Source organism: Cyprinus carpio, chromosome A24, assembly GCF_018340385.1.
Source record: "Cyprinus carpio isolate SPL01 chromosome A24, ASM1834038v1, whole genome shotgun sequence".
NCBI classification, from domain to species: Eukaryota; Metazoa; Chordata; class Actinopteri; order Cypriniformes; family Cyprinidae; genus Cyprinus; species Cyprinus carpio.
Window position 1 is genome coordinate 725,290 of NC_056595.1, and position 288,358 is coordinate 1,013,647.

The 288,358-nt window shown below is 39.3% G+C and overlaps 1 protein-coding gene across 1 annotated transcript; it reads right to left on the minus strand.

Annotated features, from left to right (window-relative positions):
• Positions 1–18,091: 18,091 nt before the first annotated feature.
• LOC109049490 (cadherin-7-like) lies at positions 18,092–235,099 on the minus strand. The gene is made up of 12 exons (XM_042713995.1): positions 234,690–235,099; positions 219,964–220,393; positions 179,119–179,413; positions 168,630–168,749; positions 162,619–162,786; positions 142,911–143,098; positions 139,892–140,145; positions 107,101–107,237; positions 100,763–100,884; positions 28,576–28,693; positions 26,991–27,242; positions 18,092–19,175 (listed from the first exon to the last, which is right to left on the minus strand). The coding sequence occupies exons 2-12, from the start codon at positions 220,186–220,188 to the stop codon at positions 18,643–18,645; spliced, it is 2,412 nt and encodes an 803-aa protein (XP_042569929.1). The 5' UTR covers positions 220,189–220,393; positions 234,690–235,099; the 3' UTR covers positions 18,092–18,642.
• Between the last annotated feature and the right edge of the window lie 53,259 nt (positions 235,100–288,358).

Here is a 288,358-nt window from a genome sequence, read left to right on the forward strand (position 1 = left end):
TGTAAAATCCCTTAGTCCTACAGCATCGCCTTCAATTTACATTCAGCTCCTGCTTTTGCACCCATCGAAGATGGCGACGAATTATTTGCTAAATTTCTGAACACATTTCAGAACCAAAAAAAAGCCATCTGCTTATTTACAGCGACTGCACATGGCATTGCAGACCACCATGCGATGTGGTGGAGTTCTTAGCTCAGAGATTAACAAGCATCTGCTTATACAGTTCTGTAGAGGATGCTGGGAGAGCTCCTTGCTTTCAGAGTTGCAATTAGAACAGAGAAAGGATTCACTGCCTTCCTTTGCTGAGCTAATGACAACGTTACATACTGAGGAGAGCAAACACGTTTTGAAAAGTTTACGGATGAAACAACACTTGGGAGGTTCTAAGCAGCGTGTCGTTGTACAGTCTCAAACAGCTGTTGGGGAAGATGTGACTCAGTTACATTCTATTACTGCTCAGTTAGCAAGTCAAATAACAGAGCTCCAAAGGCAGCTTGTGACACTAACCTCAAAACAGTTCAAAGACAATTTAAATATAAAGATGAGTGCTGTCAAATCTGGGAATAAGCAGAGCTCAAGCAGTCCCAAGGGGAAAGACAAAGCTGCAGACAAATCACAGCCAGCTAGACCTAAGCCAGGCTACTGCTTTAGATGTGGAGAGGAGGGGCATATTGCCAGCTCCTGTTCAAATGATCCAGATCCCACATTAGTAGCAGAAAAGAGAGAACAACCCACAAAGCGGCAGAACGAATATGATCTGCAGTATGGTAACCTCAAACCCTGTTTAACCCTCTATAGTCGATTAACGCGTATACGCGTTATGAGGCATTTTCTCCTGATGACCCCGAAAAGAAATTAAATTACACTTTCAGTTTTGATCGTACAGAAAAGAGCAATACATCAATCTAATCTGTAAAGGGTCTACTTTTTTTGTATACAGACATAATAACAACAAAACTTTGTGCACTGTGCTGTCTGCAGCCTTTGTCTGCGGTGATCTTCATTTACAAACGTGTCATTAAAATGAACTGTAACTCAGTGAATACTCAACGAAGAGACATGAGAGATATATCTATAGAAAGCCTGACATATCTACTTTTAAACTAAACAAGTGCTGCCGAAAACAAATATTCTGTGATAATCCATATGAAAACAACGCGATGTCCGTTTTTCACGTCTCCCTTCATTATCTTCTAATGTGACCACGCCCCCGCGCTGAACGCGCTATTCAGATTCTAATGTTTCACTGAAGCACGCGGCTTGAATACGCCCACACAACAGAAGACAACGCAGCGAGACTGTTCTTCAAGTTTTTTTTATTTTACTGTTTGCTTCGCGATGAGAGGAATAAGACATAATTCACCCCAAATAGATGTGATGTGGTTGAGGATTTGAGATTTGGATTTCCTCAGAAAAAAAGAATGAAGCACTTTATTCAGCAGAGATCATAAACATGAGTAAGTCTCTTTTTATTTATTTATATACTTGTACTAGTTTTCACAAAACGTGTAAACATTTTACTAGTTAGACTTTTTCCAAAGACTTTTTCCAAACTATAATTCCTGACTAAATGTACAATCAAGTGAAATATTATGAAGTTTCAATAACAATATACACTACTATACCATTCAAAAGCTTGATGTAAATAATATAAATGTAACAAATAAATGCAACTGTAACAAATGTAACAAACAATGCTGTTCTTTCAATTTATCCCCCCTAAAAAACCTGGAAAAAAAAATTCTCAGCTCTTTTCAACATTAATAATAATAATAATAATAATAATAATAATAACAATAAATGTTTTTTTTTGTAGAAAATAAGATTATTAAAAGGATTTCTGAAGGATTGTGTGACTGGAGTAATGATGCAAAAAATTCAGTTTGAAAGTCAGCTTTGATTGTTCCTAATAAACTGTTTATCTGCACTCACAAGTAAATATTAAATTATGTTGTGGGATAATTAAATATATTCTAAATAAACTTCAAACATAAAATTATATACATTTATTTTGTCCTCACATTCTTTCTTGTAATTCTTCCCTCTCAGTCACACAGCTGACTGAAAGGCTCATTATGCAGCTCATTATGCAGGCCCTTGTCTTCTCAGGTGTAAATCAGATATTCATGATAGTTGACGCCTACTCGCATATGACTTTTACCAACAAAAAGTGTCTTAAAAAATTTAAATCAATATATTGTTTTCTGTAAGTGAGTAAACAAGATGATTTTCACATCATTTAGAAAGAAAAATTCTAGGCTACAAGCTCCGGTTCTCAAAAGTCCCGGGAACCAATGTTCTGTATGTGTTTTATTGCCTTATTCAAGTGATTTAACATTTTTAGTTTTTCACTAACCACGCATAACTTTTTTTTCTCAAAAACACAATCATGTACATACATGCTGCTCACACATTATTATAGCCCAGTTTGTGCTGATTACAGTGAGATTAGACTTTAGTCATTTAGATATTTACAAGAAACTGAAAAAAGCACAAATGTCAGGGCATGACAAAACTTCTCCAGGCCCCAAAAATACCCTTAGACTCCAGAGGGTTAACCTGATAACAGAAAATTCCCAAAGATGACTTTTTTCAACTATTAGTCAAAAGAATAGCATGTATTCAAGATGGTTTTAAAAATCAGTTGTCCTTTTTATTGTTCACTATATAGGCTTAAAACATCCTTCAAACACTTTTCCTTTCTTATATCTTCAAAATCTAAAATTAAAAGAGTTGACAAGTTTGCTGTTCCAGCAGTTAAACAGGGATATCAGTTTTCTGGGATATCAGGATTCTCAGGGATCTTTCATCACATCTGCTTTGACTGTGGTATTTATCACCAGTGAAAAACATATACATATACAAACTGCATTAATTTGTAAACTTTTCAACAAAATAATAAAACCCTCAGCATTACACATACCCGTGCAAGCTTTCACTTTATTATACAGATGAGTTTCAGTGTAGCTTCATGAAGTCATGTACATCTGCTGAACTGTGTTTAATATCATGGAGGTTAAATGAAACTTTTTTTAATATTACATACAGTAGCATATATTGTCACTATCATGAAGTATATTTAAGTTTGTTTTCTTTCCTCATGTTTCCCTTGACCTAGTTTTCCCTTGTGTCTGATTAGTTAATTCTCTTCACCTGTGTCTAGTTTATTATCTTTATTTGCCTGTGTATTTAAGATCCTGTCTGTTCAGTTAGTGTTGGTAAGATCTTGTCTATGTTTTCATGTGTGCTAAGCCTTCCTCTTGTGGAGTTACCTTCTGTGTGGAATATTAAAGTTAATTTTACCTTCATCATCTTCGTGAGTGTTTTGAGTGCACCAGAGCATGACAGAAGATCTGACCAAACAGGAAGTTAAGCGGCACGTTTTTCCTTGTTTGTTTTATTGATTTTAAAAGTCTTTTATTTCTTGTTTATGGATAGCCCTGAATTGCCAACAATACCAGCTACCTGGACAATGAACCCTTCTTGTTCTACATGGTGAGACTCAACACTGTGTGTAGAGTGTGAGGGATTTTATCTCCGCCTTTGTGGAGTGGGTGCTGGTGAGAAACGGATCCCAGTTCACCATCTGCCACGCTGATGAGGAACTCACCAGCCCCACTCTAGACCCAGAGCCCAGCCAACCATCACCCTGCTGCACAGAGCAACAGCCAGAGCCCACCGCAGATGGAGAGCCAAAGCCTGCCGTGACCAATGAGCCATCGCAGGAAAGAGCGACAGAGCTGAGGATCACCCCGGCGCCAGATCCTCATGGAACGTCTGACCAGGTGCATAAGCTGGCAACAATGCCCACCATGGAGGATTGTACAGTGTAGAGCGAGGGCGTGGAGGAAAGCCCTGCCCACTGTGCCACCACTGAGGTTGAGCAGCTAATGGACTCAAGGAATTTAATATTATATATAGATTCAGAATATATAGACTTATTCTGAAATACCACCTCTCCTGTCTTCTGAACTCTCTGCCTGTCTAACTGTCTATCTGCCCTGAACAGTCTGCCTGTCCTGTCTCGACCATGGAGGTCACTCCCCTATCAAGTCAAGTCACTTTAATTTATATAGTGCTTTTAACAATACAGATAGTCAAAGCACTTTACAGTATTGAATAGGAAAATAGTGTTTCAATAATACAAAATGAAAATAGTAAACACTCAATTTTCAGTTAAAAGGGAGTTCATCATTGAATTCAGTGATGTCATCATCCAGCTCAGTTCAGTTTAAATAGTATCTGTGCAATCAAGTCAACGATATCACTGGGTATTAAGTGTCCCCAACTAACCAAGCCAGAGGCGACAGTGGCAAGAAACCAAAACTCCATCGGTGACAGAACGGAGAAAAAACTTTGGGAAAAACCAGGCTCAGTTGGGGGGCCAGTTCTCCTCTGGCCAGATGAAACCAGCAGTTCAATTCCAGACTGCAGCAAAGACACATTGTGCAGAGGACTCATCTGATTCCTGTGGTCTTGTCCCGGTGGCTGTCAAGGAGACAAGGTCTTCACTGGGGATCTGTCTCTGGGGCTTATCTAGTTGTCCTGGTCTCTGCTGACTTTCAGGGCTCTAGAGGTCCTCTCTAGGTGCTGATCCATCATCTGGGCTGGATACGTACTGGATCTGGGTGACTGCAGTGACCATATGATCTGGATACAGACTGGATCTGGTGGCTATGGCGACCTTGGAATAAGGAAGAAAAAGAATAATATTAGCGTAGATGCCATTCTTCTAATGATGTAGCAAGTACATTGTGTGTTACTGGAAGTGTTCCCAGTTCCGGTTGTCCTAATTAATGCAGCCTAAAAATCCTTTAATGGATTTGAATATTAGAAATGTGTTAGTGTGTTATGTGTAAGCCAGGTTAAAGAGATGGGTCTTTAAACTGCAAGAGTGTGTCTGCCTCCCGAACAATGTTAGGTACATTGTTCCAGGATCTTCCACCCGCAGTTGATTTTGAAATTCTAGGTATTATCAAATTGCCAGAGTTTTGAGAATGCAGCGGAAGTGGAGGACTAAAATGCAAAAAGAGCTTGTTCAAATACTGAGGTGCTAAACCACTCAGGGCTAAATAAGTAATAAGCAAGATTTTAAAATCTATACAATGTTTAATAGGGAGCCAGTGCAGTGTTGACAGAACCGGGCTAATATTGTCATACTTCCTGGTTCTAGTAAGAGCTGCTGCATTTTGGACCAGCTGGAGTTTGTTTATTAAGCGTGCAGAACAACCACCCAATAAAGCATAACAATAATCTAACCTTGAGGTCAGGAACACATGAATTAACGTTTCTGCATCTAACATTGAGAGCATAGGTCGTAATTTAGATATATTTTTGAAAAATGAAAAATTCTGTTTAAAAATTCTAGAAATGCAGCTTTCAAGGGAAAGATTGCTATTAAATAAATAGGTTCCTAACTGATAATGAAGAATTGACCGAGCAGCCATCAAGTCTTAAACAGTGTTCTAGGTTTTTACATGCAGAGGTTTTAGGTTTGATAATTAACAACTCTGTTTATTTTTTCAGAATTTAGCTGTAAGAAATTACTCGTCATCCAGTTTTTTATATCGACTATGCATTCCATTCGTTTTTCAAATTGGTATGTTTCGCCAGGCCACAAAGTTATGTAGATCTGAGTGTCATCAGCATAACAGTGAAAGCTAACACCGTGTTTCCTGATGATATCTCCCAGGGGTAACGGCCCTAGTACTGAGCCTTGAGGTACTCCATACTGCACTTGTGATCGATATGATACCTCTTCATTCATTGCTACGAACTGATGGCAGTCAGATAAGTATGATTTGAACCATACTAATGCACTTACACTAATGCCAACAAAGTTTTCTAGTCTATTCAAAATAATGTTGTGGTCAATAGTTTCGAATGCAGTGCTAAGATCCAGTAGTACTAATAGAGAGATACAACAGGAATGTTCACAAGTATTTAAGTTGGACTCCGAGTCAAGACTGAAGTCTGAAGTCTTTGTCACTGATGTCTGAGTCAAGTCTTGAGTCTTTGGTCCCGAGTCTGAGTTGAGTCTCAAGTCATTTAATGGCTCGCTAAAAAAAACCTTTCAGAATCCTCATGTTTTGAAATATATATAATAGACAAAATATATGATCTATGATCTGGACACACACACACACAAAAAAAAACTAAGTTTTTACATCGTATTTTTGTACAAAAATGTATCATCATTGAAGTTTTACGTTTAGCTTTAGATGCAAAAAAAAAAAAAAAAAAAAAAAAATACTGTTTCTGTTCAAGCTTTTCCTCCTGAAATCTATACTATTTTAATGTTTTACTTAAAAGCATTATCTACTGAAAATGTCTACAATAATCAAAACTTTCTCATCTTGAGCAGAAAATAAAGATAACCTGCAGTTTCAAAGTTTAAATTCTTTCCTAGCCATCTAACAATAATTACCTAATTATTATTACAAGATTCTTTTGAAATGTTCTTAGCCTACAGATTAATAATGCTAAATGTAGATCAGAAACATCTTGCCACATCTGGTTTGAACAGGTTATACCTAGATAAATATATAGTAAGAAAAATAACTATATTTGCAGCATTGTTTTTTTTTCTGCTGTGTTTTAGTGAAAGTAATCTATAATTTTGCTGCTCTCCGTGTTTCTGGACTGTCGTGTGTAAAGTGAGAAAGCACACGGAGCTGAAAAGGCTTGAATCATGGGTCGTCGCTAGGCCATTTGTAGAGGGCTATTGCCAGCCGACTCATGACTACTCAGCCCCCCTTAAATTTTGCGATTAGCTCCATAAACTGTACACGAATTCATGATCACCCCAGTCCCCTTTAAATTTCATATGAAAATGGTGGCAGACTTCGATCGGCTCCTCCTCGTCTTTTAGCGCATTCTTTTTCAATCCGCTGACCATGGCAGCGCAGAGTGAGAAACAAAGGATAAGGTGTGTGTTTAACGACAGATTGTTATAAGATCTATATCTGTGAAGTTTTGTTCCCTTTCAGTCGGTCGCTTCGATAGACCAATCTACTTCAAGTGTAAACTAAACGAGCCAATGCACATGCACAGGAAGCTTCCTGTGTTGGCGAGACAGCGTTTCAGCGGCGGTCGTTCAAGCGTCAAGTGGATTGCACACCTCAGGCTGCACTACCCCCTGTTGTGTTGCAAGTGGCCATCTCCCCTGTGTGCCTCAGCACTAAAAGAGCATTTCCTAAGAGCGAATTTCCTCTAAAAGAGCTCCACGGGTGCATCTTTATAAAGACGACGGATCGTCCTTATAAGGATGCCATTTGACCCATGCTTTTCTGGGTGCGGTCGTTACCTGGCACCGGGTGATGGTAACGATTGCTGCCTCATGTGTCAGGGCGTCAAGCACGCTGAGGTGGCTTTTGTGGATGCGTCATGTTCTCCCTGTGGGAAGATGACCATCTCGGAGCTGCTAACCAGGATCCGCTACCTTCAGGGAGACGGAGTCCCGCTGCCTCTGCCGCGATATGGGGCTCGTTCTGGTGGACAGACGAGAACCACTTCTGGCAGTAACAGGGGCAGGACAGCAGTCCCACTGAAACTTTTTCAGAGGCTCCTGGGGCATATGGTGGCCGCAGCGGCACTTACAGTGCTCGGCCCGTTACATATGAGACCGCTCCAGCACTGGCTTTATGGCCAAGTCCCGAGGTGGGCATGGAAGCGCGGCACTCACCGGGTCCAGGTTACACCAGCCTGTCACCAAACCCTCACCCCGTGGCCAGATCTTGCGTTTCTCCAGGCAGGGGTGCCCCTAGAGCAGATCTCCAGGCATGCTGTGGTTTACACGGATGCCTCCACCACCGGCTGGGGGGCCACATACCACGGGCATGCAGTCTCAGGGGTTTGGACGGGCCCGCAGCTGCAGTGGCACATTAATTGCCTTGAGTTGTTAGCAGTGCATCTTGCCTTGAACCGTCTCAAAGGTCGCTTACGAGGCAAGCATGTGCTGGTCCAAATGGACAACACAGTGACCGTTGTATACACGTTGCGCTCACGTCGCATGTCACAACTCGCCCGCCACCTCCTCCTTTGGAGTCGGAAGGTTCTGAGGTCACTTCGTGCTGTTCACATTCCGGGCCTGCTCAACCGTACAGTTGACAAGCTGTCTCGAGCAATGCTCCCGGGAGGAGGCAGACCCAGCCTAGGCTTTGCTCTGTCCCGTCTGAGCATTGAGATGCTACATAGACCGGACACAAAGCTTCAGGACCTCAGACCAGCTCTTTGTCTGTAACGGAGGCTGGCAGCAGGGGAATGCCGTCTCTAAGCAGAGGATGGCCCACTGGATTGTGGATGCCATAACCTTGGCTAATTAGGCACAGGGTGTTCCCTGCCCATTCAGGTTGTGAGCTCACTCAACTAGAAGTGTTGCATCCTCCTGGGCGCTGGCTCATGGCACCTCGCTGACAGATATTTGTAGAGCTGCGGGTTGGGCGACCCCTAACATGTTCGCTAGGTTCTATAGCCTTTGTGTAGAGCCGGTATCCTCCGGTGTTCTCACCTCAAACGGGTAGTGGCACCGAGAGGCCCCGGTTAGTGTCGGCTTGCAAAAACTGCTCCAGAGTGTCCGTACTGTAGACCCTGTTGAGTTCCTTCATCACCCTAGGCAGCTGGCGGAACATCCGGTGCCAGGCCTTCATGATGAATCCGTGAGAACCATGGAAGGCTGGGTTCCATATTGAGACCTAAGCAGTATAGTCCACGGTATAGCCTTAGAGCCCGTGTTTCCCCAGCAGACTTCTGCCTTCCCAAGAGGGTTTTAATCACCTCAGGTTTCTCCATATACACCTAAATGAATGCTATATGTGTATTTGCTTCCAAAAACTCCTTTGGGAAGGATGGGGCTTCTGAGGCGTCCCTGTTCCAAGCGGAACGGGTATGTTTTCCCAGTGTTATTCAATCTCACCCAGTGAGGTAGTGCTTTGACAATGGTGACTGTAACTACTTGTTCTGAGCCCCGGTCTACACCTAATAGGGGCACAGGCGGCTCGCACAGGGCACTGGAATGAGCAGCACCCATGGCGCTTTGGAAGGGATCCCAATTAGTCGGTCACCGACGTGATGTCGAGAGTGACCGACTGAATGGGAACGTCTCGGTTACGTATGGAAACCCTCGTTCCCTGAAGGAGGGAACGGAGACGTCACATCCTGTCGCCACGGTTGCTGTACCGCCGCTGAGCGGCCGGGTCGCCGGCTCGGCTCCTCAGCGAAAACCGTATGCATTGCACCGGCTGCCTTCTTATACTCATGCTGTGATCAGCGGCAGCTGGATGCAATAATTGCATGCCAATGTGCATTGGCTCGTTTAGTTTACACCAAAGTAGATTGGTCTATCGAAGCGATATCCCAATTAGTACGTAAATTCAATTCAATCAAATTTGAAATCAAGCTTCCTTGTGCTGTAAACTTTTGCAACAAAGTCACCCTGTTTTAAAGACACAAATACACAGAATGAGCAAATGTCTAAGATTGAGATTTTTGTAATGGTAATTGATCAATATTTATATATGTATATATAAATAAAACCCTATGTAAAATGTATTCATCATATAAAGTGAATGTGTCTTTTTAGAAGACTTGGATTAAACCAATTTCAAAGCTTGAAATAATGAGTGCCTTGAAAAAATGTATGGACAAAAAAAAATTAAATATTAAAATATCTATATGGCAGTATACAGTATGTGGTAGTTTTGACAATGGTATTGAAAATTATTATACATCATGAAATCAAAAATAACCCTAGTTGCTTTTTTAGTGCAGAGTACAAGTCTTGTGGCGAACAATTGAACCATGCAAGTCAATACACTGGAAAAAAAAATTGTCTCCTGTGGGTCAAATTGATATGGCAATATTGATGCCATCCTTAACTATACTGGAACAGAGGGAACTTGCTGCTTTGGCAAGGGGCAGTACTGAAACACCATCTGAGCTGTTCGCCAATCACAATGCACTGGGACAGCTAACCAACCTAACACATTTTGTTTTTCGGAAGGCGGGCCTTCATCAAACCCGGAACTAATTGAGCTGTTTGTGCCAGGCCGGGGAGAAAGGTATTGTAATAATGTAAATTATGTGAAAATAATGCTTTTTTCGACCCACCAAGCATGAGAGCATGTTCTAGTACACCCCCAAAATTAAATCAAGACTTTGTTAAAGAGCATAATAGTACCCCTTTAACCACTCCTATTTAACCAAGGTATTGAAGTTAGAAATTCCTGTAACATGACCACTAATTCACGTACTTTGTCAATAAGATAAAAGTGGGTTTTGTTCAAAGTTGCTATTATCCACATAGATCTTTGATATGAATGTTTTTGGTAATTAAATATCACTGGCTAAAAAGTAACTTGCACTCTGAGCAGTTTTTGAGAGGAGTACTTTGTACTTTTACTTTAGTACTGTTTTGACACCAGTACTTTTACTTGTAATTGAGTATTATTTCAGCAATGTAACAGTACTTGTACTTAAGTATACATTTTCAGTACTCTTTCCACCCCTGACATTTTCCAGTTCATGTGGCAAAGAGGTTTGTATATTTGAGCTAAGGAAAGAGGTTTGTACTAGAAATGCAAACAGTAAAATTATGAATAATGTGTGTGTGTGTGTGTGTGTGTGTGAGAGAGAGAGAGAGAGAGAGAGAGAGAGAGAAAGAGAGAGATCATGAAGACTTGTATTTGGCTTATTCAGTTACAGTTATATATATACTGCACTTTTTGCTATATATATATATCATTTAAGTTCATTTTTTTCCTCATTAATGTACACACAGCACCCCATACTGACAAAAAAAAAACACAGAATTTTTGACATTTTTGCAGATTCATTAAAAAAGAAAAACTGAAATATCACGTGGTCCTAAGTATTCAGACCCTTTGCTCAGTATTTAGTAGAAGCACCCTTTTGATCTAATACAGCCATGAGTCTTTTTGGGTCTGATGTGATACTGTAGCTGACGGATGCATGGTCACAATTTTATCTCTCATAGTATCGATCTTGGTGGTAAAGTAGTTCATAAAGTCATTACTGCTGTGCTGTTGACAAATATCAACACCTGTTGTGCTTTATTTTCTGTTAATTTAGCCACTGTATTGAATAAATACCTAGGGTAATGTTTGTTTTTTTCTAAAATAGACGTAATCAGGTCTAGCAGTTTTTAAATGTAGGATAGGGTACATTCCCACCAAGCAATATGAAATGCCTATAGTTTTGTTTTGCTGCATAATTTTAACACCATCAACATCAGTTCCATGTGACAGTATTGTGAGAGTATGATTTCGACAATGAGTAGGTCCTGACACATTTTCTAACCCCAATAGAGTTCAAAATGTCTGAATGCTGATCCCAATGCATCTTTTTCATTATCAACATGGATATTAAAATCACCAACAATTAAAACTTTATCTGCAGCAAGCACAAAATCAGCAAATTCTTTAATAAAGTCTGTATGGTGCCCTGGTGGCCTGTATACACTAGCCAGTACAAACATCACAGGGGATTTATCATTAACACTTGTTTCTCTGGATAATGTTATATGAAGCACCTTCAAACAAGTTATACCTGAAGCCTGCCCTCTGAGAAATACTGAAAATATTGTTATAAATTGTAACAACACCTCCCCCTTTACCTTTTGGACGTGGCTCATGTTTATAGAAGTAATCTTGGCGGGTAGACTCATTTAAAATAATGTAATCATCTTATATTTTAGCCAGGTTTCTGCCAAACAGAGCACATCTAGGTTATGATCAGTGATCATATTATTTGCAAAAAGTGCTTTCGCAGAAAGGGACCTGATATTCAATAAGCCAAGTGTTATCATTTGTTTATCCATAGTACATCTGTTTTTATTATTATTATTATTATTATTATTAGTTTAACATCAATTAAATTGTTATTCTTAAATTGGTTTGGACGTTTTTTGTATTTTCTAGTTCGGGGAACAGACACAGTCTCTATAGTGTGTTATCTAGGTGAAAAAAGTCTCTATGTGCTATCTCTGGTGCTCCCAGTGCTGGGAGTTTTGAGCAGTCCGGGGTTTCAGGGATGGTGTGTACTACCCACACACATCATCCCTGAAACCCTGGACTGCTCAAAACTCCCACCCAGCCTCCCTTTCCCACCACCTCTACATCAGTCCTCACCACCACCTCCGCTGTCCCCTGTCTGCCCCTCTGGCCACCCTCAGCCCACCATTGGTGATGTGGGTTTGCCGTGGGTCTGCCAGTCTCCATCAGCATTGTGGCTGATGTCCCTTGTCTCCGCCTCAAGCCTCTAAGTCCCAGACTCCGCCTCGGGCCCATTGACCCAGCAGCTCCACCATGGCTCCTAGCTCTCTCCTCTCTGGCTTGACCCATCAGTCCGCCAGCTCCGCCAGCTCCGCCAGGCCCCCCATCCCTCCAGCTCCGCATTGGTCAGTCGTCGACCCACCATCGCCTCAGGACTCCATTCCTCCAGCTGCACCTTGTCGATCTGTCCCACTGGCTCCAATGGGCTCCTCCCTCCCTCCAGCTTGGAGCAGGAGGAGCCAGGGCGGGACCCACTATGGCCCCTCCCTCCATCGGCTCCACTATGGGCCATCATGTTGGCTGCCGTCTGGGTCCCACCTGGCTCCTACTGCTCCAAGTCCCTCCTGTCTCCATACTGGCTCCTCCCTCAGTCTGATCTGCCTTGGCTCCTCCTGTCTCCCTCCTGGCTCCTCCCTTCGTCTGATCTGCCATGGCTCCTCCTGTCTCCCTCCTGGCTCCTCCCACCGTCTGATTCACCCTGGCTCCTCCTGTCTCCATCCTGGCTTCTCCCTCGATCTGATTACGCCATGGTTCCTCCTGATTCCTCCGTGTCTCCTCCCTCCATCATCGCCACCCTGATCATCTGCTTGCCTTCCCTTCGCCATCCCAACTCCACCTCTTTGTCCTCCTCCTAAATCCCCTCAATCTCTCCTTTGTTTTTGTTACGGTGCGAAGTTGTGCCTAGCTGGAGGGGGGAGTACTGTCACTATTTTTTTTTTTTTTTTTTTTCATTTTTTTTTTGTTGTAGTTTTTTTTCGTGTTTTATTATTTGTTTCCGTTCACCTGTGTCTAGTTTATTATCTTAATTTGCCTGTGTATTTAAGTTTCTGTTTGTTCAGTTAGTGTTGGTTCGATCTTGTCTATGTTTTCACGTGTGCTAAGCCTTCCTCTTGTGAATTTACCTTCTGTGTGGAATAAAGATAATTTTACCTTCATCTTTGTGAGTGTTTTGAGTGCATTGGAGCATGACACATATACTCCTAAAACATATTTAAACATTATAATTAATAATAATAAAAAAGGCTACACAAAAGGTCCTTTGCTGTAAACAGTTTTTGAACTAGACTGAAACTGCATGTCACAATAAAATGAATACTTAAAATCTATAAATAAACACTGACAAGCTGAGGTTAACAAAAATCCTTCAACAGATATTTCTCTAAAAGTCTCAAAAACAAATTTAAGTAAACAAACTAGATCTAGATTACTTTGTAAGTAATCTTCCTGATTTATCCCAATTCCTTAGCATATCCAAAACCTCAGAACAACTTGATGATGTAACAGAAACTATGGACTCTCTCTTTTCTAGCATTTTAAACACAGTTGCTCCTTTACGCTTAAGGAAGGTTAAGGAAAACAGTCTGATACCGTGGTGTAATGAGCACACTCGCACCCTAAAGAGAGCAGCCCGGAAAATGGAGCGCAGCTGGAGGAAAACAAAACTAGAAGTATTTCATATTGCTTGGAGGGAAAGTAACCTATATCTTACAGAAAAGCATTAAAAACTGCTAAATCTGATTACTTTTCGTCTCTTTTAGAAGAAAAACAAACATAACCCCAGGTATTTATTCAATACAGTGGCTAAATTAACGAAAAAATAAAGCATCAACAAGTGTTGACATTTCTCAACATCACAGCAGTAATGACTTTATGAACTACTTTACTTCTAAAGTCGATACTATTAGAGATAAAATTGTAACCATGCAGCCATCAGCTACAGTATCACATCAGACAGTGCACTATAGATCCCCTGAGGACACAGTTCCACTCATTCTCTACTATAGGAGAGGAAGAATTGTATAAAACTTGTTAAATCATCTTAACCAACAACATGTATGTTAGACCCTATTCCATCTAAGCTCCTAAAAGGGGTGCTTCCAGAAGTCATAGATCCTCTTCTGACTATTATTAATTCCTCATTGTTATTAGGGTATGTCCCAAAATCCCTTCAAACTGGCTGTTATTAAGCCTCTCATCAAAAAAAACCACAACTTGACCCCAAAGAACTAGTTAATTATAGACCGATCTCGAATCTCCCTTTTCTTTCAAAGATACTAGAAAAGGTAGTATCCTCACAATTTTATTTATTCCTTCTTAGAGAAAAATGGCATCTGTGAGGATTTCCAGTCAGGATTTAGACCGTATCATAGTACTGAGACTGCTCTCCTTAGAGTTACAAATGACCTGCTCTTATCATCTGATCGTGGTTGTATCTCCCTATTAGTGCTATTGGATCTTAGTGCTGCGTTCGACACTATTGACCACACTATTCTTTTGCATAGATTAGAACACTTTGTTGGCATTAATGGAAGTGCATTAGCATGGTTTAAATCGTACTTATATGACCGCCATCAATTCGTAGCAGTGATTGAAGAGGTATCATATCGTTCACAAGTGCAGTATGGAGTACCGCAAGGCTCAGTACTTGGGCCGTTACTCTTCAAGCTTTACATGTTACCCTTGGGAGATATCATCAGGAAACACGGTGTTAGTTTTCATTGTTATGCTGATGATACTCAGCTCTATATTTCATCACGGCCTGGCGAAACATACCAATTTGAAAAACTAACGGAATGCATAGTCGATATAAAAAAACTGGATGACGAGTAATTTCTTACTGCTAAATTCTGAAAAAACAGAGGTGTTAATTATAGGGCCTAAAAGCTCTGCATGTAATGACCTAGAACGCTGTCTAAGCCTTGATGGCTGCTCTGTCAATTCTTCGTCATCAGTTAGGAACCTAGGTGTGCTATTTGATAGCAACCTTTCCTTAGAAAGCCACGTTTCTAGCATTTGTAAAACTGCATTTTTCCATCTCAAAAATATATCTAAATTACGGCCTATGCTCTCAATGTCAAATGCAGAAATGTTAATCCATGCGTTTATGACCTCAAGGTTAGACTATTGTAATGCTCTATTGGGTGGTTGTTCTGCACGCTTAGTAAACAAACTCCAGTTAGTCCAAAATGCAGCAGCTAGAATTCTTACTAGAACTAGGAAGTATGATCATATTAGCCCGGTCCTGTCAACACTGCACTGGCTCCCTATCAAACATCGTATAGATTTTAAAATCTTGCTTATTACTTATAAAGCCCTGAATGGTTTAGCACCTCAGTATTTGAACGAGCTCTTGTTACATTATAGTCCTCCACGTCCGCTCCGTTCTCAAAACTCTGGCAATTTGATAATACCTAGAATATCTAAGTCAACTGCGGGCGGCAGATCCTTTTCCTATTTAGTGTCCAAACTCTGGAATAACCTACCTAACATTGTTCGGGAGGCAGACACACTCTTGCAGTTTAAATCTAGATTAAAGACCCATCTCTTTAACCTGGCTTACACATAACATACTAATACACTTCTAATATCCAAATCCGTTAAAGGCTGCATTAATTAGGTAAACCGGAACCGGGAACACTTCCCATAACACCCGATGTACTTGCTACATCGTTAGAAGAATGGCATCTACGCTCATATTAGTCTGTTTTTCTCTCTTATTCCAAGGTCACCGTAGCCACCAGATCCAGTCTGTATCCAAGTCAGATGGTCACTGCAGTCACCCGGATCCAGTATGTATCCAGCCCAGATGGTGGATTAGCACCTAGAAAGGACCTCTACAGCCCTGAAAGACAGCGGAGACCAGGACTAGAGCCCCAGAGACAGATCCCCTGTAAAGACCTTGTGTCTCAGACGACCACCGGGACAAGACAACAGGAAACAGATGATTCTTCTGCACAACCTGACTTTGCTGCAGCCTGGAATTGAACTGCTGGTTTCGTCTGGTCAGAGGAGAACTGGCCCCCCAACTGAGCCTGGTTTCTCCCAAGGTTTTTTTTCTCCATTCTGTCACCGATGGAGTTTTGGTTCCTTGCCGCTGTCGCATCTGGCTTGCTTAGTTGGGGACACTTCATTTACAGCGATATTGTTGACTTGATTGTAAATGATTGCACAGATACCATTTAAACTGAACTGAGCTGCATGATGACATCACTGAATTCAATGATGAACTGCCTTTAACTGTCATTTTGCATTATTGACACACTGTTTTCCTAATTAATGTTGTTCAGTTGCTTTGACGCAATTTTTTTGTTTAAAGCGCTATATAAATAAAGATGACTTGACTTGACTTGACTAGAAATATTTGACCTTTGACCAGGCAAAATTATAAGACAAAATTGTGCTAAAAACTACAGGTCGTTTTGTTCACTTAATTATGAATATATCCTTAATGTATCCATTGGCTTATATACAGTGCACCAGGTTTCCTAAACGACATCCCTGGAGGGCCACACACTGCAGAGTTCAGCTTAAACCCTCATCAAACTTAACTGTATGTAAGTCTGTACTACTGGTCCAAGACTCCACTCAGCTCCAGTTGTGAATATAATCACAATAGCCATTCATGAGCACTTGTAATGGTGTGTGTTACAGTGGCCACGCATGCAGTTTCCTGGATAGGCATATGCCCAAATCTGAATACCTTATTTGTAAAGGCATGGATAATGGCTTCAAAACAATAAATTAATTCTGGTGAATAATCAAAAAAATATTCATCAGAGATAGTCACTCCTCTTTTTTGCTGGATATAAGGTGAGCCAGGGAGAGCACAATATTCACATAAACATTAACCTCTCAAATCACTATGCTATAATGCAAAAAATAAATAAATAAATAAATAAATAAATAAATAAATAATAATAATAATTATATATATACAGTACAGACCAAAAGTTTGGAAACATTACTATTTTTAATGTTTTTGAAAGAAGTTTCTTCTGCTCATCAAGCCTGCATTTATTTGATCAAAAATACAAACAGTAATATTGTGAAATATTATTACAACTTAAAATAATGGTTTTCTATTTGAATATACTTTAAAAAAAAAAAATAATTTATTCCTGTGATGCAAAGCTGAATTTTCAGCATCATTACTCCAGCCTTCAGTGTCACATGTAACATCCAGTCTATCACATGATCATTTAGAAATCATTCTAATATTCTGATTTATTATGAGTGTTGGAAACAGTTCTGTTGTCTAATATATTTGATGAATAAAAAGGTTAAAAAGAACTGCATTTATTAAAAAAAAAAAAAAATTCTAATAATATATATTCTAATAATATATTTTCTTTACTATCACTTTTTATCAATTTAACAAATCCTTGCTGAATAAAAGAATGGATTTTATTTAAAATAAAAAAAGAAAGAAAAAAAATTACTGACCCCAAATTACTGACCAGTAGTGTATATTGTTATTACAAAATATTTATGTTTTAAAAACATAGCTTCTTTTTTTTTTTTTTTTTTTTTTTTTTTTTCTTTTTATTCATCAAAGTATCCTAAAAAAGTGTCACGTGTTCTAAAAAAAATATAAGCAGCAGAACTGTTTCCAACTTTGATAATGAATCATCATATTAGAATGATTTCTAAAGGATCATGTGATAATGATTCTAAAAATTCAGCTTTGCATCACAGAAATAAATGATAATTTAAAGTATAATAAATTTAAAAACAATTATTTTAAATTGTAATAATATATCACAATATTACATTTTTTTCTGTATTTTTGATCAAATAAATGCAGGCTTGATGAGCAGAAGAAACTTCTGTCAAAAACAATAAAAATAGTAATGTTTCCAAACTTTTGGTCTGTACTGTGTATATATATATATATATATATATATATATATATATATATATATATATATATATATATATTATATATATATATATATATATATATATATTCTTGCATTTAAAACTTTTTTTAAGAGAAAAGAAAAGAAAAATATGAAGGGAATAGAATAATATTTAAAACTGGCTCATGTGATTTGACTTTATTTGGTTTTAATCTAGCCCATTTACAGTTTTATTTGAATACAGATGCATATACACATATACATATACAAATGCTACAGATACAGTTATTGGCTCCACTGCACACCCCTAGTCCCAGACACATTTCAGAAAAGATGGATCACTGTCTGACCGACTGAGATTTTGGTATGCATATAAAGGTTAGTATTATTATTTTCAGTAGTACTACAGCACTATATTAACACTGTTTGTTGTTTGGTTTTTGGATCTGATAGACCGTTTGGACTCTGAAGACCTAAATAGACTTGTTCAGTTGTCTTTGATTAAGGTTGGAGCTAAATTCTGCAGGGCAGTGGCAAGATCTGAGGAACCTGCAGTACACCTACCAAACTCTGGTACCATGATTTTGTTTCATTGGTGTTACTATGAAAATCTGATGTAGCCAAAAAAACAAAATACAGACCTTACACCTTGCCTTAACATATTTAGAACAACAAAAATTGTTGCATTCTCAAATGTTTATAGGCCCAAGTTCTCAGTGATAGGAAAGGCTAGGAGAAATACTGCTTCCTTCAAGATCGCCATACAGGTCTGCCAGTTTTTTGAAGCGTGGCCCCCAGTTGCTGAGGTAGTCATAACTCTGCTCTGAATCTGAACTTGGCAGTTCCAGCGTGCTTAGAGAATCTGCAACAGAGCCATTTCCCTCAAACGCGTATGTCTGCAGTGAATCATATGGAGGTGCTGAGGGATCCACTTCAGTCACTTTTAGCCTGTCCCAGATAAACTCTTGAAAGACAATGTTGTCAGGAAGTGTTTTATAAGATGTCCTGGAGATAGCAGAAGCTGAGTATGGGTAGACAGAGGCTGTTTCTGGACTGATATCCTGGACCTTTGAATCACTTATGATATTGAGATTACGCAGGGCGACCATATCAAAAGCTTCTGTATCTTCTTCACCTCCTCCTTCATCATCATACCGAACAATATTCTCCCTCACATCACGCTCATCCTCCAGGAAAAGAGGTGCCTTTCGTCTGCGTAGCATAGCCATGATCAACAGCATCAGAACTAGAAAAGAAACAGACATGCTGCATGTTGGACATGAAAGTTCAATGGTTGCACCAATACAATGGGACCACAACTATGTGATAAAACATTTAGGATTTTTTTTTTCTTTTTTCTTTTTTTCCCCATCTAGTTCATAGGCTAAAAACACCAGTAAAAATATATGGAAACAAGTGTCAAGTTGACTCTTTTTTTCAAAAATACTGGCTGCTGTATTAAAAGCAAAAAGTGTTTTAACCAAATATTAGTTGAGGTATATGCACACTTGTGAAACCTTTTTTTTTTTTTTTTTCTTTAAAGATTATATTTGTTTGTTACATAAATTTTATTGTTCAATATTACATTAAATGTGGAAAAAGATGTAGACTTTTAAACCCACTGTACTTGTGAGGAACTTTGATGGTACAACATAAGCACATGATGAATAATTTTTATGGTGGTTATCAGTATACTATAATGGAATGGAACCGATAAATCATTTTTTCCTTTACAATAATTACTCGATGATGCAGACCAGTTTTGACAGGTCATGAACACAAGTTGCATATGTCCCGCTGACATATGGCAAAAATCTCTCGCGACAGCGAGTTAACCGTGCAGTCGCTTTCCCCCAGCTGCGCTGACCAAAAGTATGACTAAGACTCGATGACGACACAGCTTAATGCTCATTGGTTCAAACCACCATGATGTTGCGTTCTCTTCTACAAAGGTTTATTGTAGAAGTATGTAGTACGTAGAAGTACTTAAGTACATGTTTGTATTAAAGTAAAATAAAGTAAAGTAAAGTAATGTAAAGTAAAGTCTTTCGAATGGAATAAAAGTAATTTTAGTGTCTTGTTTATCATATTTGTTTTCATATAAAAGCAACAGAACTGAATTATATCATGTTTATCAGCAACACAGATATTCACATGAGTGTGAATAATGCAGTATCCACTTTTGATCTCGTTGGTATCTGTTCTACTTCAAGAGCTCAGAACTGTCTGTCTTGACTGCGCTTATTTCACTCCTCCCCTCACTGCATCCGCCTATTCTCGCCTAAATCTCAGGCAAGGTTAGCTGCTTCTCAAACAAGCCTAGGAACTTAACTGAGAGAAGACTAGGACAAATGTGAATAGAAATTATAAACAAATGTCCAAAACAAAGAACATGAACATTACAGTCATATGCAATGTTGCATTACATATGCACAAAAAATGACTCTGGACTAACTGAAGAGCACACTAAATGAAAGTGTGAACTATAAATGCTATAAATATGCAGCAGCAGCACCCAGGTATTTAGTCTTATGCGGCAAGAGTTTTGACCTGCAACATAAGATGTGGTCCACAGCTTGTTCTGACCAAGAACCACCCACTTATACAGGAATAGACTTTTTGATTGTCACATAAAAGGAGAAACAGTTCGAGCAGCAGATAAGGACAGCAGTTTGTAAGTGTTTTGCCTCGTTTTCTCATTAGACTACTACGTGATCGTCGTTGCTAGGAAAACTTTGCTTTATTTACTGTGTGTCTTACCCTGGTAAATACTGGGACTGGCCAGTTTCGGTCTGCTAAATAGGGAAGCGTGACCAGCTGACTTCAATCACAGGTAATCAGGCAAATATATAAGTGGTAAGTGTCACCGAAAGCGTCTTCCGAAAGATTGGAAGTTTGATCTTCAACCACCACTTACAGGTAACGGTTCATTTGAATCACATGCTGTTACTGTAACCCACTTTGTGGTCATTTATCGTCCCCCAGGTCAACTGGGAAACTTCTTGGAGGAGTTGGACGTGCTGCTATCAAACTATCCTGAAGATGGTACTCCTCTAGTACTGCTTGGTGACTTCAACATCCACCTAGATAAATCCCAGGCTGCTGACTTCAACACTCTGCTCGTCTCATTTGATCTCAAGCGAGTGTCTACTACAGCGACTCACAAATCGGGCAACCAACTGGACCTCATCTACACGCGCTGTTGCTCAGTGGACAACTTTTTAGTTGCTTCACTGCACACCTCAGACCACTTCCTCATTACTGCTAACCTAGCACTTACTCCTGAAGCGGCACACGCTCCAACGCAGGTCACCTTTCGACGGAACCTACGCTCACTCTCTCCATCTCGCCTATCCTCTGTGGTTTCATCCTCACTCCTTCACTCTTGCAGTTTTCAGCTCTGGACACGAACAGTGCTACGGACACTTTTTGCTCCACTCTAACCTCTTGCTTGGACAACTTTTGCCCACTATCGTCTAGACCAGCACGCACCACCCCATCTGCCCCCTGGCTGTCCGATGTTCTCCGTGAACATCGCTCTAAACTCAGGACTGCAGAGAGGAAATGGCATAAATCAAGAAACTCTACCGACCTCAGTGTATATCAGTCTCTCCTCTCTTCCTTCTCTGCAAACGTCTTCACTGCTAAAACATCATACTACCACAACAAAATTAACAACTGTTGTGACGCTAGGACACTCTTCAAAACCTTCTCTTCTCTTCTTAATCCGCCTCCACCTCCTCCTCAATCGACTCTTACAGCTGACGACTTTGCAGTTTTCTTCACAAATAAGACAAGAACCATCAGTGACCAATTCTCCACACCGACTAATGCACACTCTCTCTCCTCCTTCTCTCCACTCTCAGAGACTGACGTTTCCAAACTTATCCTGTCCAGTCATCCTACTACTTGCCCACTTGATCCGATCCCCACTCACCTCCTTCAAGCGATTTCTTCCCGATTTCCATACCTTCACTTACTCACATTATCAACTCCTCTCTTCACTCTGGAACATTTCCCTCAGCATTTAAGCAGGCTCGGGTAAGCCCACTGCTGAAGAAACCATCTCTAAATCCAGCACTTATAGAAAACTACAGACCGGTATCCCTTCTTCCATTCATTGCAAAGACACTTGAACAAGCTGTGTTCAACCAGTTCTCTATGTTTCTTGTACAGAACAACCTCCTGGACAGCAACCAATCTGGCTTCAAAGGCGGCCACTCAACTGAGACTGCCCTGCTCTCGGTTACTGAAGCCCTGCGACTGGCAAGAGCAGCTTCAAAATCCTCAGTACTCATTTTGCTGGACCTGTCTGCTGCTTTTGACACCGTTAATCACCAGATTCTCCTGTCCACCCTCAGAAAGATGGGCACCTCTGGAACCGCACTCCAGTGGCTTAACTCCTACCTTTCTGATAGATCCTTCATGGTGTCTTGGAGGGGTGAAGTTTCTAAGTCACAACAACTTGCTACTGGGGTTCCTCAAGGCTCAGTACTCTGACCACTTCTCTTCTCCATCTACATGACGTCATTAGGATCTGTCATTCAGAAGCTTTTCATATCACTGCTACGCTGATGACACTCAACTCTACTTCTCATTCCAACCAGATGACCCGACGGTAGTTGCTCTCATTTCAGCTTGTCCGAGTGACATTTCTAGCTGGATGAAAGACCATCACCTTCAGCCCAACCTTACTAAGACTGAACTGCTGGTGGTTCCAGCTAACCCATCGTTTCATCACAACTTCTCTGTACAGCTGGGTTCGTCAACCATAACTCCTTCCAGGACAGCCAGAAACCTAGGAGTTGTGATGGATCATCAGTTAAGCTTCACAGACCATATTGCTACAACGACCCGGTCCTGCAGATTTGCCTTATACAACATTAGTAAGATTAGACCCTTCCTGTCAGAGCAAGCCACCCAACTTCTTGTCCAAGCTCTTGTTCTCTCCAGACTGGACTATTGTAATGCTCTCCTGGTGGGCCTTCCTGCATGTACTATCAAGCCTCTACAACTGATCCAGGATGCAGCAGCGAGGGTTGTCTTCAATGAGCCAAAAACAGCTCATGTTACTCCTCTCCTCATCAGGTTACACTGGCTACCAGTAGCCGCTCGCATCAAATTCAAGGTACTGATGCTTACCTACAAGACGACCACTGGCACGGCGCCAACATACCTAAGCTCATTAGTTCAATCTTATGCGCCCTCCAGAAGTTTGCGCTCTGCAAGTGAACGACGCCTTGTGGTGCCATCCCAAAGAGGTTCAAAATCACTCTCATAGACTTTCTCCTGGACTGCGCCCAGCTGGTGGAATGTCCTCCCGATCTCAATTCGAACAGCTGAGTCTTTACTCATTTTCAAAAAACATCTAAAGACTCATCTTTTTCGCCTGCACTTAACCAACTAATACTAGTACTTACCTGGCTACGTGTTCTGTACTAGACTAACTGAGACTTGTCATAGCACTTGTATACTGTTGTTGTTCTCTTGTTGATCTGATTGTTTCTATTGTTCTCATTGGACGCTTTGGATAAAAGCGTCTGCTAAATGATTAAATGTAAATGTAAATGTAAAATATTCGAACAGCGCCTTGGCTTTTTTTTTTTTTTTTTTCTCAGTGGAAACAAAATTCCTTCTAATTGCATTTTAGAGACAGTGAGAAATTAGTAAAAGCCTCTTGTGGAATTTTTATAGACAAATTCCTCCTCAGGCCCCATCGCCCTCTCACTCGTTCTGCACATCCTTTCTCATACACTAAAACAATATGTGAATGAAATGAAAATAATCAACATCCAAATGTCGGCCAGCAAATACCTAATGGTATACCCTAATCAGGATGTCACATATGAGATAAATTATGAAGACTATGGTCTAACCATAACTGCATGCAGCAGTTCATCTTCATCAGTCATGATTTATTACCTTGTTCAAGTTAAAATTGTGTAAAATTCTCTCTTGCCATTGATCTAGCAGAATCTTTCCTTGTCTTCATTTGCATCCATGATCCATTTACTAAGGAATTGCTGTAATTAAATCATGCAAATGATCCATCATTTGCAATCAATAAGACATGGGTAAATGTTCAGGCCTCACGTCTCTCCCTCTGACATGTGTACATAATTAAAATTAAATGAGGCTCAGGACCTTTTTCCCACATGTTATTAGTCCAACTAGAACTTAAACTAAGAAAACTAACTCTAACTAATCAATACATTTGGCAGGCTAAAAATTAGATAGAAATGCCCACAGAAATGGCTATTGAAACACTGATTGATCTGTTGCACTCTTCACAATTTCTGAGTCAATCCAGGATGAGGAATACAGAGTTGAATGGATTGTATCTGCAACAGAGTTCCCACCAAAATATTTTGGTGCTGACTAACATTTTTACAAGACAAACTGGAATAAAATCTGGTCCTTGGTGTTTATTTTGAATGGTCACATTTTTTAACTGTGCACAGTATATGCAATGTAACAAAAACAAAACAAAACTTTAATAAATATTTAATACCAGTTGCCACACAATTCAAAATAACAAATGGAAGTTTTAGAATATACACACATATATGATAAAATGTGCTTGAAGGACTTGAAAAAGGGATACAGAAGTTTCATAAAAGAATCATATGTGTCTAGTGTCCTATTTTCCAATTGAATCTGTGAATTTAGATTTTAACAGATTCAAACACCTGCAATTCACTAAATTTAACACATTTGCACAAATCATATTAACTGGTCTTTTAAATATGTCTGCTGTTCTGTGCCCCTCTACTGTTCCCTCTACTGACTCCCCCTATATTAAAGCTGTGACTGCTCTGCATATTAGGACAGCCATTGCAGAGACTTGCTTATTAATATAAAAATTATTATACATTTTCTTGTCATATGAGATGAAAAAATGCTTTTATTTACATAATAAAATATTTTAAATGTGTAAGCGGTTGGGATGTTACACAAAAATCATAAATAATAATAAAAAATAAATAAATAAATTCACATTGGACTTTTCTACAACCAGTTGTATTCACTCAGGACAACTGATCATATTTTCATTAACACATTTTGACAAATATTTTGGTGAACAGCACATTTCAGGGCCCAGTTTTATGGCGGGTTCCTCTCTGACAACAACAGTGGACAAAGGATTGCTACATTTGTATTGGATCATGGTGGACTAACATAAGCAAACTGACCAATCCCATCAGATAAAGATGCTAGGATAATGGCCAGACACCACTTAGAATGCAAGAAGACCCCCTCTGGTACCAAGCCTCGGAAGGACAGGACTTCCCATTGGTCCACATGCAGCTTCTGCCCTTCACCCATCTAGAGGCTAATTCTTAAGGTTTTGTCCTGTGATAATCATAAAAATTCCTTAGGACCTCCAGATGCAGCAGCAGTGGGTGAAACAAATAGAAATTACAAACAGCCATCCAAATCCATTCATAACTATGGTTTGAAAGCTTAAAACTGGTGCAAACTACAACCCACACTTTTTATTTAGTTTGAGTGATGAATGGAGCTCAAGCGTAGTTCAGGCAGACCACGGCATGACAGCTAGTATCAGCTGACACTCAGCTGATTGAAACTCCTCCCACTACAATTAAATAAGATATATAAATTCATCCGTACTCTCACTTGCCTTAGTCTGTTGCATAAACATGCGCTTACCCTCCTCCATCCCCAACTCCTCCTTATACAGGCACATGACCACTTAGCGTCTTGTCCACGGAAATCTTCTATCAGATAATCATTGCTTAATCTTTTCCAGTCTCATTTACAGACCTGTATCACTTTTGCATGGATTTTATGTCTGTTGCATATTTAAAAATTCTGGTAACTGCATTAGGCTTCGGGGTTTCAAACTTCAGTGAGGTTTGTTTGTGGACAGGACCTCTACAATAAACTTAATCAAACAGTCTGGTCCTGACTGAAATACTTAATCAGTGAAATAAGTATTCATGTGTAGCGCAACATCTTACACAAATTCAGCTGACAAATGAATGCATGCATGACAGTATGAGCTTTTCTCATCATGTTTGGACTTTACCAAAGGTATTCTAGTGGTGGTTTCAGTACACTTAATATTTTCATTTGGCCTGATGCCCTATAATAAGTGGTAACTTGTCTTTCGGATAGTTTAGCCTTGTCAAAGTAACACTAAGTACACTGAAAGGAAAAAGGGCTCATAGCTTGGATGCCGTGAGTGAAGAGATGTAGGATGCCATACTGGGCCAACGCTGCTGTTTATGACGTAAAGGGTGGGGCTTCCCAAGAGTCCAGGCATGATGCATGTGATTGTATAGGCCTTCATGAATGGCTACGCAAGAGATGTTTACCATAGTGAGATGTCGAGCGAGTCACCTGAAAGAGAACCCCCCAACTGCTCCCCTGGCACTGCAGCAAAAATGTCTGCCCACTGCTCCAGGTGTGAGTTCACTGTGTGTGTTCAGTTCTCACTGCTGTGTGTGCACTTGCATGGGATAAATGCAGAGCATAAATTAATTGGCTACACATCACTACACTGTAACCAACAAGTGCTTATGCATGGTAACCCTCTATTGTATAAAAAAGTCATAATCTATATGGAAAGGCTGTCTGTTTCGATAGGAGATTGTTTGGATTAATTTATTTGTTAGTTACTACATAATAATACAATACTGTACATTTTTTATGACTTTCATTCAAAAATCAAAAAAATAAATAAATAAACATAATAATAATAAGCAAAGATTTAGTAATATGTGTTTGCAAACTTTGGACTGGTAGCGTTTATTAAGTATTCTAAAATGATAAGATTGTTTTCCTTCCAACCTAGCTCCAAGACACATGTGTGAGAACTTGTTTGTTTACAGAAGAAAAGCAGTGCAATCATACCACAGGAGAAAACAACAGTGCTGCGCTCTGTGTAACTGCACACAAACATCAGATGAAGGTATGAATGAATTGTGAACATCAATTCAACAGCAGTAATTATATGTATAGTTTTTTGGAGAACTGTTTTCACTTTTCTTGTAAAATCAGTTCTACAGTGCTTGATGTTGTGACATCGCAGTCTTACCCAGAAGAGTGATGATGCAGCCCAGTATAGCAAGCAGAGCTCCAGTGCTGAGACCCTGAGGAAGAGAGAAAGCAACGGTGCCACATGCCTGAGGAATGCCGTCCACATCACAGTCACACACTCTCACGGAAAGAGTGTTAGTGCTGCTCAAGGCTGGACTGCCACTGTCCACAATCAACACTGGTAACAGGTACAGCGACTGCTCCTGCCGCCGGAAATCAGCGTGCTTTGTCAGCACTGATGCAGTGTTATCTGAGGGGAGAGGGAGGACCAAGCATCATTTGACATATTGAATAAATATCATTCAGTGTCTATTTCAGTGCACAGCAGCTTTTCCCACATAGGCTTAGTTTAATGCTCTATTCACATAATTAAATGTTCTCTAATCCAAATGGTTGCATTTCTTAATTAGAGTAATGAAATTAACATTTCTCTTCTACTCAGCCAACAGCAAGAAGGCTCACAAAAATAATAAATAACAGATGAAGAGGAGATGGCCACAATACCAAGTAATGGAAGAATATTAAAATCCAACAGAAAAAAAAAAAAAAGAATAACTGTTGCTTTTGTATTTGTAGGAAATAAAGATGACCAAATAAATTTAACAGCTGTGGTGGTGGTAACGGCATATATCTTGAAGTAGCCTTCCATCTGGCATCTTTCCTTTCCATACAGTAATCAGCTTCATTTTTGAGGGGTTTGTGCTCAAAAAAACTACTCAAATATTATAACACTTTCCTCACCACTCTACAGCGGCCTTACTAATGTGCTCTGCATCCCTGATGTTATAATGAAAAATACAATTTAAAAATGTTATTGCGTAAATAACTATGCATGCAGATATGGTAAAATACATAAATAAATAAAAATACAAATTCTAAATAATCCTCTTTCAATGTAAATGTAACTCCCTATGAATTAACATGGCCTCCTCATCTAAAGGATTCTGTATAAAAGCACATGCTGTTTTTTCACTTTCAGAGTTTCTGCATGATGAAAATGTGTGCAATGAATGAATGTACCTGCACTGCAAAAATGCTTTTCTTACTTAGTATTTTTGTCATGTTTCCAGTCAATATATCTAAAGATACTTAAATCAAGATGCATTTTCTACATAAGAATATTTCTACATAATTCTACATAAGGTATTTGGTCTTTTAAGTGTATTTTCTTATTTTGCAAATTATCTGGCAATGAGATAAGAAAAAAAAAATCTTGTTTCCATTTGTATTAATATTATTTTTCTTGTTTTATATAGAATGCACTTTATTTATATTCCAAAATGCCATTTAAACATTGCTTACGCTTTAACAAAGGGGAGGAGACAGAAAGAAACTCTGGGTTTCACAAAGAACACCTGCTCCCGAACAAGTTAGGTTTACAGTGTAAGCTACCATGGTAACTGAATCTGAGTATAAGTTACCTCTCTTTCAGTAACTGACTTGACTTATCCTGCTTTCTCAGGTTTGACAAACCTTCCATTCTGGAATAGAAAGCCCAGAGTTTCCCTCATTTCAGGGTTAACATACTCAAAGTTTTGACTTAACCTCCTTTCTGAAACGGGCCTCTGGTGTGCAGAGTTTACCTTTGTTATCTCTGAGGGTGAAGTTGTTATTATTGCTAGCAGAGAAAGCGAGAGAGAAATAGAAACGATGGCCGCTGGGAGGCTCGTCTTTATCCACAGCACTGATCGTCTGAATGACCTGTCACCAGCCACAAGAAGACAAAAATAGCTTGTCAAAACATACAGCTGTGTCACACTGTGTTGTCTACAAACTCACAGAGACAAAGATGAATATATATAAAAGTATTTTAATCCAAAAACAGGGTAGCATGAGCACAACACAGGGGTAACACTGATGATACTGGAAAAAGGGAACACAAACGGAACTGAGCTAATATACACATGATAACTAGACACACCTGAACATGAGCAAATGAATAACAATGTGTTACATATGCATGTAATTTTATTCTGTTCACAAGTGATGGCTTGTAATGATACGGCTCTCCCCTGGTGTCCGAGAGTTTTTATTCTTTGTCTTTGTTTATTAGGTGCTTTTTTTCATACACCTGTGTTCCTTTTGAGCTGAGCGGTATAAATGCTGTTGTGACGCTGGAAGTTGTTGCGGGACTTTGCTGGCATCCAGAGAAAAACTAGACCAGGGGCTGAATTGGCAGTTGTTTTTGCTGTGATTTTTCCTCTCTTTATTGTTCAGTTTAATTCTTTAATAAATATCCCCCTCTTTAAATGAGCCTTTGCTTACCTCCCCCTCTGTTATGTTCGTAAACGTAACACCATGACAACCAACTCAACAATGGAAAATATGCAAACAGAAAACAAATTCCAAACTGAGACCATGGCAAGCTCTCACTTGTCTTTCAACTTTGAATGTTTAAATAACTAATGTTAGTTAATAGTACAGTATGTTTTCAGAACAAAGAAAAAAGTAAGAAATTTATACTGTGCCATATCATGTAATTTAATGTCATTTGCAGGATTCTGAAGATCAAATTGAATCACAATTGTATGTAGTCATTTTTATTGACATACAGAGAAATATATTCCTCCAATCTGTAGTATTATCAAGATCATGCAACATCGCTTCTGGGGATGACACTTCCAGTGTGGGAACACTGTGAGCGTCTGGCTGCCACTCTGTTTTGTTTTGTTTTGTTTGTGATGATCTGCATTTGTCGCAGTTTGGACTACTGTTTGATTGGCTGAGAATCCCTCTGGCTCCTTGGATACTACTCTGCAGTCTGTTTTTACTTCCTTGACTTCAACGCAATGTGTCTTGTTGCCACCGGGAACTTTTGGTTGTTAGCTTACTGCGAGCCCTCTACCTCTTCGATTCTCCAACTATTGGACTGACTGTGAGGTGAGTTAACACTCTTCTTATCACTCTTCTTAGATTCATCCAAGATGGCGGTGCGGTCGGACGCAACGGCTACTCCGGTCCCAAAAACTGTGTTTTTATGTCTGTTAGTCTCGTTTCCTCGTCTTCTAACAGTCTCATCTTATCACAAAATCATCAGATGATACCTCGGAAACACATCTATGATCGACAGAGCCTTCTGGAAATTGGCAGTGTGTACAAACATCAGCTTTCGCCGGTGACCACTGAGAAGCTACGAGGCCTCTGTCTGCTGCTGAAGCCAAACACTGAGATTGCGGCCTCACCTACTGACACTACCTGCACAAAATGGCGACGCCGGCGGTGTGAGAGAGGACAAAAGCACGGCAAGCGTGGAGGCACACGAGCTAGGCTAAGGGCTAACCCCACTAGACCAGCGATTCCATCACTCATGCTCTCAAGTATTCGCTCTCTGGAAAATTAACTTAATTCAACTCAGTCGATCTACACAGCATGAGACAAGGGATTGTTGTGTGTTTGTTTTCACTGAAACATGTCTAAACGACAATATCCTAGACTCCGCTATTCAGCTGCATGGCCTTGCCTGCTACCGAGTGGACAGAGATTCATCACTGTCTGGTAAGACTCGCGGGGTGGCTTGTGTGTGTATATCAACAAAGAGTGGTGTAACAATGCTGTGGTAGTGACAAAACACTGTTCATCACTGGTGGAGTTTATGTTTGTGAAGTGTTGACTGTTCTATTTGCCGCGGGAGTTCACACCCGTTGTTATTGTCGCAGTTTATGTTCCCCCATGTGCAAACGCAAAGGACGCACTTTGCGAGCTGTACAGCACCATCAGCGAACAACAAACAAATAACCCTGACAGCTTTTTCATAATAGAAGGTGACTTCAACCACGCGAACTTAAAGACAGTTTTGACAAAGTTTTACCAACATGTGAACTTTGCAACAAGGGGAAAAACACACTGGACTTCGTTTACACAACAGAAAAGAATGCGTATAAGACTGTACCTCGCCCCCACCTAGGGTACTCTGATCACATCTCTGTTGTAATAACACCCAATGTACTTGCTACATCATTAGAAGAATGGCATCTACGCTCATATTAGTTTGTTTCTCTCTTATTCCGAGGTCACCGTAGCCACCAGATCCAGTCTGTATCCAAGTCAGAGGGTCACTGCAGTCACCCGGATCCAGTATGTATCCAGCCCAGATGGTGGATCAGCACCTAGAAAGGACCTCTACAGCCCTGAAAGACAGTGGAGACCAGGACTAGAGCCCCACTGAGCCTGGTTTCTCCCAAGGTTTTTTTCTCCATTCTGTCACTGATGGAGTTTTGGTTCCTTGCCGCTGTCGCCTCTGGCTTGCTTAGTTGGGGACACTTCATTTACAGCGATATCTTTGACTTGATTGCAAATTATTGCACAGATACTATTTAAACTGAACTGAGCTGCATGATGACATCACTGAATTCAATGATGAACTGCCTTTAACTGTCATTTTGCATTATTGACACACTGTTTTCCTAATTAATGTCGTTCAGTTGCTTTGACGCAATCTTTTTTGTTTAAAGCGCTATATAAATAAAGATGACTTGACTTGACTTGACTTGTGCTAATTCCAGCATACAGACAACTTCTGAAACTCGCCAAACCGGTTCAAAAACTCATCACAATTTGGCCTACCTCAATATTACAGGACTGCTTTCAGTGCACAGACTGAAACATGCTTGAAGAGGCAACCACCTACAACAGCCACACAGACCTGGAGGAGTACACTGAAACTGTGAGTGCTTATATTAAAAAGTTGATGCATTGATGATATGACAGTCACCAAGACCATCACCACACGTGCAAACCAGAAGCCATGGATGACAGCAGAGGTTCGTGGGCTGCTAAAGACCAGAGATGAAGCATTCAGATCAGGATAAAGCAGCCCTCAAAACAGCAAGAGCCAATCTGTCCTGTGGCATCAAAAATGCAAAACAGTCATATGCTCAAAAAATCAACAATCACTTCACAGACAGCAGAGACACACAGAGCCTGTGGCAAGCCATTCAGACCATCACTGACTACAAGCCCCCGCCACAGGCCTGCCACAGGATAATGACACATCCCTTCCGGATTCACTCAACCACTTTTATTCACGGTTTGAAATGCAGAATGACACACCTGCACAAAAACTGGCCATACCTCCCAACGACCAGGCGCTGTGTCTATCTCCAGCCGATGTAAGGAAGACCCTACCTAGGATTTACCCACGCAAGGCTGCGGGTCATGACAACATACCTGGCTGTGTACTGAAAGACTGTGCTGCACAGCTGACAGATGTCCTAACAGATATCTTCAACACCTCGCTGAGTCAGGCAGTCGTCCCCACATGTCTCAAATCCACAACAATCATACTGGTACCAAAGAATTCACTGAGATCGTGCTGACCAGCTGCATCACTGTCTGGTATGGGAACTGTAGTGCAGCAGACCGCAAAGCCAGCAGTATCGTGAAGCACCCCACCCATTCCTCCCACAGTCTCTTCCAGCTCCAACCATCAGGAAGATGGTACCGGACCATCAGAGCCCGCTCCGCCAGACTGCTCAACAGCTTTTTCCCCCAGGCTGTGAGAGCCCTGAACTCAAATCATTGTCACTCCATCTCTGACAAAGGATCCTATATAAATGAACTAATTATTGACAATAACCTGGATATGTTATTCCTTTACATAGACCTGGCAGTCACCTAATGAATTCATGAACTCAATCTGCTTACACTGACAGCATATCAATATGTGTGCATTCAACTGGTAAAGGGGGTGGTCTTGCAGTCATTTATCATGACTCTATAACCAAACCGGATTTTCATATTTCTACGACATTTGAGTTCTGAAAGTTGGCCTAAAACGTCCCCTCTTAATTATTCAAATTTATAGACCACCCAAGCAGCAAACTGAATTCTTCTCAGAACTCACAGATTATTCTACTTGGTGACTTTAACAACCATGTTGATACTGTCTGCTCAAACATGGTTGCTCTGCTCTGAAAAAAGATGGCGGCGCGTCCACACGCAGCGGCTTCTCTCTGTCCCGACAGAACGGTGTTTTCGTGTTTTTTGTCCTGTGAGTCGCAGTGTTTTTGTACGTCGTCATCGTGTCTATCTGTCTTTAAGCGCGCATACAGTCGTGAGTTTCTGCTGGATGTCGGCAGAGCCGCATTTTTAGAGTTAAACTCCGCGCACGCGGAACAGCTACGGGCCCTCGGACTGCTCCGGAGGCCTACATCATCACCGACCCCCACTACTGCATCTCGCCCACAGCGGAGGCGCCACAAGCGGCGTGAGAGGAAGCAGAAGAGGGGTAAGCGCGGAGGTATCCGGGCTAGGCTAACGGCTAACCCACACAAGCCATCTATCCCCACCGTCGTACTGGCTAACGTACGCTCTTTGGACAATAAACTGTACTACATCCGATTACTACGTTCAACTCAGAGGACTGTAAGAAACTGTTGAGTGTTTGTATTCACGGAAACATGGCTCAGCGACAGCGTTCCGGACTGCGCCGTTCAGCTCGACCAGCTGACGTGCTATCGAGCGGACAGAGCTCGCGTCGCGGGAGGAAAAACCCGCGGCGGCGGGCTTTGTGTTTACATCAATGACGCGTGGTGCCGCGATGCTGTTGTGATCTGCAAACACTGCTCACCCCTGGTGGAGTTTATGATTATTAAGTGCCGGCCGTTCTATCTGCCGAGGGAATATACTGCCATACTGCTCGTATCGGTTTACATTCCCCCGAACAACAACAGCAGCAACAGGAACAATGCACTAAATGAACTGTACCAGCACATCAGTGAGCAGCAGACAGCACACCCCGATGCTTTTCTCATCATAGCTGGGGATTTCAACCATGCTGACTTAAAGAATGTGTTTCCAAAAATACACCAACACATTAACTTTCCAACACGAGGTAACAACATTTTAGACTTTGTTTACACCACACAGAGAGGAGCTTACAAAGCCCTCCCCCTCCCCCACCTCGGTGCCTCAGACCACATCACTGTCATGCTAATGCCTGCATACAGACCGCTCGTTAAAGTCGCTAAACCAGTTCAGAAACAGATTCAAGTGTGGCCAGAAGGGTCGTCTGACGCTCTTCAGGACTGCTTTGATACAACTGACTGGAATATGTTTAAGCAGGCTGCCACTTACAATAACTCCACTGACCTCCAGGAGTACTCGGAGACTGTCACTGCCTACATCAACAAGTGTATTGAGGATGTAACAGTCACAAAAACCATCACTGTCCGGGCCAACCAGAAGCCGTGGATGACAGGGGAGGTCTACAGACTCCTGGAGACGCGGAACGCTGCCTTCAGAGCTGGAGACGAGGGGGGCCTGAGAACAGCAAGGGCCAACCTATCCCGCGGCATCAGAGAGGCTAAGAGACAGTACTCCAGGAGGATAGCCCATCGTTTCAGCGACAGCAGAGACACTCGGAGCCTGTGGCAGGGGATACAGACCATTACGGATTACAAGCCCCCACAGTGGATCTGTGACAGCAACATCTCTCTGCTGAACGAGCTGAACACCTTCTTCGCTCGCTTTGAGGCACAAAACAGCTCCACTGCACAGAAGACTCCATCTCCTCCCGGTGACCAGGTGATGATGCTGACCCCGGACAGTGTGAGGAGATCCTTCAGCAGGATCAATGCACGCAAAGCTCCGGGTCCTGACAACATTCCTGGGCGTGTACTGAGAGACTGTGCAGCAGAACTCACTGATGTCTTCACAGACATTTTCAACATCTCACTTAGTCAGGCTGTTGTTCCCACATGCTTCAAAGCTACCACCATCATTCCAGTCCCGAAGAAGCCATCTCCATCCTGCTTCAATGACTACCGTCCTGTTGCACTTTCTCCCATCCTCATGAAGTGCTTCGAACGGCTAGTCATTCCACCACATCAAGTCTGCCCTCCCCCCCTCCCTGGACCCCTTCCAGTTTGCATATCGGTCAAACCGGTCGACCGATGATGCCATCTCAACTAACCTCCACTCAGCACTCACACATCTAGAGAAAAAAGACTCATACGTCAGAATGCTGTTCATAGACTTCAGTTCAGCATTCAACACAATCATCCCTCAACAGCTCATTCACAAACTGGTCCAGCTGGGGCTCAACACTTCGCTGTGCAACTGGCTGTTGGACTTTCTGACTGGAAGACCTCAGGCAGTACGTGTCGGCAGCAACACATCCAGCACCATCACACTGAACACTGGGGCCCCCCAAGGATGTGTGCTGAGCCCCCTCCTCTTCACTCTGCTGACCCACGACTGCACACCGTCACACAACTCCAACCTCTTCATTAAGTTTGTGGATGACACGACTGTGGTGGGTCTCATTAGCAACAGAGATGAGACAAACTACAGGAGCAAGGTGAGCCGCCTGGCCGGGTGGTGCAGTGACAACAATCTCTCTCTGAACGTGGAGAAGACGAAGGAGATTGTTGTTGACTTCAGGAGAGCGCACACTCAGCATGTTCCTCTGACCATCAACAGTGCGACTGTGGAGAGAGTGAGCAGCACCAAGTTCCTGGGTGTGCACATCACAGAGGACCTCTCCTGGACCGACAACACCGCAGCACTGGCCAAGAAATCACAGCAGCGTCTCTACTTCCTCCGCAAACTGAGGAGAGCCAGAGCCCCACCCCCCATCATGTACACCTTCTACAGAGGCACCATCGAGAGCATTCTGACCAGCTGCATCACTGTGTGGTATGGCGCCTGCAACGCGTCCTGCAGGAAGACTCTGCAACGCATAGTGAGAGCAGCTGAGAAGATCATTGGTGTCTCTCTCCGCTCCATCCAGGACATTTATGGAACCCGTCTCACTCGCAAAGCCCTCTGCATTGCAGGTGATCCCACTCACCCGTCACACAGCTTCTTCAGTCTGCTGCCATCAGGGAGGAGACTGCGGAGTCTCCAGGCCAGGACCAGCAGACTGAAGGACAGCTTCATCCATCAGGCTGTCAGGAAGCTGAACTCGCTCCCGACCTTGCCCCCCCGTCCCTCTTCTGCCTCAGGCACCACTGAACTATGAACCCCCCCCCCCCCCCAGGTCCCACATCCCCAGGTCCTTCCACCCCCCCTCCCTCTAACATACGAATGTCATGCACCAGTCACTTTGTGCAGCAGTAGTCTGCTCACTACCTCATTCACCATGGAACTGACATCATTCTACCACCTCATCAGTCAGTTTAATAAAATAACTGCTCTTGAGCCCTTTGTCACTTCGTCACTTTTAATCAGACTGAATAAGCTATTTTTTTATGCACTAAAAATATTTTTATCTGCACTGTTTGTTCACTGGTTTGCACTCTATCTGCCATGTGCCTTGCGCTGCTTTTATTTAACCTTATTTTTATTTTATTTTTTCTTTTATGTCTTTTTTTACATTCTCTTATTGTATAGTTTTATCTTATATTTTATATTTGATCTAGATTTTTAGGCTCTACTGTTAGTGTTATCTGTATGCACCGGGGGTCTGAGAGTAACGCAATTTCGATTCTCTGTATGTGTGTACTGTACATGTGGAAGAATTGACAATAAAGCAGACTTGACTTGACTTGACTTGACTAGTGGTCTGATAGTGACTGTATTTGGATTCTTTGTTTTTATTTAGTATGTTATAATATAATGCACATGTGCAGTGGCATACGGGACACCCCCGCATCTTTGGAGGGCCCCCTTGCAGGACATTCTAAAAGGCATTCCCATACCACATATAGAACGTGCTTTTGCTTTAAAAAAAATGCAAGACGCTGCAGTGGAATTTGGATATATTTTGACTTGAGCACGTTTTTTGAATGCTGTGTCATGCTCGAGAAACTACAAACGACGCAAGACGCAAGCGCGAAGGTTGTGCAATGGAGTGGAAAAGCACAGGAAAAACTTAATGTTTTAAAACAGCAACCAGGGAAAATCAATTTTCTCTCACATTTCATTTGTTATAAACACTATAGTCAAGACAACCACTCTGTGATCGAAGTGCATATTTTTCCGCTTAGCGTGGTTCGCTATGCATTAAGACAATATTAAAATATTAAAAGTGATATTAAAAGATTAAACTGATGAAAAGCCCAGAATATAAATGCAGCACGCAAAGTTTTACGTTAAGCATTTATCTCCCACTGGAAAAAAAAGTAAGTTACAATTGTATAGGCTATGTTAAAGAGCTATTCAGGCCTACTTATTCTTACCCTTAAATTATAGTTTTAGTGGTGTAACCTAATATATTTACAATGTTAAATAACATTTTTTAAACATTTTTAAAAATAAGATTAATTTAGATGTTACCACATAAAATAAATTTTTCGATTATCATTACACTTAATGTGACTTATCCTTATGCAAATTTAGTACCCTTGATGATGCAGGCAAGCAGATGAACCTAAATATAAAGTAAACTCACTAAACTGCACATTAAGTGCTTTGCGTTCATATTTTTTCATATTTTCTTCTTATTCTTCTTGCCTATTATTACTGTGGGCCTATTAAAAAACTGCCCCTACTGAATTAGGTCATTAGTTGAGGCTGACATTTTTTCGGGAATCCTGCAGGTCACGGGAATCCCACAGGATTGGAAACAAAATCACTATTAATCACGTGATTGGGACGGGACAGGAAAAAATGTCAGAAGGAATGGGCGGGACCAGGAATTGAAATAACACTATGATACCCCAAATTTATACACAAATATACCTTAGCTTATAAAATAAACTACAAACTGTATATTTTCATTTTGAACTCAATTCCAGTTGCCCTGTCTCTTTATGCTCTCCTCCTGTTCGCTTTGGTGACTTTGCTTTAGCTTTTCATTTGAAAGATGTATGTAGTAAAAACTTTACATAGCCACTCATTCTAATGTTAACCTACAGAAATGTGCGCTATTCAAGTGTGCATGGAAGCTGAACAGCAGTGTGCTCACAGCAGGACAGATAGAGGCACCGGTGTGCTCACTTGCTCTTAAAATACTCCATAATTTTTGGTCATACAGATAACAGTAATACATCTTTCGAATCTGTAAAGACTCTACATTTATTTGTGTGCACCCAGAATGACAACGAAACTTTAAGCTTCTGTAAAATAATTCAAGCAAACAGGATGCGCTTTCTGCCGTCTCAGTCTGTGAACTTGAGTGAGAAACTTCGAAACTCTGTGTATGAAAAATAAATCTACAGAGAGTGAAATTAAAAACTACTTTCAAATAAAAACAAAAAAACAAAAAAAAAACAAATAGAAAATGTGTGTGTTAGCATGGATGATTTACATGAAATTTAATGTGTGCAGTGCACTCTGTGCATTGTTTAAGATGGCTTAAAACTACATTTAGGATTTTTATTCAACTAAAGTGGGCATGCTGTGATCTGTAGGCTACCTACTGTATTGTTTTACTGTAACTGAAAGATTCCGGGCAAAAAAAAAAAAACACAACACAGGAGTGGGATGGAATGGTAGTCATTCTTCTGGGATTGGGATGGGATGGGATTTTGCCCCAATTTTTTTGTGGGATTGGGACGGGGTGGGAATTTTTTTTTTTTTTTTTTTTGCAGGTGTGGGGTGGCAAAAGGTTTAAAAATCCACTCCCGTGTCACCCTCTAGTCCTTAGCGCTGTATAGTTCATTAAGCTACAATAAGTGTTTTTATTTGTTAATGAATTTATTTTATTAATTTACTTTTTTAAATGGAAAATTAATTTTCCCTGCTCGAATGTCCCCACATCACAGATTCCCCTTTATAAGTAGCCTTGCTTAAAAAAAAAAAAAAAAAAAAAAAAAAAACGAGCTCAATTATTTTATCTTTGCAGGGAGATAAATTCTTCATTAATTAACATCATCACCATCATCAAATATTTACCCATTGGTCCAGCGATGGTGGTCAGTGTTGTAGTGTGCAAGCACCCTTCCCCCACTATGCTGTTATTTATAAAAAAAAAATAATAATAATAAAAAATGGCTAGGCAGACACTTCACACTACGATTAATTCACGTGAATAAAGAAGAAAATGAAATATTCAAGTGGAGCCCAAAAAAGGCAGATTTAGCAGAAGAGCATAGAAAATAGTGCTAAATTAAAGAAAATAACTTCACTATTGTTTCCATCACCCGTGGACAGCCCCACAGGTCTTGACATTCTAGGTAAGTGTTACCGTTATTAGGAGTGTGCTGATAGCCAAAAAGACAAATAAACAGATAAAATCAAAGTTTCAGTCTCTAGGCTTGATCTTTGCTGAGACATTTATTTATCTTTTATTTATTTATTTATTTATCATAAAATGCTAATTTCGCCCTGTAGCATCTGCCGTCAGTGCAGCTAGTAATGATCAGCTCCCACACTATCATGCCCCTTTGACCCTGCCCAGCAACAGTGAAACCAACTTAGAATCACTCTCAGAAAATGGCAGCACTCTCAAACCAGCAAACTCTCAAACCAGCAAACTCTGAGTCTGAGGCATCACCCTGCATCGACCTGCTTCCACCTATAGCTCAAAATTAAAACTCACTACTCCCCCACTATCACCATGAATGCAGCAATCCCGGTCCCAGCCAAACTGCCAGCGATAACACCTGCACTTCAGTATCCACTCCAGTACGCAGCTCGCAGTATCCATCAGATGGGGCAAATTACCCAGTGGATATCGCTAATGATGAAATTAAACAACGCATTCTAAGAAATAGCCTGTCCCAGCCTAAGGGACCATTCCTCTGTGATGAAAAGAATAAATTCTTCTCCGCAGAATTTTACTACAGAACATCTAAAAAGGGTAGTAAAATTCCTCGTAGATGGCTTTGTTACTCAACAAAATGGATTGAGTGTACTGCGAGCCTTGCTGGATTTTAGAGATAGAAAGTCTGTGTGTCAAAATCTCTCTTGGACTGTTGGAATAAATGACTGGCAGGGGCTTTCTCAGGAGATAAAAGAGCATGAGCTTACTACTTCACACTTGTTTGCATGTGGGATATACAATACATGGAAACGGAACCTTACTGTTGTTGCCCAAATGTCATCCGCATATGCGCAAGAGGTCAGTTATTGGACAGAGGTTCTCACTAGGATTGTAAATGTGACACTCACACTTGCATCTTGCAACACAGCGTTTCGTGGTCATCGGGAAAAAAAATAGTGAATCAAACGTCTCGGTTATGTATGGTAACCCTCGTTCCCTGAAGGAGGGAACGGAGATGTCACGTCGGTGACCGACGAATTGGGATTTCACTTCGATAGACCAATCTACTTCGAGAGTAAACTAAATGAGCCAATGCACATTGGTATGCAATTATTGCATCCAGCTGCGCCGATCACAGCATGAGTATAATAAGGCAGCAGGTGCAATGCATACCGGGTTTTCGCTGTGGAGCCGAGCCGGTGACCCGGTGGCTCAGCAGTGGTACAGCAACCGTGGCGATGGGACATCTCCGTATCCTTCTTCAGGGAACGTGGGTTACCATATGTAACCAAGACGTTCCCTTTCAGTCGGTCACTCTCGATGTCACGTCGGTGACCGACAAAATGGGATCCCTACCAAAGCACCATGGGTGCTGCCTCTTCCAGTGCCCTGTGTGAGCTGCATGCACCCCTATTTGGTGTAGGCCAGGGCTTGGAATAAGAAGTTCCACTCACCACTGTCAAAGCACTACCTCACTGCCAAAATATTAAAACAGCCACTGTGCAGGTTTCTCTTTGTGAGGTTTGGTTAGCAGTGACTGAAACACAGCTTTACACACAACTGTCAGTCTACATGTAGAGGATCTTGAGACTCCAGTAGCTTCAAACACCTGTCTGCTGCTCAGCAGTGGCTTTTTTACAGCTGCCATTACAATACAGTTCATTTGTTTGACAGAAACTTTCCTTAATAAATATTTATCTGACCAAGATCTTCTGTGCTCTAAGTCACTCACAAATCTTTTGACAGTTCAATAATTTCTATTTGCTTTTCGTGAAAAATTGTTTGCTCTGATGCCTTTTTCAAGACATAGCATTTTTTCATACTTTTCATCTTCAGAAAGATCTTTCTACCTCACCATATTTCATGAGAACTGTGACTTGCTTAATAATTTGGAACAACCTCTTTAAGTTGGGTTTCCATTTACCTAAGACTTGGCAAACTATTGACCAAACCTGTCTGAGATTGATACCAGTTATCTAAAAAGATGTAAAAAAACACACAAACGAATATATCTGACCCTTTATTGTACTAAAATCCTATTGATATATCACTTGCATAATAATTTGGAATGCGGTGTACAAACCTGATTCCAAAAAAGTTGGGATACTGTACAAATTGTGAATAAAAACAGAATGCAATGATGTGGAAGTTTCAAATTTCAATATTTTATTCAGAATACAACATAGATGACATATCAAATGTTTAAACTGAGAAAATTTATCATTTTAAGGGAAAAATAAGTTGATTTTAAATTTCATGACATCAACACATCTCAAAAAAGTTGGGACAAGGCCATGTTTACCACTGTGTGGCATCCCCTCTTCTTTTTATAACAGTCTGCAAACGTCTGGGGACTGAGGAGACAAGTTGTTCAAGTTTAGGAATAGGAATGTTGTCACATTCTTGTCTAATACAGGCTTCTAGTTGCTCAACTGTCTTAGGTCTTCTGTGTCGCATCTTCCTCTTTATGATGTGCCAAATGTTTTCTATGGGTGAAAGATCTGGACTGCAGGCTGGCCATTTCAGTACCGGGATCCTTCTATGCAGCCATGATGTTGCAATTGATGCAGTATGTGGTCTGGCATTGTCATGCTGGAAAATGCAAGGTCTTCCCTGAAAGAGACGACGTCTGGATGGGAGCATATGTTGTTCTAGAACTTGGATGTACCTTTCAGCATTGATGGTGCTTTTCCAGATGTGTAAGCTGCCTATGCCACATGCACTCATGCAACCCCATACCATCAGAGATGCAGGCTTCTGAACTGAGCACTGATAACAACTTGGGTTGTCCTTGTCCTCTTTAGTCCGGATGACATGGCGTCCCAGTTTTCCAAAAAGAACTTAAGATTTTGATTCGCCTGACAACAGAACAGTTTTCCACTTTGCCACAGTCCATTTTAAATGAGCCTTGGCCCAGATAAAACGCCTGCTCTTCTGGATCATGTTTAGATATGGCTTCTTTTGTGACCTATAGAGTTTTAGCCGGCAAAGGCGAATGGCACGGTGGATTGTTTTCACCAACAATGTTTTCTGCAAGTATTCCTGAGCCCATGTTGTGATTTCCATTACAGTAGCATTCCTGTATGTGATGCAGTACCGTCTAAGGCCCCGAAGATCACGGGCATCCAGTATGGTTTTCTGGCCTTGACCCTTACGCACAGAGATTGTTCCAGATTCTCTGAATCTTTAGATGATATTATGCACTGTAGATGATGATAACTTCAAACTCTTTGCAATTTTTTCTCTGAGAAACTCCTTTCTGATATTGCTCCACTATTTTATGCCGCAGCATTGGGGGAATTGGTGATCCTCTGCCCATCTTGACTTCTGAGGGACACTGCCACTCTGAGAGGCTCTTTTTATACCCAATCATGTTGCCAATTGACCTAATAAGTTGCAAATTGGTCCTCCAGCTGTTCCTTATATGTACATTTAACTTTTCCGGCCTCTTATTGCAACCTGTCCCAACTTTTTTGGAATGTGTAGCTCTCATGAAATCCAAAATGAGCCAATATTTGGCATGACATTTCAAAAGGTCTCACTCTCAACATTTGATATGTTATCTACATTCTATTGTGAATAAAATATAAGTTTATGAGATTTGTAAATTATTCCATTCCTTTTTTACTCACAATTTGTACAGTGTCCCAACTTTTTTGGAATCGGGTTTGCATATAGAGATATTCTTAATGTTACACAGAGAACAGGACACAGTTTAACTAATTTGAAGTGCTAGTGCTAAATATTATGCTTACTGATAAAAGAGAAAAATCTTTCATTTTGGCTAATGTGTATATATCTCCAGGGCCCTGTGTTGATTTTCTAAAAGAGTTTGCAGATTTACTCTCTGACCTACTGGTCAGTGTTGATAAAGCATTGATTGTCAGAGATTTTAGCATTCATGTTGATAATAAAAATGATTCGTTAGGAGTTGCATTTACAGATTAACTAAACTCATTTTGGGTTATGCAAAATGTCACTAGTCCCACTTACTGTCTCAATCATACACTAGACTTAATTATATTACATGGAACCAATCTTACTGATATAGACGTGATACAGCAAAGTGATGTTACTGATCACTACCTTGTAACATGTGTACTTAATATCACTGATATATGTCATATCGCTCCGCATATTTGACTAGGTAGAACAATTATCCCAACCACTAAAGATAGTTTCACAAATAACCTGCCTGATCTGTCTCAGCTTCTCAGTGTTCTCATAAACACAAATGAACTAGATTAAATGACTAGCAGTATGGGCATGGAAAGAAAGCATATCCTGCTACAAAAAGGCTCTAAAAGCAGCCAGGCCTCAGCATTTATGCAAACTCATAGAATATAAACTAAAACAATTCAAGGTATCTATTTAATACAGTCGCTAAACTAACAAATAAACAGGCATCACCTTAACTGAACATTCCATCATAGTTTAGTAGTAATGACTTTATGATCCAGCCTCTGTTACCTCCCCTAAATAACAATTGCAGTGCTTTACAACTATAGGGCAAGAAGAACTAAATAAATGAATCATTACATCTAAACCAACAACATGTTTAATAGATCCCATTTCCACAAAACGATTTAAAGAGTTGTTACCTGTAACAGAAGAGCCTCTTCTCAATATTATTAATTTATCTCTATATCTAGGTCATGTTCCAAAACCATTTAAGCTGACAGTTCCCTTGTGAAAAAGAGTTAGAAAAAGAAGTGTGCTTAATTGAAGTAAAAGTGTACTTTTTGTGTACTTCAATTATTAAAAGTATACTTTTTAAAAAGTGCACTTGCAGATAATATAATATAATTTAAATTAAATGTCACTTAAGTGTAATTAAAGATAGTACACTTTAATGACAATAGGTCTTAACATACTTAAGTGCACTTTTTAAGAATGCACTTTATAGTAATGTCTAATTAAGTATTGTTTAAACATACATTTGACATAATTATGATTTTATTGTGTTTTGATATATTTATCGGTATACTAAAGCACATGTAAAATAATTGATTTTAATTTCAACTTAAGTGTGTTCTCCAAAATTATATTTGTTAATGGATTTTAAATGTATTTAGTCTATAATATATACTATGTGCATTAATGCGCTTGAAATTTATATTTCTTCTAAACTTAAATACACTTTCTTATACAGTATACTCCAATAAAATTTATTGTTAAAATTTTCATTACCAGCTCTTGCACTATGAACTCTATGAAGTTTAATTTTCAACATACTATTTGACATACAGTGTCATTTATGAGAGTACGGTATTTGTATGTAATAGTACTGTACTTTGCATCTGTGTACAGAATACTTTCAATATCATTAGGTTGTCACTTAAGTCACTTAAACACATTTAATTTTATTCATTGCAAGCAAAAGTTTAACAGATCTAAACAGAATTAATTTGCATTCAAAAACATTTGATTTTAATTAGACTAGGCTACACTGCACTGTAAAAAAACGACTTTGAGTCTAACAAAAGGTTTTGGTTTAACTACACAATGAATTAGGACAACTTGAACTTGAACAGAAATGAAAAGCCTGAAATAACATGTAACCAAGCACTTTTGTTCTATGCACGTGCGCCAAAAATACTACGTCATGATGCCGTACTTCAGCAGAGTTTGAAAAATGCACTGCGCGACATGTTTCTGGAGTCGCAACGCATGAGGGAGCTTTGCTGGACAAACGAGAACAGAGGAGCAGCGCCCTTTGGAGGATTATGAGACTTCATGTACTGCCGATAATGAATCAACTAAGTATATCTTGATATAAGCTTTCTTTATTCTTAATTTAGTCCTGCAGCTTTCACCGACAGTTCTTGCTATATGGACTCGGGAGGGGAATTAATGGTGTCCTATAATTTATCTATGAATGCATTCTGATATCCGAATGTTATCGTGTGCGTAGACCAAGAAATTTGACTGCTGAAAATACAATATTTATTGAATTTAAAATTCAATTTAATGCTACTGAGCAAAATTCAAAGATCCGATCTTGTAATGCATATAATCAATATTATAACCACCAATAATAATCAATATATCAGCCACCTCTAGAAATAATGTTGTTGTTGTTGTTTTTTATTTATTTTCTTTTTGCATTTGAAGAGTGAGATGTTCAGTTGCTGGTTGTGTTTGTAATATAGTATATTTTGTGAAATACAGGAACATTCTTCATGAAGATGTGCGAGAGAAGCTTGCAAGGCAAGATGAGGGGGGAAAAAAATTAAAGGTTCCTTTCTTTGAGGAGGGAGCTTTCGCCAGCGTTCCTCCGAGGCAGAGCGGCAGCTGCACTATTGGGGTTCACAGTTGGATCTGGTAGAGGGAATGGAGACGGGCGAGTCACTATCTTCTTCCTCACCTGCCAGATCCAGCACCCACTCTCTGGGATCGAAAGCGCGCTCCGGGGCTACTTCCTTGGGGCGCTCCACCTATCTGCCTCCGAGAAGGTGGATGTGTTGCGTTGATGATTCGCCCCCTCAGTCACCCCAGTATGAGGAGTTGTTGGAGGTGGTAACTCGTGAGGTAGCCAAGTTAAACATTGATTGGCCCGCCGAGAAACAACCCGAACCGCAGAAGAGTAAACTAGATTAGCGTTTTTTACGATCTCGGCCACCACCTCCACGCCAGAGCCTGCCTTTTTTCCCCGATCTTCACACAGAGGTGTTGAGATCGTGGGCGAAACCATTCTCCGCCTGCTTATTCATCCCCGCCTCTGATTATTACGGCAATGTGGCAGGGTTGGGTGAATGCAGTTACAGATCGATGCCCCGGGTAGAACAGATGCTCGCAAGCTATCTGTCTCCCGACGCTGCATCATCTATAAAGGCTCCAGTCTTGCCCTCCAAGCTGTTGCGAACCACTTCAGTGCTGATGGGCAAGGGGTACGTGGCAGCAGGTCAGGCTGGTGTATGTCTGCATACGATGGCTTTGCTGCAGGCATACCAGGCTGACTTGCTCAAAGAGGTGAGGAAATTAAAGAAGACAGTGTGTCAGAATTAAGGAAAACCACTGATTTAGCTCTCCGCGCCACCAAGGAGACCACCCGTACAATTGGGCGGTCCATGGCAGCTCTGGTGGCAGTGGAGAGACATTTATGGTTGACCCTGTCAGATTTTAAAGAGAAAGACAGGGTCTTCCTCGTGGACGCCCCGCTTGCGCCTTCTGGTCTGTTCGGCGACACCGTCAATTCCGTTGTCGACAGATACCAGGAGGCTCGTAAACAGGCGGCGGTATTCCAGCGGTTTCTTCCTCGCCATTCTCTAGCTCTGGGGACTGCTGGGCGGGAGCAGCCTCGGCCGTGTATCACCTCCTCATATAGGGAAGTTCAGAAGTACTCAGCAACGGGACCCAGCAACGGGACCGAAGCCCCCAGCATTTTCAGTTGGGGGCTTCCGAGGCGAGGCCCAATCTGAGGGTCGTGCTTCAGTCGAGGAAGCCCTCAACGAAGTGGTCCTGACAACCAAGGACCGCTGAGGGTGGCCCCTACTGGGGAAGAGCGGGGTGCACCACATTACATGGTGTCCGTCTCTCCTCAGAGCTCTCAGGAGATCGGTCTGCTAACCCTGCCAGTGTTCCAGGGCGCAGCGGTCTCCAGCAAGCAGTTAGTTCAGTCATTTCCTGCCGTCCCTCTGCTTCAGGGCACCGAGCTAGCAGCTCCAAGTACATCAGAGACCAGTCTCGAGAGACTGGTTTCTGAGGGTCGTGCTTCAGAGGAGTTGATAGTATTTTTAAATGTGTCTTGTTTGGTCCTGCAGAATGTAGAAAAAGGCTATCGCATTCAGTTCGGCGCTCCGCCGCCACCTTTCAACGGGGTCTCACTGGTGGGCCCCAAGCAGGCTCTGATATTGGAACAAGAAGTAAACACCCTCGTGAGGAAAGAGGCCATCGAGGTGGTCCCTCCTCACGACAGAGAGTCCGTGTTCTACAGACAATACTTTATAGTTCCAAAGAAGGATGGAGGGTTGCATCCTATTTTAGATCTGCATCAGTTAAACTGCTCAGTCATGTGACTGAAGCTCAAGATGCTCACTATCAAACAGGTCGTGTCTCAGATCAGGTCAGAGGACTGGTTTGTCACGATAGATCTAAAATATGCTTACTTTCATGTCTCTATCCTTGCCACTCACAGGAAGTTCCTAAGGTTTGCTTTCAGGGGTGGAGCTTACCAGTATCGAGTTCTTCCTTTTGGCCTAGCACTATCACCCCAAACTTTCACGAAGTGTGTGGATGCTGCTCTGGCTCCATTACTACTCCAGGGCATCTGTATACCTAATTATATTGACAATTGGTTGATTCTGGTTAAATCAGAACAGATGGTGGTTCGACATCGAGATGTCGTTCTCGCCCACATGAGAAAGTTGGGGTTAAGATTAAATGCCAAGAAAAGTGTGCTTTCTCCATTACAGAGGACCACTCATCTGGATGTGGTGTGGGATTCGACCACGATGCAGGCATGATTGTCCCCTGATCGAGTCAATCCTCACTACAGTCGCGAGAGTCAAAGAAGGCCGATCACTCACTGTCAAGCAGTTTTATTTATTTATTTATTTATTTGAAAGGGGACAATGTACATTAATAAACATTAAAACAATGTAAATGTACCCGAGTTAGCTCAAAAGTGCTAATTTTCATCGGTAGTCAATGTAAGTTAGATTTAAACAAGGCAACCTTTAAAAACAATCACAAGTACAAAATCACAAAAAAAAAAAAAAAATTGCATACAACACATTATGGTTAATAAATACAATTCATATAAAAATGATATAATATTTAAATACACACATAAAAGCATTAGTGCCCACAAGTTTGGCTCTCTACAAGCCATTTTTTTTTGCATTCTTTTTGAATGATAAGAATGACAAGGACTCTCTAATGGTTGCCGGCACTGTGTTCCATTGCTGAACTGCTCTTACGGAGAAGACGGCCTGACCAAAAGCTGTTTTTCTCCGGGGTATGATGCAGTCTTCCCTCACTTCTCCTCTAGTTATCCTAACCTCACTGGATCTAAAATGTATAAAATCACATAGTGGAGGAGGTGCTAAGCAAATGTTTTTGAATTTAATTAGATTATCCCAGGTAAGTAACTGATATTTCCTCAGAATACTACAGTGGTGGTAGTGGTATGGTTTTTTATCCAGTATTTTTAATGCTTGTTTGTATAATCTTTCTAATGGTTTTGTTGTTGTAGAGTGAGTATTGGACCAGCTTATTAAACGTTTACGCTTATATATGTTATGTGGGATAAAATCATGGAAAAGAAATATAATTTAGCAGCTTCTGTTGACATGAAATCTCTAATGAATCTGAAATTTGCTAGACTGAACTTAATCCTATTACTAACTTTTTTGATGTGAGTTTTGAAATTGAGATTTGAATCTATGTATAATCCTAAATATTTATATTCTGTGACGACCTGTAACCTTTCTCCAGATATAAAAATTTCAGGTTCTATATTTATATTGTTTTTAGAAAAAACATGGTAACTGTTTTAGATATATTCAATTGCAGACAGGATTGTTCAAGCCAGATTGAAATCAGTGACATGGCCTCAGTTAGTTTAGAGGCAACTTCCTCTGCAAATTTTCCATAGGCCAAAATAACTGTGTCATCTGCATACATCAAAGTGTCACAGTTCTTACACAAAGATGGTAACTCGTTAATGTATAAACTAAAAAGAATTGGACCTAAAATTGAACCCTGTGGAACACCAGTTGATAATAGTAAGGGGGTGGAATTATATTGGTTAATTCTAACACTTTGTGAACGAGATAAAAGATATGAGTTAATAAGACTAATAAATTTTGAAGAAAAATTAAATGCATGAAGTTTGTGCAGTAAAACTGAATGGTTAACTGTATCGAATGCTTTACGAAGATCTAAAAATATTCCTCCCACTATCCCTCCTTTGTCTATATTTGATTTAACCTTTTCCAGAAAATAAAATGTTGCTGTCTCTGTAGAATGATAAGCCCTAAATCCAAACTGCATTGGGTGCAAAGGAAAAGAACTGCAATTAAGATGATTGATGATTTGTTTAGCAACCAATTTTTCAAAAACTTTAGATACTGTTGGCAAAATGCTAATCGGTCGGTAATTAGATGTAAGAAGGGAATTGCCACCCTTTAAATATAGGAATGACACTAGCAATTTTCCATGACTCAGGAAATTTCCCTTGATCTAGTGACACATTGATGATATGTGTTAATGGACCCTTAATTGACTGACCTATTTGTTTTAGCATGAGTGTATCCATCCCATACACATCTTTTGCTCTTGAAGACTTAAGCTCTATAATTGCCTTTTCCACATCGGATATAGTTACAGATTTTGGATATAGTGGGGGCTCAATTAACAAATCTGAAGTAATGACAGGTAAGTTGTTATATTTCACAGAGAAACTTTTAGCTATGGTATCCACAGAATCAACAAAATACTCATTTAGTGTCTGTACCACAGCAGATGGATCCTGCAAAAGCATGCCATTATTCTTTAGCTGTATTGAATTATTACTAGAAGAAGTTTTACCTGTTAATTTATTAATCTGATCCCAAGTCGCTTTTGAGTTTCCATGACAATTTTTAATAATTGTGATAAAAAAAGTCTGCCTTTGCTTTTCGTAGTTGTCTTATCACTCTATTTCGTAATGAAGCAAATTTTTGTCTCTCACACGATAGTTTTGATTTTATGGCTTTTTTAAGAGCATTGTCTCTATCTTTCATTAACTGTTTAATATCATCACTGAGCTAGGGAAGTGAACACTTTCTATTTTTATGTTTAACTGTCACTGCAAATTCCTTAATTTTTGTTTGTAAGCATTCAGTAAATTTCTGACTAATTATTTCCAATTCATTGTCCAATAATAAAGTGTCCCAGTTCATATTTCTTATTGCAGAGTGAAATTGATCCTGTTTGCTCCTAGGAATGCCAATGAACTCCTTTTTTTTTTCCGGAATGAGCTACAAATCGCTTACTGGTTAATTTTCTTGTTATAAGCACCATGTTATGATCTGAAAGACCAGTTAACATATTGTACAATTTTGTAATCCGTTCCGGGTGATTGGTGAAGATTAAGTCAATTAAGGTGCTAGAATTGTTTGTAATCCGTGTTGGTCCTTTAACCATCTGGACAAGATTAAATCCATCCATAATTTGCTGCAGTTTTTTCCTTGTACTGTTATCGTCCCAGTGTAGATTAAAATCGCCTATCACTATAACCTCCTTTTTAAAATCACACTGCTTTAACATTTCCTTGAACTTGTCATAAAAATCTATGTTAGCAGATGGTGGTCGATATAAAACTATTAATGTGAGAGACATCTGAGGTGCAAGAGATAAATTTAACCCAACACATTCTAAATCAATTGGGGATTTCCACTGAATTTCACTGCACTGTTTCACTGTATACTGTCTCTCACATAGATCATTACCCCTCCCCCTTTAGCATCAGCTCGATCTCTCCTGTAGGAAACGTACCCCGGAACTAAAAGCGCAGCAGTAGGGGAATTTTTATGCAGCCAAGTTTCGGATAGGCAGAAATAATCCAGATTTGATTCAGTCATCATGTGGATAATTTGATCGCTTTTTGATCTTAAGCTTCGGATATTTAAATGTCCGCCAAAGAGACCTTTTGGTTTGGCTTTTTGATCCCAGATTATGCGTGCATTATTTACAGTGTGAACAACCTTCCACTTCCGGTTCATGCGTATTGCTTTATTTACTGTAAAGCATTTGTGGATGTTAGCTGTGCTCACCCCGCCGACTCCGTGAAGACCGCCCTCGCTTGGGCCTCCCACCTCCGCGGTAGCCTCTCCTGTCGCCGCAGGACGTCCACCCGGCGAACCACGGCAAAGCCCCGGACCGTCCAGACCCAAGTGCCGCATAGAAGCATCACCAAACTCAGGGCTGACAATGGCAGCTGCAGGTGCACACTCCGCGGACGCGAACCGCTGCCCCTCCGGTGAATCACGCTGCAGATCCAGCACACCATCCGCGCAAGAGCCAACCCCACCGGACCATCTCAGCTCGGCGCAAGGATTCACCCGAGCCAACGCCGGATCCCTGTAGACACCGCCCGGGAGCACCGCCGCCAAAGACGCACCGGAGCCACAAGTAGGCGCATTAGGAAGGTTTGCTCTGTTTGTTCGGCCAGTTGGACCAGGGCACTGATGGATGTCACCCGACAAAAGTAGGCAAATGCATATTATCATGGCATTGTTTGTTGATTTCTTACAAAGAGTTTCTTTGCGTTTTCTTCTTTGATGGTACCGGTTTGAAATTGCAAGTGTAACAGCCAAGGTGTACTCTCCGTACCCAAAGACGCCATTGATCTTGTTTGTTTGCTCATGCCAATACGCCTCCTTGTCATACCAGTTGTTTAAGATGGTATTACAAATTGTGTCCTTAGTATGAAAGATTTCTACCGGCAGTGTGAACTTTACAAAAAGTGTGTAAAGTAGTAGAGCAACCAGCACGCCTGAGCAGCCTACCGCCATGATGAAGCCCTTCTGTGTTTCAGAAACTATTGGAGTTAATGGCAGCTGCGTCCAACGTGATACCTCTTGGCCTGCTGTACATGAGACCCCTACAGTGGTGGCTCAAGACCAAGGGATCTCCCTGAGGGAAAACCCACTTCACATGATCAAGGTCACGAGGCGATGCCTACATGCCTTGGACATGTGAAGGAAGTCTTGGTTCTTGTCCCAGGGCCCGGTGCTGGGAACTCCTTGTCGCCGTGTAATGTTAGCAATGGATACGGGGGTGCGGTCATGAGTGGCCACCCTGGTTGGGGTGCAGTCATGAGTGGCCACCCTGCCCGCGGTCTGTGGAGTGGTCAACATCTCATGTGGCACATCAACTGCCTGGAGATGCTAGCCGTATTTCGAACATTGAATCTTTTTCTCCCAGACCTAAGAGATTGACATGTGTTGGTGCGCACCGACAACACAGCGGTGGTCTCTTATATCAACCACCAAGGGGGTCTGTGCTCACGCCGTTTTTACTGTTTGTAGTAACTGGTGTTTGTGTTGTTTGTGGGCAAACTCCTTCCACTGAGAGCAGTACATATTCCTGGGCATGTGAATATGGGAGCAGACATCCTGTCAAGGCAGGGGCTGAGGCCTGGGGAATGGAGGCTTCACCCCAAGGTGGTGAAGCAGATATGGAGAATATTTGGTCAGGCTCAGGTGGATCTGTTTGCGACTCAAATGACATTCCACTGTCCCCTTTGGCTCTCTCTGACTCATCCGGCTCCACTGGGGCTGGATGCCATGGTGCAGGCTTGGCTGAGGCTTCGTCTGTACGTTTTTCCCCCGATCGCTCTGCTCCTGGGAGTTCTGGTGAGAGTACGCCGGGACGGGGTTCTTTTATTAGTAGCCCGATTCTGGCTGGGCTGAGTATGGTTCTCGGACCTGATTTCTCTCCTCGACGGCGCTCCATGAGAGATTCCCATCAGGAGGAATCTCCTCTCACAGCCAGAGGGCACGATATTCCACCCCCGCCCTGAGCTGTGGAAGTTATGGGTGTGGCCCCTGAGGGGGCTCATCTTGTAGCTTCCGGTCTCTCAACACAGGCTGTTGAAACCATCCTCCAATCCAGAGCTCCCTCAATGAGGAAACTGTATGCCTTGAAGTGGAAACTTTTCCCTTCTTGGTGCGGAGATTGCCAACTCGACCCAGTTAACTGCCCAGTTGGTACAGTGCTGGAGTTCCTGCAGGCCCATTTCTCCGCAAGATTGACCCACTCCACCCTGAAGGTCTACATGGCGGCCATTGCGGCCTACCACGCCCCTCTCCGTGACCAGTCTACGGGCAGACACCCCCTAGTTTCACATGTCCTCCGTGGTGTGCTTATGCTGAGGCCCCCAGTACAATCTCGTGTCCCCACGTGGGACCTTGCTGCGTTGCTAGAAGCTCTTTGTAAGCCTCCTTTCAAGCCTACTGAAGAAGTTGCTGATCACTATCTCACAATTAAGACTGCCTTTCTTCTAGCTATTACTTCTCTAAAGAGATTTGGGGATCTTCAGGCCCTCTCAGTGGCCCCTTCCTACTTAGATTTTACGCCTGGTATGGCAAAAGTATTTCTCTACCCTCATGCGAGGTATACTCCTTAGGTCCCCTCTGTTACACCACAGCCTATCATGCTACAGGCCTTCAGTCCTCCTCCCTTCAGGGAGCCAGACCAGCTGAAGCTTAACTGTATGTCCACAGAGCATACGTCCACAGAGCTGCCCTGTGGAGAAAGGCGGACCAACTGCTTGTGTGCTACGGTCCCCCTAAGAGAGGTCTTCCAGCTACAAAACAGACCCTCAGTAGGTGGATAGTGGATGTGATTACTATTGCTTATGAGTCCTCTGATCTCCCCTCACAATTGGGGGTCAAGGCACTTCTGTTCCCTCGCCTTAGCTGTGCTCCTCAGATACACACTAGTCATGGATTTGCAAGTCTGGTGGCGTGGGCATTCTCGTTCCAATAGCGTTTTCTGACGCAGCTCGAGTTCCTGAAGGGGAACATCCCAGGTTACGTATGTAACCATGGTTCCCCAAAGGGAACGAAATGCTGCGTCTCAAGGCCATACTTCAGGCATCCCTGCCAGTGCTTGCGTCATTCTTAGAAGCTTACGCTTGTTCCACCTCACGTGCTTTTATAGCTTCCTTGTCACTACGTCACCCGCCTATGACGTCTCGCCCTTTCATTGGACTGATTACACGTTATTCAGAGCTGGTCACGCTGATGGCATTCCCATAGCGTTTTCTGATGCAGCATCATCAGGGAACCATGGTTACATACGTAACCTGGGACGTTCTTCTTTCTTTCCTCAAGGAATTTTTTTCAGACTTTCCTGCCTCTTTGGAACATTTCCTTTCACAGAGACTGTGGAGAGATAGTGTGCAGATTCATGACATTTGAAGTTTACCGCCGATGGAGAGCTTGAGAAACACTGACAAACAGCACTTCCCAGCAAGTTCTTTTTTTTGTTTGTTTAATTAATTAATTAATTTAGTCAAGCTTGCATTCACTAATGCTGGAGTAAGATTTTAGAAGAAACCTTTCGGTCCTGTTTAATGTTGGTGCTAGTAAAGGTTTGTAAATTTATGACCTGGTTTCACAGACAGGGCTTAGACTAAGCCAAGATTAGGCCATAGGTCAATTGGAACATTTAAGTCATTTTCATTAAAATGCCTTAGAAAAAACATTACTGGTGTGCATCTTGAGACAAAACAAAGGCACTGATATTTTTAAAGATCAGTCAGTGCAAGTTTCTTTCAGTTGAAACAGCTCAGATTTACATTCATTTATTTTAATTTGTGCTTTATTGGCATGACTTGCACAGTATTGCCAAAACATAATTATAGAATTACATTTTAGTCTGGGACTGGTCTTAAGCCTTGTCTGTGAAACTGGGGGTACCATTAAAACAGTTTGGCAATGTTTTACAGTAAGGTCTCATTTGTTGTACATGAAATGATAATTATCTTGGATTTTTTTTTTTTTTTTTTTTGGTATTAAGTTTGTGTGTTAGTAATCCTACACGTTATGGAGACCAAATGACTCCACAAGGATAATAATACCAGTAAATTATATTGACCTTGTGGACATTTTTAGGTCCCCAATGAGGAAACAGGGTTATACATCATACAGAATTATGTTTCCTATAATGGCGAGATTAGGTACATTTGTAAGTATGTTAGTGATTTTGCATTGTTCTCCAGACTCTTTCTAGTAAGTTAATGTTGCAACTGTGTATAGTGTTGTGTTTTTCTTGTGCATCAGCAAATATCGTTTTCGTGTATTTGTTTTAGAGATTGTTTTGTCAACAAATGTAGAGGGTTTTCCATTTTGTGTTTGTGTTGATTGTAACTAGGTAATTAATACATTAAAATTACATTGAAGTATATTTTAGTTCACATTAATTGCTTATTCAGAAGTAAATATTTACCATATTTCAAAGTACATATAAAATATACTAAAGTCCCACTTCAGTGGTTCAAAAATATCACTCAAAAGTTGCATTTAATGTAATTTTAAACTGTAATATATTCAAAATCAGTTGCAAATAACATGCATTTAGTTGGTCGAAAAACTAACTTGGTTTTAAAAAATCACTCAAAAGTTAAACTAATTGCATTTAATATCACTTTAAAATGTGATACATTTGAAGTTAATTACAAATACAATGCATTTAAGCTTTGAAAATAGCATATTCAATTCGCACTTATGTGTGTTCATTTAAAGTATATTATTTCTGCAATAAGTACTGTAAATGCTGTTATGTAGATGCTCTGCATATTTGTTTCATAATTAATTATTTGTAATTAACTCTGTGACTTTTGTATTAATTCATTTGAGGTTCAATTTAAAATGTAAATGAGTTGTAATGTGATGTAGATTCATTTGGTGTACTTTAAAACATAAGGCGCGAGGATGCGTCACTTTAACGGAAAATACGTGCTTGCTAGTCGCCCCAATGGACTGATGATGAGCGGACGCATCACAAGGCTCTGCTGAGTTATAATAGTTTAAGTTTAAAATCAGTGCTGTCACAAGCCAAAAGGACAGTAAGGAAGATTTTCATAAACTCAAAGACCTCTTTTCATGACAAGCGGCCAACGAGGTATTTGTTTGTAAAATGTAACAAAGGTGTTCATAATAGCGCTAAGCGCCATTTTGTGTTTGATGTATTTGTACTGTTTCACTTGTGTATAGTTCTCACAGCGTTGTGGCGTTGTGGCGTTGTGGAGTTAAGACGTCAAAGGCACGAAAGATAAAGAAGACGACCATAAGAATAAAATGCCCGTTTTAAAGAACCAACCTGTGTCTTTTGTTGTGGAAAGAGCTATAGTGAGAACTCGTCTGCTCAACGCGGGTAGGAAGGACAACGAGACCGTCTCGAGGGACGATTTGACGGGGATTCAGCGTATCAGATAAGCACCACCCATAAAACATTGTCTGTATAAAGATTGCAAGCAACGGTGATTAGACGGAGTTGAAAGTGCAACGTTTCAAGCTAAAATCAGAAAGTGCTCTGCCACAACCGTCAAGTTAAGGTGGTTAGAGAAGTGATTAAACTTGGAAATTGCAGCAAGGACTTAAATCTAATTTCCCTGCTTACTGTGCTCAGCCTACATGTTTTCAGGACGAATTTAATGTACTGATGTTTATTTGTGTAAAAAGGGCCTTATTACAAAGGAAATTAAGATTCTACAGGTTTGTGTTTATAAGTAATTAAACATACAAACAATTAAAGTGAAGTTTAAAGGTAACTATTGATGTGAAAAACTTTATTTTGCAGATAAATAATTTATTAATTCAGTTTATACTCTCTGAAGTAAAGATCTTGTATTGCATTATATATGGTCAATTACAACGATTAATTTTTGATTTGAAATTTAAGCCATTTTGAATTTTAGTTTAAATAAGTTTAAATGTTGATACAGTTTTGGATACAATATTTATGTCTGTATTTTGAACATTTTGATTTCCTACACAAAATTCATAGTTATTAACTTTGACTATTCACATTTAAACATATAGTAGCTTACATTTGCACATAGACTAATCAGTCTAATTTAAGTTCATTAGTTGCATATATTTTACAGCAATTCAAGATATCTCAGCATGTCTGACACACGCGTAGAGGCTAGCAGTGAACATGTCAAATCACCTGCCCTACCTGAAGATACAGATTCCATGCCTGTGGAAATAGGAGGGCTGTGAAGAAGTGAAAGAGTCAGAACTCTAACAGAAAAGGGAAGAGAACTTCAAGAAGTAAAGTTAAAGGGTGTACAACGACAATACAGAATGATTTATGAGAAATGGAAGTGTCATGTAAGGCTAGCCAAGGAAATATTGTCGGATGAGGCTTCCCAAGATGAGCTGAATGTGCTAATTGAGAACATAGAAAGCAGCTGTTCTGAGTTAAAGGCCATTTATGAAGAGCTACGTAGAGTGCAGACTCCTGAACGAGACCTGCGACGCAGGATTGATGCATGCATATCGCTTTCAGGATTCATTGTTAGAAGAGCACAAGGGCAATGTGAAGGACATGCAGCAGATGTAGAGAAAGAACCTTGGCTGGACGTTGGATCAATCTTGGACTCAACCGGCTCCTTATCAAGACCACCGTCTCATCAATCAAAATGCAGTTCAACCCAGTCTAGCATTCACTCAGTCAAAAGAAATGAAGCTGTGGCTGAAGCTGCTGCATCACAGGAAGTTTTGGCAGTTTTGGAGGAACAAGAAAGGGAAGCGTCAGAACTTCAAAGGCTAGAGGTTGAAAGTAGACAACGTTTAGCACAATTTGAATGTGAGGACCTGGCTAGACAACAAGCAATGCAGGACAAGTGAAGAAAGCTTGAACGCTTAGAAGAAGTGAAGAAGTTGAACGCTGCCAGAGCTCGAGTAAAGGTCTACGATCAAGTGGAAGGAAATTTTGATGCGACTGATTGGCTGCATGATGCTGAATCAACTGGAAAACTTCAGGTTTCTACTTTCATAAGTCCTCCTTTTATTCCTCAGTCTCTTCCAGCAACAGCCCAAGTGCTCCAAGTCTCAAAGCCTCCATTCATTCCTCAATCCTTACCAGTTGCAAGTCAAGTGCATAATGCTCAGTCTCTGCAACAGGCATCTCAAACTTCAGCCTCAATGCTTATGCCTCAATTGCAAAATAGCTCTGATTTGGTCAGTGCACTAGCAGAAGCTATGAGTGCCAATCGTCTTCCAGTGCCAGAGCCTGCAGTGTTTACTGGAGACCCTTTAAAATTCAAAGATTGGCGCCTATCTTTCGAAACATTAATTGACAGGAAGAATATTCAGAAGAACGAAAAACTATATTACTTAAGAAAGTACTTAGGTGGTGCTGCAAAGAAAACTGTTGAAGGATTCTTCTTACTAGGTACTGAAGCTGCATACGACTCTGCCTGGAAGCTGTTGGAGAAACGCTATGGAGACCCATTTATAATTGGAAAGTCCTTCAGAGACAAGCTGCATGGATGGCCAAAAATAAGTTCTAAAGATGGTTGTGAACTAAGAGAGTTTACTGATTTCCTTAAGAGCTGTGAGGCCGCAATGCCCCACCTGAAGACATTGGAAGTTCTCAATGACTGCAATGAGAATCAAAAGATTCTGCAGAAGTTGCCAGATTGGTTAGTATCCAGATGGAACCGCAAAGTGATGGAAGCCTGTGAAGCACATGCTGGTTACCCACAATTCACAGAGTTTTTAGACTTTCTAACAAAGGAAGCTGATCTCGCTTGCGATCCTATATCTTCAGTACAGGCACTTAGGAGTGTGGAGAGCGGGAAACCAAAACATTCACGAAACCAAACCATTCAAGCAAAGACACTGTACACAAACGTGGCACAAAGCACCATATCATGCATCTTTTGTAAAAGATCAGGACATGTCTCAAGTAAGTGCAGAAAGTTCATTGACAAGACAGTTCAAGATTGTGTTAAGTTTGTACGTTCAGAGGGGCTTTGCTTTGGATGTTTGCAGACTGGTCATCATTCAAGAAGATGTGATGATAAGAGCACATGTGAAAAGTGTCAGAAGAGACATCCTACATGTCTGCATGATGACAAGTTCAAAGAAGTATCAAAGTATCAAAGTCCTAAACATTCTAAAGAAGATGAAAGTTCAAAGGAAAAAAACTGATGATGGAGAAATAGCTGCAGCAGCAATTACCAATGCAGTCCGACAAGTAGATTCAAACACGCAAACATCTACAATCATACCAGTCTGGGTCTCATCCACAAATTAGCAAGATCAAGAAGTCCTCGTTTATGCACTCTTAGACACACAGAGTGACACAACCTTTATCCTAGATGAAGTAGCTAAAGAGCTAAATACTAACAAGGAGAATGTCAGTCTGCAGCTATCCACAATGTCAGCAAGAGCAACAGTCATACATTGTCAGAAACTGACAAATCTACAAGTGAGAGGATACAAGTCTGATAAAAGGATTCCACTGCCATCAGTCTTTATGCAAGAGTTTATTCCGGCAAACAGGTCACATATCCCAACTTCGGAAACCGCTCTAAAATGGCGTCATCTGGAACAACTGGCAGACAAGATTCCACCACCATTGGATTGCGAAGTAGGTCTCTTGATCGGGTACAACTGTCAACAAGCCCTTCTTCCCAAGGAAATCCTATCTGGAGAAGAAAATCATCCATATGCACAACAAACTGATCTCGGCTGGAGCATAGTCGGCTGCTCATACAACGCAAATGATTACCATGATGCAGTAGGAATTAGTCATAGAACATTAGTGCGGCAAGTGGTGCCTACAGTGAAGCCATCATTTGAACTGAAGAAAGAAGTACACTTTGTTTGCCGGACTCTTGTTAAGGAAGTAATTTCTACAGACATAATTAGGGCACTTGAATTAGACTTCACATATCACAGTGCAGATGATAATCCAGTTTCTCAGGAAGACATTTTATTCTTGTCCAAGGTGAGGGAAGGTATAAGACAAAAGGAAGATGGCCACTTTGAACTCCCCCTTCCTTTTAAGACAGATACACCTAGTCTCCCAAATAACAAACAATGTGCAGTTCATAGACTCACCTCATTGGAGCGGCGACTGAGAAAAGATAAGCAGTTTTATGAGGATTATGTCAATTTCATGAATGACATCATAACTCAAGGAGATGCTGAGAGGGTTCCAACATTGGAACTTGAGAACCAACCAGCATGGTATATTCCGCACCATGGAATCTACCACCCACACAAACCAGGAAAGATCCGTGTGGTTTTTGATTGTTCAGCACGCTTCCATGAAACCTCTCTGAATGATCACCTCTTGACAGGTCCAGATCTGACCAACACATTAGTTGGAGTGCTGTGTCGATTTAGAAAGGGTCCAATAGCCATAATGTGTGACATTGAAAGGATGTTTCATCAGTTTCATGTTGCAAAGGAACATCAAGACTATCTGCGATTTCTCTGGTGGGATGATGGCAATCTGGATTCCAAACCTTCAGTGTATAGAATGAAGGTACACCTTTTTGGGGCAGCTTCATCCCCCGGCTGCTCCAACTTTGGACTCAAGTACCTAGCATCGCAGGGTCATGGAAAGTTTAGTGAAGACGCCATCATATTTATCCAGAGAAGCTTTTATGTGGATGATGGCTTAACAAGCGTGAAGTCATCTGCCGAAGCAGTACATCTTGTGAAGGAGGCAAGAGCCTTGTGTAGAACTGGAAACCTTAGACTCCACAAGTTTGTGTGCAATGATGAGGAAGTGATTTCCACAGTACCACCTGAGGAATGTGCTCAGACCAAAGATCTCGATATGGCCTTGGGAGAGCTTCACATCGAGCGAGCACTAGGAGTTCAATGGTGCGTTGAAGCTGATGAATTCCAATTCAGAGTTGTAGTCAAGAAAAATCCACTCACAAGAAGAGGAGTTCTCTCAACGGTGGCCTCTGTCTATGATCCACTCGGTTTCGTTGCACCTTTTCTATTAGTTGGTAAGCAGATTCTTCAGGAATTGTGTAAAGATAAAGTAAGCTGGGATAAAGATCTCCCTAAGCACATTTTACCATGGTGGGAGTCGTGGCTTTGTGACTTACCTCACTTGGCTGTCCTGAAGATTCCAAGAAGCTATCTACCATCAGATTTTGACGAGGTTGTTTCTTATGAGCTTCACAACTTTGCTGATGCCAGTTTCACCGGATACGGAACATGTTCATATCTCAGAGCAGTGAGTGAAACAGGGCAGATCAGTTGCTCACTTGTCATTGGGAAGGCTAGAGTAGCCCCTACAAAGCTAATGACTATACCAAGGCTTGAATTATCAGCAGCTGTGACTTCAGTCCGTAATGGAGATGTTGCCAAAAGGGAACTAGAGATTGAACACTTGCAAGAGTATTACTGGACTGACTCTAGAGTAGTCCTTGGCTATGTGAACAACGATGCCAGGAGATTTCACACATTCGTAGCCTACCGAATTCAACGCATAAGGTCTAGTACATGCCCTAAACAATGGCGACATGTTAATTCCGAAAACAACCCGGCAGATCATGCATCGAGAGGACTTAGTGCAGCTCAGCTGAAAGATTCAAACTGGCTGAAAGGGCCTGACTTTCTGTGGCAGAGAGATCTTCCACATGACGAGGAAACGGTGGGAGAAATAGAAATGACTGACCCTGAGTTTCGCAAGGCTCACATTCATACAATCAAGACGAAAGAAATAAATTCAATGGTGAATCGCTTCACTAAATTTTCTGACTGGTCTCGATTGGTGAGGGCTGTTGCCAGGTTAAAGAGGTTTGTAAGCGAATTCAAAGGAGTTCAACAAAGAACAAATGAAGCAACTAGTCTTGAAGAAAGAAAGGAAGCAGAAATCATTGTCATCAAGTTATCAAAATAGTTGGATTTGAGTGTTTATATTAAGGTATTAAAAGTTTAAAAAGATGGCACCCTGAACAAACGCAACAAGTTATGTCAGTTAATTGCTTTCTTGGACAAAAATGGTGTCCTCAGAGTGGGAGGACAGTTATCACAATCAACCTTCCATCATGACATAAAGCATCCAGCAATACTTCAGAAGAAATCTCATTTGTCAGCCTTAATCGTGAAACATTATCATGAGCGTGTATACCACCAAGGAAGAGGCATGACCATGAATGAGTTACGTGCAAATGGAATATGGATCTTAGGATGTGGAAGTGTGGTTTCTTCACACATTTACAAATGTGTAAAATGTAGAAGATACAGAAGAACTACAGAGGTGCAAAAAATGGCAGATCTGCCGGAAGAAAGAACTGAAGAATCCCCTCCCTTTACCTACTGTGGCATAGATTGTTTTGGCCCTTTCATCGTAAAGGAGGGAAGAAAAGAATTAAAACGATATGGATTGCTGTTTACTTGCTTGTGTTCAAGAGCTGTGCACATAGAGACATTAGACGACTTGACAACAGACGCTTTCATTAATGCACTCCGAGTGTTTATATCCATCAGAGGACCTGTACGCCAACTGAGATGCGATCAGGGAACAAATTTCATGGGTGCAAGAAGAGAGTTTTCTGAGTTGCTCAAAGGGATGGATCAAGAACGTCTTCAAGCAATCAGTTGCGAATTTGTAGCCAATGTCCCATCAGCGAGTCATATGGGTGGAGTTTGGGAACGCCAGATTAGAACAATCAGAAGCATCCTGACCACAATGCTAGGCAAGTCTGGAAGTAGACTTGACACCACGACTCTTAGAACGTTTCTTTATGAGACGATGGCCATAATCAACAGCCGACCATTAAGTGTTGAACATCTTCATGATCCTACTGGTCCAGAACCCCTTACTCCCAATCACATACTGACCATGAAATCATCAGTCATTTTCCCACCTCCAGGAAAGTTCAGCAAAGATGACCTCTATCTGCGCAAGAGGTGGAGAAGAGTGCAGTTCCTGGCAAATGAATTCTGGCATGATGGAAACATGAATATCAATATTAAAATATAATGAATATTAAATCTCCAACAACTCAAGAAGATTGCAAAGAACATCACGAAATTCACAATTAAATGACATTGTGATACTACAAGATGACAATGCTCAAAGAAATGAATGGAAGCTTGCCAGGGTAGTGGAAACTTACCTTAGTGCCGACGGCATTGTACGAAAATTGAAGTTACTAGTCAGTGACACTACAATTTTTAAAGGAAAGCCACACACTAGATCAGTTTTCTTAGAAAGGCCTTTCCACAAAGTAGTTACTTTAATTGAAGCCAATTAAGTCACACATAAAACAGTTACACTCACGTACACAAGAAATTTTATTTTTGTTGATTTTACTTCAATATATTTGTTTAAAGGAAAATCCCACATTTGAAGTAAATGAGTGATTTTGGTGGGAGTGTAAATGCTGTTATGTAGATGCTCTGCATATTTGTTTCATAATTAATTATTTGTAATTAACTCTGTGACTTTTGTATTAATTCATTTGAGGTTCAATTTAAAATGTAAATGAGTTGTAATGTGATGTAGATTCATTTGGTGTACTTTAAAACATAAGGCGCGAGTATGTGTCACTTTAACGGAAATGACGTGCTTGTTAGTCGCCCCGATGGACTGAAGATGAGCAGACGCATCACAAGGCTCTGCTGAGTTAAAAGACGTTTAAGTTTAAAATCAGTGCTGTCACAAGCCAAAGGACAGTAAAGAAGTTTTTCATAAGCTCAAAGACCTCTTTTCATGACAAGCGGCCAACGAGGTATTTGTTTGTAAAATGTAACAAAGGTGTTCATAATAGCGCTAAGCGCCATTTTGTGTTTGATGTATTTGTACTGTTTCACTTGTGTACAGTTCTCACGGCGTTGTGGCGTTGTGGAGTTAAGACGTCAAAGGCACGAAAGATAAAGAAGACGACCATAAGAATAAAATGCCCATTTTAAAGAACCAACCTGTGTCTGTTGTTGTGGAAAGAGCTATAAGTACACTTTATAAAAGTATACTTAAGTGCACTTCTTTTTCACAAGGGTTATTAAGCCTCCCATTAAGAAACCGCAACTTGTTCCAAATGAATGGGCAAATTACAGACCCATTTCAAATCTTCCGTTTATGTCTGAAATATAAGAAAAGGTTGCGTCCATTCAATTGTACTCCTTCCTGCAAAAAAATTATATCTATAAAAATTTTCAGTTAGGATTCAGGCCTCATCATAGCACAGAAACTGCACTCATTAAAATTACAAATGACTTACTTTTAGCTCTGACTAAGGATGTGTCTCAATACTAGTTTTACTTGATCTTAGTGCTGCGTTCGACACTATAGACCGTGACATACTCTTAGTGCCGTTTGCTTGTAACGTTATGAACAAAATCTACACTAATTCTTTTATAGCTGCCTTTCTGTTCTTATCCCGGGATGCCCATCTCAAGGTAACTAGAAATTACACCAGCTCCAGCGTGGAGCCAGCCTCATAGAAAGACTTCAGATGACCCAACACCTTTGAAGAGATAATTCTGACCCCTGCGAGAATTTTTTATTTTTTTTTGCCATGGTTTCAACTACCACTGTTACGCTGATGATATCCAAATATGAACTGCTTGTCAGTCAGATTCTATACATTTGATGGCCTCTTTATCTTCATGTGTCAGAGAGTTAAAAGTCTGGCTACACTCTAATTTTCTTAGCTTGAACTTCAGTAACAACAGTAATCTTAATAACTGGTCCCCCATCTCTAATAAAAAATAAAGCTAATATTTCTAGCTTTGACCTTGACATTACATCTCTTTCTACACCTCTTTCCATCATCTACTGTCTCCAAAGCTGCTTTTATTCCGACCTACATCGAATTGTGCAACTTTATCCTTTCCTCAGAAGAAAAGATGTGGAATCATTAGTGCATGCGCTTATTACCTAACTTGAATGTTCAAATAACGAAATAAAACAACAATAACATTATAATATTGTAACAAAGTTCTTTAGTATGAAGAAGGAAGTGACCAGGGTTGGCGTTGGAGACTCGGTTAATTTATTCACAATAAACACAGAACAAAAATAGTGGAAGTGGAAGCCCAGTTACCTGACCTCCACGTGCCCAATCGCACACTTCTTCGGGTTGGCCGTTAGCCCGGCCCCTCTCAGTGCCTGTAGGACAGCCCGCAGATGTGCCATATGACGCTGCTAATCCGGACTGTAAATGATGATGTCATCTAGATAGGCAGCGGCATAGGCGGTATGCGGCTAGAGGATCTTGTCCATGAGCCGGTGAAAGGTGGCTGGGGCCCCGAACAAGCCGAAAGGAAGGGTAACAAATTGGTGTAATCCAAACAGCGTCGTAAAGGCTGTTTTTTCTTGGGATAAGGGTGATAAGGGGATCTGCCAATATCCCTTAGTTAACTCCAGTGTCAAATAAAAACGAGCTGTCCCCAGCCAATCAAGCAATTCGTCAACCCGGGGCATTGGATAGGCATATAGCGATAATCCACACAGAATCAAACGGAGCCGTCTGTTTTAGGAACCAAAACTATCGGGCTCGCCCAATCACTGTGGGATTCTTCTACTACCCCCATCTCTAACATCGCTTCTAACTCAGCCTGAACCACTTTTTTCTTGTGTTCAGGCAACCGATATGGCCGGCTGCCAATAACCACGCCCGGCTCTGTCTCAATATGGTGCTGGATAAGATTTGTTCAACCGGGCAGGGGCGAGAACACGTCCACAAACTCTGCTTGTAATTTTGCCACATCAGTGGGCTGGGAGGGAGAGAGTTGATCTCCCCCTGGCGTCAGAGCGAGGGATTGAATTTTCGTGTTCACCTCTGGCCCGAGATCCTCCTCTGCACTTACTACTGTCACCAGCATCACCAGTTCCACCTCGCTCCATTTTTAAGGAGGTTCAGATGGTAAATTTGATGTGCCCCACTCCTGTCCGATCGAATTACATCATAATCGAGATCTCCCACATGCCGTGTGACCTCAAAGGGTCCTGAAGTAGTAATTGTGAGCTAGATGTGGGGAGCAATACAAGTACTTTATCTCCCGGTGTAAAATTACATCTGGTTCCCTGATTATACAGTTGGCTCTGCTTGTTCTGGGCCTGTAACAAATTCTTCATATAGAGCTGCCCCAAAGTGTGGAGTTTATTTCTCAGGTCCAGCACATGCTTAATTTCGTTTTTGCTACTCGAAGGTCTGTCCTCCCAAGCGTCTCTCAGGACGTCCAAAACCCCATGGGGCTGGCGACCGTAAAGAAGCTCGAAGGGGGAAAACCCCGTGGAGGCTTGCAGGACCTCACGCACAGCGAATAATAGGGGTTTCAGCCATTTGTCCGAATTTTTGGCATCTTTGTGAATGAACTTTCACAAAGATGCTTTTTGAATGAATCATGGTCTTCAACGTGCGATTAAATCGTTCCACCAGCCCGTCCGTTTGTGGGTGATAGACGCTGGTGTGGACCGTCTTAATGCCCAATAATTCATAAAGTTTGTGTATCTTTTTGTAGTGTGCTATAGTTTTTGGATTTGTATAAATATTAGTTTTCAAAAAGTTTGCTGCTAAACTGCTTTTAGATCTTTGTTTCAGTTGTTTGTGTGATGTACTGAAATATAATTACAAGCACTTCATACGTTTCAAAGGCTTTTATCAACAATTACATGACATTTATGCAAAGAGTCAGTATTTGCAGTGTTGGCCCTTCTTTTTCTTTCTTTTTTCTTTTCTTTTTCAATTCAACTGGGCATGCTCTCAATCAATTTCTGGGCCAAATCCTGACTGATAGCAACCCATTCTTTCATAATAACTTCTTGGAGTTTGTCAGAATTAGTGGGATTTTGTTTGTCCACCCGCCTCTTGAGGAATGAATTTTCATTTCAACATTCTGGTCCCCGAGTCACTTAGTTATCACTTTTGCTTTATGGCACGGTGCTCCATCATGCTGGAAAATGCATTGTTCTTCACCAAACTGTTGTTGGGTTGTTTGGAAGAAGTTGCTGTTGGAGGGTGTTTTGGTACCATTCTTTATTCATGGCTGTGTTTTTGGGCAGAATTGTGAGTGACCCCACTCCCTTGGATGAGAAGCAACCCCACACATGAATGGTGTCAGGATGCTTTACTGTTGGCATGACACAGGACTGATGGTAGCGCTCACCTTTTCTTCTCAGGACAAGCCTTTTTCCAGATGCCCCAAACAATCGGAAAGGGGCTTCATCGGAGAATATGACTTTGCCCCAGTCCTCAGCAGTCCATTCACTATACTTTCTGCAGAAGATCAATCTGTCCCTGATGTTTTTTTTTGGAGAGAAGTGGCTTCTTTGCTGCCCTTCTTGACACCAGGCCATCTTCCAAAAGTCTTCGCCTCACCTCACTGTGCGTGCAGATGCGCTCACACCTGCCTGCTGCCATTCCTGAGCAAGCTCTGCACTGGTGGCACTCCGATCCCGCAGCTGAATCCTCTTTAGGAGACGATCCTGGCGCTTGCTGGACTTTCTTGGACGCCCTGAAGCCTTCTTTAAAATAATTGAACCTCTTTCCTTGAAGTTCTTGATGAACCTATAAATTGTTGATTTAGGTGCAATCTTAGTAGCCACAATATCCTTGCCTGTGAAGCCATTTTTATGCAACGCAATGATGTCTGCACGCATTTCTTTGCAGGTCACCATGGTTAACAATGGAAGAACAATGATTTCAAGCATCACCCTCCTTTTAACATGTCAAGTCTGCCATTCTAACCCAATCAGTCTGACATAATAATCTCCAGCCTTGTGCTCGTCAACATTCTCACCTGAGTTAACAAGATGATTACTGAAATGATCTCAGCAGGTCCTTTAATGACAGCAATGAAATGCAGTGGGAAGGTTTTTTTGGGGATTAAGTTAATTTTCATGGAAAAGAAGGACTATGCAATTCATCTGATCACTCTTCATAACATTCTGGAGTATATGCAAATTGCTATTATAAAAACTTAAGCAGCAACTTTTCCAATTTCCAATATTTATGTAATTCTCAAAACTTTTGGCCACGACTGTACATGACATAAATGCTGTGCCTTGATCAGTGAGGATCTCTTTTGGGATCCCTACTCGGGAGATTATACGAAACAGGGCCTCCGCCACACTTTTTGCAGAAATGTTGTGGAGTGCCACTGCCTCTGGGTATAGCGTTGCATAATCCACGAGGACTAATGCAAAGCGATGCCCTCCTGCTGACCATTCTAATGGCCTGATGAGGTCCATTCCAATTCTCTCGAAGGGGACCTGCATGAGAGGAAGCGGGCGCAACGGTGCTTTTTGGGAGGCCAGGGGATTCACTATCTGACATTCACGACAAGCCGGGCACCACCTGTGCACATTCTTGTGAATGCCCGGCCAAAAGAATCAGGCCATTAAACGGTTTAACGTTGCTGCCTGTCCCAAATGTCCTGCCATAGGATTACAATGAGCCACCTGGAAAAGCATTTCCCGATGGCTTTTCGGAACTAACAACTGGGTTGTATCTTGTTTTGTCTGAGTGTCTTGGGTCACTCGATACAACCTCTCTTTTAAAATAGCAAAATAGGGATACAAAGGAGGCCGTGCTGGCTGGAGAGGCTGCCCGTCGATGGAGCAGACTTGTTCAAATGCATTTTTCAGCGTTTCATTACGAGACTGCTCCAGAGGAAAATCATCACACTCCGGGAGGATTAGCCTCTCGCTAGCGCTCAGTTCTTCTGGGGCAGAATCGGTCTGTCGTTGCTCTGTCTCTCCTGCCTGCACGGCCGCCTCCCCTCCCTGCTATTTCCGCCTCACACAAATACCCCAATAACTGACTAAAAGCTGGCCAATTGGTCCCCAAAATTAGAGGACGTCTGAGGTGCCACCTCCACTTTATGCTTTTGACCCTGATATTGGATAGCTAGGAGCATCAAAGTATACTTCACCACATCCCCGTGTACGCACCGCTCCCAAACCATGCAGCTCTTATCCAATGCCTTCGACTGAATTAGGCTTTGATGGATCGAGGTTTGGTTACATCCTGAATACACCAAAGCCCAATATGTACCCCTCTAAATACTCACAGGGATTTGGTACATGCCAGCCTGATTGGGGGCAGCCTGCAGGGCATCTGGGACCCGGATCAGTGTCCCCATCTCCATCACCGGACACCGAACAATAAAGTGTCCTGGGTCACCGCAATGCCAACAGGCCAGCCCAGACTTCCCCGCCACCCTAGTAGCAGGAAATGGGTCAATTAATTGGCCTGGAGAGAGCGGAGGAAGGGTAACTGGTGAGGTGCCCGAGCTGGTCGGGCCCGCCCCCCCTGGGAAGAGGCCGTGGTTCGGCAGAATCCAGCACTGGGGCTGCGGTCAGGGGGGAAGATTCACCTGAGACCTAGGGATAGGGACAGTGTGAGGGGGAAGAGAGAGAGAGACAGAAGGCAGGGCTTCACCAACCCCACAGCATGCCACCATCTGGTCCTCTGCCAGTTGAATGGCCAGGTCGAGCGACGCTGGCCTGTGGCACTGGACCCACTGCGCTGTGGTCATTGGTAACCGTGCGATGAACTGTTCCAGCGCCACACAACTGATGATTTGGTCGACGTCGCTTCCCCCGGCCAACAGCCATTTGTGGCACGCGTCCTGGAGCTGCTGAGCCATCACGAAGGGCCGGCCATTTTCCCCCAGCTCCAGTGATCTAAAGCTCTGACGGTGTTGTTTCGGGGTTCAGGCCAACCCGCTGAAGGATGGCTCGCTTGAGGTCATCATAGACCAGGAGGTTCGGAACTGGCAACTGCTGTGCGGCCATTTGTGCCTCCCCCAACAGCAACGGAATGAGACGCACTGGCCAGTTCATGCTGGGCCACCCACATGCCTCCGCGGTCCTCTCGAAAAGGTCAATGAATGCCTCTGGATCATCCTGCGGGCCTAACTTGTCCAATGGCATGTGGGTTGGCAGGGCTGGGGCAGGTGGACTTCCTTCAGCCCGAACCTCTTGGTTCGATCCAGCTCTGGAACAGCTCGTGGTCCTCTTGCTGTGTCCGGACAAAGGCCTGGAACAATGTTCCTGGTCTTCCCTCATGTCCAGCAGCACTTGATGGTGTTCCTGATGGAGTCCCGCGAGCGAGTGGATGACCTCCGCAAACGGCGAACTTGACGGAGTTGACATGGTGGCGGCGGCACTGTCACTTCCTTGCCAGGTTTTGGCACCAGTGTAATGAAGTTCTTTAGTATGAAGAAGGAAGTGACCAGGGTTGGCATTGGAGACTCGGTTAATTTATTCACAATAAACACAGAACAAAAATAGCGCATCCAGCGCGTTTACCAAAACGATAAAGACAATCTTTCAATAGGTCTCAACTTCTCTCCAGTCAGAGCAGTGTCCAAGTCTACGTCCCATCTCTCTCTGCCAGCATATTTCCCAGCCTCCCTTTTAACCGGTCTCTCTAAGCCATTTACTACAATCAGACAAAGGTGTTCCTCATTTTACACTTAACCCATTTACTCACCGCTCGTCTGCCGACCTTCTCTCCCGCTGCAGACTTCGCTGAACCACGCCCCCCTTGCCACAAATATAACATTATAATATCCTCAAATTAACAGTGAGGGTTCATTTCAAAATGTGGGATCACAGCCTATGCATAAAAAAAGGAATTAGGTTTTTTTTTAATAAATAAAAATAATATATAAAATGATTAATGGAAATGTGTTTATTCTGCAGTTCGCGGGTTTATGTTACCATTTTTTTTTTCTTTCAGATAGAGCATGTCCATTTTACACTGAGCAAGCGTGACTGAATTCAGTCCAGGTGGAGGGGGTTTGGGGACAGTTCAGCTTCATCGTAAGGGTGGAAATAAAGGTGTGGATCGCTAGCTCTTTCATATGGAAAGTGTCTGATGTTTCAAACTTGCAGAGCAGGTTTAGGCAAAGTGTCTGTTTTAGGAAAAAATGCCTCGCTTTTGCAATTAGCATGCAGTGGCATACAAAGTGAAAAAAAAGTTGTTGTTTTTTTTCACTTTTTTGGGGGCGATTGTTCATATGGTTTTAATAATATATCCGTCAATGGTCTGGCTATTCCAGATGTTATTGGTCATAACTTAGATGAGTATGCTCCAATTAGGACCAGGTCTGTTCCCATGTCCCACTCCTCTCCTTGCTTTAATGCAGAGCTTCGCGCTATGAAAGCAAAATGCAGACAACATTAATGTCTTTTCAGGAAAATGGGTCTAACTGTCCATTTTCTTGTTTATTCTGACTACATTAAGCACTATAAAACTGCCTTGAATGCAGTCTTCTCTTCTTATATGTCCAGCATCATTAACAGCTAATAATAGGCCTAAAACACTATTTAGCATGGTAAACAAACTAATCCAGGCAACGAAACCATAGTATCAGCCAACATGAATCTGATAATTTGTGTTGTACTTGCACCATTTTCAGGGATTTAAAGTTGGATGCTTTATGTGGGACCTTTGGTGAGGAACCAATTATTTCTAATTGTGAGCAAACTCAGTCTACTTTTACCTTGACAAATCCACCTCTAATTACAGATTCAATGCAGCAATTGAATTCCTCTTCAAGCCAGCTAGTACCTGCAGCTACTTTCCTCCTTAGACACTGTATCTCTGTCATTTCTGCCCCTACCTCACACCTCATCAACATGTCAACATCTCTTTTATACTTTTCAGTCTGGTTCTCATTTACAGCACTGAAACTGCTCTTGTAAAGGTTGTCAGTGATCTTTACTCTTTGGTGACTCAGGCAGTTTTTCAGTTCTTCTTTTTCTTGACATCAGCTCAGCTTTCAATACTGTTTGTCATAAGATATTACTCTCTCGCCTCACAGAGTTTGGCATCTTCAGATAGAGCATGTCCATTTTACACTGAGCAAGTGTGACTGAATTCAGTCCAGGTGGAGGGGGTTTGGGGACAGTTCAGCTTCATCGTGAGGGTGGAAATAAAAGTTTTGGATCGCTTGCACTTTCATATAGAAAGTTGTCTAATGTTTCAAACCTGCAGAGCAGGTTTAGACAAAATGTCTGTTTTAGGATAAATGCCTCGTTAGGTTTGGCTTTTGCAATTGGCATGCAGTGGCATACAGAGTAATAAAAAAAGTTTTTTTTTTTCAGGAGATGCATCATCTCTGTGAGATAAAGCTCTGTGAGAGACTCGCATCTTCCAAAATTAATTAATTAATTATTTATTTATTTTTTTAAGGATTTTGTAGACTTTCTGTGATTTACAATGCACAAATCAGAAGCAACAATATCTGCACAATGTAGAAGGGTTCACCATTCACAAAACATAAAATATTAACCCTTATGTGTTGTTGGGGACGTTTTCGTCCACTAGGGGGTAAAATTGAGTCTTATTTTGGCCACAACTTTCTCTGTGTTTCAGCTAATGGAATGATTTTTGGTGACAAATCTTATTTTGACACACATTTTGGGAAAATACTTTGAAAATTTTCAAAAACTTAAAAATACACTGTGGGCAAATTCACTACCCTTTCGTTATGTTCGTGGATGAAAACATCCACTAAATTAAACTGCTGTAAAAATGTATCAGATAAATATTTTTTTTCTATTTTTTTTTTGCATAAATCTATTAATCAACCTCAGTCCTGATCAAAACTACCAAATGTTTAAAAAAAAATCCAAGATTTTAACTCTTTAATTACCAAGTTCATAAATGATGTTACTGATTTGGGGAAAAAAACACACAAAATGACATATTTTCAATATAAAAAGTGATTGTGGACTGGATATTTTTTTTTTACCTTTTATCACAGTCTTGGGCATGTCAAAGATTAGTAACAACTTTGGCTTTGATGCATTTTTAGTTTTTGTGCAGCATTAGATTTTATTTTTTTCTCCCTCATTTGTTGTTCGTGGCTGTTTTTGCCCCATTGACTTCCATTATAACGACATTTTTTGATTGCAAAGCCATGACACCATATAAATCATGCATTCTTCATTGTTTGTGGTTTTCCCTTTTGGTAAGAGGTAAAATTTGTTATTTTTACAGTTGATCACTAGGTGGGACCATTAACCCTTTAGATAGGCCTGTGCAAAAAAGAGGCTTAGTTTCTGGCTTTTATATGGAGTTATATGGAGTATAACAGCAAATTATAGTGTTTGTGTGTGTGTGAGATTCTTGATTGTTGGTGGTTTTCCCTGTTGGGAAGAGGTAAAATTTGTTATTTTTTTTACAGTTGATCACTAGGTGGGACCATGAACCCTTTTTATTGGTTTTTGGAGGTAAAAAGCTTAGTTTCTGGCTTGTATATGGAGTTATATGGAGTATAACAACAAATTATAGTGTGTGTGTGTGTGAGAGAGAGATTTGATTTTTGAAAAAAACTTTATTTACAATTTTAACAGTATCTTTTCACAATAAGCTAACCATATAATCCATTCAACACATTACACAGAGGATACTAAAACCTACTGAAATTATAAAGAAAAAAACAAATCACCTTCACAAACTGCACACAAAGCACCATGACTGCACCATATCAATTCAAAGGTTGAAAGATCTCTCATAGTTTTATAAAACCGAAAATCAATCAAAACTCTAGATTTTATCAAAGTTAAAAAAACATACATTCACATCATCGCTACACTTTTGTTCCACTCTATTTTTCCTGCTGATATAAATAGCCATTTTTGCTTGCCCTAAAATGAAATTCAACAGTTGACAGGTAAAACGTTTTTTCTGAAAGTACTTAAAAACCCAAAATGAAAGTCTCAATACAAAAGGTTTCATCAAACCTACAAAACAATTCTTTTAATCTCACAAACAAAGGTTCTAATCTAAAACAATGCATAAAAGCATGAAAAACTGTCTCCCTTTGAAGACAGAAAGGGCAAGCAGAATTAACTTCTGGATTCAGCATCGAAATAAAAGAATTGACAGCAATGGCACCATGGAGAATTCTCCATTGTATATCACCAACCCTTTTAGATAATGGTGGCTTATATAATGATCTCCATTCAGGTTTTACATCATTTCTCAGTTTGAAAACAGAACGCCATGGTGTATCAGTTCTTTTCTCTAACACTTTCTTATTAAAATCCAAAACACAGGCTCTATAAAGTTTTTTCCCTTCACTTGACAAGAAATCTAAAAGTAAAGATTCACCTGATTCCAGCAAAAAACCTATACCCTCTTCAAGATTGGGTTTAATAATCAAACATGGAAAAGGATCTTCAACATCAGGAGTACAAACCCCTGTAAAAAAGTCTCTTAACAAATGTTCTTCCTCAAATGTAAAACATGATTTGAGTTTAACAAAAAAACAAGTTAATAAACGAACTGATCTAATTCCTAAATGATTGGATACAACATCCACATTTTCAAAATGAGGCCCAGTTAAAGTCAACAAATGTCCCAATGTAAAAACCTTGGATTTCTGAAATATGGTGCTGAACCCCGGCAAATAGCAGTGAGTAGCAATGTCCAACCGGGCCCCAAGTATCAGTGGTTCCTGCAAAAGCCAGTGGAGAGAAAATGAGTTCTCAGTCTTGTGAACACGAAAAAAACTCCACACCTTGAAAAGATTTCGATAGAAAGCAGGCAGTTCCGATAAATCCAATTTGGTTGGATCCATTAAAAAGCAGGGATTTATCCAGTCCGAAACCCCCAATAGTGTGCAAAATGGTGCAGCTCGCAGCACGCCAGCTGAAATCTGTAGAACCATCAAGTAGTCTCTTTAAAAACTGTAACCGAAAGGCAGCCATTCTACTTTGTAAGTGAATCAAACCATGCCCGCCTTCATCTTTGGGGAGGTATAAAACACTCTGTGGGACCCAGTGCAGTTTGTCCCAAAAAAAGTTAACAAGAGCAGCTTGAACTTCCGCTAAAAACTGTGGTGAAGGGTCTACACAGGCCAATCTATGCCAAAGTGAAGATGCCACTAAGTTATTAACAATGAGAGTTCGCCCCCTATAGGACATATTCGGTAATAACCATTTCCACTTATCCAAGCGCCCCTTAACTTTTTCCATCAGCCCCTCCCAATTTTTTTGTAACACACTGTCATCCCCTAGATAAACTCCTAAGTATTTTATACCCCCATTCCCCCAACACAAACCATCAGGAAGGCAAGGTTTACCATCAATCCATTGTCCCAACAATAAAGCCTCACTCTTTTTCCAATTAACTTTTGCAGAAGACAACAGTCTAAATTCTTCAATTAAATTAAGTAAAATCTGCACATCACTTTGTCTGTTGATCATCACCACAATATCATCGGCATAGGCTGACAAACAAATCTTATTATTACAAACTGGCAAAAAACAAACCACTTAATTGACCTCTTATCTGTTGAAGCAATGGCTCAATCGCCAAGGAATACAACATTCCAGACAAGGAGCAACCTTGTCTGATACCCCTGAGAACCTGAAAAGGAGCACATAAGCCACCATTTATTTTCAGCATACTCTCAACGTCACAATAGAGTACCCTAACCATATCTATAAATTTTTTACTAAAACCAAAAGCTGTTAAAGCATTCCACAAATATGAGTGCTCTACTCGGTCAAACGTCTTCTCCTGATCCAAAGATATCAAGCCACAGTCCAAATTTAACAATTTAGAGACATAAAAAATATCCAGAATTAAAGAAATATTATCGAATATAGATCTACCAGGGACACAGTATGTTTGGTCCGGATGGATAACCTGACCCAACACTCCAGCCAATCTGTTACCCAATGCCTTAGAAAGTATTTTATAGTCGCTGCAGAGAAGCGAGACAGGGCGCCAGCTCTTAATATCTGTAAGGTCCCCTTTTTTTGGAAGAAGAGTGATCACCGCTCTTCGGCAACTCAAAGGCAACCCGCCCTTTGACAAGCTGTCCTTCAGTACTTCCAGCAGATCTACACCCAACTCCAACCAAAAAGCCTTATAGAAGTCAACCGGGAGGCCATCCACTCCTGGTGCCCTCCCAGACTCCATGCTTTGCAAGGCCTTATAGAGCTCTTCCAGGGTCAGCACTCCTTCAAGATCATGATTACCCTCCTCTGATACCTTTGGTAGGCTGTCAAGGAAAATGTTGTCCACACAACACTCTGACTTGAGCTCACTCCTATACAGATTTTGATAAAACTGTACTGCCCTTCCCCGAATATCAGCAGGATCCACCAATAACACTCCATCTTCGGAGCGCAATCCATGAATAAACCGTTTCTGCCCGTTCTTTTTTTCCAGATTGAAAAAGTATTGGGATGGTGCATCCATCTGGTCAACGCTTTGAAAACGTGAACGGACCAGAGCCCCCTGTACTTTATGCCCCAGTAGATCAGCTAACTGAGCTTTCTTCTTTGAGCAGGATTCTAAATAATGAATCTCACCTGCAGATTGAGCCAAATTTTGAAATTCAATTATCTCTCTTTCCAAAAACTCTAAAGAACGAGTCAACTCCTTAGTAACGTTGAGAGTATACTGTTGAGTAAATTGTCTTATTTTTACCTTACCAACATCCCACCACTGTTGCAATGAATAAAAAGAAGACTTCTTTGTTCTGTGAGTTTCCCAGAAATACTTAAATGATTCCTTAAAAAAATTATCATTTAACAAATTTGTATTAAAATGCCAGTATGCGCTTTTTGGTTTTATTGAGCTTAAAATAAGCTTACAGTGCACCATACTATGATCTGTAAAACTTACTGGTGTTATATAACTTTTACTGAAAATACTAAGATGGTGATTAAAACTGTAAAATCTGTCCAGCCTAGCTAATGACATAACATTATCACGTGTGTGAACCCAAGTGTACTGTCTCACATTATCATTTAAAGATCTCCAAACATCACATAAATCATACTTTTTAATAATATGAATAAAACGTTTACGTGAAGCCAAATGAGGCTCAATGTGATTTCGATCTAAATTATGCTCAGTACAATTGAAATCACCACCTAGGAACAAGAAGTCTTCAGGGCAACAGTTTTGTAGAGTTGAACACAGTATGTCTAAAAAAACCATTCTTTCAACTGATGCAGTTGGAACATAAATGCAAATAAAAATAAACACATAACTTTCAACAACAGCTCTAACTTTTAAAAGCCTACCTTTTACTATTTCATCAACATCATAAGAAATAGGACTAAAATTCTTTGTGAATAAAATGGCAACTCCCCCACTTATTGAAGTGTTATGACTTAACACAGGGATGCCATCAAACTCCCTCGCCCAGTCAGCAGCATTTTTCAAGTCGCTATGAGTCTCTTGTAACAAAACAGCATCAATATCTTTCTGCTTAATTACTTCATATATTGTAGCTCTTTTTCTAGAATCTCTTGCACCGTTAACATTCAAAGTAGCTACATGAACTTCACCCATAAAAAAGAAAAAAGAAAAGAAAAAAACACCCAAAATAGCCAAAAAACATCAGCCATTCTACTTTTAAAATTAACAGACATCATTGTGTTTTTAGCAGTATTGAGATTCCTCACAATTTTCTTAAGTCGATAGACTTCTTTGTTAGTAAAGCAACTCTCTGCCATTAGGCTTCCTGCTTTTTCAGCAAACTGTTTGACATCAGGAAAATATTCCTGCACGTGCACACCTCTTTTATTTTTTGTTGATCTAAGGAATAACTTAATATCATCAAGTCAGTAATCCCGACCAATGAACTCCCCCTGAGAAAGTGTCATACTAGAGTCAGAAGACCCACCATCACTTTCTGTATCCTGATCCATATCGTCTTGCACTTCACTCGTTTTACTTATTTTGGCATCAAATATTTTTTTAATCATCTTCCTTTTATGAGGCATTTTGAAAAAATGCTCTTCCTCCACACAATCCGTCACACATGCTTCTTGCAATACCACCGAACTATTCTCTAAAGCACTTTCATTTTGCCCATCTCTTTTATCCTCAGAAAACTGTGCCACGCTCGGTAAATCTTTCGCACTAGCCTCTGAAATTGTTTTGGCGCGTATCGTGCCCGAGTGTTCACACTGCAGTGAAGTCGAAGCAACAACACTCTCACCGGGAACACTCGTAGCCGTAACCGCCACAGCCGAGCTCGGCCCCTGCAACACCTCCTCAGCTGCGTCTGCAACACCAAACGCACCACCATCACCCCCAGTACTCTCATTAACTACGTTTGTTTCCCTTTGTGAATTTTTTTCAGGACAATTGCTAATTAAATGTCCAGATTTGCCGCAAAAAAAAAAAAAAAATTAGATTTAGAGGTAGTGAAATTTTTGAGGTATTGAAAATTGTGAATTATTAAATTTTGTGTATTCGAAAATTTAGCATTATCCTGAATAATCATATACGCGAATCGCCTGAACGAAAACAATGTGTTTCAATAGAGGTGATTCGCTATTGATTGGGATCTTTTTAATCGGAGATACCAATTTTCCATATCGAGATAAAGCTTGTGTCAAAATTTCGTCACTTACGAATGGTGGAACATTTGACAACGTGACTCTCTTAGCTGGCAACGAAAGAGGAAGAACAGAGACAAAATCAGCACCAATGACTATTTCATGTTCGACTACTTCATTGACTTTATCTACACTATTAAGAAACACCACAATGGCACTATTAATTCTGGAGGCGGATAGCACGCTCTCGTGCCCCACAACCTCACCAATGGCAAGACAACAATCCTCCACACTCACCGCGTCTGCTACTTTAACCGCATTACGCCGCGTGAGTGAACTCAAAACCTGCACACGTGGGGCCGACATGCTTCCCCGATAAAGTGGATAGCACGCGGCCCAACAAAGAACAAAAAAATACTAAATTGAAAAGACCAGAAAAACAACAAGGGGGGGGGGGGGAAGAAAACAGCTTCACTCACAAGCCCTCCAGTCATGCTCACACACTCCTTCAACTCGCACCCAGACACACCGGAAGTGAGAGAGAGAGTGAGAGAGAGAGAGAGAGAGAGAGAGAGAGTGTGAGAGAGACCTTTGTGCACTTACCTTGATGTATCTGAAAAAATCCATATATGCACCTCAGCTCTCAGAACTACATGGAGTAAACAATAAAAAAAAAAGAAGTGTGTTTATGCACCTGCTGCCTTTTGATGGTGAAAAGTACGGATGGCCTATGTGTGAAATGCTTGTCTTTTCTTAATGGTAAAGCCAGTTTAAAACCTTAAAATCCTGTAAAAAAAAAAATCTACTTTGCATCAGATTTATGAACATAATGTATTATGAACCAAAATGCAATACCAACTTCAAATAAGCTGCAGCTCGCTGGAGGGGTCAAACTGCATAATCATTTCTAAAACTTTGGTACAAGTCAAAGCCCTTTCTCGTGTTGCTTGCTGCTCTTCTCACCATCAAATGACCAGCAGGATGGCATGCAAGTGTTTAAATCCATGTACTTTGCTTTTGTTTAGTCTATACTTATCACCACCATTAAAAGGCAAGAGCAGGTGCATAACTACACTTTTGTTTACTCCATGTAGTTCTGAGAGAGAGAGGTGTACATTTTGATTTTCTCAAATACATCAAGGTAAGAGCGCAAAGGTCTCTCTCACACTCTCTCTCTCTCTCTCTCTCTCTCTCTCTCTCACACACACACACACACACACATACACACACACAATATAATATGCTGTCATACTCCATAAAGCTTCATATATGTTTTTGTAAATATGACTTTTTTTTGCACAGGCCTATCTAAAGGGTTAATGGTCCCACCTAGTGATCAACTGTAAAAATAACAAATTTTACCTCTTCCCAACAGGGAAAACCACCAACAATCAAGAATCTCTCTCGCACACAAACACTATAATTTGCTGTTATACTCCATATAGCTTCAAATACAAGTCAGAAACTAAGCTTTTTTTGCACAGGCCTATCTAAAGGGTTAATGGTCCCACCTAGTGATCAGCTGTAAAAATAACAAATTTTACCTCTTCCCAACAGGGAAAACCACAAACAATCAAGAATGCATGATTATATGGTGTCATGGCTTTGCAATCAAAAAATGTCATTATAATGGAAGTCAATGGGGCAAAAACAGCCACCAACAATAAATGAGGGAGAAAAAATTTAAATCTAATGCTGCACAAAAACGAAAAATGCATCAAAGCCAATGTTGCTACTAATCTTTGACATGCCCAAGACTGTTATAAAAAGTAAAAAAAAAATTTACAATTACTTTTATATTGAAAATAAGTCATTTTGTTTGTTTTTCCCCCAAATCAGTGACATCATTTATGAACATGGCAATTAAAGAGTTAAAATCTTGGATTTTTTAAAAACATTTGGTATCACAGAATATTTGTTTTCGGCAGCACTTGTTTAGTTTAAAAGTAGACATGTCAGGCTTTCTATAGATATCTCTCTCATGTCTCTGTGTTGAGTATTCACTGAGTAACAGTTCATTTTAATGACGCGTTTGTAAATGAAGATCAGCACAGAAAAAGTCTGTTGACAGCACTCCTGGTTTGTTATCTTTATTTTATAAGTGCACAAAGTTTTGTTGTTATTATGTCTCTATACAAAAAAGTAGACCCTTTACAGATTCGATTGATGTATTGCTCTTATCAGTACGATCAAAACTGAAAGTGTAATTTAAGTTCTTTTCGGGGTTATCAGGAGAAAATACCCCTAAACGCGTATACGCGTTAATCGACTTCAGAGGGTTAAAGCGCCACTCAGCGGTCAAAAGCTGCAAATGCACTTTGCAGATGCGGCAGCAGCAGTGCTTACGGCAGTAAAAAGCACATTTTGGTTGGCCACCTACTGTAGGTAGAGGTCATCTGACAGTCTGTGTACACAGACTGAACCATCCATGTGAACCATCCATTTTTCAAACAGCTTGACCTATGTGGGGTTGAACTGATTCCTAGAAGACTGGCCAATTTGGAGTTTTTAGGTTTTGTGGCATAATCTATCATTCAAACTTAAAGTAAGTGGTTATTTGGCAGGACATTTTAGGCTGATCTCAGAAGAAGAATCTTTTTGAGCAGATCTAAATCTTTATGTCTGAGACAATAATCAATATTGTGTAATTAACTGAGGACATTGTTCTCTCACAAAGATGATGCATGATTCAGCCAATTTAGCACTGATCTAGATAATGCTGTACAAATTATAGGACATAAGTCATTGCAGGACTACATTTCTTGATGTCAGGAAAGACTCAGTCTGCCAAAAATAAATAAATAGATAGATAAATGGTTTCAGAAGTAGACATTCAACTGAGACTGCCTTGCTTTCAGTTGTTGAAGCCCTAAGACTGGCAAGAGCAGATTCCAAATCTTCAATACTTATCATGCTTGATCTGTCCGCTGCTTTTGACACTGTTAACCACCAGATCCTCCTGTCAAGCCTACTGGCAAAGAGCATCTCAGGAACCACACTCCAGTGGTTTGAGTCTTACCTAGGATAGGTCCTTCAAAGTATCTTGGAGAGGCGAGGTGTCCAAGTCGCAACATCTAACTACTGGGGTGCCTCAGGGCTCAGTTCTTTCATTCCATCCTGATGATCCGACGATAGCTGCTTGCATCACAGCTTTTCTAACAGACATTTCTTGCTGGATGAAGGACCACAACCTTCAACTCAATCTTGCCAAGACAGAACTGCTTGTGGTTCCAGCTAACCCATCATTTCATCACAATTTTACCATCCAGTTAGGCGCGTCAACGGTAACTCCTTCAATAACAGCCAGAAACCTTGGAGTTATGATTGATGATCAGCTGACTTTCTCATACCACATTGCTAAAACTGTCAGGTCCTGCAGATTTGCTTCATTCAACATCAAGAAGATCAGGACCTTTCTTTCAGAACATGCTTCACAACTCACAACTATTCAAGGCATTGATGTTTGCCTACAAAACCACCACTGGCTCTGCACCCCTTTACCTAAATTCATTACTTCAGACTTATGTGCCCTCTAGAAGCTTGCATTCTGCAAGGGAACGTTTCTTGATTGTGCCATCCCAAAGACGCACAACAGACTTTTAAATTAAATGTTCCTTCTTGGTGGAATGACCTGCCCAACTCAATCCGAGCAGCTGTGTCCTTAGCCATCTTAAAGAATCAGCTAAAAACATCGCTTCCATCTGTATTTGACCCTCTAAGTCTAGCACTCTCTATTTTAAATGTATTCTTAAAAAAAAGAAAAAAAAAAAACTTTTAACATTTTAGACTTGCACTCTATTCACTTGCTGCTTTTTTTTTAAAGTAACACTAGCTTTCTAATATTTTTGTATTCTATCTGTTTTCTTTTCATTTATTATACAATTAACAAAAGCAAAAAGACCTATAACACTAGCTTGCTCTATTCTATGTTTTCTTTTTATGTATTATATTATAAAAAAAAAACCTTGTACGTGTACTGTGTTAAGCTAACTGAGATTTGTTATAGCACTTGTATATCATTGCTCTTTTGTTGATTTTGATCGCTTCCATTGTCCTCATTTGTAAGTCGCTTTGGATAAAAGCGTCTGCTAAATGACTAAATGTAATGTAAATAAATAAATAAATATATAAATAAATACACACACACATTAATGGGTAGCTGAAAGGCTAACTCATTCTGACCTGAATGTTCAAACAACGAGTCAGTCGGGGTTTGGTAGTTTTAAAATCTTCAACTGAAAAGCAAAACATGAACTTGTAACACCATGTCCTAACCAAAAGCGACGCAGCATGATTCGAGCTTTGTGACACTATACGAAGACAATCAAATATCTCAGCCAATCAGAAGTGCGTGTGGGTGGGTTCTCTCTGGAAGTTCACTGCATTCCCAACGAAACTAAAGTTTATAATCTAGTTTATAAATATATTTTATCTTTTGTTAACACTTTATTTTAAATAAAGTACACTTTATTCTGCACAATTTGACTTTGCTGCAGCCTGGAATTGAACTGCTGGTTTCGTCTGGCCAGAGGAGAACTGGCCCCCCGACTGATCCTGGTTTCTCTCAAGGTTTTTTCTCCATTCTGTCACAGATGGAGTTTTGGTTCCTTGCTGTTGTCGCCTCTGGCTTGCTTAGTTGGGGACACTTCATTTACAGCCATGTTGTTGACTTGATTGTAAATTATTGCACAGATACCATTTAAACTGAGCTGAGCTGCATGATGACATCACTGAATTCAATGATGATCTGCCTTTAACTGTCATTTTGCATTACATTTGCATTATTTGTTTGCACTGTTTTCCTAATTAATGTTGTTCAGTTGCTTTGAAACAATCGGTTTTGTTTAAAGTGCTATATAAATAAAGGTGACTTGACTTAAGGTGTCCTTGTTACACATTGCATGCACTTACTATTACAGTAGGTGGACAACCAAAATGGGTAATACCGTCACGTGTACTGCCACTGCAGGGCACGGCGTTAACTGCAAGTCAGTCGCATGTTAAAGTTATTCGCGAAACTACCGCCAGGTGACGCAAAGGCACGGGTTGCAAACTGACTGTAATTATAAAATTTTGGTTTGTAAACTGAGATGAAACGACAAAGTAAAACAACAATAACATTATAATATAACATTGTAACATACTTTAAAACCATTATAAACTATAAACCATTTGAAAATTTGAGTTAATTTCAAAACGTGGGATAGTCTTAGGCTACAGTCTACGCATTAAAAATTAAAAGAAAGACCTTTACACAAAGGCTCTTACTGCATGCAACTGTTATTAAACAGTCATTATATATATATATATAATACACAGATTAGATAATAATAGCGATCTACTTTGGCATATTTTTTGCTCATTATGATTTTTTTCCCATCGATACTGAAACACGTGTGAACTACAAAGCCTATTTTACCTAATGCCTAATAGTTTAGCTTCAAAATGGGCAACATCACAAATATGGAAATGTTTGGATTTGTCCCGATTGAAAGGGGTGAGCCCAACCTTACCTTATGTTTCACTTTAAATTACTATTATTAATATTTGTTTTTGTTTGTTTGTTTATAGCTAAGCCTATATTATTATATACTGCAATTATATTTAAGCTATCCATTAGAATTATATATTTTTAATTCTTGTCCTGTTCTGATAAAATTTAAAGGATTTGTTTTAAAGTGAGGGGAACTAAAAAATATCCTGTTGGTACATTATAACATTATTAGGCCAGCCGTTATTATTTCTGAATGTGATAAAATGCGACTTATACATGACATTTTCTTTCCTCTCAAAAACTTTTTTGTGTGTGTGTGTGATTAAAAAAGCATGCAGCAAATAAAAATAGGTGATTAATCGGTTAAAATTTGTTACTGTGGATTAATCTAGACTATGCTGTTTAATATTTAGTTTCATGTTTGTGTTTATCCCGTTTTTTTTCCATTGCATCTGAAAATTACTTTAAGAAACATAAAAGCCTCCTCCCCCTAAAACTTGTGCATGCACATTCACTTTGTGTGCTCTGGCGCAGAACCTGCCTCCCGTGTTGCTCAGCTGTGGACAATTTAAAAATGTTTGATATAAAGGTTGCTGTCCCATTTTATACAGGAATTGTTCATTTTAAATCAGTCAAATTATATTGTTAGTTTCATGGTAACATGCAATCAAGGTCTTCATTTACTATACAAGATACAAGTTCATTTAGGCTATTTAACATACACTGTGACATTTTCACCCGTTTCAACTTATAAACTCCTTGAGATTTTAAAGTCAGTTTAATACTATTGAGATTCGAGTTAAATCTAGTATATATATATATATATTGTGACGAGTCAGCTGCCTCCTCCCTGATAATCACCGGCACCCCGTCCTAAATCGCCGCCCTTCACCAGGCTCCCGATAGGAGTGGGTGTGGGAGAGAGGAGGGGCGCTGGACGAGTCAGGGCTGGCGGCGTGTGATGGGGCACACCTGAAGGAAATGGAGCCTCATCACCGCCGCTGTTTAAAAGGCCAACGCGCCTCTCCTCGGGAGACCGGTCTAACGCGCGGGTGCATGCACACTGGTGTCCTCGTGGGTCCAGGAAGGGTGCGTTGAGGGACTCCCGCGCCACCAGAGACGTGAGCTGCCGGACCCGCGGTCCGGTCGAGAAACCGCACCCGTCTACACGGCCGTCGGGCCAGGATGCCGGGCCGTCCATCCCCTGCAAGCGCCGCGGCCAGCGAGGAGGATGAAGCCGCTAGAAGAAGCCGCCGCCCCTCGCGCCCCGGACCGAAGAGGGGAGCGCGTGCGGCCGCCGGACTCCGCCCCTTACCTGGACCCTTCCTCCATGAACACTGCCAGACCCCCACGAACCCTGCAGCACGACGAGGACACCAGATTCCCTGTTGTTTTGGACACTGTTCCCCTTTTGGACACTTTATTCCCCCTTTTTTTTGTTTTTTTCTGTTAAATAAAAACCTCTCCGAGGCCTGACGCCACGCCCACTGTGTCTGTCGTTGGCTCGTCTCGCCACAGTGGTGGAGAATGCGGGCAAGGCGGAGCCTAGACAGCGCAGTTGGGAAACACCTGATGACGTCACTCCCTCTCGTTTGCAAAAGTTCGCATAACCCGGACTGGGACGGAGGAACGGAGGAGACGGCCTCCCAGCCACACAAAGGGGTAAGTGACTTCTCTTTTACGGTCATTTTACCCTGTGGTTGGTTGAGGCTGTCGACTAAATCCCGTTTTCTCTGTCCCTGTTCCGGCGCGCTGTGAGAGGGAGGACTGCCCGGAGAGGAATCCCCGCCCCGCCCACTCCGACCGTTTGGAGCCTGGTTGAGGAAGGTAGCACTCCCGTGTGGGCTGCGCCCTGAGGACGGGGATGTCGCTTGGGGGGGGGAATGTGACGAGTCAGCTGCCTCCTCCCTGATAATCACCGGCACCCCGTCCTCAAATCGCCGCCCTTCACCAGGCTCCCGATAGGAGTGGGTGTGGGAGAGAGGAGGGGCGCTGGACGAGTCAGGGCTGGCGGCGTGTGATGGGGCACACCTGAAGGAAATGGAGCCTCATCACCGCCGCTGTTTAAAAGGCCAACGCGCCTCTCCTCGGGAGACCGGTCTCTTTCCCCGTGCATGCACACTGGTGTCCTCGTGGGTCCAGGAAGGGTGCGTTGAGGGACTCCCGCGCCACCAGAGACGTGAGCTGCCGGACCCGCGGTCCGGTCGAGAACCGCACCCGTCTACACGGCCGTCGGGCCAGGATGCCGGGCCGTCCATCCCCTGCAAGCGCCGCGGCCAGCGAGGAGGATGAAGCCGCTAGAAGAAGCCGCCGCCCCTCGCGCCCCGGACCGAGAGAGGGGAGCGCGTGCGGCCGCCGGACTCCGCCCCTTACCTGGACCCTTCCTCCATGAACACTGCCAGACCCCCACGAACCCCGCAGCACGACGAGGACACCAGATTCCCTGTTGTTTTGGGCACTGTTCCCCTTTTGGACACTTTATTCCCCCTTGTTTTGGTTTTTCTGTTAAATAAAAACCTCTCCGAGGCCTGACGCCACGCCCACTGTGTCTGTCGTTGGCTCGTCCCGTCACAATATATATATATATATATTTGTATATTTTTTTATATATTTTTATATATATATATATATATATATATATATTTTTTTTTTTTTTTAAATTTTTTTTTTTTTTTTTTTTTTTTTTTAAGAATCAAGGTTTATGAAACGTCAGTCAATAAAGCATTTTTTTAAACAATGGCACTTAAAGTTTTGAACTAAAACTTTATTTCAACCATATAGCCTGTGAATGAATAAAAATGCCTACTTTTCAATGAAAGAACACTTAAAGAGAGTGTAGGTTGCTTCTGGTGTTTGGATTGATACTTCAATATAATAAGGTCCAAGTTTAAGAATAGCCAACACTAGGTTTTTTTTTCTTTTCCAATAATTTTTTTTTTCTCTCTCTATTTAACAGCATTAACTTACAATGAAATACGTCTTCCTTCAGGTAGACTGAATGTTTTCCTGCCTTGCTAAATGTTGGGCTCGTAATAAATAAGCTTCATTCGCCCAAACTGATTTTGTAAAATCAAAACTTGCGAACTGTGAACCTGGGTGCAGTTAGCACGAGATATTGCGCTATGAGGCCGGAGCAGCTGGCAGAGGATTCTGCTTGGTCTTAAAGCGTGCCTCAAATGCCTATGTTCACAAATAACAATGATTTTTGCAAAAAGAATGATTAATTATCAATTGAGAATTTGTTATTTTTATGGTCTGGTGAAAATAATAATATGGGCTGCGAGAAAATAATAAATAAAAAGAGTAGGTTTGCTGTGAGTATATATATATATATATATATATATATATATATATATATATATATATATATATATATATATATATATATACATATTTATACACATATATTATCTGGTATTTTCACGGTTAGTTTTATTATTGCGAAGTGAGATGAATGAAGAGCGTGTCTGGAGAAGGGAAGTTTCGTTTATCAAGTTAGTCAGTGATTTTAGCAACACAGGTTCAAATCCCGGGTTGTGGTGTTTTTTTTATTTATTTATTTATATATAATAAAATAATATATAAAATGATTAATACAAATGTGTTCTGCAGTTCGGTGGTTTATGTTACACCATTTTTCTTTTTATTTTAGATAGAGCGTGTCCATTTTACACTCAGCAACCAGTAGCGACTGTATTCAGTCCAGCTGGAGGGGTTTGGGGTTTGGGGTAGTTCTGTATAGCTTGTGGGGGTTGAAAAATAAAGGTGTGAATCTCTTGCTCTTTCATATGAACAGGTTCTGATGAGGGTTTCAAACTTGCAATTTTTGCAACTGCATAGGCCTAAAGAGTATAACATACAATATAATATGTTTTTGTTTTATCTCAGGAGAGACGAGGCGCTTCTGAGAGAGAGACAAAGAAACTGGTAAAAGAGATGCGCATCTGCCAAAGAGACAAAAACTTTTGTTCTTAATGTAGGCCTATAGCCTATGCTGCTTTGTACTATTTTTAGTTTTAATCGTACGCAGCAATGCTGCAGTTGTTTTGGGAATACAAATGTAAAAATATATTGCGACATTAAAAATAGATTGAGACAACATTTTGTAGACTTTCTGTGATTTACAATGCACAAACCAGAAGCAACAATATCTGCAGAATGGAGAATAGTTGACCATTCACAAAACATAAAATTCATTTTTGTGTTTCAGAGGAAAAATCAATGTTAAGACATCTCTCCGTTACGGACAGTTCTGAAAGCAGTATTTATACAAACATGTATAAAATGCTTTAAAAACTTGTGTAGAGGGTATTTAATAGGTCTGCCCCCCACGTAAGATTTTCTAGTTACTAGTAGTCATACATTTAAGTCATTATTCAACTAATCGCAGGTTTATATTAAATTAACACAGTCTAATCAATAATGAGCCTTAATATATTCCGCGCTCAAGCACACACATTAGCCTAATAATTGTGAAAAAGGAGACATTTTAATCATTTATCAATAAACTAATGTTTTCTTGTCGGCTGCAAGATGAAATTCAAGGTGCTGACTCTCATCTCCACAGGATGTGCATGATAAGGGAGTATTTGCTTTCATTTTGAATTGGTTCATTTAAAAGTAGACATTTCAAGATTTCTGTAGATATATTTCTCATGTATGTAAGGCACCCCAGTTTTAAATTATTTCATTATCGGGAAAAAAAAAGAAGAAAAAAAATTTTTTTGCGAGGGTGCTTCCCTGTCATGCATGTGCATCAATAATTTTCCGCACAAACACTTGAATATGAATAGTAAAAGAGCACATTTATTTTAGGTTACAGTATGGGATCCGCATTAAAAATAAATCTTCACAAGTCTACAACCAAGAAAGATGCAGTTATAACCTGTAAATTAAAGGCTATTTGACATTTTAAAATGATCTAAAGGCTGATGCCGCTCCAATTCGTTGATTTTGATTGTTTTAATAAATCTCTTTTACATTAAATAATAAAGATACAAAGCAGGTTAAGTTAGATATTGTTTGTTTTATAATTATATAATGCTGTGGACTGCGAGTAAGATTGCAGTTTCACATTTTGCATATGCATTACAAAGTTTAATTATTTTTTTACATGCAATGATACAAAATAAAACCAAAAAAGATTTGTAATGAAGAAAAAATGTGTAGACAAAAATAAATGCTGCGCATCGCACTCAGCTTCATGCTCTTCGCGCAAATCTTGCACTCTGATATTTTAAGGAATAGTATACACTACTGAATTTAAATACGGCTGCTTTTTTTTTTTTTTTTTTTTGAGTTTTAATTCAATTGTATGAAAGCAAGTAAAGAAGGCTCCCTTTAAAATCACTGAAGTTGTCAATTAATGAAGCTCTTTTTTACATTGTGTGCACTGTGTTGATTATAATAAGAGAACTTGAATTTAAACGTGAGGACATTTTATTAATCCGTCCATTCTTTTCAGTTTCAATGATTTAGCTAAATCGTGGCCAGGTTTAATTTATTTGTTTCTTGTCTTAGTTTGGCCTAAATAATGGGAGCGAAATTATTCAGTGCCTTACATTTTACTAAAATAATGGAAATAATTTATAAAACAGGCAACAATTTTTTAATCAGTGCACAGACAGATATCTTTTCCCCAAGAAGTTATCTGTTAAAATAAATGACAGATAACGAATAACAAAGTATGTGTGTTTTATTCTGTTTTATTCATTCTAAGAAACAAACAAACATAAAAATATATACATCTTTCTTTTTTTCATTTTTTTTTATTTTTAGTTTTGTATTTGTTTATTTTTTTTTTTAATTGTTGAATATGTACATGGTCAGGGTTTGCATATTTTTTGGATAAAATAAATAACAATAATGAGTAAATAAATAATAGATAGATAAAATAAATAAAAGGGAGAGAAGGAGGGGGAGGGAGGTTCAGTTGATAGCACCACCATAGATCTGATCTTTCAACTGCTCCTTCTTCCTGGACTTACAGAGAGAGCAGTACAGTTGCTCTAATGAGATATTATATGGGAGATTTTCCTAATAAATTCTCCCCAAGCTTTTTGGTTTGGCTTTATTAATTTTCGCTGTTGTGCATTCTAACAATGCAATATTTTTGAGTTCTATAAGCCACATTTTAAATGCTGGGGATGTGGGTTCATGGCAGATTTTAAAAATTATATTTTTGGCCGCAGTTAGAGCAGTGTGAAGGATCCTTCGCTGGTTAACATTCAGATTGAGCTCAGCATCATCATTCAACAAACAAATACTGGGATGTTTAGAGATAACCACATCACACAGCTCTGTCAAATCTTGAAAAACCGGATACCAAAATTTACCAATATGTTGACACTCATAAAACATTTGCATATAAGTCCCCACAGTATTTGAATCACAGAGTAAGCAAAAAGGGGTAGGCAAGCGCTTCATTTTGTGCAGGACATATAGAGTAGCGTAAGCCTTGTGAATGAGTTTGTAATGTATTAGTGAGCAAGATTTTTGGACATCATTGGAATAAATTCCCAAATCCAGTCCCAGTTCGGTTTGAAAGGGGCCAGTTCCTTTTCCCATATAGTAGTGATGGGGAGTATGCCGCAGCACTGCTTGAGTAGTCTGTTATAAATGAGTGACACTGCTCCTCGTGCTTGAGAAAAATTCACACAGTCCAACAGAGGATGAGAGTCCAGATTACGGTTCCAATGTACGCCATATGCACGCATTGCGCTTCTCAACCTTAAATACAGAAAGTAGGAATGACCAGGAAGATTGTCTTTCAGGTCTTGAAAGGACCTTAATCCGTGATCGTTGAATATATCACCCAAAATGAGTACACATTGATCAGACCACGGCTTGAAAACAAAGGGTTTGTTACCAGATTGTAAGTGATGATTATGCCAAATCGGGGATTCAGTTGTAAACTTAATAGAACTTCCCATAAAATTGCAGACATCGCGCCAAATTTTAAGAGAATTACCCACAATTGTGTTTCCAAATTTCTGGGCTTTCTTTGGTAAACCTGTAAATAACACATCTTGAAGCCGATGCGGAAGCACTGCCGATGCTTCCATATCACGCCAAGTAATCATTGTGTCACTCTCTAACCAAGTCTTGAGAGAGCGAAATACAGAAATACAGCTGGAAGTTTGGAAGTGCTAAACCTCCTTTGTTGGGTCTTCTCTGTAGCGTTTTGAGTTTAATTCTTGGGTGTTTCTTGTTCCAAATGAATTTTGTAATCAATTTGTTAATTTCTTTTAAAAAGGTTCTATACGGAGAAAGAGGGATCATGGAAAACGAAAATAAGCGTCTAGGAAGGATATTCATTTTAATAATTGCGATCCTGCCTTGAAGTGAAACTAGAAGAGCACCCCATCTCTGTAAGTCCTGTCTGATAGCAGTGAATAAAGAGATATAATTTTGCTTGGCAATAACGTGCAATATGGGAAAGATCTGAATTCCTAAATATTTAAAAGTCTTACTAATTGGGATCGAGGTGGACACTAATGCAGTATTGGCCGATGCTGAAAAGGGCATCAATACAGATTTTTCCCAGTTAATTTTGTAACCACTGACATTACTAAAATTGTTAAATATTTTAAGACATTGAGAGAGAGAAGTGGAAAGGTTAGATGTATACAGTAAGATATCATCTGCAAAAAGAGAAATATAATGTTTGGAACAGCCTATAGTGATAGGGGAAATTATGTCATCCTGACGAATTTCCTGCGCCAAAGGCTCTAATGAGATTGCAAATAGCAATGGCGACAATGGGCAACCCTGTCTCGTGCCCCTCTTCAACTGAAAAGCAGTTGAGCAGCATAAACCAGTAGAGACCTGTGCGGAGGAGTTAGTATAGAGCGTCTGAATCATATGGATAAAGCGAGAGCCAAAACTGAATCGAGTTAAGACAGACCATAGGTATCTCCACTCAGCCCAGTCAAAGGCTTTTTCGGCGTCTAGTGAGAGGATAGCGTGTTGGTTGTTAGCCAGGTCGGATGAGTCAATAATGTTCAAAAGGTGTCTTACGTTATCCATAGCATAAAGTCCCGTGAGAAATCGTGTCTGGTCATGGGAAATTAGGGAACTGGCAACTGTTCCTAAACGATGGGCTAGAACTTTAGCGTATACCTTAGCATCCGAACCAATTAATGAAATCGGCCCATAGCTTGAACAGCAAAGGGGTTTCTTCCCTTTTCTTTACTCCCCAGATGTCATACAGGTCATTATCCACGATAAAATCATTTAATGACTGTGAAGCCTGATCCCCATGTACAGTAGAAAAAGATCTATCAATTAAGGGATTACAAACTGCATTAGCGACCATGCCAACAACAAACCTGTAATCAGCAAAACTAAGGAGGAATTTGGTAAGGGCTGGGAAGAAATCTGCGTCATATTTATTAGGGGAATAAACAGAGAAAAAAACGATTTTTAAGTTATTCCATGATCCCGAGGCATATGTAATCCACCCATTTTCATCCCCTCCTGCTTTCTCTATTAGAAAAGGAAATCTTCTGTTCTGAAGTATAACAACTCCTCTAGAAGCACTATTATGAGATGAGGAAACTATCAGTTTATAATATCTATTCTGACACCGAATCACGCCGGAAGCCTTAAGGTGGGATTCTTGTATAAGGGCTATGTCATCTTGCTTACAATGTAAATAATCTAGGCGTTTTGACCTTTTTATGGGAGAGTTCAAACCATTAACGATATCACATTAAAATCCCTCATCCTGGAACTGTCACGGTATAAACACATGGGAGGTAAAGGTAACCATGGCGACCATACACATTGACAATAAGCCCACCCCTCCGAAACATATAAATAATATTATAAACAAATACTGCAAACCCTGGTAATTCTAACAGTGTACGGTTAAACTAACCAAAGAACCGAATAACATACTACTGTAGGCAGCCTGCAGAGGGATAAAACACACCCTCTTACCTGCCTGGAAAGTAAAACTATTCGAGGCCATGCAGTCAAACAATGTGGATATACTCAGATACCAGCATCCTGCACATCCGGATGTCCATCACAGCGATACATAAACTTATTTCCCTACTTAAAGTGCTATCACAGAAACAAAAAAAAAAGTCATGTTGGACCTTAGACATCTCTGCTGATGAGGTGGTACCCATTACCGTAGTGGTGCCTAGAGACGTGACGAACCTCTCTAGTTCCCCCGGGGATTTGAAAAGCAACTGCTCGTGGCCGTTTCGCACTTTGACTAGCTCAGGGTAGAGTGGTGCGCACGTTCAATCTCAGTCGTCTTCCCTTGTAGGGCCGGTATCCATTTTGGAATGTGGGTCTGCAAGAACTGGATTGCGTTCCCTCCTTTAGCTCCTTCGCGCAGGCCCACCAGCCTTAGAATATTTTGTCTGGATTTGTCTTCGTACCGAGATAACTTCTCCTGAAGCTCTTCTAGACAGGACTTACTGGCAATTGATTCCTTTTTGACATCTCGGACCGAAGCCTGGATGTAGTCAAATCTATCGTTGAACATTTTTACGTCCATTTCCAACGAATCCAGACGTGTAGAAATCGTCAATATCTCCTCACGAACAATCGCCGTCAAGCTTAGCTTTATGGCGCTCAACTGCTTGTCTAGCATCTCGGCAATGGCGTCATGAAGGCGCTCGTCGTCTTTTGGCTTTTTCTTAGTGGGCGAGTTAATTTATTCCCGTTTGGATGCCATCTGGAGTGTCTCTAGAACATGGGAAGTACTTGAAACTCGACTAAAAGCTTGGTAGGGAAAATTTATTTAGAAAAACGGACATCTGAGGCAGAGCGTCGATATTAAGCAGCCATCACCGTTCATCGCGCATGCTTATCCCGTCCTCACATTCTTTCTTGTAACTCTTCCCTCTCAGTCACACACCTGACTGAAAGGCTCATAATGCAGCTCATTATGCGGGCCTTTGTCTTCTCAGGTGTGGATCACACAAATATTCACGGTCAATCACGCCTACTCGCATATGCCCTTTCTAAACAAAAAGTGTCTTAGAAAATTTAAATCAATCTATTGTTTTCTGTGAGTGAGTAAACAAGACGATTTTCACATCATTTTTAAGCAAAAATTCTAGGCTACATGCTCCAGGTTTGACAGTCTTGTGAACAAATGTTCTATATGTGTTTTATGACCATATAAAACCCCCTAGACTTCAGAGGGTTATTTAATATTACTCAGTACGTATAGGTGTAATTACACTGTAACAAGGACACCTTAAAATAAAGTGTAACCAACCTTTTTAACATTATTAAAAGTACATACTGAGTGACTGATACCATCTTTGTTATAGAATACACTTGTTGGTTCACAATGACTTCACAGATTTAATGTAGATGTTTGCTTTAATTTATTTTCAAGATCTGAGGCAAACTATAGTCACTTTTTTAGTATGGCTTTAAAGGTCATGCAAAATTATATTCAAACTCACATTAGACACTTTTAACATTGAATAAAACACATTATCAGTACCTGAGATTATATTTGTCATAGTTTACATGTTGTTGTTCCAGCCATCACATTGCAGAAATAGAAAGGGTTCTAAAATAGAATAGGCTATCACTTGTCATGTGTAACTGTCGCAGCTGGTAAGGACCAAAATAAAAAAGTTTTATCAAGGTTTATAAATGCTAGTTACCATGACAGAGTTCAAGGTAAATCTTTTCATTACTACTGGAGTTGCCAGTTTGCTAAGTTTTCTAAAGATTATTATACAGCAAGTACAAATTATGCAACAATGGAAGCCTTTTCAGTTCATTCAGGGTCTAAATTCACTCACTAGTTTTCATTCACTCCTTTAACTAAACTATATTAGTGGACTAATGTAGGGAATAGTGAATGGGGGTATAGGGGCAATTTCGAAAACACAGCATTAGATCAACATGGAAAATAAACCTTTTATCGCATGTCACGTCATCATGTCATGTCTGGTTAAACTAAGGCTGGCAAAAAGAGTGACACGTTCCACAAATAGGGTTCCTTTATGTATGACATTATAGGAACCCAGTAAATGAATTAAAAATAATATTTTATTCATGCAAATGTTTTTGTTAAGCCTAAAGTAAAAGTATCTATGATAATATCTGTTCCTTTAGATGATAAAGCATGTAAGCATATGTGTGTGTGTGTTTGTGTGTGTGTGTGCGCTGAGCTGGTATTCTAGGAACTAAATGGAGGTCTGATGGAATGAGCACTTCTTTACTTTGAGGTACAGATGGTATGTCCTCAGCTTGACCGAAACAAGTGCAACGTGGTGACAATGTTTGGTCTGGTTCCAGAAGTACAAAGCAATGGTCGTATTCCTGGAACACCTTATATATGAACCCATGGAATATGGCAGCCCCACTTGCAGCTTTACAGAACCTACAAAATGTCAGATGGTACCTCCAGGGTAAGGTTAAAGTAGACTAATGTTAATGTAATCTACTAACTATTTACTGTGCATCATAAACCCGTCTTTTTAGGCAAGTACCAGACATGGATGTCATGTAAAATACAACTGAATTCGTATTTAACTTGATCATAATTTAATACAAACATTGTAAGTTACTAATTATAACACTTTCACTTCCACTGTTATTCAAACAGTGATTAAATTATACAGAGAAAGCCAGCAAAGAACATTTACATTATCAAAAAAACATTACTTAATGACTGACTTAACTCAGACTAGCACTGTCCATAAAAAAAACACCTCCTGTTATGATCAGTAAAGCTGTCTATCCACTGTTTGATGAATGAATCTCTTATGTACATCACGCATACATCTGCACTTTGTTGTTTATGGCATTGATATGAATATTGTAGTATTATGTCATGTATGTGTGATGTTTGTTGTTTTTGTTTAAATTTGCATTCGTAAACTCAACCGACACGTGTGTGACTGGTTATAATGCACAATGCTGTAAAAAAGGGAAGAGTAAGTAAAAATAAACATGATGTAACATTAGCAGATCTACATTTATTGTCGCAATCGACACTTTTCATTTCATTTTCATTTTATTTGTGGCAAAGTTTCTGTTCTTTGTATTACCTGTCATCCTGAAATATATTATGATATCAAGAAGTGATATTTCCAATTTGCCGCAGAATAAATTCTTCTCATGAGTATCATTTAGTGTACAGCCTGGTATATGCTAAGTTCAGTGACAACAGAAATGTAAACACAATAGGCTAGTTTAACTGCAAGATAAATGTGCAAGTTTGTCAGCAGCTTCAGTTCAATTAGCAAATTAAAAAATAGTTAGCATTTATACAGGAGTTGTCACATTAAACAGAGACAGTGAAAAACAAAGCATCCTGTTTTCATTTACTGTGATTTAATGGCTACAAAGATGCAAATGGTGAAAGGCTGCCAAACAGCAAAAAGCTCTCTTTCTTGAGAAACACACACACACACACACACACACACACAAAAGACAGAAGTTCTGACAGCCTTTGTATAATTAAAGTCTTACTGTGCCTTAATATGTGCTCAAATGCTGACATTTTCTTCTAGTGTGTTAGCAGAGCACATATGAAAGGGCCACTGTCAAATATAGCTTTGACAGAAATTAATTTCTCCTGAACTGACAGACACAATCAGACTCATTAATGCAAAATGCATGCAGCCCTCTTCCAGCAAGCAAAGACTTTCCATCAAACTTAATTACAATAAATAATCAATTTCCATCAAATTTAATCACATTTAGCAGAGACAGAAACTCTTTCTTTTCATTTATGACAGACTGAGAGTGGAGATAACAGCTGCAACTCAAATTTCTTCAGAACTGGAAGCTCCTGTCACCAAGACAGATTCCTTGTATGTGTTAACAAACTTCACAATAAAGCTCTTTCTGACTTTCTAAATCAATATTTTCTATAGTTGTAGGTGGGGTAATGGGTTAGAGTCAAAACAAACCCAGAGGTAAGGTGTTAGACCTATTATGCTACGATAATGCTATCTTTTTTTTCTTTCTTTCTTTTACAAAAACATACAACTGAGATGAGACAAATGTATGCATTCATACAAATTTGCCACTAATTCACCAACTCACAAAATACTTATAATTTGCCATGAGAGTGAGTCGGACAAGCACATGCCAAGACTCAGGCATAAGAGGTTTGGCAAAATAGCAAAGACCACTTACATGTTTTACATTATATTGCTCACTGAAGTCTTCTTGACTGATAAGTATACATACTGTATACACACACACACACACACACACACACACACACACACACACACACACACACACACACAATAGTTGGTGCTCATAAGGCCAGGTTCATCAGGTAAATCAGGTTCTTCAAATCAGGTTTTTCAAATCTGGTCCTTGAGAGCCACTGCCCTGCAGAGTAACTTAATCTCTTACCTGTGATTTTCTAGGGATCCTGAAGATCTTGATGAGCTTGCTCAGGTGTATTTGATTAAGGTTGAAGCTAAACTCTGCAGGACATTGGCCCTCCAGGGCAATATTACATATACATACATACATACATATATATATATATATTAATCCACTAACACAACATATTTAGTCCAGTATGAACTCTGACTGTCTGGGATATCATGTTCAGTGTAAGTTCAGATTTGGGACATGTACTTTGAAAGCACCTGCCAGTGGAATTGGCATGGCTCCGAGGCATCTTAAGCCAGGGGTGTCCAGCTCTATCCTGAAGGGCTGGTGTCCTGCAGAGTTTTGCTCCAACTTGCCTCAACACATCTGCCTGGAAGTTTCTAGTATGCCTAGTAAGACCTTAATTAGCTGGATCAGGTGTGTTTAATTAGGAATTAGCTTGATCTGTTGTGTTTTATTGGGATTGATGGTTGAGATTTTGGAAACCCTGACTAAAGTCCCATTCAGACAGGACTAGTTTTCCAGGGAGACGTTCAAGAAATTTGTGTTTCACAAACGTTGATTCAAATTCAATGTTTCTTTGAGAAATCTAATCCCATCCAAATGCAATTGTCTGTGATTGCTCATATTGTATTATTTAAACACTTCACCTCATGTGTTTTTTGGTTTTATTGAGCATCCATTTGTTCTCCAATTTTCCACATGCTGCACCTTTCACTATGGATGGTATCTGACTAAAAAAATTAATTAAACTAATAAGATTAAATTAATAAAATTTAAGAGAGCTAAATCACAGAAACTGCTATTTTAACATCAGCATCAGGTAAGTCTGCTAATTTACGTGGCTTTATTATAAGCAGCCACTTCTATAAACTCATGTGAAGTTTGAACATTTAAATAATGTTTTTTATAATAAATTGAAATCATATTAATACATATTTCATTGGACATAATAGTATGCCATATGTGATGCACACAACCACATCATGTCACGAAAACACACCCACTTCTGTTATAAACACAATGGTAGTCTCGTCTGAATTGGTACAGGGAATCGCAGATGTTGGGTGATAAGAATTGAAACTTAAACATTGTTTAGAAAACTAGTCCCATCCAAATAGGGCTTTAGATGCAATGTCCCATTTCTTACAAAAAAGCTAAATAGATTTCACGATACTTCATTCATACATAGATAGGCAGAGGGTGAACCTACTCCAGGGTAAGGCTAAAAGCAGCCAAATGTATTAAACATCATAAACCCGTCTTTTTAGGCAACAACCAGACATGGGTGTCATGTAGGCTAATAAAATATGTTTAATGGGACTGAATTTGTATTTAACGTGAAGTGATTACAATTTAATAAAAACTTCAGGAATTCATAATTAGGCTCTAAAACGTTTCCTTTCCATGGTTATTTGAACAGCGAATAAATTATATATATAAAGTGACATTATCACTAACTTTGATCTATCGCGAGTTTAAGCACTCTCTCAAAAAAATGTAAAAATTTAAAAAATAACTATTTTTATAATCACTGAAGCTGTATACACTGTGAAATGAATTTCTTACATTGTACATGCATCTGTGCTTTGTTGTTTATGATGAGAGAATTCGCGGAATTCATTCAGAGAATGCACGCACACTCAAAACTGATGAGTTTCAGCAAAAAGTAATGGGTTGAAAGTAACATGTCTCATGAGTTTCTATTTCAAATCTGACGAAGATACCATGAAAAATTAGGAGACTATGTTATTTTATTTTATGAGACCCCCCCCCCCCCCACACTGTTTGAGGAAAAATATTTACCAAATGTATTGAAGCGTCCTACAAACTATTTTAGTCATTAAGATCTTTGACTTTTTTTAGTGGATGGTCTCATTCTGTTTGTGACACTGTATGCTACAAAACCATGCTGTTTTTTATTATTAAGACGCAGTTTTTTGAGCGTAAGTTATTTTAGAACGGATTCAACCAATAATGTCCCCAAAGAACTGAGACGTAAACAAAGGAATTACCATCCATATTACAACTTTATTGCTTCGTTGGACTAAAAGTGCTCGATGGTATGTCGTTCAGTGGACCTTTACCTTTCTAACTAAACCAGGATTTACAGCTGTGAATGCGTTTATGACTTGTTATTGCGACGAATCTGGTATCTACTGCGTTTTGATCATGCATGTTTTGATGTCTACTGCTTACACAAATTTAGCAAATACATTCCTTATAAGCTTTCCATTGAAAAACAGCGATCTGTTGTCGATGGTTGAGGCTTAGACATTTATAATGATATATAGTTTGTAAAGATTAATTTTGTCCTGTTTCATTTAATCTATTTGTATACATTGACATGTGCAAACAAAGAGCGTTCAGTGTGTTGGCGTCCAGGTGCGGGTAAAAATGTTAATCAGGCCCAAGCAAAATTACCTCTTTGTTCTGGAGTCATTTATTTGAGATTAAATGAGATCCAATTATCCACTATAGACTATAGAATTACCCAAGACGTATCACTCATATAGTTTTGAATGGGGGAAGAATGCAACACTCAGTATGGCCGCTCTATCAACGGAAGCCCCGCTATCTGAATAAAAGAGCCAATCACTAATCTGTAAAGTCATCACATCACTGCAGCTGCTGTTAGAAAGATGGCCGCCGAGTGTTATGACTTGCCTTAAAGGGATACTCCACCCCAAAATGAAATTTTTGTCATTAATCACTTACCCCAATGTCATTCCAAACCCACTGTCAAGGTCCAGAAAAGTATGAAAAGCATCATCAGAATAGTCCATCTGCCATCAGTGGTTTATTTTAAGGAATCTGAGCAGTATGCAGGCAGCTTACGCTCTTCTGGGTCAGCCACGCCACAAGGATACGTTTTCTACATATATTTATGCTTTGATTCGAAAGAAAACAGCGCATCAGTGCAGTACTTTTCATACTTTTCTGGACCTTGACAGTGTATTTTACTTGGCAGTCTATGGGACAGTCACAAGCTTCGCGGTTTTCATCCAAAATATCTTGAATTTTGTTCTGAAGACGAACAAAGCTTTTACGGGGTTGGAACGACATGGGGTAAGTGATTAATGACAACATTTTCATTTTAGGGTGGAGTATCCCTTTAAAGGGACTTTGAAAAAAAGGAAAGCATACAGGAAACTGTTATGATTAAAAGCAGATTGAAAAGAAAGCCACTAAATTTATTTGCCTTTAAAGTGGATTTGCACTGGCTCTTGCTGCTCATAAGCAGCCTAAAGGTCGTTTCCTTAAATTTTTAGCTATGATGCTTTTTTTGTGTCCAATCTGGCTTTTCTCTCTTGCTGATTACATTTTCCAAATGCCAAGAAAATAGAAATCGGACATTCAGCACCGCAAAATATTTGCCAAATAATGCAAATGCTGTGTTGTATGTGTAATATTTGATGTGTAATGCATGTATTGTGTGCCTTCTCTGACCTTTAAACACTTTCTGTTTAACTGCATTGTGTCTACCCAAACCACATGAGGTGCATATGAAACAGTGATAAAGGCACAAGTATGAAATACAGTATCACACACACTTAACAATATCTAATATCATGGTTCACTGTTGTGCAAAGTGATTATTACTTAAAAACTAAATCTAGAAGAATAATTGATCTGCATACATGAGAGGAATGCATGCATATATAAATATTTATTAAGTTTTTAACTTTATGATTGTGATGCATTGTGAAACCTGAATTTGACTGTATTATTTTGGAACAATTCGTTATTATTTCCAAAATATTCTAAAGATATTGTAACTAAAGAAACAATCTGAAATAGTCAAATATATACAAATTTATGTGCACTGGGAAACTGGGAAATGTGAAACGCAGCAGCATGAATTTTTGCTTTTATAGTGTGCACTTGATTTTCAATCTTGCATGCTCTATGTCTGTTGTGAAAGCACGCGTGTGTAAGCTGTGGCCTCAGTAACACACTAGGTATTACTGTAATCATTGTAATCAATCATTGAATTTCACAGTCAACACATTTATTTTTATATATATACACACTGTTGCATTTTGATACCCCAGATAAACACACAAATGGCTACACATACCTGTCCAGGTGCTGCATTTTCACATAAGAGTGTCTCGTACTCAATAGCAAACACTGGAGCATTGTCGTTAATGTCCATGACTCTGATTAGAACGATTCCTCTGCCAACCTGAGACGGGTCCTCTGCCACACACAAAAAAGACAGTTAGCATGAGACATAAACAAAGATTCATCACATAGAACATGACTATTGATTTGTAGCTTAGGGCAAGTCAATATTAAAAGGTGATGTGACTTGTAGCCAAGTATAGTGTCCCATTCCTGGAATTTCTGCTCTGCATTTAACCCATCCTAGTGCACTCACACAGCAGTGAGTAGTAATCACACACACATCCGGAGCAGTAGGCAACCACTTCTGCCACCCGGGGAGCAGTTGGGGCTTCTTGCTCAAGGGTCTCACCTCAGTCATGGTATTGAGGGTGGAAGAGAGCGCTGGTCATTCACTCCCCCCACCTAAAATCCCTGCCGGTTCTCAGACTCAAACCCAGCAGAAGTCAAATTAGATATTTACCAAATTACCGTACATCTGACCACATCTATACATTACATACTCTAACTAAAAAACATGTTAACCAAGATAAAGGTATAACATATGCATGCTTTATTGACTTAAAAAAACCTTTGACTCAATATGGCACCAAGGACTATTTTATAAACTTATTAAAAGTGGCATAGGAGGTAAAACCTATGACCTTATCAAATCAATGTACACTGAAAGTATATGTGGCATAAAAAAATGCACCAAACGTACAAGGTATCTTTCCCAGGAGCGTGGAATGAGACAGGGCTGCTGTTTAAGCCCAACATTATTTAACATTTACATCAATGAAATGGCGAGCAGTCTGGACCGATCTGCAGCCCCTGGCCTCACCGTACACAACTCACAGATCAAATGCCTGCTGTATGCAGGCGATATGGTTCTGCTGTCTCCCGCTCAACATGGTTTACAGTACAACCTGGACCTGCTAGAACAATAATGCCAGACCTGGGCCCTGACAGTCAACCTGAAGAAAACCAAAATTATGATCTTTCAGAAAAGATCCAGATCCCAGGGAACCTAACACACATGTACATTAGGCACTAACCAGATAACACACATATCACACTACAAATACCTGAGTTTGAAAATCACATCCACGGGAAACTTTAATCATGCTGTGAATGAACTGAGAGATAAAGCACACAGTGTCTTCTACAACATAAAATGACAATGTCCTATAGAAATCCATATTAGAATTTGGGTGTAAATATTAGAATCGGTAACTGAGCCCATTGCCCTCTATGGCAGTGTGGTGTGGGGTTCACTGCCAAATCCAAATCAAGATTTCACCAAATGGTAAAAATATCCAATTGAGACCCTGCATGCAGAACTCTGTAAAACGTGCACCGGCACACAACAGATAATGTATGCAGGGCAGAATTAGGCAAATATCCTCTAATCATAAAGATACAAAAAAGGCAATTCAATTCTGGAAACATCTGAAACTGCTAAATGATTAAATGTGATCCAGAGCTTCAGTCCTGATGCTTCACTAACATCTACTGTTGCTCTGAATTGCAACATCAGAATCAATCAGATTACTGCACAAATCAAACAGAATTACATCACTCACTACATCACTTACAAAACCAAAAGCTTCCAGGGTCTTAAACAAATAATGATGGTCCACCCTATCAAAAGCTTTTTCCTGATCCAAAGAAAGGAATCCAATGTCCAGTTTGTGTCTTTGTGCAATTGTAATAATGTCTCTTATGAGAAAAAGATTATCAAAAATTGTATGTTTAGGTACACAGAATGACTGATCTTCATGGATTACATTTGCCATATATTTTTTTTAAGTCTATAAGTTATTGGTTTAGACAAAATTGTAAAATCAACACAGATCAGTGACACAGGTCGGCAATTTTTAAGGAACCCAAGATATCCTTTTTTTGGAATCAATGTTACAACTGCCCTCCAACAGCTCAGTGGAAGTTTCCTTTGGTTAAAACTTACCAGAAGGACTGCATACAAGTCCTCGCCAATCAAATTCCAGAAAATACAATAAAATTCCGCTGAAAGACCGTCTAGACCAGGCGATTTCCCAGGGCTCAGCTCATGGACGGCCAGAGAAAGTTCAGCAAATGATATAGGATTGTCAAGGATTTGCCGATCTTCTTCTGATAAATGTGGTAGATCAAACAAAAGTTGCTCCGTTGCTGTTCTATCACACAGTTCAGCACAATAAAGGTCCTCATAAAAGGAAAGACCATGAGTACGGATTTCCTGCTGGTCAGTTATCACACAACCTTGGGGTAGATTCAGTTTATGAAAATACTTCTGTTCTCTTGTTGTTGCTTTTTTTCAAGACCAAAGAAGAATGCAGAGGGAGCATCCATTTCATTTAGCTGAGAATATCTGGTCTTTAAGGGGGCTGGTTTTCCTTGCTCCTCCAACAATGTCTTTAGAAGGAATTTATTTTTCTCAATTGAATCAGCAGAGTCACCACGGCTACTTTGTCTCAGAATATCTTCTTCTAGTGACTTCATTTTTTCTTTGAGAGTTCTGGTATTATGGGCAATATATTGTTGGCAAAACAACTTAATATGCACTTTGTCCAAGTCCCACCACTGACTTAATAAAGGAAAACTATGTCTCTCCTCTCTCCAAGATTGCCAGAAAAGGTTAAAAGAGTGAATAAAAGAGTGATCCTGTAATAATCTGTTGTTAAAGTACCAGTGTGATTTGTAGATTTTAGAAGACAAGACAGAAACAACTACAGATATATAGTGATGGTGTCATCCTAAAGGGATAATTTTAACCTGTTAGCCAGCACCCCCCATTATGGGACTCACAGCTGAAAGTGCCCTACCTAACTTAAAATTGTAACAGTTCCTTACTTCAGTGTGTTACACACATAATTTTGGTATCTTTGGAAAGAAGACCCTTTGGGCTGTACTTTTGTTCAACCAGAGTTGATAATGCTCAAAAATATTAAAAGTTATAGACACTGAAGTTCCCTGAATTTTTTTTTACCACACTGATTTTTTTTTTATTTGATATAAAAAATACATGAAATCAGTCCTGGAGCAATCTAGAAAAGTAATGGATTGAGAGTCAAATGTCTCATGAGTTTCTAATTCAAATCTGAAGGAGATACCATGAAAAATGAGATTCCTGCAACCATTTTTCTGAGACTATGTCTAGCCCCATCCCCCCACCACCACAAATATGAAAAAATTTTACCTTTACCTTTAACTGCATTGAAGGGTTCTACAAACTATTTTTGTCATTTAACATACTGCCTCCATCAGATGACAGGTGCGTCAGAGCGCGTGTCACGAGCCGTCACAAGAGAGCGCCAGAATTCAAATAAACAATGTTCTGCCTATCTTTCACTTTTTTTTGGTGGATCGTCTCATTCTGTTTGTGACACTGTACGCTACAAAACCATGCCGTTTTTTACTACCAAGATGCAGTTTCTGAGTGTGAGTTATTCCATAATGGACACAAACAATTCTGTCCCTGAAAAACTGAAATGTAAACAATGGAATTATCATCCATATTACAACGTGATTGCTTCATTGGACTAAAAGTGCTCCATGAGATTTTGTTCAGTGGACCCTTACCTTTCTAACTGAACCAGGATTTACAGCTGTGGATGTGTTTATGACTCGTTATTACAATGAATCTGGTATGTACTGCGTTTTCATTCTTCATGTTTTGATGTGCATTGCTAACACAAATCTTGCAAATACATTCTTTATAAGCTTTCCATTGAAAAACAGAGATCTGTCGTTGATGCTTGAGGCTTAGATCTTTATAATGATATATAGTTTGTCAAGATTAAATTTGTCCCGTTTCATTTAATCTATTCATAAATATTGACACTTGCAAACAAGGGGATCTGAGGACGCCGGCGTCTGGGTGCAGGCTAACAGGTTAATTGGTGATGGCAGCTACAGTTTCTGGTTCAGAGTTAGAGTCAGAGTTCATTTGAATTTCACATCAATGGCAGACTGATAGACAATCTGCTACCTGGTTGTCAGCTCCGCATATGTACTCCACTGAATAATTGAAGCAGAGCAATCTGGCAGACCATCGAGCCCAGTCCAGCACGTCCCATGCCCTTAGTAGTCAACAGGGTAGTCAGGGCTTGGTGGTCTGATCTTAATTTGAGTTGTTTGCCCCACAGGTACGTTCTCCAATGCTCAATGGACCAGACACAAGTGAGGGCTTCTTTTTCAACTACAGAATATTTCCTCTCTGCAGCTGTCAAAGTTCTGGAAGCAAAAGCCACAGTTCTTTCAAACATATCTGGATGGATCTGAGTCAGGATACCACCTATGCCATAGTCCGAAGCATCTGTTGTAACAATTGTGGGCAAAGCAGAGTCGAATAAAGCCAATGCAGGGCTCTCTGCAATCAGTTCTTTCACTTTCTGGAAACTTATGTGTGCTTTGGTGGTCCATGTTAAATTTGCATTTCCTCTGAGCACATCTCTCATAGGCTCAACAACTGCTGCGTAGCTCAGAATAAATTTAGCATATCAAGCAGTAAGACCTAGAAATGATCTTAGTGTGGACGCATCCGAAGGAGCTGGGGTATTTTGTATTGCCTCCAAGTGGCTGTTACCTGGCATCAATCCCTCTTTTGAAATGGTATGTCCTGGTTTCTCCTGGTGGAACTTACATTTTTCATCATTTAGATGCAAACCTGCTTCTTGCAGTTTGTGCAGCAGAGTTTTGGGGTGGGAAACATGACTGGCAGCAGAATTGCCAAATACAATTATATCATCCAAATAAAACTGGACACCGGGAACATGTCTGAGGATGGTTGACATAAGTTTTTGAAATGCTGCTGGGGCTGACACTAATCCATAGCAGACTCTCTTAAAACAGAACAGGCCGTCCTATGTTATAAATGCAGTCAGGTCTCTGCTTTCCTTGTGTAGTGGAACCTTATGGTACGCATTTGCAAGGTCAATTGTGGAAAACATCACAGCACCTCTTAACTGTGAAAACAGTTCCTCAGTGTGTGGAATGGGATAACTGTCCACCACGATTGCTTTGTTGGGTTCCCTAAGATCCACACACATGCTGATATCTCCAAACTTCTTCTGAGTCACTACGATGGGAGATACCCAGGGCGAGGCATCTACTCTTTCAATAATGTCTGCTGCTAACAGACGGTTCACCTCTGCAGACACAGCATCCCTTACAGAAAAAGGCAGTCTGCGTAGCTTCTGTTGCACAGAGGCAGCATTTTCGCGCAAATTCACTCTATGTACAAAATGATTTGCACAGCCAAAGTCTGGTGTGGCAGAATGAGACACCTGTTCCACAGACTGTTTGAAGGTGATTACTTTATTTCCTTGTATGCACAGGTTCAAGGAAGATATTAAATCCATGCCCATCAGTGGGTTTCCACTTTTCACAATATAGAATGTGGCAGGTACTGAACATTCTCCATGTTGTGCACAAGTCTTTACACATCCCAGCACAGGAAGGTTATCTTTTGCATATGTAACAAGACATCAGAATGTTCCAGGGCAGCTCAGAAAAGTATTGCTTATAAATACGCTCTAGCAACAAAGATACAGAAGATCCTGTATCAACAGTTAATTCTTGCATTGTAGTACCTGACAAGAGATTGTTCCAGATTCTCTGAATCTTTGGCTGATACTATGCACTGTAGATGATGATAACTTCAAACTCTTTGCAATTATTCTCTGAGAAACTCCTTTCTGATATTGCTCCACTATTTTTCCCCACAGCATTGGGGGAATTGGTGATCCTCTGCCCATCTTGACTTCTGAGAGACACTGCCACTCTGAGAGGCTCTTTTTATACCCAATCATGTTGCCAATTGACCTAATAAGTTGCAGATTGGTCCTCCAGCTGTTCCTTATATGTACATTTAACTTTTCCGGCCTCTTATTGCAACCTGTCCCAACTTTTGTGGAATGTGTAGCTCTCATGAAATCCAAAATGAGCCAATATTTGACATGACATTTCAAAATGTCTCACTTTCAACATTTGATATGTTATCTATATTCTATTGTGAATAAAATATAAGTTTATGAGATTTGTAAATTATTCCATTCCTTTTTTACTCACAATTTGTACAGTGTCCCAACTTTTTTGGAATCGGGTTAGGGTTAGGGTATATATATACACACACACACACTCTCTCATGTGGAGTACATGACAGAAAAGAATGAAAGAGTATCACCCCTTCAAAACAAATTTTTATGTAATTAATTTATCTTTTTTTATTTACCTTTTTGCATTTAATAATCAGATACAAATTATTTTTCACATTTCAGAAGGCCTTTGCATTGCTTGTATTATACTCACGGTTCTCAGTGGCCAATATGGTGAGATTGTGGACTGAATTGAGTTCTCTGTCGAGGGCTTTGGCTGTGCTGATGACACCAGTCAGAGCATCCACATTAAAGAAGCGTTCCAAGTCTGTGTTCCGGTCTATGGAGTACCTGGACACACCAGTGAGGAGTCCTTCAGTAATAACAGGGAAAATTAACTCACCTTTATTAGCTTTTCTCTTTTCTTATTTATCATCAATGACTCTAGCCTTCAAAAATAATTCAGTTGATTAGCTCTAGAACGTCTAAAAGTATAAAAGGTCTAAAGCTGCACTGTAAAATGGTTCACAAAAATGACACACAAAAGTCGTTCAGAAAGCACCTCAGTTTTGAAGTAACTGTTTGGTACATTTTTGGTACAGCAGGGGAAAAATAAAAAAATACAAATGCCTTTTCTCATTTTAAATTAAACTGTGGTTTACTGAACAACAAAATTAAAAAAATTAAAAAAATAGATATATTGCTGAAACCAGCTGTTTCAAATACATTCACAACATCAGAGTAAATTGACATAAGCAGTATTGCTCTATATCTTGTTTGAAATTGCACAATATACCTAACAAACAGTATTTGTAAGAAAGAAAGAAATCCTGAAGTATAACACTAAGACCCATACTAGGGCTGTCACAATTTCAGATTTTTTTACTACACGATTATCGTGGCTTAAAAAAAATCATGATAACAATATTTTGTGATGTCTATAGAGAATACTGGGAACATTTTTTTATAATATAATAATAATAAATAAATCATGCTATCAGTTGTCATATAAACAGAAAATGACAACTGGGGTACACAAATACCAAGTCTTTATTTACAGAATATAAGTGAAATAGCAATGCAAGCAGGTGAATGCCAAGTTCATAGAATTCTTAGGTGACGTAGCTGTGATGATATCAGTTCTATAGACTTTGCAGGTGCAGGTTGGCGGAGTAGATGAGATGGAATCAAGGCAGGAACAGAAGAAAGATGACAGGTAAGTATCCAACATGAGAGTTCATATATATTTATTTATTTATTTATTCATTTTTTGACCAATGAATCACACCATTGCATACAAAAGGAACAATTACATTAAAAAGAAGAGACTAAAATTCTAACCGTTATTAGTTTAGCACTTTGTCAAAGTAGTCAAGGCAAGTCAAGTCACCTTTATTTGTATAGCGTTTCATACAATACTGATTGTCAAAGCAGATTTACAGAGTCAAACAGGAAAATAGTTTGTCAATAATGCAAAAGGACAATAACAAGCAGTCAGTTTTTCAGCTAAAGTCAGTTCATTGATGATTCAGTGATGTCATCATCCAGTTCAGCTCTCTTCCAATAGTGTCTGAGCAATCAGTCAAGCGTCCCCAACTAAGCAAACCAAAGGCGACAGCGGCAAGGAATCAAAACTCCATCGGTGACAGAAATGGAGAAAGAACCTTGAGAGAAACCAGGCTCAGTCGGGGGGCCAGTTGTCCTCCGAATTCATGAGAATAACTACATATTTTTACTCCAAACTTGCATTGTAGCATGGATAGATTGTTTGAAATGCTTTCCTTCTGTGAACTGATTCTTATTTTATAGTATTCTATTCAGTGATAAAGGCTATGTTGATTAGCATTGCAAATATACATGATCAAAGATCCAAGTCATTAAAATGATTCAAACTTCCCATCACTACAACTAAAGTGTGCAGTGGGGGGTAATTGAGAATGAATGGGGGAAATCTTGTGAGAGGAGGCACTGCCTCAATCGCAATATGATTGGACCTGACTGGTTATGTTTGGCTGTGATTGGTTCATGTGATAAATCCCGCCTTTTGTGTTCATGGCATTCCACATTCACGAATCAGTCTGAATGAACCATATAATAGCGTTAATGGGAAGACTAATTTAAAAAAAGTTAAAACAACTCACATACTTAGATATAACTATTTTGTTACATCAAAATAAGACATGTAATGGTCTGAAAACATGATCTGTGGGAGTTTTTAGTGAGTGAGCAGCTTGTTGAAATTTACAGTAAATGTATGTGTCTGTGATCAATATTTACCAAGCGTTGATGACTGATTAACTGGATTATTAAAACAATTTATTTAAAAGTTAGCTATTAAAAAGAATAGCTGAACATAAGTTCACAAATAAAATGTATTAAGATGTATTGTTTGTACAGTTTAGTTTTTTATTTGGTGTATTTTTTGTATGGTTTAAAAACACCAACTTGATAAGATTCATGCTTGGCTTTAATACACAGAATATTGATTACATTGTTAATGTAAAAATATATACTATATATATATATATATATATATATATATATATATATATATATATATATATATATATATATATATATTTTTTTTTTTTTTTTTTTTTTTTCTGGTAGTGTAAGTAAAGTTTATTTAACCAAGAACGTGACTGAGACAGGAATTTTCATTTGATTTAAAAAAAAAAAAAAAGGACTTTGCCTCCTCATTTCAGATATAACAATTTAAAAATGAGGGAGTACACAAGAGCAATTCACAAACACAGGGCCCTACAAATAATACTGACAACTACCCAGGAGGCCCATTGTTATAGCCTACTTTACAGTAGGTGGCCATCCAAAACGTTGGTTCTACCGCCGCTCGTACCGCCGCCGCGGCATCAGCAAAGTGCATTTGCAGCTTTTGACCGCTGAGTGGCGCTTTAATCACAAGTTTTCAAACAAGCGCATCAAAGCACATTTTTGCGAATAGACGTCAGCTTTGCCTCACTGTTTTGTTATATTTGACTGCAGTCGGGGAAAATTAAAGGAAAACACTTTAGGCTAGTTAAAATATTTAATATTCACAGATGAAAGTTTAGTCCTTATGAAGATATGTGCGTTTCTTAGAAAGAATTCAAGCAGGATAAATGTCAAGCCTATGAGCCTGTGCTTATATTTTCTCTACACCATATTTTAGATTTGACACATTAAAATAGTGTGCAGTATTATTTATATAATATGAATTGTGTGTTATATTATTCAAAAGAAATTGTGGTTTACTTTGCATCGGAGCATTAAGAGTGGTAGCCTATTGTGAGCTAGGCTTGCCTGTTTTAAAAAATTATTTTCTTTATTTTAGTAAAACGTGAGGGACTGTATAATTTCGCTTCCATTATTTAGGCCTGATTAAAACAAGAAATGAATAAATTAAACCTGCACGATTTAGCTAAATCACTGAAACTCTAAAGAATGGACTGATTAATAAAACGTCCTCATGGTTAAACTCAAGTCATTATAATCAACTAAATACACACGATGTAAAAAAGAGCTTCATTAATTGACAACTTCAGTGATTTTAAATGGAGTCTTCTTTACTTGCTTTCATATAATTTAAGTAAAGTAAAAATAAATAAATAAATGAAATAAATAAATTAAAGCCGCATTTAAATGCAGGTTTGTACAATATTCTGTAAAATATCAGTGCGCAAGATTTGCTCGGCGCGCAAGATGCTGAGTGCACGTGCAGCATTTATTCTTATTTGTCTACATTTTATCTTAATTACAAATCTTGTTTGGTTTTGTTTTGGATAATTGCAAAAAAATTACTTTGTAATGCATATGCAAAATGTGAATTATTATTCATATTCAAGTGTTTGTGCGAAAATTATTAATGCGCTTGACTTTTCCCTAATAATGAAATAACTGAAAATCTGGGTGTCTCACATACATGAGAAATATATCTACAGAAAGCATAAAATGTCTTTTAAACGAATCAATTCAAAACGAAAGCATTATGTAATCTGAGAAGGTTTCATTTCTCTTTAAAGGCGCGTTCATGTGGAGAGAGCCAGCACTGTGAATTTCATCTTGCAGCCGACAAGAAAACATTTGTTTATTAATAAATAATTAAAATGTCTCCTTTTTCACAATTATTAGGCTGCTTCTGCCTGTGCTTTGTGGCAAACTTAATGCGTGTGCTTGAGCGCGGAATATATTAAGGCTCATTATGGATTATAGATGTAAATTTAATATAAACCTGTGATTAGTTGAATAATGACAAATGACCGACAAGTAACTAGAAAAATCTTACGTGGGAGGCATTTTATACGCATTTTATACACGTTTGTATAAATTCTTCTTTCAGAACGGTCTGTAACGGAGAGATGCCTTAACAATGATTTTCCCTCTGAAACACAAAAACGAAAATTTAAATAAAATTGATATTTTATGTTTTGAGAATGGCCAACCCTTCTCTGCAGATATTGTGCTTCTGGTTTCTGCATTTTAAATCCCATAAAGTCTACAAAATATAATGTCTCCCAAAACTCTGGTGTTTTTTTTTTGTCACCTATAAAACATGTTCATAGACGGATACTTTACTGATGTCTGGACTCTTTTTGGGATTTAGAAAAACTTAAAGACATGGTTTAATATAGGCCTATTGTTTATGAATAGGCTACATTCTGTGAAAATTTATATTTCACACTCTAAAAAATATTGTATGGACGCAACAAAATAAAACGGCCGACGCTCCACTCAGGGCTCATAGTTCTGATTGGGCTCAACCCTCCCCCGCGCGTTTGGGACACGCTGCTGAGCAGAGTATGAGCGGAGCGGAGTGATTCTGACTGAAGAGGAGCAGATTTTTTAAAAGTCGGAGCGTCGTGGTTTTCACTCGCTCCAGCACCGCTCCATCACGAGTACAATTCATGCCAACAGCCCGTAATATAACAAGAATTCACATGATAAACATATTTAGCTATAGCTTGATACACATAATCTCTCCGATCAGAAGACTATAATGACGGCAATAGTCGAGCGTTACAGACTAACTCTCAAGGAGTTTGTCTGTTCCTTTTACTGTTTAAATTTGGTTTAAGTTTGGTAGGAAAAAACTTTGCACACAATAGCCTAATCCCCTTTGAAACTGTCCTGTAATTTTATTTATTTATTTTATTTTTATAGGCTACATTATGAAAATAACATTTCAACTTTATCCACGGAGCGAGTGCGGAGCAGTGTTTCTGGTATCAGTGAGCGCGGAGCGGATTGATTATTAAATGCTCGAGCGCAGAGGGAAATTGTATGATTGCATGATGGGCTAGTATTAAAAAATAAATAAATAAATAAAATAAAGGTATTTCCAGCATTAAGGTAATAACGTTACTGCTTTTTATTAATCATCTTGTCTCAGTTATAAATTTGACTGGCAAATGATAAAGAATTATATTAAAACTTGTCTTGAACAATTTCTTTGTCATTTGAATATTGATTTTAAGTAGGGAGGCAAAAAAAAAAATATTAAATTAATTTATAAATTTTTTATAAATTATAAAAAAAAATAAGATTTAAATCGTAAAACGGATTTTTTTTAGGCCATAAGGCCTATCGGCCAGCCCTAATGCAACAGTTTGCATCTTTTTATTTTATTTATTTATTTATTTATTTTTTAGGTAAGGCACTTCCTCTGAAATTAAGTTATAATAACTAATAAACTTTATTGCGCTATACAGTAGTCAACATTTGAAGTGGATCAAACCTTTCTTTAAAGTTGTCCTAAAACCTGTTCTGCAAGTTTGATACCCACATAAGACTGTCCATATGAAAGAGCAAGAAATTCACACCTTTATCTCGACCCCCACAAGCTATACAGAACTACCCCCCAGCCCCCTCCAGCTGAGCTGAACTCGGTCTGTTTGTTGGCTGTGAGGAGCGGTGTGTTCTCATGTTACTGGGTTGAAACATGCCTGCACTCACAGCAGCCTTACTCTTTTTATTCATTATTTTCTCGCAGCCCATATTATTATTTTCACAAGACCAAAATAATAACAAATTATCAATTGATAATTAATCATTATTTTTGCGAAAATCATTGTTATTTGTGAACGTATACAGGCGTTTGAGGAAGGCTTTAAGACCAAGCGGAGTCCTCCGTCATCTGCTCCCGCTTCACAGCGCGCGTCTCGCGCTCACTGACCAGCTTCACCGTCCGTGGTTTGATTTTACTAAATCAGTTTGAGCGAATACAACTCATTGATCATGAGCCCAACATTTAGCAAGGCGGGAAAACATTCAGTCTACCTGAAGGAAGACGTATTTCATTGAGCGAATGCTGTTAAATAGAGAGTAAAATAAAAAAAAAACTAGTGTAGGCTATTCTTAAACTTGGATCTCATTATATTGAAGAACAAATCCAAACACCAGAAGCAACCTACACTCTCAGTGTTCTTTCATTGAAAAGTATGCATTTTATTTATTCACAGGCTATATGGTTGAAATTATATTTTAGTTGAAAACTTTAAATGCCATTGTTTAAAAAAATGCATCATAGAAACGTTTCATAGACCTTCAGTTGTCTTTAAAATCGATTTCTATTTGTAATTTCACTGTATTTTCACCTCCTAAATTACTACCCCAATTCTATAATGGTAAAATTTGTTCAGGCGATGGCGTTTTTTATGACATTATTTATTTTTATTTTTAGAATAATTGTAACATAAATGGGTGAATCAAAACAAATATAACTTTTTAACTGCAGGCAGATATAGGCCTATATTATTGTTCATTACAAATATTTGGATCATCCCTAATTCTGTCTCTTATTTTATTAAAGAATAAATACTTATTTTCTTCAAGAATAAACATTATAAATAAATAATAAAAGAAAGAACCTCTATTAGCCCTTATTTGTAGGTTGTAGGAGATATGCCAGCGATTAATAGATTTAAAAAAAGAAAAAAGTGGGTGCATGGTTTCAGAAAACTAATACAGCTCGTAAAAAATGCTATGATGAAAAAGTCATGCTAACTTATTAATTCATAGAAATAATTTAAGCAATTAAAACCTTTTTTTATACTAGATTCAACTTGAATTTCAATACTATTAAACTGACTTTAAAATCTCAAGGAGTTTATAAGTTGAAACAGTAAAATGTCACAGTGCATGTTAAATAGCCTAAATCAACTTGTGTCTTATATTGTATCTGAAGACCTTGATTGCATGTTAGCGTGAAACTAACAATATATTTTGATTTTTTTTTTTTTTTTTAAATGAACAATTCCTCTATAAAATGTGACAGCAACCTTTATATTAAACATTTTGAAATCATCCACAGCTGAGCAACGCGAGAGGCGGATTGAGCGCGCGGAGTGAATGTGATGCACAAAGTCATTTTTAGATGCACTGGAAAAATAAAGCTGGATAAAAACATACACGAAAACAAGCTAAAAAATAAATTAAGTTTGTGAGAGTTGCATTTTATTACATTCAGAAATAATAACGGCAGGCCTAATAATGCTATAGGCTAATGTACCAAGAGGACATTTTTAGTTCCCTTCACTTTACAACAAATCCTTTAAATTCAAACAAATTTATCAGAACAGAACAAGAATTACAAATATATAATTCTAATGGATAAATATAATTGCAGTATATAATAATATAGGCTTATAAACAAACAAAAAAAAAATAATTAAAAATAATTTAAAGCGATACATTATGTTGGGCTTATCTCTCTCATTCCGGACAAATCCAAACACGTTGCCCATTTGAAGCTAAACTCTTATTCATTAGGTAAAACAGGCTTTGGATTTCACACGTGTTTCAGTATCGACGGAAAAAAAAATCATAATGAGCAAAAAATATGCCAAAGTGGACCGCTCGCGCCGCATGGCTCGGTGAACGACTGCTGTTTCCAATGAATATGTGCGTGTGAGGCACAAGCGCGATCAAAGTCACAATTCACAATTATTGGTCACACAGTAAAGGCATAATTCAAAAATGCAAAGTGTTAACAATTTGAAAAGTCAAGAATAATAACAGAGTGAATAAGAATTATTTGTAAATGCTGGACCGTTCTCATTTCACTCTGCAAATGGAACCGGAAGATTATTATAATTTTTTTTTAACCAAGAATGTACCGAAATAAAAACATTAAGCTTTTAATCCGTATATATATATATATATATACATATATATATATATATATATATATATATATATATATATATATATATATATATATATACATACATAAATATATATAAGAGCCCTTGTGTAAAGGTCTTTCTTTAAATTTTTGATGAGTAGACTGTAGCCTAAGACTATCCTATTTTTTTAATGGCTTTTAAGGATGTTATAATGTATATTATAATGTTATTGTTTAACGTCATTTTACAATTACATTCAGTTCGCAATCCGTCTCTTTGCGCCACCTGGCGGTAGTATAGCAAATGATTTTAACACGCGACTGATTTGCAGTTAACGCCGCGGCCCTGCGGCGGTGGTACGCACGGCGGTATTACTCATTTTGGTTGTCTACCTACTGTACATCTAGTAGGGCAGATATCCATTGCACTGTATAATGCCAACCTATCATACCATGTCCTTTTTCCAGGCCAAGTCTATTAGTCCTGACTTCCACCTTTGAGATTTAGAAATTAAGTAGTCTTTAAAAGCCATATCATATGTCATTACAATAGTGTATAACATGTAGACCTATCAACCTAAGAAGCCCTGAAACCCTAGGAAGTCATGAGTAAGGCGTGAGTCAGTTGAAGGAGAATGTAATCCTGAGGGTGAGGCAAACGGGAGATCCACAAGACAAGTTAGAGTCCAGATGAGGTGCAAACACAGTCCGAAACAGCAAGGCAAAGGGTAATTCCAAAACATGCTATAAACTTCAAGTCAGGCGGAGATCAGACGAGAAGAGAAAACAGGCAAGGATCAAGACACGGGAAAACAAACTAAGAACTAGGCTAGCCTAGTCTCGACATTGGAAACTGGGCATGGCTCCATAAATTAGCTATCAGCTAACACTGTGATAAGCCTTAAACAATACTCGGCAGTGAGAAAGAGGAAGTCCATGGCTTATGTAGAGTGTGTTTGATTGGTTACAGCTGTTGGTGTAATCAGTGCAATGGATGATGGGAAATGTAATCGGGAGTGAAGTGCAACAGTTAGTGTGGTAATGAGTCCATGGTAATGAGGGGGGGTGATCTCTGGTGGTGAGCGAACGGAAGTGCATGGGTAGGATTTGTGACACTACAGTAGGTGGCCAACCAAAATGATGGTTCTACCGCCGCACGTACTGCCGCGGCCGCGTCTGCAAAGTGCAAAGTCAGCTTTTGACCATTAAGTGGCGCTTTAACCACAAGTTATCAAACAAGCGCATCAAAGCACATTTTCACAAATAGACGTCAGATTTGATGTGTTACATTTGACGGCTGCAGTCGGGGAACATGAAAGAAAAACACTGTAGTTAAAATATTTAATATGCACAGATGAAAGTTTGGTACTTATGAAGTTATGTGCATTTCTTAGAACGAATTCAAGCAGGATAAATGTCAAGCCTGTGCCTGAGCCTGTGCTTATATTTTCTATAAGCTACATGATATAAAACCACACATTTAATTGGTGTGCAGTATTATTTATATAATATGAATTATGTGTTATATTATTCTAAAGAAATTGTGGTTTACTTTGCATCGGAGCATTAAAAGTGGTAGCCTATTTTAGTGAGCTAGGTTACATGGATTAATATGCAAAATGTCAATATTCTCACATATTAGGCCTACATTTTAATTTATATTTTAAAATTCCTTTAATAAAACAACATGCATTTTTGTTATTTGTTACCTGTCCTTTATTTTGACAGATAACTTCTTGGGAAAAATGTATTTGTCTGTACACTGATTAAGAAATTGTTGCATGTTTTATGAATTATTTCCTTTATTTTAGTAAAACGTGAGGCACTGTATAATTTCGTTCCCATTATTTAGGCCTAATTAAAACGAGAAACGAATAAATTAAACCTGCACGATTTAGCTAAATCTAAAGAATGGACTGATTAATAAAACGTCCTCACGTTTAAACTCAAGTTCTCTCATTATAATCAGCAAAATGCACACGATGTAAAAAAAAGAGCTTCATTAATTGACAACTTCAGTGATTTTACAGAGAGCCTTCTTTACTTGCTTTCATATAATTTAAGTAAAAAAAAATGTGTGATGCTGAGTGCGACGTGCAGCATTTATTCTTATTTGTTTTATCTTCATTACAAATCTTGTTTGGTTTTATTTTGGATAATTGCATGTAAAAAATAATTTATGTTGTAATGCATATGCAAAATGTGAATTAATATTCATATTCAAGTGTTTGTGCGAAAATTATTAATGCTCATGCATGACAGGGAGCCGCTCTCTCGATCACTTACATTTTTTCCTGATAATGAATTAACTTAAAATTGTGGTGTCTCACATACATGAAAAATATATCTAAAGAAAGCTTGAAATGTCTTATTTTAAACGAATCAATTCAGAACGAAAGCATTATGTAATCTGTGAAGGCTTCATTTCTATTTAAAGGCGCGTCCATGTGGAGAGAGCCAGCACTGAGAATTTCATCTTGCAGCCGGCAAGAAAACATTTGTTTATTAATAAATAATTAAAATGTCTCCTTTTTCACAATTATTAGGCTACTTCTGCCTGTGCTTTGTGGCCAACTTAATGCATGTTCTTGAGCGCGGAATATAACCTATTAAGGCTGGATTATAGATGTCAATTTAATATAAACCTGCGATTAGTTGAATAATGACAAATGAAGGACTAGTAACGAGAAAAATCTTACGTGGGGTTGACCTATTAAATACCCTGTAGACATCTGTTAAAGTTTTTAAAGCATTTTATACGCGTTTGCATAAATTTTCAGAACGGTCTGTAATGGAGAGATGCCTTAAAGGGATAGTTCACCCAAAAATCAAAATTATGTCATTGAATCATGAATTACTCCGGGATATTGGTTTATTTGAACTCAGAGGGAGTGTCAGCCATGTTAAAAAAGTTAACAGCTTAATTCATTTGTGGATTAATGCTTATTGTTGACGCGAACCGTTTCAAACGATTCAGTTCGATTTGGTGAACTGGTTCAAGACGATCCGGTTACATCGAGTGATTCGTTCGCGAACCGGATGTGCTGTGAACGCGCTCATAACAGACCCGGGAGAGAAGTCAATGCTGAATAAAGTCGTAGTTTTTGATATTTTTGGACCAAAATGTATTTTCGATGCTTCAAAAAAATCTAACGGACCCTCTGATGTCACATGGACTACTTTGAAGATGTTTTTTATTACCTTTCTGGACGGGACAGTATACCGTACATGCATCCTCAATGGAGGGACAGAAAGCTCTCGGACTAAATCTAAAATATCTTAAACTGTGTTCCGAAGATGAACGGAGGTCTCACGGGTTTGGAACGACATGAGGGTGAGTCATTAATGACATAATTTTGATTTTTGGGTGAACTATCCCTTTAACAATGATTTTTCCTCTGAAACACTAAAACGAAAATTGAAATAAAATTGATATTTTATGTTTTGAGAATGGCCAAGTGTAACGGTAACAAAGGGTGAGGAAGCAAGTGCAAGAGTGAAATACAAATGTTTATTGAAGTCAGAGATACAAATGAGTCCAGGTGGAACAACGGATGGTCGCAGCGATGACAGACGGTGATCCAGGAAGTGGCGGTGAGATGAGGCAGCAGGAGAGCGTGACACAGGCCTGAGATGAGCAGTCCGTGGTGGTGAGTTGGTGCAGCCGGTGGTGAAGAGTGGACGGGGTTCCAGGGTCAGACAACAGCGAAGCATATATAGGTCCTTCTCAAAAAATTAGCATATTGTGATAAAAGTTCATTATTTTCCATAATGTAATGATAAAAATTAAACTTTCATATATTTTAGATTCATTGCCCACCAACTGAAATATTTCAGGTCTTTTATTGTTTTAATACTGATGATTTTGGCATACAGCTCATGAAAACCCAAAATTCCTATCTCAAAAAATTAGCATATTTCATCTGACCAATAAAAGAAAAATGTTTTTAAATACAAAAAAAGTCAACCTTCAAATAATTATGTTCAGTTATGCACTCAATACTTGGTCGGGAATCCTTTTGCAGAAATGACTGCTTCAATGCGGCGTGGCATGGAGGCAATCAGCCTGTGGCACTGCTGAGGTGTTATGGAGGCCCAGGATGCTTCGATAGCGGCCCTTAAGCTCATCCAGAGTGTTGGGTCTTGCGTCTCTCAACTTTCTCTTCACAATATCCCACAGATTCTCTATGGGGTTCAGGTCAGGAGAGTTGGCAGGCCAATTGAGCACAGTAATACCATGGTCAAGTAAACCATTTACCAGTGGTTTTGGCACTGTGAGCAGGTGCCAGGTCATGCTGAAAAAACGAAATCTTCATCTCCATAAAGCTTTTCAGCAGATGGAAGCATGAAGTGCTCCAAAATCTCCTGATAGCTAGCTGCATTGACCCTGCCCTTGATAAAACACAGTGGACCAACACCAGCAGCTGACATGGCACCCCAGACCATCACTGACTGTGGGTACTTGACACTGGACTTCAGGCATTTTGGCATTTCCTTCTCCCCAGTCTTCCTCCAGACTCTGGCACCTTGATTTCCGAATGACATGCAAAATTTGCTTTCATCCGAAAAAAAAGTACTTTGGACCACTGAGCAACAGTCCAGTGCTGCTTCTCTGTAGCCCAGGTCAGGCGCTTCTGCCGCTGTTTCTGGTTCAAAAGCACACGCCTGTGCACGGTGGCTCTGGATGTTTCTACTCCAGACTCAGTCCACTGCTTCCGCAGGTCCCCCAAGGTCTGGAATCGGTCCTTCTCCACAATCTTCCTCAGGGTCCGGTCACCTCTTCTCGTTGTGCAGCGTTTTTTGCCACACTTTTTTCCTTCCCACAGACTTCCCACTGAGGTGCCTTGATACAGCACTCTGGGAACAGCCTATTCGTTCAGAAATTTCTTTCTGTGTCTTACCCTCTCTCGCCTTGAGGGTGTCAATGATGGCCTTCTGGACAGCAGTCAGGTCGGCAGTCTTACCCATGATTGCGGTTTTGAGTAATGAACCAGGCTGGGAGTTTTTAAAAGCCTCAGGAATCTTTTGCAGGTGTTTAGAGTTAATTAGTTGATTCAGATGATTAGGTTAATAGCTCGTTTAGAGAACCTTTTCATGATATGCTAATTTTTTGAGATAGGAATTTTGGGTTTTCATGAGCTGTATGCCAAAATCATCAGTATTAAAACAATAAAAGACCTGAAATATTTCAGTTGGTGTGTGGAATGAATCTAAAATATATGAAAGTTTAATTTTTATCATTACATTATGGAAAATAATGAACTTTTATCACAATATGCTAATTTTTTGAGAAGGACCTGTAACACAGAGAAACAGGAACGAGAAACCAGGCAAACGAATGGGAGACTTCATACAATGCTCTGACAAACACAAGACGAAAGACAGGGCAATAAGTAGGGATCTGGTAATGAGTAACAGCTGGTGCAGATGAACAATCAACGGAGACGCCCACATGAAACAATCAGTGCTGACGAGCGACATACACAAAGTCCACCCACATAGTGCAAACCTGAGACCACGGTTTACCAACCATAACACCAAGCCTTCTCTGCAGATATTGTTGCTTCTGGTTTGTGCATTGTAAATAGGCTACAACAAAAACAAATAACAAAAAAAAAAAAAAAATGTCTACAAAAACTCTTTTTGTCACATCTGTAACGCATGTGTATTTTCCAAATCTAAAATAGCCTGTAAGAAAAGTGTTCCTGTGGCTCAGTGGTAGAGCATTGCGTTAGCTGTGCAAAGGTTGTGGGTTCGATTCCCAGGGGAACACATGTTAGGTAATAAAAAATAAAAAAAATGTTAGCCTGAATGCACTGTAAGTCGCTTTGGATAAATGCATAAATGTAAAACATGTTCATAGACGGATACTTTACTGATGTCTGGACTCTGTTTTGGGATTTAGAAAAACATAAAGAGATGGTTCAATATATTGGTAATGAATAGGCTACATTCTGTGAGAATTTATATTTCATAGTCTAAAAAATATTGTTTAGACGAAACAAAATAAAATTAACACATCCTATCTTAACAAAATCCTATCTAAACCTGCTCAGCATGTTTGAAACCCTCATAAGACACTGTCCATATGAAAGACCAAGAGATTCACACATTTATATAAACCCCCACAAGCTATACTGAACTACCCCCCAAAAACCCCAACCCCCTCCCGCTGAACTGAATTCGGTCTGTTTTTAGGCTGCGAGGAACGGTGTGTTGTCATGTTACTGGGTTGAAACATGCCTGCACTCACAGCAGCCCTACTCTCTTTATTCATTATTTTCACAAGACCATAATAATAACAAATTATCAATTGATAATTAGTCATTATTTTACGAAAATCATTGTTATTTGTAAACGTAGCGTTTGCAGAAGGCTTTAAGACCAAGCGGAATCCTCCATCAGCTGTTCCCACTTCACAGTGAGAGCGACTCGCGCTAACTGACCCAACATTTAGCAAGGCAGGAAAATATTCAGTCTGCCTGAAAGGAAGAAGTATTTCATTGTAAGTTAATGCTGTTAAATAGAGAGTTAAATAGAAAGGAAGAAAAAAAAAACAAAAAAAAAAACCTATGGTTGAAATATTATTTTAGTTGAAATCTTTGCATTGATTAAAAAAATGCTTTATTGACTAATGTTTCATAGACCTTCAGTTGTTATGCTTTAAAATTCCATGCCATTTGTAATTTTACAGTATTTTCACCTCCTAAATCACTAACCTTTAAAGTCACAATTCTATAATGGTCAAATTTACTCAGGCCGATCATTTTGTTATGACATTATTATTATTATTATTTTAGAATAATTGTAGCCTACATAAATAGGTGAAGCAAAACAAATATGACATATTTGGATCATCCCTTATTTTTTCCCTTATTTTCTTAAAGAATAAACACTTATTTTCTACAAGAATAAACATGATAACATATGATTAATTCATATAAATAATTTAAGCAATTAAAACTTTTTTTTTAAACTTGAATTTCAATACTATTAAACTGACTTTAAAATCTCAAGGAGTTTATAAGTTAAAAAGGGTAAAATGTCACAGTGCATGTTAAATACCCTAAATGAACTTGTGTTAACAATATAATTAGAACTAACAATATAATTAGATTTTTTTTTTTAAATGAACAACTCCTGTATAAAATGGGACAGCAACCTTTATATCAAACACGCTAAAAAAATTTATTAAGTTTGTGAGAGGAAAAAAAAATATATAAGTCATGTATAATTTGCATTTTATTACATTCAGAAATAATAACGGCAGGCCTAATAATGTTATAATGTGCCAACAGGATATTTTTAGTTACCTTCACTTTATAACAATTCCTTTAAATTTAACAAATTTATCAGAACAGAACAAGAATTAAAAATATATAATTCTAATGGATAAATATAATTGCAGTATATAATAATATAGGCTTAGCTATAGGAAAGTAAGGACAGTACAAACAAATAATAATTTAAAGCGAAACATAAGGTAAGGTTGGGCTCTCTCACTCGGGAGAAATCCAAACATTTCCATATTCGTGATGTTGCTCATTTGAAGCTTAACTATTATTCATGAGGTAAAACAGGCTTTGTAGTTCACGCGTGTTTCAGTATCGACAGGGAAAAAAAATCATGATTAGCAAAAAATATGCCAAAGTGGCCCGCTGCTGGTGCCGGATGACAAGGTGAACATCTGCGCTGTTTCCAGTGAATATGTGCCCATGAGGCACCAGCACGATCAAACAGCTGAAACAGAAAAAACTAAATTTTTGGTCACACAGTAAAGGCATAATTCAAAAATGCAAAGGGGTAGCAGTTTGAAAAATCAAGAATAATAACAGCGTTAATAATAGCCTAATTATTGCTAAATGCTGGACCATGTTACAAATAAATATCATAATGTTATTGTTTTACTTCCTCCTTCTATCTTATTTTACAATTACATTTATTTCGCAATCCGTCCCTTTGCGCCACCTGACGGGAGTTTTGCGAATGATTTTAACATCCGACTGACTTGCAGTTAACGACGCGGCACTGCGGCAGTATTACCCATTCTGGTTGTCTACCTACTGTATCTATCTATCTATCTATCTATCTATATATATATATATATATATATATATATATATATATAATGTATTTTTATTATGGTTATTATTAATGGTGAATAAATCTAAAGCTTTTGAGACTATTATTTTGTGTTATTTAACTGGACAGGGTATCTGTCTCTGGGGCACATCTAACTGACGTAGTCTCGGCAGACATTCAGGGCTGTAGAGGTCATCTCTAGGTACTGATCCACCATCTGGTCTGGATATGGACAAAACCCTATGAAAACACGGTCTCTGTCATAACCAAGTGACAAAGCATAACGAGGGACCCAGGAATGGGCATGGGCAGAGGGCTCATGTGGAATAGGTAAGTGAGACCACAACACATTGGCCAAGCCCAGCAGACCACACAAGACGCAATCAATGAGAAAGAGGAAATTTACTCACCAGTAGTGTCGAGTGAAGTGAAGTGAAGTGAAGTGAAGTGAAGTGAGTGAGTGAAGTGAAGTGACATACAGCCAAGTATGGTGACCCATACTCAGAATTCGTGCTCTGCATTTAACACATCCAAAGTGCACACACACAGCAGTGAGCACACACACACACACACACACACCTTGAACACACACCTGGAGCAGTGGGCAGCCATTTATGCTGCGGCGCCCGGGGAGAGCCAGTGAACACAGGCAGAGAGCTCGCGGAGAATAGCAAAGTGAGGCACTTGCATGTCACCGGCAACACAGGCAAGGGCAGAAGTTTTTACAGGAAATAGTCCAAAAATGTTTACGTTTAATGATTTTAGATCTAAAAAAGGGAAAAAACCCTGGAGAAGGCGATGATGATGTTGCTTGTGGTGGTGGAGGTTGAAGTGCGGGTGATCCATGTGATCGAAACAAATAAACCAAACATTGTTTACCCGAGTCATGACAGCGGCACTTTAGTGTTAGTATGAAATACAAGTCCAAACATGGTTTGGCGTCTGCAATTTATGCTCAAGCTCATGTGCAAACAAGTGCGAGCACAACTGCGGATGATTCATTTTCCACTCAAGTGGGGTTTGGATTGTGCGATACAGCATCGTCTGCAATAATATGCTAAGTGTTGTTGTAATGATGTGCGATCGGACATTATCAAGTAGGCTATATCACCAAATCACACACAGAGTGCATGCCAAGATTTATTAGTCTATTAAAACTAGACATTCCAGGCATTCTAAATTATAGATGGCAAAAATGCTTCTGTATGCTTTTTATATTTATGTAATTTAATAATCTTTTTATACAAGTTCAGTAAAGCAATAAATGACTTCCATTTTAGACATAATATTGCTTGTTTTTGCTCAATTTTGCCAATGAAAATAGTTCCAAACAAAGCTCACAGCAGTTTTGCATCTCTGAGTAATGAAAGAGGTTAACTTGTTGAATGAATCAGCTTTTTGAACGAATCGGTTGAATAAATAGCGAACGTGCTGGAATTCTATGCGGATCGCGGAAAAGAAGTTTTAATCCTCCTCTCCCTATCATCTTGTTAGCCAACATACAGTCTCTGGATAACAAATTTGACAAACTTATTGCGAGAATCACATATCAGCGGGACATTCGTAACTGCTGCATTCTGGCTTTCTGTGAGTCGTGGTTACACTCAGAAGTACTCGATACGGCCATTACACCACCTGGATTCTCTGTTTTTCATCATGACAGATCGCTAAACTCCAGTAAGAGCAGAGGTGGAGGCATGTGCTTTATGATTAACACTCGCTGGGGCATGGATTTTACAGTTTTATCTACACACTGCTCCCCTGAGATCGAACTGCTCTCCATTAAAGTGCGTCCCTTCTACCTCCTGTGGGACTTTAATTCAATCATTCTCACAGTTGTTTACATCCCGCCTCATGTGGACAAAACAAAAGCATTGGATGAACTGTACAGCACCGTAAATGGATTAGAAATTGTTCATCCTGAAGCTGCTTTCTTTGTTGTTGTTGATTGTAACAGGGTGAATATGAGGAAAGTTCTTCCCAAATTCTACCAGCTCATAAATTTCCCCACATAAGGTGATCAGACATTAGATCACTGCTATTCAACACTAAAGGACAGTTACAAACCCCTCCCCTGACCAGCATTTGGCAAAGGTGACCACATTAGCATACTGCTGTTACCAGCCTACAGACAGTGCCTCAAACAGGAAAAAACGGTTTCTAATACAGTTCACAAATGGAGTGAAGATGTCATCTCCACACTGCAGGACTGCTTTGAATCCACAGACTGGCAGATGTTTCAAGATGCAGCAGGAGACAACATACATAAATACAAAAATTCTGTGATATGCTTCATTAACAAATGCACAGAGGATGTTGTCCCATCCATTAATGTTAAGTAATTTCCAAACCAGAAACCATGGGTCAATGGTGAGGTGCATGCCAGATTAAAAGCATGAACTGCTGCCTTCAACTCTGGGGATCTAACTGCTTACAAGAAGTCCAGGTATGGCCTTCAAAGAACCATCAAATCAGCCAAAAGAGACTTTAGGGACAGAGTGGAGTCAGAATATCATGGCTCTGACCCCCAATGCATGTGGAACAGTTTGCGCTATATCACTGACTACAAAGGAAGGAAAAGCAGTGTTGGGATAGTTACAAACTCCTTACCGGATGAGCTCAATACATTCTATGCTCGCTTTGAGACAGGCAACACATTCCCTGCTGTGAAAACACCTACTGACCTTGACACCTGCCCTTTGGTTCTAACCACACTCGAAGTGAGTAAGGCTTTCAAGAGAGTCAACGGCCGGAAAGCTCCAGGCCCAGATGGCATACGCGGACATGTCCTAAGGGCCTGCACTGTCCAGTTAGCAGATGTCTTCACCAACATCTTCAACCTCTCCTTGAGACTAACAGTGATCCCCACATGCTTCAAGCAAACCACCATCATCCCTGTTCCCAAAAAAACAACTGTCTCCTGCCTGAATGAGTACCGCCCCTGTAGCACTGACATCAGTCATCATGAAGTGCTTTGAACGTCTAGTCAAATCCCACATCTGCTCCTCTCTACCTGACACCTTCGACCCATTCCAATTTGCTTACCGCTCAAATAGATCCACTTATGACCCCATTGCAATGGCCATACACTCTGCCCTGGAACACTTGGAGGGAAGAGACACCTATGTGCGGATGCTGTTCGTTGATTACAGCTCTGCATTTAACATCATCATCCCAACCAAACTTATAGCCAAACTGAAAGATCTGGGTCTTAACAGTCACTTATGTAATTGGGTCCTGGACTTACTGACCTGCAGACCCCAGGTGGTTAGAATTGGCAATCACAGATCCTCCTTACTCACACTCAGCACTGGTGCCCCACAGGGATGTGTACTCAGTCCTCTCTTGTACTCCCCGTTCACATACGACTGCTCTGCTAAGCATAGCTCCAACACCATCCTCAAATTTGCTGACGATACAACTATCCTAGGACTCATCACTAATGGTGATGAGACATCCTACAGAGATGAGGTTAATGCACTCACAGCATGGTGTGCTGATAACAATCTCTCTCTAAACGTCAGCAAGACCAAGGAGATGATCGTGGAATACAGGAAATCACAGAGAGATCAATGGAGAGATAGTAGAGACAGTTAAGAGCTACAAGTTCCTTGGCATTCACATCTCTGAGGATCTTTCTTGGAGCCTACACTCAGAGACCATAGTGAGAACAGCCCGTCAGCGTCTCTACTTCCTGTGGAGGCTGAAGAGGTTTTGCATCTCTAACATCATGTCAAATTTCTACTGCTGCACTGTAGAGAGCATTCTGACTGGCTGCATCACTGTATGGTACGGCAACTGCTCTTCTTCTGACCGCAAAGCTCTTCAGCGAGTGGTGAGAATAGCAGAGCTCATCATTGGACATAAACTCCCAGCCTTACAGGACATCTATCAGACTCGCTGCTTGAGGAAGGCTCGCAGCATCATCAAAGACCGCACTCACCCTGCTCATCACCTGTTTGCCACACTGCCATCTGGCAGACGCTTATGATCCATCCGATCATGGACAACCAGACTGAAGATAAGGACAGCAGTTTGTAAGTGTTTTGCCTCGTTTTCTCATTAGACTACTGCGTGATCGTCGTTGCTAGGAAAACTTTGCTTTATTTACTGTGTGTCTTACCCTGGTGAATACGTGTGAAGTGGCGTTTGGTTTTGCATTTGCCTATCGCGGGACTGGCCAGTTTCGGTCTACTAAATCGGGAGGCGTGACCATAGCCAGTAAAGCACTATTTAACAAGCTGTTTTGTAAGTGCTTGTCAGAAGAAACAGTCGAGCGACAGATAAGGACAGCAGTTTGTAAGTGTTTCGCCTCGTTTTCTCATTAGACTACTGCGTGATCGTTGTTGCTAGGAAAACTTTGCTTTATTTACTGTGTGTCTTATCCTGGTGAATACGTGTGAAGTGGCGTTTGGTTTTGCGTTTGCCTATCGCGGGACTGGCCAGTTTCGGTCTGCTAAATAGGGAGGCCTGACCAGCTGACTTCAATCACAGGTAATCAGGCAAATATATAAGTGGTAAGTGTCACCGCGGCAGCGGTCGCGGCAGCCCTCGTGTGAAGCCTCCTCGTGTGAAGGCTCCTCGTGTGAAGACCAACGAGTGTAAAGACCATCGACTATACCTGCGCTACTCCACCGAGCAAGAACACCGACAGGGCACATGAGTATTCCTTTTCTCCCCTTCAATATTTGTTCAGCTTGGCCTTAAATACTTATTTTGATCACTTGTAGTCACTATGTGCTTTCAGATCTCTACTATCACTACTAAAACTCGGAGAGCACACTATGTACGCCGAAGGAAGGCCTGCCCGACAAATCTACGGCCTGTCCCTCTGACCTCTACTACTACGCTCTCTATTCCAGTTGGTCTCTGGGAACTGCCAGTCTGCTGTTAACAAAGCAGACTTCATTTCTTCTATTGCTACTCATTCCGGCCTCAACCTCATGGCACTGACTGAGACTTGGATCAAACCTGAAGACACTGCCACTCCCGCAGCCCTCTCCACTAATTTCACTAGTTCCCACACCCCTTGTACAACTGGGAGGGGTGGAGGTACTGGTCTCCTTATATCAAAAGATTGGAAGTTTGATCTTCAACCACCACTTACAGGTAACGGTTCATTTGAATCACATGCTGTTACTGTAACCCACCCTGTTAAAGTCCACTTTGTGGTCATTTATCGTCCCCCAGGTCAATTGGGAAACTTCTTGGAGGAGGTTGGACGTGCTGCTATCAAACTATCCTGAAGATGGTACTCCCCTCTGGTACTGCTTGGTGACTTCAACATCCACCTAGATAAACCTCAGGCTGCTGACTTCAACACTCTGCTCGTCTCATTTGATCTCAAGCGAGTGTCTACTACAGCGACTCACAAATCGGGCAACCAACTGGACCTCATCTACACGCGCTGTTGCTCAGTGGACAACTCTTTAGTTGCTCCACTGCACACCTCAGACCACTTCCTCATTACTGCTAACCTAGCACTTACTCCTGAAGCGGCACACGTTCCAACGCAGGTCACCTTTCGACGGAACCTACGCTCACTCTCTCCATCTCACCTATCCTCTGTGGTTTCATCCTCACTTCCTTCACTCTTGCAGTTTTCAGCTCTGGACACGAACAGTGCTACGGACACTTTTTGCTCCACTCTAACCTCTTGCTTGGACAACTTTTGCCCACTGTCGTCTAGACCAGCACGCACCACCCCATCTGCCCCCTGGCTGTCCGATGATCTCCGTGAACATCGCTCTAAACTCAGGGCTGCAGAGAGGAAATGGCATAAATCAAGAAACTCTACCGAACTCAGTGTATATCAGTCTCTCCTCTCTTCCTTCTGACGCTCGGACGCTCGGACACTCTTCAAAACCTTCTCTTCTCTTCTTAATCCGCCTCTACCTCCTCCTCAATCGACTCTTACAGCTGACGACTTTGCAGTTTTCTTCACAAATAAGACAAGAACCACCAGTGACCAATTCTCCACACCGACTAATGCACACTCTCTCTCCTCCTTCTCTCCACTCTCAGAGACGGACGTTTCCAAACTTATCCTGTCCAGTCATCCTACTACTTGCCCACTTGATCCGATCCCCACTCACCTCCTTCAAGCAATTTCTTCCCGATTTCCATACCTTCACTTACTCACATTATCAACTCCTCTCTTCACTCTGGAACATTTCCCTCAGCATTTAAGCAGGTTCGGGTAAGCCCACTGCTGAAGAAACCATCTCTAAATCCAGCACTTCTAGAAAACTACAGACCGGTATCCCTTCTTCCATTAATTTCAAAGACACTTGAACGAGCTGTGTTCAACCAGCTCTCCATGTTTCTTGTACAGAACTACCTCCTGGACAGCAAACCAATCTGGCTTCAAAAGCGGCCACTCAACTGAGACTGCCCTGCTCTCGGTTTACTGAAGCCCTGCGACTGGCAAGAGCAGCTTCAAAATCCTCAGTACTCATTTTGCTGGACCTGTCTGCTGCTTTTGACACCGTTAATCACCAGATTCTCCTGTCCACCCTCAGAAAGATGGGCACCTCTGGAACCGCACTCCAGTGGCTTAACTCCTACCTTTCTGATAGATCCTTCATGGTGTCTTGGAGGGGTGAAGTTTCTAAGTCACAACAACTTGCTACTGGGGTTCCTCAAGGCTCAGTACTTGGACCACTTCTCTTCTCCATCTACATAACGTCATTAGGATCTGTCATTCAGAAGCATGGCTTTTCCTATCACTGCTACGCTGATGACACAACTCTACTTCTCATTCCAACCAGATGACCCGACGGTAGTTGCTCGCATTTCAGCCTGTCTGAGTGACATTTCTAGCTGGATGAATGACCATCACCTTCAGCTCAACCTTACTAAGACTGAACTGCTGGTGGTTCCAGCTTACCCATCGTTTCATCACAACTTCTCTGTACAGCTGGGTTCATCAACCATAACTCCTTCCAGGACAGCCAGAAACCTAGGAGTTGTGATGGATCATCAGTTAAGCTTCACAGACCATATTGCTACAACGACCCGGTCCTGCAGATTTGCCTTATACAAAATTAGGAAAGATTAGACCCTTCCTGTCAGAGCAAGCCACCCAACTTCTTGTCCAAGCTCTTGTTCTCTCCAGACTGGACTATTGTAATGCTCTCCTGGCGGGCCTTCCTGCATGTACTATCAAGCCTCTACAACTGATCCAGAATGCAGCAGCGAGGGTTGTCTTCAATGAGCCAAAAACAGCTCATGTTACTTTTCTCCTCATCAGGTTACACTGGCTACCAGTAGCCGCTCGCATCAAATTCAAGGTACTGATGCTTGCCTACAAGACGACCAATGGCACAGCGCCAACATACCTAAGCTCATTAGTTCAATCTTATGCGCCCTCCAGAAGTTTGCGCTCAGCAAGTGAACGACGCCTTGTGGTGCCATCCCAAAGAGATTCAAAATCACTCTCACAGACTTTTTCCTGGACTGCGCCCAGCTGGTGGAATGACCTCCCGATCTCAATTCGAACAGCTGAGTCTTTACTCATTTTCAAAAAACATCTAAAGACTCATCTTTTTCGTCTGCGCTTAACCAACTAATACTAGTTCTTACCTTTTCTTTTTCTTGTCTATCATATTCATAATTAATAAAAAAAAAACTGGCTACGTGTTCTGTACTAGACTAACTGAGACTTGTCATAGCACTTGTATACTGTTTTTGTTCTCTTGTTGATCTGATTGTTTCTGCTGTTCTGATTTGTAAGTCGCTTTGGATAAAAGCATCTGCTAAATGATTAAATGTAAATGTAAATGTAAGAACAGCTTCTATCTTCAAGCCATCAGACTGCTTAACAACCAATTATCCTCCATCTAAAACCGGAGAACAGCTACTATCTTCAAGCCATCAGACTGCTTAACAAACAGCTATCCTTGATCTAAAACCGGAATACATGTTGCGCTTAAGTTTACTTTTATTGTACTTGCACTGCCACTTTTTAATATTCCTTCATGTAGCTCTGTGACACCCTACAATTTTGGACATTGCTATACTCGGAAATACAAAATTGGAATGTGTGCTGCTCTTATGTTTATTTATTGCATCTGCACTGCCACTTTAATTTCCTTTTTATGTAGCTCTGCGACACTCTACAATGACATTTTAGACATTGCTCTACCCCAATAATCTATATTAGTACCTCAGGAATACTTATAACTCTTAACACGGTCTACCCTTACTGTATCTGTTACTGCCACTTATTTGTATATAATGCTCTGTCTGTGTCTGTTCTGCCTATGGGCACTGAAGTCACTCAAAATCTCAGTGCCTTCTACATACATCTATGTCTGTTTATGTCCTGTTATTGTCACTGTATGTCTGAGCCTCGTCACAAGCATTTCAATGCCCAGTTTTCCCCAGTGTTAACTATTCAAATGATAAATAAATGCCTCTTGACTCTCTTGACTCTTGAAATGATTCAGTGATTCACTCATTAACACGATCAAATGCTTTGATTCTGAATGAATCATTTGTTTGAATGAATCTCTTAAAGCCCAATGACTCACCCATTAACAGTCATTTGCTGCAAATTACTGGTGGTTTTAATTTGACATTTTGACTATTTTTTGACTATGATGTTTTAAATTATTTCAAATATCAGTATTCAATATCTTATGTTAAAAACAAAACATTAGGCCTATTTATGCATCTGTTACTCCAGTTTAAATGCATCCTTGAGAGATCATGAGAGATCTAATCCTGAGATACATAAACTGTATAAATACATCTAAATTCTATTTCAGATGTAGATTCCAGAAATGTTTTCTTATGTTGGAATGAAAGAAACTAAGTACCGGATAAGGTGCTTCTTTTTCTTACACAAAAATACAAAATGAAAAAAAAAGAGTTAAAACTGAACACAATCTTGCTACTCAAGCTGTGTATGAACACTTTTTATATATATTTATTTGCTTCTTTTCCATTTCGCATTTACTTGTACTTTTACTTTCAATACTTAAGTATGTTTAAGATTTTAAAATATATATACTTTTCTTACTTAAGTACAATAAATATCACATACTTTAAGACTTTTACTCAAGTAATATTCTAAACAGTGACTTCAACATCTACCAAAGTCATTTTCTGGTAAGATATCTGAACTTTTACTTGAGTGTGGCTTTCAGGTACTTTATACACCACTGGAGCTTGCAAACAATTAGCAGATAAACAACAAAACAACATAATTGATGATGAGAAGCGGCATTCACATTGCACACTGCAACTCTCACCAGAAGAGGCTATGACAAAGAAGTATATGACTCCAGTAATAGTTCATGTCAGCTCTTCATTGGTTCATGCCATGCCTCAAGTGTTAACAGTATTAATTCAGATGTTAGTATATGATTTGTTCATGTACTCTTATTATTAAGTGTTACTGCAATGGTTTATCTACACATAGATTTTTAAAGGGGAACTTGATCAAATATATTTTAAGTTGTATATATCGGATATATATATATATATATATATATATATATATATATATATATATATATAAAGATCACTGGCTGGAGTGCCCACAAGCTCCTCTGAAGGATCCTCCTCCTAGACTCATTATGGTTTCATTCAGTTCACCTGTGTATTGTTACCTTGTTTGCTCTGGCTTATTAAGTGGTGTTTTCTCCTGCATTCTTTGGGTAGTCTTGCTAGCGTGTTATTACTTCATGTGTAAACCCCTCTCTCCCGGGTTCTCACCGCCAACACCTCGTCCTCGCTCCGAGTTGGCCTCAAGTCAAGTCAAGTCAAGTCACCTTTATTTATATAGTGCTATAAACAAAAAAGATTGTGTCAAAGCAACTGAACAACATTAATTAGGAGAACAGTGTGTCAATAATGCAAAATGACAGTTAAAGGCAGTTCATCATTGAATTCAGTGATGTCATCATGCAGCTCAGTTCAGTTTAAATAGTATCTGTGCAATAATTTGCAATCAAGTCAACGATATCGCTGTAAATGAAGTGTCCCCAACTAAGCAAGCCTGAGGCGACAGTGGCAAGGAACCAAAACTCCATCGGTGACAGAATGGAGAAAAAACCTTGGGAGAAACCAGGCTTAGTCGGGGGGCCAGTTCTCCTCTGACCAGACAAAACCAGCAGTTCAATTCCAGGCTGCAGCAAAGTCAGATTGTGCAGAAGAATCATCTGTTTCATCTCAAAAGAATCATCTCATACCCGGGTCTCCGGCATGGGAGGCAGATGCACTAACAAGGAGGCTAAATGACTGCAGCCACTAGCGTCAGTCGGTCCACTTTGGCATATTTTTTGCTCATTATGATTTTTTTCCGTCGATACTGAAACACGCGTGAACTACAAAGCCTATTTTACCCAATGAATAATAGTTTATCTTCAAAATGGGCAACATCACAAATATGGAAATGTTTGGATTTGTCCCGAATGAAAGAGGTAAGCCCAACCTTACCTTATGTTTCACTTTAAATTATTATTATTATTATTTGTTTTTGTTTGTTTGTTTCACGAGTTCACATTTACTTATAATTAAATAAAGGTTATGTGTATTTGGTGTGCTGTCCGGGGAGAGAGCTCCGAGCCCGGCAAGACTCCCGAGCCCGGGGCATCCCCACCCTGTCCGGGGAGAGGGGTCTGAGCTCGGAGTTCTTCTACCTGAGCTGGGCTAGAAACTTGGCTGAAGGTGCGAGATCGGGGTGGCGGAGGGATTCTGAAAGTCGAGAGATAACGAAGGTAGGACGTACTTGATTATTTATAGGTGTTTTCTCTTGAGCTGATTGGTAAATGGTGTAATCACTAATGATGAACTGGCCGTGTTAATTATCTGTGCATGCTCCTCCCAAAATTTGTTTATACATCACTTAGCTGCCTATATTATTATATACTGCAATTATATTTATCCATTAGAATTATATATTTTTAATTCTTGTTCTGATAGTTAAATTTAAAGGATTTGTTTTAAAGTGAGGGGAACTAAAAAATATCCTGTTGGTACATTATAACATTATTAGGCCTGTCATTATTATTTCTGAATGTAATAAAATGCGACTTATACATGACTTTTTTTTTCCTCTCAAAAACTTTGTGTGTGTGTGTGTTTTTAAAAAAACATGCAGCAAACGAAAATAGGTGATTAATCAGTGGGTTTAGTTCAGAGTTCAGACCTAACCCTAACTGTGGGTTAACAAATTCATCGGTTAAATTTTGTTACTGTGGGTTAATCTAGACTATGTTGTTAACAATTTACAAATTTCAGGGTTTTTTTTTTCCATTGCATCTGAAATTTACTTCAGATGCAATGGAAAAGAACCTGCCTCATGCGTTGCTCAGCTGTGGACAATTTAAAAAAAGTTTGATATAAAGGTTGCTGTCTCATTTTATACAGGAATTGTTCATTTTAAAAACAATCAAATTATATTGTTAGTTTCATGGTAACATGCAATCAAGGTCTTCAGTTAGAAGATACAAGTTCATTTAGGCTATTTAACATGGACTGTGATATTTTTACCCGTTTCAACTTATAAACTCCTTGAGATTTTAAAGTCAGTTTAATAGTATTGAGATTCGAGTTAAATCTAGTATAAAAAATAAAAATAATAAAAACCTGAAGGTTTATGAAGCGTCAGTCAATAAAGCATTTTTTTTAAAAAAATGGCACTTAAAGTTTTGAACTAAAACATTATTTCAACCATATAGGCAGTGAATGAATATAAATGCACACTTTTCAATGAAAGAACACATAAAGAGAGTGTAGGTTGCTTCTGGTGTTTGGATTGATACTTCAATATACTGAAGTCCAAGTTTAAGAATAGCCAACACTAGGTTTTTTTTTTTGTTTGTTTGGTTATTTATTTATTTTTTTCAATGTATTTTTTTGCTCTCTCTATTTAACAGCATTAACTTACAATGAAATACGTCTTCCTTCAGGTAGACTGAATGTTTTCCTGCCTTGCTAAACGTTGGGCTCATGATAAATAAGTTGCATTTGCCCAAACTGATTTTGTAAAATCAAAACTTGTGGACGGTGAACCTGGGTGCAGTTAGTGTGAGTCGCGCAAGCTGTGAAGTGGGAGCAGCTGGCAGAGTATTCCGCTTGGTCTTAAAGCCTGCCTGAAATGCCTATGTCCACAAATAATGATGATTTTTGCAAAAAGAATGATTATCAATTAAGAATTTGTTATTTTTATGGTCTGGTGAAAATAATAATATGGGCTGCGAGAAAATAATAAATAAAAAGAGTAGGGCTGCTGTGAGTGTATATGTGTATATATATATATATATATATAAGATCAGCATTTATAATAAACACAAGAATTATCTGCCTGATGACATGGTTATTTTTATTATTGCGAAGTGAGATGAATGAAGAGCGTGTCTGGAGAAGGGAAGTTTTGTTTATCAAGTTAGTCAGTGATTTTAGCAACACAGTTTCAAATCCCGGGTTGTGGTGTTTTTTTATTTATTTATATATAATAAAATAATATATAAAATTATTAATACAAATGTGTTCTGCAGTTCTAGTTTTAGATAGAGTGTGTCCATTTTACACTCAGCAACCATAGTGACTGTATTCAGTCCAGCTGGAGGGGGTTGGGGTTTGGGGTAGTTCTGTATAGCTTGTGGGGGTTGAAAAATAAAAGTGTCAGTCTCTTGCTCTTTCATATGGACAGTGTCTTATGAGGGTTTCAAACTTGCGAAGCGGGTTTAGATACATTTTTTTCATGCCTCCTTGGGTTTGGGTTTTGCAATTTTTGCAACTGCATAGGCCTAAAGAGTATTACATACAATATAATATGTTTTTGTTGTATCTCAGGAGAGATGAGGCGCTTCTGAGAGAGAAACTGGTGAAAGAGATGCACATCTGCCAAAGAGACAAAAAATTTGTTCTTAATGTAGGCCTATATCCTATGCTGCTTTGTACTATTTTCAGTTTTAATTGTACGCAGCAATGCTGCAGTAATTTTGGCAATACAAATGTAAAAATATATTGCGACATTAAAAATATATTGAGACAACATTTTGTAGACTTTCTGTGATTTACAATGCACAAACCAGAATGGAGAACAAACCAGAATCTGCAGAATGGAGAAGAGTTGACCATTCACAAAACATAAAATATAAATTTTATTTCAATTTTCGTTTTTGTGTTTCAGAGAAAAAAATGTTAAGGCATCTCTCCTTTACAGACTGTTCTGAAAGCAGAATTTATACAAACGTGTATAAAATGCTTTAAAAACTTTAACAGAGATGTCTAGAGGGTATTTAATAGGTCTGCCCCCCACGTAAGATTTTTCTAGTTACTAGTAGTCGTTCATTTAAGTTATTATTCAACTAATTGCAGGTTTATACTAAATTAACACAGTCTAATCAATAATGAGCCTTAATATATTCAAGCACATGCATTAAGTTTGCCACAAAGCACAGGCAGAAGTAGCCTAATAATTGTGAAAAATTAGACATTTTAATTATTTATTAATAAACTAATGTTTTCTTGTCAGCTGCAAGATGAAATTCACGGTGCTGACTCTCATCTCCACAGGATCCTCATAATCAGGGAGTATTTGCTTTCATTTTGAATTGGTTCATTTAAAAGTAGACATTTCAAGATTTCTGTAGATATATTTCTCATGTATGTAAGGCACCCCAGTTTTAAGTTATTTCATTATTAGGAAAAAAGGGGAAAAAAAGAAGAAAAAAAAATATCACGAGGGTGCTTCCCTGTCATGCATGCACATCAATAATTTTCCGCACAAACACTTGAATATGAATAGTAAAAGAGCACATTTCTTTTAGGTTACAGTATGGGATCTGCATTAAAAATAAATCTTCAGTCAATCTTCAAGTCTACAACTGAGACAGATGCAGTTATAACCTGTAAATTAAAGTTTATTTGATGTTTTAAAATGATGTAACTGCTGATGCCCCTCCAATTTGTTGATTTTGATTGTTTTAATAAATCTCCTTTACATTAAATAATAAAGATACAAAGCAGTTTAAGTTAGATATAATTGTACAAATAATCATAAAATGCTATAGACTGCTAATAAGATTTCACATTTTGCATATGCATTACAAAGTTTAATTATTTTTTACATGCAATGATACAAAATAAAACCAAAAAAGATTTGTAATGAAGAAAAAATGTGTAGACAAATAAAAATAAATGTTGTGCGTCACATTCAGCATCATAAGCGCCGCACAAATCTTGCACTCTGATATTTTAAGGAATAGAATACACTCCTGCATTTAAATGTGGCTTCAATTTTTTTTTTGAGTTTTAATTAAATTGTATGAAAGCAAGTAAAGATGGTTAATTTTGTAATCACTGAAGTTGTCAATTAATGAAGCTCTTTTTTACATCATGTGCACTTTGTTGATTATAATGAGAGAATCTGAGTTTAAACGTGAGGACATTTTATAAATCCATCCATTCTTTTCAGTTTCAATGATTTAGCTAAATGTAACACACCAGCCAGGCAAAGCTGACGGCTATTTGCGAAAATGTGCTTTGATGCGTTTGTTTGATAACTTGTGGTTAAAGCGCCACTCAGCGGTCAAAACCTGCAAATGCACTTTGCAGACGCTGCGGCGGCGGTGCTCATAGCGGTAGAAAGCACACTCTGGTTGGCCAACTACTGTAGAATTCAGTGGTGTAGATGACAAAGTGTGCCGTTTTTGATGCGATTGACCTGGTTTGAATCTGCCTTTTGGTGAACTTTTTTCCGCCTTTTCAAATTTCAAATCCCATCAGAAAAGCATTTATTTTTAATAAAAATGAAGGAAATAATCAAAAAGTTGAAAATAAAGTATCAGGGGCTTTTGTCCCAATAAGGTGGCATCCATTTACTTATTTGAATTAAAATTATATTTACATTCAATAAGTTATTATTGCACACTGTTTTAAAATGTATTACAATGCTGGGGTGCAGATAATTGCCACTGTTTGGTATAATAAGTAATTATCAGAATATCCTGCTATTTTAACATGGTATAAATAGAATCTAGCATATCATTAAAAAATACTGCTATATTCCACTTAATAGGCAAATCTATCGCACGATCCAACAGCCCCCCACCGCGCACGCATGCACAAACTATTTTCATTGCACCATTTTTGTGTCTTCCTTACAAAATAACACAAACATGCACATTGTTGAGAAACACAAAGCACAAATACAAATGCAAATGCAGTTATTGCATTTAATATATTTTGCAATATTTTTCTCACCAATGTGAGCTGTTGACAACAGAGGATGGTGTTTACAAGCAGCAAAAATGTCTGTAGTTAAGGAAGGACTTTTATCCTTTTCGGGAACAGTGGTTGAGGCCGCAAGGTGTTTTAATTTTCATTCAGTCAACAGACATTCACATGCCATTGTTTTTAATAGTAGTACTATAATTAACATTGATACACCACGTAAAAACACTACATACATATGGGCATGCTGACTGATATAACTATAAAATTGCACTAAATGGATCGCGGGTATGGGACAGCGCAATTAATGAACATTGTATTTGAGCCTAGCATGACGTGTCAGTGAGGTAATGAAGCTTCGTTTTCACAGGTCACGTGACAGCCTAATTTCCAGCAATGCTCCGAAACACTGTTTCAAAGCACTAGTGTGTCAAAAACTCGAAACGTGTGTCAACACTAGGTGTCGATCTATCCATCCCTACTGGACCCTGTGTTTTGTTTCTCTGACTAGTTGTTTGAATCTTATATGGATTGGATTATTTTGATATCTGCACGTTTGGACCTTTGCCTGCCTTTGACTACTCTTTGGATTACCTTTATTAAAGGGATACTCCATCCCAAAAGATAATTTTGTCATTATTCAGTTATCCCCATGTCATTCCAAACCCGTAAAAGCTTTGATTCAAACGTAACGTTATGAAGTGACGAGAATACTTTTTGTACACAAAGAAAACAAAAATAATGACTTTATTCAACAATTGCTCTCCTCTGTGTCTCTCCAAATCAGCGTAGCGCCATTTTGACAAATCTGACTAGTACGCAGATGGCTTACGCTCTTCTGTATCAGCTGCGCCACAAGCAAACGTTTATTACGTGTATTTACACTTTGGTTTGAAAGAAAACAGCGCATCGACGCAGCGCGGCTCACACAGAAGAGCGTTTGACAGAGAGACAGAGGAGAGGAATTCTTGAATAAAGTTGTTATTTTTGTTTTCTTCATGTTCAAAAATTATTCTTGTCACTTAATAACATTACGGTTGAATCACTGATGGCAGATAGACTATTCTGACGATGCTTTTCATACTTTCCTGGACCTTGACACTGTTATTTATTTGGCAGTCTATGGGACAGTCTCAAGCCTCCCGGTTTTCATCCAAAATATGTTAAATTGTGTTCTGAAGACAATCGAAGCCTTTATGGGTTTGGAATGACATGGGGGTAAGTGAATAATGACAAAATTTTCATTTTGGGATGGAGTAACCCTTTAAAGACTGCACAGCATTTGTCATGCAACAAAAGCAAAATACCAAGCATTTGTCATGGTCAAGTCCCAATGCTTTGACCAAAAACACAAATTATTCAAGAGCATCATCACGTCAGTCTTGCCAAACTGTTAAACCAGAGTTTGGGGTCTATGTAGATCTCACTGTTGTTTTCATGTGGATTAAGTACAGAATGAATTCAACTGATTGTGTTTTGGCATCCAATCAGAGTTCTGTGTTTGAAATGTAATGTATATGATTAAGAGGACAGTAAGATGAACAGCCATATGAATCACAAACACACAGTCTAATAGGATATTACATAAAACACAAATCAGTGAAGCGTATACCTGATTGCACTGCTGGATGAGTCTGGATCAGAGGCTGAAACCGTACCAATGACCGTGCCGACCCTCGCTGCCTCAGAAACCATCATCTTTCTGATCAGGGGGTAAAAGACCGGTGGCTCATTGACATCCTCTACAATGACCTTTACAGCCGCTGTATCACTGAAGGGGCCAAAGGTCAGAAACTGAGGGTCAATATTCCGATTAGTAGCTTCAATCTTCAGAGAAAAACTGCTTTTAGTTTCATAGTCCAAAGGCTGTAGGAGAGAGAGAGAGAGAGAGAGAGAGAGAGAGAGAGAGAGAGAGAAAGATTTATATTTGAGGCAGAATGGAAGAACACACGCTAAAAGAAGAAAAACAACAAGCAGCAAAAATAAATTCTTAATCTGTGATTCTTTTCTCTCACACATTATTATTAAAAATTATCCAAATTCCAATCAAATCCAAAACCCAATAAACATAGGCTACACAAATTAAATTAATTAGGTGTTAAAAAAAGATGATAACAGCACACATAAATAAATATTTATTAATTAATATTAAAATGTATTTATTAAACTATAATATCACAGTATGTACACAGAGCTCTTAGGCTGTTAAACGAAATATAGTCCTTTGGTCCAATACCATAAAACAGTCCAGAAGAGGTTTGGTGTGTCCACCTGTGAATATATAATCTAATCTGATATAATCCAAAGAGGGAATGCAGTGGAAAAGAAAATGTCACCAGGAGTTTATGTGTCAATCCAGTCAGTTGATGATCACTGACCTAATGTATTTAAAGTCTCAGGCCCCAATGTTAGGCCATGCTATTTAGAGAGGTTACTTCACTTCCTGCTTCCTGTCATGTGTTCTCTCAAATGACAGATGAGTTGCATCTGAATATGCACAGTGCGTGACCAGTACCCGGATGTTGGAGTTAACGGCCATTGGTGTAGCACCGCCAAGCCTCAGGTGACCCGAGTCCTTTACCTGTCCTGTTCCCCTCTTTCTCGTCCCTATTATTTCCTGTCTCATCTACACTGTTTTATCTTATAAAGGCATGAAAGGCCAGAAACAAGGCGAAAGGAAATAGTATTGAATGGCAGTGAAGTTATGCAACTGACGCAACAGATCATGTGACAATGAAAACATAAGTGCAGTATATCCAGATTACATTCATATTCATAATATACTTTAAGGCATGATGTAAGTACTTATTCAAAACAGGTACCTACTCAGTTCAAACACACAGACACACACTTGAGAAAAGTTAAGATGAACAAGGAAACATGTAAAACATATTAAAATTCAAATACACATAAAACTGAGAGTTTAAATACATATCCCATATGTGGCAGGACCTCTCCTTTTCGGGCCTGATATTGGGTCTTCTTTGTCGAGCTCGGGAGCTGATTGAGATGCACCTGTAAGCTGTGTCCCAATTCAAAGGCTGCATCCACCGAAGGCTGCGAAGTTCGGGCAGAGCATTGTTTAATGGAACGGTCTAGCCTTCGAAGGACTGTTCTTGTCGCCTAGCAACTGTGACAGCTGCCGTTGACAAGGGGCAGTAACATTTGTACTGGACTGTTTAACAGTTATATAGACAGTTTCATCAGACGCATGCATCTGGCCCGAAGTTAACTTCCGGTCTGTGTTTTTTTTTTATCGATCTGGCTAGTGGCTAGTAATATGGCGCCAACTACAAATGCAGTTAAAGTTAAGGTGATATGTAAACTGAAGTTGGGCTCAGGTTGTTGTGCTGTGGGATGCAACCCAGTGTTTCCCATACATTGATTTATTTGTGGCAACCCGCCACAATATCAAAACTGACCATCACAAATACATTATTCGAGTACATAGAAAATAATACTCATATTCAAAAGTGTAATCCAACAATTTCTCTCAAATAAATCCTGTCATCACAGGCATGCATTCATTGTGAGGGGCATGTGAGGCCGCAAAGGATACATCCGTTGTATCCTTAATTTCATGAGAAACAAAGGGAGCATTTGATGGAACCTTTGAATTGGGACAACCTTCGTCACGCCACAGTGATGCAATCAGCCTTCAATTGTGCCCGTTGAAGGATGCAGCCTTTTTAATTGGGACACACCCCTAGTCACCCTGAACACCTCGATTGGTTTAGGTGTGTTTGATCAGAGTTGGAGCTAAACTCTACACAGGATGGTAGTTATTGGTAGTTAGTTTTTTTTTTCCAGGACTGAGGAACCCTGTACCACAATATCAGATGACTAGATTGACTATATTTACTCTTTCCCCGCCAGTGTTTTTGAAAAAAGTTGCCAGCCACCACCAGCCTTTTTGATGATTTTCACAAATATTTCATGGACCCCAGAATATTTTGTTTTATGAATATCTGAACATGCAATAACATCAAAATAAAGAACAGGGCCTCTACTATTAAACTTGTTTATTACTTACTTATTACTAGTATTACAAGTTATTATAAGTTATTACTATTAAAAAAAATCGGTTTTATTCTAGCTTCAAGCATTTTATTTATTTATTATTTATTGTTTATTTTAATTTTTTTATCAACACTTGAATGTAGGTGAGTTTATTTAAAAAAAAAAAAAAACATTTTGATCAAAAAGCAGAGAAAATCACGTTTTTACTACATCTGGATCATATTCAATAGGATGATCAAAGCAAAGAAGGAGTACATTTCTTCCATCAACACCCCCAAAGCTTCACAGTTCTTTGCAACTTCCTGGATCGACATTTCACTCAGTAACATTGGGCAGTTTTCATTTAAATGCTGTTTATCCTTAATAATCACATTGTTTTTCATATGCATACATACGAAATTGCTCACTTCTACATCTTTCTCACATGTGTTTTTGATCAGCACATTCTAGACTCATTCAGGAGATGTGTAATAGCGTCACCGAACGTATAACAGCAGGAAACCCTGAAAATTCCGTGTTTGGAGGGGAAAGAGTTAACAATGAATAACAAACTAATTCACTATATACTCTAAATGGCTTGTTGTTCACTATGAAGGGGGCTATGGTCTCACCCTCTGTAGAAAGATGACTCCCTCTTGTGTGTCCTCATCTGTGGTGATGTTGAACACACCACGTGCATCTCCATCTATTATATGGTAGTCCATCTCTGCATTGGAGTCGATATCAGCATCTGCGGCTTTCAGTTTGGCCACCACTGACGGCACAGGCACAGATTCCAGCACTGAGTACTGATACGACTCTAGAGACACAGAGACACTTCAATTTAGATTGACATTAACACACTAAAATCAAACTCACCAAACCTGTCAATATCCAGGTTAAGAATCAAAGGACATAATTACAATAAGTAACTTTGCTTAATGAAAATGTAGCAAATTACTTAATTTTCTTTAATTTTAGGACCATTAAGTTTTTGGATTTGAAATTTTCCCACGACAACTGAGCACTTTTTTTCAGTAATGAGAATTTAGGAACAAAGTCATAATGTTTTCTTCTTCTTCTATGCAAACTACAATTTCTAATTTCTGTTTGATTTTAGGGTGAAATGTTGGTCTGTTTTTGTGGGATGACCCAAAACAAAAAGCAGGCTGAAACACAACTTATGGACATTTAATTAGCAATATTATACACAGCCATTCATTTATATGGAATATAGCCAGAGGAACATCTATTAGGTTTTACCAGTTTTCTCTTTTTAGGAGAGATTTCAATGCCTTTTTAATCTAAATTCTCAATAATAATAATAATAATAATAATAATAATATCTGTGGGTCAGTATGATCACACAATCTCAGTTTTCTCTCAGATCGATTACTAAAATGCTAATGTTGAGACTGTAGCAGACTCATGAGAGCTGAAAGGTAAGATGAGGAGCATCATTAGCAGACCTCTCATGTTTCTTCAGCATTTGTGTCACCCTCATGGAAAACTGCCATGTAATCTCTGTAATGACTTTTTAATTTACCATGGAATAGAAGCTTCTAGCAGACCAAACATTTGCGGTCACACCCTTGTCTTGATTTCACCTCTCTTTTTCTCCCTGTGGTTGTTACCTCCATCCATCTACCTCTATCTTTCTTTTTCATTTTCTCTGTCCTCCATTAATCTCTCTGTCCTATCTCATGCTCAATTTATTTTTTGTACGTTTCTTCACGTTTTCCTCTTTGTTCCAGGGTTTATTTGACTTCTGTTTGCCTGGTTCTGTAGTAAAAATACCATTCATTTTCTTCTGTGCAGTTCTTCTGTGGCTAAATAGATTCATTTGTTTTCACTAAACACTTTATTCATATATACCATCTTTACTTATATTCACATTACATGTAAAAATGTAGTGCAGTTTTTGTCTTTGTTGCTTTATGTGTATTTTTTGTTTATATTTATCAATATATAGTTATACAAGGTCCATGAATATATTGCAGAATATTGAAAAATATAAGCACTAGTTTCCCAAATATGGAAATTTTTTAATATTGCATTATATTTTCCAGTATATTTGCATTAGTGCTGTCAAAATTAACGCATTAATGCAGGTGCTTAATTTTTTCAGTTTTCAGTTTAAAATTATTTAACTCAATTAACGCAGGGCAAAGCTAAGGTTGGCCACCCCACTCACAACTGCTGCTTTCGTCTCCTTTTTCTTGACAAGAATTTTATTTATTCAGACGCAGAATGTCTTTACGAGCACATCAAATGGGAGACTTTTTGCATCAGTGCCAGGCGCTACTCAAATGAGTGCAGAAAAGCCACAGGCGACATGGAGCTTTAGTAGAAAAACAGTGAACTGCAGTCAGATGAGATCATCAGGTCATATGTCAGTAAAAATGAATTTTCCTGTCCTGTCAGCTGGTATACTGTGCACGTAGTGCGTGCTCTTTAATTGCACATACAAATGCAGCAGTGCGCGCTGTAGCCTGTATCATTTCATATCAAAGCACAAAAGAAGCTACGAGCATGCAATGTCATAGTTATTTAGTCAGTTAAGCCGTGAAGTTACCAAAAAGGCGATTAAAGCTGCCTTAAAACTGTGCATGTGTGTAAGTATTTGTTATATGTGAGTCAGATTTATGTCTCTGAAATGCAGTGGTTTTCAAAACTGTCCTGGAGCACTAGGAGTCTCCCTCATCTGACACACCCCATTCAACTCGTCAGCTCATTATAGAGACTTTAAGAGCTGAAGTGGGTCAGAAAAGGTAAAGAGTTGTGAGAAACTATGATGTGCGTCAGATCCGCGTCATGTTCAGCAATGACGGCTATTAAAGGGGTCATATGATGCAATTTCAAGTTTTCCTTTCTCTTTGGAGTGTTACATGCTGTTCATGAATAGATAAAATTCCTAAAGTTGCAAAGACTAAAGTCTCAAACCCAAAGAGATATTCTATTTAAAAAGTTAAGACTCGTCCACACCCTCATAGAACGCCTTGTTCAAACACGCTCCCACATGTCTACGTCACTGTGTGGGAAGATTTGCATAACTCTGCCCAAATGTTCATGCAAAGAAAGAAGTTGTAACTTTGATTCTCACTGTAGTATTGTTGTTGCCGCCGCCGCCGCCATGTTGAGGAGATGCTGTGTGTTTTGTTGTGAAAGCAAAACTACTTTTTTGGCCTTCCAAAAGAGGACATAACTAGAAATCAGTGGTTAAGTTGTATTTACAACACTGTTCCAGGACAGTTTAACCCAAATATTCAGATGTGTGCAGTGTATTTTATGGAGGATTGTTTCCTGATCCTGGCAGAGTAGACTACAATACCGGCTGTTCTGACTCACAGCCTGTAAGTATGTTTTCATATTTAAAGAATTTGCCACTGACGATTCAAACGCGAGCTGTGAACCTATCACATGCATATTTAAATTCCCATTCTTCAGCATCTCTTCCATCGCATCGCTGCTTGCAAATCAAACTGTTGCAGTGTGTTTCAGAAAATCGGAAATCCACATCTAAGATAAGTGAATGATCTTTTAATCCATATCGCTGTGTATATTGCCTGGTTAACATCGTTTTGCATCGATTGCAGGAGTGAAATATTAAGCATATTTGCAGCAGCATTTACACATCTGTGTTTATACACATGGAGCATTACGCAGCCTAGAGCATGTAATCGCTCTGAGGACACGCTGATAAGGCCATGAGAACAGGGTTAAATTAGACAAGCATTCTCGTGTAGGCGTTTCAACTGGGGTTCGCTGTATTTAGCGCGTAATCTCAATGTCACGGTTGTTTATTTCTAAGGTAGATGTTTCATTAGCTGTGTGAGTGTGTGGTTAATTCAGATGCATGCAGCACCAGAAGCACGCGTTTATCGCTCAATGGCTTCTATACATAGGCCTATAAGACCGTGATATCAATAGCCACGTTTACATGTACACTTTTTTGTCATTCTGATTTAAAGATTCGGTGGACTGTTTAAATGAGACGTTATCTAATCCAATGGTGTTTACATGTGCCCGTGCTTTCGATTTTGGGACATGCTAAGTGGCCTATGATGACATCAAATACAAATAACTAGAGGGAAAAAATCCCGCATTTGCACTAATATTTTTAATAACTGCTTGGAATAAACAGACTAATATTTGAACCCCTAGTGTTCATTCGTGCGCTCAGTCATGTGGCCAGAACACGATCACATACACACTAAGGCCGTCATCTATCGTACCACACATAGAACTAATATAGCTCTCAGCAGTTGATAATTATATCATCATATCACCCTAATTTCTTAATGTAAAAGCATTAAGGGAAATAACCGTAGCCTTATACCCTCTGTAATGCAGCTCTGAAATGAATTGTATTCTGATAAAAAAAAAAATATGATACTTTTAATGTGTTTTAATGTAATTATATATAATTTCTCACAAAGTGTTGCCGAACAATGAATCAAAGGAGTGTTGCTTTATGAACACAGAGTGCAGCAACGAGCTATCACACAACATTTCCAAACGGGTTTTATTATGAATCTGTAATAATTAATACACATGACAAAGGCAAATTTGGTCAAGTTGTTATTTTCATTGAGCTATTCACTATCATCGTGTTGTTTCCAAGCTGAAAAGCAGTAAATTGTACTTCATTTATTACATCAGCTTTCTGCTCCGGTCATGAGTGCAGATATGACTGTTCATAACACAGCAAGTATTCTCCATTCTAATGTGTGTTAATTGTATAATTTAAATTTCTATGTCCACTATTACCCAGTCTCTACTGTAGTGTCGGTGTCTACAAATCACAGAATGTACAGCATTGCCGACATCACGTTCCCATTCTGACGACCACGACTTTTTGATGTGATTACATAGATACAAAGTAATGGGTTTAATGCATTTACATGGCAGGATTTTAATTTTGTTCGGTTTATAGAAGGTTATCCCACTCCTCTCAAACCGATTACCATTTCGGTTTGGGTAATTTTATTCCAACTGAGGTGTTTATATGCAGCAAGGGGTCGTATGCTTCCCCCTTTACAATCACACATTTGCTTTAAGCATTTTAAGCAACATGCTTGTTGCACATCCCAAGCATGGCTGCATGGACAGGCGTGTGGAGTGTTGCCCAGAACATAACCATACCGCCAACACTAACTGTATGCAATATGTAATGTCATAAATATACTTGACGGAAGTGGTCCTGATTGAAATTCAGCATCGTGTTAGTTCAGTCAGGCCACATTAGTCAAGCTTGCATCAGCCGACAGTCAGCTGTTCCTGACGTGTACCAATCCAGTGTTGACACCTATCACATGCAGTTTATTTAAATTCTCATTCTTAAGCGTCTCTTCCATCGCATCGCTGCTTGCAAATAACTCCCTCCTCCAACCCCAACTCCACCAACTGAACCTGTAATCCGATCTAACTTTTGTTTCTTTCTTTACAGTCACTTCATTTGAAGCATTCTTTATTATGTTTCGTTTGCAACTCATGTAATTGTGAATTGTAATTGTGTATGCATATAATGGTTCTGTTCTGTACCCCAGGGGGGTTTGTCTTGCTGCTCTCCCCACTCTGTCCAAGCATGGCTGCATGGACAGGCGTGTGGAGCGTTGCTCAGAACATAACCATACCGCCAACACTAACTGTATGCAATATAATTGTCATAACTATACTTGACGGAAGTGTTCCTGATTGAATTAGTAATTATGTCCCCACTGGACATAATTGGACTTGTTTGTGATGGGTTTTATTGTTTTTGTCTTGTCGTGGGAGATGGCATCACAGTATGGTAAGGGGTGTAACATTTACGTCACATGCTTGAGGTATTCGGCCAATCACAACGCACTGATAGCTGGACAATCACAGCAGACCTCGCTTTTCAGAACGATGAGCTTTGTAAAAATTGACATTTTTAAGAAAGGCGGGGCATAGAGGAGAAACAATAATATACAGTATGTTGAAAATAATGTGTTTTTTGAACCTTATACCGCATAAACACATTTCATTACACCAAATGCGAACACCAAAATAATGTTCTTTTTATCAACATCATATGACCCCTTTAAAGCAGCCAAAATAACATCATAACCAGCTCCTGTGATGTGTGTTCGTCAAAAAAAAAAAAGAAGAAGAAGACGACACTTTGGGCTTTAATATGCTCAAAATGATAAGTAGTTATCAAATAATGCTCAAAATGATAAGTAATTATCACTTTTAAGTGCCTTGAAAAAAAAAGTACCCCACTGAACATCTTTTTATTTCATATACAAATACATGAAATAAGTCCTGGAGCAATCCAGAAAAGTAATGGACGGAAAGTCACATGTCTCATGAGTTTATATTTTAAATTTGAAGAAGCTACCATGAGAAATGAGATTTCTACAACCTTTTTTCTGAGACTATGTCTGGGCCTTTTCTCCCCCCTCCCGTCCGAAGGTCAGAAACGACCTTCCCAAACTAAAATAGTAACAGTTGCCGAATAATATGGTCTACATTCACAGTTTATGTATCGTTGGAAAGAAGACACTATAAGCTTTACCATCCACCAACCAGAGCTGATAAAGCTCAAAAAGATAAAAAGTTATAGACACTGAAGTGCCTTGAAAAAAATTTCACCACACAATTATTATTTTTTTTTTTTTCATATACGAATACATGAAATCAGGCCTGGAGCAATCCAGAAATGTAATGGGTTGAATGTCACATGTCTCATTAGTTTATTTCAAATTTGAAGAGGCTACCATGAAAAATGAGATTTCTGCAACCATTTTTCTGCGACTATGTCTAGTTCTTTTCTCCTTCCCCCAATTTGAGAAAAAACAGCCTGATGACAAAATGTACTGAAGGGTTCTACAATCTATTTTAGTCATAATACATACCACTGCATAGTTTTTAAATTATAAAATAATAGACAGACTGTTTGAAATCATATAAGTGATTTATTAGGGCACTAGAAAAATACAATAAGAATAATTCTTCAGTATTACAATAAAAAAAAGTATTGTATTGTTGAGTATTACAATCTAACAAGTCAAGTTGGGCTTTGTCATTCCGTGTGTGGACATACAGTGGAATTATTGTCTTCTCAGGGTCACGGTGCTACATAAAAACCATAAATATACACATACAAAATAGATGTAAGAGACTTTTTTTTTCTTGTAAGAGGGAGTGTTTATAAAAAAAAAAAAAAGTGTCTAGTACATATGGAGAGAAAAGAATAGCACACTCAGAAAAGTACTATTAGTAATAAATGTAGGGTAATAGTCACTATTGGTCAGTGCTGGTTATGCCAAGCAGAGAAACAGTCACGCTTCGGCTGAAAGCACATTGCCACGAAGCAAGTCTGGCAATATACAGGGTTTTTTTTGTGCACAAACCCTGCATTGTCACCTTCCTTTGGTGCTGTCTGCAGAAAAGTACCCAGGTAAGTGGCGAGTGTCCTGAGGAGGGGATGGAGGAGATGAAGGAAAGTCAGGAAGCACTAATACACCAAGTTCCTCAGTGAGTTTTTCTCTGAACTGCTTCTGTGTCATTGGCTTCTGATTCTTTGCACAGGCCATTTCGCGATATAGGATGAAGGCATTTACGATGGCTATGTCCACAAAGTGGTAGAAAAAGGTACGGTGTAATAGCAGATGTAGGACCTCAGTGAACAACACACACAAATAAACAGCACAATCTGAACACCATTAATGATTAGCTAAAAGGGGAACAATGCTCAGTTGTATGTCAGCTTTAACTTGTTAGCCAACACCCCCCATTATGGGACTCACAGCTGAAAGTGCCTTACCGAACTTAAAATTGTAACAGTTCCTTACTTCAGTGTGTTACACACATCATTTTGGTGTCTTTGGAAAGTCTTTTTTTTTCTTTTGATATAAAAATACATGAAATCAGTCCTGGAGCAATCGTGAAAAGTAATGGGTTGAAAGTCAAATGTCTCAGTTTCTATTTCAAATCTGAAGATGCCATGAAAAATGAGATTCCTGCAACCATTGAACAACTGTATTGAAGGGTTCTACAAACTATTTTGGTCATTAAACATACCACCGCATATTTTTTTTCAATTATAAACAATAGACAGAAAATTTATTTGAGCACTAGAAAGATACAATAAGAATAATTTGAGTAAGAAAAATAAGAAAACTAAAAAAGATTTAACTTTGTATGCCAATTACAGAACATCCTGAGATTGCTAGAAATGCAGCATTTACAATGAATTCTGGTCATATAGTCAATTATCACATGCTGATGTGCTGATGGCCAGTTATAGAGATGGTAATCATATAAATGCGCCATAAAGTCAATAAATAACACTCTATTCATATAAATGGCGTTCACATTGATAGCCGTGATTTCACAGTAATAGCGAGCTGATTTGCACTCAAACAGATGGTAATCATGCAGATACAGGCACATTCAACATAAAACACACTCACACATATATAAAAATTGTTGAAAAATAAAAAAATAAAGAAAAAGGCGATCGCTAAGTTCCGCCTCCATCAGATGACAGGTGTGTCAGAGCGCGCGTCACAAGCCATCACGAGGGGGCGCCAGAACTCAAATAAACAATCTTTCGCCTATCTTTCACTTTTTTTTGGTGGATCGTCTCATTCTGTTTGTGACACTGTATGCTACAAAACCATGCCGTTTTTTTTTTTTACTACCAAGACGCTTCTGAGCGTGAGTTATTCCATAACGGACACAAACAACTCTGTCCCTGAAGAACTGAAACATAAACAAAGGAATTATCATCCATATTACAATGTTATTGCTTCATTGGACTAAACGTGCTCCATGAGATTTCGTTCAGTGGACCCTTACCTTTCTAACTAAACCGGGATTTACAGCTGTGGATGCGTTTATGACTCGTTATTATGACAAATCTGGTATGTACTGCGTTTTCATTCTTAATGTTTTGATGTGTACCGCTTACACAAATTTAGCAAATACATTCTTTCCATTGAAAAACAGCTATCTGTTGTTGATGCTTGAGGCTTAGATCTTTATAATGATATATAGTTTGTCAAGATTAAATTTGTCCCATTTCATTTAATCTATTCATAAATATTGACACGTGCAAACAAGGAGAGTTCAGGATGCCCGCATTGGGGGGCAGGTTAAGAGGTTAAGAGAAGTGATAACGTGATTCCCCAACAGAGGACGTCTGAGCTAATCATGTGACGTCGATATCCTGAGTTGGTTTCCCGTCAGCCGTGTTGTTTTCCAATTAAAAGAGTTGATGAAATTAACTCTTTTCACAAGATACAAGGACCCTGTGCATCAAGAAGCATCTCATAATCACAATGTATGGAAACCCCTGCAACCCCACAGGAATCATTGGTAATTAATGGACCTCAACACAAAGAATCCATACAGTGTGTCCCATGACTCAGCTTCCTGCTTGTTTGTGACTCTTTCTGTGAACTGAACTTTCCAATAAACAATCTCAAAAGACAATCATTGAGGAATCTGAAGGGTTAACTATATTCACAAATAATATGTTTTATGTCTTATATATGCTTTATGTGTTCAATGTAATTGGTGCAGCTTTAATGTTTTATAACACCTTTTAGCATTTAGTGCTATTAAATGTATGTAAGATATGGAAAGTTTAGTGTTGAACGAATGGCCGTGATCTTTGCAAGACTGTGAAATGAATGAAAAGATGGTATCTTGAATGGTGTGCGTTGTACGACACGTTATAGAAGCTATTAAACAAAAGCCTGCAAAGATATTGCCCCATGTAAGTTGAACCGTCATGTTAAGGAGTGCATGCTCCGCCTTGCAACAGCATCCCACTGGAAGATCGCGTCGTGGGATGGACCAAATCCACTTGGATAAAACCCCAATGCCTGAACTAATAGAGAGCACGCTTCCTTCTTCGTCGTTGAAACTTTTTGACTGCCGAGACTCTTCGAAGTCTTGCAAACAGCAAAACTCTTCCGAAGAAATTCCAAAGCTCTACGTAACCGGGCAACCAACCAATCACCAGGAGGGTTTTCCCAAAAGACGTCATCCAAACGACAGATCTGCAACCAATCCGAGGCACAGGGATTCTCTGAGACGAGTCAACAAGCGAATCTCCACCTCCGCTTTTCAGCGCAAATACAAGTAAAACAAACAAACTTTATTTCTTGCTGAAATAAGTGCAAATTGATCTTAAGCAGTAAAGATAAGACACATCTCTGCTTTTGTGATTTTCTTGGTGCGATCTAATGAATAACTTACTCCTGGGACTTCATTCAAATTCCGTTATCATCCTCTTCAGTAACTGTGTGTGTGTGTGTGTGTGTGTATGTGTGTATGTGTGTATGTATGTATGTGTTCATTAGGTTTTAGATCCATGTAATAGAGTAGCTCAATAAATTCTTGTTTCATTTATAAAGAAGTATTGTCTTGTGTGGTGTATTTTAAGATTAAACTTTGCCCAGATCCTATGCTACCTAGCTCGTAGTTTATAAATTATAATTGTTTGTATTCTCATTGTCCATGAAGTAATATAAATAGAATTGTAAGGATATACTGAATTTTACGTTCGGTGGATGAATCGTTGATGAAGTATAAACTAATTAAATTTGGAATCGGTTCAATTAAAGCAATTTGAATCTTTAGATATGATTCTTCTTAAGGCGTGGCCAAAGCCAGTGAAAGTACTTAATTACCTGTTTTGGAAGTCCTTGTTAGAAGAAACAGTCAAGCAACAGAAAAGGACAGCAGTTTGTAAGTGTTTTGCCTCGTTTTCTCAGACTACAGTGCGGATCGTCGTTGGTAGGAAACTTTGTTTCATTTACTGTGTTTTTTACCATGGTAAATATGTGCTAAAGTGGCGTTTGTTCTCGCGTTTGCCTATCTTAGGGTTGTAAATACGTGGTGTGGTGGATTTTGTTGTGTGGCCAGCTGACTTCAATAACAGGTACAAATATAAAAGTGGCACCGCGGCAGTGGTTGCGGCAGCCCTCGTGTGAAACCTCCTCAAGTGTAAAGACCATCGACTCTACCTGCGCGACTCCACCGAGCAAGGACACCGACAAGGCACTTGAGCATTGCTTTTCTCCCCTTTCTTTTCTTTTTGTATAGCTTGTTCTCAAATACTTATTTAGGTCACTTGCACTCACTATGTGCTTTCAGATCTCTACTATTACTATGAACACTCGGCGAGCACACACTGTACGTCGGAGGCAGGCCTATCCCAAAAATCTACAGCCTGACCCTCTGACCTCTACTACTTTACTCTCTATTTCAGTTAGTCTCTGGAACTGCCAGTCTGCTGTTAACAAAGCAGATTTCATTTCTTCTATTGCTACTCATTCTGGTCTCAACCTCATGGCCCTAACTGAGACTTGGATCAAACGTGAAGACACTGCCACTCCCACAGCCCTCTCCACTAATTTCACTTGTTCCCACACCCCTCGTACAACCGGGAAGGGTGGAGGTACTGGTTTCCTTATCTCAAAAGAATGGAAATTTGATCTTCAACCATCTCTTACAGTTAACTGTTAATTTGAATCACATGCATTTACTATAACCCACCCTGTTAACATCCACTTTGTGGTCGTTTATCATACTTATCATACTTCTTGGAGGAGTTGGATGTGTTACTATCAAACTTTCCTGAGGATGGTACTCCTCTGGTACTGCTTGGTGACTTCAAAATCCACCTAGATAAACCCCAGGCTGCTGACTTCAACACTCTGCTCGCCTCATTTGATCTCATGCGAGCGTCTACTACAGCGACTCACAAATCAGGCAACCAACTGGACCTCATCTACACGCACTGTTGCTCCATGGACAACACTTTAGTTGCTCCAATGCACACCCCAGACCACTTCCTCATAACTGCTAACCTCGCACTTACTCCTGAAGTGGTACACACTCCACTGCAGGTCACCTTTCGATGGAACCTACGCTCACTCTCTCCATCTTGCCTATCCTCTGTGGTTTCATCCTCACTCCTTCACTCTTGCAGTTTTCAGCTCTGGACACGAACAGTGCTACTGACACTCTTTGCTCCAATCTGAACTCTTGCTTGGACAAGTTTTGCCCACTGTCATCCAGACCAGCATGCACTACCCCATCTGCCCCCTGGCTGTCTGATGTTCTCCATGAACATTGCTCTAAACTCAGGGCTGCAGATAGGAAATGGCATAAATCAAGAAACTCTACCGACCTCAGTGTGTATCAGTCTCTCCTCTCTTCCTTTTCTGCAAATTTCTTCACTGCAAAACATCATACTACCACAACAAAATTAACAACTTTTCTGACTCTCGCACACTTTTCAAAACTTTCTCTTCTCTTCTTAGTCCGCCTCCACCTCCTCCTTCATCGACTCTTTGACTTTGCAGTTTTCTTCACAAATAAGACAAGAACCATCAGTGACCAATTCTCCACACCGCTGATGGATGATAACTTCATAACGACTAATGCACACTCTCTCTCCTCCTTCTCTCCACTCTCAGAGATGGACGTTTCCAAACTTATCCTGTCCAGTCATCCTACTACTTGTCCACTTGATCCGATCCCCACTTACCTCCTTCAAGCGATTTCTTCTTCAGTAATATCTTCACTTACTCACATTATCAACACCTCTCTTCACTCTGGTACAGTTCCCTCAGCGTTTAAGCAGGCTTGGGTAAGCCCACTGCTTAAGAAACCATCTCTAAATCCAGCACTTCTAGAAAACTACGGACCGGTATCCCTTCTTCCATTCAATGCAAAGACAATTGAGCGAGTTGTGTTCAACCAACTCTTTATGTTTCTTGCAAAGAACACTCTCCTGGACAGCAACCAATCTGGCTTCAAAAGCATCCACTCAACTGAGACTGCCCTGATCTCGGTTACTGAAGCCCTGAGACTAGCAAGAGCAACTTCCAAAACCTCAGTACTCATCTTGCTGGATCTGTCTGCTGCTTTTGACACAGTTAATCACCAGATTCTACTGTCCACCCTCAGAAAGATGGGCATCTCTGGAACCGCACTCCTGTGGTTGAAGTCCTACCTCTCAGATAGATCCTTCAGGGTGTCTTGGAGGGGTGAGGTTTCTAAATCACAACTTCTTGCTACTGGGGTTCCTCAAGGCTCAGTACTTCTCTTCTCCATCTACATGACGTCATTAGGATCCGTCATTCAGAAGCATGGCTTTTCCTATCACTGCTACGCTTATGACACTCAACTCTACTTCTCATTCCAACCAGATGATCCGACAGTAGCTGCTCGCATTGCAGCCTGTCTGAGTGACATTTCAAGCTGGATGAATGATCATCACCTTCTGTTCAACCTTACTAAGACAGAACTGCTGGTGGTTCCACCTAACCCATCGTTACATCACAACTACTCTATACAGCTGGGTTTGTCAACCATAACTCCTTCCAGGACAGCCAGAAACCTAGGAGTTGTGATGGATCATCAGTTAAGCTTCACAGACCATATTGCTACAACGACCCGGTCCTACAGATTTGCCCTATACAACATTAGGAAATTTAGACCCTTCTTATCAGAGCAAGCCACCCAACTTGTCCAAGCTCTTGTTCTCTGATGGGTGGAGTATTGTGATGCTCAATTTGAGGGAATAACTTAGTGTATTGTCAAGCCTCTACAACTGATCTAGAGTGTGGAATTTTGTGTTGTCTTCAATGAGCCAAAAAAAGCTCACATTACTCCTCTCCTCATCAGGTTACACTGGCTACCAGTGGCCTCTTACATCAAATTCAAGGTACTGATGCTTGCCTACAAGACGACCACTGTCACGGCAACGATATACCTAAACTCACTAGTTCAAACTTATGCGTCCTCCAGAAGCTTGCATTTGCAAGTGAACGGCGCCTTGTGATGCCATCCCAAAGAGGTTCAAAATCACTCTCACGGATCTTTTCCTGTACTGTGCACAGCTGGTGGAATGACCTCCCAATCTCAATTCGAACAGCCGAGTCTTTACTCATTTTCAAAAAAAATCTAAAGACTCATCTTTTTCACCAGCACTTGACCAACTAATACTAGCACTTTTCTTGTCTATCCTATTCTTGAGAGAAAAAAAAAAAAACCTTGCTACGAGTTCTGTGCTAGACTAACTGAGACTTGTCATGGCACTTGTATACTGTTGTTGTTCTCTTGTTGGTCTGATTGCTTCCATTGTTCTCATTTGTAAGTCACTTTGGATAAAAGCATCTGCTAAATGATTAACCCTCTGGAGTCGATTAACGCGTATACGCGTTTTGGGGTATTTTCTCCTGATAACCCCGAAAAGAACTTAAATTACACTTTCAGTTTACATCGTACAGATAAGAGCAATACATCAATCGAATCTGTAAAGGGTCTACTTTTTTTTGTATACAGACATTATAACAACAAAACTTTGTGCACTTATAAAATAAAGATAAACAAACAAGGAGTGCTGTCTGCAGCCTTTGTCTGCGCTGATCTTCAGTTACAAACGCGTCATTAAAATGAACTGTAACTCAGTGAATACTCAACGAAGAGACATGAGAGAGATATCTATAGAAAGCCTGACATGTCTACTTTTTAAACTAAACAAGTGCTGCTGAAAACAAATATTCTGTGATAAAGTAATCCATATGAAAAAACAACGCGATGTCCGTTTTTCACGTCTCCCTTCATTATCTTCTAATGCGACCACGCCCCCGCGCCGAGCGCGCTTTTGAGATTCAAATGTTTCACTGAAGCGCGCGGCTTTTGAATATGCCCACACAACAGAAGACAACGCAGCGAGACTGTTCTTCAAGTTTTTTTATTTTACTGTTTGCTTCGCGATGAGAGGAATAAGACATAATTCACCCCAAAAAGATGTGATGTGGTTGAGGATTTGAGATTTGGATTTCCTCAGGAAAAAAAAAGAATGAAGCACTTTATTCTGCAGAGATCGTAAACATGAGTAAGTCTCTTTTTTTTTATTTATTTATATACTTGTACTAGTTTTCACATAAGGTGTAAACATTTTACTAGTTAGACTTTTTCCAAAGACTTTTTCCAAACTATAATTCCTGACTAAATGTATAATCAAGTGAAATATTATGACGTTTCAATAACAATATACACTACTATACCATTCAAAAGCTTGATGTAAATAATATAAATGTAACAATAAATGTAACTGTAACAAATGTAACAATAATTGGTGTTATTTTATTTTATTTCAATTAAAAAACCTTAAAAAAAATATTCTCAGCTCTTTTCAACATTAATAAAAATAATAATAATAATAATGATTATGATAATAATAACAATAAATGTTTTTTTGTAGAAAATAAGATTGTTAAAAGGATTTCTGAAGGATTGTGTGACTGGAGTAATGATGCAAAAAATTCAGTTTGAAAGTCAGCTTTGATTTTTCCTAATAAACTATTTAACTGCACTCACAAGTGAATATTAAATTATGCTGTGGGATAATTAAATATATTCTAAATAAACTACAAACATAAAATTATATAGATTTATTTTGTCCTCACATTCTTTCTTGTAACTCATCCCTCTCAGTGACACAGCTGACTGAATGGCTCATTATGCAGCTCATTATGCAGGTCTTTGTCTTCTCAGGTGTGAATTCATGATAGTTGACGCCTACTCGCATATGACTTTTACCAACAAAAAGTGTCTTAGAAAATTTAAATCAATATATTGTTTTATGTAAGTGAGTAAACAAGATGATTTTCACATCATTTAGAAAAAAAAAATTTCTAGTCTACAAGCTCCAGTTCTCAAAAACCAATTTTCTGTATGTGTTTTATTGCCTTATTCAAGTGATTTAACATTTTTAGTTTTTCACTAACCACGCATAACATTTTTTTTCTCAAAAACACAATCATGTACATACATGCTGCTCACATATTATTATAGCCTAGTTTGAGCTGATTACAGTGAGATTAGACTTTAGCCATTTAGATATTTATAAGAAACTGAAAAAGCACAAATGTCAGGGCATGACAAAACTTCTCCAGGCCCCAAAAATACCCTTAGACTCCAGAGGGTTAAATGTAAATGTAAATGTTTAAAAGAAAAGGCTTAATCCCTACACCGATTAGGGCATCTGATACATCTACTCCACCCATGCACCTAAAAAGAAATACAAATTTTCACATTTTAGAATGAAAAAGTCAGAATTACACCCAGTGATCTCTACATGAGAAATATAAATGAGCTAAATTTATATCACTGAAAACTTTCTACTAACCTGTTGTACAAGGTTTACCACTGTCCATTGCCACATTTCACCTTCCTCTGCACAGTGCCAATGTCACTGCCTTTGTGAAAGATGGAGCACATCTGGACCTCCCTTGTATCCTTCCATTCAACAAACAGCTAGTTCCCTTCTCTTAGCCAGCGATGAGTGCCTTGAGGTGCTTTTTTCGGAAACTTGTCCATGGTGGTTTTAGGGTAGCCTACCCTGTTGGACTGAATAGTTCCACAAGCCCAGATGTTTTTTTTTTTGGAGATCTCTAAACAGTGCTGGACTTGTGTAAAAGTTGTCAAAGCATTGCTGATGAGAGGAAGAGCTGGAACAACTGTAACACAGTGTATGATGCTGTGGGGATCAGCTGTGGACCTGGTGTTCTAAATGGTCTGAAGACTGTTGGCTGGGGTGTAATGCCCTCATCAGTGGAATTATTCTTCTTCTGTCCAGGTGTGTTAGGGGACACAACAGGTGAAGACTACGTTTTTCTGCCTTTCTTTTTGCTGCTCCCTCTTACTGGTTGATTGGAGAGGATTCAACTAAATGGCTGTTGCAAGAAAAAAAAAAAAAAAAAAAAAAAGATTAGCATTATAAGTACATTCACTGAATGCCAGACACAAACAATTCACTCTGATTGCTGGTCATACACACGGTAAATCATATGCAGATGACCAGTCAAAAAGATGGTAATCGTACAGATGGTCAGCCACACAGACAGCAGTCAAACTGACAATTGCTGGTCATACACACAGCAATTACATGCAGATGACCAGTCAAAAAGATGGCAAACATACAGATGGCCAGCCATCCAGGCCCCATATTATATATATATTATATATATATATATACATACACAAACCCTATTCCAAAAAAGTTGGGACACTGTACAAATTGTGAGTAAAAAAAGGAATGGAATAATTTACAAATCTCATAAACTTATATTTTATTCACAATATAATATAGATAACATATTGAATGTTGAAAGTGAGACATTTTGAAATGTCATGCCAAATATTGGCTCATTCTGGATTTCATAAGAGCTACACATTCCAAAAAAGTTGGGACAGGTAGCAATAAGAGGCCGGAAAAGTTAAATGTACATATATGGAACAGCTGGAGGACCAATTTGCAACTTATTAGGTCAATTGGCAACATGATTGGGTATAAAAAGAGCCTTTCAGAGTGGCAGTGTCTCTCAGAAGTCAAGACGGGCAGAGGATCACCAATTCCCCCAATAATGTGCTGAAAAATAGTGGAGCAATATCAGAAAGGAGTTTCTCAGAGAAAAATTGCAAAGAGTTTGAAGTTATCATCATCTACAGTGCATAATATTATCCAAAGATTCAGAGAATCTGGAACAATCTCTGTGTGTAATGGTCAAGGCTGGAAAACGATACTGGATGCCTGTGATCTTCGGGGCCCTTAGACGGCACTGCATCACATACAGGAATGCTACTGTAATGGAAATCACAACATGGGCTCAGGAATACTTCCAGAAAACATTGTTGGTGAACACAATCCACTGTGCCATTCGCCGTAGCCAGCTAAAACTCTATAGGTCAAAAAAGAAGCCTAATCTAAACATGATCCAGAAGCGCAGGCATTTTCTCTGGGCCAAGGCTCATTTAAAATGGACTGTGGCAAAATGGAAAACTGTTCTGTGGTCAGACAAATCAAAATTTGAAGTTCTTATTGGAAAACTGTGACGCCATGTCATCTGGACTAAAGAGGACAAGGACAACCCAAGTTGTTATCAGCGCTATGGGGTTGCATGAGCGCATGTGGCATGAGGAGCTTACACATCTGCAAAGGCACCATCAATGCTGAAAGGTATATCCAAGTTCTAGAACAACATATGCTCCCATCCAGACGTCGTCTCTTTCAGGGAAGACCTTGCATTTTCCAACATGACAATGCCAGACCACATACTGCATCAATTGCAACATCATGGCTGCGTAGAAGAAGGATCCGGGTACTGAAATGGCCAGCCTGCAGTCCAGATCTTTCACCCACAGAAAACATTTGGTGCATCATAAAGAGGAAGATGCGACAAAGAAGACCTAAGATAGTTGATCAACTGGAAGCCTGTATTAGACAAGAATGGGACAACATTCCTATTCCTAAACTTGAGCAACTTGTCTCCTCAGTCCCCAGACGTTTGCAGACTGTTATAAAAAGAAGAGGGGATGCCACACAGTGGTAAACATGGCCTTGTCCCAACTTTTTTGAGATGTGTTGATGAAATGAAATTTAAAATCCACTTATTTTTCCCTTAAAATGATAAATTTTCTCAGTTTAAACATTTGATATGTCATCTATGTTGTATTCTGAATAAAATATTGAAATTTGAAACTTCCACATCACTGCATTCTGTTTTTATTCACAATTTGTACAGTGTCCCAAATTTTTTTGGAATCGGGTTTGTGAGATTCACACATATACATGCACACGCACACACATATAAAATTATACATACAAACATAGTGTTATTAGTGTAGAACCGAATCTGTGAGTTGCTACATATAAGCTATAGATATATTCTAAAATTTGCACATTACTAATAAAAACGAATAGGATCAGGCACTTACTACAACATGAAAAATATGAAGCAATGCACAAATAATGATCTTTTCAATCAAGGATAACACAATTATTACATTTCTTCCATTCAATATTTTCCAAGCATTTGTATTGTAAAAACACACAGATAGATCGTATATTACTGTAAAGGGATTTTATATTATATATGGCAACTCACCAATGTAAAATAGGTTCGGATTTTCCACCCAAAAGCATATCTCCGTCGTCACTATCTTCACTCTCCTCAGGAATATCTTCATCGCTGCTTCGAGCTTGAGGCTTAGATCTTTATAGTGTTATGTAGTTTGTCAAGATTAATTTTGTCCCATTTCAGTTAATCTATTTGTAAACTCTGACACATGTAAACAAAGAGACTTAAGTGCACCCGTGTCCTGTAATGATAACATATTGAGGGTAAATTATAATTTTAATTCAAATTATTAAATGGATTCCATCTTATTAGTACAAGCCCTCCCTACACCTTCTAACCCTACCCTATACTTTATTTTCACCTTTTTGATTATTTCCTTAATTTTTATTGAAAATAAATGGCTTTACGATGTGATACGAGGTTTGAAAAGGGAGAAAGAAAAGTTCGGCAAAAGGTGGGACCGAACCCAAGTCAATCGTGTCAAAAAGCCAAAGACACACACTTAATCACCTGCACCACTGTAGCTGACAAAATACCACTGCCACAATTCTAATAAGGCAGGTTATTTGCACAAAGTATAAATATACACTCTTTATGTTTTATTCCATAGTAAGCACAATTCATACAATGCATTTAAACCAAGCTATTTTAAGACCATCTCTGAACTTTCTACCATGATGCTGCTGTTTTTCGGCTGGTAATTTCTGTATACGTTGATTGAAAGATGTCTCTTCCAGTCAGCAGTGAGTGATCCCAAACAAATGGCGCTGTCTCAAACTATACCTACCTCTTCCGTTTTGTCTGATTTGTCATTGTGTTTTCTGACTTGTTTTTGTGTTTTCTGAATTATTTTGTTTTTTAGATTTGCATTTGTGTTTGTAATTTGTTATTTTGTTTTCAGAATTGTAATCCGTTTTGCACTTCATGGCCACCATAGATTAATCACGATTAATATCAGAAAAAACAAAGTGTGATTAGTCTTTGTTTTAATCGACTGACAGCACTAATTTGCATTTATGTTTGTTTAGTAAGGGAGAGCTGAGGAAGAACTGGAGGGAGATACAGCAGACTATCATGATCTGAGATACACCACTGTGACTCCGACACCTCAGTTATCACTCTGACCATGATGATGCGCTGCCAGTGGCTTTGTCCATTATAACTGGAGAGCTTATCCAACTTCACACAACTCACTCTCAGGACGAACACAAAGCACTTTCTCCAAAGCTCTATAGAACTTTAAACAGCCTTTTGCACTGAAACACCACATGCTAAAATGTAGCATGTTTGTCTTTTTTAAGAAAATTACACCAATTCACTTTCCACAATCAGCACATGTACTTCAGTACCACTTCATGAGGGCCGATGAGAGGTCAGGATGTGAGGCAAATTCATGAAAGACACTGTGTGCTCTTACTGCGAGAGAAGCGTGGAGGGTTATCGTTGACGTCAGTGAGCGTGACTGTCACAGAGGTGGTACCTGATAGTCCACCCATCTGACCCACCATGTCCTTGGCCTGAATGATCAGCACGTACTGGTTACGTGTCTCTCTGTCCATGTTGGGCAGGGCTGTCCGTATGATGCCTGAGGAAAACATAGAGCCTTTAGTCTGCAGGTAAATACTGATGTGCAAAGAAAAAAAAAAAAATTTAAATCTAAAATCACCCAACAAATCACACACAACAATTTCTTTTTGTTCATTGTTTAAAAATTATGGTGCTCCTACATAATCCAATAATGGGTTCATATTTGGTTGAGTTGATATGGGTTGATCCAACATTACTGCAAATAATTTGAGTAAATTTAAAAGTGCTCTAAAAGAACTACTCGAAACAGCTGTTTTTTGTTTGTTTGTTTAAAAGTATTACAGGGTTTTTTTTTTTGTTTTTTTGTTTTTTGTTTTAAGTATTACAGTCTACAACTGCTAGGACACATTTGTCAATACTTAGGTCACTTTATCACAACTCTTCACTAAGTGAAGCACAACAGCAGTCTCCAAATGGCTAAAGTGGACCATTTATCATTGCGAAACAGAATTCATTATTGTTTTGTAATTAAATTTTACATTAGAAAAAATTTAATAAAGCTACTTGATAGTGTTATATAGGTCATTGTTTTTGTAGCAAGTAAGTTATAGATGCTACATGTGGCATAAACAACTGGTGTTCTGACTTGCACAGTTTTAAGGCAGCTTTAATTGCCTTTCTGGTAACTTCATGGCCTAACTGACGACATAACTATGACACTGCATGCTCAGTTTCATTTGCACTTTAATATGAAATTATATACAGCATGTGCCACCGCATTTGTCAGGTCAAGTCACCTTTAATTCTATAGCAATTTATACAATACGGATTGTATCAAAACAGCTTTATGATAACAAATAGTCATATTTCAAGTTAAAGTCAGTTAACTGATGATTTAGTGATGTCATCATCCAATTCAGTTCTCTTCCAGTAGTGTCTGTGCAATCAGTCAAGTGTCCCCAACTAAGCAAGCTAAAGGAACCAAAACTCCATCGGTGACAGAAATGGGAGAAAAAAACCCAGTCCTGTAACCAGGTGAGCGTGAAATTGAAGCGCATGCGCTACAAGCACAGTACAATGGCTGAGAGGACAACATCTCATCTGACCGCAGTTCACAGTTGTTCCACTGAAGCTCCCTCATCACCTATACCTTTTTACACGCTTGTTTGACTAGCGCCTGGCACTGAGGCGAAGTTAGACGGTGAGTCTCAGTAGTTTCCCATTAGATGTGGTCGTAAAGATGTTCCGTATCTAGTAAATGCAATTCTTGTCAAGAAAAAAAAAAAAATATGCAGAAGCAGCAGATGTGAGTGGGGTGGCCAACCCTAGCTCTGCCCCCGCCTTAGAGTTAAATATTTTTAATGCATTAAACTGAAAGAAAAAAAATTGTTTGCATTAATGCATTAAGTTTGACAGCACTAGTACAATTTATAAATGATCATATCCATACTCGGTTAAAAAAAAAAAATGGTATAAATGCATACACAACTGTGAACTCTAAGAGTGATTTCATACTGTCATTACTTTTCCTTTCCCAGACTAGTGAAGTTGTGTTTGACACAAATGGCTCCCTCTAGTGACTCACATGCTACTCATTCTATAGGTGCTACACCAGTTACGTTTGTGTGCACTAATGCCTTGACAACAGTTTTCCTCTTAATAGGTGTGAATTATCACAATTGCAGACACTTTATTTGATAAAATTACACCTAAATAACACTTTACTCTGGCCCTAAATGACACTAAATGATTTTTGCGTCAAACTTTTACACGCTCTCAGAACTTGTTTCACTGCACTGTCAGTCCCACAATCTCCTGCGTAAACTTGTCTCTCAGCTTGTTCAGCTCTGCTCACTCCAAGCTAGTGAACACAGAGGGTGTAAAACAATCATTACGAAAAAAAAAAAAAAAAAAAGACCTTGACAGGAATGTTGCAACATAGTCCATCAGATTCATGATTACAATTAACCTCTGAATATTCTATGTTTCAGTGATAAAACAAACACCTTTTTTTCTCTCATTCATACTGGAAAATGTATTTCATTAAGCATATTTAGTACTTGCCTGGTGGTGGGGCATGACATTGATTTTATATCACGTCTGAAATTTGTGACCCTGTCTGCATGTAAAGCAACATTCAGATCACCTTCAAATGTGCTTTTAGCAGTTTAATCATGAAATTAATCACAATGTGTTTAGTGTGCCTTTAATGTGGTCAAGAGTGATCTGATTGTGTACCAAATACCAAAAACACGTTAATGTCAGGTGTAAAGTGGGATTTCTTAAAATAAATTCTTGAACATAAACAGAAAAGGTAGCAGGCCGCACACCGAGTCCAATGAAGACTGAAGAGGTCTAGAAAAAAAATGTATTTTATAAATTGGATATTGCAAAAAAAATGCAAAGTGCATGAGACATTTCTAGACTTCTTCAGTCTTTATTGGACTCAATGGGCCTCATTCATGAAACTTGCGTAAATATGAGTTAATTCCGAGTAATTTGTGTGTAAAACAGACCTTCCTGCAAACTCTCCTCCGGATTTACAAACTCTTCGTAAGCGTCCGATTTGATAGTTAAATGTGGATGTTAATGAATTCCAATCATTTGGAAATACTCGTGGACTCTCATTCACAATTAGCATAATCCCCACCTTTGTATTCAGCTACACAAATTGCATGTCCAGGAATGCAGCGGAATATTCTGGTCTACTTTCTCAGGTTTGGCACCAGTATATTGCATAAATGCAAAAAAGACTAGGCCATATGCCTATCAATAAATATTCAATAATGTGTGACCACCAAAGTGTTTTTAGCCAGCTGAAAAAGAAAGTCAGGTGGTCTTAAAACGACCGGCTGGTGGCACTTGAGAACGCTTGAGAATTTTACTAAATATAATTAAGCACTAACCAGCAATATTGACTTCTCCATCGTTGTAGGCAGTCATTGTACAAGTAGGATGTTTAGGTATTTGTCCCACCCCTCCTCTATTTAAGGCTGGGTAAATAGTGACAGTGATGAGCGCTGTCAAAATTCAGTGTCATGAGTTTCCCAAAAAGAACACAGAACGTTTTATGCACCATTTACACGTGGTAGGAAGCAGATGTACATTTCTTTCGTATTAACTAACATTTTGAAAACACAAACATTTTCATGAATTCGAAAGCTTACGTCAGAACGGCTTTACGAACGATTTACACAAAAATTAGTTCTGCTCATGTTTCATGAATGAGGCCCATTGTGCGGCCAGCTACCTTTTCTGTTTATGTTCAAGTATTTCCATGGCTTTACACACCTGAAAGAAAAGGAACTTTTTGTCAATTTAGAGCACAATATTTTTTATTATTATTATTTATTTAAATTGATTTCTTAAAATTCACAACCTAATAAAATATATATATATATATATATATATATATATATATATATATATATATATATATATATATATATATATGGACTACTCATATGCAGCATTTGTAATTTCCAATCATGGCTCTGCAATATTATAAAACTCCTCAGATGTAGAACCTCAGCTGAATCAAAAAGGAAAAGTCCATGAAAGATAAATAATGCATCAGATAAGACAGCAAATTACATGCACATGTGTTAGTTAACACCACAGACATGATCACAGAATAATGAGACAGGAAAGAGCATGTAACAAGCAGACCTACAGCCTCCTGTCTGAGATTCACACCAAGAGTGCTTTGCAGGTGCCAGCTGGAGCGCAGTAGGATGCTGGATAATGAGACTGCTGCAGGTACAGTATTAACAACACACACAAACAAATGTGCAAACACACACACACACAAACACAAACTGAAGCACCCTCACAGTAAGTTGACATTCAGAAGAAATATTTTCATTTGTCCTGTGCTTCTGCTATGTCCCCTGATGTAATTTAGTGTTTGCTCGGCAAGCATCACTATTACTTTTGTTCATATTTAGGGTTTAAAAGAGATGCTGAATATATTCAGCTGACTGCAGTGCACATTAAGCTAGAGTTCTATTTATTGATTTTAGCTCTGCTTTTAATACAATGAAGATACACATTCCCTTGCAGACACTAATTGATTTAATAATTAATGGTAGCCTCATAATGTATCAGATTTTCTTTCCAATCTTCCACAAAGATTATGGCCCCAGTTTACTAAAGGCTTGCCAACATAAAAACATGGCCACTAATGTGGACTGAGGATTTTTGATTCCGTGCATGTAAATGTATTATAATCAATTTAGTTTAATTGTGCAAGGGCATTTTTTTTGCCCCAAGTCCCCCTTAATTTTCACTGATCTTATACACGTCATCTCTGCAGTCCAATTGATGGAAATACAGAATTACACTTCTGTTAAGCTTGAGATATGGACCTTTAAAAAAAAATGGCAGTAATGTAACACAATGAGTGAAGAAATCCACCCATGAAATCGTCTTTCTTGGTTTGATTTCTAAAATATATATATATATATATGCTCTTTTTGTCACTGTGTGTTCCACTCTATAATTCATCTTTGAATGCAAGAACAAGTCTTGGCACATCCTGTCAAAAAGGGTGCCAACCCCTGACATATACAGTGGGTATAGAAAAGAATCACCCACCTTTAAAATTATCACATTTTGTTGCTTTGCAGCCTGAAATTAAGATGGACACAGTTTTTGTTCTATTCAGCTGTGTTTACTCAGTGCAACTTATAACACCCAAGCGAAAGATGTAAAACAAACATATACACATATGAAATAAAATAAATAATAAATAAAAACTGGGAAAAGGATCACCCCCTCCTAAAAATGATTTGTAAACTAAATCAGGTGTAACTACTCACCTTCTTAATGGCACACAAAGCCATTTGACTTTGAACTGTGATCAGCTGCTCGTTATGATCAGCTCAGCATGAAAAGAGCTTTCCTGGAGCATTTCAGCCCTTGCTAGAGCAACTGAAGCAAACAATCAACTATGAGTGGCAAGGCACTGTTAAAAGATCTCTGGGATGAAGTTGTGGACAGGCACAAGTCAGGAGATGGAGACAAAAACTTTTCAAAGGCTTTATCATTGCCTAGAAGAACAGTGAAGTCTATTAAGAAGTGTATTTGGTACAACACAGACCCTCCCTGAATCAGGACGTCGCTCCAAAATGAATGAAAGAGCAGGAGCAAACTGATCAGAGAGGTGACCAAGATCTACAGCAACTCTGAAGCATCTGCAGGAGTTTATGACAAAAAGTGATCACTGTGTACGTGAGACAACAATATCATAGATTCTCCACAAATATGGCTTTAAGGGGAGGGTTGCAAGAAAAAAGACGCTCCTCAAGAAAGGCCACATGCAGTCAGACTGAACTTTGAACTGAAGACTGCAGTCCACAAACACTCCCCATCAGATTGAACTTGAGCAGTTCTGCAGAGAAGAGCGGGCAAATACTGCAATGTTAGCAGAGACAAATCCCAACAGAATAAAGGCTGTAATTAAAGCAAAAGGGGATTCAAAAAAATAATGACACAGGGGAGTGATTCACTGACACAGTGAACTCTATGATTGTTTTAATTTTTTTTCCTGACATGTTGGTGTTTTATCTTTCACTTGGATGTTGTAAGTTGCACTGATTTAATACAGCTGGATAAAACTAAAACCATGTCCATTTTCCATTTCAGGCTGCAAAAAAAAAAAAAGCAATTATTTTAAAGAGGGCTGATTCTTTACTATACCCACTGTAATACAGCACAAGTCATATGGGTTACCTGTAAGGTTCATTTTCCTGAGCATATGTCCCCATTCACTTTCACTGAATGAAATCGAAAACACAGTCCAAACTTTTAAAAATGTTTAAATGTTAACTACCCAGATACAATATAAGTTTTTCAATTAGGTTAATATATTTAAATTAATATATTTAAATATAAGGTTACCTGTCTTGGGCTCCACAGAGAAGTAAGGCTGTCCATGTATGATGCTGTAGACAACTCTGGCGCTATTGCCATAGGTGGGGTCATCTGCATCTGTCGCTGTCACCTGAACCACCATGGTGCCTGTGCATCCAGAAAATAAGCAAAACAAAAAGCTAGTGAGTTTTAACTCCAATATGACCCATTCATTTCAGGTCTTGGATTCTCTACTAACAAGCTCATGAGCTGAATCAAGTGTGTTTAATTAGGAAGAATTTAAAAATGTGTAGTGTAGATCAGTGATTCTCAATTCCAGTCCTGGGAGACCCCTGCTCTGCACATTTTGCATGTCTCACTTACTTAACACACCTGATTGAGATCATCAGCTCGTTAGGAGAGAGATCCATGAACTGAACTAATGAGCTGATGATCTCAATCAAATGTGTTAAGTAAGTGAGACATGCAAAATGTGCAGAGCAGGGGTCCCCCAGGACTGGAATTGAGAACCACTGGTGTAGATGTTGTAGATGCGCGTGTGACAAATGCTACTATGCTGTGTGATGTGGATGCAGTGAGAAGCTCCACCTATGCTTAACTTTCTCTTGAGGGATAAGAGTTGAGTGCCTACTCCCTGTAGTTCACATCCCGCTCCTACCAGAGTGGCAAGGCATGATCGATCACGAGGTTTGTAGGCAGAGCATAGGAGGAGTCTGATAGGAACATTCCCTTTTGGAACTCCTCCTGTTACCTCTAATTCTTTCATACAGCTTTCTAAAAGAAGGAAAGAAACTGAATAATGTGGAATATCTAATGCTGAGGTATTAGATGCAGAGATAGTTGAGGCCTATATTACTGATAAATTAACCCGCTATATGAAAGCAAAAGAAACCTACTCATGTGAGCTGATGGATCCGGATGTTCTTTCTTTGACATCCTCCAAATCCAGCAGATAGTGCTCTACTGGCATCAAGCCAGGAGCAGCAGGATGTGACTGAGGAGGGTGAAAAAGCAATGGAGTCTTGCCAGCCTGCCTGTCCCACGTATGAGGAATGATTTCTGTCTGGACATAACTGTCCTGTTACCATGAGCCTTCAATTTCTTCCTGATCTGCATGCTTAGGTGGAGAGATCATGAAAGAAACCATATTTGGCCCACATTCATTTGTTTCAGCATGCAAATGACACAAATAAGCAACAAATGTGTGAGCACGGACATGAGTTGATGCCCCCTATCGAAGAGATGTTTGCTTGCTATCTCTCAACGGGGATATGTAGGATATCCCTGCAAACAAGCCTGCACTGGCCCTTTGAGCGCAAGGCCTCTGAGATTTTACTCATTGGCAAAACATTGGCCCCTTAGTGCTGGTCCTGCACGGGCAGCCCTCAGTTAGCCCACACTATTAATCTACAACAGGGGTACCCAACTCTGGTCCTGATCAAACACACCTAAACCCACCAACTAATTAGGATCTAAAGGAGCACTTGATAGTTACAGACAGGTTTGTTTAATCAAGGTAGAAACTGAACTCGTAGGAAGGTAGATCTCCAGGAACAGGATGCACCCCGATCTATAACAATACATCTGTTTCACTTTAAATACTTTTCAGCTACTGTAACTTAAGTCTTTGGGAAAATCAGTTATTATAAATCTGAAATGGATGCAGTTACCACATAACTAATGTCTAAAACAAAAAATCCAACCACTTAGGATGAAAACAAGCCACAGCTCTCAAACTCCAGACTCTTCCTAACCAGGAACAATCAAAAAATAGTCTAGACTATTGTCTCATGTCGAAAAGAATGTTAAATCTATATTCACACTGGATCATGATGTGGTAACCTCACCAATAAAGAGTCCTTCTAAAATGGATACAAATACACCGTCTTAAACACTTAGCATAAATCCAAACATAGGCCATACATACATGTACCATCTCTGCAAAAAACATCAGCAATGTTATTCTCTGTTATTATTATTTGCTTTATATATGATACCTTTACGTGATATTCTTGCGAAACATGGGATATTGTTTCGTTGTTACGCTGACAACACAAAAATACATGCCAATTAAAAATGGAAATGCAAAGGCTTTAGAAACCCTGACATCCTGTCTTCAAGATCTCACAAAGTGGATGTCCTCAAATTTTCTCCATCTTAATAATTCTAAGACAGAAATCATCCTATTTGGGTCAGCATCTGCTGTGGCAGTCCTTAAAATGGAACTAAAAAAGTTGGAACCAAACATGAGATTGTGTGTCAAAAATCTGGGCATCCAAATTGACAATGAGCTTAAAATGCATAAACAAATTAGTTCTGTGTTTCAGTCTTACTTCTTTTATATATGTCAAATTGCAAAAGTTAAGTCGTTTTTAACTTTTTCAGATACTCAGAAAATCATTAATGCGCTGATATTTTCCCGACTTAGCTATTGCAACTCGCTTTATTGGGTATTAATAAGTCATTTCTAGATCGGCTGCAACTAGTCCAGAATACTGCTGCTAGACTCCTGACCCGAGGATATGACCACGAAGATATGAACATATAAGACCCATCCTTGTTTTCTTGAATTGGCTACCTGTAAAATACAGAATTGAGTTCAAAATCCTGGTCATTGTATTTTAGTCTGTTAATAACCGCACTCCACCTTATCTCGCAGATCTCCCTCGTAAAACATGTTAACTCTAGATCACTTAGATCAAGTGATCTGGCACTCTTAACAATGCCCAGAACTAGATCTAGGCTCAAGGGTGATCATGTGTTTGCGGTGAGTGGTCCAAATCGGTGAAATAAGCTGCCACTAGCTATCAGAACGGCACAGACTCTGGCTGTATTTAGATCCAAATTAAAAATTAATTTACTCTCTATGGGTGTTGCTTTAGGACTGTATTATTTTATAACACTATTCTCTACATTTTGATGTGTTATTTTCTTTGTTTACCTTGTAAAGCACTTTTGGCAACTTAGTTGTATTTATATAGTGCTATATAAAGAAAGAAAGAAAGAATGTGCACATTTAGACTCCACGTCTCATTTAGCCTTTAGACTGGGCTTGAAATGACACATTTCCCAACCAGGACACAGCACAATGTGCTCAGCAGGTGAGCCTTGCTGGCTACTGCTGCTTGCTATTGCTAACTCTCTCTACCACATGGCTTTACTTAAAGAAACCTAAAACACTCTAGCATCCCTAGTAGTAACGAAGAAAACTGCCCACAAAACTCCTATTAATAGGCTCATGTCTGGCTAGGGTGGCCATATGCGCTGTTCATATGGGACATGTCCCGGCCATGATTTTAATATTGCCTAAATATCCAGGTTTTGGCTGTTTGCACTGTGCAGGTTGATCATTGTGTGACATTCATGAGAGCTATAGAGAGCAGAGCAGACAGCTCCGTCCTTATGCTTTTGAATCCCTCTCGCACCAACTTTGGTGTCTTTTTGGATTGGTGCGCAGCGACGCTTCAAGACAAACAAACAAACAAACATGTGCACATATTTGCATCGCTTTGATTGTTCCCTGTAGATCTGCTAAGAAATCTCTATCAGGGTCATGGTCTCTCCCCTGAGGTCAAGAGTCAAGTGGCATTTATTTGTCATTTACATAGTTAACACTGGGGAAAACTGGGCATTGAAATGCTTGTGACGAGGCTCAGACATAGAGTGACAATAACAGGACATAAAAGACATAGACGTACGTGGATAGCACTGAGATTTTTGAGTGACTTCAGTGCCCATAGGCAGACAAGACATGAACAGAGCATTATATACAAATAAGTGGCAGTAACAGATACAATAAAGATAGACAGTGTTAAGAGTTATAAGTATTCATAAGTAGTCCTGAGGTACTAATATGATTATTGGGGTAAAGCGGTGTCTTAAATGTCATTGTAGAGTGTCGCAGAGCTACATGAAGCAAAAACATGAAGGTGGTGGCCGCACTGCACCATCTCGCTCTCTAGGCCACTAAAACGGACAGCTGCCACAGTTGTTTGATCAATGGCGGAAATGGTGTCCGTGGACACCAGTATTGCATAAAAATGTGCAATATTCTTATATTTATTTGTTACCCCTCCATCCAAGTAAATCTCTGCATCTTACTCTATTCTATTCCATTATCATCTATAGCACAACTGTTCATACAATTTATTTATTTGCATTTTTTCTTTTTTTGTGTTGTTGTCTCTGTGTCCTGGAAGCTTATGTCACTAAAACAAATTCCTTGTTATGCGTAAGCATACTTGGCAATAAAGCTCTTTCTGATTCTGATTTCTGATTCTGATTCTCTGATGCTGACAGACATCTGTGGCTGAACCTGGCTGAAATTTAGGGAAAAAAAAAGTTTCCTCAATGTTTTGGTTTCTCCATCTGGGCTTCTTAGTACTTTTGAGATGGTGGTTGGGAAGTTTTAGGGAGGCAGATGTGACAGCAAGGAAGTTTAAACTGTCTTCCCCACTGGGGTCCCCTTAGTGTAAAGCTCCCAGACAGTAATAAAATTGAAGCTGCCTCCCTCGTATCCTTTAAATAGTTTTTGCCTTATTAGCATCCCATCCCATTGATAAGCACCTTCGGGAGTGCTGGTCTCTGGAGATTCTACCTATAGTCATCAGGGCACAAGCACCTTTCTACCGAGGTAGGACGAATGTCTAGTATAGAAAGCTAGCATTACCAGACCTTTGAGCTCTGCCTTTGGGACAGGCACTGAATCGCCTGGGCCGGTAAGGAAGGGAGGATAAAAGCAGGGAGTTTCCTTGCACAGGGCATGAAACTTGAGTAGTGGTCATAGAGAATACTGTTACTGACAGTTTCGCCTGTGCAGATTTAATTTGGGGACTCAAGCAGCTAATTTCATTGAGTTGCTATTTGGGTGTTTTTCAAAGCCAATCTGGCAGTCAATCTCCTCAGCATGGCATATTTGTTTCCCATAGTACTAGTAAGATGTAGAGCAAGTTCCCATTCGAAAGGGAATGTCTCAGTTACAAATGTAACCCTGGTTCCTTGAGAAGGGAACCGTGTCTTGTTGCCTTGCCTCAAGCCTGCCTGTTAACATCTCCTTCAGATGAAGAAGTAAATGACATGTACTACTGTCATGAATCAGTAGTACATGATCTCACACATTCACACACTGCTGAATCCGCTGATTGCACACAGCTGTACCCACCACACACTCACTATATAAACACTCACACAGACACCTTACGGCTGCCGAATATTGTTCAGCACTTCCAAGCGATGGCTGCAATTCCAGACCTTTCCGTGTTTGTTTTCTCAGTCTTGTTTAAGTTCCTGGTTTTCTTAGTCTAATTTAAGTTTATAGTTTTCATAGTTTAGTCCTTTTCTTGCTTTGCCCTGTTACTCGTGTTTTGACCCTTTGCTCTGGATTCTGAATTACCCCTCTTGCTTAGCCCTCTAGATATTGTTTGCTGATCTGAGACCCTTGCTTCCCCTGGGATTATGCTTGTGTCTTGCCCATACCATACCTGTTTGACCCATGCCTGTTACGACAACGTCTCCGTTTAATAAAAGCTTGCACATGGACCTGCATGTCTCATGACTCGTCAGCCCCGTTACAACTACAGGCATCCTTTTATACTGACGCTCGCACTGGTAGTGACATCACAGACTATTGTTGACCAATGAAATTGTTGCATTTAAAAACATGCTTCAGACACTGCTCATGCTGATGGCGTTCCCCATAGCATTTTGTCAGATGCAGTGTCTTGTTCCCCTTCTCAGGGAACCAGGGTTACATTTGTAACGGAGACGTTCACTTGCTTAGATTGTATATTACAAAATGAATTAACCATGAAAAGAAAAACACAAAATGTAAAGCTTTAACCATGTAGAAAGAAAAGCGACAGAATTTGTCTAAACAGAGACTTGTGTAATATAATGGTGTTCTAACAGGTAGTTTGGGCTGTTCTGTTTCCAAACAAAACATGCTAAAACTTGAAGTGTTTGGTGAACATGAGCTGATGCAGTCTGCTTCAATAGGCTGTATTTGAGAGCCAAAGCTGTCACAAAATGAGAGTAATATTCAGTCTGTTTGGCCCTCATGGGTCAAAGTCAATGACATTCACATGGGGGAAACAGTATGAAAACGTCTTAGAGAATAGATGAAGTATCGTTCCATATTGATTTGGGCTTAATGTAACATATTACACTGTCTGAACTGGGAACTTAAAGTCATAAAACTGCTGCAGAGAGGACTACTGATGCTTTTAACCTGATTACTACATAAAAGCTTGTTTTTATGCATTGCTTTAAGATGCTGTATATATCTATATATCTATCTTTCTATCTTTATATATCACACACAACAATCTTGTATTTAACCATCAGTAATGACATGCAACAATTTGAAGTGTTATTTGATTCTGTCTAGCGTGCTATACATTCACCTAGAATGGCTTTGTGTTGGTAGAGTCAAAGCCTCTGCAGCTGTATGTCTAACCACTTTCTCTCTCTGTCATCTCTCATTTGTCCATCATCATTCCAGTGAATGAGCACATTCTCAGTTTTCCATTCATTTTCTGTGTACGAGAAATGTATCTCTGGGGTTTGTAATCAATTCTGTGCTCCAGGCAGCTGACTGTCATCTGACAGTAATGAAAATAAATAATACCTCGACTAATTTCAGGAGATGACACTTTTTCATATTCCTCAGCCAAACAAGAGCTAAAATTCTTGTTTGCTTAGGATCACTAGTTTGGTTTCTGTTAGCTGTATACTAGAAGCAATACAAAGGCAATATCGCTAGTGTGTGATATATTGTTTCTTGTGAATATGCTTCTTTAGATTTGGCCTCTGTGCTGCCTGTGCAGAGTAAAAACAGTCTACAGAAATTATACTTTTTAATGCAAATAAATAATTAATTACTGATAAGGACTAAATCAATGATGTGATAAGTTACAGTTAAAAAATAGCATTCCCCAAATAATGGGGGGGGGGATGCATACAGAATGTCATAGCTACATGTGGGATTTAAGTTAACACTGGAGTTAAAAAAAAAAAACAAAAAAAAAGGAGAAGAAAATTTTGCCTTTCCATAATGCAGAGCATATTCAGTGTGTCACTCATTTCCTGGGGTGATTGCATTGGCCTATTGTTACACCTGCTGCCCTGATCTCTAGATATGCATAGCTTACTTCTCCAAAACAACAGACGTGAAATTATGTAAAACTTACAAAATCAACACTAGAAGTGTCAGAAAGCTTGAGCTGAACCGCATTGCAAAGTTCTTTCATAAATCTTTAATCATGATATCATCACTTAATATCTGGATGGATCTTTGGTTCCTTCCAATCTCTGAACTTAGATGAACTTGTCTAGATGACTGAAATGTAACATCATCTGCAGGCAGGGATGTACTGAAATTTCGGCCACCGAAAATGACCTGCCAAAAATATACACTGCGCCACACTGCCCAGCAGTGTTCAGCGCGCAGGTTTCACTCTCCCTCTGGCTGTTGTCACAGCGCAGTGCGCCGCTCCGCTCAATATTCCACTGTATGAATGTGTGTTCCCCTCATGTACTGCTCATGCTTACCGGAAATGAAAAGTCCGCTCAGATAACTGAAGTTTACTTGTTCCTGTTTGCAGTAGCGCTACTGTGCTGTAACATGGCAAAGCTGTTAAAATGATGCTCCCCTCTTGTTCACTGATCTGCTCCCCGCTATGCTCTGCTCACATGCTTTGATAATAATATCTTTAATAATAGCTTTGTAGGACTTTACATTATTTGGATAATTGGTCAAAAAATAAAATAAATGAATAAATAACAATCATTTAATCTGATTCTGTTGCATAGATCTGAATAAAAATTATATGCTAATATTAATATATTTTCTGACCAAGAGTGTGGTTATTTTTTTTTTTGCCTTCTATTTTTTTTTTTTAATTCAGTATCATTAAAGTTGAGTTAAATTAAAAACTCTTACAAAATTACTTTATATTGTTTAATAAAATAATACATAATTATTAAAAAGCATTTTTGATTTCGGTTTTTGGTCAAGTACATCCAGAATTTTTGGTTTTGGTCCAAGTTTTTCATTTTGCTGCATCCCCATCTGCAGGTATTTTTACCTGGAACATACTGAATGTTTAGGATCATATGTGATCTCACACAGCTTAGGGGAGCAACTGCTATCCTTCAACTTTTCATGAAGAAAAAACTCTTTTTTAATGAAGGTCTCGATGTGTGCAGGTGAGTCTAATTACTTCATTATATTCATGATTTCCACTTAACTGAACCATTTATCAGTGTGATAGGGATATGAATGTTTTGAACACAACTGCGAAAGAGCTACCAGCAAATCTATCTCTGTCTCTACAGTATGTCCGTTTATAAAACCTCAATGCAAGACGGCAGTGCGGCAGTGGCTCAGTGGTTCATGTAGGTTGTCTACCAACCGGAAGGTTGGTGGTTCAATCCCCGGCTCCACCTGACCAAGTGTTGAGACCTCCGTGAAGTTGTCACGGTTTGGAGAGTTTGGAGAGATTTGGACGCCATGGGGTGGAGAGTGACGTCACTGCCTAGAATTGTTTTTGTTATTTCTAAGAAGGAGAAATATATTTGACGTTCATTTCAACAGCACAAACCGGCACAAATCGAGCACAAACGAATGACACCAGTTTTGTGCGATTTAGACGAACTGGGGTGGAGAGTGACGTCACGGCCTCCGAAAATATTTTGGTTATATCTATGAAAGGAAAATAGATACAGTGTTTGTTTTAACGGCACAAACGGGCACAAATCGAGCACAAACGAACTGCGCTGGTTTGGAGCGATTTGGGCAACATGGGGTGGAGAGTGACGTCACACGGTCAAAAAAAGAATGTTTAATATCTCAAACACCAAACCAGCACAAACGTTGATTTTTGCGGCACAAATCAGCACAAACGTAGCACAAATGAATGGCATAGTTTTGGTGATTATTCCTTTTTATGGGGTGCCAACTTCACGGAGGTGGTGTTGAGGTGTCCTTGAGCAAGACACCTAACCCCAGCTGCTCCTGATGAGCTGGATGGTGCCTTGCATGGCTGACACCACCCCTGTCGGTGTATGAATGAGTGTGTGAATGGGTGAATGTAAGGCAACTTGTAAAGCCCTTTGGATGGCCATGGGTCTGTTGAAAGCGCTATATAAATGCAGTCCATTTACCAAGACACTGTTGAGAGTTGTTCATCAGGTAAAACTCATGAGTTTTTCAGAGATAGTGATTTCATGTAGACTCCATCCCCTCAGATCAAACATCACACAGTTATTGCAAGAGGTTTCTGTCATCCTTTTATGCTTCAGTGCAGGATGATAGCGCATGTGCCCTCAGTATATGTCAGCATGTGACTGATCCAGACAGACTGAGCTGCTGTTCGCTGTCGCAGCTTCTGACACCTTCTCTGGCACACTGTCACTCCAATTTACACTGGAAGTTTAATCCATGAATCCCATTCTGACATGGTCCTCAGTCCAGGAGTGTAAAGCTTCAGATTCCTCTGGGAGATATGAGACATCAGCTATCTGAACCTTTGGCTTTGTGGCAGCTTCTGCCTCCATGTTTATTTTTAGTGACATTGTTCTCTGTTGCCATGTTCTTGTGTTTATGAGAGCTCGTGGTTATTTTCACTGGCAGTCTGCTGTTGGACAGACTGATAACAGATATGACCCTGACATTCAGTGGCTTCCAATGCATCTTGGGAGTGAAAGCATATAATTCTGTGCTTTGATATATTGAGAAAACAGTCAAAAGCTTCAATCATCTTTTTAATTCACACAATCTTGTAATGATCTTATTTTGTGAGTTTGCAGGTGTTTTGTTTGCCAGGTTGGTAAGATTAAGTAAACCACTGAGCAGAAAATGTATCCATGTAAAAAAAAAAAAAAAAAAAAAAAACCTCTGGGGAATTAAAGCTCTTGAAATCTGCCAACTGCAGCCATGAGCTTGTCCAGGCTTTTTACCAGTGAAAGATAATACAAATGCAAAATTCGCAAATGATAGTATCCATAGGGGGTAAACAGCAAATTTTACTCAGAAATTAACACTTTACAGATTTTACATTGTTCAACTTTCTACCCATCTGTGAATCCTGAAAAATAAAATACATTGCGGTTTCCGCAAAGATATTGTGCAGTACAACTGTTTTCAACATTCATAATAATCAGAAATGTTTCTTGAGCAGCAAATCATCATATTAGAATGATTTCTGAAGATCATGTGACACTGAAGACTGGAGGAATGATGCTGAAAATTACATGCAATCAATTACAGTTTAACAGATATTCACATAGAAAACTGCTGTTTTAAATTGTAATAATATTTCACAATGTTACTGTTTTTAGCAATTTTTATAAAAATAAATGCAGCCTTAGTGAGCAGAAGAGACTTCTTTCAAAACATTAATAACAAACTTTTGAAAGGTAATGCTTAGTTATTTTTCAGATGTATTTTAGAAGTGGCTTTCTGAGAAAGTAACCACATGCTTTTGAAAATGAGCAAAGATTAATTAAACAAACATACCAAGAGGAGACATTTCAGGCACCCCTGCGGTGTACGGCCCGTCCAGAAACTTGGGCTCATTGTCATTGATGTCCTGGACCTTCACAATAAATTCAGACTCGTCCTCCACCGGAGCATTGGTTTTGCTGTCGACCGCTTGAGCATGCAGAGTGTAATAACCCTGTTCCTCTCGGTCCAGGCGTTTGGTGGCATGGATGTCCCCTGTTTTCTCATCGATAGTGAAAATAGAGGATGCCCCACTTCCAGTCAACACGTACCTGACATTTCCATCACCCTTATCCACATCTGAATGCAGCTGTGAAAGGCATACAGCACATAAAGAATTACAAACAACCAAAACTCACACTTCAGCAGTTGTATGCTCTGAAATTTTACAGTACAGCAAATTACAGTAAAGTACTTTAAAACACATTTCAGCATTTAAAACTTCATTATAAGTCCAAAACAGCTTACAAACTACAAACCCAATTCCAAAAATGTTGGGACACTGTACAAATGTGAGTAAAAAAGGAATGGAATAATTAACAAATCTCATAAACGAATATTTTATTCACAATAGAATATAGCACAGCTAACAGGGAACGTTCCCATAACTTTCACTAACGTTATTTTTATTTGACTGATGTTCTCATAACAACGTTCTTGTAATGTCTTTATGATGTTATTTTTAATTGACTGATGTTCTCATAATGTTGAGCGAAAACGTTCCCATAACAACGTTCTCGTAACGTCTTTATGATGTTATTTTTAATTCACTGATGTTCTCATAATGTTGAGCGAAAACGTTCCCATAACAACGTTCTCGTAACGTCTTTATGATGTTATTTTTAATTCACTGATGTTCTCATAATGTTGAGCGAAAACGTTCCCATAACAACGTTCTCGTAACGTCTTTATGATGTTATTTTTACTTGACTGATGTTCCCATAACAACGTTCTTGTAACGTCTTTATGATGTTATTTTTAATTCACTGATGTTCTCATAATGTTGAGCGAAAACGTTCTCATAACAACGTTCTTGTAACGTCTTTATGATGTTATTTTTAATTCACTGATGTTCTCATAATGTTGAGCGAAAACGTTCCCATAACAACGTTCTCGTAACGTCTTTATGATGTTATTTTTAATTCACTGATGTTCTCATAATGTTGAGCGAAAACATTCCCATAACAACGTTCTTGTAACGTCTTTATGATGTTATTTTTAATTCACTGATGTTCTCATAATGTTGAGCGAAAACGTTCTCATAACAACGTTCTTGTAACGTCTTTATGATGTTATTTTTAATTCACTGATGTTCTCATAATGTTGAGCGAAAACGTTCCCATAACAACGTTCTCGTAACGTCTTTATGATGTTATTTTTAATTCACTGATGTTCTCATAATGTTGAGCGAAAACGTTCCCATAACAACGTTCTCGTAACGTCTTTATGATGTTATTTTTAATTCACTGATGTTCTCATAATGTTGAGCGAAAACATTCCCATAACAACGTTCTTGTAACGTCTTTATGATGTTATTTTTAATTCACTGATGTTCTCATAATGTTGAGCGAAAACGTTCTCATAACAACGTTCTTGTAACGTCTTTATGATGTTATTTTTAATTCACTGATGTTCTCATAATGTTGAGCGAAAACGTTCCCATAACAACGTTCTCGTAACGTCTTTATGATGTTATTTTTAATTCACTGATGTTCTCATAATGTTGAGCGAAAACGTTCTCATAACAACGTTCTTGTAACGTCTTTATGATGTTATTTTTAATTCACTGATGTTCTCATAATGTTGAGCGAAAACGTTCCCATAACAACGTTCTCGTAACGTCTTTATGATGTTATTTTTAATTGACTGATGTTCTCATAATGTTGAGCGAAAACGTTCCCATAACAACGTTCTCGTAACGTCTTTATGATGTTATTTTTAATTCACTGATGTTCTCATAATGTTGAGCGAAAACGTTCCCATAACAATGTTCTCGTAACGTCTTTATGATGTTATTTTTACTTGACTGATGTTCCCATAACAACGTTCTTGTAACGTCTTCATGATGTTATTTTTAATTGACTGATGTTCTCATAATGTTGAGCGAAAACGTTCTCATAACAACGTTCTTGTAACGTCTTTATGATGTTATTTTTACTTGACTGATGTTCTCATAATGTTGAGCGAAAACGTTCTCATAACAACGTTCTTGTAACGTCTTTATGATGTTATTTTTATTTTTCTGATGTTCTCATAATGTTGAGCGAAAACGTTCCCATAACAATGTTCTTGTAACGTCTTCATGATGTTATTTTTAATTGACTGATGTTCTCATAATGTTGAGCGAAAACGTTCTCATAACAACGTTCTTGTAACGTCTTTATGATGTTATTTTTACTTGACTGATGTTCTCATAATGTTGAGCGAAAACGTTCTCATAACAACGTTCTTGTAACGTCTTTTTGATGTTATTTTTAATTCACTGATGTTCTCATAATGTTGAGCGAAAACGTTCCCATAACAATGTTCTTGTAACGTCTTTATGATGTTATTTTTAATTCACTGATGTTCTCATAATGTTGAGCGAAAACGTTCCCATAACAACGTTCTCGTAACGTCTTTATGATGTTATTTTTACTTGACTGATGTTCCCATAACAACGTTCTTTTAACGTCTTCATGATGTTATTTTTAATTGACTGATGTTCTCATAATGTTGAGCGAAAACGTTCTCATAACAACATTCTTGTAACGTATGTATGGTGTTATTTTTACTTGACTGTTGTTCTCATAACAACGTTCTTGTAACGTGTTTATGGTGTTATTTCATAATGTTGAACAAATGCATTCTTAAAACACCATTATTGGAATACCTTCATTTTAGAAGTGATGGGAACAGAAATTACGAGTGTGACCAGTCCCAGTCCCAGACAGCATGTAGTAATCGGCCCGAGCTCAGCTGGCCCTCGGCTCAGACTCGGCATCGGCGAGTGTTATCTGGGCCGAGTGTGGCCCGCAGCTCGCGCATGTGTTTGTGATGCAGCTGTAAAGCACTGACCCGATTCCTGTTCACCTAAACCGACCCGAGTCTGGCTGTATAGACTTCGGGCAGCTTCTGGCAATGACTCGGCTCGGTTCAGTCATAAATGGTTACATTAATATAGCAATAAATAACATAAAACTATTTTAAATTTGGCTTAAGATCTTTACAGTATCTTATAATGTTAATTATATGTCTAATGTCGTGAATTTGTCAAAAACAAATTATCTGCGATAAAATATAGGTAAAAAAATATAGATAAAGTACAGGACAGAACATTTTCTAATATTCATTACAATAGCACATCTATATTTATGTAATGCAGCAGGTCATTCTTTTATACGTTTGCTTATGTATTTTGAACGCGCTTCATTGCGCTCTCACGTTTATCACCTTCACTCTCGCAGCGTGGGCGGAGTCTCGTACCTGTGCTCGCGAGTGCTGTCCGCCATGTTTGGGCAGTTTGGATGCAAACAAAACAATGAATTATTTACCAAGAGATATGGATGTATGAACTCATTTCGATAAAACACTTCTGGTAAGCATCGTTTAGCATTTCTTTTTAGTATTTTACTAGCGCAGGCACTCATAAGCTCATAAATGAACTCGCAAACCTTGACCTCACGTGTGAGACTGCAGCGAACGTGGCTTTGTGCGAAAACTAAGTAAAAAAATAAATAAAATAAACTATATATTTTTCATTTTTGATCGAATTGTTGTGTGGGTCTACTCTAGAGTTTTTACTCTGCAGAAAACTGACAAGCAACCCAACCCACCAACAGACGAGGAAGATGAGGATGATAATCATAGTGGTCCAGCATAAACAAAGAGAAAGGTTTGCTTGTATTTTTGCTTCCACATTCTTATTTTTGTAAATGCAGTTGCAATAAGAAAACATAATTTTTTCCCCCCATATTTCTTAAAGTATATAAGAGTGAAGATTTGTTTAAGTGGGTCGTTGTTTTCAAATAACCTCAACTAAATTCATTAGCTAGTTTCAGCTATTTTTATGAGAATGTACTGTAGTCATATATGCATCAGTTTGTCTGAGATCATCTGCAGTATCTCTGTCCTGCTTTTACAGATGCTAAATATAAGCAGACTATACAGATGCTCATCTCTGCATCACATTTCATCACTTTACTTTAATTGCTTCTTCACTCAGGATGTAAAGACATACAGGAGTAACTGATTATTTCTCTTAACATGCTACACATTTCTTTTAATATTTCTATGTTTTGTAGTAACCAATAGAAGATGAAGGAATGACAGAATGACTAGAAGCTGAAGGAATGGCAGACATTACTCAGACACCTGTGAACACTGAGCGGAGTCCAAGTGAAATCCTCTTTATTATACTTCTGACTGAACTAGCAAGGAGCTTTAGGGACAATGAGAAAGTAAGTTCAAGTAAAATGTTTGCATTGACCATTTCACCATGTTATTTTTTGCAGTAACTGCAGGGAATAATAACTGAAGAGACCTGATCAACAGCAAGCTTTGGATCTACTGAATGTGTATTTTTCAAGCATTTTATTGCAGGGTTCACTGTTATTTTTCTGCATAGCAATGACTGGTGAAAAGTGTTTATTAATTTACTTCGATGTATGGTTAGGGTTGTGAGTTCGAGTCTCGGGCCGGCAGGAATTGTAGGTGGGGGGAGTGAATCTACAGCGCTCTCTCCACCTTCAATACCACGACTGAGGTGCCCTTGAGCAAGGCACCGGACCCCCAACTGCTCCCCGGGCGCCGCAGCATAAATGATTCCCACTGCTCCGGGTGTGTGTTCACAGTGTGTGTGTGTGTTCACTGCTGTGTGTGTGCACTTTGGATGGGTTAAAAGCAGAGCACGAATTCCGAGTATGGGTTACCATACTTGGCTGTATGTCACGTCACTTTTAACCAGAATTCTGTCTTTTATGTTTTACCAAACCTCTGACTTTTGTTTTTCTGCAGAACTCAAAAGAAGATACTTTGAAGAATGCTGGTAATTAAACCCAACAAGTTTGTCAGTTATGGACAGTATGAAGGGGACAAAATGATTTTCATATTTTGGGTGAACTCTCTTTAACTAGCATGCTACACACTAAATATTAATCATGCTGGGCACAGCCACTTATTGTACTGTCACTGCAGGTAGTGCTGTAAATAGTCTGTCAAATAACAGGTACATTGCTACAACATAAATTTAATGTAGTTCACAATGATGCATTACGATAGACCTTTACTAATAGAAACTTGTATATTATTTGCTCTTTACAGGTGCAGAAATAAAAGCTCCCAAACGAAGATGTCACCGGATTAAGATGTGGAAAGACATGTTACACCACTGAAACCATAATTCCTGAGCAATTTGAATATGGGCAACAACCGAGGAAAAGTACCCATTGTTTTACTCAGAAATTATTCATGGTAATAGTAATAGTAAATTATTAGATAAATAAATAAAAAGTACAAAATGGTTTTAATTTTAAAACTCTGCCATTTATTAATGTGTTATTCAAAACACTAAGTTTTGGTGTATCTTTACAATAAGGTATCATTAGTTAACATTAGTAAATGTTGAAATGAACATTAAATAACAATGAGCAATACTTTTGTTACAATTTGCATTAATCTTTGATACTGTTAAAAAACAACAACTGTTCTTTGTTAGTTCATGTTAGCTCTGATACATTAAATAATGTCAACAGCCACACCTTTTGTTCTTAACAATGTATTAGTAAATGTTGGAATTAACAAGGTTAATATGTTAACTACAGTTAACTAAGGTCAGTGTTAAGTATTTGTCATGTTAGTTCATGTTGGGTAGGTAACTTATGTTACAAATGAAACCTTATTGTAAATTGTGAAGTATCACCTGTGTTTATTGTTTATATGTGTTAAATTATTTATACGTAAGTATAAATAAATGTAAGGGTAATTAAGTTAAATGTTATGTTTTTTATATTTATATATACTTTCTGTATAACTTGTTTTTTTTTTTTTTTTTTTTTTTTTTTTGCTGTAATTGCATAGTTTTGTAAATAAATTGTTCTCATGCCAAATTAATCCAGTGAGTTCTTTACTTTTAAAATGCATTTATCATAATGAGATGAGTTAGGGTTAGCGGTAAGTAAACATTTTGGCAGCGTATCAATTTTAAATGAAAGATTACTGAACAGTAAAGAAGATATTAAAAATTAATACGGGCCACGCCCAGGGCGCTGTACGCAGTGTCGGTTTTCAAGATGATAGAATGAAATGTTTCTATAATGGTCACATAAACCAAGAAAAAACGTTCCTAATACATTAAAAAAATTTCAAACATTTAACAAACATTCACTAATAACATTTTCATAACGTTTTCAAGATGATAGAATGGAATGTTTCTATAACGTTCACATAAACCGAGAAAAAACGTTCCTAATACATTAAAAAAATGCTAATTGTAAACATTTAAAGAACATTCAGTTATGAAGTTTTCATAACGTTTTCAAAATGGTAAGATGGAATGTTCCTTTAACGTTCACAGAAACCCCACAAAAAATGTTAATACATTAAAAAAAACTTGCCGTTTTCAACGTGTACAAAACATTCCGAAATAACGTTTTCATAACTTAAATGAAATGTTAGTAAACGTTCTGACAACTCACAACAAATGTTGAAAGTGAGACATTTTGAAATGTCATGCCAAATATTGGCTCGTATTGGATTTCATGAGAGCTACACATTCTAAAAAAGTTGGGACAGGTAGCAATAAGAAGCCGGAAAAGTTAAATGTACATATAAGGAACAGCTGGAGGACCAATTTGCAACTTATTAGGTCAATTTGCAACATGATTGGGTATAAAAAGAGCCTCTCAGAGTGGCAGTGTCTCCCAGAAGTCAAGATGGGCAGAGGATCACCAATTCCCCCAATGCTGCAGCGAAAAATAGTGGAGCAATATCAGAAAGGAGTTTCTCAGAGAACAATTGTGAAGAGTTTGAAGTTATCATCCTCTGCAGTGCATAATATCATCCAAAGATTCAGAGAATCTGGAACAGTCTCTGTGCGTAAGGGTCAAGGCCGGAAAACCATATTGGATGCCCGTGATCTTCGGGCCCTTAGACGGCACTGCATCACATACAGGAATGCTACTGTAATGGAAATCACAACATGGGCTCAGGAATACTTCCAGAAAACATTGTCGGTGAACACAATCCACTGTGCCATTCACCGTAGCCGGCTAAAACTCTATAGGTCAAAAAAGAAGCCATATCTAAACATGATCCAGAAGCGCAGGTGTTTTCTCTGGGCCAAGGCTCATTTAAAATGGACTGTGGCAAAGTGGAAAACTGTTCTGTTGTCAGACAAATCAAAATTTGAAGTTCTTTTTGGAAAACTGGGACACCATGTCATCCGGACTAAAGAGAAAAAGGACAACCCAAGTTGTTATCAGCCTGCATCTCTGATGGTATGGGGTTGCATGAGTGCGCATGGCATGGGCAGCTTACACATCTGTAAAGGCACCATCAATGCTGAAAGGTATATCCAAGTTCTAGAACAACATATGCTCCCATTCAGATGTCGTCTCTTTCAGGGAACACCTTGCATTTTCCAACATGACAATGCCAGACCACATACTGCATCAGTTACAACATCATGGCTGCGTAGAAGAAGGATCCCAGTACTGAAATGGCCAGCCTGCAGTCCAGATCTTTCACCATAGAAAACATTTGGTGCATCATAAAGAGGAAGATGAGACAAAGAAGACCTAAGACAGTTGAGCAACTAAAAGCCTGTATTAGACAAGAATGGGACAACATTCCTATTCCTAAACTTGAGCAACTTGTCTCCTCAGTCCCCAGACTTTTTCAGACTGTTATAAAAAGAAGAGGGGATGCCACACAGTGGTAAACATGGTCTTGTCCAAGTTTTTTTTGAGATGTGTTGATGCCATGAAATTTAAAATCAACTTATTTTTCCCTTAAAATTATACATTTTCTCAGTTTAAACATTTGATATGTCATCTATGTTGTATTCTGAATAAAATATTGAAATTTGAAACTTCCACATCATTGCATTCTGTTTTTATTCACAATTTGTACAGTGTCCCAACTTTTTTGGAATCGGGTTTGTATACTGCAAAAGGATTCGCTTCCTACAACTTTTTCTTTATGCCACAATACAGATGAATACATCAGGACTGCCTGCACAGTGCTCCACAGTGATATATACACACAGAGTGGGTGCTTTTTAACCTCTTTACCTGATTTGCTCTATCTTACAGAACGGCTGGGTTTAGGAATGGGATTAGAAAAGGCCTGATTTTAGCAAATCAGGTATAGTGGCCCTCTGCCACCATAATGCTGCAACACACGGGGTTGGGAAGGTTACTAATAAAATGTATTTCCCTACATATTACAAATTACATGCTTTAAAAAGTATTTTGTAATGTATTTTGTTAGATTACTCAACTTTAGTAACTTAATCTAAATACTTTGGAATACTTAAGGTCAGGAGCATATTAACTTTGATATCTTGTTTTTATGTTCACCACCTCTAAATAAAATGATTTGGATGAATGCATTTAAAACAATTATAATTGCATAAGTAATATTATGAGATTAAAGTTTTAAGCATAACATTTTGAACACTGAAATATGAAATGTTGGGGGGAGGGGGGGATTGTTTTGAAATGTGAAACTGATAACTGTCTTAATGAATGAGCCATGGAACCATTCTATTTGTTCAAAAGGACTGGTTCCTTAAGGAAATAAATTCAATGATTTTATGAATGTAATTGAATCATTCCCTCAGTTGATTTGTTTAAAAGATGGATTCATTCAGGAACTAAACAGCACTGTTTTGCTTGCAGACACACAACTCTTCTGCTGTGCATTTAATTCCAAGGCAGTAGTTATTTAAATAGTAAATAGTAGCATTTTCTTTGCAATAAGAGTAATAGGAATTAGATGCTATATTTATACTTCAAATAGTGGCAGTTATTTGCACTTCAGTGTTGTACATTATAAAACAGAATGCAATAAACTATATTGAGTGTAAATGATAATATATGTTAAAATTATTAATGGATGTCACTTTATTGGAAAACTTTACCTGATAAACACGTTATTATTAAATACCTGTGAGGCACTTTATTTCCAGTTTTTTAATATTTCCTTCATTTTTATTGGAAAAAATATATATTTCTCATCTGATATTTACATTTACATTTACATTTAATCATTTAGCAGACGCTTTTATCCAAAGCGACTTACAAATGAGAACAGTAGAAACAATCAGATCAACGAGAGAACAACAACGGTATACAAGTGCTATGACAAGTCTCAGTTAGACTAGTACAGGACACGTAGCCAGGGTTTTTTTTTTTTTTTTTTTTGAATATGATAGACAAGAAAAAAGAAAAAGGTAAGTACTAGTATTAGTTGAAGTGCAGGCGAAAAAGATGAGTCTTTAGATGTTTTTTGAAAATGAGTAACGACTCAGCTGTTCGAATTGAGATCGGGAGGTCATTCCACCAGCTGATATGTGAAGTCGGGTCAATTGCGTCATAAGTTCTTACCATGTGTCTTACCCCCCACACCACTGTTGCTGTTGTTAAATATGAGTCTTTTGTACTTATGTCTATTGCAACTAGACATTGGTGGGAACAATCATTCTAAATAGCTTCTGCCAACAAGGTAGGCTATTTGCACTTGCACTGTAAATCGACACTCTGTATTTGGAACTATTTTTGTTGGTGATATAGAGTAAATCAGACAATGCTGTTCTTTATTGCTAATTGAACAGACTGCACTTTTCTGTTTTCTTTTAAAGAGTCAGAGTCAGAGAATCACCAGTTGCCTCATTGGTTACAAAATTACATTAATATTAAGAGAAATAAATGACATTTAAATTTAAAGTAATCACTTTGGTAATTGAAAATACTTTTTCGGATGTAATTTGATTACCACCTATTTAAAATGTAATTATAATGAAATATTTTGTATTTTTTTTAAATACATAACAACGTTACATGTATTTTGTTTCGTTGTTAATGTCACATTTGCATCGTGTCTGCACTTGGTTATAATGACAGCATAGTTCAGTAAAAATGCTGTAAATGCTGTAAAAAACACAATGAAAAAGGAGTCTTTGATGATTCTGTGTACTGTGTACTGAAGCCTCTCCTCCATTGATATTCATTAAAAAACAGCCTCTTCTGGCCAGGGTAACACAGCATTTCACTTTTTATTTTATTTTATATATTTTTATTTTATTAGGGGTTCAAATGTGTAGCACTGAAACCCTATTGTAATTGTTAGAATGGCCAAGGATGTGGGGCCACATTTATAAAATGTGCGTACGCACATATTCGATCTTAGAGTGTGTGTACGCTACAATCCACGGCAACATTAATATTTAAAAATAACCAGACATCACTTCCTGTTTGTTGCTGCAGTGTGTTTTGAGTTTGAGCTACGTCAAGTTAATTCTTTATTGTCTAATTTTTATCTTAAAATCAATTTTATACATCATCATTTTTGTTTCTATAATTTGTGAATATATCCTCTATCGTATTCTACAAACAAAAACAATCAGAGCGCCTTGTTATCACTAGTTTTATTTTGATTTCCGGAGACCCATTAGCATCGCCCAGCATGGTTGCCTCTAATCTCGCGTACATTGCTAATACTCTATTCACAAACATTACCATTGTTTTACTCACTGTTACTTGCTTTAATAGTGGATGTATTTCTACCTTTGAGTTCAGGTGAGGACACGTTCGAGCTGGAGGACATGGAGAAGCAGATTTGCAACCTGGAGCAGAGGCAGGCCCAGCTGAGAGAGCGGAGAGCCGCACTGGAAACCTCCCAGGCTGACGCTCATAAGTCCGGGTAAGTATACAGCACGATACTAACAGTCCCACCACCTCTACTCCGTGTGTTTCTCTGCACAGGCCCGGTGGACCCAGGATGCAATCTTCCCAGATGTCCTTCACTTCGGCACCGGGACACCACGGTCCCTGGGTACACCTGCAGCGGAGGGCGCGAGCCAAGCCCCGGAGCGGTCGTGCTTCACGCCGGGGTTAACGACAACACGCTGCGGCAGACGGAGACACTGAAAAGGGACTTCAGGAGCCAGATAGAGATGGTGCACAATACAACACCCGTGGCAACGATCATCATGTCAAGACCGCTCCCCACGTATCGACAAGGACACGAAAGGTTCAGTAGACTTTTTGCTTTAAATGAATGGTTATTGTCATGTTGTAAAGAACAAAAACTGCTCTTTGTTAATAATTGGAATCTTTTCTGGGAGTGTCTTAGGCTTTTTCGCACTGATGGCCTGCACCCCAGCAGAGATGGAGCAGAACACCTGTCGGACAACATCTCCAGGAAGCTACGATCCATATTACTAGTAAGCCAATTCTCAAATAACTGCTATGATGGCTTTTGTTCTAGCCGTTTAAATGATAGAAGTACTTGCACTGTCCAATGTATTAAGACTGTGTCTGTTCCCCGAATAGTGAGGTCAAAATATATATTTAATTCGGAATCTAGAAAAAAATCTAATTGTGATTAAACCAGAAAAAAATGTCAAATAAATGAACAAAAACAATTTTTAAAGTTTGGGCTCATAAACATTAGATCACTCACACCCAAAGTAGTTGTAAATTGTAAATGAAATGATCACAGATAATAGTTTTGATGTACTCTGCTTGACATAAACCTGGCTAAAACCAATGATTATATTGGTCTAAATGAGTCTACTCCACCAAACTACTGTTATAAGCATGAGCCCGGTCAGAGGTGTTGCAACAATATATAGTGATATTGTCAATGTTACCCAGAAAACAGGATACAGGTTTAACTCATTCGAAATACTTCTGCTTAATTTTACACTGTCAGATATGCAAAAGAAATCTATTGTATCTGTTGCTCTGGTTACTGTGTATAGACCACCAGGGTGTCATGGCACGGTAAGGGAACACACCGTGTAATCAAGGATCTGGGTCCAAATGCAGATGTTTATTTAGAAGTCACAAAAGTAAACATAAAACACAACTGAAACCACCCCGAAGGGGAAAAAACATATGGCCACTTAGTGCTTGCGTTAGTCAACATACAACAACTAATAATCCAGCCCAGAGAGGCGTGGGGAAGGAGTGTAAATAGCCATCAGGATGGGCAACAGCTGTGTGTGTGTGATCAGAGGTGACCAGGTGTGTGGAGTTAAAGAACAGGTCATATTGGTTTTTGAAAAATATCTCTTTTGCAGTTTATAATCTAGATATCCTTAAATGAAAACAATCTGCAAAGTTGTTAATCAAAAAAGTGCATGATAAATAAAAGATATTGTTTCTCAAAAGAGAGAGTCGGTTCTGAATCGCCTTAACGAGTCGTTGTATTTTCAAATATTTCGCCTGCTACGGGTATACGTCATTGGGTAACACATTTGCATAAACTCGCTTGCCCACGAAATACGAACAGAGTTTGACCTGACCACAAACACTTCCACTAGTTAGTGAGTTTACATCATGTTTAAGAAGACGCTGTGTTCAAGGATACCATAGAAATACAATTTGAACCTTTTGTTGTGTGCATGTCATTTTACCAAGGACTGCTTCTCTAATCTTGGCTTTTATCTTTGTTGGCTTCTAATCTTCTTAATTTGGACTAACAAGTTCTCCGAACCACATCCTGTAAGTATGATTGATATGTTGTGTACATTTTCAATTGAGTGCTCAAAAAAGTTTTTGAGCTAATATGTGATGTATACGTAGTGCAGCTTTAGGTTTCCAGGTGAAGCACAATATTACTGTCTTACTGAAGTAGTTCTGATAATTCGATGTGAACCTACTATTTCCTAAGAATGTGTTGATTATTGTATACTGATGTTGTTATAATTACTTAGTTTAATTAATAAAGAATGTAGTGTAGCACACAGACTTTATAATCATTGTGAAATTGCTGTTTATTGTGCTGCACCGGCAGTTATAGGGTTAATGCGGGAGAGAGTTAGGCTGGTGCTCCTGTGATACAACTGTTCTGCATTCTGATTAAAAGTTAAAACAGAGCATCTTTTGTTCTTCAAACATTACAGTAGACATATTTTGGTTTACAAACTGTATTGTTTCATCAGTTAGTCAAGTTAGTACTCGGCTAACATATCCACCAAGTGTTCACAGTTTAGCAGCTAAACTTTAGCTGTGGGCATGATTTACTTGCATAAGCGTTTTTTTTTTTTTTTTCATGTCAATATTAAAAGAATGGATTGGAGCACTATATTACTGTTTTATGTAAAGGTGCTTTGTCAATAGTAGCGCTGGCTAACTGGCTCAAGGACTCCTCTCTGTGCCAATCACAACAGGCTTGGCCAGCTGACCAATCAGAGCAGGCATATGGAAGGGAGGGGTTTGTTCTGAACTTGCTTGGAACGAATCGTTTCGAAATCATTGGCAAGTGACTCTAATATTAAATGTATATTCTGAGGAAATTACAATGTTTTCTGACCTTTGATGCATTTAAACCTGATGTAGGGGACTCTAACACAATATTAGGACACTTTAAAATACCATATGACCTGCTCTTTAAGTAAAGGAGTCTGGGAGGATGGGAAGTGGTGACCTCAGGTGGTGAGAGTTATGCAAGAATTTCATGATAGTAAACTTTTTATTAGTTTTCATAGCAAGTGATTTTAAAAGTAGGATGGCTCACTTTTTATAAGATGACTGAAATTTTTACTTGAATTCTTAGTTTATTCTTACTTTTGGAAATCTAATTATTTTATAATTATTATTATTATTATTATTATTATTATTATTATTTCTGTTGTTTCTAGAAGTAGTATTTTTGATAATAGTCAATAGAAAAAAATATAACCACACACACATTGTTTGTCCACAGAATAATTACACATTATTAAATAAAAAGCGACCCACACAAACCTCTACCTCCCCCAGCAGGACCTCAATTTCAGACCTTGTGCTTGTCATTCTCAAGCAAAGAAATTCGGATTTTGGCATGTGCTCTTTTATATGGTAATGATATTAATTAGGGGGCATTAACAAGGCGACACAGTCAGCTGTGCACAATTTCAAGATCATTTGCGATTTATAAATGTCAAATTTGGATAAGAGGCATACACACTTTTTTTTCATGCACACGTTCATTTTCTCTTAATCTCACTTACACACTTTTGAGAAATTATCTTAGAACAAATTTAGGACAGTTTATATGTAACATTTTATAAATGTGGCCCCAACATTCTCCACCCAAGGGCGTTGGAACCATTGTATCTGGGTGGGACAAGACCACTAGGACCACTAAGACCAATGGTATTGCACCCACTCACTTTTACCATTTCTAATTGAGCGCATATGTCTGTTCAGTTTTCAGAGCACCGTCAGTCGAATCCAATCCACTTGGAATGCTCTAATAAATTAAACTTCATTCCACATTTTAACTACAGCCTTGACTTTCACGCTGCTGCTTCCTTAAATCCATTCCAGTTGGCTCATTCAGAGTCCATATAAATTAAACTCCATTCCGTGTTTTCACTGCTCGTGCCTGCTGCACTCCCATGACACAGCAAGTTAAACAAAGAATCTTAGCATCTCTGCTGCTTAGATGGGTCTGGCTGTGTGCTCACATACTGTCACGTAACAAGCTGCTATTTAACTGAATGTTCATCATTTGTTCACCTGTTGCTTTTAAAGGCATCATGTAGTCTTTGTTGCAGCATTAAATTACAGTTACACTTACACTATGTTGTTATAATGCTAACATACTCCAGTAGAATTTTTCTAGGGGAGGACCCACCCACATTTTTTTTTCTTTTGCTTCCGACACCCATGTCTTCACCTAAAAGTGATCGGGCCTACCAAACCGTAAGTTGTAGAGACTTGAAACTTGGAGAGGTGGTAGTACTCGCACCTTCTACAACATCACCTAGGCTTGCTCCAATTGGCCTGATGGTGGTGCTACAATGATCAAAAGTACGAAATCGCTCATAACTCCTAAAACGTTAGATGCAGGCTCAAGTGTTTTTTCAGGTATTTTGGATTTTTTGAAAAAACTACTTTTGTGAGTTAGTCCTAGGTTTTTCGCTCAATCAGAACCAAACCAATGAAGAAAGATTCTCTGGAGAGTGAATATCATTGATTATCAAAAAAAAAAAATAATAATAATTTATATGTAAGAGCTCAATCTGAGGTCACAGTAAATAAAATGTAGAGTTTGGCCACTTTGTGGCCCTATAACAAGGAAAAAACAAACAAATATAAAAATGGCTATAACTACCCCACCTGTTAGTCTGATCAACTTGAAAATTAGTACACTGTGTATTTGTCCAAAGTGTCATAAGTGTCTATGAGGACTTTCACACATCTCAAAAAACATGGTTACCATCGGCTAATGAATTTTGAGCACCTATTAGACAAGGTTAATGGAGGCCGATCGGTACTTGGTAGGCATGTTCGACTCATGGCCTTAGAGGTCTGTAAGAATTTTGAAAGAAATTGGCCACTAGTTGGTGCTAATAAATTTTACTCCTCTGTGATCACATGGTGTTTCACACATCCACACAATATTCATATAATTTGATAGATCTCCTCATTCTGAGCAACTTTGCCTCAAGAACCATTGCCCTCAATCAAATCATTCATTAAATATTCTCAATTAAGTAAAAAAAAACTACTTTTCTGAACTAGTCCTAGGTTTTTCACTCAACCTCAATATAAGCAGAGGTTGGGTCCTGCACTGTGGTGACCTGTAGAAGCAGTAACCTCGAAGCAGCAACACTATTTGCTTACATTGAACCATCATGATGATATATCACACGGTTGTGAATGATTTGATTGTCTGGTTACTCCTTGGATATCTTGTGAGAGGACAGCGTGGGAATGGAGAGCGGCTTCATTATAGTCAGGACTTTCTTATGGATTGCTGTGTTTTTGACTATGGAGCATTGGATCAAATCCAAAACTGGCCTTCAGAAATTTTAAGGGCTGATCTTTCTCGTGTCAGCATCAGAGACTGCGCAAACAGCAATTGACTCGCATTCCACTTCCTTCTAGCTAAAGCCCAGTCTCTCCACAATAAATTGTACAATTTACAAGCAAATATTCAGTTTCTCTCTGATTATTGGAATGCATGTGTTATTTCCTTGACTGAGACTTGGCTTAAAGAACGTAATTTAGACTCTGATCTGGAAATAGAGGGCTTCCGTGTCTCATCTGTGTGCAGTCCCTATACTGAACTGTTGTCGTTATCACTTCGCTCCTTTTACTTGCCTCAGGAGTTTCCACAAATATTCATCTCTGTTGTATAAATCCACCCAAACGCTAATGTTAAAAATGCTGTCTGACATTCTATGTAAAACGGTGCATCAGTTGCAAAGTATCTCTCCTGATGCACCCAACATTGTGATGGGAGACTTTAATCATTGTTAAATGGAGAAATCACTTAGCCACTTTGATCAATATGTGGATTGTCCAATCAGATATGGAAAATATTTGGATCTTTGTTATGGGTCTATTAAAGAGGTTTATAAGTCACCTTTGAGAGCCCCTTTGGGCCTGTCTGACCATCATGTTGTTTATCTGGCCCCTGTCGTTTATAAACCTGTCCTGAAAAGGAAAAAACAAAGAAAAAACTTTTAGGATTTATAGGCTTTAGGGTATATTTGGACAAACCCCTTCTCTAAATGACTCCGTTATAGCCACCTTTTTTTTCTTTTTTGATAATTATTGATCTAGAGAGGCCAGAGAACCATACGGCAGTGCTTAACTTAACTTAAAACATGACTGGAGCAGGTATAAAGAAATTCTTATATCTATTTGATTTACACAAAGGGAGTTTAAATATGAGTCCAGAAGGAAGCAGTTGAAATTCTAAACACAATGGTGGGTGACATCAGAAAGGACTAATTGGCCCTTTCTAGTCACCTTATGTTCATAAATTTATGTGGTAGTCCTTAAAAAGTTAAACTTCTGTATTTGGGCAGCTTTAACAGGGTCATTATGTAATGTACTTAAAAGTCTATAAATCCTAAAACAAAACTGTTGCAATTTTACAATTATACTACATTATGATCAAAGTTAAACCTAAAAAGTGGTGTTATAAACAGCAGGATTACAATAAGCATTTTGTTACATATCAGTAATTAAAAATATCTACAGTATATCTACAACAAAATGTGTTTGTGTGTGTGTAAGCATGCTTCCAGCTTCGCTACTGTTCAGAGATTCTTGCTTACTGCTCTGTGCTTTGCTCCCTATTTCTGTACTTTTCTCGAATTTTTCTAAGATTTTTACTTCAGCAGATCAGCACAGTGCTCAAACAACAAATTTTTGCCACAGACACTAAAAACTCTTTGGGACTGGAATAATTTGGGACTGGCAGCTTACATTCCGGAGAAGGGAAAACACGGCTGTCTACATTCAAACAGATGAGAGAGAAAATGCGTCCTGTTGAATCTACTTGTTGCATAAACTGCAGCAAATTTCTACAAAGAATTGTGGTTCTTGAAACAAAGTTACTTGCTGGACTTCCAAAACAGCCAGAACACTCAGCAGACTGTCGTCAAAACCCCCTTCAGCATACAGCCGGTGAGTCACATGAATCTAGGAAATCTCAACAGTTTATACCAAGTGTAGAGGAACAAGTCAAAACTGATCGACACATTAATCGATGGCTCAAACAGGGAGCGAGACCCAAAGGCACACGAGACATTAGATTGTCACAAGTATCTCATATTGCTGCGATAGCATTCTCTACCCCAGAGCGCCCCTCCTCTCTCACGCACCTACTCCTGTCGGGAGCCTGGTGAAAAGCGGCAATTAAGGGACGGGGTGATGTTGATAATTGGGGGGGGGGGCAGCCGACTTGTCACACACGTGATAGAAAGTCTAAGGCCTTCTCAACCCATACGGTTGATCCATCTAATCTGCGGCCTGTTATGCATCAAACTAAAATTGCTGAAAAGACAAAGCAATGCCATCAAGTTAGCATTTTTAAACATTTGCTCACTAAAAAAATAATTAAAATAAAATCTTTTCTCATCAATGACTTATAGAATAACCACAAACAACCTGGATTTTATGTTTTTTAACGAAACATGGCTAAAAGTCAGCTGCAGTGCAATCCTCAGTCCTCAATGAAACAGCCCCTCCTAACTTTACTTTCATGAGTGACTGCAGGACTGTTAGGAGAGGTGGAGGTGTAGCTGCTCTATTTAAAGATGTCTATCTTTAAATAGAGCAGCTACACCTCCACCTCTCCTAACAGTACTTGTCTTTTGAATATCTAGAGATTGTGCTGAAAGGTGGTTCATGCATTCTGTTTATCATTATTTACAGGCCTCCAAAATACTCTCCAGCATTTGTTGAAGAGTTCACATTAATGTTATCAATGATTTCTTCAGAGTTTGACTGTTTTGCTATTGCAGGTGATTTTAATATTCACACAGATAATGCAGAAATCAAAACTTCAAAATAAATTATAACTGTTTTAAACACTTTTGACCTGGTTCAGCATGTGCATGAACCTACACACAATCGTGGACATACTTTAGATTTACTCATCAGTAGGGGTCTAAACATTTCACTCATTGTTATTAAGGACGTAGCGCTATCTGATCACTTCTGTATTTTCTTTGATATATTGATCTCTGCTACCACTTAATCTCGATCTGTCTCTGTCAGAAAGAGATGCATTAAGTCATGGGGAAGTTGTGGTCTAACGGTTTGAGTGTTGGACTTGCAATCCAAGGGTTGTGAGTTCGAGTCTCAGGATGGCAGGAATTGTAGGTGGGGTGAGTGAATGTACAGTGCTCTCTCCACCTTCAATACCATGACTGAGGTGCCCTTGAGCAAGGCACTGAACCCCCAACTGCTCCCCGGGTGCCACAGCATAAATGTGTGTTCACTGCTGTGTGTGTGCACTTTGGATGGGTTAAAAGCAGAACACAAATTCTGAGTATGGGTCACCATACTTGGCTGTATGTCACTTTCACTTTTTTTCATTAACGAGAACACTAGTGTGCTATTTATGGATCTATATCTTTACCACCAAGCTTTACCACCAAGCATTGTTGATATTCTCGTTGATTCCTTTAACTCAAAAGTTAAGAATGTTATTGATGATATTGCTCCTGTGAAAGTCAGCAAGAAGACTGGCAGACAAAAATCAGCTTGGAGAAAATCAACAACAGTACAGAGTATGAAAAGACATTGCAGAAAAGTTGTGACGAAACTTGAAATTCCCAATAGCATCTATAAAGACAGCCTTCATGCTTTCAGTGTAGAACTAGCCACAGCTAGACACAGTTTCTTCTCAAACCTTATAAATAGTAACTTAAACAACACTCACACTCTTTTTGCTACTGTTGAGAAACTAACAAACCCTCCAAGTCAGATTCCCAGTGAAATGCTCTCTGACACCAAATGCAATGAGTTTGTATTCTTCTTTTCTGAGAAGATCATTAATATCAGCAAGGTGATTAGCACATCCTCAAGTTATGCAGAGGTCAGACAGATTCGACCACAATGTCAAAAAGAAGACACTATGTCTGCTTTTGAAGCAATTAATAGCACAATTTTGGAAGACATAATGCAGCACCTAAAATCGTCAACATGCTATCTTGATATACTTCCCACATATTTTTTTCAAAAGGGTGCTTAACTGTTTGGAGGCAGATCTCTTGGAAGTGGTGAAAGCCTCACTTCTTTCTGGGGTGTTTCCAAACTCCCTGAAAACTGCAGTTGTTAAGCCCCTTCTGAAAAAGAGCAATCTTGATAACACCATTTTGAGCAATTATAGACCAATATCAAATCTTCCTTTTATAGGCAAGATTATTGAAAAGATAGTCTTTAATCAGCTGAACAAATACTTAAACTCAAATGGATACCTGGACAATTTTCAATCTGTTTTCCGACCACATCACAGCACAGAGACTGCGCTTATCAAGATAATAAATTATATTCACTTAAATTCTGATTTTGGCAAAATATCATTGCTGGTACTACTAGATCTCAGTGCTGCGTTTGACACTGTCGATCATAACATACTACTAGAGAGACTAGAAAACTGGGTCGGGCTATCTGGGATGGTTCTCAATTGGTACAGGTCATACTTAGAAAGGAGAGGTTATTATGTGAGTATAGGAGAGCATAAGTCTGTGGACGTCCATGACATGCAGAGTCCCACAAGGCTCAATTCTTGCACCGCTCTTGTTAAGCCTGTATATACTCCCACTAAGTCAAATAATGAGAAAGAACCAAATTGCCTATCAAAGCTATGCTGATGATACCAAGATTTACCTAACCTTATCGCCAAATGACTACAGCCCAATTGACTCCCTCTGCCAATGCATTGATCAAATTAACAGTTGGATGTGCCAGAAATTTCTTCAGTTAAACAATGAGAAAACTGAAGTCATTGCATTTAGAAACAAAGATGAAGCTCTCAAGGTGAAAGAATACCTTGACTCAAGGTGTCTAACAACTAAAAATTAAGTCAAGGATCTTGGTCTGATTCTGGAGACAGACCTTAGTTTCAGTAGTCATGTCAAAGCAGTAACTAAATCAGCATACTATCATCTAAAAAACATTGCTAGAATTAGATGTTTTGTGTCCAGTCAAGACTTGGAGAAACTTATTCATGCCTTTATCACCAGCAGGGTGGACTATTTTAATGGTCTACTTACCAGCCTTCCCAAGAAGACCATTAGACAGCTGCAGCTCATCCAAAATGCTGCAGCCAGAATTCTGACTAGAACCAGAAAATCTGAGTATATCACACCAGTCCTCATGTACTTACACTGGATTCCAGTTACATTTAGGATTGTTTTTTAAAGTACTTTTACTCATTTATAAATCACTCAATGGCCTAAGACCTAAATACATATCAGATATGTTCACTAAATATAATAATGACAGACCACTCAGATCATTGGGATCGAGTCAGTTAGTACTACCAAAGTACTACCAAAGGTTCACACAAAACAAGGGGAGTCTGCTTTTAGTTATTATACCACCTGCAGTTGGAACCAGCTTCCAGAAGAGAATCCTCATTCTGCGAATCCTCATTCTGTCCTGTCACGGCTATGCTCCGCCCTGGTGGGCTCCAGTTCTGCCTGTTCCGCCCTGGTGGACTCCAGTTCTGCCGGCTCCACCCTGGTGGCCTCCAGTTCTGCCTGCTCGGCCCTGGTGGGCTCCAGTTCCGCCTGCTCTGGCCTGGAGGACTCCTGTTGCGTTGGCTCCACCCAGGCTTCCTGCTCTGCTGGCACTGCCTCGGTCCCCAGCCACTCCATTTCCACATGGACATGGCCCTCCATCCCTCCCCCTGTTCCGCCTCCACTCCATCACCCTCCTAGATTGTATAGAGTGTCTGGAAGCCGCTCTTTGGGGGTGGGGGGGCTATGTCATGATCCGGTCACTGAACTTCTGTTAATTCACCACCAGAGGTCATCATCCACAACACAGACTCTCACGCTACACAGTACACCCTGGACTACATTTCCCATGCTTCATTGCACCAATCACATTCACCTGATAACAATCACACCATGCACCTGAGACCAATCACACACACAGCACAATCATCAGACACACTTTATAAGCATTGGACTTCACCTCACACACTGCCAAGTATTGTTTAGCGTTTAGCACTCTCCTAGTGTTAGCTACTTACCAAGCCTTTCCGTGTTTGTTTTCTGTCTGGTCTCAAGTATTGTTTTGCGTTTCTCACTCTCCCAGTGTTAGCTGCGATACAAAGCCATATCGTGTTGTCTTAGTCTAGTCTTGTCTCATTGTTACCTGTTTCCTGATTCCTGCCTGTGTACCTGGATTATCTCTCTTTGCCTTGCCCTGTTGGATTACGTTTGCTGTTGATTTACCTAAGCCTGTTTCTGGGTTAATCTTTTGTCTTGCCCTCTATATACCTGTTTGCCATTGTTTGACCCATGCCTGTTATGACCATGTCACTGTCTAATAAAAGCCTGCACATGGATCCACACGTCTCACGTCTCATCGGCTCCCACGTTACACGTTACAACTATATTTTATGTATAATCATTTTCTATATCCTATCCCTAACCCTAAGTTTCAACAAGTGTTAAATAGGCTGGCAATATGCTAGAAGCATGCTAAAACATTCTAGTAACACTTAGCTAAGTGTTAAAGCATGCTATTAATGCATTACTTTAACTTCTGCATACAATGTCCAATCTACAGTACCTCAAACTTCACATGTTTGATAAGAGTCATGGCCTGAAAACATATTTGGTTATAGTTATAGTGCCACCTACTGGCAACAGGAAGTGACATGTTTTTCACTGTTATGCACTATTAGCAACACAGTAAAATATGCCATAGTGTGCTAAACATGCTAGAAGTATTCTCATACATGCTAGCAACATGTACTAAGTGCTAAAGCATGCTATTAATACTATGAAACAAGGAGTTGTTGTAACTCATGCATACAATACCCAATCTGCCCCAAACTTCACGTTTTATCAGATTCCTGGCCTGAACACATCTAAAGGCTAATATTCAATTATAATTATAGCACCACCTTCTGGCAACAGGAAATATCTTGTTTCACACTAATTTAAACATGCAAAGTCTGATCTGCCCTAAACTTCACATGTTTGATAAGAGTCCTGGCCTTTACAGATCTTAAGGCCAATATTGTTTATAGTCATGGCGCCACCTGCTGGCAACAGGAAATTACTTGTTTTACACTAACTTAAACATGCGATGTCCGATCTGCCCCAAACTTCACATGTTTGGTAACCCTGTTACATCATCAAGTTGTTCTGAGGTTTTGGATATGCTAAGGAATTGGGATACATCAGGAAGATTACTTACAAAGCAGTCTTTTGTGGTAGAAGTGATGGTTCTACCATACTTGTAACAAGAAGTAGAATGTACAGTTTTAGCTATATGAAGTTTGCACAAAACTAAATAACTAAATAATGATCTGAGATATCATCGCTTGGCTGCAGAATTTCAACACCATCAACATCAATTCCATGTGACAGTATTAAATCTAGAGTATGATTTCGACAATGAGTAGGTCCCGAGATGTGTTGTCTAACCCCAATAGAGTTCAGAATGCCTATAAATGCTGATCCCAATGCATCTTTTGTATTATCAGCATGGTTATTAAAAACACCAACAATTAAAACTTTATCTTCAGCTAGCACTAACTCAGATGTAAAATCAGTAAACTCTTTAATAAAGTCTGTATGGTGCCCTGGTGGCCTGTATACAGTAGCCAATTTTGTTTGCCGTATGCATCAGGCGTTCAGCCAAGGGTCCGTGGGCGTGATGTCTGAGGCTGAGACTAATGTCACACTCACACACAGCTTCACAGATGATAAAGAACTGCGTACTTCTCTTACTGCTGATGAACCTTACATTCTGATGAGAGACTGGGATGATGTTTTAGTCCAGCGTTTCCCTATCCCAGTCCTCACGTGATGTGGACATCACTGGATATTCCGCCATGATTCCAGTTTGAAACAAATGTATATGTTCCGTTCAAAGGGCATTACAGTGTGTGAGACGTGAATTTAAATTAAAATTTTACAAATAAATTTTTTGTAAAATTATGTAATTTCAGTGTTTATCTGAAACGCACAAAATTGGCATAGAAACATGCACATGCAATTTTCCACGCACATATTGTGATTTATAAAAAATAAAAGGTGTAAATATGTACGCACCATACAGACATTCTAGACCATGCCAGAACGTATTCGAGACAGATATAAATCTGATTCCTCAAACCACTTCAGGAGGTGGTCTGGGACGCATTCCAGACGAAACTGGACAAGTGTAAATGCATCCAGTTGTTGAAACCACATATGCAAATTTTACTCATCCCCAAATGTTAAAATAATAAACGTGTGAGAGCGTGTTATAGGCTATATGACATTATAGTCAGATATGACAGCGCTAATGCAACATGCATTGGATGAGTAGCTGAGTATCTCTTCAGCAAGCCGACATGCAAACTATTGCAAATGAAACTGAAAGTAAACCGCAGATGCTCAACACACAATCCCCTTCATTAGTGTTAGTAGTGTGACTAATCTATCTTTCCAGTGCTGATGCCGCACACTCTCATATTGCGGGCTTTGATCTTGAAATGAGCTGATAATTATTAAAAATTCAGCGCTTATCTCTTGATTTTGTTGACATGAACTCTGTTAAATTTAAATATAGCGTGGGAGTTGAAGATCAGATTTATATCTGTTTTGCGATGACACATTTATGTGGCCAATGTAAATGGAAACGTTTTAACAAATCAGATAGATATCCGATCAGTGAAAATGCATGAAATGACCAGGTGTAAACAGGCCCATTATGATATATGATCTGGATTACATTGTGCTGGTATTTTCTGCCTTTTGCCTTGTTTGGATTACTGTTTTGGAGTATTTCATTAAAGCTACATGTGGATCTTTAAACTAAGTCTCAGTGCGTTTTGTGATAGAATATTTCAACCACTACAGATCCAGCTGCCAGGCAGTGTTTATCTGCTTTTTGGACCATGGGTATTCGGATTCTTCCTCCAGCTACTAAGAGGAATGGAGAGCATGACTTCTGGCTTTGGCTGCATTGTGTCAAGAGGGGTTGGGAGTAGGAGGCTTATGAACATGAGCTTATGAACATCTTTAATGAATGCATTGATTACCCCTTGCCTCTGTGGGAGATGGAGGGACTTAAGATTCTGGATTTTTGGGGCTTCATTAACTATCTCCAGTGCTGCAGCCAAATTGTAACACCAGGTCAGGCTGTGCCCATCGCAGTACCCCGGGAGAAGCCAGAGTCTGCTACAACACCTCCAGAGGATAGTGAGGCTTTAACAGGAAGCTCCAGAGGAAGCAATTCCAGAGCCCGCTCCAGTCTACGAGTCCGCTTCAGCCCATGAGTCTACTCCAGAGCCCGCACTAGTCCATGAGTCCACTCCAGAGTCTGCTCCAGTCCATGAATCTGCTGCAGAGCCTACCCAAGCCCCAGAACTCAGCCCGGTGTTGGTGCCAACCTGTGAGTTCTTTGTCTATCCTCTCTCAATTGACTACAGTAACTACCTGTGAATCCCTTGACTACCCAGTCAAAGAGGCCATCTCTGAACTCTGTTTGCCCTGTCATGACTAAAGCAGGCATTTTTTGAACTCTCAGCATGTCCTGTCACAGCTAAGGAGACCATTCCTGAATCCCTTGCCTGTTCTGTCACGACTATGGAGGTTGTCTCTGAACTATCAGTTTACCCTGTTACGGCCATGGAGGCTATCTCTGAACTCTCAGCTGGTCCTGACATGACCAAGAAAGTTGTCTCTGAATACCCTGCCTGTCCAGTTGTGGCCAAGGGGGCCATCTCTGAACTCTCTGATGTGTCTGCCTATCATGTTACGGTCACAGAGGCCATTGGTAACCTCTCTGTGCTCTCTGTTACGGTGTTTTTCTTCTCTACCTATTCCTCCATGTTGGTTATCTGCTCAGCCTGAGCCATCTTGTTGGTCCCCTGCACCATCAGCTAGGCTGAAGTGGTCTTCATATCCATTAGTTCCACCCTGGTGGTCTTCTGCTCCACTGTGGGGATCCTCAGTCCCGTCTGCTCTGCTTTGGTGGTCTTCCACTCCGACATGGGGGTCTTCAATCCTGTCTACACTGTGGCTTCCTGCTCTGCCAATTCCGCCCTGGACACCAGTTCCACCCTGGCGCCCTGGTCTACCTCTGTCTCCAGGCCCTCTTTCGCTGTTCACTCGCTAACTTCGCTACATCTCATTTACTCATGTTGCATTGTGGTCTATAGTGCATGCTGAATTGTACATATGAAGCAGACTCACTTCCTCTGTCAGGGTTTGTCCATATAAACTTCCCTCGTCCACTTTACGAAGTGGACTGCACTTCAATATGGCAGCAGGGATTCCCCCGAAGGGAAGTGCTTAGGTGAGTGCGTGTCTAAAAGTGGAGTGGAATGCAGCCTTGGACTTCTTTGACCTTAGGAGGAGCATCTGGAATCCACTCTTTGAAGGGGGGTTATGTCACAGCCATCAGCTGGTGTGCTCATGTCAGCCACCAGAAGGCACTTCTTTCCAGATCATTGCCGCTTGTATTGGACTTCAGTTCCCATTAAGGCCCCGATATACTTCAAACGAAGTTCATTTTTATTTTTTGTTTGGGGACAAAAAGAAGTTCGAAAAGGCTGAGTGACGGTATACTGTTTCCAGTAGTTCAGTTGCAAGCATCATGTTTGCAATACAAAAGAACTATTCTATTTCCATAATCAGTCCTTTATGGGAAGTGTGAATGGCTCATAGTCTGAAAACTTTAGCATGATGTGGAAAAAAATATTTGAGTCAGTTTGTTACTTTATTTTATTTGTGTTCATTTATTTTATTGAACTGGATAAATTGTTACACCTTTTTATATTTTATGTGCTGTCATGATTTACTTTTGATAAAAACGAAGGTTTATTGTTGTATATTCATTTGGCATTTCATTTATTGTACCCTTTAAATTCGCTTATTGAAAGAACAGCAGCAGCAGCATGGTGTAACATTCATTTCAAACACATGTATTTGTTACTTGCTACCTTTTATCTTTACACTTTCCTTTCATTATTTTCATAGCTTTGGAAAACATGTCTCAGATGTTTCTCTACGTCACTTTTTGCAATTTCTTTCTAGGAATTAAATGATTTCTCTGAATCTTTAAAGTCTCACCGGGAGTGATCGTACAGGTGCGGATATATTTGTGCCAGCTCAGCTATTCTACACAGTGTATTCAGGAGATGTTGTTCTATGCTCTGACCTCTGTAGAATGAGAAACGAACCTGGGGAAAAAACACACATGAAAGAAGGTGGAGTTTCAGAACACACCTACCGATTGTGTAAGACCAATGGAAGCTCAAAGGTGTTTAGGAGCCAAACCAAACTCCCCCAGGAAGTTTGCTTTGGTGAGCTGTTTCGAACTGCTGAAATGAACTGAAAACGAACATCGTTTCGGCCTGATTTTGTTCGAAATGATGTCATATCAGTTCATTCTTCGATTTTGTTTAAAGTATATCGGGGCCTTCACCCTTTGCCCAGAATATCGTGCCTCAATACTTCCAGCTGTGTGTCATTTAGCCAATTTAGCTCACCTCAATATACATGTTGACTAAGCCTTTGTTTGTTGAGGTATTGTATTGTAACTTTGCCCTCTGAATGTATCTGCTGGTGCCTGTGATCTGGATTATATTGTGCTGGTGTATTTCTGGCTTTTGCCATGTTTGGATTATTTATTTAAAGCTGCATGTGGATCTTCTAAATAAGTCTCAGAGCATTTCGTCACACCATCAGACTGCTGAAAAATAGTAGCAAATAAGTTTAACTGAAAATTTAAACTCCAAATGCATATGACTCCATTTAACACAAAATTATTTCATTGTCAAATATCAGATACTCTTTTGTATAAAATGAGTAAATGAGTTTTGCCACAGTTGCAGTTTTCTTGGTTTATTATAATAGGATGGGTCCATGGCGTTTTCTTTTTCTTCTAGTCTTGTTTGGAGGTAACGTCATATGCACTATGTTTGGGTCCATAAACATTGCATTATATATTATTTGTAGAAGCATTTAGAAATGCATCTAACTCTATAATATAACAATAAATCAGTGCTACTGAGATGTTGACTAGTTGAGAAAACAAGGTATTTTAAATATTTCAAAACCACCACAAAGCTCAATTCCTGCTTCTAGAATGCTGAATGAGTTCACTGATTTGATCTGCAAGTCCAGAGAGAAACCTTTGTAGTGATGACCAGAGTTTTATTACATTGCTCATTGTAATAGCCAAAATACTCATTGTAATTTCCAAATACAAACATCTCAAACTTTGGGAGTTCAAAGTCAGCCATTTTTTTGCGTGCAAAATACGTCAGGCGGCCAGTGAATAGTCAATTGGTCATTTGAATTTCCTGAAGGGTCTGAGTGAAAACTCTTATTTGTTGTGTGCTAAAATCAACTGAAGGTAAGTGATGGTAAGGCAGCTTAGCAGCTTTGGGAGCGTCAGTCAGCCAGGAACAGTCACCATGTAAATCAAAATTTGACAGTAGCTCTGAAGCATCTGGAGATGGGGCCTTACAAATGCAAATGTGAAAATAGCTTCAAACAGCTTCGCTGAGGATAAGACAAGCTTCAGCGCTCACAGACCAATCAGCTTTCCATCAAAGTCACAATGGATTCTTACATTTCTGATTATACATTTTCTGGAGCAGGAGAAGACTTCATATCTGCATCCAATCACAGAGAAAATGGCACTGAGGATTGTGAGGTATAAACAGAAGTTGAATGTGTGATTGAAAGAGCCATTAATGTAGTCATTTAAAAGGATATTAAAGTGCAGCATATACAGTAGTGTTCATATGAGAGTCATAAATACTCTTACATGTCTGAATGTATGTACAAACTATAATCTTCTCATTATTTCTTATTTATTTTAAATAAAAGTTTTTATTTATGTTTTGATTGATTGATTTATTTTGTTTATATATTAAACAAACAGTATTGGTTCATTGCTCATGCAAGGGCCAATGCTTTGGAAATACTGCAAAAGCTCATTTGAATTGAACTGAATGAGGTTTTGACATTTGAAGAGATTAACTGAGCTTTATTAGCTGTACTTCAAGCTGTTAAATTAAAGCGCAATACATTTGATCAGATAATACACTGAAGATCTTAACTGTGTACATAGATGCATTTACACTAAAACAAACCAATTTATATAACTAAAAACAATGCACAGAGACACAAGTGAATTGATTTGTTGTTTTAGTGCAGGGGTGTCAAACTCAATTACTGGAGGGCCGGAGCCATGCATAGTTTAGATTCAACCCTAATTAAACACATCTGATCCAACTAATCAAGTCTTTCAGGCTTATTTGAAAGCTACACGGTATGTGTGTTGAAGCATTTTAGCAAAATTATCAATGTGTTTTGCCACTCGCCATGTTTGTGCGACTGTTGTAAAAATAACCACGTCATTTGCAGCTCTTACCGGCACTTCTTTTTAAAGAATCAACACACACAGGAAAGGCATGCATGAAACACGATTGCCTCTACATAAAAATACTAGAGGATAATATGCCAACACATTACAATAAACGACCCTGAGCACCTGTGGTGTGAACCACTCCAATGTTTTGACGCGCTACTCACTTTATCTAGAAATGGTCAAATGTTGCCTTTGTTGTCTCGTGGTCTGGTTGGAACCAAGTCAGGGTCCAGAGCCGGACTGTGGGCCACCTTTTGAATATGCCTATCATACACCGATCAGTCTGCGTAATGCCACTTCGAGATCTCAAGGAGACTCGAAAGATCAAACTTGCAAGATTGTGCCAAATGTTGGACGATCAATGTCGTCAGCTGGTTCTCCTGTTGTGAGTTTTGTTTTATGGGAAGGAAAAAATATGGGTGATCTTCTTTCTCAATACTCCATTTTCATGGCACATTTATGGCTGCTAAGTTTAAGCTAAAGAAGCACACAACATCCGAAGCAGCCAGTCAAGAATCATAAATATCAAACCTGTTCAATATTTGCGATTTGGGATCATGCAGGCTTTTGATGCGATTGGGAGCAGTAAAATAATCATAATGACAGCACACAATTGAGGACTTATTGGAGAAAAAGATGTTTGCAACATTCCTTTATCAGGCCACACACCCCGATTGCTTAGGGGTGCAAATTGGGCTCAAAATAGGTCTTATAATCTTCAAGTGTGTGGCCAGCCTTATTCTAAATGAAAAAGATGGTGCAGACTTTATTTTGTTAATAAGAAAAATAGTGGCCATGTAAACCACTGAACTCACTTTGTTCACATACATGTCCAGGAAAACTGCCACCTACCAATATTTTCTATGTACTGTCATCCAGAGATATCCATTTAATAGAGGAATGGGCATAAGCATAATTTCAATCCACTGCTTCTGATGTCTTGTAAGAAAAGTTTGCAACATGAGTAGAAAGCTTTCTTGGCATAACTTTAGATATGAAAGGCAAGCAGAGCCGCCTTACTTCTAAGCGTGTCTTCACAGGACACGCATGTGACAGGACATGTGCCAGCAATTAAAAAAAGACACACACACACACAGAGAAATGTAATAGATACACATATTTTAGCATTGCAACACATTTCACTGTTTTTTCAGCATCTCGCTGCAGGACTGCTGCATTTTTAAGCCGCCGTTTCATTTTGCCACAATACAGCTCGCTTCATAAAAAGTAGCTTGTTACGGGAAAAAGCTGCACTTTTTTTGAAAACTGCTGTCACGCTTCTGAAAAATGTAGTAATGATAATGTAATACTAGCTTAATTGCAAACACAAGCAAAAATAAAACTACTGAATAATACACCAATAATGTACAAACTAAGTAATTCTTTCTAGTTTTTACACCAGCAGATGAGAGTGTCAAAGCTGTCTGATCTTGGAACAAAAAATAATAATAATAATAATAATAATGAAAATCTGTACAAGTAAACATCAAATAAAACTGGAACATGAATTTATACTGAACAAAATTAATTGGGATAGCAGCAAATGTTGAAAACTCAAGTCTAAACAATTTGTATTTAATTTATAAAGCACCAATTAAAACAGCAGTGCTGTAGAATGCAGTTCTAGCACAACAAAGACATACAACAACACGTAATACACACCAAAACATAACATATGCAGAATTCAGAAATGAACGGCAGCCAGCAACTTATTGCTCATGCTCGTGCACACGTAACGTACAAGAGACTGAACATGATTCAGTGCCTCGATATACTCACATATACAAATGCCATCCATGCTGCTGAAAGCAACATTTAAATGAATGTGCTCCGTGCTTTCCTCTCAATAACAAAATAAACGCACAAGAAAAATGACAGCGTGGTCACCTTTCGCTTCCAATTCAGTCCTAGGATATATTGATTGGTTAATCTGAGAATCTCTTAGGATTCTGCATGGATAACAGGCACACAAGGTAAGAAGGCTCTAAACCAAAAAGTAGTATTTTATACTCAATTCCATTGCCTTCAATGGCAGCCATTGAAGGGAACAAAGAACAGCAGTAGTCTCATCACAATTACAGGCCACTGACATCAGTCTAGCTGCAGCAGTTTGGACCATTTGTAGTCTAGAAAGAGAAGCATTATTAATTCCCATTTAGAGGAAATTACAGCCGAGCATAGATAAAGCATTGATAACCTTCTCAAAAGGAAAAGTTTTACCTTAGATAAGTCTCAACCGAAAGAAACTTGTTTTAATGACTTCATTAATCTGTTTATCGAACCACTGTCACATACAAAGCCCAGATATAAGAAAGAGGACCAAATATTCAGACCCAACATTTGCAGAGACTATTTTCTCAGAAGGGCCAAAAATAATTATCCGTTTTGTATAATTGAGATCTAAAACATTTAATGACATTGATGCTTTCACATAAATTTAAACATTCCATCAAGCAAATACCACTTAGGGAGTTAGGAGAGAAAAAGTCACATATAGATCAATGTTTCCCAACCCTGTTCCCAGAGGCAGCCCAACAGCACACATATTGGATGTCTCTTATCGGACTCTTCAGCTGCATCCAGAATTGCATTCTTCCCTATTATATAAATAATAATAATAATAATAATAATAATAATAATAATAATATGTCCAAGTAGTATGTCCAAATTCACATTACTCAAGAGTAGGCAATATGTACCGATGACTTATTACTGAGATTCTGAAGTGTCAAAACACTAGTGAACAGGCATGGTACGGGCAAAACACGAGAGCAGTCCAGTAAACAGGCATGGGTCAATCAACAGTGAGCAATATCTAACAGGGCAAGGCAAAGAGATAATCCAGGCAGGGACAAACAGAGTCCAAAACAACAAGACAAAAAGGCCAATCTGAAAACACAGAAAAAAATCTGAAAACAGGCAAGGCAAGACTATGACTAAACTGGAACTGGCTCCACGAAGTGCTATCACTAGGAGTGTAATAAACACAGACAATACACTTGAGCAGGAGCTGGGTGGGTGTTATATAATGTGTGTAACAGCTTTCAGGTGAACATGTGATTGGTTAAAGCTGTGTGCAATCAGTGCAATGGATGATGGGAAATGTAGTCCAGGGTATAGTGTAACAGTCTGTGTAGTGTATCCCTTTGTCTCAATGTTCATACTATCCATCCTAAATAGTATGTGAGATTAGAATAAGTGTGTCCCAAAGCACAGTATGTTGAAAAGAGTATGCCAAAAGTCCCCGGATGGTCTACTATTTCAGGTCGATTTTTGAAGTGTGGATCTGTGCACACTCTAATGGCTAAAATTGGCCACAATCCATTGCGCTTTGGCAAAGGATTCGGTCCAGAACTACAAACACGAATAAAGCGTGTTAGAAAAACTACATACGTGGCGGATGAGCGTGATCGACGGTTAGGTAGAGGTTTACAAGTTTACAGGGGTTTGAGTTACTAATAATCAACATTTAACCTGGTAAATAATGTGTATTTATTGCAACAGCAATGTGAACTTTTATAAACATCCATTTGGTCATTAACTTTTAAATGCATCATTATGCAGAAAATGAGCAGAGTTCTCCGCATGAAAGACCTGCGACTGGCAGATCAACGAGCTACTTCTTTTCTCTTGTATGATGTAGTAGGTTATATTTGATGAAGTGTTATGTGGAGGATGTTAACTGTGACAAGATGATTGACAGGCCAGTTTACAGGATGCATGTAACAGGTGCGACAGAGCAGTTCTTTAAAGACGCAACTGTATGACGTTATAGTATGTCCCAAAGCTTGTCGACTCTTCTACCACACACTCAAAAGTTTGTACTTTTTCTTCACCAAAAGAGTACATACTTTAAGAGCATAGTTTAAGTAGGCACATTGAGATGCAGGGCATGAGTCCATGTAGTGAGCGGGTGACCTCTGGTGGTGAGTGAACGGAAATTCATAGACAGAATTCGTGACAATTGTGAATGACAGAAGCGACACAACCAACACTGGTCGATCACATGCTAATGACAACATGACGACTGTAAAAAGAAAAAAAGTGAAAGTCATGACATTTGTCAAGTATGGTAACCCATACTCGGAATTGGTGCTCTGCATTTATCCCATCCAAGTGCACACACACAGCAGTGAGAAGGGAACACACTGTGAACACACACCCGGAACAGTGGTCAAAATAAGTACAAATTCAAGATATATGATTTCGAACACAGCCATTGATTTCAGGTCTTGGAGTCTTGTAATGAGCTGAATCAGGTTTGTTTGATTAGGAAGAGGTTGGAAATTTGTACTGATGGTATGCCTCCGGGAACAGAATTGGGAAACACTGATGTAGAGGACAAATCAAAAGACCTATTTACAGGAGGATTTATCACAACTTCAACAACAAAATTGTAATCAGTTAAGAAAAAATATTTTGCCCTTGCTACTTTCACATGTTTTTGAATCTTTGGTAAAGTGTTTATTCAGACACATATCTATCCACTTTCTTTCATCTAATCTCTGTTTCTGGCACGATGCCATTGCTAACAGGTTAGCCTGAGGGATGTCAGTGCCTAAAAAATAATATAAATGCAAATGACAAATTGTTCCGCTATTCTTCCTGTGGAAATATCTGCTCTAAAACTATACATGCACACGATCCTTCTTTTTATGAACAGTTTTTGTCTCTCGCTCTGCTGCTGTCTGAAGTGTTTCAGCTGTCAACTTTCAGCTCTATCATTTCACAGGCAAAGAGGAAAAAAGGTCACAGATATTGGCTCTAAGGTGCCCATTACAGGAGAGAGAATGGGAAAAGAGATTTGGTGTTGTGCTCTATAATTCTTTGAAGAGGAAGTCTATTCATGTTCTCCATTTGTGATTCCACTTGAACAAACAAAGCATGTCTCTGCATATGACACAATGATGAAATTTGCCAATGGTTGTACCACTGGCAATAGCACACTTGCATTATGCAAAGCTGTTTCAAGTGAGGTAGTGAAGATGGAGAAGAACAGAACAGAGGGATGAGGCTAATTAAACACGTGCCAGTGTGAACACACCAAACAAAGCGATTTTAAATGACACTGGTGAAATTGATGAAGAATAATGCTTTATACACTACCAGTTATCTACTCCTGTAGCAACTGTTGTAAGAGTGCAAGAGAAACATGACATTTAATAAAGTTATGGAAATAATGTTTATCTATATGCAGCAGAGTGACATATAGCCCCAGTATGATTGTCTGGCGTTACCAAACAGGTGAACCTATCAGTGTTTGTACTTCATCATGATTGGTCAACTGGGTAAGTTTCATGAGCCTATTAGTGCCTGTGTTGTGAACAAACATCAAGTAACTGACTGCACTGCTGCTCTGTTTTGTTATGGTTTTAACAGTTTTGTCTAGAACTCATCTGGGTCCGTCTGTTATATTTTTGTATTGTTTTGTGAGGGGTTAGGTCTTTAAAGTGGTCCTATTATGCTCTTTTACAAAGTGTTGATTTTGTTTTGGGGGTGTACTATTACAGGCTCTCATACTAGGTTGTTTAAAAAACGCATTATTTTTCACACTTTAAATTACAACACCTCTCTCCCCAGACTGGCATGAACGGCTTGTATAGTTCCTGTATCAAATGGAGGCCCACCTTCTGAAATACGAAATGTGCTGTGATTGGTTAGCTGGGCCAGTGTGTGTTGTGACTGGCAGCGCTTGGTGCCTGGTCGGGAAGTGTCATGCCCCTTACCATAGCCACCTGCCAGCTTCAGTGTAAATATTGTCAAAATCAAAAGGTGGAAGCATAATAGGACCCCTTTAAAGTGGGAGGGGTTGGCCATGGTACCCTGTACTGTGTGTCCATATGGAGGTGTTTTTTTTATTTATTTTATTTTCTCTAGTGTGTGTCATGGGTTTTGAGTGTGGGAAGAAATCTGAGGTTCTTCGCTGGCCACCTCCCTCTTTATTTTAGTTTTTATCGTATTGTACTTTGTTACTGGTATAGACTTGTGATGTGAATTGAGACCTTATGTGTAATATTGTATTTGTTTGTTGTTGTATTTTAATAAGGTGATTATTGTTGATTAGCTGTCTATCTTCATACTCAACCTGCCTTTGGCAACAAACCTGTGTCCCTTTGCTTAGGGCTGTTATGTCTCGCTGTATTCCTGGTCGACTATATAGGATTTCTCTTATGATTGGTAATTTTTAAACACCTGACCTCTCTTGCCACATATACAATTATTGTACTGTTGGTTCAATTAACATGACCACATCAGCATTAATCTGTGTGTGACGCATGGCCCATAGAGCCCCACTGAAGGCGTGCTGCACCTTTGACCGGACAGCCCTAAACACATCTAACTCTGTGAGAGCACCATGGGTGCTAACTACAAAACAACATCTCTAAACAATGATTGGGTGAGCTCTGAAATGGGGAATTTGCAACAAGGAAATTGTCAAGAACATTGACTTGTTTCTTTAATTTCCTCTTTAGTTTTGCTCCCTTGACCTAGTTTCTGTCTCCCCTTGATTTCATTAGTTCACCTGTGTCTTAATTATCCTTGTTTGGTCAATGTACTGTATTCAGGTTACTACCTTTCTGTTCATTGTTGTCTGGTCTTGAATGTCTATACGTTGTGTCACTACCTGCCCTGTCTGGATTACCTTCCTGTGGATTATTAAAGCTTGTTTATTTGTTGGATCTCGTCTTCATGTCTGTGCCTTCGACACAGTAACTGGACAGAAATAAATGACTGACAAGAGTTTAATTTTCCTCTCTTTGAACAATCACTCGGATATACAGTTATGTTTCTTGATGACAATGATACGGTTTCTCCCAATCCTAGTCTCAACCATTCTACCCATGTTGAGTTGATAGGATTTGATCTGTGCCTATGATCTTGAAATGACTTCCTGTCAGTCTATTAGACTTTGTGTATAAAAGCCTTGTTTCCTGTGTTGTATGGTGGTAATGTCTGCTCTGCTCAGTTCTGTTTCCTGATTTGTGGGATTCCTGTAGTTTTGTTATTTGATTATTAAAGTCCATTTCTGCATTTGGATGTCTAACAGTACACCAGGATGACCAACACAAACTCTTGGGGCAGTGTCATGGTCAATGAAAACAACATTCAAATAAAACAGGACTAAGACATGGCATTTGTCACTTTGAGTTGAGCAGATTCAGTGCTTTATCACTGACAGTCATTTTGTCACTTCCATAAATTTCTCTTTCCAATTCATTTTCAAGATAAAAAAAAAAAAAAAAACAGTTCCCTTTCAATATTGATTCACTCAAATGTCTAAGTTCAACCCACCAGAGGCCTTTGATTTCGCGCAGCCTGCTACTTGGCCTGCATAGATCCAGCAGTTCTCCCCGTTCTACATCGTGATGAAGCTGAACATGGAACAAGGAAAGCGGGGAAGTACAAGTAAATTCTTTGCTGTATGCAATGGGCAAGGATGCCAAAGCAATATTCGGATCGTTTGCAGAAACTTCACATGCAAATAATTATGAGACTGCTGTCGTCAAATTTAATGAACATTTCATGCCCAGGAGGAATGTTATTCATGAGAGAGCCTGTTTTCACTAGCTTATACAGAGATCAGGAGAGACTGTTGAGGCTTTGGAACCTGAGCTGATATTGGACAAAGCTGTCCAGATCGCCCGGCAGTCAGAGCTCATCAAGACAAAATGTGAGCAGTGGAGCGGCCGCTTAAGTGAATGCAGTACAAAACAGTAGTGCTGCTACGACATCTTTTTTTTATTCTATTTACATACTGTACTCTCTCTCTCTCACACACACACACAAACACAAACTGCTGGTGAATGACCAGCGCTCTCTTCCACCCGTTGTGTGTGTGTTCACTACTCACTGCTGTGTGTGAACTTAATGGATTAAATGCAGATCACAAATTCAGAGTGTGGGACGCCACACGCCATTTCACTTTAAAAATGTGCAGTGTTGTGACTCCAGGAACAGGGTTGGTAACCATTACCATAGAGAACCTTGTCGAACTTCCTCATAACAGGTTGTTCCCCACTGATGATGGCTCAGCATTTGAAAACCATGGGAACCCACTTTATATTTAGGAAAAAACATTAGCATTTGATTGATATCCGTTCAAAATGTGAAAGAGCCGTTTTCCCCCGTCTTTTCTAATAAAGTGTTTTCTGAGCCACTGGTTGACGTAAGGACAAAGAGTGGTTCTGACCGAACTGCTGTCAATGAACAATGACACTCAGTATCAGTGAAAGAGCAGAAGGGCAGAATAAACAGAGAGCTGCCATTTTTTACAGCTAAAGGGCAAAAAAGCTCCAGAAATAAATCCCTGCAGCAAAAATAAAGGGGCAACAAGTGTGTAGTATTTTAAGATGTATGTCAGTTCCCTGTGGAGTCTACTCTCTACTACCATTGTACAAACCCGATTCCAAAAAAGTTGGGACACTGTCCAAATTGTGAGTAAAAAAGGAATGGAATAATTTACAAATCTCATAAACTTATATTTTATTCACAATAAAGGTGCTGTTCATATAATTAGAATATCATCAAAAAGTTGATTTATTTCACTAATTCCATTTAAAAAGTGACACATGTATATTATATTCATTCATTACACACAGACTGATATATTTCAAATGTTTATTTCTTTTAATTTTGATGATTATAACTAACAACTAAGGAAAATCCCAAATTCAGTATCTCAGAAAATTAGAATATTACTTAAGACCAATACAAAGAAAGGATTTTTTGAAATCTTGGGCAACTGAAAAGTATGAACATGAAAAGTATGAGCATGTACAGCACTCAATACTTAGTTGGGGCTCCTTTTGCCTGAATTACTGCAGCAATGCAGCGTGGCATGGAGTCGATCAGTCTGTGGCACTGCTCAGGTGTATGATTGCTCTGACAGTGGCCTTCAGCTCTTCTGCATTCTTGGGTCTGGCATATCGTATCTTCCTCTTCACAATACCGAGTTTGCTGGCCAATTAAGAACAGGGATACCATGGTCCTTAAACCAGGTACTGGTAGCTTTGGCACTGTGTGCAGGTGCCAAGTGCTGTTGGAAAATGAAATCTGCATCTCCATAAAGTTGGTCAGCAGCAGGAAGCATGAAGTGCTCTAAAACTTCCTGGTATACGGCTGCGTTGACCTTGGATCTAAGAAAACACAGTGGACCAACACCAGCAGATTACATGGCACCGCAAACCATCACTGACTGTGGAAACTTTATACTGGACCTCAAGCAACGTGGACTGTATGCCTCTCTTCTCTTCCTCCAGACTCTGGGACCCTGATTTACAAAGGAAATGCAAAATTTACTTTCATCAGAGAACATAACTTTGGACCACTCAGCAGCAGTCCAGTTATTTTTGAAGCGAGACGCTTCTGACACTGTCTGTTGTTCAAGAGTGGCTTGACACAAGGAATGCGACAGCTGAAACCCATGTCTTGCATACGTCTGTGCGTAGTGGTTCTTGAAGCACTGACTCCAGCTGCAGTCCACTCTTTGTGAATCTCCCCCACATTTTTGAATGGGTTTTGTTTCATAATCCTCTCCAGGGTGCGGTTATCCCTATTGTTTGTACACTTTTTTCTACCACATCTTTTCCTTCCCTTCGCCTCTCTATTAATGTGCTTGGACACAGAGCTGTGTGAACAGCCAGCCTCTTTTGCAATGACCTTTTGTGTCTTGCCCTCCTTGTGCAAGGTGCCAATGGTCGTCTTTTGGACAACTGTCAAGTCAGCAGTCTTCCCCATGATTGTGTAGCCTACAGAATGGACTGAGAGACCATTTAAAGGTGTTTTGAGTTAATTAGCTGATTAGAGTGTGGCACCAGGTGTCTTCAGTATTGAACCTTTTCACAATATTCTAATTTTCTGAGATACTGAATTTGGGATTTTCCTTAGTTGTCAGTTATAATCATAAAAATTTAAAGAAATAAACATTTGAAATATATCAGTCTGTGTGTAATGAATGAATATAATATACAAGTTTTACTTTTTGAATGGAATTAGTGAAATCAACTTTTTGATGATATTCTAATTATATGACCAGCACCTGTGGAATATAGATAACATATAAAATGTTGAAAGTGACACATTTTGAAATGTCATGCCAAATATTGGCTCATTTTGGATTTCATGAGAGCTACACATTCCAAAAAAGCTGGGACAGGTAGCAATAAGAGGCCGGAAAAGTTAAATGGAAATATAAGGAACAGCTGGAAGACCAATTTGCAACTTATTAGGTCAATTGACAACATGATTGGGTATAAAAAGAGCCTCTCAGAGTGGCAGTGTCTCTCAGAAGTCAAGATGGGCAGAGGATCACCAATTCCCCCAATAATGCGGTGAAAAGTAGTAGATATCAGAAAGGAGTTTCTCAGAGAACAATTGCAAAGAGTTTGAAGTAATCATCAACTACAGTGCATAATATCATCCAAAGATTCAGAGAATCTGGAACAATCTCTGTGCGTAAGGGTCAAGGCTGGAAAACCATACTGGATGCCTGTGATCTTCGGGCCCTTAGACGGCACTGCATCACATACAGGAAAGCTACTGTAATGGAAATCACAACATGGGTTTTGGAATACTTCCAGAAAACATTGTTGGTGAACACAATCCACTGTGCCATTCGCCGTTGCCGGCTAAAACTCTATAGGTCAAAAAAGAAGCCATATATAAACATGATCCAGAAGCGCAGGCGTTTTCTCTGGGCCAAGGCTCATTTAAAATGGATTGTGGCAAAGTGTAAAACTGTTCTTTGGTCAGACGAATCAAAATTTGAATTTATTTTTGGAAAACTGAGACGCCATGTCATCCGGACTAAAGAGGACAAGAACAACCCAAGTTGTTATCAGCGCTCAGTTCAGAAGCCTGCATCTCTGATGGTATGGGGTTGCATGAGTGCGTGTGGCATGGGCAGCTTACACATCTGGAAAGGCACCATCAATGCTGAAAGGTATATCCAAGTTCTAGAACAACATATGCTCCCATCCAGACGTCGTCTCTTTCAGGGAAGACCTTGCATTTTCCAACATGACAATGCCAGACCACATACTGCATCAATTACAACATCATGGCTGCGTAGAAGAAGGATCCAAGTACTGAAATGGCCAGCCTGCAGTCCAGATCTTTCACCCATAGAAAACATTTGGCGCATCATAAAGAGGAAGATGCGACAAAGAAGACCTAAGACAGTTGAGCAACTAAAAGCGTGTATTAGACAAGAATGGGACAACATTCCTATTCCTAAACTTGAGCAACTTGTCTCCTCAGTCCCCAGACATTTGCAGACTGTTATAAAAAGAAGAGGGGATGCCACACAGTGGTAAACATGGCCTTGTCCCAACTTTTTTGAGATGTGTTGATGCCATGAAATTTAAAAACAACTTATTTTTCCCTTAAAATGATACATTTTCTCAGTTTAAACATTTGATATGTAATCTATGTTGTATTCTGAATTAAAAGCATTACATTTTAACATGCTGATTTTCTTATAACTGCAATTTTCTGAATGAACAACAAAACTGTGTCTAATTATGGATCACTGAAGGTTCTTTGCAGTATTTGATGTTTCTTCAGCACTCATTTCCATGTTTATTACAGTGTAATGTGTACTACTTCGCAGTGGCACATTACACAGTAAATGGTGCATTAGTTCATGACCAGAACGATTCTAACACTTTACTGTATGTGATGAATAGGACCTGACTGCATTTATTCATGATTCTAAACACTAAACTTTTGGGATGATCGTTAAAAAACACACACACAAACAGCAACACTTTTATGTGAGAAATGAGAGTAGAAATCTTACCTTGCCGACATAAAGAGGATCAGTCCCTGTGTATTCCTCAAGCACAAAGAACTGATTCCAAACCCAGTTTCGTTTCTGTCTTTGCAGGGTTTCCCATGAATATTTGGGGTCACTGTGGGGTCGGTCAGGGGTCCCGTCAGCAGATCTCAGTCCCCAGCAGCTCATGTTCTCTCGCAGGAGATGAACACTGAGAAGCCAGATAGTGCTGCATATGAGAAAATTCATCTGTGCCACGTAACGAATCACCACGGTGGATTTGAGAAATAAAACAAAAAACCAAATGTTCTGAAATATCACAGAAAATGCAGAGAATGAAATCTCAAACCCTTGCAGTTTGTGGTTTTTCCAAAGTTTCTAATGCTCAGAAATCCTTGAGCTGTGATTATAATGAGGCAGTTCAAAAGGACTCTTCATGAGGAGTTACTGACACCTGTCAGGGAAAGACAGAGATAAAACAATGGTGAGAAAATCTGCCATCAACTTTCTGAAAAAAATTTGTGTTTGGCCAAGGAAATCACCACTGCGAAGATCTGGTGTTGGGAGTGAACAGCAGGATGTTGCTAAACATGTTTTTATGTTCCTATATGATTCTTAGGTATGATAGTAGTAATAGCTCACATCTGAAGCACAGGTTGAGAGCAGTAGTTTTAAACACGCACCTTTGCAATGCTGTTTGTGAATGGAACTATGGATTCAGGAATATGTTGGTAATGATGAAACTTGTGACTAGAATTTTGCCGGTATTCGGTAATGCGATATATATCACGATAATGAACATACACAATATTGTTATTGTGGGCACTTCAAAATACTGTGAATAATTAATTATTACAAATTATTTAGTTTTTTAATCCATTTTAAGAATATGTTTCCCATCAACTGGTCACAATGCACAACACCTCTGCGCACTCTCATGTAAACAAGCTGAATGAGAAGCACGTGAGGTGCTGAATGAATGTGCACATTCACTCTCTGACAGCAGGTAGCGTTGAACAGCAGAAATGCAACCAGAAGCAAAGCAGCTGTACAGGGCTACTTCCTGAAACCTATTTAAATGATTTAAATCAGATTTGTGTATTCACTATGGTGCTCATTACAGCGACAAATACTTAAATATTTAGAATTAATAGGCTATTTATTTTCAAACCTCTTTACATTTAATCTGGACTACAACATGCCCTAGATATAAGACAAAAGGGAAATGAAGCGCTGCTGGTATCCCTTGTATCCTCTGGTGCTCATGGAAGGTACTAACTTGTCTTTAATTGTTAATCTTAAAGATGATCCCAGGGGGTTCCATGAATATTTCCTGTAAAGTCGGGTCACATTTGAATGTTTATTCAAACATTATTGAATGTGACCAGACTTTACAGGAAATATTCATGGAACCCCCTGGGATCAGCTTTAAGAGGGCCCCTACAATTAAAGACAAGAAGTTACCTCCCCGCTCCTAAACGTGAAACTTGGCTTCATCAACATAAGGGAAACTTTCCTTGTGGTAATTGTAATTATTGTGAGAATATGGCTAAAATTGCTGCATTTATGGATGTTTTCAGTAATAAGACTTATACTATTAACAGTTTTATTAATTGCAATACTACCCATGTTGTCTATCGATTAAAGTGTACATGTGGCTGTTTTTATGTAGGCCTTACTAAAAGGAGATTGAGGTACAGGGTAGCTGAGCATAGGTATGCCATCCGGACTGGAAATATGAATTATCCAATGGCCAAACATTATATAGACGCAAAACATGGGAGGGATTCGACCTTACAAGTAGTGGGCATTTAGGCTATTCGCCTTGATGCCAGTGGTGGGGATATAATCAAATGCCTTAAACAGAGGGAGACATATTGGATTTATTCCTTGAAGGCCACTAGTCATCCAGGTCTCAATGAAGATTTTGAACTTTCACCCTTTTTATAATCGTTGTGTCTCTATAAGGACAGTTTATTGTTTTTTTGAATACAACAGACCCAATTGCTATTTTTGTACACTATTCATGTTGTTTTAGAACCATCTTAATTGAGAATTATGATGTGTAACTGGTTTATTGACCTTTGGTGTATATTGTGTGGAGTACACTGGATATTTTCAGTAGTGTCATTTCTGTTCTTACACTTGGAGATGTCTCATTTGGTCCTGTTTGGTTTAACCTCTGGTATCAGACATGATCTGAACTATTGCCTCTAGTCGCAAAGAAATTGTGTTGCAAGTGCCAGAGTGGCACACCTGAAATCAGTGCAACTATAAGTATAGCTTGATTCTGTTTGTTTGCTACCAACACCCTGATGAAGGCCAGTGGGCCGATACGTGTTTGTGTTTTATGCTTTAGCCCTTTTAAATAATAAAGGCTTTTCAACTTTTGCATCCTACTGAGTGCCTGGACCTGGAATTTTTCCAAATTCTTTTTCATGCCCTAGATATTGTTTGAAAATGTTTTGATTCTTTATTTTTCAGTCACACTTTACATTAAGGTCCCATTAGTTAACATTAATTTATTAGTAAAACATAAACTGTCAACTTAACATTTATTAATCTTAGTTAATTTCAATATTTAATAACACGTTAAAATCAAAAGTTGCTACTGAGTTATTTAATGAACTCGAGTTAACATGAACTAAAAGTTGTATTTTTTAACAAAGTTTAATAACTTCTGTATCAAATGTAGCTATTGCTCATTGTTAATGTTAGTGCATTAATTAAGGTTAACTAATGCAATCTTATTGTAAAGTGTTACCATTTGGTCTTCATGATTCTTTCGCAGTTTAATCCGTGTGAAATTATTTACTTTATACATTTTTTTGTGTATTGCTTTATTGTACTTAAATGTTCAGTTTCTTTTTGTTGTGAGAATAAGTTATGAGATATGAATTTAACCTTTTTTATTTTTTGTGAAAACTTTTTTTTGAGTTTATTTAATTGATTGATGAATTAGCTATTAATTGAATTATGCTTTTTTGATTTTTTAAAATGCTTTCTTGTGACCATAGTTGTCTAACAATGCTTTTGGGAAACGCACTCCATGGCAGTCATTTTCGTTAGTCAACTTGGCATATACTCATGCAAGCTATTAGTTAACAGCAAAAAATAATAATAAATAAATAAAGCTAATTTGATCTTTATAATTTTAATGATTTTATTTAATTCAAGTTTTAGCTACATAATGTATTTGAATAGAGCTTAATTAATTTGTAGAAATATAGTTTTAATATACTCCAATGAAAGAAGTTTACAATGTATGCTGCTGAATACTGGAATAAGAACGCAACTACCAAACAACAGTATAGAAAGTCAAAGCATCCTCGCCTTCCTTCAGCTCAATATACATCACATTCACAATCAGCACACAACATACAGGCTGTTGTTAGATCTGAGAGAAACATGATGAGACACCGGAAACACACACACACACACACACACACACACACACACACACACACACACACACACACACATACACACACACACAGAGGATCTGCTGTTAGGAATGTCAATTAGAAGCAGCTCCGCATCTTTCTGCTGATTCTCAATGAGTCTCATGTGAAAGATCATAGTCATCACTGCAGTGACACACATATCTGCTGGAAATTCAATAAACCAGTATGAATTCTAAAGCTGGTTTAGCTGGTGGAGCAGAACGGCCATGTAAACAGGAGCTGGTGAAGCTGGATGGCAGGATGAAGAAGGATGGTCTTTCTGGTGAAGCTGGTTGGCAAACATTACTAGGTTTAGTGTGAGTAGGCCAGCTGTCTGTACACAAGTATCTTTGTGGTACTGTTTCTGCTTACTTATTTCTCCATTCATTATGTAATAGAAAAACCTATGAGATTAAAACAAAATATATAAGTATAATTTATATGAAAATATCAATGTCATCAATGTCAGGTATCAATGTAATTGAAAATTTAACGTTCACAAACAGAATAAAGTTTCATTCACTCCATGTCTCAGTAAGTCAAGTTATCCTTCAAACAAAACAAGCAGAAGATTGGACTGAAGGTAATTTTCAGTGTGCCACATCAAAGTCAGTCTCAAAAATCCCTGCAAGGAAAGACTGGAAGGCATTTGCCCTGGTCTGTTCCTGCCGTGTCTCAGCTCTTCTCTGTGGGTGGGTGCCAGCTATAGAGATAATTGCTTGAGCATGCTGAGCTTCTGCTCTTTCCACTCACAGCAACTCTCGTTCTCCTCGCCTCAGGCTAAACAAACAGCGTTCGCCCATTGCTTCGTGTGAAATGCTGTTGTCTCTTTCAGTCTTGTACTTTTCATCCTCCTTAACAGAGTGATTACTGCAGGGTGATAATTAACACACAGTCAAATAGTGCTACACACACACACACACACACACACATTTATTTTCTTTCATTGTTGGACCTTCCAGTCACCTTTATTTCTACAACACAATACAGACTGTTTCAAAGCAGATTCACAGAACAGCTCAAGTTAGATCAGAGTCGATTCAGATCAATAACTGAAAGTTCATTAATTATGAAAAAATGTGATTCAGCCATAAAGCAGCTCTACAGAAGACAATCCTGTCATCTTCCAGCTCAGTTCCAGCTAAGGTTTTTTTTTATTTTTTTATTCACGCCCCACATTGTCACTGCAGTTGATAATCGATCAATGAACATTAAGTGTCTTTTAGAGCCCAACTAAGCAGGCCAAAGGCAACAGATTGTAATTTCTATGGCTCTGATATTGAGACATCTGTGATCGATCATGATCATGTGACCAAACAATCAGACAGAATGAAGCAGAGCATCTTGAGACAGGACCCTGATCATAACTATTTAAAAAACTTTACAATGTAGTTAAAGCATGATAAGCACTAAAACTGCAGTTGAGTCAGCAGTGATGAAAATGGTGCTGCACATTTTTAAGACAATTATGAAAATCTGCAGGAAGAGCAGAGAGATGTGCTGCTGATGGTGGTGCTTTCACTTCGTTCAAAACCTTCTCATAACAACAAAACATGATGGCCTAAAATTTGAGTTCACCCACTTCTTGTAAACAAACAAACAAAGAAATAACTGCTGATTTATACTACTTGTACTCCACTATAGCTATTCTTTTAATTTGGCAATGAAATACAGAGGATATTGTTGATCCCAGTATGCTTGTGATGTTCTATTTGTAATTCTCTTTGAATCACAGTGCCTACTAAATGACAAATGGATTGAACAGGGGTTTTGAGATGTTTTTAAATTAGAGCTATTTTTAATCATAAAATGCTCATAAAAACTGTGAGGTGATGCAGGATGTCCTCCTGACATATACAGCATTGACCATGCACTGACCAACAGCTAAATATAGTTCAAACTGAATTAACTTCTCATGATCCTGTCACTTCCTGTTTAACTTGGTTCTTCTGGCCAGAATAAGCTACAAAAGGTCTTTTCACACTTGAAATAGTTAACCCCGGGTCATTCTAAACCCTGGGTAAACGGATTCTGGGCTATCTTTCTTCACGTTCCACACTGGGTTAAAAGTTAATCCTTGGTATTCATTAACTGCCGTTTCACACTGCCCATTCCTAAACAGGCTTAAAGTCCTTTATTTGCGTATTTGCGATGTCAGTTCCACTGATTGGAGGAACGTGTTGACATACGGCTCTAGCATTGCACTTCCAAATATAATATATATTGTTAACTGTACAATCAAGCTCTCCAGAATGGATGTTTTAGACCATAATGGCAAGAATGAAATGGCCACTTCACATCTATTCATATGTTTTCCATCACCATTTGATATTTTTCCTCTCAAACACTAAAAAGACTATTTCTCCAGGGCAGGGTTTCAAATCCCCCAGTAAAAACGGTGCTGACCCCGCTTCTAAATTACAGTAAATGTTTGAAACATTCCTTTACCCGGGGTTAAAAGGGATGTTTAGAATGACAATATCCTGCGGTTAAGCGCAGTGTGAAAAGCCCTAAAGTGTACTTTATGCTGACAGTCAGAAGTCTGCCATTGTGAGACCAGATAACATGTGCATGTGCTTTAGTCTGTCATTCTGCATCACTGCATAAAGTAATGTTACAGGAACATGTTGTGAATGAATGACTTCAGTTCTTCAGGTGTTTGTGACTCAGAATGTCTAAATAAACTATACCTTTGAACCTTACAGTTTTTAAGGTGAACAAATCTTTGATAGACTCATGATATACCACATCAGGAACTATATATGGGTTAGAGACTGCATTTAGTAATTTATCTAAAGATGAAGTGACCATTATAACTATTGTCCATAAATATCTACTTTTCAACATTTTGATGATCCTAGATATTTCTCAAGATGCATGTACTTGCCCTATAATGGCTTTCTTTTTCTATAAAAAAAATCCAAATTAATGTTAAATCAGATTCAAAATGTTTAATCAGAAATAAACAATTTAAAAAAGGTACAATAAAGCAGTAAAATGTTTAATGAGACTGAAATGCCTGCAGGAATAAGTATTTAGTCTATGAACGTAGAGGCAAAAGTGCTGCTGCTCCGATTTGATTGTTATTTTAGTAATAGCAGGATGATCTTTAACAATAATAATATGGTTATTGTCACAAATCAATGCAAAGACTTCTGGTTAGTGAGATGACAGGATGTTTATTAAACAGACCTGAATGCTGAGTAAATGTCAGGAGTGAATCACGGCAATAGCAACAGTACAATGGGCCTTAACTGGCGGTGGATTATGGTACTTGGTAGTGGGATCGTCAGAGATGGGAACCAGGAAACAAGGAGAATCACAGGAGGATAGTCTAGAGTTCAATGGGTTAGACTTCTGGTTAGTGAGATGACAGGATGTTTATTAAACAGACCTGAATGCTGAGTAAATGGCAGGAGTGAATCACGACAATAGCACAGTTCAATGGGCCTTTACTGGCAGTGGATTATGGTACTTGGTAGCAGGATCGTTAGAGATGGGAACCGGGAAACAGGGAGAATAATGAGGGAGAATCACAGGAGGATCATCTAGAGTTCTGGAGGTAAATAAACAGGTTAGAGCACAGAGTGGGTAACAGTTCAGGGTAGAGAAGCACTGTGGTGAGGGTGACTTTATCCATGTCTTGACAGGATACAGGTGATTGTGATGGAGGTGGCTGTGACTGTGATGATTCACTGACATTACCCCTTCCTCCAGGGGTGGCTCCTGATGCCCTAACGTGACGACGGGGGCGACCTCGGCCTCTGGGTGCAGGACAATTGGGATGGTGATGAAATGATGAAACTCCTCTAGCAGCATAGGATCAAGGATGTCGTCCCGGACCACCCAGGTACGTTCTTCTGGTCCATAACCTTCCCAGTCGACCATGTATTTGAGCCGGCCACCCCGTCGCCATGAAGCCATGATGTCTCTGACTTGTTACACGGAGGCATGGTCTAGTATCTCTGGAGGTGGCTCGTGGGTTTCTGGAGTGGAAGGAGAGAAGGGTTAGTAGGGAAACGTGAAATGAGGGGTGAATTCTGTACCTGGGTGGTAACTGCAATTGGTAGGTGACCTCGTTGATCTGCCTCTCGATCGTGAACGGACCAATGTAGCGGGGACTCCTACTGGGCAGATGGAGAAGCGGATCCCGGGTGGACAGCCATACCTTGTCTCCTGGATGGCAAGAGGGAGTGAAGGCATGCTGGGCAACAGCGAAGGTCTTGTGTCTCCATACTGCATGCTGGAGATCGACATGAGCTGAGTCCCACACTCTCGCTCGGAACCAGTAGTCACAGCTGGAACTTCCAAAGGGTTCTCCTGTCCACAGGAAGAGTGGAGGTTGGTAGCCGAGTATGCACTGGAAGGGCATGAGGCCGGTAGTATTCTGATGCGAGTTTTGTGCATACTTGGCCCAAGGGAGGAAGCGGTTCCAGCTGTGCTGATCTTCTTGGCAGTATGGCCTGAGGTATCGTCAGTGTTCCTGGATCTTCCACTCAGTCTGGCTATTCATCTGTGGATGGTAACCAGAGGATAGGATTACTGTGACCCCTAGAAGCTGGAAGGTGGCCTTCAACACATGGGAGATAAACTGGGGACCCCGGTCAGAGACTGTGTCTTCGGGTATCCTGAATTTCCTGAAGATATGGGTGAATAATTGTTCAGCAGTTTCTAGGGCGGTTGGTAACCCAGGTAGGGGAATTAATTTGCAGGCCTTTCAGAAATGATCCACTGTCACTAGGATGCACGTGTTACCCTCGGATTCAGGTAGGTCTGTTACATAAAAAAAAAAAAAAATCAATTCCCAGGTGTGACCTGGGCCGTTGAGGAATGGGAAAGGGCACAAGTTTGCCCAGTGGAAGGTGACAAGGAGAGGAAGACATGGCATAGAATGAGCAACTGCGGACATACCGGTTGACATCACGGGACATACTAGGCCACCAGTACCGAGCTTGGAGGAGCGAGAGGGTCCGTTGGCTGCCTGGATGGATGGGCCTCCCAGCAGAGCAGGTTCAGTCCGAGTGGCGGCTCTGATGTCTTTGGCAATATTCCAGAGGATAGGGCTTACAATGAGGGCTAGAGGGAGAATCAGCTCGGGATCAGATGGAGAGTCGAGAGAATGGAGGCAGGACAGGGCATCGGCATTGCAGTTTCGGTTTCCTAGGCAGTAGGTAATGATGAAGTTAAACCGGGTGAAAAATAGAGCCCAGCGGGCCTGCTGAAGATTGAGTCGCTTGGCATCTCTGAGATATTCCTGTGGTGGAGGTGTCCACTTCCACCACAAATGGCACATTGGGATTGGGATGGCGAAGTATGGGAGCCGTGCTAAAGGGCTTTTTGAGCTCCTTGAAGGCTTCGTGGGCACTGGAGCTCCAGGACAGGGACTTGGGCTTTCCTCGGAGCATAGTGGTCAATGGGGCTGTATGCAGACTGAAATCCTTAATGAAGTGCTGATAGAAATTGGCAAATCCTAAGAACCTCTGAAGCTTCTTCATTGACTGGGGAATGAGCCACTCCATGATGGTAGTCACTTTCCCCTGGTCCATTTGAATTCCCTCCTGGCCGATGATGTAGCCAAGGAACTGCACCGTGGGGCGGTGGAACTCGCACTTCTCCAGTTTGAGGTACAGATGGTGCTGACGGAGCTTCTGAAGGACCTGCTTAACGTGGTGGCGATTGTCGGCCAGGTTCCGGGAGTAGATGAGGATATCATCAATGCAAACGATCACAAACTTGAGGAACTCCCGGAACACCTCGTTCATAAACCCCTGGAAGATGGATGAGGCGTTGGCAAAGCCAAACATCGGTTATTGTCACAAATCAATGCAAAGACTTCTGGTTAGTGAGATGACAGGATGTTTATTAAACAGACTTGAATGCTGAGTAAATGGCAGGAGTGAATCAAGGAAATAGCAACAGTTCAATGGGCCTTTACTGGCAGTGGATTATGGTACTTGGTAGCAGGATCGTTAGAGATGGGAACCGGGAAACAGGGAGAATAATGAGGGAGAATCACAGGAGGATCATCTAGAGTTCTGGAGGTAAATAAACAAAGGTTGGAGCACAGCAAGTCTGGTAACAGTTCAGGGTAGTGAACAGTAGACCAGACACCAAAGCACTGTGGTGAGGGTGACTTTATCCTTGTCTTGATTAATGAGTGCAGGTGCAGGTGATCAGTAATCCGGTGACTGGGATCGGGTGTGAGTGGGAACAGGTGATTGTGATGATGAAGGTGGCTGTAACTGTGATGATTATCTGACAGTTATAGGCCCTTGGTTTACATACTTTATTTAAAAGTAAGCTCAATAAAATTAATGTAGGCTAATCACCAGAACATGTCTCAACACAAACATTGGTCTAAATAAGCATCGCTAATCTAAAAATGTGCTTCATGTAGTAACACCTAAATGAATTAATTTTAACAATAATAATAATAATAATAATAATAATAATATTTTAACATTATAAACATATAAGGTTACACCCAAAAAAAAAAAATATATACAAAATTAAGGGTAAGAACAAGAAGAAATAGCTCTTTAACATAACAATTGCATGTTTCCTCATATTACAGTGGGAGGTAAACACTTAACGTAAAATTTTGCGCTTTGCGTTCATATACTCTTCTGCAGAGTAAAATATCCACTTCAATTACGGAGCATTTGTCTTAGAAATTATAGTGTTTATGGCATGTGAAATGAGAGAGAACATGTATTTTCCCTAGTTGTTGTTTAATAACATTAAGCCATATTAAGATTTTTTGCATGCTTTTCCACTCCACTGCACTACTTTTGAACTCGCATCTTACTTCCTTTGCAGTGTCTCGAGCATGACATGGCATTCCAAAAACACAGCACTCAAGTCAAAAGAATAAAGGTGAAATGTTTAAAAGAAGAGACCTTGTGTGTGTGCTTTTTTTTTCTTCCAAATTCCATTCTGTGTGATTTATGAATGCCTTTAGTATGTCCTGCAATGAGGCCCACCAAAGGGGTGGGGCCAAACACACTGCGAGGGCTGCAGAGGTGTCCTGTATGCCTGAAAAACAAACACACACACTCACTATACACACACACACACACACTAAGGAATTTTGGGAGTGCATTGAAAGCAATGCAGAACAGTTCTGAAAAAAAGACAGTGTCAAAAAGGAAAGAGAAAGACACATATTTCTTTGTATATTTATCATATGACGCGTGAAACGGTGAGGTCAGAAATACAGACAATGTGATGAACAGTGTAACCACCGTGAGATGGACAGTGTGATGGTCAGCATCATCACAGTCAGAAGGACAGTGAGATGGACAGTGGAATGGACAGTGTGATGGTCAGCATTATCACAGTGAGAAGGACAGTGAGATGGACAGTGTGATGGACTGTGTGTAGGACAGTGTGTAGGACAGTGTGTAGGACAGTGTGATGGACAGTGTGATGGACAGTGTGTAGGACAGTGTGATGGACAGTATGATGGATAGTGTGAAGGACAGTGTGATGGACAGTGTGACGACAGTGAGATGGATAGTGTTTTGGTCATTGTGATGGACAGTGTGATGGTCAGCATCATCACAGTGAGAAGGACAGTGAAATGGACAGTGTAATGGACAGTGAGATGGACAGTGTGAAAAACAGTGTGATGGCCAGTGTGACAAAAGTGAAAGTACAGTTAGATGCACAGTGTGAAGGACAGTATGATGGACAGTGTGACGACAGTGAGAGGACAGTGTGATGGACAGTGTGACGACAGTGAGATGGACAATGTGAAGGACAGTGGGATGGACAGTGTGATAACAATGAGAGGACAGTGTGATGGTCAGTGTGATGGACAGTGTGATGATCAGCATCATCAGAGTGAGAAGGACAGTGTGATGGACAGTGTGATGTTCAGTGTGATTGTCAGTGTGATGTACAGTGTGATGACAGTAAGAGGACAGTGTGATGGACAATGTGAAGGACAGTGTGATGGACAGTGTGATGACAGTGAGAGGACAGAGTGATGGACAGTGTGATGATCAGCATCATCACAGTGAGAAGGACAATGAGATGGACAGTGTGATGACAGTGAGAGGACAGTTTGATGGACAGTGAGAGGGTCAGCATCATCACAGTGAGAATGACAGTGAGATGGACAGTGTGATGGACAGTATGACAACAGTGAGAGGAGAGTGAGATGGAGAATGTGAAGGACAGTGTGATGACAGTGAGAGGACAGTGTGATGGTCAGTGTGATGGACAGTTTGATGGTCAGAATAATCATAGTGAGATGGAAAGAGAGATGGACAGTGTGATGTTCAGTGTGATGGACAGTGTGACGAGAGTAATAGGACAGTGTGATGGACAATGTGAAGGACAGTGTGATGGACAGTGTGACGAGAGTGAGAGGACAGTGTGATGATCAGCATCATCACAGTGAGATGGACAGTGAGATGGACAGTGTAAAGGACAGTGAGATGGTCAGCATCATCACAGTGAGGAGGACAGTGTGATGGACAGTGTGATGATCAGCCTCATCACAGTGAGAAGGACAGTGAGATGGACAGTGTGACGACACTGTGAAGGACAGTGTGATGGACAGTGTGATGGACAGTGGAGATGGTCAGCATCATTACAGTGAGAAGGACAATGAGATGGACAGTGTGATGGACAGTGTGATGACAGTGAGAGGACAGTGTGAAGGACACTGTGATGGACACTGTGAAGGACAGTATGGTGGACAGTGAGATGGACAGTGTGATGACAGTGAGAGGACAGTGTGAAGGACAGTGTGATGGACACTGTGAAGGACAGTATGATGGACAGTGAGATGGACAATGTGAATGACAATGTGATCACAGTGAGATGGTCAGTGAGATGGACAATCTGATTGACACTGTGATGGACAATTTGATCACAATGAGATGTTCAGTGAGATGGACAGTGTGATGGCCAATAAGATGGTCAGTGTGATCACAGAGTGAATTGGACAGTGAGATGGTTTGTGTGAAGGACAGTGTGATGGAAAGTTAGATGGACAGTGTGATAATCAGTGTATGCTGGGACTCAAACTCCCACAAAAAGAATAGCAGCAGCAGCAGCAGCAAATATCCAGCAGGACTGCTCAGATGTTTTATGAGCCATCAGTCTTATCATCCCCCTTGATTTGCAACAGAATCTAATTCTATCATATGTCCTCTAATGTAATTTTCCAATAAAATATTTGTTATTTCTTGAGTTTCAGCTTGCTCTTTTCTATTGCTTCTGTTCCATTAATAGGAACCACCGCTCAAATATCACATGTATAATGAGAAAAAAAAGGAAGATTTAGCACCTGTGCCTTTGCTATTAAAGCCCCTGAAATTCATGAACCATTCTCAGAAACTCTGAGAAACAACAAATACATCTGAAATTACCACAAAGAACAACATTTCTACAGTGCAGGTAAAAATAATTAAACAATTTATTATATCTCTCTAGCAAGATATTATGACCATTCATCATACTTAGGATAAAGTTGTTTTTAGAATCTTATCACTCTTTCTTTTTGTTTTGCTTTTATCTTTCCTTTTGTCTTTATGTTGTTAGTGGAGGTCACATGGTTAAGGGATCCTGGGAAACTAAAATATATAAGGAACCCTATTGAAACATGTAATTGTTTAATTTACTGTTCAAAATTGAAAGTAAAGACATTTATACAAAAGATTTTGTTTCAAATAAACACTGTTATTTTGAATTCTATTCATCAAAGAATCCTGAGAAAAAATGTGTCATTAATGTATCAAAACTAAACTAAATACACTCTTCCATTTGGTGAACCTGTGTTGTTTCAAAGGTAAATAGAGAAAGCACTGTTATTATCCTTGTTTTTTTTTTTTACATTTAAGTGAAAGATTTAAGTAGATTGTATTTATGACTTGAGATATATCATTTTTCATTAGTTCAATTGAATCTGGTACAATGATCCTTGACCTTGATTTTTTTAAATCAACACATGAAGAACAATAAACTAATAATCACCCAAATTGTTTAACCTTATAACAATCAGCATCCAGAATTGCTCACTGTCATGCAGAGACATTTAAGCTACGCTACGACAGAAACCCACAAATGGATAAGTGTATTAAATATACAGTGTAAGTGTATTAAAAATATAATATTCAAAATTAAATACACAAAAACAGTATTTTATCTCATTTTATGATTCAATAAGATCTTACTGAATAAAACATTTCTTACACTAGGACAATTCCTTCCAGGAGGATGTTTTATTTTATTTTTTTATAAAGATGGCACTATTGGCAGAAAAGATGTTAAACAAACAATATAAGGATGCATTTTCTATTGAGCAACTTTTACATTCTAATAATATTTTATGCGCTTATTCCATGGGGGGAAACATCAAACCATTTTCAATAAACCTGAGATGATTTTTTCCATTGAGTAGATCATTTCTCAGACAGAATTATCAGCTGAAAGTAAATTGTCTCTGTGTGACTTGAATAAAAAGAAAGGATATGAGAATGGGTGATTTCTGCCAAAGCCAGTAATTAATGACTAATATGTAGTAACAAATATGAATTATTAATAATAATAATAATAATAATAATAATATTAATATTACTATTTGGAAGTTGCATTCAAAATCCATTTAAAAAAATCCAATCTGCCTTGTCAGTCTGGATAGGCTTTATGTGTCTGGTTTATTTATGGTGTCTAAAAAGGGATAAAATGGTGAGGGGAAAAATCATTTGAAAATTAAATAGCTTCTGATTAATATCCCTTATAGTTTGTGTCCATTAATATAAAGATATAAACAATGTACTATACTACAAGTATAACACATAAATGAAACAAGTTTGCATTTAAATAGTTATGATTTACATATTTTACTATTCAAGTTAAATGTTCATGACCCTGCTGATCATTTAAGACTTATGTTAAACTACGTTTGTAAATGTTACATTTGTTTTTACATTTGAAAAAGTACTTTATAATAATTAGAACAAGAGTTCTCTTAACATACTTTGAGATTAATTCACATTCATAGCACTCACACCCCACGCACCCATCACTCAATCAATCAATCAATGAGAAACAGAAATGAAACCATTAAATAAAGCATATTTTAGTCTGTCATACTGTTTGAGTCCTGTATGAGGTTTCAATGGATGTGCAAAATCCTGATCACTCCACTCTATCGACGTTCGTGTTAAATTGAGTTTTGAAGACATAATTTAAAGCCATATGTTTTCTGTTTGTTTCTTTCCAGATGTGAATGTCCGTCAGCAGAAGTGTGGACCGTTATAATCATTCATCACAAACAGGCAGAGCACTCACCGAATGTGGAGAATCAGCCGCAGGTGTCATCAGAAGTGCTCGGGTTCATCTGATCCATGTCAAAGCTTAACTCAAGTCGAGATGTGAGAGAGAGCTGAGTGAAATCCTCACTTGCACTTGATGCTGAGCCACGCGTGCAGACTGAGACTGTGCGAGAGGATGCGGCGCCAGTGTGTTTGTGTGTGTGTGTGTGTGCGAGTCGCTAATGCCGGCAGTGTGGTGAGAGATTCTTTTTTTTTTTTTTTTTAAATCTTTCTCTGGTTCATCCAACAAACACAAAAGTTTCCCACTGTTTGTATCTGATGAGGCTCACTAAAGTGGTTCATAGGTCCTTATTACTATAAAGCAGGGGTCTCCAACTCTGCTCCTGGAGAGCTACTGTCCTGCAGATTTCAGCTCCAACCCCAATCAAACACACCTGAAGCAGCTAATCAAGGTGTTCAGGGCTACTTGATAATTAAAGACAGGTGTGTTGGAGCAGGGTTGGAACTGAAGTCTGCAGGATGGTAGCTCTCCAGGAGCAGGGTTGGAGATCCCTGCTATAAAGTCTCACTTGGCTGTAAACATCCTGCTTTGAAACACACTGCATCTTCCAGAAGGTCAGTTGTTTATGCTGTAATTTTGAAAAGATCGAAAATTGAGCTTGTAAGGACATCTTAGAATTTCATTGTTGATCCTGAACGTGAGAAAACAATCATGAAACACTAATAATAAAAAAAAAAAAGATTTATTTGGGTTTGGAATGACAAAATATAAAGTGTATGATAACAGAATGATAATAAAACACATTTTTAACTAAACTATCTCTTTAAATTTTAAGTAGCACTCACTCCGAAGGGTAAACCCTTTAAAGGGATTAGAGCATAGGGATGGTCCGTTTCGAATGGAACACAGGGAAAGATGAGAGAGGACCAGGGGTCTGTTCGTCTTATGTCGCTTAATACAACCGAGATCAAAAGACATATCCGTGAGATGATATGATCCAGCTAATCATTATCTGGCTAATTAGGTTCTTCGAACACACCTGTTGTTGATGATTAGTATTAGGGGTGTGATGAGATCTCGTGGCACGAGATGTCGCGCGAAATCTGACTGGTCTCGTGAGAAGGTGACGATATCCTCGTGCAGACCTTTCATATATATTTGCATTACACTGGCCCTTTCACCAGTGGTATGTAATGTAAGAAATCTAAGATACTATGTTCACATCAGGCAAGTGGGCGCATGATAAGTGGAAAAATTACGCAGTTAAGTCTTTATCCAGTCATAAAAACAGAATTCACGGCCTAAGGCGGAATGTCACGGAATTTCTCAAATTTTGAATTAATTAACCAAAAGTAGGTCATTACACTTAAATCAAATCACTACATGGACTAGTATCTGTAAATATAAAGCCGCAAAAGTCAATTTAAATATGAATCCTGTATGTTCTGCCTGTCTCTGTTTATGTATTCCACAGACGCACTGTTTACATACACACACTGAAGCTTGTGGTGATTTCAGCATCTGCTGTCTCACTAAATGAGGACGTAAACATATAAATAACATCTCCAGAACTGCTCTGAGAGTCATTCCATGAGCATTTTACCTTTTGATTTGAGTGAAACTAGCGTCATATCACATACACAGAACTGTAAGGGTATTCACGGCAACCTGTCAAAATAAAAGTCAGGTTTGAAATAACGACAATAGAATGTACACAGCCTACTACTATTACTACTACTAAAATGAAACAAAAATTATTTAAAGAAATAATCATACAACATTTCTTCCATGTTTTAATTTTAATTGTAAATATCGTTTGTTTGCCAAAAAAAAAAAAGTTTGTTTAAATTTCAATAATTAAATGATAAATGATGAAATTAATGTTTTGTGCCTTCATTTGATAACCAGAAAAATGTAAATATAAAACACAGAATTTCTGAGGGGGAAAAACAAGGTTAATTTATGATTTAATAAAATGTATAATTTAGGTTGTGTTATGTTTTTTTATGGTTAGACATGCTAAAACACAGAATTTGGTAACAATAAAAAAAGTTAAATAATATTGAGAGAAAAAATGAAACATTTCATAGGGCCCTAAACATGTATTTTTTGTTAAACTTTTAATAAATTGATGTTAAAATGTATATACTATTAAAAAGGAGTTGAGAAAAATTTAATGGAAAAAATATATATATATTTGTTGAAGTGGAAATCAGTTTACTAAATAATAAACTTTACTGACTGCTACTTTAAAGGGATATTATTTGTGTTGTTTATTATTTATTTTTATGTATACTATATAATTTTGTGCAATTACTTGCCTCTCAGTTGAGTTTGTGGCAAAACCTTCTGCAGTGTTTACATGTTTATACCTGCATACAATTTATTAAAATAGATTTTTAATTTCATAAAGTACAATTTGATTTCAAAATGCACCTACATTTTTTGCATTTTATGTTTTTCAGTTGAATAAAAGACAAATTTTCCCTATATATTTCTTCATTGAGGATTTCTTTAAAAAGTTTAAAAATCTTGTCTCATCTCATTCTCGTGAACCCAGTCTCGTGTCTCGTCTTGTCTCGTGGGATATTTTAAACTTTTATATTAGAGCCACCATGGGACCACTAGAACCTGGGAACAAGTAAAGGTGAAATACAAGAATATTCTACAAAATGGTAAGATTAACTACATATGCTGCTCTTAGTCTTTTTTATGGACTGTGAAATGATGTGCTTTTTATATACAAGTCCTTCTCAAAAAATTAGCATATTGTGATAAAAGTTCATTATTTTCCATAATGTAATGATAAAAATTAAACTTTCATATATTTTAGATTCATTGCACACCAACTGAAATATTTCAGGTCTTTTATTGTTTTAAAACTGATGATTTTGGCATACAGCTCATGAAAAACCCAAAATTCCTATCTCAAAAAATTAGCATATCATGAAAAGGTTCTCTAAACGAGCTATTAACCTAATCATCTGAATCAACTAATTAACTCTAAACACCTGCAAAAGATTCCTGAGGCTTTTTAAAAACTCCCAGCCTGGTTCATTACTCAAAACCGCAATCATGGGTAAGACTGCCGACCTGACTGCTGTCCAGAAGGCCATCATTGACACCCTCAAGCGAGAGGGTAAGACACAGAAAGAAATTTCTGAACGAATAGGCTGTTCCCAGAGTGCTGTATCAAGGCACCTCAGTGGGAAGTCTGTGGGAAGGAAAAAGTGTGGCAAAAAACGCTGCACAACGAGAAGAGGTGACCGGACCCTGAGGAAGATTGTGGAGAAGGACCGATTCCAGACCTTGGGGGACCTGCGGAAGCAGTGGACTGAGTCTGGAGTAGAAACATCCAGAGCCACCGTGCACAGGCGTGTGCTTTTGAACCAGAAACAGCGGCAGAAGCGCCTGTTGCTCAGTGGTCCAAAGTACTTTTTTCGGATGAAAGCAAATTTTGCATTTCATTCGGAAATCAAGGTGCCAGAGTCTGGAGGAAGACTGGGGAGAAGGAAAATGCCAAAAATGCCTGAAGTCCAGTGTCAAGTACCCACAGTCAGTGATGGTCTGGGGTGCCATGTCAGCTGCTGGTGTTGGTCCACTGTGTTTTATCAAGGGCAGGGTCAATGCAGCTAGCTATCAGGAGATTTTGGAGCACTTCATGCTTCCATCTGCTGAAAAGCTTTATGGAGATGAAGATTTCGTTTTTCAGCACGACCTGGCACCTGCTCACAGTGCCAAAACCACTGGTAAATGGTTTACTGACCATGGTATTATTGTGCTCAATTGGCCTGCCAACTCTCCTGACCTGAACCCCATAGAGAATCTGTGGGATATTGTGAAGAGAAAGTTGAGAGACGCAAGACCCAACACTCTGGATGAGCTTAAGGCCGCTATCGAAGCATCCTGGGCCTCCATAACACCTCAGCAGTGCCACAGGCTGATTGCCTCCATGCCGCGCCGCATTGAAGCAGTCATTTCTGCAAAAGGATTCCCAACCAAGTATTGAGTGCATAACTGAACATAATTATTTGAAGGTTGACTTTTTTTTTTTTATTAAAAACACTTTTCTTTTATTGGTCGGATGATCTATGCAAATTTTTTGAGATAGGAATTCTGGGTTTTCATGAGCTGTATGCCAAAATCATCAGTATTAAAACAATAAAAGACCTGAAATATTTCGGTTGGTGTGCAATGAATCTAAAATATATGAAAGTTTAATTTTTATCATTACATTATGGAAAATAATGAACTTTTTCACAATATGCTAATTTTTTGAGAAGGACCTGTATATATCAGAAACTAGGAAAAAAGCAGAGCAAAAAAAAAAAAAACCAAAAAAATAAAATAAAAAACAGCAGCGGTCCTGCACCCCCACGTCACACCCTGGCAGAAGAGCTGTATCACCTTCCCGATCTAATCCTGTTTACATGAAATAAGCCTGCTCCTGAGCAGGTTTAAGCTTAGGTTATAAGTTGCTATGGCAGCAACTTCAGGATGAGCATCGAAGAACCAAATAATACAAGGTCATGCCAAATCATCAACAATCAAATCCAGCTAACTGAGTTAGCAACGTACGAAGAACGGGACCCAGGAGTTTATGTTGATTGGTTTATGTGGCAGTCGTCCATGAGGAGCTGTCGCTTTAACTTTAGTTTTCTGTTTGTTTATTTATTACTTTTATGTTTAAATGTTCACAGGTTGCCAGGGCCGTAGCTGGGGTTTGCGGGGCCCCGGTGCAGGTTGTACCAGTGGCCCCTATTTGAAATTGTTAAATTTGTTTGTTCGTTCTATTTATTTATTTGTGCAATTTACACAATGTTTAAGTTTTTTAAAGTTTGTAGGTGTCCAGGTACAGAAACCGAATAACTAAATGTAAAATAGCACTGCATGTTCTTCACTGTAAAAATGAAATATACAATCAAACCAAAATTTATTCAGACACCATATGGTAATAAAATATGACAAGAATTCAGAGTCAAACTGTCAGAACAAATGCATCTTGATAATGTCAGATAACTTTGATAGAAAGGTATGTAATGGATTACAATCAACCAAAAAATTCAGACAACTGTTGGTATGACAATATTTATACAGCTATCAATACTTTGTTAACTAATTACCAAGCAGTGCTTAATTTTGTTCAGTCTGTGGTGTGAAAAGGTTGCATTAGCAATTCAGGAAAAAACACGTAAGCAAAAAATGGTCAGGTCAAGGTGTCTGAATAATTTTTGATCCCAATTTTTATCAATTTCACTAGAAGTCCACTGTATGAAGAATTGTTGGGTATAATATGTCACAGTTCGCTTTATTTATATACTCACTTACATAAATGAACAATAGTGTCCTGGACCCACTAGTAAAACAATATAAACAATTATATCTGGTGTCTGAATAATTTTTGATTTGACTGTGCATTAATTCTTGTTAAAATTACAAAGTAATTCTGTCGAGAGCAGTGAGTGATATTTTTCTTTCATTTTCTTGGATTAACATTACAGCAGCTAGTAGCTAAATTAGACGCGGTCACTTTAAGAGACAATTAATGCATCCGACATAATACACATACGATTTTTTTCTCAACTGTTTACTTTCACTTAATACATAACCGAGAGTTTTTTCAAACATACTTTCGAAGGCGGGTATTTTGACATATTTTGTTTGTATTTGTCGGTACAAGAGCAAAAAGAGGCAAATTCGGTGTTCAAGCGTTTTGAGACACGTCTCTCTGTGTGAGCCCTGAACATCGTGGTGCTGAATTGGGCTCTTTCACATCCTTTTCTGTTTGTTCAAACAACTGCGATTTGTATTTGTTCGTTCAGGCGCAAGAGGAACTCGAGGAGAATGTCGAAAAGGAGAGCTCGGTACGCGGCTCTGCGTGCGCACCGAACACAGCGCGCGAGTAACCAGCTACTCAGTTGAGCTTTTCCGCGTCTTGTGTTTGAATGCTTTAAACTTCTTTTAGTGTTTAAATTGGCAAGTGGCAAGGCTTTAAAAACACGTGAAAATGATAAGCTTTCATGACAACACGCAGCAGTGGCCTGTCAACTGTCCTGATCGTCTTTTTAGGCTGGCATACGTTTGATTTTAATCTTATGCCTAATATAATGTCAACAGTTTGCATCACTGTTCCTTCATTCAGTTCTAAGCTAATAATACATCACAGAAGTCAATTAATTCTCAGCACATAGACTCCTTCAACTAGATTTCATTTATAGAGACTGTGTATGATCCTGGAACTAACAAAACGTCCATACAAATTTAGGGGTAATACTTTAATAGATGTTCATCAAATAAAAAAAGCATATATAATGCAGATAAACAAATGATAAATCTTGGCTTGATGAATATTATATCCCTTTAAGCGCTTTTTGTAAATGATATAATCACAGATCATAATTTTGATGTGCTCTGTTTGACAGAAACCTGGCTAATACCTGATGATTACATTATTTTAAATGAGTCTACCCCCGAGATTACTGTTATAAACATGAGCTACGTCCAAAAGGTAAAAGGGGAGGTGTTGCTACAATTTATAATAATATTTTCAGTATTTCTCAGAGCTCTGGTTTGAAGTATAGTTTGTTTGAAGTAATGGTGCTTCATATAACATTATCGAGAGAAATAATTGTTAATGATAAATCCCCTGTGACGTTTGTACTGGCTACTGTATACAGGCCACAAGGGCACCATACAGACTTTATTAAAGAGTTTGCTGATTTTTCTATCTGAGTTAGTGCTGGCTGCAGATAAAGTCTTAATTGTTGGTTATTTTAATATCCATGTTGATAATGAAAAAGATGCATTTCTAGACATTCTGAGCTCTATTGTGGTTGGACAACATGTCAGGGCCAACTCATTATCGTAATCATACTTTAGATTTAAGACTGTCACATGAAATTGATGTTAATGGTGTTGAAATTTCTGCAGCAGAGTGGCGACATCTCAGATCATTATCTAGTCTTGTGTATTCTCCATATAGCTAAAGCTGCACATTCAAATCCTTGTTACAAATATAGTAGAACCATCACTTCTACAACAAAAGACTGCTTTGAAAATAATCTTCCTGACTTAATTGTCTCAATTCCTCAGCATATCCAATAGCTCAGAAAAACTTGATGGTGTTATATAAACTATGGACTCTCTCTTTTCTAGCACTGTAGATAAGGTTGCCCCTTAACGCTTAAGGAAGATAAAGGAAAACAGTCTGACACCGTGGTATAATGAGCACACTCGCACCCTAAAGAGAGCAGCCAGGAGAATGGCGCACAGCTGAAAGAAAACAAAACTAGAGGTATTTCGTATTGTATGACGGGAAAGTACTTCTACTTATAGAAAAGAAATAGAAAACTCGAATTAAGAAAATATCTTCATCAATTTGACAACATGCCGTATAGATCTGCTTGCATTTTTATTTATTTTAGAGAATAAAATAAACACAATTAGGGCTGTCCGATTAATCGAAATCGAAACGAAATCGCGATTTGAGACGTTGTGATTTGCTAATTGCAAAAGCCTGCGATGTTAGTCTGTATTTGCACTTGGCCTACTTACTCACCGCTCCTGTCCTGCCTCTCTCTCCCGCTGCAGACCTCGCTAAACCACTCCCCCGAATACAACATAGATGACATATCAAATGTTTAAACTGAGAAAATGTATCATTTTAAGGGAAAAATAAGTTGATTTTCAATTTCATAGCATCAACACATCTCAAAAAAAGTTGGGACAAGGCCATGTTTACCACTGTGTGGCATCCCCTCTTCTTTTTATAACAGTCTGCAAACGTCTGGGGACTGAAGAGACAAGTTGCTCAAGTTTAGGAATAGGAATGTTGTCCCATTCATGTCTAATACAGGCTTCCAAAACTAATTTATAGCACCGATGATAATAGCACCTTTTTATTTTTCAACCTCACATAAAAATTATTAATGAACAAAAAAAATTTTTTAGCTGTAATAATATACAACTTTTAAAAAGTTGTTTCTTAAATATGAACCAAAGCGCGATCATACATTATTAATGTCTCACTGTCATTATTAGCCCTTCATGGATCCAGTCTTACATGTAATCTGTAGCTTATTGTGAATATAAACCTTCAGTTTTGGACATAGCGAATCTAAACTGCACCTGATTTTAGAGCTTTGCATTTCAGCCCGAGCTCAACGTTTCCCTGTTCACGCAGACGAGAAGGCAAGCGCATCCTGTTTGTTTTCTCTATTTTATAAAAGCACAACGTTTTGTTGATACTGCGGGTGCACACAAAAATAAGAATAGACCATTTACAGTTCCGAATGAAGTATTAGTCTTATCTGTATGAGCAAAAATGAAACAGTGCCTGTTTTCACTGAAGAACAAAATGTAGTGATTGTGCTGGCGCCTCATGCATTAAGCACGCTTCAGCTTCCACTCTCTACACAAACACTTAGATATACGCATAACAGTGCATTTTTATTTAGGTTAAATGTTTAAACTAACCTGTACTATGTTTTAAGTGTTTAATATCTACAGATTTTATTTTAAGCAAGTCGTGATGATTTGAGAAATTGATCAGACATGATCAACTCAACTGTCTGCTGCTATCCGCTTCATCTTCACTTTAAAAAATAAAAATAAAACTTGAATTTAACAAAAATGTTCCAAATATAATGTTATTGTTTTATTTCATTATTTGATCTCAGTCTACAAAACAAAATATCAATTTCAGTCAGTTTGCAAACTGTTCCTTTGCACCACCTGGTGGTAATTCCGTAAACAACTTCAACACTCGACTGACTTGCAGTTAATGCCGTGCCCCTATGGTGGCGGTAATAGGCATTCTGGCTGGCCACCTACTGTATCTCTATAGCCCCTTTCACACTGTGATTCCGGAAAAAGTACATGGGTAATGTGTCCCGGCAATTGTTCCTGGGTCGCTAGATTTTGCCCCTTTCACACTGCCAGTGATTACCCGGAATCTGTGCGTGCGTTCACACACAACCCGTAAAGGTCCCGTAATGACACGTGACATCAGTCGACCCGCCAATTTTCCGGGACCAATGTGCAGTGTGAAAGGGGCTTATTAGTGATTTTAGCACTGCGTTTAACACTATCGACCACAACATTCTTTTGAACAGACTAGAAAATTATGTTGGCATTAGTCAAATTGCATTGTCATGGTTCAAATTATACTTTTTGTCATACTTTGTAGCGGTGAATAAAGTATCGTATTGTTCACAAGTACAGTATGGAGTACCACAAGGCTCATTACTAGGACCATTGCTTTTCATGCTTTACATGTTACCCTTGGGAGATATCATCAAGAAACATGGTATTAGCTTTTACTGATGATCCTCAGCTTTATATTTCTTTGCAGCCCAACAAAACATACCAATTTGCAAAACTAACAGAATGCATAGCTGATACAAAAAAACTGGATGACTACTATATTCCTACTTGTGGGAGCTCTTATTACATTATAGTCCTTCATGTCCACTGCAATCTCAAAACTCTAGCCATTCTGGCACAAGATTACCTGTGAAAACCTTGTCGCCCATCGGCACAAGACCATGGGAACCAGACATCTGACCTGTCTTGCAGCATGGAATTTAACCACGCCATGCTGGTTTCATGTGGCCAGAAGAGAACTGGCCCCCTGACTGAGCCTGGATTCTCCCAAGGTTTTTTCTCCATTTCTGTCACTGATGGAAATTTGGTTCCTTGCCACTGTCACCTCTGGCTTGCTTAGTTGGGAATTTCTGGCACATTGTTAAATTGATTGCACAGACACTATTGGAAGATAGTTGAACTGGATGATGACATTACTGTTTCAACGATGAACTGACTTTAACTGATAAACTGACTGTTTTCTTTTGTCAACACACGTTTTTCCTGTTTAACACTGTAAAGCTGCTTTGACACAATCTGTATTGTATAAACTGCTATATAAATAAACTTGACTTAATACTTGAGTCATTACTAGTGGGTTACCACAATGCTCACTTTAGAATTAATTATACCTTATGCATTATTCATATTAAATTATTAAGCTCTATATAGTAGTTCTTAGTAGTTCTCTGGGAGGTATGAAAAATAGTAAACTACTACATTCGACTAAGCACTATTACTTACTATTTCATTAATCAGATTTCTTGTTAGTTAATAGTAGTTATTGGAGTGCTTGCGTTACTCATGTGTTCCTGTGTAGTTATTCATTAATGACAGAACAGTATTCTTGTAACGTGACGTCACTCGAAGTGGGATCCATAAGCAGACTTTATTAACAATAATCAGGGTCGTACAGGCAGTGGTCAGGATCAGCAAACACAACAGCGTGTCGTGGTCGTTAAACAGGCAGAGAGGTTAAATCCTCCTCGAACTGTCAAGACAGTGCATCGGCTTTGGTATATTTGAACTAGGACGATAGGTGACAGTGAAGTTAAAGTGAGTGAAGAAGAGTGACCATCTTGCCTGTCTGGGATTGAGTCTCTTTGCTGTGTGAAGGTATTGGAGGTTCTTGTGATCAGTCAGTACTGTAAAGGGGTAGTTTGCACCCTCAAGACAATGTCTCCACTCCTCAAATGCAGCTTTCATTGCCAGCAATTCTCTGTCCCCAACATCATAGTTACGTTCAGCAGCATTCAGTTTTCTGGAATAGAAAGCACATGGGTACAATTTAGACATGGGACCCTGGCGTGGTGATAGAACTGCACCCAACCCGGTACTGGAGGCGTCCACCTCGACCACCAATGGGAGTGAAGGGTCGGGGTGATGGAGTATAGATGCGGAGAGCCAATTCTTCCTTGGTTCTCAACAAAGGCAGTCACATTTTCTCTCCCTCTCCTCCCCGTTACCTTCCCTGCTTTGCTTCTCTCGTCTCGTCTATTGTCTTATACTTTGAGAGACTCTCTCTGCACTGCTTTCCAAACTGGAATCATGGATTTGATCGACTGGTCTCTCAACGCAATTGACACCATCTTCTCGAGGAGAAGCTTGGCTTCGGGGGAACCTGACTGCCCTGCCGGAATGTTCGCAGCTGGCTACACGATGGACGCGTGGAAGAGGTGGCGGGTTGTGTGTCTGGCGGCTCTTTCCGTGGAGGACATTGAAGATATCTACCTATTCGGAACCATGATAACAGGTCTTCTGCTGATTGGATTAGGCTTTGCCCTGGGTTATCGAAGAATTCAGAAAATGGGAACAGCTGTCCAAAGCCTCACAGGGCTGCCCGTTGTGATTGGAGCAGTGGGCAGAGCGGTCAGCACTGAGACAGAGACTATTAACCGCAATATGGATAACTTCACGGAGAAGCTCACGGCTTTGCAAAGGCAAATGGATCGATATGGAGACCAGAATGGACTAAGAGAGTAGTCGTGTAAATTGGAATGCGGCTACTCACTCCAAGACCAAACAACTCCAATCTTATCTGCTTTCGGCTCCCCTCAACCTGCACTGGCCTCAGCCAAGGCCGCTGTTGGAACAACAACTCCCCTGGAAGAGCACTGCAGTGAGACGCTCTTGCGTTCCTCCCCCCACTCCACAGACACCTGCTGATTGTTGACTCTGTCTGGGACCTGATCAAGGCTGTTTCCATGGCAACTTGCTGTGTATCGCTATCACAATCCTGCGGACTGAGGCACCTAGATTTGATGCCAGGAGTAGCAACTCTCCAGGCCTACATACAAGAACTTTTACATACATACAGTCACACATACGCACATATATACAGATATGCATTCACCCCAACCCAGCCCCCATCCCTCGCCTTCACCGCTTTGTACCGCCGGTCTGACAAGCGGGTCTGTGACCAGCACCGTAGCGCTGCAGGACTGGATGGCTGCTTGCCTGTGCTGGATTACCTCGACCCCCCTTTCCCCTCCCCTGTTGCAAAGTTGTGTGTTATGCTGTATTGATTATGTGCTTTTGTTGCTGAGGTGTTTTTCCTGTTCTCACACTGTACTCCCAAAGGAGCATAGTCTGGGTGTTGTTTTTTTCTCCTCCCTTCCCTAATGTTATGCTGTATTTCTTCTTCCCCGGTACTGCATTTCGTTGCCTTGTACCCACATGTGCAATGACAATAAAGTTGAATCTAATCTAATCTAAAGATGAAGCGCTGTTTCAACTCTTGGAAAGCTTGGTGGGCTGAATCTGACCATTCCAGTTGACGGACCCCTTTCTTGACCATGGACGTTAGAGGACTGGCAATGGTACTGAAGTTATGGATGAAGCGTCTGTAGAAGTTGGCGAAACCCAGGAAGCGCTGAAGCTCCTTCAAGGTGACGGGTTCGGACCATTTAAGGACAGCATTGACCTTCTGCTCATCCATCGCGACCCCCTCAGGACTGATGATGTAACCCAAAAACGATGTAGATGTGCTGTGAAACTCACACTTCTCTGCTTTGGCATACAGTTGGTGATATGAGACGTTGTAAGACAGCTCTGACAAGTTGTATGTGTTCGTCAAAGGTGTTGGAGTATATTCAATTCAAGTTTATTTGTATAGCGCTTTTTACGATACAAATCATTGCAAAGCAACTTTACAGAAAATTAAGTTTCTACAATATTTAGTAGTAGCTTATCAGTGGTGACTGTCAGTTCATGTGCATATGGCATAAATGTTCAGAAAAATCAATAAAAGACGTAAACAAACAGACGATTAACACTATTAACAGCAATTATGTAATCAAACTTATAGCAAAATGTGGTAGTTCTGTATGTTGTCTCTGGGTTAGCATCATCTGAGGTCCTCTGAGGGGTTGGCATCATCTCTTCTCAGGTGTTCTGGATCCAGACTGGAGCTTGTGTAAATCCTAGTTACCACGGGATGTAAATCCTGTGGCAAAGCAGAGAAACAAATAGAGAGACATAATTAGCGTAGCTGCTGTTCCAGCCAAGTAAAATTAATTAGTTTAACCCAAGATAAAGAATAATAATGCACATTTGATCAGATATAACTGCAGTCCAAAATTATGAGATGCATTATTTGAATGCTTGGCCAAAAAAGGTGTGTTTTAAATCTAGATTTAAACAGAGGAAGTGTGTCTGAACCCCGAACATTATCAGGAAGGCTATTCCAGAGTTTGGGAGCCAAATGCGAAAAAGCTCTACCTCCTTTAGTGGACTTTGCTATCCTAGGTTCTATCAAAAGTCCAGCGTTTTGTGACCTTAGGGAGCGTGATGGTTGTAGCGTGGTAGAAGACTAGTTAGGTACGCAGGAGCTAAGCCATTAAGGGCCTTATAAGTAAGTAATAATATTTTGTAACTGATACGGAACTTAATAGGTAGCCAGTGCAGAGACTGTAGTATTGGGGTAATATGATCATATTTTCTTGACCTGGTAAGGACTCTAGCCGCTGCATTTTGGACTAGCTATAGCTTGTTTATTGAGGATGCAGGACAAGCACCTAGCAGTGCATTACAATAGTCCAGGCTAGAGGTCATGAATGCATGAACTAGCTTTTCTGCATCAGGAACAGGTAACATGTTTCGTAGCTTGGCAATGTTTCTAAGATGGAAGAATGCTGTTTTTGTAACATGGGAAATATGATTCTCAAAAGACAAGTTACTGTCTAATATATGAGAATGTCATCAATCAAAGACCTCACGAAAATATTGTAAGAACTCTTGAAACGTAGAGAAAGCTGTTCCATCAGGACACCACACAGCAGTAATCCATTTTAAGCGCTCTCTCAGTCAATAGAGAAGAAACAAATGCGATCTTACCAGACTCAGTGGCGTATAACATGGGGGGGGGGGATTGGCTAGACATAGTCTCAGAAAAATGGTTGCAGTGATCTCATTTTTCATGGTATCTCCTTCAGATTTGAAATAGAAACTCATGAGACATTTGACTTTCAACCCATTTCTAGATTGCTCCAGGATTGATTTAATGTTTTTTTATATAAAAAATAAATAAAGAAAAAATTCAGTGTGGTAAAAAAAATTTCAAGCCACAGCCCAAAGGGTCTTCTTTCCAAAGACACCTAAATTATGTGTGTAACACACTGAAGTAAGGAACTGTTACAATTTTAAGTTAGGTAGGGCACTTTCAGCTGTGAATCCCATAATAGGGGGTGCTGGCTAACAGGTTAAGTTCCTTGTTTGGAACTTGTTTAAGTTTGTTTTCATAGTCTTGTTTCAGTTTATAGTTTTCATAGTCTTAAGTTTATAGTTTTCATAGTTTAGTCTTTTTCTCGCTTTGCCATGTTACTCATGTTTTGACACTTTGCTCTGGATTCTGGATTACCTCTCTTGCTTAGCCCTCTGGATATTGTTCGCTGACCGGAGACCCTTGCATGCCCTTGGATTATTCTTGTGTCTTGCCCATACCGTACCTGTTTGCTCCTGTTTCGACCCTGTCTGTGTTTAGACCATGCCAAGTAATAAAAGCTTGCATATGGATCCACACGTCTCTGTCACACCGTAACAGATACGTTTCTTTGTCAAGAATAACACAAAGTTGCAATAACTTATTTCCATTTTGGTCCTTGATTTTAAAGCATCATACTTGTGACAATGGCTCATTTGGCATGCATCTCCACACTAATTACATACGTACAATAAAGTTCAAAATTACATAAGTTAAAAACAAAAAATCAGTTTCTTTGAATCCATTTCTGTGAAGTATTTTCACTCTTACACTGTGTAATGAGTAGTCCACTGGAAGCGAGCGTAGATGAACCCAAGTGCAGTTTATTTACAAAGTGCAATCCAAAATCCAAACAATAAACAAAGACTTGACGAGGTATGAACAGACTTGACTCGCCAACAGCAGGTACATACGTTAATACACAACAAGGCACAATGGCAAAAACATGGCTACTTATAACAGACAAAGATGGACACATGACAAGACAATAAACCAATAAGAACATGACACAAAGAACAAGAGGAACCAATAGCAAGATGACAAGAGGGCAAGGGAAGCATGACACAAACAAAATAACTACAAAAAAACTACAAACTAAGACATGAAAACAAGAACATGAAACAGAACCCCAAAACAGACATTACATATCCCCCCCTCTAAGGGTGGCTCCAGACACCCAAACAAACAAAACCCAAAAAGTCCAGGAGGGTGGTGGAGTTGAGGAGGAACAGACCATGAAGCAGAGGGGGACCTGGGCTGTGGAGCAGATCCAGAACAGTATGGAGCCATGGCGGAGCAGGCCTAGTGGGGAGCCATGGCGGAACAGGCCTAGCGGGGAGCCATGGCGGAGCAGATACATGGACAGACCACTTGTCTGTGGCAGAACAGGCAGAGAGTTTTTGAATGGCCCCGTGACCGTGACAGGACAGGCAGAGAGTTCAAAGGTGGGTGCCATCACCTTGGGAGGTTCTGCAGCGGAAGCCAGCCGCCTCCTCTGAGGCCACTGGAGTGAATTCACGGTCAGGAGCGGCCTCAGGAGCAGACTTGTGGACAGAAGACATCTCAGGATTGCAGTGTGCAGCCCACATGCTCAAAATGGTGACTGCCATTACTGGAAGCACTGAGGTCATGGGAACAGTGTCTGTGACAGGCATGACATGGCGAGACTCTGGCTTGGCCGGGGACTCAGGCGTGGCAGCAATCTTATGTGAAGGCCCTGGCTCAACAGGCATGTCGTGACGAGACTCTGGAATGGCGGCCATGTCGTGACGAGACTCTGGAGGATCAGCTGCGACGTGTCGAGACTCTAGAAGAGCGGCCATTTTACAAAGAGACTCGTGTGGCGGCCATCTTGAGATGAAGCTCTTGAATGGTGGCCATGTTATGAAGAATCTCTTGAGTGACCGGCATGATGTCAGCAGGCTCTGGCTTGACAGATGTGACGTGAAGAGGCACTGGCTTGGCAGGCATGATGTGAACAAACCCTGGGGAGCAGACATGATGTTAACGGATTCTGGCTTGGCAGACATGATGTGATCAGGCTTTGATTTGGTAGACATGATTGAAGTAAACTGTGACTTAACTGGCATGTTGTGAGCAGGTCCTGGAGTAGCAGGCATGATGTTAGCAGGCTTTGGTGTAGCAGACATGGCGTGAATAGGCTGTGGCTTGGCAGGCATGATGTGAGCAGACCTCGGAATAGCAGGCGTGACATGAACAACTCCAGACATGACAGTCAGGATGTGAAGAGGCTCTGGTGTGCTGGGCACTGTAGGATTGTGGGGCTCCTTATCCACAAAACCCACAGTGTACGATGAGCCGCACAACAGCAGAACATGATCAATGTATTGTTCAAAAACAAGAACATGAAACAAAACCCCAAAACAGACATTACACACTGAAACCATCACAATCTATTAAAACTTTGATATTTAAGGAAGCTTATTCCACTCCTTTGCACCTGAATATTTAAAAAACACGGATTACCAATTTTAGATGTTGGAATGCTTATCTACTTTCAATAGGTAACCAACCAAGCTGCAGAAAGTGTAAATTTTACACATGACTAAAACAATATAATCCTAAAACTAACATGGATGGTAAAGTTAAAACTTTTATAACTTTACCAGCCACATACTAGATAAATTGGTCATCCATGAACAACATGCATACTCAAAATGACATTGATCTAGGGCTGTAGCAAGTACCTTTAAACTTTCTCTATCTAAAACTAGCATATCTACTGTAGCTATAAATTTGATACTAGTGTAAGGGAAACAGGTCAATTTAGCTCAAAGGGAATCATTTAAGATTTTAAAGGGAATTTGAACAGAATCACTGTTTCGCGGCTGATCACTGAAACGGCCAGCGATTCACTGAACGAGCCGTATAACATCAAATCTGCGCTGTATATTAATATCCAAAGTATAGTGAAAACACTATTAATTAGCACAGTAACAAGATCGGCAGTTTAAGACATTAACTTGTGAGCACAAAACACAAGATACTTCTCTTTTCAATATAAATAAGGCTTTATTAGATAAATCTAAGACATATAAACTAATCTAACACATAAGCACACATATTCACACATTCACACAAGTTGCAGTAGGATAGAACGTTAGGAAAGAGTGAGTTTAAGAGAATGAAAATGTGAAATCCCAAGTTTACAGCAATACGTGAAATTGCATAGACATGAACAACCATTTAATCACTTAATTAACCCTCGCACTGAGTTCCTCAATGAGGTTAAAATTATATTAGATAACACCAGTACAGATGTGAGTCTGGAGGTTACTTGCGTTGCCTGTTTAACGGGGTTCGCTTTGTTGTCGCTGAAAAGGGGGTTTCCCGAAGTTGCTGATTGGCTGGAAGTTCAGTAGTCGTTGAAGTGACGTCTTGGGAAGCCCGTGGTTGGGCGTTGGCTGAAGATGCAGAGTTGTGGGCTGGTTGAAGTTTCAGACGGGCATGCGAGGTCAGACTCGGAGACACGGCGTTACAAAACTTAACTCAGAACACGAAACTCTCAAACGGAAAAGAAAAGAAGTAAAGTTTGGCGAGACTAGGTGGTGTTTCTTCTCATCGTGGCTAAGTAGCAGCAGGCGTGCAGGCCGAAGCACGCTGGAACGGCGCTCGAAGAACGCTAAAAGTGATGACAAAGCATGACTAAAAGCTAAACTACAAGCAAAGCTAAAAGCAGAAATTTGATGGTGTCCTGAGTATTTAAACTGGCCTTTTGGCCACACCTCAAATGTTGTCTTGACCAATTAGATATTGTCTTTTCTCGTGGTGTTGTTGCGATGTTTGTCCCACCCATTCATAAATCATATGTTATCTTATCAAGCACGAGGTCCGAATTTTCCCGCTCTTGCAGGGTATAATTTGGACATGATTCCTATAACAAGAATATGATACATTTGACAAATAACTGATGGTCAGAAACCTTTCAAGCAAGAAGATTCGAACACACACATACTAAACATGAATATGATCACTTAAGCTATTCAAGAGTTATTTAAAAAGACATACACAATAAGTGATTAGAAACATTATAATCAAATGTGGGGGTTACATGTATGATATGGAGTTGAGCAATGGTCTGATATCCATTTAGAAGTCTTTTTTGAGTTCATTTTGGTGCATATATGCATTGGAAGGCATTCTCTGTGCCATTCTGGGGAGTAAGGATATGTCCTGTGGAGACCAGAGGGGTTAACGGGTCTCCTTAGGAATTTCAGTCTGGTTTTGCTAGGTGGGGGGAAGTCAATCCAACGATCTTGTTTAATCTCATGGCTTTACATGTGAGGGTCAGACTGTCCATCTCTTCGATTACTTGCCCAAAATTGAAATTGTCAATAATTGTTCTAATGGTGTTAATGTTGAAAGCTGTTCTGTGAAAGAGTTGGTTACCAGACTGTGGTGCTGGGAGTTGATTTACAACATCCTGCCTTTCTGTGGAATTCGGCTCATGTTTCAACCAGGCTCCCGATCGAATCTTTAATTTGTCTGGTTCACGCTACACTAGAACCAGGCTCCCTTTTTTATATTTAATTTGTTTGGTTTTTAACTCATGATTATTTTTGTGATATTGAGATGTGCCATCTTGGACCTCAAAGTTGACAATGTTGGAGGGGCTTTCCTTATTACAGTTGTCCATGAATTAACAAGTCAGCTCAGACTGGCTGTTGCCACATTAACTGTCTCTTATTTAATTATTTGAGCCTCTCCTGCATTTCTGCTTTTTGCTCCGTTTCTACACAGTTTTGATTAAGCCATTTCAGAATGGATAAATGATCCTTGCGTTTCAATGGTAAATAAATTTGTGAGTCATCAGCATACAAATGATAATGAATGCAATGTTTTTCAAAAATTTATCCTAGAGGAAGCATATAAAGGGAAAACAAAACCAGTCCCAGGATTGAACCCTGAGGAATGCCACACATGAGAGGGGCAACAGATGAAGAGTAATTCCCTAGACTGACTGAAAAAGTCCTATCTTTTAAATATGAAGAAAACCATTCTAAGGCGAAACCCTGAATGCCAGCATGGTCTCTAAGGCGATCAATGAGAATCTTATGGTCAACTGTGTCAAATGCTGCAGTAAGATCTAAAAGTAACAGAACAACACAACTTCCAGAATCAGCACCTCGTAGAATATCATTAGTAACCCTCAAAAGAGCTAACTCTGTACTATGGCCAGCTCTTATCAATGAAAAATTGTAAAAACTTTTCACATGTGTCAACAGAAGGAGAGAGTAATGGCATAACAACAGGATGGAGTACAGTGTTTACAGTAGAAAAAAGCACTCTGGGATTATGGCAGTTCTTCGAGATAATATCAGAAAAATAATTAGATCTAGCCAACTTAACAGCTCTTTGGTATTCACTCAAACAACTCTTCAAAATCTCAAAAGAAACTTGTAGCTTATCTTTAAGCCATTTACGTTCAGCCCTCCTGCGCTCTTGCCTGAGAGCACGGGTATTACTGTTCAACCAGGGCTGTGCCTTGACCTTCCTAATTCCTAATTTCCAAAGGAGCCTCAAGATCTAAAATATCTGAACAAGTAGAGTTAAACTGATTTACCAACTATTCAGGTCCAATACAAGAAGAGGGAGACTCAATCAAGGTAATTAAAGGAGAAACTCCAAAGGCTGCTGAAAATTTACTAGCGGTACAAGGAGTAAGAGTACGAGAAGCAATGGATGAAGAAACATTTATAATCTGAGTACTTCATGGGAAAGTAGGGCTAAAAAGGCAGTCTTGTGGTCAGAGAAAACAGTGTCTGCTATTTTCATCCCTGTAACAATAAAACTTCATAATCACGGGAAGAAGGAGGTGGGAACCGGCGGCCACTCAAATAAAACTTTAATAACCAAATGAAGATAAAACAGCCTGACAGCCCCTCACGGTCGACTGCCCCGCACAAACAAAAACCAAACACAAAATAAAGCCCAGGCCTGGCCCTCTCTCGTCCTGCACTGTCGGTGCTCCTCTTTTGTATTCTCCCAATCTCCTCCGTGGGACTCGAGACCGGTGAGTGGAGCAGGTGTCGCTCATTTCCCAATCACTCCACCGGCCTCGCTCCGTTCCCACGGATCTCGGCCCCGCCCCACTCATCACAATCCCACTAACTGAAAACCCCAAAGATAATACAAGGTCAAGAGTATGACCACGCTCATGTGTTGGACCAGAAACACACTGTAAAAGATAAATGACTCTAATAAATTTAAAAACTCACTAACCAGGGGCTTGAAGGGCAACAAACATGTATGTCAAAATTCCCCAAAATTAAAATATTGTCAAAAGAAGGGACAATAACAGATAAATAATTAACTGAGTTTCAAACGTACAATGGGACTCAGAAGGTAAAAGGTAAAAGTCTGCATTTAAACTGGTCTTTAAAAATAACAGCAAGACGATCACCCCGGCCAACAGACCTGGGTGTACTAAAAATACTACAACCAGGAGGAGAAAGTTCAGAGAGAGGAGTTGTTTCACCGATGTTGAGCCAAGTCTCACAGGTCTGCACTGGCACAAATGAAGACCGGAACGAGGTATGAGCATCGTAGGTTCAGCATCACATCAACGACCTCCACTAGTGAAGACGCAGGTCCGATGAAAGGACATTTCCCTAACTTCTTTGATCTCATAAGGCCTCCAGCACGCTTCCCACGCTTCCTTCGGCGTTTCTTCAACAGGCACAGGCACCCCGGCAGTTAATACATTTTCCTCAGAGCGAATGGCACCCCGGCACCCCGACAGTAAACACCCCAGCATGTAACACATTTTCCTCAGTGCAACTGGCACATAGTGAGGATGCAGCTGGCAGACTTCTCCGGAGTCGCGACTCAAACAACCGAACACCACTGACTGAATATTCAGTAGAGTCAAGCGATCATATACCAGGGGAGAATGAGTAGTATGTGTGATAATACAAACAACAAAAACTAAAACAAATAACAAAGATAAACTGCGACGGCAAACATCCTGGTGCCATCTTGGTTCCCAATTCCTCTGCACTGCAAGCACTGAATTAAAGTAACAGTGCATTGTTTGCAGTAAATATGAACATGGATTGACACGAAAATGTAGTAATTACACCATAAATGCATATTATTAAAGTCTTCTGTGTTTCACATTCAACACGTATGGCTTTTTGGCTAGGTTTAAAGGCAAAGAGCACTTTTAGATAAAGAAGGCAATAATATGGCACTCGTGGTGGTAGAAAAACAAAGTTCTTTATGAATGGCATGACTGCCTGTAATAAAGATTTAAATGCAAAAGAAAAGGCAGTAGAGCTGACTAATTCTTTCTTTCGTACGTTTGTGATAACGTAAGAAAAGTAGTTTTAATGTTTTGCCAATTGCTTGAGCAACTTAATATATAAATCTAGAAGTAAACGCAAAAGTAAAAAGCATTGAATAATGTGTTGCTTATATTTATTGTCTGTGAAAGGTTGTATTACAGTGTACAAAGAATTGCAAGGCTGAAAAAGCATTTTCAGTGACACTGTTTGGATTTGAAATCAAAATAATGGACAAATGTTGTGTTTGTGGTAAGCCATGGATCAGTAGCGGACTCCTGTGTGAAAGCACAGGCCGTGCTGCTTCCCCTCACAAGAGTCACAAGAGGGCAATTCCCCCATTTCCAAAAATGAAATTCAGGCCCTGAATAAATGTCTAAAAATCCTGATTGGAGTAGCACTAAATAGTTATAAATAATAAAAAGAAGGCTTTAAAAAGATCTGTATCAGTGATCCATATCGGCAGATACTGCTTTCTGTGAATGGCGATCCGTGATCGGTATCAAAAATCCTGATCGGAGCACCCCTATTATTTGGTGCAAGATTGGGTGATTGTTAGGCATGTTACTGAATGGACTGTAGGGGTTTCACAAATATTTTACTTTACACATTTATTTGTTCAATGAGTATGAAATCAAAGAAACACTCTTTACAAGCTACTTGATGCTTTTCATGGTCTTTTAGTTCACATATCATAAAAATGGGAACATTCTTAATAAATATCACACAAGTGGTTTTACATTTCTAACACAGTCCAGATATTTTGACATCCTCACTAAAAAGGTTTGTAATTCTGTCTGTCTGAAGAGATAGATCTCTACCACTTTACACTGCCAAATCTCTTAGCGCCTTATGATCAAATTATAAATGTATGGAATGATATATACACCATGGTCTGTCTGAATACTCGATTCTGATTGGCTGGCAGGGGTTGATTAAATTCGTTTAACTGCACAGGTAGTTCCAGGTCAGTTTAATCACATTCTATATTAATGCGCTTCCTATAAACATTGGTAACCATAGTAGCATACAGTGAATAGTAATACAGAGTGAGACAGTTAAAGTAAACATTTCTGATTTACTTAGCTAGGCTAAATGGATGATTTTCGCCTGTCATTTAGCTTATGGCAATTTTGATAAATGGGCAGAGGCACAAGATGAACTGGATGAACTGGATATTATAACATCAAATGAGAAATGTAAACAAAATCGGTACAAGGACATAACACCAGCAGAGCTGAAGCAGATTGAAGACGACAAGGATGAGGTTAATACAAAAAAGACTACTAAATGGGCAATTACCACATTCAAAGACTTTTTGTATCGGAAGAAAAAAAAATATGTCTGCTTAAATGTGCTACTTTTTGTTGAAAAAAAAAAGGTATCTATGAAAAAATTCAGACAGTTTTTAGACCCATCATAGTACAGAGACTGCACTTGTTAAAATAATGAGCGTCTGACCAAGGCTGCATTTCACTGCTAGTTTTATTCAGTCTTAGTGATGTGTTTGATGCCATTGATCATGACATACTCCAGGCGGCAAAAAAGTTCCTGCACTTTTTGTATTCCTGTCTTGGCTAGCACCCCCACGTGAAACACCCAGAAATGGACTCAAATTATGACCAAAACGAGGTAAATAAAGGTGACATGCTATTTCTTTGATTTGCCTTGAATGTGTGTTTAGTAGGGACTAGTGAATGATCATATATTGTTATTCTAGCAAAGTAGCTAATCTCTTATTTTACAACAAAGAACGTGTGTTTGGTCAAGACTATTGAATGATCTTTTATTGGTATACTAGCAAAGTAGCTAAGCTCTTTGTTTAAAACAAAGAACATGTGTTTGGTCAAGACTATTGAATGATCTTATATTGCAACGTTTGTTTGTAGTAATGACTCGAACTCTTTTCTTTACAAGTATGCTCAATTAGAAATTATCTATGCAAAAATTATATTCATGGGAATTACATATTTTACTGTAGTTATGCATATGAGCAAGTATTAGCCATTTCCAAAACCCTAACGTTGTGCAATTTAATTTTTTTAAAGAGTGGAAATGAGTCATGTCACCTGTTGGGACACCCACAAAAATGCCAAAACCAACACATTCAGGCCCTTCTTCAAACCCGGAACCCAGCACATCCTGTCCACCATGTCCTCCGCTCACCAGTCCAAGGGTGGTGCAGAAGAGAAAGAGGAGAGAGCCAGATGAAGCCCTTTGCAAACAGCTGGAATTGCTGGAGGCCCACCAGGCAGAAATCCAGCAAAAACTTTTACAAGAAACTGATGAGTACAACAGATTTGTTGAAACTGTTGCTGACATGCTGTGTCGGTTGCCAGAAGAACATCGGCCGCCAGAAGAACATCGGCCACACGCCATGTTCGATATTCACAAATAATTTTGTGCTATTTATTGTATTTACTTTGATTTTCCAATAGTGTTCACTTTGATATTTAAAAATTGTGCAATATGTGTGTTCTCTTGTTTATATTCACATTTGTAGAGGTGTTTTGTAGCACCTTTTCTTTTGCACTTTAATATACTGTAATGTTACACCTTCATATTTTAATAAAACAAAGCAAAGAAAAAATGTCTTATTTATTATACAACATAGCATTATACACATTTAGTTGTCCATGACAAACAATGCCATTCTGCCATGGTACAAGTCCTTGCGCAGATTGAATGATTGCTATCAGGTCATTACGCACACCGATGCTAGCTCTGCTGGAACGGCACCTTGACAGGTAGCATGGATCGAGTGGATGCAACAGATTACCATTCTCTGAAACAACTCCTCGCTATTCCCCTGACTGAGGTACACCTGATGCATCGGTGTCGGCAAAATTAGCAGGGATGTACACCAACCAGAGTATGTGGATTCAAGTGCCCAAAGGTGACATCTTCCACCTCGGGGACCTGGCGCTGTAACACCTTTCAAGTGAAGAATACCAATCTGAGGTAGAAATTCCAGCCTTCTTCAAGGACCACAGTCTCACCCTGGAACCTGAATTGGATCTGAGCATTCATCACAACTTCTCTATACAGCTGGGTTCGTCAACCATAACTCCTTCCAGGACAGCCAGAAACCTAGGAGTTGTGATGGATCATCAGTTAAGCTTCACAGACCATATTGCTACAACGACCCAGTCCTGCAGATTTGCCTTATTCAACATTAGGAAGATTAGACCCTTCCTGTCAGAGCAATCCACCCAACTTCTTGTCCAAGCTCTTGTTCTCTCCAGACTGGACTATTGCAATGCTCTCCTGGCGGGCCTTCCTGCATGTACTATCAAGCCTCTACAACTGATCCAGAATGCAGCAGCGAGGGTTGTCTTCAATGAGCCGAAAACAGCTCATGTTACTCCTCTCCTCATCAGGTTACACTGGCTACCAGTAGCCGCTCGCATCAAATTCAAGGTACTGATGCTTGCCTACAAAATGACCACTGGCACGGCGCCAACTTACCTAAACTCACTAGTTCAATCTTATGCACCCTCCAGAAGTTTGCGCTCTGCAAGTGAATGACGCCTTGTGGTGCCATCCCAAAGAGGTTCAAAATCAGTCTCATGGACTTTTTCCTGGACTGCTCCCAGCTGGTGGAATGACCTCCCGATTTCAATTCGAACAGCTGAGTCTTTACTCATTTTCAAAAAACATCTAAAGACCCATCACTCATCGCCTGCACTTAACCAACTAATACTAGTACTTACCTTTTTTCTTTTTCTTTTCTATCATATTCCAAAAAAAAAAAAAAAAAAAAAAAAAACCCTGGCTACGTGTTCCGTACTAGACTAACTGAGACTTGTCATAGCACTTGTATACCGATGTTGTTTTCTCGTTGATCTGATTGTTTCTACTGTTCTCATTTGTAAGTCGCTTTGGATAAAAGCGTCTGCTAAATGATTAAATGTAAATGTAATTGGGAAAGGGGGGTCCCAGATGATTGACATCACCCCAATCGACACAGCCCTCCACTGTCTCGGCTGCCTGTTCAGACCACCTTTCCCATCGCCCGATCCTGGACCTCTGCCAACATGGCACTTTGCTTCGCCACAGCAATCAGGTACACCCTAACTCTCGGCCTTGCCTTTGTCGTGTTAAAAGAGTCAAAGGGGTGCAAAGGTCCATGAACAGGTGCACAGGGGTCCTTCCTCAAACCTTCAAATGGAGCCACTGGAAAAGAGGGACCCAGGCGGAGACAATGCTGAACCTGACCAAGGTTAACACCCAAGCTTATGGTTCAAAGGCTGAGGAAAATTAGAAACCACCTGCCATCTGACCATTAGAATCCACCTGCAATTTGTCAATCAGAATCCACCTGCCATCCGATCATCATGATCCACCTGCTGTCCGACCATCATGACAACTGTTGTCTGACGATGTTTGCAGGTGAACTTCGTCAGCCAAAAAGGGGGATTCTGTAGCATCTGCTTAGGATAATGTACGATCATTTGGGCTTTATGTCTTAGAAATTCCTTTTAACCTTTTGACATTTGCATATAAATTACAGAATCTGGCCCCATAGTCTACAGTTATATGGGTGCTATAAATGGCCAATTTTTACCCCCATTATCCCGAAGATGCTGGACAAATCTCTCTGGTCTCCCCATCGAACTTCAAACACATTCCAGGGGGAGAAAATGACCCCTGTGCCAGGCACCAATGGCCTGACTAGACCAGTGGTCTGTCTCCACAATTGCAAAACACATCACACACACATACACACACACAACCAACATTTGTTGGTTTTCTTTATTTTAGACTATAATCAATCAGTTACAAATGCATCTGCTATAAGCATGTGTTGCCTGTATGTTTCCCTATTACATTAGTCTAGTTACCACTGTTTATTTGTATAAGTTAAGCTCTAAATGCTAATATTCAGGTGTATGAATGTATCTCTGGTTCAATATCTTCTAGATGTTTAGTTACTGAAGAAGAATGAGCTTTATTGCCAGGTATGTTTACACATACGGGGAATTTGTTTTCGTGACAGAAGCAGTGCAACAGAATGACAGCGACAGAACAAAAACACAGATAGTAAAAGAATTTTTAAAAAAATTACAAAATAGAACAAGTAAGGAATAACAATATACAAACTGACAATTGCATGTGCAGGTATATTACAATAGACATTGTTGTATGTACAGGTATATTATGTACAAATTGAAATGTAGACTAAGTATGTGTGTTAGATAAATAAGTGTATGAGTGTATAAATAGTGTTGTGTGTTCCACAGTTATTGTCAAGTTTTCATGAGATGGATTGCCTGAGGGAAAGAACTGTTCCTGTGTCTGGCCATTCTGGTGCTCAGGGCCCTGTAGCGTCGACCAGATGGCAACAGTTCAAAGAGGAAGTGTTCTGGATGTAAGGGGTCCAGAGTGATTTTGCCAGCCCTTTTTCTCACTCTGGATGAGTACAGTTCTTGAATAGAAGGAAGGGTTGTACCAATGATTCACTCAGCAGCCCGGACTACCCTCTGTAGTCTTCTGAGGTCAGATTTGGTAGCTGAGCTGAATCAGACAGATACTGAAGTGCAGAGGACGGATTCAATGATGGTGGAGTAGAACTGTTTCAGCAGCTCCTGTGGCAGGTTGAACTTCCTCAGCTGGTGAAGAAAGTACAACCTCTGCTGGGCCTTTTTCACAATGTGAATGCCCCACTTCAGGTCCTGAGAGATAGTGGTGCCCAGGAACCTGAATGACTCCACTGCAGTCACAGTGCTGTTCATGATGGTGAGTGGGGGGAGTGCAGAGGGATTTCTCCTGAACTCCACTATTATCTCCACTGTTTTGAGCGTGTTGAGCTCCAGGTTGGTGAGACTGCACCAGACAGCCAGCTTTTTAACCTCCTGTCTGTAAACAGACTTGTCACCTTCCTGAAAGAGGCCGATGAGTGTGGGGTCATCTGCAAACTTCAGGAGCTTGACAGAGGGGTCTTTAGATGTGCAGTCGTTGGTGTCCAAGGAGAAGAGCAGTGGGGAGAGAACGCAGCCCTAAGGAGCTCCAGTGCTGATTATATGGGCGCTGGATGTGTATTTTCCCAGCCTCACTAGTTGCTGCCTGTCTGTCAGTAAGCTGTTGATCCACTGACAAATGTAGGTGGGCACGGAGAGCTGAGTTAGTTTTGGCAGGAGGAGGTTTGGAATGATAGTGTTAAAGGCCGAGCTGAAGTCCACAAACAGGATCCTCACATAAGTCTCTGGTCTGTCTAGATGTTGCAGAACATAATGCAGTCCAGTGTTTACTGCGTCGTCCACAGACCTGTTTGCTCTGTAGGCAAACTGAAGAGGATCCAGCAAGGGTCCAGTAATGTCCTTCAGGTGGGCCAGCACCAGTTTTTCAAATGACTTCATGATCACAGACGTTAGAGTCACAGGCCTGTAGTCATTTAGTCCTATAATTTTGGATTTCTTTTGGATGGGGATTATGGTGGAGCGTTTGAAGCATGAAGGGACTTTGCACAGCTCCAGTGATCTGTTGAAGATCTGTGTGAAGATGGGGGCCAGCTGGTCAGCACATGATTTCAGACATACTGGTGTAACACAATCTGGGCCTGGTGCTTTTTTCCTTTTCTGCTTCCGGAAGACCTGGCACACCCCATCCTCGCTGATGTGAATTGCAGGTGTGGGGGAGAGGGGAGTTGCAGGAGGTGTGAATTGTGTGAACAGTTGTGTGGAAAGGTGTTCAGGGCGGGTGTGAGGTGTTCTTTCAAACCTGCAGTAAAACTCGTTCAGATCGTCTGCCAGTTGTTGATTCTCCACAGTGCTGGGGGATGGTGTCTTGTAGTTGGTGATCTCCTTCAGACTTTTCCACACCAATGCTGAGTCACTGGAAGTGAACTGAGTCCTTATTTTTTCAAAATAATTCCTCTTTGCCACTCTGATCTCCTTTTCCAGTGTGTATTTAGCCAGTTTATACAAGACATTGTCCCCCTTCCTGTAAGCATCTTCTTTGGCCTGACAGAGCTGTCTGAGTTTTGCAGTGAACCATGGTTTGTCATTGTTGTAAGTTAAAGAAGTCCTGGTAGGAATGCACGTCTTCACAGAAACTGATATAAGATGTTACAGTCTCTGTGAGCTCGTCCAGATCGGTGACAGCAGCTTCAAAAACACTCCAATCAGTGAGGTCAAAACAAGCTTGTAAATCCTGCTCTGCTTCATTAGTCCATCTTTTTACAGCTCTTAATACAGGTTTAGCTGATTTTAGTTTCTGCCTGTTGGTCAGTATAAGATGAACCAAAGTTATCAGAGCACCCCAAAGCTGCTCGTGGAACAGAGTGATATGCATCCTTTATTGTGGCGTAACAGTGATCCAATATATTACTGTCTCTGGTGGGACATTTGCTGTCTGTATTTTGGCAGTTCACGGGAGAGATTTGCTTTATTAAAGTCCTCAAGAATGATTAAAACAGAGTCCGGGTGTTGTTGTTCTGTCTCTGTGATCTGATCAGCGAGTTTCTGTAAGGCTGAGCTCAAGTGCTCACAAGAATGAATGAGTAAAACTCCCGGGTCAAATAGAATGGTTTGCAGTTAATGAAGAGTGTTTCTACAAACCCGATTCCAAAAAAGTTGGGACACTGTACAAATTGTGAGTAAAAAAGGAATGGAATAATTTACAAATCTCATAAACTTACATTTTATTCACAATAGAATATAGATAACATATCAAATGTTGAAAGTGAGACATTTTGAAATGTCATGCCAAATATTGGCTCATTTTGGATTTCATGAGAACTACACATTCCAAAAAAGTTGGGACAGGTTGCAATAAGAGGCCGGAAAAGTTAAATGTACATATGAGGAACACCTGGAGGACAATTTTGCAACTTATTAGGTCAATTAGCAACATGATTTGGTATAAAAAGAGCCACTCAGAGTGGCAGTGTCTCTCAGAAGTCAAGATGGGCAGAGGATCACCAATTCCCCCAATGCTCCGGCGAAAAATAGTGGAGCAATATCAGAAAGGAGTTTCTCAGAGAAAAATTGCAAAGAGTTTGAAGTTATCATTTACAGTGCATAATATCATCCAAAGATTCAGAGAATCTGGAACAATCTCCGTGCGTAAGGGTCAAGGCTGGAAAACCATACTGGATGCCTGTGATCTTTGGGCCCTTAGACGGCACTGCATCACATACAGGAATGCTACTGTAATGGAAATCACAACATGGGCTCAGGAATACTTCCAGAAAACATTGTCAGTGAACACAATCCACTGTGGCATTCGCCGTTGCCGGCTAAAACTCTATAGGTCAAAAGAGATGCCATATCTAAACATGATCCAGAAGCGCAGGCGTTTTCTCTGGGCCAAGGCTCATTTAAAATGGATTGTGGCAAAGTGGAAAACTGTTCTGTGAAAACTGTTCAAATCAAAATTTGAAGTTCTTTTTGGAAAACTGGGACGCCATGTCACCCGGACTAAAGAGGACAAGGACAACCCAAGTTGTTATCAGCACTCAGTTCAGAAGCCTGCATCTCTGATGGTATGGGGTTGCATGAGTGCATGTGGCATAGGCAGCTTACACATCTGGAAAGGCACCATCAATGCTGAAAGGTATATCCAAGTTCTAGAACAACATATGCTCCCATCCAGACGTCATCTCTTTCAGGGGAGACCTTGCATTTTCCAACATGACAATGCCAGACACCATGCTGCATCAACTACAACATCATGGCTGCATAGAAGAAGGATCCGGGTACTGAAATGGCCAGCCTGCAGTCCAGATCTTTCACCCATAGAAAATATTTGGTGCATCATAAAGAGGAAGATGTGACAAAGAAGACCTAAGACAGTTGAGCAACTAGAAGCCTGTATTAGACAAGAATGGGACAACATTCCTATTCCTAAACTTGAGCAACTTGTCTCCTCAGTCCCCAGACGTTTGCAGAGGGGACACAGTGGTAAACATGGCCTTGTCCCAACTTTTTTGAGATGTGTTGATGCCATGAAATTTAAAATCAACTTATTTTTCCCTTAAAATGATAAATTTTCTCAGTTTAAACATTTGACATGTCATCTATGTTGTATTCTGAATAAAATATTGAAATTTGAAACTTCCATCATTGCATTCTGTTTTTATTCACAATTTGTACAGTGTCCCCACTTTTTTGGAATCAGGTTTGTAGATCTGAACAGCACATCTTCTTTAACACTTTTACATTTGTACACCACCTTTCGTTGATGTAAAAGCATGTCCCGCTGCCGCATGATTTCCCCGTTGATTCTATTTCACAGTCTGCTCTGAACAGCTGAAAGCCCGGCAGATGGAGCGCGCTGTCTGGAATGGCGTCGTTTAGCCGTCATTTGGTATCAAAATGATCTGCTCTTTATCCCTCAAACCATGATGTACTCTATGTGATCGTGAAATGCGTCATACTATTTGTACCATATTTTGGGTAAAGCTACACAAATTATTCAGGACAGTCATAACGCATGCAAATGAGGTGTCACTGGGACAAAGAAATACTTTCCCGCTGAAACTATATGCCTTGTTACTGGTCAATCTAACCAAAATGAGTGTTAGAGGGAAACCAGATAAAACCTCTCCCACACCCAAAAAGGGGACTTCTCTTCACTTGCGGTTCCCTGGAGACACCCATCATCTTAGAAACCCCTTGACTACCCTTTCCGGGCGGAGTCCGATCTTCGGGCAGTTTTCAGCAACTTTGTTGATTCACTTCGGAGCAGTCAACCCATGGATGAAACGACGAAGCTTTTACTCCTAACAGGATTTCAGCAGGAATCAACACATTATACATGCACCAGGACACTTTACTCAGCACCTACAGAACCAATGCAAGTAACCACTATTTAGTTGCGCTTCTAGGCTTTGAGATTAAGGTGATTTTAATTAAGGTTATGTGATTCTTTGATGGTTCTTAACAGGTAGTGATTAGTTGATGAGTAGAATCTACTTTCTTGTGCACAAGCAATACCTCTCTCTGCAGTGCGCTCTCTCTCTCTCTCTCTCTCTCTCTCTCTCTACAGTGTGCGCTCTCTCTCTCTACAGTGCACTGTGTACCTCTCTCTCTCTCTCTCTAACCATGCCTTCCTTTCATTGGCATCTTTGTTTAATGTGTGTATGTTTGTTTCTAGTCAGATGTTGCATGTTCCCCTGTAGTGTAGTTTAATAAACATCCATATGTTTTCACACTTAGCTGTCTGTGTTTGCTGTTCACAGGACGAGGTCACTTTAATGTTCCGGTTTTGTTACATGCTCTGGGAGCAATGCATTAGTAGTAAAATTATTTTTCGTGACCAGAGAAATAATTTTACTTATTTTACTTATTTACTTATTTATTATAGAGTCAATAAACGATTAACACTTTCAGTCCTGCAGATGAACAAACCATTTTATTGTACTATTAATGCTATAATGCTACAAGTAATTCCTGAAGATGAATATAATTAATAATAACCTGTTATGATTAATTATTTTCATCTCACTTTGAGCTAAAATTTTACTACACCAAGCTCAGCCATCTTGGAATCAGCACATCCCTCTGTAACTGGATTCCAGATTTTCTGACTAACAGACCTCAGTCTGTTGAGTCAGATAACCTCTCCTCCTCCATCATCACCCTGAACACCGGTGTTCCACAGGGCTGCATACTGAGCACTCTTCTGTACTCCTTATTCACCCATGACTGCGTTTCTGTTTATGCCTCCAACACATAATCACATTCGCAGATGACACCACGGTGAAAGGTCGGATCAAAGATGATGATGAGTCAGCCTACAGGGATTAGGTGCAGCATCTGGCTGTTTGGTGTGCCACCAACAAACTATAACTAAACAACCAGAAGACTAAGGATATTATTGTGGACTTCAGGCAGACTAGGAGTCATGCACAGACCCCCATCTACATCAGTTGAGCTGTAGTGGAGCATGTGTCGAGTTTCAAGTTAGTTGGCATCCACATCTCTGATGACCTCACCTGGTCCCTAAAGGTGAGGTCCACCCTGGTCAAAAAGGCAGAGGAGTGCCTTTACTTCTTACGGAGCCTTAAGAAAGTTCACAGGATCGTTGTGGAATTCTACCCAGATGTGGAAAGAGTACAAAAATATTCTACTCAAGTAAAAGTACCATTACATTAATAAAATTTTACTTAAGTACAAGTAAAAGTACCAGTCTAAAAATCTACTCAAGTAAAAGTAAAAAGTAGCTCATTTAAAATGTACTCAGAGTAAAAAATACTTAGTTACATTTTAACAGTGGGAGGGAGGCAAAAATGGGACAGGCCAAGGGTGTCAAACTCAGTTCCTGGAGGGCCACAGTCCTGCACAGTTTAGATATAACCCTAATTAAACACCTGATCCAGCTAATCTAATCATTTAGGCTTATTTGAAAACTACATGATATGTGTGCTGGAGCAGGGTTAGAACTAAACTCTGCAGAGCTGCGGCCCTCCAGGAACTGAGTTTGACACCCCTGATATAGGCCTATTAATCTCAAACTAGCTGTTTTTTTTAATTAAAGCAATCAGCTGTTTAGAATAATAAGACATTTGGGCTGTTACCAGGCAAATCAGTATCAACAAAATGCATCTTCTCAGTGCAGAGGAAACGCAGAAGCTTCATCGGAAGTGGCATTTAGATGTATTTACACACTGTTTAATGCAGGACATGAATACATTTAACCTGCAGTTACAAATGCATTAATAATGTTGAATAAAATGTTGAATACTCATTTGAAATTATAAGAAATTAATTCTAAAAAAAAAAATCAAAAGATACTTTAAATGTGAAATTAAAATGGCCAGTATGTGTCAGCAAGTCACTGTTAATAAGTGAGTCATTGCGATTGAACCGAATCATTTAAATTGTTCATTCATTCAGGAACGAAACACTGTCATGTTGCTCAGAGACATAAAACTGTGCTTTGGTGGATATGTTTGGAATTATTTTTTGTTGTAGAAATAGAGCAAAAACAGGCAATATTGTGTCTAAAACGCAAGTCTCTTAATTAACTTGTTTACTGAACTGTTGAAGGAAAAGACGGAATTCTTAGTGTGATATCGATTTACTATATGAAATTATATAAATATATACACTTTCTGCCCCTATATCTTCAATTTTGTGATTCTAAATGCATTTTAGCAGACTGAATCACACAGTGAAAACAATTATGATATTATCGCAGACAATATATATCGTACACTCGCACCACTGTCTTTTTGGCTAATTTGTGCAAAACCTATTGCTAAAATGTCAAAGCTTCATTTCAACTTCCAATGCAACAATGCAATTATTTAGCTTACCTCTACATGCTAGCGAAGGGTTGATGTCTTGTCGAGATTTTATAAGCTGCTTGTTTGGTCTCCCTAGGCAAGCAAAGCTTACATTGCATAATAGAGCATAAATATGGCCAGGGGTTCACTTCATTTCCTTCAAATTCAACTTCAGAATATGACGGAGTTCCGTTTTCAGCGGTGTCTGCACCACTAATGCCTGTTTTGTCTGTCTGCATCTTTCTTGTGATTTTAGTGCCAGTTTGCCCTCCTGCCCATTATTTACTGCAGTAGTTTCCAGGGAGCGATTTATTTATTTTTTTAAACTCAGTAATTAATGTGTTTTAAAATGTAGCGAAGTACAATACTTCAAACAAAATATAATTAAGTAAAAGTAAAATTACAGATTTTAAAAATTACTTTAAAAAGTAGAAGTACACAAAAAAGCTACTCAATTACAGTAACGTGAGTAAATGTAAAAAAAAGTGAAAGTCGTGACATTTGCCAAGTATGGTAACTCATACTCGGAATTGGTACCTTGCTCAAGGGCACTTCAGCCTTGGGTATTGAGAGTGAAAGAGACCACTGTTTATTCACTCCCCACCCACCTACAACTCCTGCCAACACCAAGACTCGAACCTGCGACCTTCTGGTTACAAGTCCAATTCTCTAACCATTAGGCCACAGCTGCCACCTTATCGTTACTTTCCACCTCTGATTCTACCGCTATCTCAGTATGGTACAGCAATTGCTCCGCATCTGACCATGAAGCACTCCAGCAGGTAGTGAAAACTGCTCAATGGATCACCGGCACCCAGTTAACTACTATTGACAACATTTATCACAAGCACACACATTTATCACAAGCACACACACTGTGGCCAGTGCAGTAAGAAAGCAGGTGCAGGTTAGATTGATGGTGTGAATTTCAGAAGGGTCACGGCCTGGGGGAAGAAACTGTTCCTGGGCCTACTAGTGCGAGAGCGTAGGCTCCTGTAATGCCTGCCGGATTGAAGGAGGGTGAAAAGCCCATGGTTAGGGTGAGAGGCATCCTTGATGATGTTCCTTGCCCTGCCCAGACCATCAATCTAACCTGCACCTGCTTTCTTACTGCACTGGTCACAGTACTTTACATACATGTATTTGCACTACTCATATTTTGCACAGACTGTACATTGTTCAAGCTATTACACTGTAAACTGTCTAACGTTGTTACTGTACAAAGCACAGTAAACTATTTCTATAAAAAATATTATTGCACTTATTTATTTATTAATATTATTGATATTTTGCATAGAATACATTAACAATACTATTGTACACTGTACATGTCATCTTACATTGCATTCCTATTTATATTCTGTACATACTCTGCTTAATACTGTATATAGCAACCCCACTGTACATTCTGTAAATCATAGCTTCACTTACTCTGCACTTATATGCATATAAAACAGTATATTCTTGCACTTCTGGTTAGATGCTAACTGCATTTCATTAGCTCTTTACTTGCACTCTGCATACTGACAATAACGTTGAATCTAATCTAAAAAAAATGTATATAGCTTTCAGGCATTAAGACTACTGTCTGACCATTATCATTATCTCTGTGTAAATGAGGAAGCATCTAAACTTACAGCTCTAATGTATGGAGTGCTGCAAGGATCTGTATTAGGCCCTCTGCTGTTTTCATTACACATGATGACTCTTGGAAATATTATTAGGAAACATGGGATTAGTTTCCACTGTTATGTCAATTACATTTGTCCTAGAACAGATGGAATTTCTGAATGATCCAAGTTTACAGAATGATAAAGAAATTAAAGTCTCAAAAACACTCAAAAACTGAAACCGGCTTTGTGCAACAGGCCACAGATGATCCCAACTTTGGATTGATTTACAAAACTGTCAGATATTATGCTTATATTGTAATCATTATGATAACAAGCTATAATCATGATCATTGTGTCTGCATTACTGAATATATGACGTTAACTAACCACATAACATGCATTAACACTGAAACATTCATTTTCTGTCAAGCTGCATAGAAAATATGTATTGTGAAAAGTGCTATTAAAGTAAAGTTGAATTAGACTGAACTGAATCGAACATGCATTAGTGTGTGCCTCATGGGGAAACATGCTGCTGTGCTTCAGTGCTCAGACTTAAAAAGCCACACGAGTTTATTGACTGTCACAAACAACCAGAAACATACAGTGTGTCGTTCATGCTGATGATCTGGAAAATGCTGCATGTGTTTTTCCACTGTGCTGGAAATGAGATGTTAGCATAGAGCACCAATTATAAAGAAAAAGTCAAAAGTGTTTAACATTTAGCAAGTGTTCTTAAACGTTGTGAATTTTAGACCTTGATCACCATTCATTACTAGCAATGATTACAACTGAGCTTTAGCAGAGGACTTGAAATCTGTTCTGTTGTCCTAGAAAACTGTTGCACCTACTTGATAAATCAAACTCTAACATTATAAGCTACACTAGCTAGGGAAGACCGGAGAACGAAATATGAAAGAATGGGTTGGGAAGCATGCAGCAATGATGGAATGACTCTAACACAGACAGCGAAGTGCAGGATGTGCAGAGCCAGGATGCCATAGAGAACAATGCTATTATATCACATTTCAATACAAAATGTCAAGTGAAAGCCAAGATGCAAACCAGTTAGGAATAACATCTGTTTACATCAGGCATTATATATTATACTTTTATGTAACTTTATTTGACAAAAATAAAATTTTAGTAGAGAAAGTGCAAAATTGATATGAACATTTATACAATTATTAGATATGATATTATAATGAGAAAACTATTGTGATCTTTTAAATTCTTTGTGCTTTAATTGCCAGCTTTTTAGTTATGAGAAGAGTGCATTCACAACATCATCAGACCAGCACGTAACCTACCACTGGTTTGTACAGATACACTGGATTTTAAAACACTGGATTATATTTTCACCCCAAACACTGGGTAAGGAAGCTGAATTGATTTGACCCAATTTTGGTTGATAGTCATTCAGAATCAGTAACTAAACGGATGTAAAAGAGAGCATGTATGTCATACATGCTGATACACATCGTCGCCTGTCATGTTTGTGGTGCTCATGACAGCATGTTTAGAAAACAGAAGTAAACTTATTCACATGGAGAGGAGAAAGAACTTTAAGTGTGTCTGCATTGAGGAGTGTGCTCTTTTAAAACTGGAGGGTGTTCTCTCACACCAGAACAACTCCAGTGGTGAGCAGTGAGTGGGATGTGATTAAAAACACTTAAATCCTGTTGATTCACTATATTACACAGTTTGTTTCCCAACTTTCAGCTCCGTTAAAAAGTGTAAATACATTAAAATGCCACTTCAGATACAGCTTCTAACTGATTTGATAAATTATTATAAATTAATTAATTAAATGAAAGAATTTAATAAAAAATATTATGCCTACAATTAATGACAGTAGAGTCATTATTCAGATCAAATCAGTTCAGTGTTGGTTCAGTTCAGATTGGGCTGTACAATGAAACATATTTTAATCATGATCATGATTTCTGCTTCTCTCTATTTATGCTTAACAATCTGTGATATGTACCCATTGGATATTTATCCTGAAAAGGTTTCATTTTAATTTGTCATCTGCATTATGCTGCATTGGTAACGAGCCTCCACAGTCTAAAAGGTAAATATTGGCTGTTTACGGATTTCTGTCGCTGCTGTGAACTAATCACTGCATATAATATGAAGAATATGAACGCTTTAGGAGTCAGCGGTCCACGACAGGACAAAAACACCACACTCAGCAAAATATTGTCTAATTATCAACAAAATCCCAGAAAAATATAGAGATATGATTTTTGTCAACATGGCACATGCTAATATTCCTTAATACCAGATGAAAGCCTGTGCTGTCAGTTGTGTGTCTTCATATTCCTTTAAAGAATTAGAAACAAGCAGCTGTATTCCGTTTTCAACAATGCAACTGACTGAACAGTTTGAGCTGTACTTTTCAGCATTGATTTTTTTTTTAAAGAATCTCTCATGATGGGGCTGAATGAAGTGTTGAAACATATTTTTTGTGTCCTCAGGAGTGTAAGAGAACCTAGTGAGGCATGATGTTTCTTGACGCATTTGACAGATGACTGCTAACACAACATTAAACTGAGATCGGAAAGATCAGCATTGTTGGATTTCAAAGAATCGAACAGCACTCGTTTCTTCCCCCACGAGGTTGAGCGGTGCTCATAATTCAGCAGTTTGGCTCAGAACATGACTGTTAACAATCCATCTATCTGCCATCAGGAGCTCCTCAACAAACACCCTTCCATCTAAACGTACATTTGGGTTACAAAAGAACATCGAAGCCAAACGTGATGAACGACACTGTCGGAAGTCACAGCCTGCAGTTCATGAAATCTGCAGGAGAAACCAAATGATAAATCAGCAAACGTCATATTCTGTCTGACTTAAAGGGTTATAAAAGACAAACAGCACCGAAGGCCCCACGTGACTGAAAGCACATGCTCGGCCAGAGTAACTTTGACAAGCTAGACCCCGAAGGACCTGGACTGTCACGCTGAACAGAGTCAATGAGGCTGATCCTGTCCCTCGTGGTTTGTGACAGTTTCTAGATCTCTGGAGACGTGCCGTTCCTTCAACAAGAATCAGAGTCCTTCCAGTCACTGTGTCTCACAGTTTCAGAAGAAAAGCACCTTTATTATTATAGCTTGGCTTCCTGAAACACCTGTGTGAGTTCAGCAAAACAGATGGCTACAATGGGTGAAAAAAGTCAGGAAAAGAAAGAGGAACGTACACAGAGAGACAAACTAGAAGAATTTTTTTTTTCATTTCAAGTTACATTTAAAATATTTAAACTAAATTTTCAAAACAGTGAAGTAAAAATACAATGCATTTGAGTCAAATATTTGATTGATCAGATGCCATTTATATTGTCCTAAAATCAGCAAAATAAATAACGTCATGATTGAAGTTTACTAGTCTGTTGTGCTGTGGTGATGGCTTATACATAAGTCAAAGTATGGCATCAGAAAGAGCAGAGAGACACACATGCATTAAGTCAAGCATAAATATAGAAATAGACAGTAGAAATGAATGTGGGCTATCAATATCCTGCCATCACAACGTGACACATTTGAGGCTAGCTGGTTTAATTAGACCATCAGCAGCATAGAAAAAGCAGCTAATGGGGCAGGAGAGAGACGCCAGCCTGTCAGAGACATGCACCTCATGACCTGAACATATACTTTATCATGTGTGCATACATCTGATGGGAAACTAATGCTAGTCATCAATGATGACTCAATCTATTAATTCACACAGACATTGGTGGACATTGTTGATAAGCAGGATGTACAATCACTGACAATGATAACAACATTCACTGATATTTACAGTATGCTGGTAATCAAACAGTTTTTGTCTTCCACTGTATTAACAGAAAACACTGGGCATTTCTCAAAATATCTTGATTTATGTTCCACAGAAGCAAGAATGTCATACGGGTTTGAGATGTCATGAGGGCAAGTAAATACTGACCAAACCTATTTTTAGGTGAATCATACCTTTAAAGTTATTAGATTTAGTATGTCCATTTACAATTAGCACATGCTTTTATTCAAAATAACTCTTAAATGGAAACACAATCATTTAATTATAAGCAGTCAGCAACACCAGAAGCACAAAGGCTGACTGTAAGGACAGTATGGAGTCCATGATTATAGACAGTTTTGTGCATATACATGGTTGAAAATAATGTTAGTATTCAAGTGTTCATTGAACAACTGTGTCATCAGACATCAAACTCCACTATAATTCTTTAGCATAAGAAGATACAATACTTGTCATATTTCACTGGCAAACATATAAGGATATTTTTTCTAACTGCCTTAAACATTGTATTGCATATCACTCAAAGATTAACCCTTGTTAAACCAGCTCTAGACCTGGTCTTCCTCTGAATCCTGTGCTCCTGTAAACCAAACCACACATCCAGACAGACTAATAAACACACATAACCTCAAACTGCAAACTGACATGCTGTTTCAGTCATAAACTACAACAGGCTAGCTTTACAATTAGTCAAAAGATATTCATATTTCATCTTAATCATATCTACTGAAAGAAAATGAATGTCCTATATAGTGCATGCTTGTGGGCTCTCGTTGATGTGGCAGTTCATAAATGAAAAGAAGTCAAGTGATTAAAATCCTATATCATAAAATTCCAGGTCACCTTAGTTCCATTGATTATTTTGAGTTCATTAACATTTATACATCTGGCAGATGTTTTATCCAAAGCGATATTGCATTTTTGCTTTCCCTGAGAATCGAACCCATAACCCTGGTGTTGCTAGCACCATGATCTATTGTTTGAGCTGCAGGAAAGCTACCACTAAATGTCCCAAAACATTTTAGTTGTTATCACACCATACCGCGTCAAAATGAAACTGGAAAAAGAACAAAACAATCCATCATCTAATCTGAAAAAGGGTAAAGTCAGCCTTCCTTTCTGGCAGATTTTTTTTCTTTCTTTTTTTAATTGGCAATCATGAATTAAGTAAAGGGAAAGGACATGCTCTCCGCCACCGTCTGCTCATTTGAGACTTTTAATTGGCTCGACTTGATGGGTCCTTCTGATAAGCGCAAACAATGCATTCAGATGATTGGCAACTCATTTGTTGCCATGTAATTAGTGAGTGAGCAGCATCTTCAGAGGCACGAATGTGTCTCCTTCAGGCTGCGCCGCCTCAGCTTTAATCGCTTCTGCTTTTTTTATTACACAGAAACACAATTCATAGCAGCAGTCCAGCGTAGGCTCATGATAAACATAATAACAGCACCTGGATGACCGATGGAGTGGGAAGATAAGCTACCACTAACCATACGGGAACACACATCATCGCCGCATGATTTCAGCTATATAGACTTTTTATTAAAAGCAGATACAAGTATGAATTGCTTTATTTTATGGATAATAGGGAACAAATTAAATCTGAGTCAATTTTACTTATAATGGCATTCTTGTTTTACTGTTAAAAAAATAAATAAAATCATATTCTTGGAAGACCTCAAAGCTGCCACTGTAGTTTGGGATGTTTTTGTTTGTGTATTAAAAACAAAAATCGCAAAGCAGCATTTTAGCCTGTCATGCTTTAATGCATTTTTTATTTAAGAAATTAGGTTTCATTCAGTGAATTATACATGTTTTGTCAGCTGTACTCTGCAAATCCTTCACGTTTTCCCCCCTTTTTTGGGGAAAATCTAGTAGCGTATTGTGGCATGATGTCTCTCTCAAGACTGATTCTGTCTTTGTCATTGTGAAGATGTATTTCTGAACATTTTTCAACAATAAGCCTCCATACAGCACATCACTGCCAATGGCTTTTCCAGCAGTTTTTGTTCTCATTAATTTTGTAAACAGGATTTAAAAAAAAAAAATTCCTCAAAGAATTCATAGTTGTGTGGTGAATCACAACATTACAGTTTGAATTTGATTAATACGGTGTTGTTAGGGTTTTCTGGTGGATTATTAGGTTGTTCTGTAGGGTTGTTAGGCTTAGGGTTATGCTTACAGGCATAATTAGGATATTTTGGATCATTACTCTACATCAGGGGTTCTCAACCACAATCCATTGATTCAATGTGTAGAATTAAACTCATAACTAATACATAACACATCTGACTTTAGATATAAATACAGTATAAAATAAATCAAGTCATCTGAGAAAAAACTCATGGGATTTTAACTTCCAGAGCCCGACTCTTGTGTTGTGTTTCATTAAGCAACATTAATACACAGTGTAACAATCTGTTATTCTCAAATCATTCTTGATTAGCTTGTTGGGGTGCGATTGGTTCGAGTTAGAGCTAAACTCAGCAGCACTGGAGCCGAAGAGCCTGACGCTTTCACCAACAGCAGTCTGAGAGGGACATTTCTGGAGAGAGGTGTGTGTGAATTAATATGTGCAAACCTAATTCATGGTAATGGCAGTTTGGCGTTTTTATTTATATAGCAAGTCAATAGCAACGGGCAAGTCATTTCAGAGTCTGGGGCAACGACAGAGAAAGCACAGCACCTCTAGTCTTGTACTTCAACCTAGAAATAACCAGCAGTCTATCTGTCTATCTGTTCTTTGTCAGAAATGTAGGATGGAGCCATACTATTTAAAGATTTGTACACAATGAGTAACATTTTAATTAATATGTGATAAAAAAAAAAATAAAAAAAAAAAGATTATCATGCATGAAATAAAAATATGAACAAAATATCTTTAAACATTATAGGTAGGGAGACCCTGGACCAAACCTTTCCGTGTGTCAGTGAAAGACCATCACTGTTACGGTGCAGTAAGATCCAGCATCTTCTCTGAACCCCCGCGTGGCCGTTAGCGGGTGATTAGCCCTCCTCGGGAGTGAGCGCCTCTTTGATGTTGTTGTTGTGCGCCGCTGCTCCTCCTCATCATCTGAATTTCACAGACTGACGACCGGCCACTCGCTGAGCCTTTGTTTCTGTGATTAAAGCAGGTGTCGCCGAGGTTTGTGTTTGTTAATGACAGCCTGCATTTAAATAGCTGTCAGTCGTCTGTCAGAAGGTGGGAAGTGTTCGTTTCCGAGCCCCTGAACATGCATCTGTTTTACATCAGCTTAACCCAGCTTTGCAAAAGAGCTGCTGAAGTTTGTTTGCTGTTCCAAGGCTCAATCTCTGGTTACTGCTTTTACTTTTATGATGAAGTACTTTTATAAGACTGACAGAGACTCGTTAAACAAGCAGTTGATGACCAATTCTGTCAGAAAAGTTTCTGATATAGAAATTTTTTATTCTCTGTTGAAGTGGTTCTAGTTAAGATGGTGATGGTGTTTAATATATAAATCATTTTTATTGTAATACAGTGAATATGCTGTATAACAAATGAGTATCATCTTTGAAAGTAATAATAATTAAACTCTGTAATCAGAAAATGTCACAGAAAAAAAGTCTTTTTCTGTTTTAAGGATGCAGTGAGCTCTATTTTCTTGATGCAAGATACATTTGGGTGACTACCTTGAACCTTGTGTTGTTTTTAATGGTTTTCAAATATCCCCTTATATGGACTTAATCTCAGAGCTGGCTGGTTTGGTTCAAAGATTAAAACTCATTATTGCTTACAGTCTTGAACTATTTTTTAAAGTACACATGGAAAAAATGATGACAAAGATTCTTAGGCTTATGAGCCTCTGGCTACTGAGTTAAGGGTTCTGTGGTCACCATTAACCATCACTAACATTGGTCTACTGCAGCGGTTCTCAATTCCAGTCCTCACACCCCCTGCTCTGCACATTTAGTATGTTTCTCTTATGGCTTCAGACGTTTGTTCTATTCGAACGTAAGTGCCCTACGAAGTGGACATCACAGGATATTCCGCCATGATTCCAGTTCAGAGCAAACGTATATGTTCCATTCAAAGTGCATTGAAGTGTGCGAGATGTGAATTTAAATTGTATTTATTTACAGAGGTATATGATGTCACACTTGTCTGTGTGTGAAGACGTTGCGCAGCGCAAATCCGTGAATGAATGTTCTGAAGTGAGGTAAACTTCAACAGATTTCCCCTGCTCAGGGAGTAGGGAGCATGTCAATGGGAACACAGTTCATGCACGGAGCTCACTTCTAACGAGCTGATTATCTGAATTATCTGAGTGTGTTAACAAAGAGAGATGTGCAAAATATGCAGAGCTGGGGGGCGCGAGGACTGTAATTGATAACTGCTGGCCTACACGTATTTGTTATTTCAGATATTGGTCTTTGAAGGCTGCTGGTTGAGGAAGGCAGTTCTCAGACCTGTCCTGGACGATCCAGCACCACATCAGCAAACAACCCGAGCCTCGATGACTGATGAGACTGAACGTACAGTCCTGAGAATCTCCAGGACAATGAGCAACACATCTCCATCCTAAACTCTGTCCATTACTGAGCAACTCAAGTGAAAAACAAATAAGGAAAAATTGCCTTCAGTGTTTAATCAGCTATGATTGTGCTGTTCGGCTGTTGGTGGCATTTCTTCTTAAGTAGAGCATTTATTTTAAACCCCAAAGGATGTGAAAGCAACAAAGGTTTGTTACCCTTGGCTTTTAGCAGGAAGGTGAGATTTTGTTTTAGTGGGAAACTGTCCTCCTCTGAAAACACAAACCATCAAACCAGCTTAACATCAGCGGGACATCAAAGATACTGGTGAATAATTCATTACCGGATTTCTGCAGAAACCTCACAATCATTTCTCTTGTCTGATTAGCATCTGAATTGTTCAGAATAAAATCTGATGTGAAATGCTTTTCTTGTAAGTTATTGTATTTTCTGGATGTTTTCAGGTGTTCTTCACTGATTCAGTCTGTCCTGGTAAGTCGAGTGCAGCAGACTGTCTGTATGCTCCATACACACATGAACTCATTTGAGCCCCATACAACACAGCTTTCAGAGCTCAGGAGTCACACTTTAGATCAAAAACGGCAAGATTGGTCCGTTTTTGACCTCATGTTTCATATGCAGATTGGGTTAGGGTTAAAAGCACGGCAGTCTGTGGCAGTCTACACTACATTATGCTGCAGATTCAACCAGGAGACGTCTCTGTCAGGCACGAAGTGCATGCGGCTCTGGCTCCGCCGAGACTCTGGGGCATACTGAACTACTGCGATGACTGACTGATTTCAGAACAGTCTGAGGAGACGCCGTGTCGATGACCCAAAACACATGTAAATCAACTAAAGAACGGCTTGAAAGATGAAAGTAGAAGAGGGCTGCACTATCAAGACAACCCAGATATTCTGATCAACTGAAACAGATTCGTGGGGAGGGACAAAAATCTGTAAGGAGCCAATGTTTGCTGGAGGCTTTTCTTTTCTTTTTTCTTTTCTTGCTCCAGGAGGGTCTAATGGTTACTAATTTCAAGGGTTCACTTAATTTTTTGATATATGTCTATAATTGAGAGTTATGGATAATCAATGCCGATATCCAGATATTGTCAATATTTCACAAGTTTCAAGGGTTCACAAACTTATTTTTGCCATTGTAAAATCAAAATCTGTTGGGTGTCCAAAAACAAACAAACAAACAAAAAAATAAAGTCAACATTTGTTCACTATAAGGGCATAGGACAATAGATATGGAAAGCTGAAAGATCATTCATGCACTTCTGCAATTAAAATTCATTCTCCTTTTTCACATTTCTAAAAGGAGTCCTGAAGAAAAATGAATTAAAGTCTCACATTCTATCATCCCATTCCATAAACATACTGCCATAAACACTATTTTATTTCACCTTATGTTGGTGAAGAGGATTTGTTCTCAGAGAATGGCATTGTCTGATTCTTGTTATAAATTCTGAGAAAAAAAAAGTGCACTCAACAAAAATCTATTATTCAAGAGTCTATTGTGAGGGAAAGAGAATATATGAGTAGCCTCCTGTTTACTGACATGTTCTAACATTGAGGGACACATATCAAATTCTTATAATGAGGGAGATGCTGCTCTTACAGTTTTTAAAGTCTTGCTTAAGTCATGATGGTTTACAATCATTCCCTGTTTTACCTCTTGTAAAATTCAGAACAAAGAAAAAAAACGAATTAAAAAAAAAGAAAAATAAAGGAGTAATAAAAGAGGAAAGAAAGAAAACTGCTCTTACATTGTTAATGTATTATATATTATATAAATGCACACATCTGTACATAAACCTGATCTTGATGTATATTATTTTATTGTTTTTAATAATTTTTTTCTTAATTTTATTTAAATGTTTTTTTTTTTTCTATTCTCTTGTGTTATGTATATATGTACCTAGAGCTCCTGGAAACCACAACAATTTCCTTGTGTGTTTGCACACATTTGGCGAATTAAGCTCATTCTGATTCTGATATTAAATGCTTCAGAGAATGATGCTCGTCTGTCTCCGGTGCGGTTCCAGTAACACTGCTGCCCTCTAGTGCATGTCACTATTATCACAAACATCACAGGTCCCCGTTCACACTCCATGGATATCACACAGCTAGATGTTTTACATAAAATAACTGTTATACAGCTGACATTTATTTCTGGAATTAGACAAATTAGCATGAGATGGACAAATAAGAAACATGGCATGGACTGAGTTACACATTTAAGTCATTGCTGCCAAACACATCCTTACAAAAACTAACCATGGTTTTATTGTAGTAAAAGTGTAGTAACCATGTTTTTTTTTTTGGCGTATTGATTACCATTTGTATAACCACAGTTTTGCTACAAATACCATGGTTAAATTATGGTTAGTGTAGCAAAACCATGGTTAATTTATGGTTACCATGGTTTAACTAAAGTAACCTTTTTTTCAGCCTTTAAAGCTTCAGATTTTCAGACATTTTCAGACATTTATCACATTCAACACTGCACAAAATCACTCGTCCACAGATGATGTAAACGTGACCTGATCCTCCACAAAAATCAGCAACATCTGAAGCATGCTGACAGTAGTGAAGCAGGAATTAAAGTATATGGGGCAAGAAATTCAGAGGAAATTAAAAACATAAGTGTTGAGGTTGTACTTTTGTTAAACCAAATAAATTGATGAATAAAGTCTGAATGGTCAGAAGATGTAAAGTAACAGAAGATGTTCAGGCTTCTGACTGCAGAGGAACACACACCTGGTAAATGTGCCTGAGGTGTGAGTAACTGTACTATTGTCACACCACATGGACTTTGTGTTTTCACCGTTCCTACCTCAGTTTAGTTGTTGTCATGGTTATTGATGAATGTTACGTGTGCTTCCAGCTTCTTCTTGAGTGGATTTACTTGTATGTGGTTTTATTAAGGACTGTTTATCATCATCTTCATCTTTGTGTGACACAGTATCGTTACAATAATAAGTCTGTGTCCCCAACCTTTGTCATCTAAAACAGACTGAAGTTTTAATAACCTGATGGATTCTAAAATCCATCAGGTTACGCCTGGTATATGCGTTTCATCATTCAGCCCTATCATTTGAGGAATGTGGTGCTTTTTTCTCAAAAAGTTGAGTGTGCTGTGATGCCTTGGCTTCTTTCAGTACTTTAATTACTTTTTTAAATTGGTAATTTGACTGTTCCTGAACAGATAAAGAAATGTTTTCACAGCGCTTTTGTGGAGTCCAGATTGATTGTAAATCACATGATGCTCACTGCAAGAACCTGATTAATACAAGGCAATGGTAACATGCACTACTGAGAGAATGTGTTATTGTCTTTGCTGGCTAAAAGTGTGCAACAATCAGATTAAAAAAAAAAAGAAGCAAAAAAAATATTGCTGACATAGTTGCACGTCAGCCAATTAGGCAAAAACATTTATTATTAGTGCAGGTGCAGGCTGTGGTGGCTTTCTCCACTTGTGTCTGATTGAAGTGAACGCGCCGACAGATGCTCTGCACTTGTACTTGTTTTATTTGCAATATATGTGATATATATGTAAATGAATATTTGAACCAGACCTCGGTGTGTAGAGTGCACATAAACAATACACTCAGAATCTGCAGTCGGATTAAATTCATTTGGATTGATGTAAACATACATAAACAGTGACATCAGCACTTGAACTTTATATACAGTATATATATCAATTTAACAAAAATACTCCTTGTACACGTCACCACAATTAACATACAATATGAAATAAATAATATATATGAAAAAGATTAGAAGAATACCTGAACATCATCAAACTTCACATATTTCTCTTATAATATATCATAGGCTATCATAGTATGTAGGCTAAACTGAAATATCAGTTTTAAACTCACTCTGATATTGCACTGACTTTTAATGAGGAGAATGCTTCTGTTTCCAGTACAGTTTGGTGATTGGGTATGAAAATGTGCAAAAAGAGCGGATTGCTTTACAGCAGCAACAAAAGCAGTGTTCAGCCACTGTATTTGTGACAGTAATATATTTACCACAGTAAACTTCACTCATTTAACTGTAGGGGACTCCAAATTCACAAAAATACACAAAGCTCCATACAGCTGCGTTAAAGGTGAAGGACTCTGTTTCTGCACTAGTGTCATCCAGTGAACTACGAAACTCAAACATCACAAACAGCTGCTGTAATCTTCCTGCTGCAATGAACCTCCATGAAGTCTACGTCTGTCAAAACACAACACAACACAACACAACACAACAATCAGTCATTCTACCAGAGAGACACATTTCCTCTGTTTCAGTTAGAAAGAATAAAACTCATAAAAACACAGGTATGAGTATGGGACGGAAGACAAGAATACAGGACAACAAGTGATACCCCACATCAATTCATCTGTACACTGTGAGTTTTCAGATTCAATTGATCAAATCATCAGCGTTTGCACCTACCTCAGGGTTTGGTCAGTTACCCGGATGTGTGGCCATATTGTGTACAGGTGTGGACACTGCTAAATCATAAGGACTTAGTAAGCAGGAAAGGGCACGATATTATGACAAACTAAAGTTAATAGTTGGCAAAGATTCATATGAGCTGACTCCTTGCTCAAGAACTGACGACCCCACAATTCTCCCTTCTATTTATTATGCCCTTCAAACTGCGCAGATTGAAATTGAAAATACACCCAGTGGAAACACTTTCATTTCACAAACACTCCCATATATTGCAAAAAAGTTTGGTTCACTTGCATGTGGTGGTTTTTCAGGCAATTCTAAAAAGGAAAATTTAGCAAAACTGCAATAGAAAGTTTTGTTACATTTACAGGTCACCTGTGGTGCATAAAGGTCACATGATCATTATTTAATGTACTATAACCTCCCAGAAACACCTCACACATGGCCACTTTCAACTATAATGGGCCTTCCTTGCCATTAATGCTGGGATAACCACTTCTTTACACTGCACACATCTAGGGGGACCGCAATATCCATGCTAAATTTAGGCAATGGAGGGGTTTAGTTTTTTTAAACCATGTGGAGCAGGCTTGTAAGTTGTATAATTAGGCTTGTGTTTGTATTGATCTCTGTTTTTATGTTGTTGTTTGTATGTCTTGCCCCTTGGGGGACATGAATAAAGTTGAAGTGAAGTGAAGAAAGAACAATTAAAGTCAGACTAAGGGGAAAAAAGCGAGTTCTTCTTGCGCCTTGATTGACAACATTTTTGCCGATTCAGACAAGAGAAGGTTAAAAGGATCACGGACCCAGTCAAAGTTTTCATTAACAGCAGGAAAGTAAAACTCAAACCTTTCCTGTAGCGTTTTCAGATGTGCAGCTATAGATTTTAATAGAACTGGTGTCTTATGAACGGGGTCCTCTGCTGTTAAGGGAAACATGTCGATGTTTTTATTTTTCAGTATTTTTTGCCACAGCTTGAGTTTGGCCTTGAAACCGTTAAGTTTGTCTGTTGCTGTTAAAATATTTTCGTTCTTTCCTTGCATTTTTGTGTTAAGCTCATTTAAGTGACTAAAAATGTCTGTGAGGTATGCGATCTTAGCCCACCATGAGTTGTCGTTGATCTGTTCTTTGTGGGGTATGTCGTGCTCAGTTGAAAACTGCCTGAGTTCATCTCGGAGCTCATAGACACGGGAAAGCGCCTTGCCCCGTGACAGTGAACTGCTGGTTTTGTCTGGTCAGAGGAGAACTGGCCCCCGACTGAGCCTGGTTTCTCCCAAGGTTTTTTTTCTCCATTCTGTCACTGATGGAGTTTTGGTTCCTTGCCGCTGTCTCCTCTGGCTTGCTTAGTTGGGGACACTTCATTTACAGCGATATCGTTGACTTGATTGCAAATTATTGCACAGATACTATTTAAACTGAACTGAGCTGCATGATGACATCACTGAATTCAATGATGAACTGCCTTTAACTGTCATTCTGCATTATTGACACACTGTTCTCCTAATTAATGTTGTTCAGTTGCTTTGACAATCAGTTTTGTTTAAAGTGCTATATAAATAAAGGTGACTTGAATTGACAGCCAGCGCACCTCTGTATGGAGCAGCAGACTCTGATGCTAAGACCCCATTTCATCGCACAATATGGTAAACAATCGGGACTTCAAAGGGCGTGACTTAATGTAGTACACAGTTTTGACAGCTTGTTCTAATGCTACAGTCAGGTCTGGGGGCATTGCTTTTGCGACCAGTGCTTCGCGGTGCAGCATGCAGTGGGTAATCTGCACATCTGGGTTTTGGTTCTTCACCATAGTTACCAATCCTTTTACTTTTCCAGTCATGGAAGCCACTCCATCTGTGCAATACTATGACACATGCCCCAGTTGAGACAACTTTCTTTCAAGTACGTATCAATGACCGTTAACATTTCTGCCCCTGTTGAACGTCTCGGTAGTTCTTTGCAGAAAAAAAAAAAATTCTCCATAATTAAATCCCCATCAGTATATAGTACACTGGCCAGGAGATGACAGTCTCTGCTGCAATCCGTAGAATCATCAATTTGGAGTGCAAATTTGTGAGTTTTGTTTAGTTTCTCGGTTAATTGTGTTTCTATATCAGCAGCCATCTCGTCAATACGACATTTAATCATGTTGTCAGATAGTGGGATTTTGTCAGTTTCTTTAACAGCGTCTTCCCCTATCATTACCCCTACTATTTTCTTGCAGGCTGGCAAAATTAGTGATTCAGCAATGTTATGGGGCTTCTTTGATTTGGCGGTTAGCTCTGCTACTAAGAAGCTTGCCTCCTGAGCTTTCTCAGACACACGCACACATGACATCATTTGTTGGTTCTGTTTAACATTTTGTGCTTTTAGTCGCTTGAAGTATTCTATGTCTTTGCTGGATAAACCGTGGTGTTTTGTGTCTAAATGTCTCTTCAGCTTACTCTGTACTAGGGGTGTGCAGCGAAGCCAGTATTTGTATCTGTATTTGTATCTGTATCTATCACAAAATTATTCGTATTCGTATCTGTATCTGTATTCGGATAACAGAAGTAGGTGGAGCTTGAACCAGAATTTCGTACAGTGTTTGATAAGACCGTTATGTTTATGGTCTTACAGCCTATCTTTTTTCTTAGTTATCACTGAACAAATATGCCGTGTTTAACTAAAATAATATATTTTTTTATAATTATAACATTTAGCCTATTTAAACATCTTCTAACAGTCGAAGCTGATTTCCTTGTACAAGCAGTGCTTCAAGCAACGTGCGTTCGAGTCCCAGCTTGGGGACCCTTCGTGATCCAATAAATAGATATTTAAGTATCTAAATTAAAACAGTAAGGGTTCCTACGCAATTTAGAAATATGGAAATTGATTTAAGTAATTTCCAGGAAATGGATGAAAAAAGGCAACTGCAACTCTGCTATTTTATCTCTGGTTATTTCATTCATAAACTCATTTAGCTACTTCACACACTTGTTACTGTGTTGTAATTTTAGAGGATTATGTAAAACAGCATGAATTCCTTTAGCTCACCGGTTCCTGCGTTTAAAAAAGTATTTCACTTAACTAATTCGCAGGTCTGGAGAACCTATGGGGAAAAAAAGAGCATGGAAAGAGTATGGAAAAATATTTAGACTATTTGCCCTATTCAGTGTTCTTAAATATAAAATAAAGAATTTCTAAAAATAAATTTATCATACAAGTAGGAAGATTTCATGACAAACATTTAGTGAATGAATTAATTCAAGGCTAACATTTCATTATGCAGAACTATTTAAACGAGTCTTTTTTGAACTTCACTAAACAAATGTGCATGTGCCACTCAAACCAGCAAAAATTAAGGAAGCAAACATGTAGACCTAGTAGAAAATGTATCTGTATTTAAGTTGATCATTAGCCTATACTCTAGACAGAGAGACGGAGACGCGCAGAGACGGCAACGCGGTTGTTTGATTGGCAATCGCGCTGTGGTTTTTCATTTGTATATCATATCGTAGCCTATAAGGTTTAAATCATTGCCTTTTATATATACACAAATAGTAGAACGTGTATGATGTAATACTGTAAGTAATATTAGGCTTCCTACTCTTGCCAAGCTCTGATTTCTGAGAGATGCACGGAGAGGCAACAGCAGTGCGTGTTTGATTTGCGCTCTTTTCATTCATAAAGTTTACGTTCATTCACTTCACACACTCACTGAGTGAATTTAGAGGATTTTGTAAAATATTGCGCTGATCCCCTGGCTCACCTGTGAATCTAGCAAACACCAGACTGCTGCAGCCTCAGCCGAATATTCGGGCAGAACTGTTCGTTATCCGTTATTCGTTTTTGAAGCCATTATCCGTGCCTTTCTGAATAAGGTATTCGGCTTCGGGCACACCCCTACTCTGTACCATTGCTGCATTTGATAGCTTTTCCCTGCAGACGAAGCATTCAGGTGTGGAACAGCTAGCATCTCTGATCCATGTAAAACCGTAAGCCAGGTAGCTTTCACTGTACTGCCTGACTTTATTTTTTTGGGTGGTGGTGGTTCCTGTTTAATGTCTGTCAGTCGTCTGGGCTCTGACGTTTCTGCTTTTCTTTTGTTGAAACTTAAAAATGTATTCATTTTTGCCGTATACTGTCAATCACTGCGTGGAATTTCAAACTTAGCGCGTATAAAGGGGAGCTGCGGATTGGGCAGGGGCGATTCTCGAATGGTCCAATTGGTGGTAAAAAAACATTTAAACTTTAAATATGTATGGAATATACCAATGTTTTTTTTCTGTTATTTATTTTGTTTGGACATGCTCATATGTTGGTGTCTTATATTTTAAAAATTTATCCTGTAAATGTTATTATATGGTACGATATTTGTTTCAGACTATTTAAATGGGAAAAAAATATGATATTCTGCGGCACCCCTAGCCGGTTGTCATGGCACCCACTTTGGGAACCACTGCTCTGGTGCACAGAGATCTGTAGCATCTGCCTGAGAGGATTTCGGGGTGAGAGGGGTCAGTGATGATGTTTCCTGCCCGTTTCTTCTCTCTGGAGTTAGACAAGTCCTGAAGACTGGACAGGTGCACACCAATGATCCTTTCTGCTGTCCTGACAGTCTGCTGCAGTCTTCATAAATCTGATCTGCTGGCTGACCCAAACCAGACAGTTATAGAAGAGCACAGAACCGACTCAATAAAACTGTGTCATCTGTGCCTGTCGAAGGTTGAATTTCCTCAGTTGGTGAAGGAAATACTGCTTCTGCTTGGCCTTTTTTACAATGGAGTCAATGTGAATTCCTGCTTCCTGTTTGCCGTGCTGCTGGTTTGTGATCATAGCTCCGTGTAGCTTTGTTTTTCTGTAGAATCTCTCTTACTATCACTCTCTCTTGTTTAAAGAGATAAAATATAACTTAATTCCCACCATATTTCTGATATTATCTATCAATCTAATCTGATTAATTTGATTGTTCGCTTTTATTCTAAATCCGCGGGTGCAGCAAACCTGCAGCATTTGTTAGCTTGTCATTAGTGTTTCCATTTGTGCCTATCGCTGTTTTCTTTTCTCCTCTCCTCTCTATCTCGCTCCGTTTCTTTCTCTCTCACTCTGTTTTTTCACAAGTTCATCAAACAACTGTGGTAAGAATCTTTCATCAAGCACGGTGAGTAATGGCTTCTCCTGCTATTGTTATTTGCACTGCTTGCCACATGTATAGTTTATCTATCTCTGTCGGTGATTGAGGGATTCACATGTGATAAATGCAGGGAAATAGTTAGGCTGACAGAGAAGATTTCAGAATTAGAGACACGCATCCAAACTTTAATTGAGGACAGTAAGAATGTGAGGGCTCTAGATACGGCTTTGGATGCGTCTAGCTCAGGGAGTTCTGTACATTGTTCGGTTCCGGTAACAGGGCCTTTGCAGCAGGGCAACTGGGTGACTGTGAGGCGGCATAGTCGTGGGTCTAAACACCACTCTTCTGTTCCGATCAAAACATTAAACAGGTTCTCCCCACTCAGTGATGCACCCACTGAGAAACCTGATGAAAGTGCTCTAGTTATTGGCGATTCTATTGTACGGAACGTGAATATAGAGACACCAGCCACCATAGTCAAATGTTTACCGGGAGCCAGAGCGCCTGACATCTTGGCAAATTTAAAAGTGCTGGCTAATGCTAAACGTAAATACAGTAAGATTGTTATTCACGCCGGCGCTAATGATGTTCGACTTCGCCAGTCGGAGATCACTAAAAATAACATTAAAGAGGTGTGTGAACTTGCACGATGTCAGACACTGTAATATGCTCTGGTCCCCTCCCTGCTTACCGTGGTGATGAGATACATAGCAGATTGTCATCACTCAATGGCTGGATGGTGCCCGCAGAATAACATAGGTTTCATAGACAATTGGACGAGCTTTTGGGGCAGACCTGACCTGTTGAAAAGAGATGGTCTT

Excerpts from the sequence above, each read along its gene's own strand:
- LOC109049490 (XM_042713995.1), bottom strand. The coding sequence starts at position 220,188 with ATGAATTTTCTCATATGCAGCACTATCTGGCTTCTCAGTGTTCATCTC. Across the intron at positions 168,750-179,118 it reads GCCTGAAATGTCTCCTCTTG|GCACCATGGTGGTTCAGGTG; the intron begins GTATGTTTGTTT and ends CTGGATGCACAG. Across the intron at positions 19,176-26,990 it reads CTGCATCATCACTCTTCTGG|TTCTGATGCTGTTGATCATG; the intron begins GTAAGACTGCGA and ends TTTCTTTTCTAG.